The following is a 272,502-nucleotide window of genomic DNA, read 5'->3' on the forward strand; positions in this document are numbered from 1 at the left end:
TACTAAATACCTCATCTGATGCATCCTAGGACTGCATTAGCCTTTTTTCACGCCATATCACTTTGGCGACTCATAGTCATCCTGTAATCAACCAATACAGCCAGGTCTTTCTCTTCCTCTGTCACGTCCAACTGATACGTCCCCAGCTCATAGCAAAAATTCTTGTTGTCAGTTCCTAAATGCATGACCTTGCATTTTGCACTATTAAATTTCATCCCATTGCTATTACTCCAGTTTTCAAGGTCTTCCAGATCTTCTTGTATGATATTCCTGTCCTCCATATTCGCAATACCTCAGAAATTTATGTCATCTGCAAATTTTATTAGCACACTCCCACTTTTTATGCAAAGGTCATGAATGAAAATGTTAAATAAGATTAGTGCCAAGACTGATACCTGAGGAACTCCACCAGAAACCTCCCTCAAGCCTGACAGTTCACCTTTCAGCATGACCCGCTGTGGTCTCCCCTTTAACCAGTTCCTTATCCACCTTTCAATTCTCATATTAATTCCCATCTTCTCCGATTTAACTAATAATTTCCCATTGTATCAAATGTTTTACTGAAATCCAGGTAGATTTGAACTACAGCATTTCCCTTATCTGAAATATCAGTTATCTTCTTGGTCTGGCATGATCTACCTTTTATAAAACCATATTTTTTCCCCCAACTACCTTCTCGTTCAAAATTTGTTCCAAGACCTTGCATACAATTGAGGTCAAACTAACAGGCCTGTAGTTTCCAAGATCACTTTTTTCCCTTTCTTAAAAATAGGTACTATATTACCAATTCTCCAGTCATAGGGTACTAACCCTGAGTTTACTGATTCATTAAAAAGCTATTGGGCTTGCAATTTCATGTGCCAGTTCCCTTAATATTCTTGGATGGAGATTACCCAGGCCCCCTGATTTGGTCCCATTAAGCTGTTTGAGTTGAGATTTCAAGCCAATTGCACACAAGATTCCAACGAGAGAGAGAGAGAGAGAGAAAACAGGCTGCTCCCAAAGGCGGTGAGGCACAATTCATCCCACCTTGCTTTAAACTGACTCTTAACAGAATGACTCTGCTGTCATGCTTTGTTACAGAGAACTCAAGCCTGCAAGCAGGGCCAGCAAACTCTAATTCACCCCACCCCACAGCAATAACTTGCAATTCCAACACAGTCTTCAGCACAAGATAACAGTGAGGTGCTGTGGTCACAGAGGTAGGGAGCTAGGACTAGAAGCCAGTTCTTTTTACTCCCGGTTCTGGGCTTTAGCTACCAGACCAATCTTCCTCTCTTGTCTCGGACAGCAAATACACATCTATTAGTATCACAGAAAAATCCAGCCTTTTAAAAAATCCAGCTGTAGCATTTGCCTCTAACTTCCTGCAATAGTGAATCCCACAGACTGTCCATATGCTACACAATCATTTAGAATAACAGGAAATTCTTCTTTAGCATATTTCCTTTTATTAGTTTACATATTTTGGGCTTGAATCATCCCTGCTAGTCTAAGAGGGTGCAATTTGCGCACACACATTCCTGCCAGCGGAGCAGCTGAGCCAATCAATGCATTCCTTCCAGGAGACAGCAAAGTGGGGGTTCCAAGTAGCTTGCATCATTGCACCCCAACTCCAAGCAAACTTGCCACCTGCAGCCTGGGTTCTGCCGTTAGGGTGAATCAGGCCCACTGGTTTTTAATTCCACTGAATATCACCAAATTCTCAGTACAGTTTTCAGCAGGCCCTTGATACCACAATCAAGTCTCCTCCAACCGCTTCTCATTCCTATGCTGAATGGCTGAGATTCTGTCCCACAGCACAGATCACACAACGACCCCTGCGCTTCCTAATTCTGGGATGCTCCATGGGCCAGTGTGGCCTGCCTGTGTAACTTAGCAGGCCTGGGTCATCACAGCTCTAAGTAACAGCAACTTCCTGAGGCTGCCTATGGCTTGCAAAGCAAGACAGAATGGTCATAGCAATGAGCATGACAGCTCTGCCTCCTGCTCTGGGGAAATTCTTCCTCAGCCCCTTGCAACACATTTATAGCCCCTGTATACTGCTGAGATTGTGTATAGGGCCAGGGAGAATGACCCCACCCAATAAGCCTAGTGACTGCATTCTCTCATTACATTTAATCTTCTGCGTGACTCTTCACATGCTAAAGTGAGCAAAAGCACTTCAATCTCAGCCTGCCCCAGCCTCTCAGCTGTTTCCCCCCATCCCTGAAAATAAAAACACGCAACTCAAGCAAACGATTCTACTTGTCACTCTATAAAACTAGAGTCCGAGCGAGGAAGGCACAAAGTGCAGATCATCAGCAGACAGTGTATGGGGGCATGTTGTGTGCCTAAAGCACTGGCAAATCTGTTCAAGAACTTTACTTAGACCAAGTCAGTGTTGAGCAAAAGCTTCTTACTTTTTGATGCCAGGTGTGGCCTAGTCAAGGTCACAGTGAACAGGTGAGCAAATCACAATAGCCATCACCCTAACTAGCATTCCAGCTGGCACTCAGCAGAGGTGCGCAGGAATCAATGGTCATGGATGTGGAACTGTCCCCTAAATCCTAGAGGTAGTCCACTGAAGTCAAGACTGAGGTGCATCCCTGCAGCAACATGCTGCGATACTCTGTTTGTGAACAGAGGGTTTACTTTTCAGTGCTGCAAATCTAGTACCTTTCACTAGCACTATATACACCTTCAGTCATGACACTCTTTAAAGTGAACTACCAGGACGAAGGGGACACACATTTCATTCTCCTAAAATCTGTTTCTGAATGCTTTGCATTTGTTAGCTGTGAACAGAAAGAATTTTTTTTTTTTAAAGTTTTCACATTGCGTTGAAAAGTAAAATGCTGCCACATCTGATTTTTGGTGGACATCATATGACTGCCAAGGTGAAGAAATGTTTAAAAACACAACTAACCTTTTCTATCCTCCCCCTCCCTGCAAAAATAACTCAAAAACCCATTAAAAAAAAAAGAAACTGCAACTCTTTTAATCATCATCAGTAGTGCTTTAACCTCACAGGAAAGGGAAGAGGACGGAAGGATTGTAAGAAATCCAGGCAGGCTAAAGGTCATCATCCTTGCTCTTGGGATGAATCACGTCATTTCTCCTCAAGTACAAACAGGCATTTAGTATATACAACCTGTCACACTGAACATACATGTTCCCTCTCTGTCACCATGTAAAAACACACCAGGTTTACATTTTAAAATGGAGATAGGGGCAGCAGGAGGAGGAGAGCAAATGAAAAGGCAAAAGTAAAAGGACAGAGAAAACAAAGGCAGTTTGTAAAAATGACAGAATGATTGACCTAACCTGAAAATGTTTGGTGGCTATGTAGTTAAAATTCTTATGTGAAATGTATCAGAAGACTATTCTTCTGGAGGTCTTATTAGGACTATAGGGAGTTAGTCTGTCAACACTGCAGTCTTTTTTTTCAGCTCTTCTTGGCCTGTGCAAAAAGACTATCACTCCGCACTTTAGCTGCCCCGATCAATAAAAGAATGGCTGAGGGAACCTTATTATTTTACTGCTTTTGGGGAGAGACTCTATATACTTGCTCATTGGCAAAAGTGGAAGAAACATTTTGTGCCCATGCATGGAACCTCGTGCAAGCAGCTAGGTTCCATCAGTCCCATAGCAGCAGGCTGGGGGCAACCTGACCATGGATGCCGTGACATTCCCCTGGTGTTATCTGGACCGGTGATCCACTAGGTCACTCTCATCCTTGACTCTGGAAGCCAGCCTTACCCTGCTCTGCTGTGAGAACCCCCACTCCTGGGCTGTTCACGCATAGCCTCTAGCATGTAAGCTGCTCCTTGGATTGTGCAACCGAATGACACTAGCCAATATCTCCGGCCCCAGACACATCCTAGGAACCTCCATCTTGCAGTGTCATGTTATGCTCGCTGGACGCTGCAAGCTTATATGAGTTTGTCAATTTAACAAAGAAATCAATATGTACCAGGCTTGTTATCCCAAGGGGAGTCTCTGACATGCTTCAAACCAAACACACTGCTTCAGGTACAATAAACAAAAGAATTTATTAACTACAAAGACAGATTTTAAGCGATTATAAGTGATGGGCAAAAAGTCAGAGTGGTTCCAAAAGAAAAGAAAATATAAGTACGCAGCCTAAACTCTCAACCCTATTAGACTGGGCAACATCTAGATTAAGCAGTTTTTCTCACCCCACTGGATATTGCAGTCCTTAATATACAGGTTTGTTCCTTAAACCCAGGCCAATCTCCTGTGTTGGAGTCTTGTCTTCTTCTCAGTGTCCTGGTTGCTTGCAGTGAAGGTGGGGGCAAGGGAAGAGCCCAGTATGCGTCCACTCTGTTTGTTTTATATCCTCAGTCCATGTGCTTGAGGAGCACAAGTCCAGGCATATCTGGGGGGCATTGCTGAGTCTTTCCAAGCAAAGTTGAGCAATTCCCCTGGTGTGGCTTCATGGAGGTGAGTCATTGCATTGTAGCTCCCTTGCTGGACAAGGGCTGTTGATGGGATATTTGGGACACCCTGCCTGGGCGCTGGTTACTTTCCTTGCTGTTATCATAGAATCTCAGGGTTGGAAGGGACCTCAGGAGGTCATCTAGTCCAACCCCATGCTCAAAGCAGGACCAATCCCCAATTTTTGCTTCACATCCCTAAATGGCCCCCTCCAGGATTGAACTCACAACCCTGGGTTTAGCAGGCCAATGTTCAAACCACTGAGGTATCCCTCCCCCTCTGGGGAGCTAATATCTGGCCGTTTCCCCCAATTTACAGCATGTTTTAGTGACCACCATACAACATAATTCTCTTAATTTCATATGCATTAATGATACACATATATGGATAGAGAAATGACTTTCAGCAGATAATAACCTTTCCCCTGATACCTTACAAGCCATGCTTTATATGTAAGATCAGGATTACATGAAAATGAGGAATATCGGGGTTACAGTACGCTCCCCCAAGGTAGAGAATATCACAGACACCCCATAAACACAGGCTCCACTGCTAGAAAATGAGTCAGCTAAAGGGACACTGAACACATTTCTGTATGAACATTTTTACCTACTATAGGTCGCTTACTGTAGAGTCAGTTGCCTCCTCCTCACACACAGCTCAAGGGGCTGCTCATTCACACATATTCCCCCCAGGCCCTGAGGAGGGCATTTTCCAGGAACACAGCAGCAGAGCTGCAGCAGCCTCAATTTGGGATCCGGAAGGGTCAACTTTTCCTTAAAAGTCCCTCTATGAAGCTGAGGAGCAACAGCAGCTGGTGGGTATCACCTCCAACAAGGCCCCTGCCTGGAACTGTGGGGTGGGGAGAAGAGACAGGAAAACACTTCATTCCACAAACCTCTACATGGGGCTGGTGAAAACTGCTCTCCCTTCCCGTGCTCCTGGATGGAGCCAGGCTGTAATGAGAGCTGGATGGGGAACCCATGGGAGCCCTGTTCTTCACTCCTCAGACTCTAGCTGCAGGAAGGAGTGAGTTCTTCATTCACTAAGGATCCCTCTTCAGGTCTCAGGGAGGAGGTTAGAGGCTGAGAGGCTGTACCTCAGTTATGCTGCTGTTGCTATGGAAGAGGCAGGCCACTAGAGTGCACGCTGGGTGGGAGAAAGGCATGCCCAAACACATGTGCTGGGGTGGCTCACAGGCTCCCTCCCTCTTGCTGAAAGGTCCTGTAAGCTGCAAAGAAACAGAAAAAACCCTTATAAAATTTCTCTTAAACAGAATTTCAAAATTAAAAAAAACCCAAACACACACACACATCCCTCGGGACTAGAATTTAAAGGGTAAACTATCAGAAATCAGGATCTGTAAAAAGTGAACAGTTTTAAAAAAAAATAAGTTCACAATGTTCCCTGCAAGTATGAGTGTGCCTTAATAATCACCTTACTCACCACCTACAGCATCCTCAAGCCCATCCTATGTGCATAAAAGTGTGATTATGAATGGACAGGAGTTGGTGACATTTGCACAGGGAACTGTAAAAAACTGTTTCACAGGCCTGCCTAAAAATACTAAGGGAGGCTCTGCTAAAGCAGGCTCTTTAGACTTTCTCTGACTTAACTGACTGGATAAAAGCATTTCAAAATATAAATCAGCTGTTACACTCTTCTTGCTCACTTTAGGCTCAAATCGGTCTGATCTATAATGTACTCCTACCGGTATTCTTAAAATTGCAGTAAAACTGAACACCACTTGGGAAAAGTGATAGGCTGCCTGTATGCATCAAGAAAAGAAAGCTATTGTGCAAGTCTGAAAAGTGGGAGGAACATTTCAGAGTCAGATTGGCAGGGAGACACTGACAATGAAGAAAGTTTACAGGGTGCACTAAGGACTCGTCTCTAGAAGAGATTTTTGCACAAGTATAGCTGCACCAGTGTAGCCACAAACACTTCCCATGTAGATGCCTGGCCCCTCAGGCCAGAGTAAGTCCAATTTTACATAGCTGCTGGTCAGCTACACTGAGGGTTTGCATCAGTGTAGCTACACCAGGCAAAAAATTCCAATATAGACAAGCTCTGAGTTTTCCTACTACTACCTCCATAATCACCCAGGAGTGAGGGCAGCAGGCTTGCATAGATGGCCGGTACTTAGCACAGTTAAGTTCTCACGCCACCAATGGATACTACAGTTTTTAGGCTTTATCAAATCCTGGCAAGTAGCAGCACAACCTTTGTCAACTCACAAATTATCCTGTAGGGGAAGATATCTTTGTATTTCATTGTAGCAGGGTGAGCACCCTCTCCAGCCCAGAAGGTCATATTGGAAAAGCCCTGCAGAGGGCGAGGGCTAGGGCTAGGGAAGGGAGCAAAACCCCAGCTGACTGGGGGAAATGGTGGCAGCTGGGGGCCATGCCCCAATCAGGGCTCAGTTGGCTCTATAAAGGCTTTGAGACAGAAGTTCCACTAGATGCTCTCTCTAGCTTGGAGAGAGAGAGGGGGATCTGGCTACAAGGGCTGAGAAAGTACCCAGATTGGGAGCAGGGCTGGGGAAAGCCAAGGAAGCCAGTGAGCTCAGGCCTAGGAAGGCCTATTAGGTACAGGGGTTGCAGGGGCAGCCATGGGTAGGCAGAGGCAGCAAGGATAACCCCCTTGCCTGTGATGAGTGGCTTACACTGCAGTCTGCTGCAGGGAGTGGGGGCTAGTTGGTGACTGGCAGTAGCCTAAGGGTGAGGTGAGGTGGGGATAGTGGGTGAGGGTTCCCCTGGGAGGGGAAGACCCAGAACTGTGGGGGCACTGCCAGGGGGCAGTACCCAAGACAAGGGCACTTGGGTCCAGGAGTGGTGAGACACTGGCCTGAAGGAGGCACTCTGGAGGCTGGATGCTAATTCCCCAAGAAAACCAGCAGGAGGTGCTGCCAGGTGAGTCTGCGCCCTGTGACAAGTGGTGGAGAATGCAGGCATGAGCGGCCTGCCCCTGATACAAGGGGCAGAGTGAGGACAGCAGGATGATTGCCCAGGGACTAGAAGGTGGACAAAGGGGATGATAGATCCTGGGTATGTGGGGGTTTATTATGCAGAGACCCCAGGTGCCATCCCAGGCTGGGCCCCAGTGTTGGTGCCCCAATGGAAGGGGGCAGAAGACCGAAAGGGACTCTGGGAGGCCCATGAGTGACTGTGGAAGGGGAAGAGGGCCTTCCACGATAGGATGGAGCAGCTGGCTAGGGAGTAGCGGGTCCTGATACAACGCCTCAGAGAGGGGCTCGCAAGGAACCGGAGAACATGGCGTGAGGGGCTGAGCATCAGGCCTGTAGACAAACGGGGCATTTGAAATGGGACTGTCCCTATGAGGATAGGGGCAGGGTGCTGCAGCCCCAACCAGAACAAGGAGAAGTGTCACAGGCAGGCCACCAGGTGCAGAAACTTGGGCAGCTGCCAACCTGTTGGGCCTGCGAGCAGAAGGGCCCCATGTGGTGGGCCTGCCCAGGCCTGAGCGACCAAGAAAGGCCCAAGACAGCACAGAGGCAGGGAACCTGCTGGGAACGGGGCCACATAAGGAGGCACTTCCCCCTCAGGGGAACTGAGGAGAGGCTGGGAGAGGTGCCTGTGAAAGGCCAAGACTGGAAGAGGTGGCGACCAGGATCGAGGGAACCCAGACCATCACGGGGCAGTCGCCGAGGATGAAACCCGGATGGACTGGGCCCAGCAGGAGGCTGGGATCCAGGTCAGGGTCGAAAAGGTGGCTGTGGGAACCCAGATCCTAAGGGAAGAGGGCCTGGAGGACCAGGACCTATAGGCACGGTTAGAGGCCGTGGAGCTGACCCACAGGAAGGCTGAAGCCCAAGTCCGGGAGATGGGCTGGGAGGCCGTGGAGAAGAAGTGGGTGGGCCTAGAAAGGTGACTTTGGAGGGGTAGCCTTGGGGAGCCCAGGCCAAGACTCCTCCTGAACCCCAGGGGTGGGAGTTTTGAGTGGGGGGGTGTAGTGGGGTGAGCACCTGCTCCAGCCCTGAAGGGGTTGGAAAAGCCCTGCTGGGGAAGGGAGCAAAACCCTGGCTGATTGGGGGAAGTGGTGGCAGCTGGGGGCCATGCCCCAACCAGGGCCAGCTGGCTCTAGAAAGGCTTTGAGCCAGAAGTTCAAGTAGAGAATCTCTCTCTAGCTTGGGGAGAGAGAGAGGGGGACCGGGCTGCAAGGGCTGAGACAGTATCTAGATTGGGAGCAAGGCTGGGGAAGGCCAAGGGAGCTGGGGAGCTCAGGCCTAGGAAAGCCCCAGGCTGCAGGCCTGGGAAGGCCTATTAGGTACAGGGGTTGCAGGAGCAGCCATGGGTAGGCAGAGGCAGCAGGTCCAAACCCCCTCGCCTGTGATGCGTGGCTTATACTGTAGTCTGTAGGGGCTAGTTGGTGACTGGCAGTAGCCTAAGACTGAGGGGAGGTGGGGATAGTGGGTGGGGGTTCCCCTGAGAGGGAGAGACCCAGAACTGTGGGGGCACTGCCAGGGGGCAGCACCAAGACAAGGGTACCAAGGTCTCGGAGAGACACGGGGGGCCAGGGGTGGCGAGACACCCTCCTGAAGGAGGCGCTCTGGAGGCTGGATGCTAATTCCCCGAGGAAAAGCAGCAGGGGGTACTGCTGGGTGAGTCTGCGCCCCATTACATTCATGTTTTGAAATGTGCATTGCAGTGGAAGGAGGACACATTTCTGTTTGTTTAGGGCCTGATTTTCAGACATGCTCAACAGCCTCAGTTCCACAGAGGTCAGTGGGATCTGTCTGGGTGACACCTCTGTAAACCATTTACAAATGATTTACAGGACCATTATTTGTGAAGATAAAGTAAGAGGATTAACCAACCAAAAGAGAAGCATACATTTCCCTAGGTAGGCTTCATTAATTGATTTAGGAGGGAGAAAAATCAATTAAAAATATTGGTTTGGGTTCCAGATCAGACTGTGGAAACGGAACAGCAGCTTTTTTGTTTGGGAGGGTGAATGATGAAGTGAGATCAATCCACTTTCCAGTTTAATTTCATTTGTTCATCAGTTTGTATTGAATATACTTAAAAATTCCAGCACGAGAGCTTGTCTTCCCCCCCCCCCCCTGACATTTTGCAATTCTATGAGGAACAGAAATGCACTGGTAAGGTAAGAGGGGCTACATTCGCAGTAGTCTCTCTTTAATTTGTGTGTGAAATTTTTAATATAGTCAAGAACCCAAATGTTACCAGGATGGGTGATGGAGAAATGGTCAATATTAGAACTGTAAATATTGGTGAAGGTAATAGTGATAAAGGACACTGTCTATCAACATGCTACTGGGTACATTTTAACCAGATGAATTGCACACAATTCTGTACAATATTAAAGAGAATGTGAATAGGTAGAACAAACAGATAATGCCATATATTTCTTTATATCTGACTTATCTTATTTAATCTTTAAGTATGAGGAGCTGGATCCAAACACACAAATGTTCTCAAGATTCCTTTCACCTGGGCATATTAGTTGGAGGAAATGAATGATCCTCAGGGACAGTTCCTCAGAAGAAAGGAAGTGTTTGATGAATGAGGATACAGAGGTCTCAAAGTAGCTGTGTCATGCCTTAGCAAGGGCTTCCACAAAGAAGACTGATGGTAGTTACTTACTGCCTTTACAGATGTGGGAGGATATTCAGGCATCTGTGGGACACTGTGCTCTTAAAAAAAAATAAAAAAATTTCTACAGCTTCATCTGAAGCAATTGGAGTAAACCAGATGTAATATATTCTGTTTAAATGATAAAAATCAAAGTTTTATGTTAAAAACAAAGGTGGGGTGGAAGAGATGTTTTTATGTACTGGGCATTACACACACAATCTGAATCCGATCTCTTTGACAACAATTCTAGACTTTCAATTTCACTGTCACTCAGGGACAAAATCAGTGAATAAAGGAGAGGGAAGGTATATAGACAAACAGAAAAACTTCAAAAAAGGGACAGAGTTAGCTAATAAATAAAACAAGAGCCTGAAGGGAAGAGCTCCTTTGTCAGAATATAAATATTTTCCTTCCCCTTTTATCTTTAATGTGGTGCAAGGAGTTTATTGAAGAGAAGTGTCGCTCTGTCCCTGGATCTCCTCCACATAGCCGCCTAGGGAGCTGAATTCAAGGCTACTAGCATAGCCACTCGTTTATAAACTCTTCCCTGCTGGAAACAAATGTAATGAAAGGAGAAGAGGGATTCCATTGTGGTCATTAGAATTCTTATCTTGATGGGCATTTGTTAATCGTTGGGCTACACCAACAGAAGCCTAAATAAGACTGTCTGCTCTCCTGGTGTTTGAATTCCAGGGAAAGCTTACATTACAGACATATTTCTAGTATTACATTCTCTCTTATGGGGAGTGAACAATGCCCCAATTTATGACACAGCCAAATTTTCTCTTCTAGAGAATGAAAGTGGGGGAGGAGGAAAGTCCCAAAAAGTGTTGGAGTCTTGATTCCCCACTTGTGTTACTAGCAGCCTTCCTTGTAGACCACACCTTGCAGTCCAGTGTACCACGTAAATTATTCCTTTTTAACCACTGTTCAGCAAGGACTGTTTCTAACTGTGAGGAGGAACTTCTTTCCCAGTGTTTCTCTGGGTCCTGAACATAAAAAGGGAAGACACTGAAACATTAAACAAAAATAAGAAGAAAGTAGCCTTCCCCTGGCTTCAGTCTGTCAGAGATCTGGTTTCCAATAATGACTTGGTTTCTATTTCCAGTTCTGGCACCGGCACCTCTTTGCTGCCCCTTCAAGATGTTCAACCATATGGCTGCACAAAGCTTAAAACATCAGTCAAAGCTTCCAAGTCAGGAAGGGGGTATCATTTCAAATGGCTACCAGGAGAGTCTTTCCTTCTATTTCCCTTGCTTGAGCTGTCACAGATACAGGTGTCAAGTTAACCTTGGTCCTTTACTACCTCTTCTCCCCCCAACAGACAATGAATAGGGGGTGGGGTGGGGTGGGGGGATACTTGGCATTTCCTCTACTCAGACCTTAACTTGAAAAAATGAAAAGAATTCATTGTTGGTGCTTACTGAATCCCCACCCCACTGTAGCCCCCTGGGCCTGACCAAATGAACTCCACAGGCCTGATTATGCAGCTGCTTTCACACTGCAAGCAACTAACTCCCACTGAAGTCAATGGGCATTTCTGATGTGACCTGGCTGCCTAAGTTGGACCCACTGTAGTTTGGTTTTGTTTCTGTCTGGGGGGGGGGGATTTATTTTCACGTCTATATTTTGTTTAAACAATAGACCTTATTCTCCTCTTAACTACACCAGTGTAAATCGGGAGCAGAACTGGTCAAAATTTTTTGCAAAACTTTTTCATGGACAATTGTTCGCATTTACTTGGTTTAGAATAGTGTTTTTGTTTTATTCTTAATTGTTTTCCTGAATGCAGACATTATGTATGTACCTTTGCCCCTGAAACACCCACCTGCCCTTGCAATAGCCACTATGGAAATAAAGAAGTAGGAATTTAGCCAACACCAGAGTAAATGCCCCTAGTTTTGCAATAAGCACCATGGGATCTTTAATGGCCACCAGTGTATTTCAGATCTCCTATTCCAGTTTTACTGCCCTCTTTTGTAAAGTGCTTTGAGATCTACTGATGAAAAGTGCTATAGAAGAGCTAGATATTATTACATCTCATCCTAAAGACAACATCTTTAGCAATACATCTCCCTGTCAGCATGCTGGGAAACAGGTTCAGAGAGAAGAGTGCCACCTTCTGGCTTATCAGTCCCACTTCCTGCACCACCACAGGCTTTCCTGGGAGGATTCTCCTCAAAGTCCTAGCATGTAAGATTTCTATGAGATTGCTGCTTGAGACAGCATAGTCACAGGTGAATTTGTTGTTAAAACTGGGGCGTTACCATACCTCTGCTGCAGCTGAACAACAAGTGGCTTCAGGAGTTGCTATGCGTATTTTTAAATGACAGACAAAAACACTCTATCACCTGTGGACGAACACTTTTCCCAAAGCTATCAACTCTGTCTGACCTCTCAGTCCTCCTCAAAGGAAACCTGCACAACATCTTCAAAAGATGAGCCTGGGAGTTTAAATTCATAATTTTTCTAGTTACTAAAACCATGGACTGAATACAGACACTGGATTCATGGTTTATTACAACAATCTATAACCCACTTGCTCCCTACTTTCCACCCTATGACTGAAAAGGTGTTAACATGCCACTTCCCTTCAAACAGTCCTTGGAAATATGTGTTAACTACTTATACTAAACAATCTGTTCCACCTTGTGACTACTCCCAGACCTGAAGAAGAGCTCTGTCAGCTTGAGAGCTTGTTTCTCTCTCACCAACAGACGTTGGTCCAATAAAAGATAATTTACCTCACCCACCTTGGCTCTCTAATATCCTGGGACCAACATGGCTGTAACAACACTGCATATATCAATAAATGACATTTAAAAATCCAGAGGCCAAAGCCTGAACAACCCTGTTGTACTTGCGTGAGTAGAGTGAGCCAGAAATACAGATTTAGCATTTGATTCTTCAAGATCCTCAGTCCCTTGTGTGGGATGTTGAGTGTCCTCAGTTATCTTTTAAATCATTGGGACTACATGTGTGAACCAGATAAGCAGGGCTTGGCCCCAGCACTTCTAAAAGTCAATAACTGGCCTGATAGCATCACAATCCCTCACATCAAGGCTGGCCCCTTAGACAGTAGATCCAAAAGAGATAAAATGTCTTAAATCATGTATATGTCATGAAAGACTTTGTGTACTTAAAAATTGAGAGAATCAAATTTAATACACACACACAGTAGAGTTATGTCTGAAACTCCATTCATAATCGCTCAACCTATTGTTCCAAAGTATAGTGAAGGTTTTGACCTCTAGCTGTTGTGCATCATAACCAGGATCTCTCAGACATTAAGGGTTGCAAATGCCAAGCTATATTAGGGGGAGTCAAGAACAGAATTTCAGCCTTCACTCCGGACATCCTGACTTTGGTAGGTGTAAGCCAGACAAGTAATGTTATTTCATTATAGTCTGTGTGAGAGAATTGTATGTGCCGCTGAAATCTCTCTCTGACAGTAGTGTTTCCACATCAGAACAGGAGTTCTTTCTTGTTTTCTAATGCACTGCATTGCTCCACACGTTTCTAATTATTGTTCAATTCAAAATCTGTTTCTGTATCTATTCACAGGAGTTTCAAAAGGCACTTCTATGTAGGCAAGCAATATAGCACATAAACAATTTCACAAAGTATTAAACAGTGGACACTGCATGGCTCTGCGCTCCAAGCTGACTGTGTGGTCTTTAAATAAATCTCTACGGCTTTACAATAAATTACTACAATCTCCCAGATGACTGAGGTGAGGGAAGAGGAGGAGGAGACCACTAAACATATTAGTGAACATGTAATTAAGAAAATGGGTCCTCATTCCCACCAGAGAATTGACCTAGCAGGAGAGGATTATTTAAAATGTTGCTTTCTGGTCCCCCAAGGGAAATCAGCTTAATGACTTCAAGGGCAAAAAAAGACCCACCAATTGCAGATCTAATCAAGTTCTGTCAGTATGGCCCATCACTGAGACAAGAGTGATATTTTTGTAATGGTTTACTGAAAAGGCACTATCTATTATTTTACAGGTTGCAGTAATTGTCTGCCTGTCTTTTCCTCGCCCCTACTATTCTTTTATCTGTATCAAATTTTGCTTCTTGATCATATGTTTGTCTCCCTAGTAGGATCATAGTATTCTGGAGGCCTCTGTTTCAGGTAAGGACTTTCATAAATCAAATCACGAGGAGCCAGATTACCCCTCCTGCAGTAAAACCCATGGGAGAGGGGACAAAGGGGAGGAAAAGGCTCTGAAGATTCCTTTTCAGAGTTTCTCCTCTATTGTTCTACAGAAAGGAGAATCCTCCTCCCAGCCCACCATGGAATGATGTAGGAGGCCTAACTATAACCCGTGTAGATCTGATCATTGGGGAACAAGGAAGCCATAGCCAACTGCATGGAGGCATGTGCCTCTGTTAGCTCTGTGCTCCTAACAATTCCCTTTCCCCATGCTGCATGGCTCCATAAAAGGAATTAAAATGTTTGTTTTTTTGTTGGCTCCAATTTTGGAAATACAGTCTCTGTTAAAGTTTTACCCTAAACGGGGATGTGGGGGTGGGTGTAGTAGTAGTGATTGGTAATTTAAGCATGGATGAGAGAAGGGGAGAGGATTTTGTAAACAAAGGCTTAAGGATTCCCCTGCTTCGTTAAAAGACATCTGGCAAATTCTGTATCAAATAACAATTCCTCTTTTCTCTTTCGGTAGGCTTTGGAAAACAAGTATTTCAGGAGACTATGCTCTTCTTTGGCAAGTTTGAATCCAGCAAAGATAAACCATTTGTTTGATTATCTCAATTGTGTGATCTGTAGAATAGCCTCCCAAAAAGACCCAGTGGTAGCCCCATTGCTTGGGGCATTTAAAATTAGACTAGAGAAGCCACTAGTTTCAGAGTAGCAGCCTTTTTTGTATTTTGTATTTTGCCTTTTTTGTATTCGCAAAACGAAAAGGAGTCCTTGTGGTACCTTAGAGACTAACCAATTTATTTGAGAATGAGCTTGCGTGAGCTACAGCTCCCTTCATCGGATGCATTCAGTGGAAACTGCAGAAGACATTATATACACAGAGACCATGAAACAATACCACTAGGAAATTCTCAGAGGACTAGATGATCTAATAGGTGTTTGCCATCTTTTATTTGGGCCTAATCCCGCTCACCTTACCCAAGCAAACACTCTCACCTAACTTAACTACAGTACTCACCTAAGGGGAGCAGGATTTGGCCCAAAGACTCTAGGATTAATTAAAGGTCCAACCCTGCTCCCAATGAAGCCAGTGGAGAAACTCCCATTGACTTAAATGAGACAGGTTCGATCATTTTAGTCTGAACACAAAAAAAAGTACCCCTAGGATTTAAAATAAGTTATCAAATAAATGATGATACTGAAACACAAAGTTAAACAGGGAGCAGACTATATCAAGATGTAGCAAGAAGAGAATGACCAATGGCCCCCTTGTTAAGGATGTATTTAGAAAGCATCAAACGATGCACCACACTCTGCCCTCTGTTGTATATATCTAGGGATTTTTAATACACTAATCACTGTGGGATCTGTGAGTGCAGAACAAGAACAGTTCCAGTTGATTTCAAAATAAACAGCACAATAGCATGCACTGTCCCAGTGTTCTGCCTAAGCACTTCAGTGGAAGAAACTGAAAGACATAATAAAATGTACGCTGCCATCTTGATCTGTTAGCCTTTACGAACATAGTACCGCATATGTCCTCTTGCCCGACGCTATGCTACCTATGGCTAACAGACTATAGTCTACTTCATTCAGCAAGGAAGGAGGAAAAAGCATCCTTTTTCCAACACTGACCCTAATAGCAAGCATGAGCCTATACTTAGTTACTGATCAGAACAACCAGTCAATCACTCAAGTTTCCACCAACCTAGGAGCTGAGCAAGAGATAATTTAACATTTGTGAACTGTAGTGATACCTTCCATAACAAAGAGTCAGATGGGAACCTGTGTGATTAAATTACATCATGTTTATCAGTGAGGAATGTTCCCCCCTTGATGAAAGGAAACTGCAGGCATGGAACCCATTTTGTTCTTTGTCTCTGGAGGCCTTTCTTCATCATACACGACATAATTATATCAAAGCAGGATGCTAAATTGATGCCACGGATACCAGACAACACGTCTATTGTCAATAATGCACACAGTCAAGGAAATAGACAATCTCTTCTACATTTTATTTCATAAGCTTGACATCTAGAGCACTGCAGCTTAAAAACAGTACAGGTTATTAAACAGCTGAAATTTGCTTTAAGCCAGAGGTGCTCGAAGTGTCACCCAAGAGTTAAATGCAGCTCATGGTCACTTTCTCACCAAACTGCTGTGTGAGGATGAGAAGATTAACTCCACATTTTTTAGTCACAGAATGCAGAGATGAAAGATCTATATGGCCAGCTAGTCCATCTCCTCACCAATGCAGGACTGTTCCCTCTTGTATATTTAATTATGTTTTGTCCAGGTTGATTTTAAATGGGCCAGGCAAGGGAGTTTCCACTCTACCCTTTGAAATATTACTCCATAGGATAATAATTATCTAAGAAATCCATCCTGCAACCAGCTTTTACCCCTCTCACTGTGGGAAGCCCCATCCCCTGCAGCAATATCCCCTTCCTTTTGTCATCTGTGTCCTCCCCATATGCTCTTTGTCAATCAGTTTGTTATGTCTTCAGTCTAACTTCAGATTAAGCTCCTTGGGAGGCAGGGGCATGGTCTTTTTCCCCCTGAGAAGCATCATGCTGTCCTGTGTCACCAGATAAATACCAGATCTCATTGATAAACTCGAACAATAAGCTATGGGATTAGTCTATCAAGGCTGATATCAGTAAAAGTAAATACTATAGTTGTGCATTTGTTTTATTTTTATTATGCAAATTAGGGGCACAGCACAGCCTCCTGGCAAGCTGCCCACACAGCCTCAGGTATCACCAATTTTGATCATCCCTGCTCTGTAGCATACCTGATCATGGATGAAGATACACACAAATATGCTTCAGAAATGTTGAAGTTAAAAATGATAGAGAAGTTATTTAGCAAAATGAAACACACTAAATAATGAATTCATTTAGATCAGCAGTTCTCAAACTTTAGCAAGGACCCCATTTTGATTTAAATTTTTTTGTGGACCCCCAAGCCACCCCCGCTCAGCCCCAGGCCCTGTCCCCACTCCACCCCTTCCCCCAAAGCCCCACTCCCACCCCAGCTCTTCCCACCCATGCTCTAACCCTGCCCCTCCCCTTCCCCACCTCCTTCTGACCCCTCCCCCAAGGGCACCCCATCCCCACTCCTCCCCCTCCCTCTCAGTGCCTCCTGCATGCCACTGAATAGCTGTTCCCCAGCATGCAGGAGGCACTGGGAGGGAGGGGAAGTGATCAACCGGGCCAGCGGCTCCGGACATGATTCCACCCCCTCCTCCGAGCATGCCCCGTCCTCACTCCTCCCCTTCTCTCCCAGTGTCTCCTGCATTCCGGGGAACAGCTGTTCAGCAGCATGCAGGAGGCACTGGGCGGAGGAGTTGGAGTTGATCAGCGAGATCGGCCAGTTTGACAAATGCTGATCCACATAAATCTGGGGCTCTGGCAAACTAAGTAGCAAAAAAAACAACAACAAAACCTCACAACACATGGGAGCCACTGAACAGCAGCAAATTTCTGCAGGATGTTGTCTATTAGGAATGAAGAAATAACGGAAATGTTATTTGTTTGATCTTTGCTGTTTTAAAGGGCAGTGATGATTGGAACTCTTAAAACAGATAATCTAAAAATGTTCATCCTGAGGCTTCCAAAGTAACTCAGTGATGGGCTTTTCCCCCTTTTGTGAAGGGTTGAGAACTAGATAAGGAACACCAAAACTGAAATCCACAATGCTGAAAAGAGGCCTTACACCAAAAGGAAAAGACTTTGGGTGGGGGTGCCTTTCTTCATTTAATAACCTAACTTGGAAAAGAAACTTTTTTTAAAAAATGCGTAAAAATAAAGAGATTCACTGCTTAGAATTTCTTCATCTCTGCAACACTCCCCATATCTGATGGGGAGTGTTGGTGGTTGTATGTTCAATCCATACAGCTGACCACACTCTAGATTGGCTGTTTGTGCTATACATTAGACAGTTGGATATTATTCCTGTGTCAGGGACCAATCAATGCCTCCCACAATTTGAGGTAAGGGCCCCTCTCCTACTGGGTCAAGTGTCCTGTTTTGATGGGCTACCCTCAGAGGCTCATGGAACTCAGGTGCTTCCATAGGGTTCTGAGGGAGAGCAGTGTATTGCCAAAAAACCACTCTGTTGATTGTCTCTTGTCTTCAATGGTTGCTGAGGATGCAGAAGGGCTACTCTATTTCACTTTCATACTCACAGTCACCATGGTTAATGGCTGACATGCAAGAGATGATATGACAGGAAAGCAGAACACTATTAGCAGACATCTTATGCTGAGTGATTGCATCAAAAAGATCTTCTGGAGTCTTACAAAGTGGCAGAAGATAGTTTCTCAGCATCTAATTCTGTTCAGCAAGGGATCATTTGAGGAAATAATTGGGGGAGGGGAGGCAAAGTTGCGTGAGCGTATAGAATATATGTGATTATATCCTGCAAAGTCTGGGCGGGATGGGAAGAGAATGAGGAAAACTGAAGCAGATAGACCTGTAAAAAGTCAGAGGGAAGGAACCAAGGCTGGGGGTGGGGGGTGACTGCCCCCTTGACCCATAAAAAATGATGCCCCTGCTGTTCAACAGATTTGTTCTGGGTGACTGACAACCCGATTAACGTTGGCTGCCTTCACTCAGCTGCTGATGAGAATCCCTCGTGTTGTGCAAAAATTTCAGTTACTTTGCAGATTAAAACTAGTGAAATTTAGACTGAGCTGCCTGTATCACTGAAGACAGGGCAATACCTGAGGAGACAAGTGCTGTGAATTTCCTGCTTGAGTTTCAACCAGTGTCATATGGAGATTCTGGATGTATTGGGAAAAGTGCATGCCACAACCCGTGCAACCTCTGTTCCGGGATGCGAAAAGCTGGCAGGACAGGGAATGGCCTGAATGCCTCTCAATTCCGTGAAATTTGCAGTGTTGCCAAGTCTCATGTCTCATGATTTCATCATGAGTCTCATGATCATTTTTGTTTTCCTTAAAGTCCCAGCTCCTGGACTCAAGAGGATATGCGATAATTTCAGCCTTCATTCTTACAGAAAAAGTAAGTTTCTAGCCCACATGGCTGTGGAGAAAGCTTCAAAATACGACCCCAGTGCACCCTAAAGGTTCAAAAAGCAGAAGGCAAATAAAAATCTATTATTTTTACATAAACTCATGATTTTAAAGCCAATCTCATGATTTTTGGTGAGCCTGATTCATGATTTTTAAACATTTGGGATTGGCACTATTGAATTTGTCAGTAAGGATTCTGACCTGAGTGGATAATGATCTGGTGCCCAGGCAGGTATTATTGGATCTATCAGCTGCCTTTGATGCTGTGGATCAGGAAATGCTGTTGACATGTTCGTGTTCTCTGGCAAGAATGGAAAAGGCAATCCTTGGTGGGTTCATTTCTTTTTCTCTGAAAGATCCCAAAAGGTAGGGTTGGGTAATTTATTTTCTGCCTCAAGGACTCTGGCGTGAGATATAACAGGCAGCCCTCAGGATTCTTGCTGGTTGGCTGGCTGGCTGAGGGGTGGGAGTGGGGGTGGAGGGATCAAGGAGCTGCAGACTGCCAACACTTCAAGGCTCTGTTCCTGGGCTCTAAACAAAGTTGGCAGACTGGGTTATCCTCAGACCTCATAAACTGCCACCGTGGGATCACTTTCTCTCTTACAGTGGTTGTTTCCTTTGTTCCTGGGATCTGTGTTTTTCAGGGGGCGAAATCTGGAATGGCATAGCATGCTTCAGAGACTTCCCTTCTCAGTCTTAAAGGGATAGCAGATTCCTGTTGCACATTTCTACCATCTGCAACAGTCTTTCAGAATCCTTCCATCTCCTCAGCTCTCTCTCTTTTCATATCTCCTCCGGAACTAATTAAGGCACCCTTTCCTCCTTGTCTGTACTTCAATTTAGCCTTTTTCTGCTATTAGGTCACATAATGATTACCTACTCTGTTCATTCCCTCTGGGACACCTGGCACTGGCCACTGTCACAAGACAGGATACTGGGCTAGATGGACCTTTAGTCTGACTCAGTATGGCCATTTTTATTATTGAACCCAAGTATCTTTCAATACAGTATTATGAAATATTGTATAAAGTGTATGACTATATTGTGTAAAGCATCAGAATCGTTCATGTCATTTCCCATAAATTCTATGATGGGTTGGACCAATGGCCTAATGTAGGGGCTGTTAAGCAATGAAAAACTAGGGAACCTCAGGGTTTCACTAGGAAAGGTGAGGGTTAAGTCTCCCATTTCCCACCACCCTAAAAATATAAAGCATTAAAATATTAATTTTTATTAAAAACTGTAAACGTATGTCTGAAACAAAAAATGCAAAACTTCAAAGTGAAAATAAATATTTGGGTCATACTGACATACTTACAGCTGTGGTGTCAATGGGTACAGCTTCTCTGAATTCAATGAACCTATAGCTGCTTACCCTAGGGTTGAATTTGGCCCTGCATGCTTAATTTGTCCCATTGTGTGGAACTGCAAGAGGGCCTTCTGATTAGCCCATGATGTAATCTGCCACATGACCTACAGATCAATTTTGAAGTTTCTTCGTCTCATTGGTTTCAGTCACAATTTCTATATTACTGAAACCTAGTTCTGTACGAAAAGAGGATCTACTGCAACATCATTTCACCAGCTGTGAATCCCTGATTCCTTACATCCAGAAATCAGAGTGGGCAAAGCAGGGGGCAGAAAGTCTACAGTTAGTTTCTTTCTCTGCATTGTCACTGACTGATAGTAAAGCATTTCTTTTTATATAACATTCTTCATAGACAATATCACAAAATGCTTTGCAGATGAAGCAGTCATAATCTAGAGAGAAAATGAAGATTTTAGGGCAAGTTTTAAAGAAAACTAACTCAGCAGTTCATGAAATATTAAAGAAAGCTGGGATGGCAAGAAGTGAAATAGTAATCTTTTAAAGGGATGGTTATTGATGGCAAAGGGGCAAGTGACACTGCAGGCAAGCCTATATACAGTAGTTTTTGCTGGGGTAACAAATTTAAGTTAGACACTGGAAAATCATGTTTGGTTAGGGGATATAATAAACCATACCAGACTGAAGAAGAAAAGGTTCTCTGGGATGGTCTCAAACTTCTGTAATTGAAAATAAGGGAATGATGGGTTTCTTTTCCAGAAACTGGTCCTGCAATAATGAAATGAGCTCAATCATGCCACCCCATGTATTTTTGAGAGTTCAGTGGTTTTGTTTGTTTGTTTGTTTTTAAGTATACTTTTGGAGAACTAAATACTTAGTAGAATGCCCATTCATTACTGTATCTAATTTCCTTACCCAATGTAACAAAGGTAGAATTTTCCAACATGTTACTAACACTGGGCTACACTGTAGCTGCTCTAAAGATGGGTATGTAAGTGTAGGAAACATTTTTTCCCACAAAGTACATCCACACACATTAGTCAGACTGTCAGTGTGAGATCCCTGGGCTCAATTCTGCTCTCTGAAGCCAGTGTAAATCCAAAGTAACACCATCAGGATTTAGTCTAGATTTACACTACTGTTACTAAAAAGAAAAGGAGTACTTGTGGCACCTTAGAGACTAACCAATTTATTTGAGCATGAGCTTTCGTGAGCTACAGCTCACTTCATCGGATGCATACCGTGGATGAAGTGAGCTGTAGCTCACGAAAGCTCATGCTCAAATAAATTGGTTAGTCTCTAAGATGCCACAAGTACTCCTTTTTGCGAATACAGACTAACACGGCTGTTACTCTGAAACCTGTCACTACTGTTACTGAGAACACAGTCGGTCTCCTTAGGGCAAGAGGTTGATTTTGTACTAGCATGGTTGGCGGAGCTCCACAGACCACTCTCCAAAAGGAGGATGTGGCTGGGATGAGCCGAGCATGACTAGGGCCCCCTCTCCTTCATCATGGAGTGGCGCTCAATGGCCAGTGCTAAAGGAAAGCGAACACGGTTTATTCTTTAAAAGGCGTAATAGGGGGTTTTCCTGAGTATCACACAAAGGAATTCTGCTTGCCTCTATGCTCCAGAGGCAGAATGCCTCCAGTAACTGTTGCTCAGATGGTGCACCTTAAACACAGATGTGGCTGCAAAAGCCACATTCTAGCCTTTGCCCATAAATTAGTCTAATTTTGCAGGAACTCCCAGCCCTCTAATGATGTCTATGTCCTAAACTATGAGGTTCACCTTTTTCTGAAGGGCAAGGTATAGATTTTCATAGAGAAACTTTAAAAGACTAAAGGATCTTAAGGAAAGTTAAAGTTGAAAGTAAAAGGTGGGGGTTTATATATGATCTCAGCATACGAGATTGTTATGGTGGAGACTTTGCATCAAGATTATGAATGTAATTTTAAATTTCTCAGTGGTCTATAACAAAAACTTTAAAAAATTGCCTTAAACTCTATCTAAAGATTATAGCCTCATCACAAATTCATTTCTTTTCCCAGAAAGAATAATAAAGCTTTATATAGTGATAAATCTGATCCCCCATAAAAAAAAATAATAATAATCACATACACATTACAAATCCCAACAAAGTCATCCATTTACTCCGTAAATGTGAAGAGGATGTTGCTTGTTTTTCCATTTTAATAATTATTGGCATTTATTTAGCTCTTTTACATTTTCAAAGCCTGTGCAAATATTACTTAATTTTAGTTTATTAAGGCCACCCTGAGCACAATCTCTGAATCCTTCTCCCACTCAACCTTTCAGCTCAGCAATCCCAGACAGAATTGGCTGAGGGCGCCTGGTATTCGCAATAAATAAATAATAAGTAAATAAATATGTTTCTGGGAGGGAAAAGACAGATCTTTTCAGGCACAGTTCTCCCACACCCCACCCGCCTTCGCCACTATCCCATGCCCCCTTAACAGGTGGGGGAAAAGTTTTTCTCAACTTTTCAACTGAGATCCCTCCCATCGCAGTCCAGACTCCTCCTCGCCCTCCCTCTTCCCCACACCCCTTTAATCTGTTCTAACCAATTCTGAGCAGAGCTCTGGAGCCAACAGAAGCTGCAATTGGCAGGAGCTGAGGTTCTAAGCCCCGCCTGCTGTGCGGTTTGTGAATGGAGAAGGGGCGGGGCTCCGTGGAATCCTCAGACATATATGTATCTTTTTTGTGTTCTACAGGACAGGAGTCGCTCGCTAGAGAAGAGGTTCCCTTGGCTGCTGTATCCTTGCCTCGGACTCTGCCCGCGGCCGCGCGGCGCGTTTCGGCGGCCCTGCCAACTGACTCGGAGTCTAGAGGGGAAACCGTTGGAGCCGGAGGGAGGATCGCGCAGTAATTGGATTTTAAAAGTTATTTAAGCCCCCCCAGTAAAATACACGGATCAGTCGGGCGAAGTAATAATCCGTTTAACTATAACCTAAATCCCAGGCTTTAGGGCTGAGCAGCCAGGCGGGGAGCGGAGCCAGCGAGTTGCCGCCGCCACGGGACGTTCTGCAGAGCGGGCGAAAGACTTTGCCTAGGTTTGTGGGTGTTTTGTCTCCCCCCCTCCCCCCCCCCCCGCATCTCAGGAAACTTCGCGTGTGGGGCGACCCTGCCTGGTCGGGGCTGGGGGAACAGAGTCGCTGGACCCAGGGAAGACGGCAGACGTGCGGCTGGGACTGAACGAGGATTCTCCAGCGCCTGCCAAGGGCTCACGGAGCTGGTTTAGCAGCGATCCGTCCGCACCCTCCTCCTCCTGTCTCCGCGTGACCCTCCCCCGCTGGCTTCCCGGGGCCCCTGATGTGCTGGCCGCAGACCGCCGCTCGGCTCTGAACGGCTCCCCGCGCCTCTGCTCTCTCCAGCTGCCGCGGCGATGTGGTCGACAGCGGCTGCCTCTCTGGGCCTGGCCGCCCTCCTGGGCGCCCTGCTGGGGGTGCCGGCGGGCTCGGCGGCCCAACAGTACCACGGCGAGAAGGGCATCTCGGTGCCGGACCACGGCTTCTGCCAGCCCATCTCTATCCCGCTGTGCACCGACATCGCCTACAACCAGACCATCCTGCCCAACCTGCTGGGCCACACCAACCAGGAGGACGCCGGGCTGGAGGTGCACCAGTTCTACCCGCTGGTCAAGGTGCAGTGCTCGGCCGAGCTCAAGTTCTTCCTGTGCTCCATGTACGCGCCGGTGTGCACGGTGCTGGAGCAGGCGATCCCGCCCTGCCGCTCCCTGTGCGAGCGGGCCCGCCAGGGCTGCGAGGCGCTCATGAACAAGTTCGGCTTCCAGTGGCCCGAGCGCCTGCGCTGCGAGAACTTCCCCGTGCACGGCGCGGGCGAGATCTGCGTGGGCCAGAACACCTCGGAGACCCCCGGCCGAGGAGGGGCCGGCGGCCCCACTGCCTACCCCACCCCCTACCTGCCCGGCCTGCTTACCCCGCCGCCGCCCCACGCCGGCTTCGCCTTCTCCTGCCCCCGGCAGCTCCAGGTGCCCCCTTACCTGGGCTACCGCTTCCTGGGGGAGCGGGACTGCGGGGCGCCCTGCGAGCCCGGCCGCCCCCACGGGCTGATGTACTTCAAGGAGGAGGAGGTGCGGTTCGCCCGGCTGTGGGTGGGCGTCTGGTCGGTGCTGTGCTGCGCCTCCACCCTTTTCACCGTGCTGACCTACCTGGTGGACATGCGTCGCTTCAGCTACCCGGAGCGGCCCATCATCTTCCTCTCGGGGTGCTACTTCATGGTGGCCGTGGCCCACGTGGCCGGCTTCCTGCTGGAGGAGCGGGCGGTGTGCCTGGAGCGCTTCTCGGAGGAGGGCTACCGCACCGTGGCGCAGGGCACCAAGAAGGAGGGCTGCACCATCCTCTTCATGATCCTCTACTTCTTCGGCATGGCCAGCTCCATCTGGTGGGTGATCCTGTCCCTCACCTGGTTCCTGGCCGCTGGCATGAAGTGGGGCCACGAGGCCATCGAGGCCAACTCCCAGTACTTCCACCTGGCCGCCTGGGCCGTGCCGGCCGTCAAGACCATCACCATCCTGGCCATGGGGCAGGTGGACGGGGACGTGCTGAGCGGGGTCTGCTACGTGGGCCTCTCCAGCGTGGACTCGCTGCGGGGCTTCGTGCTGGCCCCACTCTTCGTCTACCTCTTCATCGGCACCTCCTTCCTGCTGGCGGGCTTCGTCTCCCTCTTTCGCATCCGCACCATCATGAAGCACGACGGCACCAAGACGGAGAAGCTGGAGAAGCTGATGGTGAGGATCGGGGTCTTCAGCGTGCTCTACACCGTGCCCGCCACCATCGTCATCGCCTGCTACTTCTACGAGCAGGCCTTCCGCCAGACCTGGGAGAGGACCTGGCTGCTGCAGACCTGCAAGAGCTACGCCGTGCCCTGCCCCGGCCACTTCGCCCCCATGAGCCCGGACTTCACCGTCTTCATGATCAAGTATCTCATGACCATGATCGTGGGCATCACTACCGGCTTCTGGATCTGGTCCGGCAAAACCCTCCAGTCCTGGCGGCGCTTCTACCACAGACTCAGCAGCGGCAGCAAAGGGGAGACCGCCGTATGATGAGACCTTGCTCCTCTTCCCTGATCCCGGCTGCTGGTGCTCCTGGAAGAGCCACACAGACACTAGAGTGACTCTTGAAGGACTGGGAGAGGGCTCCCTGGAGTCTCCTAACTCTGCCTTGCCGAAGACAAAATCCTCAGACAGTGACTTGGTGGCTTTCTTGCCAGCCAAGTTGAAAAGCGCAGAGTAAGTACCCTTCTCAGATTGCTGGTGGGGAGCTCTTTCCCTGCAAGAAGTTCCCTTTTTAAAAAAATAATTCCTATAGTTTCTGGGCAAAAGGTTAAGCTGGATCCGCTGTGCTGTGACCGATGTAAAGTGTGGACCAATGAAACTTTGACTCAAGAAGTGGTCAAATCATAGTTTACTTCGGTGGGGGTCAGACTGCAGCCGACATTGGCTTAATTTCCTGAGTCCTATTTTACTGTCTTCTCATTCAAACCCAGAGTAATCACGTGAGTATTTTAAAAGAAGCGACCAATTATAATCACGTGCTATTGAGCGTCCCATATTCTGTCATAGAGAGGGGGTTGCTTTTATATCTAACGATCACTTATCAAAGCGAATCCCAACTTGGGTGGGGGGAACCTTGCTACTTTGAAGGAGGGAGTTGCTATTTAATACTCTAAAAAGACAGGACTTGTTGCTTTTCAGCCAAACGTTCCCCCCCACCCCACCCCTGCCTTTGTTATAGGAGACAAAGAGGAAACAAAAGTGTTTTCTCTGTGGAAAGGCATAAGCATGAGACCGGTTTTTATGAGCAAACTCACAAAAAGAAGTCGTTAAAATTCAACGTTGGATGTGACCAGCACAGGTCGATAAACATTATTTTTTATGAAAAAGGAGGCGGCAGGATGTTTTCATACACTGTCCAATATGGGTTTCTGTTCTAGCTAAAAGAAATGCCAGACTTTTTGTTAAACAAGCTTAATTCAGAACACCTGACAAAACACACTGCATTCAGATATGTAAGATAAGTGTATAAAATTTTTCTCTTCCTTCCCATAAGCCTTATTTCTTTGCTGTTTACGTCTGGATTGCTCTAGGGTACACTAAAAAAGCAAAGTGATGGGGGGGGGGGAGGAGGGAGAGAATAGTTTAGACCATGAAGTGCCAATTTGTCTTGTCCTCTAATTCCCTAAATAGCACAGTAACAAACAGTGGTGCAGTGTTGTTTTTTAAGATGGAACTGGTCACCTTGTTTTAGATACTTTTAAGTTCCCAGTAATCTATCTGAAACTCTGTCAGAGGAGGGAAACTGAATAACAAGAAATTAAACTTCACAGTCCTTCATATTCCTTTTGATATGTGACCAGTGACTTATTCTTTCAAACTTTTCTATCATGTTACATTTATGTGTTAAATGTTTAGGTTGACTTTCATAATTTTATATCTGAAATACTACTTTTTAGCTTTATGATCTAAAGAGTTTGACTTTTATTTTTGCCTGAAGGCTAATCAGGGAATTAAGGATATTTAACAAGCTCTGCCCCCTAACTTCCCCCCCAAGTATGTAATTGCTGTTTATAATGAAGAGCAGATAACTGAAATGAAATTTTAAAAACCGTTCAGGGTGAGGAGAACAGACTGTTTTTGTCTAGTGGGCATTACAGTAGCTTGGGCTGGGGGAGAAGGAAATATCACATCAGTCAAATCCTCCAGTACATCTGATCCCAAACTCATAGGATTTGTTTTGCCTTTTATAATGTGCACATGAAAAACTGTAAGACAAGTGCAGTATGTATATTTTGTAAATGTCACATTTTGTAAGAAAATATATATGTATTTATACATTTTTACTTGATTTTTTTTGTTTAGTTTTGGAAGGCCTGAATGAGGCCACACTTCATCACATGTACAGATCACTAAATAAATTGATTTTTCTTTTTTAAATACAAAGTTTCTTTCTCTAGACTAGTTTTATGTATTCTGTATATTGGAGGAGAGGGGAGAGAGAGAAAACAAGCTCCACCACTCCAATTAGGCCTTGTTTTGGGGGGTGGGAGGGACGTAAAGTAGATAAATACACAAGAGATCTGAAATTCAAGGCTCCAAAGTATTATTTCTGATGTACTGTGACTTCTAGCAATAGAAGAAAGATCCAGTTTTTTCAGGCTATTGGTTTAAATGCGTTTGCCCTTCCTGAACTCCTTGTGGTGCTTATATCCCAGCCATGCCTAATGTTTATTCCTGGATCTCCCCTTGACTGTAAAATGGGGATGATAATACTTTCCCACCCCTTACACACTGAGATCTATGACTGAAAAGTGCCACACCTTTGCTAAGATGTAGCTTGACTAATGGTTTAAGGTGTTTCTCGGTCAAGTAAGAATTGAAACTCTTCTAATGGTCACTGGGAGAAAAAAAGCCATTTTTAAATAGCTTTCCTAATGGAAGTGGAGGAGGGTGTTATTCTCCTCAAGCCCCTGCAGCTGTGCCTGGTTTTTGTTTTTCCAAGTCTGTTGGGGTGAAGTTGCTTTAATTTTTTAATAGTCTAGGCAGCAGATGGAGGTGGGGGTTTTTTGCGGGGTGGGGATATTTTAGCATAGTAATCTGAAAGTTGACAATACCAAACATCTCATACATAAACTATCACTTATTTTCACTAAATTGAACTCTGCAGATCCCTAACTGTATGAGCTCCACAGGCAAAGTGATATGACAGATTCCAAATCCACACAGATTTTACAATCACAGAACTTTGTTTAGCAACAGATCTGCTTAAGTATTAGTGACAAAGTAATATTTGGATTTATCTGTCTTCTGACTTACTCTGTTCAACTTCACTTTTCAGCTTCTAGGATGAGATTTTAGTAAGCCCAGTTCTTAAATTAGGTTTGTGGGTCTTTTTGTTGTTACAGGCTTGGGGAGAGCTTTTTGTGGGGGGTGGGGTGTTAATATATTGAGTTTATACATGGCCACAGCCATCTCATGATGTGGACTGATCTTGTACTCCCAGACTTTACTAGGAGACCTGGCCAAAACTCCTGGCCCCACAGGCCCTTATTCACTGACGCTTAGGAACAATGGATGCACCATTCTTTTAGGACACTTTCTGAACTGAACATTGTACTCTCAAACGTTTTAAAAAATTTTGCATTTAAGATGCATAAAATGTGGTGTCAGGTCACCTTCAGAGCAAGCCCATTTATGCTGCTCTACAAAAGACACCTTTATGATTTTAAAACACCACTAACTGTTCACCAGAACCATTCATTTCTATCAGATTTCCTCTGCTTCCTACTACAAGTCAAGTTAGACCTCTTCAAACTGTTCCTAGGACATGATGATCTTTGGTAACTGCTGAGAGTGCTTTTACTCTGTTCACTTAGGAAACCTGAACCTTTCTATATAAACATTTTGTTCCCATAAATCCATCACTTTACCGTCTGTAGTGGCTGAAGCAGTAAGAACTTTGAAAGAATAGGAACTCATTAGCAATCTTATGAATGATGCCTAAGTCATACTCTGTTTTCATAGCTCTAGTGCAAAATCTGAAATTAATACATAATGTGTCAAACAGCTAAACACTCAATTTAAACAGACTGAATACCTAAACAGTCTCCCTATTTCTCTGCTCTTCACCCTAGGTGATGAGTAGGACTGGTCAACCTTTAAAAGTTGTTACTCAAATATGAAACTGCAGTTAGGTCCAATAGTTTTCTTTGCCCAGGAAGTAGAAGAAAGAACTTCAAAGAAAGGCTTTTTATTTATACCAGAGACAAGCACAGAGTAACAACTTTGTGAGCATCTTTCTGAGAAGAAAAATGTGGTGATTCTCTCCTGAAACCGTTAATACTAAAGCAATTATTTGAGTGGATATACCTTATTAAGAAATACTTCTGTATTTAAAACCACTTATACTAAACTCTAATCAGCTATTCTCCTAAATTTAATCTGAAACTTTAGGCCAAATTCAACATGTGTGTAAAAGGGAGCAATTTGCATTAACTTGTAAGCAGATATGACTCATACCAGGACAGAATTTGTTTTGTAGTAGAAACAATTATCACACTTGCAAGCAACGATGGTACCTGGATTGTTGGAGCAAAAATGTTACCACCATACCTTGTAATCTCTTTGGGAAGAGGAGGTTACACTAGCATGTTACCACTGCCTGATATCACACTGGCCCTACCTTCTTTGATGGAATTAAAGCAATTTTAAAAGTTTGATATTTTGTGAACCAATCCTGAAGACATGGAGGGGGGGAATAGACCTTTGCTAATCACAAAAAGAAAATCCACATTGATCTCTAGTACCAACTTTCAATTAATATTTTCTCAATTTTAACAGAAATTTCAGATATTTTACACTTTTCACCTTCAGTTCTCATGTAGGCAGGAATTCTCACCTCACAAGACTGTGGCAAGTAATAATTATCATTACTAAAGATCTCAGGTATTTTTAGATACAGAGCATTCCACTACACATGAATCTTAGCAATGACTGGTTTTACTGAACAAGTTTCATAGGGTATAGGTTCATCAAAGGCTATTAGTCAAGATGATCAGGGATGCAACCCCTGATCTGGGTGTCCTTAAGCCTCTGACTGCCATATGCTGGGACTGGAGGATGGGATGGATCACTCAATAATTACCCTGTACTCTTCATTCTCTCTGAAGCAATTGGCATTGGCCACTTTCAGAAGACCAGATACTGGGCTAGAGGGACCACTGGTCTGACCCAGTATGGCCATTTATGTTTTTACCCAAACTGTATTAAGATCAATTCATTTCCCCCCCCCCCTTTTCATGACAAATGCAAAACATTATGTCCTTGAATATTCAGACAGTACACCGGTGCTGCTTTGAATAAGAAAGAACTTGCCTAAAGTGCTGGTAAAGTGGAAGGCCTACAGCATTTTTGAATCCCACAGCCAGCAGCATCTGCGTGTGTGTGTATGTGTGTGTGTATATATCTGTCTACAGGTAAATAAGTGCTTTTATACTACCCCAGTTTTATATTTGTTAATGGAATACCCTGTCTTTCAATACTTCAACCACAGCCAACAGGTTTGCATGTCAGTGAAAACCACACAACTTTGTACTTGGCAACTGGCAACAATAAACATTTTTTATACTTTCTCATGAGTTTAAAATCAAAAGTGCTAGCTTGTATGCTGAGTAGCTGTCACTTTCTGTAGATTATCCTCACTTCCTTTCAGACCTTTGTATCTACGTTGTATACAGTATGCTCCTCACATTTGCCATCTACTGCTATTATTTAAAACCCTGAATCTGGCTGACAAAAATTCAATCTGTTGCTTGGAGAGGAAAGAAGAATCTGAAGGGAAGGCTTTAAGGCACCCTTTCAGCATTATGACTGCTCACTGAGGTAGAATAGTGCCAAAGAGACTGCTCTGTATAAACCAGGATAATTGTTTCATGCCCACAAAAGTGCATGGTTTTGGCAGCTCTGATTCTGTATAAGATAATACAGGAGGGTATAAACCAGGATAATTGTTTCATGCCCACATAAATGCATGGTTTTGGCAGCTCTGATACTGTATAAGATAATACAGGAGGGAAAAAAAACAAATACAGTTTAGGGCAAGCTCCCAAATACCCCCTTAAAAGTGACAAATTTCAACTAACACAATATCCAAACTATAAAAGGAAAACAAACACATCAGGGCTCAGCATTCTCACATGTTTACTATTTTGCAACGGGAGCAGAACTGTGACCGCTCCAACCATGTTTAAAGGTTGTTTCTAGCAGGGTTTTCCTGATTAATTTGGACAGACGTCTTAGAACCACGCTGCTGTACAGGTCAACTCTAAGGTGGCTCTCCAACTGTTTAAAAAACATGCCTAAACATAGTGTCACCATGGTTGCAGCCAAACAGAGCTCTGTCTAAACTATGGCAGACATGAACACTGTTCCAACATAGCTTGATCCTCTCCACTCTGACCAGCTAAACCATGTCAGGAAACATACGGATGAAAAGCTGGAGTAGGGAGGGCCTAGAGTTTTAACTATAATTGTAAAAATCTCTCTCCAGGTTAGTCAGGGGAACTTTGCTAGCAACACCATGTTCATGAGGACTGGCCAACCCAGGTCACAATTTGGCTTGGTTGTAACAAGATTCAACTTTGCTTAAGCATGTTATTGTTACAAATGTAGCTGGAAAGACAGTGTGTACTACACAGGGGAATAGTCTATACAATAAGGCTTTGGCTGCATGGCTCTCAGAAATAACTATGTGGTGGTAACCATGCTAAAACATTGCTAGTAACAATTGTGGATCCCAGGGGTAGAATGGCACCTAGGAAAGGGATACAGTCCTCCTACAACCCCTGCTCTGCAGAGGCGCTTGGAACCAGCTGCCACGACCCACAAAGAAACAGGAGAGGAGCAGTGCCCTTGTCAGTGTATATAATGGGCTATAGTTATTTCCAAATGTCTATTTTTCTCATATGGTCAGAGTTAGGTGCTTTAATAAAAGCTCAAGGTCAACAGGGATATTTTTGAAGAACAAGGTTGATGTCAAACTCAAACAGAGAGAGGATGGTCCAGCAGTTAGGGCACTAGCTGGAGACTTGGGTTTAAATCCCTGCTCTGCCCCAGACTTCCTGTGTGGTGTTGGGCAAATCACTTAGGGCCAAATTTGCAATGGTATTTAGGCACCTAAAGATGCAGAGAGGTGCCCAGTAGGATTTTCATAAGTACCTAAACACTAGGGAGTTAAGCATCTAACTCTGCATCTTTAGGTGCCTAAATACCTTTGCAAATCTTGCCCTTAGCCTATCTGTACTTCAGTTTCCCATCTGCAAAATGGGGACAATTGAATTCTCTACCTCCTAAGTATGTTGTGAGGACATTAAAGATTGTGAGGAAATCAAATCCAATGGTAACGAGCCATTTAAGTATCATTGATAGATGTCCGCTCAGTGGCTGCATTGTGTTAATAGGCCCAATTCCAGAGACAGCTAAATTAAGACCTCCAATGGGAATTAATTATTTGTATTTTTCTCGTAAGTTATGTATGTTAGGCAGGCTGACCACATAACTTCATAGCAGTGTCACCCAAGCCAGGTTTCAAATATAAGGTACTAGAGGGTAAAGAAACCTAAGCTATTGCAAGGTAATCAGAGAAGTACCCTGAACTGTACCATGCATGCGAATAAGAGTCACAAAGTACTCCTACAGGTCAAACATAATGGGCTAATTTCTGCCCTCACTTACACCCATGTATTTGAGTAACTGAGATAAGTATTTGGACATGTGTGCGGGTGTTATATATATTTACAGATATACACAGCTCTTCCAGTTCACCCCAATCTTAGGTCATCTCTGTACTACATAATCAATGGACTCGACTATACACTGTTGTTCCTCAGAATTCTTAAAACATAGGGCTTGTCTATACCTAACCAAAAACCAATGCATACTAAAGGGCTGTGATTTCTAACGCACACCAGTGTGTCACATAATAACTGGCCAATATAGATGCTGATGGCATGAACTAAAAGTTCCATAGTCTGCATTAATATAGTGCTGTACTGTATATTTATGTGCACTAGAGAAGTTTTAGTTTGTGCCAGCAGGTCCTACATGAGCCAGTCAGCATACATTTTAGAAATCACACCCCTCTAGTGTGCATTGCTGCTTCATGTAGACAAGCCCTAAGTTCCAGCTTGCATTTGAACAAGACTTAACCATATTATGTGTTTAGATCCAGTAAAAAGCATTGGAGATGTCCAAGGCTTCAGCCCAATTCTTAAATCCAGTTAGGGCCTGACTACACTGCTATATTGTAACTGTGTTGGAGAACTGTGCTGTCATGGGGTGCCTCACCACAGTTAATTGTGCAGTGCAAATGTTACCATAACCTGCAACACACACCTTTCTCTGCCCTCTGGTTTTCTCCTCAGTAGAGCTGGCAAGTAGGTAAATTAGGTGGCAGTTTGTTGAGGCAGGAAAATGTCCAGTAGGAACCAAGTTGAGACGGTGACACTTCTTTCATTTGTGGCCTGAAATACAGAGAAATCTAGGCTGCCTGAGGTAAAAGTTTTCCACGTTGCCTTACTAAATCTCTTTGCAGCGAGACATGTACACCACCCACACAGCTCCATCAGAGTTTACTTTTCTTGTCAATAATTTACCTTTTTTTTTTTTTTTACAAATACATCAGAGCATGTTCATGGACAAAAAGCTACCTTTTTAAAAAACAGAATTTCTACTGAAGACAGTCAAAGTGAACTGCTTCCCAAATGTTTGCATAAACCAGGAACCAGATCAAGTGTCTGACATGGGCCCCCTTCCAAAACTTTCCCATAGAGTATTTTTTTAAAAGCATAGCAGCTGAGAGAGGTACAATTGTAGGTAAATCTAAGATCAAAAACTCAGCAAAAAAGGCAAAATCAAAAGGCCCATGCCCAGCGCAGATGCCTGCTAATTAAACACTGGTGTTAATTGCAATATGTGTCTGAATCCCACTCCCTGTGTTTGTTGTGGTGCCTGTGTGAGCTTTGGTTTGCTCAGAACTTTCACATTCTCGCAAAAAATGAAACCAGGAATAAAAGGAATGAAAGGCTGTGATATGTAATCTATAGGGCTATTTTTAAGGAAAAAAAGATTTTTTTGTGCGTGCACACTACTTCAAAGCCAGCTTTGATTATTCAAAGGGAGAGTCAGATTTTAGAAAGGAAAAAAGTAAACGTAGAGATGCAATCTTTTGTATTTAATCCATGATGAAAAGAGCATTTCTTACTTGCAATGCCCCCCTCTCTCTCTCTCTCTTTTAATTAACAGAGAAATGTAGACGTTTGAGGCAGTATTTCCCGTCCTTACTTTATGAGCTGTGCTAAGCAGCATTCCACTGGGGCCAACAGCCAGTAAAATGGATGTCATTTGACACCCTTAAACAACTACACATACCAGTCTGAAACTGAGTGGCATTATGTGAATGGATAGAAAGCCATTCTGGAGAGGATTTACTCATTGCTTTTCTTACACATTCTCTTGTCTATGGACAGTAATTCAGCCGTTAGATACGCACAAACAACTCGCATGAAGTCAACAGGACTTAGGCACAAGTAGCTGAAGGCAAAATTTGGTCTATACTAAGTAACCGATTGCTACTAAGCAGTGCCCTTATCCTGAATACTTCTGCACTACAGAAGGAGGGTGGGTTCAGAATCCTGTTTCAAATTCCATGGCTGGTTTCTACTTCTGTGAGAGGCTAAAACAAAATCCTGGATCTGAATTCTAGGGAATTTAAAGTCCATGTCCGGATCCACATTTTGCATTTACTATTGGAAAGAAACCCTTTCTTCAGTAAGGAATCACCTATCTGCATAGATGGATAGATATGTGAATATTTGTGCTGTGCTTTGAAGATGTAAAGCTTTATATAAGTGCTAAGGAACACTGACTTTCGGTTTTCTTGTCTTCACTGCTCCTTGTGGTTTTTGCCAGTGTGTCTTAACTCTGCTCTGCTTGTTCTCCTCAGTTTAAAAAGATCTGAGGGACAGAGTTAAAAAATCTTGAATAAAAACACTCAGGAACACAGAAAATGGGAACAGAACAACCTCAGGGATTTAAAAGTGTTATTTCAATGTTTCTGTCTAGTATTTTTCTACTTATGTAAATCAAATTCATAGTTCCCTTAACAAAACCAACTTTCAGTCGAGCAATTGGCCACTGTCCTCAAACTTAAATATATTTAATTAATTAAAAATATTAAGAGAAATTAACAAGATGGATAAATAAAAATAAAGATAGAGGATGATCTTTTGTTATTATAACCCTTGCCCTCCCATACCCTGTCTCCTGCCTTTTGTCATGCCATCCCTGGCTGTATTAAGGCTTATTTAGACTGTGAGCTTCTTTAGTAGGAGCCAGTCCATTTTATTTTCATTAAATATACCACTGCATAAATAATCATTGTATTAGTAACAGAGGCAGTATGGTCCAGTGAATAGGGTACTGGCCTGGGAGTATGGAGACCTGCGTTCTGTGCCTGGCTCTGTCAGGGATCTGCAATTCACTTCAAGCCTCTGCTTCCCTCCTGCCTTTGTTTATTTAGGATGTAAGCTCTTTGGGGCATGGACTCTCTCTTCCCATTTACAGGAATAGTGCTCCGCACAATGGGGCCTCTAAGTGCTACCATACCACAAATAATTCTTAATAATAAAGAGTAGACTTTGCTGAGAAATTAACATTCACTTATTTTCTGCGGGGGAATAGTCAAATACTCGTGTCAAAGTGGAGACTTGTGATTAAGTTGGGTCTTCCTAAAGGAATGAAAGGCAGAGGTGTTCCTCCTCTTCCCACCACAGGTACTTTGTATAATGTTTGTATGGAATGTTCCCTTCATTTCAGTGCAGTTTCTGTGGATCACTTGAGATGATGGTTGTTACTATCACATGGTGTCTCCTGCCTCTCTCCCTTTTGGTTGTTGTACAAATTGCTGTTATGCTGTGTGATACCAAGTAGTGCAAAATAACTATGGTTAAGCCAGATCTGAGCCAACCAGTCAGTCAGATTGCTGGTTGGCTGACCATTGACTAAAAATAAAATCAGCCAGTCAGAAAGCTAGCATATTCATAAAGGGACAGGACACAATAGTACATTCATCCACAGTGAAAAAACAATTCACTGGGTGTTTCTGCTAAATGATCAGCAGTGAAATAGTTAAGTTATGACATTTAAATAAGAAAGACAAGGTGGGTGAAGTAATATCTTTTACTGGACTAACTTCTGTGGTGAGAGAGAGAAGCTTTCGAGTTTACACAGAGCTTTTCTTCAGACCTGTTTAGACTACATGCTGTGGTCACTGAAACTGAGCTACACCCATGCATTGTAAATTTGGCAGAAATCTGAAAATGATCTGTTGCTACTATCTGTCTCTGTTAAGGTTTTTCCCTCCACACCTTTTGGGAAATGTGCCCTGCTAATTTGTGCAGTGGGATTAGAAGGAACTGAAACTATTTTTTGAAAGATAATAAATTACATATGCTCCACGTAGATAGGTGAGAATGATTGATTGACATATTGCTACTTTTCTGCCTGGGGGATTATTATACCCAAGTGCCAGCACTGATTAATCAATTACCATTAATTAACTAGAGGGCAGATGAAGGACAGTTAGGATATTATAGTCCTATTTCCTGAAAAATAGAACTCAGTATGCTTAAGCTCAAGGGGTTCCTGATATGCAGCCCCCTAAACATGAGGAGCTCATAACATTTTTAGATCCTTACAATCTTTTGGTGCAGAGCGAGGGAATACTGGAGGAGTGGGGAATCAGAGCAGTGAGAGGGAATGTGGGTGTGTGGGGGAGCAGTACTGGGAGTGCAGGAAGGGAGGAGAGATTTGGGGCAGAGTGGGGGGGGGTGAAGAAGAGCGATTTGGTGCTGCAGCAAGGAGAGAGAGGAGTAGGCGCAAGGGGATAAATTAGGATGGGTGGTAGGGCAAAGGGAGAGGGATTGGTGGAGCTCAGGCCAGGGAGAGAGAAGCTTAGTGGCTTTCCAGGATGTGGAGTCGCAGCTAAACATAAACTTCTGACTGGGTGGGCCGGGGCATGGCTGAAGAGTCCTGACCAGAGTGGGGGAAAGGGGCCCAGCTGCGGGTGCTCATGTAGTGAGGGCATGGGGCCTGGCTCAGTGACCAGCTCAGCCTATATAACCAAGGAAGCATGCAAGCCTCTGGCCAGCTGCTACCTGTGATGTGTATGCAGCAGTAGAGGGCACTGGACAGAAAGGAGCAAGTTTTTCTGTGCTAATGAGTTCTAAATTGCTAATGGCTTAGTGAGATGGGAAGGGGAGGGTTGGCTGGAAATACTGGGGTGGAGGCTGCATGTTGCAAGCAATGGAGGGAGAGTGGAGAAGGAAAAAGACACACCAGCCTTTTCTCATCAGCTGAAGTTACTGTAACCAAAATGGAATAATACTGTCAAGCAGAGGCGGATTAAGATTTACTGGGACACTGGTCCCAAGCAAGTGGGGGGGGCCCCTTCCCACCATGGTCCTGCTCCTGTTCCACCCCTTCCACCTGCAGCCCTGCCCACAGCCCCGCCCCTTTCTGCCCCTTCCCCAGGACCCACTCCTATTCCATCCCCCACTGCAGCCCCACGTCACCTTTTGCTCCTTTCTGCTCCCCACCACCGTGTCTTCAAGACCAGAGAAGCTCTGTCCCCGCATCACAGCCGTAGGGCGCAGTGGAGAGTGACAGCTCCTCCAGTCCCAGGGCACAGTGGGGGTCTGGGTGCTGAGGCTTCCCCTGCTACGCCCCACACTTCTGCAGATGACCAGGGTCGGGTCTCAGGCGCTTGCCCAGCCCCACCTGCCTGGCAGCTGGGGTTCTGCCCCCAGTGGCAGATTTTTTCCGGGGCCGCCCTGTTGGATGGGGCCCTTGGGTACGGGCCTCATAGGCCCAGTGGCTAATCTGTCACTGCTGTCAAGACTTTAGGACACAGACCATGTCTGGTTTCTCTCCCTGCCCTGTTAGCAACTCAACCTTCCAGACATTTCAAAGCATGACCATTACACCATTCCATTGAACAAAGCATACAGCCAGGGGAAGGACCACCTAGGAATCACATAGCATTCTTTACCTTGGCTAGGCCAGTAGTGCCTCAACTGCAAATCTACGTGATAACTACAGCTGCCCACACGAACACTAACTGTTATAAAAAACATTTCTCTGTTAAAAAACCTAGGAATTTCACTGGCATAAAAAGTCATTAACTCAGACTTAAGGTTGTCCAGTTGTATCCACTGGCCTTCCAGAACATCTAATTCAGCAAAACTCAAACATCGGAAAACCAGGAAATAAAGAGTTAACATTGTGTTGGCGCCTAACTCAACTCACCTCTTTGAAGGATGCCCCAATACACCCATAACACATACACTCACACTCAGCCTTTGCAGACAGTGCAGAACAAGCAGGGTATAAGGCACATGGCCGCTGAAGGACAGAGTCTATAACGCCTTCTCTTTGCTAAGACAAAACTTGGGTTTAGTTGAGTTCTACTGAACAGGAACTACCTATGCCTGTCCTACTCTCCAACACTTAGCTTACTCCACAGAAAGAACACCCTACATGCTAATTTTACAACCCCTTCACCCACTTTTATAAGACCTTCACCCTTCCATACAGGATACAGTTTGACTTACCCATCATTAAACCCACAGATCACCCTTACATCTCACCTCACTACTGAAAATCCTCACGGCAAATGACCCCTGTGCACCACTACTGATACATCCTACACAACACAGCATTAATAGGAGGCATACTGGATCCCTCAAGGTACACATGCGCCTCTTTCCTTTGATCACGCCTGTGGGAGTGGGGCTGAGGACCACCGCCCCCTCCAGGTGGCCAGAGCCCCCACATCTCCTCATATCACAATTACAGCTCTGCCAAGCTGCTCTAATTAATCCCTCCACCATTCGATACAGCTACACCTTACACTGGAAATGCAACTTGAGTGCATGCTGACAATCCCCAGTGGCGATTGCCAGCTCCTGGGGGGCTGAGTTAAAGTTGTGTTGGCAGGTACCTTAACTCTCATTTCTTATTTTTCAGATATTTGAGTTTTGCTGAACTGGACATTCTGGAAGGGCACAAGATGCTGCTGGGCAACCTGAACTCTTTGTTAACACAGTTTTTTGTCAGTGAATATGTTAGTTAGGCTTTGGCATTAAAACTGTCTTGAGATGAATGGAGGCAGAACAACGGCTTAGAGCCACTGGGCCAAATCAGTAACTTGAGGGTGTAAGTGGTGGTGTTCTGCTGTCATTTGTCCCTGAGCATATACTCCCCATTCTCTGCTCTCTAGGAAGATTATATTAGTTTTTCTTCCTACTTCAAATACCCAGTAGCCATCTCCACTATTCTGTGACAATGTTCCATCTCACTGACATCTCTTAAATATGTACATATTTTTTATTTGGCCTTAATAGTGCTACATACTTTAAAACCCATTACTTGTCCTCCATAGTATGCAAATAACATTGAAAATAACATGTTATCCTCATATTTTTCAAGTCTTTTAACCCCTAAAGCAGCAGAAATCCCCAAAGCAAACCTAATTCCTCTTCTTGGTAGGAATACACATGTAGAAGGAAGAGAGCCTGAGACATAAGCCCTTCCTACCACAACACATACAGCTGCTGACTACAGCCCCCTCACTGCATTTAAAGAGCTGTTTTCTAGCTTTACTATTACAGTACATTTATAACCAATAAGGGCCTATTCCTTGGACATTTACAACTCCCCTTGACTTCAGTGGGAGTTTTCGGTTAGCAAAAATGCAAAATGGGGTTCTATGTGATGTATAACCCTTAAGTGATAGAATGATATCACACAATGGTTGTAAGTGTCACTCCAACATTTCTGGTTAATCCAGTCTTTGTATATACACAAATGATGTGTGCCATTGCTGATATAATGGTGAGACCAAGAGACTGACTACAGCTGGAACCTTGAACACAAACCTCTTCTAGTTTTGGAGACCCAGATTCAAATCCCTTAATCTAGACACACCTCTACAGTTCTGGCTGCCAGTTAGATCCAAAAATCAGAAGGGACCGATTTTCTATTCTGATTTACACAAGGCCAAAATATGGCAATATCCCGCAAGAACAGCTAAACTCACAGGATATTGACGGTTCCAGTCGGCAAAGCTCTCACAATACCAGTACTTTTGGGGGCTGAAACTCAGCAAAGGTGAAGAGATTGCAATACTAACCCTACACCCGATTGAGGCTATGTCTACACTACAGCCTATGTCGACAAAACTTATGTCGCTCAGGGGTGTGAATATTCTACGCCAAGTGACATTAGTTACACTGACATAAGCGCTCATGTGCACAGAGCTATGTCGGCAGGAGAGCTTCTCCTACTGACACAGCTTCTGCCGCTCTCAGAGGTGGTGTTTTTATGCCAACGGGAGAGCTCTCTCCTGTAGGCATAGAGTGTCTTCACCAGATGAACTGCAGCAGCGTAGTAAGTACAGACATATCCTTAGTCTCAGACTTCAAATCCTAGCCCATATGTAATCAGCATCCAAATACTGCCTTCTTGGCACTTCTCTAGTAATAACCATTGCATTTCACGTAAATACATTTGTGACCAGTAATGCAAGTGTTACCTAAGAGTGTCATAAGAACAAAAGAACGGCCACACTTGGTCAGACCAAAGGTCCATCTAGCCCAGTATCCTGTCTTCTGACAGTGGCCCATGCCAGGTGCCCCAGAGGGAATGAACAGAACAGGTAATCATCAAGTGATCCATTACCTGTCGCTCATTCCCAGCTCCTGGCAAACAGAGGTTAGGGACACCATTCCTGCCCATCCTGGCTAATAGCCATTGATGGACCTATCCTCCATGAATATATCTAGTTCTTTTTTGAACACTGTTATATTCTTGGCCTTCACAACATCCTCTGGCAAGGAGTTCCACAGGTTGACTGTGCGTTGTGTGAAGAAATATTTCCCTTTGTTTATTTTAAACCTGCTGCCTATTAATTTCATTTGGTGACCCCTAGTTCTTGTGTTATGAAAAGGAGTGAATAACACTTCCTTATTTACTTTCTCCACACCAATCATGATTTTATAGACCTCAATCACATCCCCCCTTAGTCATCTCTTTTCCACACTGAAAAGTCCCAGTCTTATTAATCTCTCCTCATACAGAAGCTGTTCCATACCCCTAATCCTTTTTTTTTTTTCCCTTTTCTGAACCTTTTCCAATTCCAACACATCTTTTTTGAGATGGGGCGATCACATTTGCATGCAGTATTCACGATGTGGGCGTACCATGGGTTTATATAGAGGCAATATGATATTTTCTGTCTTATTATCTATCCCTTTCTTAATGATGTCCAATGTTCTGTTCACCTTTTAGACTGATGCTGCACATTGAGTGGATGTTTTCAGAGAACTATCCACAATGACTCCAAGATCTCTTTCTTGAGTGGTAACAACTAATTCAGACCCCATCATTTTATATGTATAGTTGGGATTATGTTTTCCAACATTACTTTGCATTTATCAACACTGAATTTCATCTGCCATTTTGTTGCCCAGTCACCCAGTTTTGAGAGATCCTTTTGTAGCTCTTCGCAGTCTGCCTGAGATTTAACTATCTTGAGTAGTTTTGTATCAGTGGGTCAGCCCACTGTGGTTCTACCGTGTATTAAGGAATTACAATGCATTTGCCTGGTTTGGTTTGTCTAACTGTTGAACTCCTTCAGAAGCAGCTACAATGTCCCTTTTCTGACCTGTGAAGGATCTTTCATACATACATCTTAGGTCCTTTCTAGTGTGGACATTCCTCCTAGAAATAAATAGTTCTGTAAACACGTTCACATTATCTGCTGAGAATGAGAATCTTATCAGTCTTGGAGAGAGATATAAATTGAAGCTGTTTAAAAAAAAAAAGATTCAGAGTTTACTAAAAGCAGCTATGATTTCAGGCAGGAATTAATTAAGCCAGATGAAACACTTCTAATAGGATTTATGCTATCAGATCATTTAATTAGTTCTGGCTTTTAGTTCATAATAACAAGTTTCTGTGAGGGTGAAAAAGAAATAATTGTTTTTTTGAATGGCAATAATTTAGGTTTCTCTAATTGACTCCTACTGTGAAAGCGTTGATTCCTGCCGTTTTCGAAAATGAAGGGTGGAAAAGTTCCAGCAAGAACTCAAATTCCGGAGGCAACTCAAGGAGTCCATTTCCCACAGCCGCCTATGTCTGTGATCTCAGCTTGATTTCAGTCCTATCAGTTCCCATCGTTTGGCTATACTGGAGCTTAGCCATTTTGCAGTGCCAATGGACTTATTAAGAATTCTAATGCAGAACTGATGATATTCTCTAAATAACGTTGGCGGGATTGAAATATATATTTTCTACAGCATGGGAAAGGAAGAACAGATTTGGTATTTTGGACAGGAAATTTTTAAAAAAGAAAAATTCAGAAAACCAAACAGTCTCTGGGGATGGAGGTCTGAGACATTCCAAAGTCTTTGAAAAAAGAGATTCCGTTTTTTACCTAACTAGATTTAATTCAGAAGTTCTTGCCCAAGAACAGGGATGGAAATTGATTTTGCTTTTCCATCAGAGCCACGGTCCATATATTTATTAGTAATCAGGGGTGCTGGAATTAGGCATGCTGGGGGTGCAGCAGCACCCCCGGCTTGAAATGGTTTCCATCATATACAGGGTTCACAGTTTTGTTCAATGGCTTTCAGCACCCCCATTATAAAAATTGTTCTAACACCACTGCCAGTGATATAAAGACATGCCAGCGCTTTTAGAAGTAGGGGTGGCGACTGCCTCCTTCCTACATCGATTACTAATTTGTCAGGTGTGTGATGTACTAAGGACCCAATTCAGCAGAAAGGCAAAGTATTTCCCACGGGGTAGAAGATTATACAAAGCTGAGAAAGCGCAGAAAAAATATTTTTGCAGTTTTAAGCCCCACAGAAGCCAGATTATTGATTTATACCCTAAATCATTATTGGCTTGAGTCACTGCTGTCAAAACTGTCATTACATTATTTAAGACCTGATCAGACATTAATGAAATCCATGGGAATGGGAACAGACCTTTTGATTGCGAAGTCTGTGAGGCAGGGACCTTGTCTTCATACTAGTATTTAAACCTTCAGGCAGAACGTTTGATCTATATAATGTGTTCCATACGACAAACTACATTATAAAAAAATGTTAAGGTTGAAAAATGTCAAGAGTCAGGAAGTGACAAAAATTCCCATATAACCTTAACTCTGCCCCTTGTGTGTAAGTATTACAATGCCATCTTTAATTATATGATCATATGTTGTAGAATAGTTCTTGGACAGGAGCCATTTACTAAGTACACAGGATAGTTGCTCAAGGAATAAGGCAGCTGTTCAATATTTCTTTTAATACAAATTGTTCAGTATGTAGCCCATGTCTCAGTTACTGCAAACTACATAAACAATGCTCAGAATAAGGGAATTTTCCTATTCTTTATGGGCTTTTCTGTGGTGCTCATCGTCAATATCTGAATGCCTCACAAAAATTGATACATTTATTCCCACAACACCGCTATGACGTGAGGGAGTATTATCCTCATTTCACAGAGAGAGATTAAGTGATTTACCTAATGCCAAATAGAAAGCCTGTGGAAGAGGCAGGAAAAGCACCCAATCCTAGGACTGTTCTTCCAGGAGACTTCTGTCTTTATTCATACCACACAGCTTCTTCAGTGAGTTGAGCAAGGGTGCTACAGACACAAGTCTCATTCATGACATGCCATAAAACTAGTACACTGAACAAGGCTGGGTTGCTCTGGACTCTACACAACCCTGCCATGGGTGCACTGAATGTGGAATTCAACCTTTTGCAGAGGGCCAGCCCAAAGCATATGCAGCACTTAGATCCTGCTTCAGCCTTCAAAACAGGGCATAAGTGAGACTTAAGCAGTGCTTTTGTTGGTTTTCTGAATTTCACCCCTGAAAGAAGCAGAGGTTTCAGTAGATAAACAGTACACATTTGATCAAGTAATATCAAGATTTGTGTGTATGCTCTGTGATTAAAAGGGAGCAGAGTTAAGGTTACACAGGCTTTTGTGAGGGCTTTTGAGTGCTTCATTTTGTAACTATAAAGTTCTCTTAACGTAGCTTTTTTGTTTAGAATTTCCTACTTTTTAAACAAAGAAATTCCACCATATTTAACCACATATTACACAGCACTAGAATGCTCTGTACTGCACATTATTTGCAATCAGTGAGGCAAGAGCCCTTGCTTCAAGCCATACATATCTTTCTATATCACATGGAAGAAGGCCTCAGATTTTTCAGAGCGCTGCCTCCCTCCATATATATCCCCAGCTATTGTGTAGGAAGGAGGCAGGATTCCATATGTATCTTCAGCTATCTGGTCCATACACACCTTCATAGACCATTTGCACATTGCACTTTGTTAAGCACACATCTGCACATTCAACGGAACCTTGAGACAATCTCTCTAGTGGAAATTTTCACTCATTTTTAGGACCCTACCAAATTCAGGGTCCATTTTGGTCAATTTCATGGTCATAGGATTTTAAAATAATACATTTTACAATTTCAGATATTTACATTTGAAATTTCATGGTGTTGTAACTGTAGGGGTCCTGACCCAAAAGGGAATTGGGAGGAGGGTTACAAGGTTATTGTAGGGGAATCTCAGTATTGCCACCCTTACTTCTGTGCCGCTGCTGGCAGCGGCTCTGCCTCCAGAGCTGGTTGGACGGAGAGCAGTGGCGGCTGGCCAGGAGCCCAGCTCTGAACATCAGCAACAGCGCAGAAGTAAGGATGGCATGGGATGGTATTACTACCCTTACTTCTACGCTGCTTTCTTCAGAGCTGGGCCCTCAGCCAGCAGGTGCGACTCTTTGGCCACCCAGCTCTGAAGGCAGCAGCACAGAAGTAAGTGTGGCATGGTATGAATTGCCACCTTTCCGTGCTGCTCCTGGCGGGGCGCTGCCTTCAAAGCTGGGTGCCTGGCCAGCAGCCACCGCTCTCCGGCCACCCAGCTCTGAAAGCAGCACAGAAGAAAGGGTGGCAATACCATGACCCTCTTACAATAACTTTGCAACCCCCCTCATAACCTCTTTTCGGGTCAGGATCCCCAGTTTGAGAAATGCTGGTCTCCCCCGTGAAATCTGTATAGTTTAGGGTAAAAAAGTACACAAAAGATCATGGTCCGTGATGCATTTTTCATGTCCGTGAATTTGGTAGGGCACTACTCATTTTCTGTATGCATAGGCTCTCCCAACATTCCATAATCCAGTGTGCAAACATAAAGTATGTTTTCTGAACTCTTATAAAACTTTGGCAAATCAAATCTGATTTTCACTGGACCAATGAAAGGCACATCTACAACCCAGGAGATAGGACCCTTGCTGAATTCTGAGTTGTCGTCACTTTCCCCTGCGGCCCTAGAGCTCGTCAAAAAAGGTCAACATTTTTTTCTCAGAAGAAAAGCTGTATTCCTTCCCCTATACACATGCTCCTTCCATGCTTGAAAATGGTTCAAACGTTGTGATGAAACCTTCAGAAAAGAATAGCTCACTACCTCAAAAGCATGTGCATCAAATTTAAAAAAAACGTTATGGTCAAAACAGGTTAGTTTTTAAACTTCCAATACTTGCCATGAGCTCATCTCTCAGGGAGGACACACATCTTCAATATGTGTGAAGAAATTTGGTTCACAAAGTTAGAAGTGACTAAAAACAACATACTTGTCACATGAATAACTTAATTCATTGCTGCTATTGCCAATTGTTTATAGCTTTTGAATTTCTTCCTCTAAAATATATTTTAAAATACGTACAGGCTTTTCTGTGGCTCTCGGCACTGTAGTATCTAAACCTCTCTCATATATTAATGAGTTTATCCTCACAGGGAGCATTATCCTCATTTTACAGATTATTATTATTATTACTACAACTATGCTTAATGGTCTGTACTCCCACGTATCTAGAAGCCCCAGTCAGGGAACTGGACCCCATTGTCTTCAGCACTGTCCCCACATTGAACAAAAAGATAGTCCCTGCCCAAAGATTTTAAATTCTAACTAAAGAGGGAATTGAGGCCACAGAGATTAAGTGGCTTCCCCAAAATCACATAGAATGTCTGTGGCTGAGCAGGGACTTGAACCCAGATTCCCAAGCCCCAGTTCAGTAATTTAGTCACAAGATGGTTCTTCCTTTTTTCTTTCTTTCTAAGGTACCTATTGCCTTAGCATCTCAGAGCCAGAGAGCAGTAATGAATACAAAGCATAACTTGTCCCAAAAGGGGTTTTCCTCCCTTCTTTCCCCATATTCAATGGAACATGTGGATTCATTTTATCTTTTAAGTTCCTAGGGAAAGGCTGTATCGAGAGGGTGGGGTTTATATTTAGATCCAATCAAAGCAGGTTTAGTTTCAGTCTTCTCTCCTCTGGCAGGGAGTTTCATAACAGGGGTCCCAATGCTGAAAATGCTCCGCCCTTTCACTGCCTGGGTTTTAAGTTTGATACCAGGTGTCTCCAGCTGCATCATATCTGTGGAGTGCAACTGTCTCTGACGGTTGTGGAGGATGACGCAGTCTCCAAGGCTGTGGACTAAGGCCTAGGACAATAAGGGAAATATCCCTTTTAAACTTCTAGTTAATTAGGCCGAAATAATTCTTCCCAGGGAAGCCTGGTGAAGGGAGTGTTAATTGCCATGATTATTAATCAGGGCTCCAGTATGAACCCCAAACACTAGAAAGTATAGAGAGTATGTCTGTGCCTCCAGTAGAGGCTTTTCCAACTTCTATGCAACCTCTGAAGTGCCAGAAATCCCATTACATGAAGCCCTTGAAGTGGCTTAATGTGAACTTTTTATTCCCATTGTTCTCCAGTTCACATGTTGCGAATTTTCATCTTCCTGCTTCCTTCTTGTCAGGGGACAAGACTTCGACAATATGGATTTTATTGTGCTCTCCCCTGCATCCCACTACTGCCCCTTGTCAATAGCAGAGAGGCCTGACACCACGTGAGCTAAAAACAGGAAATGACTATTCACTAAACACAAAGGCTTATAGATTTGTGCCTAACAGATTATTCCTAAGGGGACTCTTTAGGTGCTGCCCTATATCTCTTCCAGTAGAAAACCAGATCCCTTCCAGTGTACCCAATACAAATCAGTACATGCACTGTCTGGGGCAGGTGTACTATATAAAGATAGCCTCTTACTCTTCTCACATTCACAAGCACTATTTTTCATACCAGCTGCCTCTTAAACTCTCAGTTAAGATGGTGATTAGTGGTGGTGGTGGGGTGTCACAGTGGGAGCTTTCTTAAGAAGAAAAGGCTTTGATTGAGCCAATGAAAGCTGTTGCCAAGGAACCAGATGCTATGAACATACCACTCCAGCAGTGTAAGAATACAAACCATGTGAGTGCTGGACTGAGTGCATTTGGTGGTTGAGGCCTGAAAGATATCGTTAACTCTTTCAGTACCTGGCAGAGCTCACACAATGGATCAGAAAGGTGGTAGTCTGTTAGAAAAACGTGTGAAGTGCCCAAGTATTTGCCAGTATCTCCCTATTAGACCATACTGAACCAAAAGAACAAAAAGGGGAAAACTTAACACCTCCAGTATCTGACTGACAGTGTTTAAAAAACAAAAATAAACCATACATGATTAGGCAACTTCTCTTCAAAACAACATTTAATTTTAAACAGATATAAACAGTAGAGGGAACAATCAAATAAATCTAGAGATAACCCTATCCCATTAATAACCATGTTTATGTAAAAGGTGTTCCACATTAGCTCTGATATTACAGTGTGTTCACAACTCAGTTCCCCTGCAAGAGGAATAGAATAGCTTGGAGTCAGCTTTTCCCAGATCTGGCTTGGTTTCCAACACAAATGTTACCAATTTGAATTTTTATCTGATCAGTTGCCAATTTGTTTCTAAGTTGGATTTCCACTCTGATTACTAGACAATCCTGTATGACATTGATTGTATATTTTTCTTAATGTAAATTCCACAGTGCTCTGCTGCCTGCACAGTAAAACACAGCTGAAGGCTTTAATTAAAAATCATGCCTACCATATGTCAAACCATAAGTACTAATACTAAACTAACACGATGGTTCGGAAACCAAAGCTTTTTCAAACGCAGGAGCCTTACTACCCCATTTGGAAGCCGTTACCTTTTGAAGACTGGATAGTTCGGGGTGTGGCAATGATTGGACACAGACATTTTCAAAGGGCAGGGACCTGATTGCATTATTGTCTCGTCCTATTGCTTCAGCAGCACCAAAGGGCAGCAAAGATTCTGGACATCAGGAGCCACTGGAGAACTCCTTTGGTGCAGGGGGATCCTCAACTGCAACGAGGCAGCAGCTCTACTCAGTCCCCAGCATACGGTGCCGGTGGCTTGGGGAAGAGGGGCATAAGCTATAGCCACATTATGCTCCATCTGCTGGAAAGCCCCCCTCATGACCCTAGCCATCTGGAGGTAAGTTAGAGTAGCCCTTGGACCACACTAACTTACTCCAGGGTTTCAGCATGACCTTGGTTGGCCCAAGAAAAAGGGCGCAAAACGAAAGTGGTTTAAAGTTCACTCCCATTCCTGCACCTAGCAGAGTTTGGCAGGAACAGAGAATCAAGCCCTACATATTCACAGCAGAAAACTCACCACTGTAACTGACACTAAGCATCCCTCTTATTGGCAGTCTCATCAGAGAGACCAAGGAGTGCATGGATATAATAATTTTGTTACTTTCTCACCCTTAGAAATTGGTGGGGAAACTTTCCCTGAGGTTGCCTGGGCTATTACCTATGTACGCAGTGTTGCTGTAGCCATGTTGGTCCCAGGATATTAGAGAGACAAGGTGGGTGAGGTAATATCTTTTATTGGACCAACTTCTGTTGGTGGGAAAGACAAACTTTTGAGCTTATACAGAACTCTTCTTTAGGTCTTCAGCATATACTTCGAGGAGAAAGTCTGGGATACACACCTTAACTCACTGAAAAACCACCTTCACGAAACAAGAACACTCCACCAGAGAAGTAGATCATATTGTGCATTGGGCTACCCAAATACTCTGAGAGACCCTGCTTCATATACAAGGGGTGGGTGGGGGGAACAACAACTCTGCATGCACACCCCTAATTGTCATCTACCACCCCACATAGGAACCCATACAGGGTATCCTTTAACAATTGCAACGCATACACAGCATGGGGACCACATCCTGAAAAAAATCTTTTTTATCCCCATCTTCTGGCCTTCAAATAACTCCCCAGCCTTGCCAAGCTCATCATCAGAAGCAAGATCCCCCAAAACCAGGACCTACCAACTCAAAGCAATATCAAGCAGACATCTCTCCACTGCTATGATGATCAGTACCTCCCACAACACACCTCTCAAGATATATGGGTCCTCCACATGCCTATGACATCATGTGGTATAGCTCATCCAGTGTACTAAATGCTCCAGTAAAATCTATGTGGGTGAAATGAGACAATCACTACACTCTCAAATGACCTCACACAGAAAAATGATAAAACACCGTATCACCTGTGGGTGAACACTTTCCACAAAACAATTACTCCCTATCTAATCTCTCAGTCCTCATTCTCTAAGGAAACCTGCACACCACCTTCAAAAGACGAGCCTGGGAACTTAAATTCATAACTGTGCTAGACACCAAAAATCATGGACTTAATAAAGACACTGGATTTATGACTCATTACAACAATCTGTAACTCACTAACCCTCTTTTCTCCTACAACGGGCAGAGGTTTTAACGGCCCACTTCACCTTGCATGGTCTCTTGAAACATGTGTAAACTCCTTATCTGTTCCATCTTGCATTTAGCTGAGACACCTTTCCCACCTGAAGAAGAGCTCTTACTGTGAAAGCGCGAAAGCTTATTTCTTTCACCAACAAAAGTTTATTACCTCAATCACCTTGTCTCCCTAATATATCCTGGGACTAACATGGCTATAATAACACCGCAACCTTCAATTCACTTGAAAGAAATAAAACTTGTTTAAAGAAACTAAAAGGTGGCTAACTCTGCAATAACCACAGTCCAGAGAGGAGAAATTGCACATAATTTGGGCAAAGAAAGAAATACATGGCATCATCCATTTTATTGCTACAAGCCCTTCAAGACTAGAAATCCCACTCTCACTGGACTCAGAACAGAAGAACCCACAGGATTCAAGAAACTACACACATTGGTTCTGATTCTTTACTGCCTTACACCTTGTGAATGTGTGGTAATTTACACTAGTGCAAATGGGGGTAAAACACTACTCGATCAGCATGGTAACATTTCACCCCTGTTTTGCATTGACTTTGTACAAGTGTAAATGACTAAGTTAGTGAAGCATCAGGCCTATTCTCTTGAAGGTACTGAACATTAAACACAGAGGTCCAAAAACATCCCTGGTTTAACTCCCTTGAAGATGACTGAGTTAGACTTGGGATGAATTTGGCCTCAACATCTTCCACTCAAGCCACAAACCAAGAGGCAGTCAGTGTAGTGAATGAAGCAATAGTTTGTTATGCAAGAGCAGGGACCACAAAAAGGCATATATGGTTTCAAGAGTAGTAAATACTTCATTAGGGATAGCTAAACACACAAGAGTCAGCATTGCTTGTGAGTTTAGTGAGGCCTACAATATTAACTCTTTAAAAAAAGCACGAGGAGTACTTGTGGAACCTTAGAGACTAACAAATTTATTTGGGCATAAGCTTTCGTGGGCTAAATCCACTTCATCAGTTGCACGCAGTAGAAAATACAGTAGGAAGAGATATATACACACAGAGATCATGAAAAAATGGGTTTTGCCATACCAACTCCAACGAGAGTAATCAATTAAGGTTGGCTATTATCATCAGGAGGAAAAAAACTTTTGTAGTGATAATCAGGATGGCCCATTTCAAACAGTTGACAAGAAGGTGTGAGTAACAGTAGGGGAAAAATTAGCATGGGGAAATAGTTTTTAGTTTGTGTAATGACTTATCCACTCCCAGTCTTTACTCAAGCCTAATTTAATGGTGTGCAGTTTTCAAATTAATTCCAGTTCTACAGTTTCTCATTGGAGTCTGGTTTTGAAGTTTTTTTGTTGAAGAATTGCGACTTTTAGGTCTGTAATTGAGTGTCCAGGGAGGTTGAAGTGTTCTCTGACTGGTTTTTGAATGTTATAATTCTTGACGTCTGCTTTGTGTCCATTTATTCTTTTGCGTAGAGACTGTCTGGTTTGGCCAATGTACATGGCAGAGGGGCATTGCTGGCACATTGGTAGATGTGCAGGTGAACGACGCCCGGATGGTGTGGCTGATGTGATTAGGTCCTATGATGATGTCCCTTGACTAGATATGTGGACAGAGTTGGCAACGGGCTTTGTTGCAAGGATAGGTTCCTGGGTTAGTGTTTTGTTGTGTGGTGTGGGGTTGCTGGTGAGTATTTGCTTCAGGTTGTGGGGTTGTCTGTAAGCAAGAACTGGCCTGTCTCCCAAGATCTGTGAGAGTGAGGGATCATCCTTCAGGATAGGTTGTAGATCCTTGATGATGCGCTGGAGAGGTTTTAGTAGGGGGCTGAAGGTGACGGCTAGTGGTGTTCTGTCATTCATCACACAGGGAAGCAGAATCCCCTTCACTTCCTATTAATAACTATTGCATGGCCACATTGTAGGTCTGTTGCAGGGATAGACCAGCCTTTTAAGCAGCAGTATATAGAAAGCATATTGCAGTACTAAAAAGTACACTTTGCATTTATTTAGCACTTTTACATCCCAAAGGATTCCCAAGTGCTTTACCAGCTATGGGCTGAACCCTGAGGTCCTAATTCAGTTGCTCTTCTGTCCTGATTCTAAAAAGGTCCCTGTTGTAGTCTGTGGGACTTACCTGGGTACGGTCTAACTAAATAGTGAGTAAAGACCTCAAGATTTGAGATATTATATGTATAAACACACACACATACATGTACAAGGATCGCTGCACCCATCCCTACTTCACATCATCTGTATGGTGGAATACAACCATTTTACAGTGTTTAAAATAGCTATGTAATCCTTGTTTTGAAATAAAGTGTTTAAAAAATAACAGTGAACAGCAACAGTGCACAACCATTTAGGTTAGGAAGTAAAGAATACCATATCTACTTGAATTTCAATAGGCAGAATATAATTATCCAAGTTAGAATTTGGCAGCATGTCAGAGCTAAGAGCTGTCTCATAAAAAATCCCATACGATCTTCAGTGATTACAAGTGGTCTATATGTCATCCCAAAGAGAGCACAGCGACCCAGGAAGCCATTCTTGTGCACTAGTTTAGCAGGGACTTGGAAGGAAAGTGGTGCCAATTACTGCATCAAGACCACCACTTCTGGTAGTAGATCTCCAAAGGAGGCTTATATTTCATCAAGGGTATTTAGCTGCTGCTTTGTTTGTGAGCTCTGACAGAATCACAGGACAAGACCATATGGTTGCAGGCCACTAATCCAGCCTCAGGGCAGGTCTACACCTAAAAAGCTGCAGCAGGAGACAGGAGAGATTCTCCTGTAGGCATAGTTAATCCATTGATTTGAGAGGCAGTTGCTATGTTGAACGAGGGTTAGGGCAGTATTGCTTGGGGGAGGGGGGAAATTTTTCACATCCCCTAGTGTCATAGTTATACCAAAGTAAGTTTGTAATGTGGAACTTGGCCCTAGTGTCACAAAGACATTACAGATGCATTATAGTTATCAGGTCAGAGAGTGAGATGAAAGGTTGAACATGGCTATCAACCTTCCACAATATTCTAATCTGCCCCGGGTCAAAGACTACAGACATATCACCCCAAATTATATATAATCACACATCAAAAATTATGTTTAAAGAACATTAAGTTAGCAAAGTCAAGCTCTCAAAAGTTAGCAAATGTCAGAATTAAGGTTCCCTGTGGAATCTTAATACGGCCACCTTCTGGGTATGCAATGCCACAGGATGGAACTGCTCTGGGGATGAATCAGGGTTGTGTGGCAAAGGAGACTTATCTGCAGGACCTCTGCTTCGTTTGTTGCAGAAGCTGGAAGGTGTGTAGAAAATAAGGCAGGGACTGCAGGACAAGAAGAATGGTCTCATGGGTAAGGCAGTTGAATGCTACCTTGGTGAATTGGATTCTATCCCTGCTTCTGCCATGGCATTCCTATGTGAAGCTGGGCAAGTCACTTACTGCATACTTTTCACAGATGGTCAGTAATTGTGTGTGTTTCTGAGTGCCTGACTTGAGGCGGTGGGGGGCTGATTTGCAGAAGTGCTGAGCAATCACTGCTGCAAGTGAAGTCAAGAGGAGCTGTGATTTGAACATCAAAAGTGCTATATAATGCTAACTACTTTGAAAAATCAGGTCTTATGAGTCTTAAACTGGGCACCCAAAATCAGTGAATGCTTTTGACCTTAATCTCCATGTGCCTCAGTTCCTCCTCTGTAAAATGGTGATAATGTTACCCCCTCATCTCACAGGGGTGTTGCGAAGCACTCACACACTATAGTGATGAGCCCCATAGAAAAGACCATGAGAAAACATTAAAAATTCTGCCTTCAGATCAGGGTTCCACAGTGTTCAGTAAATAAGGCCTGAGACCTCACACTGAGCAATAAGAAAAGAAAATATTGCATAGCTTCTCATTAAGTGAGCACAATCCATTCTCTGAATTGTATAAGCCAGTGGTCCTGTGAAAAAAACAGCACGAGATCATGTAATTAAAAGACTGTATCATAACATATACATGCAAAGGGTTGGAATTTACAATGTACAGGCAACCTTAATTTTGTCATTTCTTAACTTTCGAGTGCTTGACTTTGCAACTTGAATAATGTTCTTTTCACATTCTTTTCAATGTTCTTTTTGCATACAATTTCCTAGGCTTGTAAAAAGGCAAACTGAAAAAAACAAAAATTCCATCATGTGGCATCATATTGACATCCACATGGGTAATCAGCAGAGTTGGAATCTTTAAATCCACTGCCCAGACCTCTGCCACTAGAGCTAAGAGGGTAACTGATAGCAGTAGTAGTTTGTCATCCTCTGTGTGGGCTGGTTCTACAGAGGAAGGGACACTTTGCCAGTGGATATCACAGATATTTGCTGACAGCAGAGGAATTGTGAGACTCAGGAAGCTTGAATTCCATTCCAGGCTCTGGAGGGGACTGTTCATTAGTGAGCACAGACACATATGCCCATTCCGCGCAAGCTTCTGCCTCAATTACGGTGACCAGATAGCAAGTGTGAAAAATTGGGGCCCTTTTTTGTGTGAGTGGGTGTATATTAGACAAAGCGTCTAATATCGAGACCGTCCCAATAATAGTGGGACATCCGGTCACGCTAGCCTCAACCCATCGATTCTGTCCCTGTTCCAGTCCTGTCTCTTTCCCACCCTTGGCTCTCAGTTCCAGTCCTGTTCCCCTCACCTAATCAATTCCTGTCTCCACTCCTCAGGCTTCTCATCCCAGTCACCTCTCTTTGCTCAGTTAATTAGTTCCCTCCCTCCCACCCCGTCTTTTCATTCACTCTGTCTCTATCCCCCACCCTAGCCCACCTGTAGCCTCTCCCCCAGCCACTTTCACTATCCCCATGGGTTTCCAATCCCAATCTCCCTCCTCGGTCTCCTCGTCCAGCCTCAGCGTCCTCTGCTGACTCCTTGTCCCACTCTCTCAATCCTCTCCCCACATCTGGCTCCTCATCTAATCTTTCTCCCCTCACTCGCTGGTTCCTTCCCCCTGCCCCACAGGTTCTCAGTCCCAGACTCCTTCTCCTTCTAGTCCCAGTCTGCCCCTAGGCTCCTCACCTGATCTCAACTACAGTTTTTCAAAGGCTACATTGGGCAGATTTTCACAAGAATTGCAAAAGGCACATCCCTGACACAAATGCCACCTTTCTGTCAAATTTGAAGTAACCATTCCAAAGCAACAGGCTCTAGAGACTCTCAAAGAACATTTTTCACTAGCCTCATTCTCTGAAACAGCTCAACTGTTTTGGCCAAAATTATAATGAATAAATAAATAAACAATCCAGCCAGAGGCAGAAATCCAGAGAGCAAACTTTCAGCCCAAATGGTTAGTTAGTGAAAGTTATAAGCAATGAAAATAGTCTCTTATAATGGAAAGTGGTGACCAATCTTCATAGGTAGCGCTATCAGGCCATGCTTCCTTTTTGAAAGATGCACCTTCATCCAGTCGGAATCAAGTGTGTCATTCTAAGTATATGCTTTGAGTATTGCAGATACCTTAGCTTCAATGAAGGACAAGATAGTTGTTTTATCCAAGGAAATCTCTTGGGAAAGTCATTATCTCAGTGAGACAGAGGCACTCTGGTATAAACTGAAAAGATACTCAGAGCTCTGTAGAGCTACAGATTATGAATCTGCTAAACCATTGCATTACTTGGAATTTCTATTGCTGTAACTTAATAGAGTTTAAATAAATGAAGATACACGGGCATAAAACTGGTATAACACATTGGAAAATCCCATCTCTAATTTTAAAAAAATATTCCTTTTAGATTTAAAGTGACCATCAATGTCTATTAGAAAAATTCTAATCACAAACACAAAGACTTTTGATACCAGAGGTTAGGTAAATATAGACCCCTCTTACTTCATTAATTGATGTTTATAAAGCACTTGGGAGAGCCATGGATGAAAACTGCTATAGAAGGACAAAGCCGGAAATTAATCACAAGGTTTGGATCTGAATTCAGATACAGATTCTGATCCAAATCTGAATTTTCCCAACGTATTTTGTGTCCTGAAGTATGGAACCACATCTGGATCTAGGACCAAAATTATCCCAAGTTTGGGAAGATTTGAATCTGCTGTTCCAGTGCAGACTTGTGTCTATTACCATTCTGCCCTGGAATGGTCCACTTCTGCCTGTTCAGGAAAGCTGATCTTCTGTTTGAAGGCTTATTTGATTTGTATTGCTGTTTGTATACTGTAAAGCTCTTTGAGCACATGTTGCATGAAAGGCACTATATAAAATGAAGGTGAAAGTAGAAGGGCTGTAGCCAGCTGTAAATCTTTCTACATGGCAGCAGGGGGCATTTCTACAAGATTGATGCTGAAGTGCAGTTGACACAATATACTGGTTTCAGGACGAACTGGATTATCCAGAGTGCATGTCCCATTAGTACAAGCAGAAAATGTTTTTATCAAATGGTTACTCCCTTCCCTCTTGTTCCTCCTGAAAGTTCAAGGCAAATTAGGTAGTTTAGCAAGCAAGTTAAAGAAACAGAAACTTGCACCTGTATGAAAGATAAAGAAGTTAAGGATTCGCGCGCACACACACAAAGCAGACAGATCACAAAGCAGGGAAAATGTCATCTCAGTTTTGATCGAAAGATTGGATTCTCAGCCTGGGCTCATGAACAGATCTGGGAGGCACACAACTCTTCTCTGTTTTATAGCTAGTTGGGAGGTTGATCCTGAAACCTTTTTCTGTTGTAATACAGGATCACTGTATGGAAAAGGTTGAGAACCAGAGATGTAGAGTCATCAGAGTCCTGCACAGACACAAGTATGGGGGTAATGAGCGTTACACTAAATGACCCAGGTATTGGTCTCTTTCAGCTCTAGCAATTCTGTGTCTCTATTAACACCAGAGTTACAAATAATGGAGGTTTGGGGGTTGCTGGGAAGAAAAAATAAAGCAGCTGTTGGAAGGATAATGTCATTCCTTCAGCTAGGGGTGATTATTGCACGGCAGCACATCCTTGAAATCTGAGCCTGGCCCTTTGAATATCTCTGCTCTTTCACACTCCCTTGCTGGTTTAAGGAACTTAATTTCCTTTTGCTGCCATAGCGACAGACAAACAACCTCTGATCACAATAAAAAGGATGGTTGTGTTTCACAAATCCCTAGATGTACCAAAGCAACCAGAACAGAAGGAACAACAAGTGCACAGAACAGGCAGGAGAAAAGTAACTTGACTCCACTTAGAACTGTGAAGGAGACTGAGGACTCCGGAAACCCAGAGAGGCTTTTCTGCTATTCGGAGCTGCGCATTAAGGAAGAGCTGATCTATAAATTACCATATTTCATAACAAAGATCTTGTTTACAAAGCTCTCTTGCAGACTACTCTGATAATAAGTTTACAGTTTTAGAGGCAAGATGAAAGGTCACTAAGGAAAAATGCCCAGTCTCTCCCTATTAAGCCGTGGCACTGGACAGGTGGTCAAAAAAAACCAGGAGAAATTGGAGGTGCACTTTGAACCAGAGGTGAGTCCTGGTTACAAAAGTGCAGCAAACAAACCATTATGAATTGTACGGTAATTTTCTGTTCTGTGATTTTAACTAATATTGAAATAACTGTTATGGAGACAGAATTTTTTTCAGTGATGTCTTATTTGTTGTTGAAATTAAAATGCCTTAGTAACCTAAGAAGTATGCATGCCTGTTGTAATTCAAACTGGAGAATCTTGAACCAGAATGCTTGGCAAGCAAGTTAAAGAAATAGAAACTTGCACCTAGAGGTCCAGAGGAAAGAACCTAAATATAAAGAAATAGATTCTTCAGGGGATATCCTTATTGTTTGGTTTTGTTTTTTGTTGAATATTAGACCAATCGGTTACTAGGCATACACATCAGTTCTGGGATCTGCATGGAGTTGTTCTGAATCAGAATCACAGAGCTGAAGTTTACTGTGCTGCTTTTAAATAATATTTTGTTTAGCTTATAGAAATTGCACAGTCCAAAGCAATTTTACAGCAGTTAAAATTATAGATTCACTTAGCTAAAAGTATATACTTAAGAGTCATAGTTAAAACAGTGAATTCTTATCACCGATCTTATGCCATAAAGCATTTTATGTAATGGCGCTTAGACTTCAGAATTACCTTAGTGTAACCAACTGCAAATCAGATTTTTTTTTTTTAAGGAGTGTGGGTCAATCTAATCTAATCTCAGTTACACTGGGATAATTCCACTGAAAGCAGTTGAGTTACTCAAGGTTTGCACCAGTGTAATGGAAATCAAAATCTGTCCCAAATTCTCATCTCATTTACAACAGCACAGTTCCATTTACATCAGTAGATTTGGACCAGAGTGTAGGAGGGGAGAATTGGCCTTGTTTGTATGTTAAGTCATCTTACTATCATGGAGTAGCTGGGGCCTGCCATTTAAATTCTCGACAGTACACACCATGGGAACCAAGGGTAGTTATTAGTGAGAGTAATTATCATCATATCATGAAATTTTATGTAGTTGACAAGCAAACAATGGTTCTGTAGCTTTAAGTCAAGAAGAGCATGTGAATGCATCTATTAATAGAACAATTTGGAAACTTCTGACTAATTTGAGATTGTCTAATGAATCTCACCCACCAGGTCAGTGTTTTTGCTAGGGAGACTGTTACATGGCTATGTTCCATGTCTTTCTTCATGGTCTATGACCACTAATACATCAGAGCCCACTCTAAGTACCTCATTCAAAGAAATACCAAGTCTGTCTACCTTACTTACCTATGCTATTTCTAAGACACCCATCACAGTAGTATTTGAGTGCAGTGGACAGTATCTCAGGGTAAAAAGAGTAGGGTCTGAAGATTCAAAGTAGATTATCATGCTCTTTATTATAAAATGTTCTGCATTGCCATCCAGCATACTGTAAAGACTCAAAAAGTATTTGAGACAGAGCCCATCCTTGAAGAAAGCCTTGTCAGACCACCTTACAGTTACTGTGCACAGTACTACTCTGCTTTACAAACTGATCAATAAAGGCTTCTAAGAGGAACAAAAGATTGAAGAGAGATTTTAAAAAAGAGGAAGCTGTTTGGGGTAGGAACAAGGTCTTCAGATCTGTTCACAGAGCATCCAACACAGTGGGGCCCTGATCCTGATTTGGGCCTCTGATGTTAGGCAATATTAATAATTATTATTATTTCTATTATGATAGCAATAATAGGCCCGATCAGAGCCCCTTTGTGCTAGACATTAAGAATGCTAGACACACAAAATGCTAAAACAGTCCATGCCACAAAGAAATTATGTTATTATTTTAATGATAATACAGAAAGAGAAGGCATTAAGAACATAAATAGACAATGAATTGCAATCGTTTTTAATTATTAAAGAAATCTGGTAAGTTAGTTTTTACATTTGAAAACCATTAATTTACTACTGGAAAAAAACTGTTTTGGCATAACGAACTGCCCTCTCATACTAATGGATTTGGAGGTATGATTTAGTAAAATTAACATAGTTCACAATATGGTTTTAATTCAGACCCTCATTTTGGAGAGTCTTTAAAAAATTGGATGGTATGTTATATTAAGGATCAATGTGAACACTGACTTTAGAATTTAAGATTATCAACTAACACCCATCACTTTTCTTAGCACAATAAGTACTCTGATATAAATTTCACTATTTAAGGTATGTAAACACGCTAAGAAAAACTTTTTGTGCTGAATCATAGAAGTCAGAGATGAAAAAGTCATAGTAGTTCATCCAGCCCAAGCTCCTTGTCAATACAGGATAGTCCCTTATAGTACATTTGATAGTGTTTGTGTCTAATCTGGTATGAAATATCTGAAGCAATGGATTACCATTGCTTGAGCCCATTCTACAGCCCAATAGATCTGTTGGTCATAAGAACATAGGAAAGGCCATACTGGGTCAGACTAAAGGTCCACCTAGCCCAGTACCCTGTCTTCCGACAGTGGCCAGTGCCAGGTGCCCCCGAGGGAATAAACAAAAAAGGTAATAATCAAGATCCATCCCCTGCCGCCCATTCCCAGCTTTTGGCAAACAGAGGTTAGGGACACCATTCCTGCCCATCCTGGCTAATAGCCAGTGATGGACCTATCCTCCATGAATATATCTAGTTCTTTTTTGTTATAATCTGTTATAGTCTTGGCCTTCACAACATCCTCTGGAAGAAGTTCCACAGGTTGCTTGTGCGTTGAGTGAAGGAATACTTCCTTTTGTTTGTTTTAAACCTGCTGCCTATTAATTTCATTTGGTGACCCCTAGTTCTTGTGTTATGAGAAGGAGTAAATAATACTTCCTTATTTATTTTCTCCATGATTTTATAGACCTCTATTATATCCCTTCTTAGTTGTCTCTTTTCCAAGCTGAAAAGTCCCAATCTTATTAAATTCTCTTCATACGGAAGCTGTTCCATACCCCTAATAATTTTTGTTCCCTTTTCTGAACCTTTTCCAATTCCAGTATATCTTTTTTGAGATGGGACAGCCACATCTACACAAAGTATTCAAGATGTGGGCATACCATGGATTTATATAGAGGCAATATTATATTTCCTGTCTTATTATCTATTCCTTTCTTAATGATTCCCAACATTCTATTAGGTTTTTTGACTGCCGCTGCACATTGGGTGGATGTTTTCAGAGAACTATCCAAGATCACTCTCTTGACTGGTAAAAGCTAATTTAGACCCCATCATTTCATATGTATAGTTGGGATAATGTTTTCCAACGTGCATTACTTTGCATTTATTGCCATTGAATTTCATCTGCCATTTTGTTGCCCAGTCACCCAGTTTTAAGAGATCCCTTTATAGCTCGTCGCAGTCTGCTTTGGAATTAATTATCTCAGTAGTTTTGTATCATCTGCAAATTTTGCCACCTCACTGTTTACCCCTTCTTCCAGATCATTTATGAATATGTTGAATAGTACTGGTCCCAGTACAGACCCCTGGGGGACACCACTATTTACCTCTCTCCATTCTGAAAACTGACCATTTATTCCTACCCTTTGTTCCCTATCTTTTAACCAGTTACCAATCCACGAGAGGACTTTTCCTCTTATCCCATGACAGCTTACTTTGCTTAAAAGCCTTTGGTGAGGGACCTTGTCAAAGGGTTTCTGAAAATCTGAGTACACTATATCTACTGGATCCCCCTTGTCCACATGTTTGTGGACCCCTCAAAGAATTCTAGTAGATTGGTGAGGCATGATTTCCCTTTACAAAAACCATGTCGACTCTTCCCCAACAAGTTATGTTCACCTGTGTGTTTGACAATTCTGTTCTTTACCATAGTTTCAACCAGTTTGCCCGGTACTGAACTCAGGCTTACTGGCCTGTAATTGCTGGGGTCTCCTCTAGAGGAGCCCTTTTAAAAATTTGGTGTCACATTAACTATTCTCCAGTCATTTGGTACAAAAACTGATTTAAATGATAGGTTACAGATCACAGTTAGCAGTTCTGCAATTTCACATTTGAATTATTTCAGGACTCTTGGGTGAATACCATCTGGTCCTGGTGACTTATTGTTTAATTTATCAATTTGTTCCAAAACCTCCTCTAATGACACCTCAATCTGGGACAAAAAGAAAAGGAGTACTTGTGGCACCTTAGAGACTAACCAATTTATTTGAGCATAAGCTTTCGTGCGCTACAGCTCACTTCCTCGGATGCATACTGTGGAAAGTGTAGAAGATCTTTTTATACACACAAAGCATGTGTATATGCTTTGTGTGTATAAAAAGATCTTCTACACTTTCCACAGTATGCATCCGAGGAAGTGAGCTGTAGCTCACAAAAGCTCATGCTCAAATAAATTGGTTAGTCTCTAAGGTGCCACAAGTACTCCTTTTCTTTTTGCGAATACAGACTAACACGGCTGTTACTCTGAAACCTGTCAATCTGGGACAGTTTCTCAGATCTGTCACCTAAAGATTTGTCCTAAGATAAGTGTCATAAAATGTTCCCACACATTTCTAAATGGAAATTTCTATTAACTTTTCATCTACAAAAGACTGGGCTTTGGTCCTCAAATCCTCATACAGGCAATGAGAAGTCAATGAAAGTGCTCACTAATGTCAGTGATAGTCCTGCCCCTGTAAAGCCTTGCCTATGGTTGCAGCGGTGTCTAGAGCATGTGTAGCTACACACGGCAGGGAAAGGCTTCAGCAGCAGGGTGATAGCAGGACACTATGCTGCTAAAAATAACGTGTAGATGTGGGAGGCACTGCTTGGGCATGTAGAGAGCTGTGTAGGGTATATGTCCTGGGGGGTTCAGGCATATAGGGCACTCTATTTTACTCTACCTGTCTAAGCTATGACTCACTGTCTGCACTGCTATTTATATCCAAACTAGCTGGACGTGCAGTGTTTATATGCTACACACCGCCGTAAGTGTATAGGTATCTTAAGAATAGAGTAAAGCCTTAGTAAACAATTCAGTGTTCACATTGGGTCAAATCCTAAATTCACTTAGTAAGGCCAGAGTGGTGTAAGCATATAAACAAAGAATAATTTCCTGTGTATCTGGTAAGCCACATACTCTCAACCCCAGGCTGAGAAAGATTATTTCCCCCCCACCACCAAAGTCTATCCTATCTTTTGATTTTTTCCATGCTAGGATTATCTGAACTGGAAGTCTCATGAAGGTTATTGCCATGTCAGCAGATTCCTGAATGAGAGGCAGTTTATGAAGGGCTGCTGGGGTTTGTATCTTCCTAAAACCTACAGCACAAAAACTGGTGCGCTGGTTCTCTACTCTGAAGATTTAGCACAGCCATCATGGAAACAAAGAGGAGGGAGGAGTGGCCAGCAAGGCCTCAGACACAGAAGGAATAAGCTACAGATTGAACTGCACACGCTCCAAGATTTGACAAGAGCCATTTTGGCATATGGAGGCAGACAGGTAAGAGCACACAGGATGGTTCTTTCGCTACCAGAATTGAGACTACATGAGATCCCTTAAAATGCTAATCCTGCTTTTCTAGATTAACACCTTGGGATTCCAGGAGTCCTGATAATGTATTTTTTTACTGAAGAAAGCAAGCTCCTAATAGGATAAAACTGGATTCTGTGTTCAAGCAAACACACAAGCAACATCTTGTTCTTCTCCTCTTCCCTTTAAGCACTCTCTGGTATATTTACATATGGGTTTCAATTTTACATGCTCCAGTTTTAGGGGCTTAAAAGGGGTTTAAGTGATCACTAGGCCTTGTGTGGGCCCTCTATACAGGGTGAATCTCACCCTTCTGTAACTCAGTACAGAAGGCAGCGGTAGCCCTTTCCCTACAGCCAACTTGGGGTGAAATCCTGGCTCCATTAAAGTCAACTGGAGTTTTGCCATTGGACTTCAATGGAGACAGGATTTCACTCCTGGGGTTGGTCCCAAACAGCCTTGGTGAGGGTCAAGTCTCCCCTGTTTACATAAAAGTGGGAAAATTTTCATGCTAAAATGACATTTTTCATCCTTGACCTCAAAAAGGAGGTGTTGCTCATCTGTCAGCCAACCATTCTCATGCCACATGATCATAATCACATAAACTCTTATGTTTCGCAAGCTATGGTATACATCTCAAACAATTACATTATATTATTTTACACTCTACTTGTGAACATCACTAAGCTCCCCCCATACCAATGACATGATTCTTTCTATGTTGTAGTAACTAAAACCCTACTTCAAAGGGGAAGACATGGAGTGAGATTTTTAAGAAGACAAAGACATAGTATCTAACCACAACAAAACACATGATGGTGCGAGGTACCATATAGTTATTACTGCCACTTGTCTGGGAAGACTTGCACAACTTTATCTTGGCTCCACTGCTTATGAAGTAATGAGCTCATCCCAGATTTGTAGCAATTTTTTTTACAATATCCCTCATCACCACATATTCCATATATATATATATTATATATACACACAATAATCTGTATATGGAGAGATGTCTGTGTATGACAGTAAGTCCTCAAATTTAATTCACATCTGATGTACTACTTTGCTGATGACACAGCTTCCTAGTAAGTGAAAGTGAATATAAAACATCAGGGATCTTCACCCAACATCATGTAGTCTCATACTCACTGTCAAATACATATATATCATCTAATCATCATTATAAGAAGAGTCAGAGCTGACTAAATGTTTTAAGAGACAAGCCCATGCAGTGGTTGTCTCTGTCATATATTCTGCTATAAAGATCAGTGCCAGAGACTGAAAGTTTCATACTTGGGGTTAGATTGTGTCCGTGGGCACCCAAGGCATGGATAGTGAAGGCAAAAAGAGCCTGTCCTCCACAGCTGTGCCCCGGCTCAGGGACCGTCACTATCCTGGTCAGTGCACTGGCATGAGACATGAACTATGACTCTATTACATGGTTGCCCACTTTATACATGCTGGGCCAGATCCTCAGCTGTGCCAGAGCAGCATCTGGTAGCTGTGAGGGTTCTATGAAAATATGACTTTGTGCCACCTTTGTGGTTCCCTGATCCTGGGGTCACCAGAGGACTGCTCAGCCCCAGCATAACTTAATGCAGGTTGGGGCTCCTGCAAGTTGCACTTGGCTGCCTATGGCCCCAAGGGGCCATTCTAACAGCTAAAAACTGCTGGAGTGAAGGGGCACTCTAGCCATGGCCTCTTTTCCCTGCCCATTCCCATTAAACCCTAGTCTGGCTCTATACCATTAGGGCCTTCCCCTCTAGTGAGAATCCTCAGGAGGCCTATTAAACTGGCTTTTTAGCCCCTTTCTGCTACTGGGTGCAAACGGGCCAGGGTGGGGCCAGGGCTCTGGTTCACAGTGTCTTGATAGTTCACGATTCGTTTAATAAAGTGCAAGCAAGCTGCAGAAGTGCATTTTTAGGGAGAGAGGAATGATGTGTTGGTGGAGGCTTGTTGAATAGATTTTGGAAGGGTGCCCTGAGTGTCAGAGATGGTGGGGAGGAAGAAGAAGAGACAGCACCTTGCAGAGCCAGTTCTATACATTCTGACTACCATCAGTAATAACAGCACAGAATCCAGCCTTCACAACAGCTAGCACAAAGTTAGGCCTGATGTTAAGAAGTGTTGAGTGCTCACTTCTCCCTCGAAAGTCAATGGGAGCTGCAGGTATTCAGCACTTCTGAAAAATCAGGCTCTGATTAGTAAATATTTCCTGCAAAACAGCATCAGAAGGCAGCATTTAATCCTTAGTTGGGAAATGAAATACTTAAGAGAACTGCTTCTCCAGGAAGACTATGTCTCTGCATTTCCCTAGCCAGTGTGTCAGACCCAGTCTCCTCAAGTTCTTCTTCTGATCCCTTTTCTCCCTGATTTTCAGTCTACCCACAGATGTATTTAGTTTTGTTTTACAATAACTTGTACGTTTTAATAACATGAACTTAGTGCTAATGGAAAGGTGGCAATTGGACAGCACTGAAAAACGTCATTCTCTGTAAAAAGAAAAGGAGTACTTGTGGCACCTTAGAGACTAACAAATTTATTTGAGCATAAAAGCTTTCGTGGGCTACAGCCCACTTCATCGGCTGCATAGAATGAAACATATAGTAAGAAGATACATATATATACATACAGAGAAGGTGGAAGTTGCCATACAAACTGTAAGAGGCTAATTAATTAAGATGAGCTATTATCAACAGGAGAAAAAAACTTTTGTAGTGATAATCAAGATGGCCCATTTAAACAGTTGACAAGAAGGTGCGAGGATACTTAACATGTGGAAATAGATTCAATATTTGTAATGGCCCAGCCACTCCCAGTCTCTATTCAAACCCAAGTTAATGGTATCTAGTTTGCATATTAATTCAAGCTCAGCAGTTTCTCGTTGGAGTCTGTTTTTGAAACTTTCCTGTTGCAAAATTGCCACCCTTAAGTCTTTTACTGAGTGGCCAGAGAGGTTGAAGTGTTCTCCTACCAGTTTTTGAATGTTATGATTCCTGATGTCAGATTTGTGTCCATTTATTCTTTTGTGTAGAGACTGTCTGGTTTGGCCAATGTACATGGCAGAGGGGCATTGCTGGCACATGATGGCATATATCACATTGGTAGATGTGCAGGTGAACGAGCCCCCTGATGGCGGGGCTAATGTGATTAGGTCCTTTGATGGTGTCACTTGAATAAATATGTTCTGTGGTGACCTAGAATCCTACTTTTGACATCTCCGACTCAAAGAATATTTCCAACATACCTCTGAACAACATACTAACCCACAGAATTCTTCCTACCAACACTACAAAAAGAAGGATTCTGCATGGACTCCTCATGAAGGTCGAAACAACAGACTGGACTTCTACATAGATTGCTTCAATCGACGTGCACTGGCTGAAATTGTGGAAAAGCAGCATCACTTGCCCCATAACCTCAGCCGTGCTGAACACAACACCATCAACAGCTTCAGGGACAACTCAGACATCATAATCAAAAAGGCTGACAAAGGAAGTGCTGTTGTCATCATGAATACATTGGAATATGAACAAGAGGCTGCTAGGCAGCTCTCTAACTCCAGATTCTACAGGCCATTATCCTCTGATCCCACTGAGGATTACCAAAAGAAACTACACCATCTCCTCAAGAAACTCCCTGAAAAAGAACAGGAACATATCTGTGCAGACACATGCCTAGAACCCCAACCGGGGTATTCTATTTGCTACCCAAGATCTATAAACCTGGAAATTCTGGATGCCCCATCATCTCAGGCATTGGCACCCTGACAGCAGGATTGTCTAGCTATGTAGACTCTCTCCTCAGGCCCTACTCTACCAGCACTCCCAGCTATCTTCGAGACACCACTGACTTTCTGAGGAAACTACAATCCTTTGATGATCTTCCAGAAAACACCATCCTGGCCACTATGGATGTAGAAGCCCTCTACACCAATATTCCACAAAAAGTTGGACTACAAGTCATCAGGAACAGTATCCCCGATAATGTCATGGCAAACCTGGTGGCTGACCTTTGTGACTTTGTCCTCACCCACAACTATTTCACATTTGTGGACAATATATACCTTCAAGTCAGTGGCACTGCTATGGGTACCCGCATGGCCCCACAGTACGCCAACATTTTTATGGCTGACTTAGAACAATGCTTCCTTAGCTCTCGTCCCCTAATGCCCCTGCTCTACTTGCGCTACATTGATGACATCGTCATCATCTGGACCCATGGAAAAGAAGCCCTTGAGGAATTCCACCATGATTTCAACAATTTCCATCCCACCATCAACCTCAGCCTAGACCAATCCACACAAGCGGTCCATTTCCTGGACACTACTATGCTAATAAGCAATGGTCACATAAACACTACCCTGTACCGGAAACCTACTGACCGCTATACTTACCTACATGCCTCCAGCTTCCATCCAGGACACACCACATGATCCATTGTCTACAGCCAAGCTAAGATACAACTGCATTTGCTCCAATCCCTCAGACAGAGACAAACATCTACAAGATCCCTATCAAGCGTTCTTACAACTACAATATTCACCTGCTGAAGTGAAAAAACAGATTGACAGAGCCAGAAGAGTACCCAGAAGTCACCTACTACAGGACAGGCCCAATAAAGAAAATAACAGAATGCCACTAGCTGTCACCTTCAGCCCCCAACTAAAACCTCTCCAGCGCATCATCAAAGATTTACAACCTATCCTGAAAAATGATCCCTCACTCTCACAGATCTTGGGAGACAGACCAGTCCTTGCTTATAGACAGCCCCCCAACCTGAAGCAAATACTCTCCAGCAACCACACACCACACAACAAAAACACTAACCCAGGAACCTATCCTTGCAACAAAGCCCGATGCCAACTCTGTCCACATACTTATTCAAGTGACAGCATCATAGGACCTAATCACATTAGCCCCGCCATCAGGGGACTCGTTCACCTGCACATCTACCAATGTGATATATGCCATCATGTGCCAGCAATGCGCCTCTGCCATGTACATTGGCCAAACCGGACAGTCTCTACGCAAAAGAATAAATGACATCAGGAATCATAACATTCAAAAACTGGTAGGAGAACACGTCAGCCTCTCTGGCCACTCAGTAAAAGACTTAAGGGTGGCAATTTTGCAACAGAAAAGCTTCAAAAACAGACTCCAACAAGAAACTGCTGAGCTTGAATTAATATGCAAACTAGATACCATTAACTTGGGTTTGAATAGAGACTGGGAGTGGCTGGGTCATTACACATATTGAATCTATTTCCCCATGTTAAGTTTCCTCACACCTTCTTGTCAACTGTCTAAATGGGCCATCTTGATCATCACTACAAAAGTTTTTTTCTCCTGCTGATAATAGCTCATCTTAATTAATTAGCCTCTTACAGTTTGTATGGCAACTTCCACCTTCTCTGTATGTATATATATGTATCTTCTTACTATATGTTCCATTCTATGCAGCCGACGAAGTGGGCTGTAGCCCACGAAAGCTTATGCTCTAATAAATTTGTTGGTCTCTAAGGTGCCACAAGTACTCCTGTACTTTTTGCGGCTGCTCTGAAACCTGCCATTTTAAAATGAGTGTGTATAGGCCATGCATCAGGGGCCAGAGCCTTGTCTACAGCCTTTCTGTGCCTACAGCCTACCCTTACCATTGATTATTGTTTGTATTAGGTAGCACCTAGAAGCCCCAACCAAAATCAGAGCCAGCCCTGCCAGGCACTGTACAAACACAGACTGAGACAGTCTCTTCCCCCAAAAGCTTACAGTCTAAACAGTCAAGACAGAGAGAAAGGAAGTGTCTTTGTCATTTTATACAGATGAGGAACAGATGGCCCAGAAAGGCCAAGTGGCTTGCCCAAGGTCACACAGGGAGTCAGTGGCAGAGCTGGGCATTAAACCCAGCCCTCCTGAGTCCCAATTCAGTCCCTTAAGCACAAATCCAATCTTTCCCTCCACTTTATAGCCAGAGTCACGCCAGCAGCTCAGGAGGAAGCAGGAGGGAACTCACAGAAGTTCTAGTATCATTTGTGGCAATCCAGGTGCCTCTATCCCCAACAAACACCAACTCAGGAATTCTCCCAAAATTCTGGGGAACCCATGGCCACTGGCTTTGTAGACCCCAACAAGCACCTCATGGCAGTTGTGGTGAGGATAGTCATGAACAGGAAAGATCACTGCCACTAACCTTCCAGCCAAGAGATTTTCATGGTTAGAACAGCTAGAAACTTCTCTGTTGCAAAATTAAATCTGCAATTATTAGCCTTGCCATTTAAAGGATCTCCTGCTCCTGCTCCTGCTCCCCATCCTCTTCCACAAAAAACGTCAACGCCGGGGCTTGCAGGCTAGCTCTGGAGAGAGTAGTGTTTAGTGTTCACTCTTATTCCAAGCTTGAACTCTCTGCTGTGTCTGTCAACAATTATGCAAATGATCTACTGTACACTAGGAACTGGACCAAGAACACTAATTCATTTCACACCCATATCTGAATAGACATCAGTTAGTAGCAACTTTCAGTCACTATCTTTCTGACCCAGATTCGAACCAGCAACCTACATGTGGGGAGATCCAGATCCCATTTACCAATATCATGACTACCATCCAGTCCCTATTACATTCTATTTTAAATCTATAGCTACCATAAATATTCTACAAATGTGTGCAGCCATTCCAATGTTAATGTAATTGTAATGTATAAATAGAGAAAAAAGTGAAGACTCCAAATTATTAATCACATTTTGCAAAAAATGTTTAGTTGCTTCAATAGTTGCCTCATGGACATCTAGAGGGTTGTTTGTTTGTTTTTTTTTGACAAATCTTGCTTTATTAACTATCTGAATTGCAGTAGCATTTAGAAACCGTATTCCCATTGTAAAGGAATTGTACAAACACACGATAAAAAGATAGTCTCTGACCCCGCAAAGACTGTATGCTCTTATAATCTCGTTTTATATAACATGTATTTATGAAATTATTTTCATTATATGCAACACATACACACATAGTCTCTAAAAAGCCAAATGCCAAAGCTTAATAACTTAAGTAAGCAAAACTTTAGGAGACACCTCAAATACTTCAGCTCTACTGCAGTAGCAAAGTGTAAATAGTAAGAACAATTATTTAAACAATTTGTCTGATTAAAATATTAAAATGATCTCAGAAACAAAGAATTCTGTACAAAATACGTTCAGAACCCTGGAAATAATCCCAAGTAATGACCCTCCCAATCCCAAATTTACAGTTAAAATATTAATCCAACTTCTCTGTTTATGATATGAGAATTTAACTTTAGATATAAGAGTGCATACTGATGACCCCAATTAAATATTTGGAAAAGTCCCAGGAAATTCAACCATGCATATTCATAAATGAACATTTTGCACACTCCTAATTATGGGACTGTTTGTTTTTTTTTAATTACTTCAGTAGCAGCATTTATGTCAGAAGAGCAGCCCTATCTTAGCTCCATCACATCAGAGTGAAGCTATCCTTTAGGGATCAAAAGCGAGCTCTTTAAAAAAGACAGCCTTCAATACATCTTCTGAACCAGCATCTGAACTAATGAGGAAGACCTCAGTCCAATCAAGGTAGCTCTTGCCTAATGCATCCAGCATTTTGGAATAGATTAAGCTGGTTGTAATGGTTTGTGATATAGCTTTCCCTTTAAAACCCCTGGGATACCATTAATAAATATTGGCCGTCCCATAAGGAATCCACACTTCTGGAGTCAAGGCAAAACATCTTAAATGAAATCGCTGCCTACTGTGTCATCATGATCTACATCAGTGAAACCAGGCAGGACAGTCAAAGATTAAAAGAAGAGAAAATGAATACTGCTGTGACCAGACACATGAAATCCTATGCTGACTGCCGCAAACAATTAGAATTGAGCAGGGATATTTTCAGGCATTTGCAAATCATGTGGCCACAGGAGGTCCGAGGAAATGAGGTTCAGATCAGCCCATCATGCTATCCTCAGCCATAACAACGCACTATTATTGAAACAGAGTTATGGACCATCCTAGTAGTGAAAATTGCTCATTTTCGTAACCACCCTTGAGACAGATTTAATTTTTTTCTGTTGTAAATTAAGGAGCCAGCCAGTATCTTGTGGTTAATGCTTTGCTCTATAAAAGGGAGACCTGGGTAAAAGCTTTCTGTCACCAAACCAGCAGGAGATAGGAACAGCATGCAGGCCACATGTTCAGTCCCTTTGAGGAAGGGGGCAGCTCATGTCAGTCTGCTACAACCCTTCTGGATAACGTAGGTGTGGTGATGAAGGAGACAGCACTGTTGGACTCCAAAGGAAGGCCCATCCCGCCCTCTTTATTCAGAAGGTAGATCACTAAAAAAGTAGAGTTTGGAAGCAGCGTTTGTGGGTGATGGGTCCTCAGAGCTCTAGGAGCACATGGAGAATTCCTGTGCAAACTGAATTAGGCAGAGCAGGGATTTAAACCTGGATGTCCCACATCCCAGGTGAGTGCCCTCAAGCATCACGTTACTGGCTATTCGGGGGTCTCCCAACTCACATGTTTTCACACAAAGTTTTGGTTTTGATGAACTGGCATTTTCCAACAAAAAACATTTAAGCAAGACATTCTCAACCAGCACTAACTATAACTAGGGCCCTACCAAATTCACGGCCATGAAAACCGGGTCAGAGACCGTGAAATCTGGTCTCCCTCCCCGTGAAATCTGGTCTTTTGTGTGCTTTTACCCTGTACTATACAGATTTCATGGGGGAGACGAGCGTATCTCAAATTGGGGGTCCTGACCCAAAAGGGAATTACAGGGGGGCCACAAGGTTATTTTGGGGATTGTAGTATTGCCACCCTCACTTCTGCGCTGCCTTCAGAGCTGGGTGGCCAGAGAGTGGCAATACCGTGCCATGCCACCCTTACTTCTACATTGCTGCCTGCAGAGCTGGGTGGCTGGAGAGTGGTGGCTACTGCGCATACCATACCAGGCCATCCTTACTTCTGTGCTGCTGGTGGCAGCGGTTCTGCCTTCAGAGCTGGGGTCCTGGCCAGCAGCTGCCGCTCTCAGTAGCAGTACAGAAGTAAGAGTAGCAGTAGCGCAACTTCCCCTACAATAATCTTGTGACCCCCCCATAACACACAACTCCTTTTTGGGTCAGGACCCCTACAGTTACAACACTGTGAAATTTCCAAATGCTACAAGTGAGGTTCTAGCCTGCAAATGCGTGTGGTTTATTTACTCTGGAGGAAGAGCTGTGCAGAGGAGCAGTTTCCAAAAGGGAGTGTTAGACTTGTTTTTCTCTCTCTTTAATTGGAAACTTTTCCTGTGTTCAGTAACAGCTAAGGTTCACATTTTCAACAATTCATACACGCAGGTGCCTCAGTTTCCTGATGCCCAACACAGGACCTGATTTCAACTGGAGTTGTGGGTGAAAGTCAGACTTTAAGTGTATCAAGAAGGGCCTTCAATCTGAGACACTCAAAATGAGTGGACACTTGAAAATTTATGCTTAAATATTTTATTAAGCAAAGCAACTGGGCGCTGCATGAGTCTTCAATACAAAACAGGTCCTATTTGGAAAAAACTCTGGGTAGAAGAAATTTACTGAAGCCAGAAATGCCTACCCAAGTAGTCGATGAGAAAAGTGTAAACGGGCACCTCAGAGCAGAGTGATTACATACAGTAACTGGCTGTGGCACCAAAGAAAATGGACGAGTCTCAACATGCCTGCTGCTATTATGTGAAGCATGGTGGCAATTTTCATTAACAGGGCACTCTGTACATGCTAATAATTCAGCTCAATGGAATCTAAGTCCATTAGAAACTGAAGCTAACTGGCAAATTTTGCTATAGTACTATTAGATGTCAATTCTTCTGAATTAGAACCCAACCCTGCCTCCCTGAAGTTAATGGGAGTTTTAACATAACCTTTAAATGGGAGCAGGATCAAGGTTCTAGTTGTCTCTCCCCTTTCTAGGTTCCTGCCACAGTTTTACGTCTTCCATGTCTGACAGACTGGTTCCTTGCAATTTAGGATTGTCAGGGGACACAAAGCTCTGGGGAGCTCACATGCAAACTTGTCATACCTCAACCCTCCAACACACAAAAATATTTTATGTCTGTGGTGATGCTTTAGAGGAAGCTGAAGATTCCTGTATCCCATAGTTTGGGATAGTTACATTACATCTGCCACACCCGTGAATAGCAGCAACCTATTGTATTTTAATTCCTCCAAGTATCATCCTATATCCTGCGCTCTTAATGCTCTTAATTATGCAGCTGTGGGCCCCTTCAGTCATTTCCCTCTCATGCTGCCCTTCCCCTCTCACCCCGCTCCCAACATTACACTTGCCCTTTGTGGAGTTATTATAATTTCTGTATTTACTTGCTTATTTTACTTTCCATTTCTTTCTTCCAATAGCAAGAACGGTTTTCTTATAAAACCCAAATACTGTATCTTCCCAATGGCTTAACGGGAAAGATACGTATCTGGGTATTTTTAATTTGCCCACCCTAGTGGCATCTGAATGGTAGATTTGTTAAAGCTTTAAAATAAGATTAGAAAACAGTGATTTAGATTACCTTAATGTAGATGATAAATCCATTAAATAATTATATTCTAAAATATATAAACGTGCGTGGAATCCAGCTTTATTTAAGTCAATGGGAGTCTTGCCGTTGACTTCAACGGGGCCAGGATTTCATCCTTAATGTTACTGAGATTAATACGTACAGTAGAACCTCAGAGTTACGAAAGGTCAGGAATGGTGGTTGTTCCTAACTCTGAAATGTTTGTAACTCTGAACAAAACGTTATGGTGGTTCTTTCAAAAGTTTAGAGCTGAACATTGACTTAATACAGCTTTGAAACTTTATTATGCAGAAGAAAAATGCTGTTTTCCCTTTTTCTTTTAGTAGTTTATATTTAACACACTACTGTACTGTAATTGCTTTCTTTATTTCATTTGTCTCTGCTGCTGCCTGACTGTGCACTTCTGCTTCCAAATGCGGTGTGTGGTTGACTGGTCAGTTCTTAACTCTGGCGTTCGTAACTCTGAGGTTCTACCATATCTGTTATAGAACTGCTTTTCTCTCCCAAGTGTGTCACTGAGTTGCTCCTCTGTTTTCAGCACTTTCACTTGCACTCCTGCTGGCTGTGATATGCAGGATCCAAGTCCTTTTAGCGGAAGCAAGAGTGACAGGTCTCCCTTTGGTGGAATGTCTCAATGCTACTCCTAACTAGCCAGAAAAGTTTCTGTAGGGCAGTATGAGCTCCTTCCTTGCCTAATCAGGGACTAAGTGTGATGACCCCTAGGGATTCTGTAGGCCTGCTCTTCACAGTATAATGCTTGCAAGGCACAAAAAGTTCTCAGAATCATTTCCAGGGCATGTCAAGCATCACATTGCAGTGTGGTGTCAAAACACCACAACACAACGTCACGATGTTTGAAAGCAACATAGCTACACTGAGCCATAGCACAAGGACACCGAGTCCCAGCATAAACTTTACAAATATTATGAGAGTGGAGTTTATCCCATCTGACTAGTCTAGATAGGTGCACAACCCAACAAAAGGGAAATAAAAGAGAGAATTAAACCTGGGTTTCCCACATGGCAGCACATAGTACAGGTTGGCAACAAAAATGATTAGGGGACTGGAACACATGAGTTATGAGGAGAGGCTGAGGGAGCTGGGATTGTTTAGCCTGCAGAAGAGAAGAATGAGGGGGGATTTGATAGCTGCTTTCAACTACCTGAAAGGAGGTTCCAAAGAGGATGGCTCTAGACTGTTCTCAATGGTAGCAGATGACAGAACGAGGAGTAATGGTCTCAAGTTGCAGTGGGGGAGGTTTAGATTGGATATTAGGAAAAACTTTTTCACTAAGAGGGTGGTGAAACACTGGAATGCGTTACCTAGGGAGGTGGTAGAATCTCCTTCCTTAGAGGTTTTTAAGGTCAGGCTTGACAAAGCCCTGGCTGGGATGATTTAACTGGGAATTGGTCCTGCTTTGAGCAGGGGGTTGGACTAGATGACCTTCTGGGGTCCCTTCCAACCCTGATATTCTATGATTCTATGATTCTATGATTCTATGGTCTCTGGCCTAAACCCATCAAGATGCTTTTAAACAATCAGTATCTAATTCTATTGAACAGTGTGGTCTCATTTAAATTTAAACTAAGTCTACATTTTGGGACTTTAACAAAGGTATTTGTTTCAAACACTCTTACACTTTGATTTAACTAGATTTGATTGGAAAATAGTTCTTGAAGCCCAGTGAGATGGTTGCATTAATGATATGTGCGCCCTGGCTAAATGTGCTCTTTCCTGCGAATTTTGTACTATGGTGGGAGGACAAAGTACCTGAAAAATTGCCTTAAAAAGAATATTGGCAGTGACTGTGCAGTCAGCTGCTATGGGAATCAGAATAAAGCTGAACTTAAATAAACTAGAATAGCTTTGTATTTGCATTTAAGTTTTCCATAGCTGTATTTGTTTTATTTTTATTTTATTTTGCGCTCAGGAAGCCAATTGTGGAACTGAAATTACCCCCAGAGCTACTCTCCTCTTGGTATTTTCATCAGCCAGCAACTGAAATACCATGAGAAGACCAGATCTTTCATTAATTCAGTTCCATAAATGGCTCCTTGCAACATTAACAAAGACCACAAAAAACACAAATAAATATACATTAGGTTAGAAATGACATTTTAGGTACTTTCTAGTTTTGTATAGATTGCAAATGTAGAAGAATAGCTTTTCTTGCAATATGTTGGTATATGGCACTTGCACTTCCAGTCTCTAGTGAAACCAAGAAGTCAACAGCAGAGCTGGTTGGGAATTTGACAAAACTTTCTCAGGTTCAGAATGAAATTTCTTGGAGAGGATAAGTAGAGAGAAAGAGGAAGACCTTTCCCCACACCACATTAGCTGCTAGCCCAGTGGTTAGGGCACTCATCAGGGATGTCAGAGACCCAGGTTCCCTCCTCTGCCAGATTTGGAGCAGGGACTTGGTCCTAGGTATCCCACATACTAAGCATGTGCCTTAACCACACCAGGGTATACTGTCAGTTTCTCTCTGACCCAATGAATAGTTAATTATTTTTTCAAAGTGGAACAGCATCAAAAGAAAAGACTGAGGCCAGGTCTACACTACCCACTGGATTGGCGAGTAGCGATTGATCTATCAGGGGTCGATTTATCGCATCTAGTCTAGACACGATAAATCGATCCCCGAGTGCTCTCCTGTTGTCTCCTGTACTCCACCACCACGAGAGGCACAAGCGAAGCTGACGAAGGAGCAGCAGCAGTCAACTCACCGCCGTGAAGATGCCACGGTAAGTAGATCTAAGTACGTCAACTTCAGCTACGCTATTCATGTAGCTGAAGTTGCATATCTTAGATCGATCTCCACACACACCCCCCAGTGTAGACCAGGCCTGAGAGAGAGAAAGACTGATTCGATGGGCTTGTCTCCACTACGGGGAGATTGATGCTGCTGCAATCGATGCAGCAGGGGTCGATTTAGCCGGTCTGGTGAAGACCCGCTAAATCGACGACAGAGTGCTCTCCAGTCGACCCCGGTACTCCACCTCTCTGAGAAGAGTAAGGGAAGTCAACCAGAGAGCATCTCCCATCGACGCAGCACAGTGAAGACACTGGGATAAGTCGACCTAAGCTACATCAACTCCAGATACGTTATTCATGTAACTGGAGTAGCATAACTTAGGTCGATTTACCCTGGTAGTGAAGACAAGCCCTAAAGCTCAGTGGTTAGGACACTTACCTGGTTCTCCCACATTTCACGTGAGTGCCATTTCTGTTCCAATATGGAACAGAAACAGATTTCAAAACCTCAATAACTTTCATGAAACAAGTCTTATTTTCTGGCCCAGTCTTGTAGAGAGCTCTGATAAAATTAGAAAGCATCAGAAAGCTAACTAACCTTTTTCAAGCTTCAGCATCTTGTCAGGGTTTGGATTTGGTTGGGAATTTCAGTTAAGGTCCAGATCAATTTTTATTTAATCCACTCTCATTTTCCACATGGGTAGAGAGATTAAAAAAATAAATAAAAATCCATGGCCTGATCCTGCTCTCAATAAAATCAGTTGGAGCACAGCCATAAACATCAAAAGAAGTAGGATTAATTCCCTGATGTCCAGAGTATAACATTTATTTTCTTGACAGATTATCTTTAGCCTTCACTGGTATTTAATTTAAACTGAAGATCTGAATTGTTCCCTTCGGTTTTTTGGGGGCAATTTTCAGACTCGCACTCCCAACCTGTTTGCTTTAAACTCACCATCATGTGATTTCCCCATCATAGTCTACTGTCTTGAGATGCCTTTTCTACTACGCCTGCAGGCAACTTCAGGGTTTTTTCCCCTGAGTTATTGATTAGAATCTGTTAACATCAACTCACCAGCTGCAGGGAGAAACAAAATTTAAAGCGACTGAAGTCTTGCCATGCATATTATTTCTGCAGAAGAATCAGAAAGGGACAGCTTGGCAGCCACACCTCCATTTCCTGAAAAAGTCGGATAACCAGATTGACCGACAGATTCGCCCAGGCTATTCAGCCAAGAGGTACCTCTTCAGACTCTCTCAGACCTGGGATCCTAGCATTATATACAGGCTCCAGTGTGCAGGTCAGTAGAACCTAAAGTTAAGCAAGGTTAGTGCAAATATTTCTAAGCTAACATTTGGGGACTGAGTAAATTAAATTAATTGTGTGTAGCAAGTACAATTAAAAGACCAAGCTATTTCTTGCTGATAAACAGAAAGAATAGACTTTATCTCTAGATGCTGTGATGGGGCAAGGCCAGATAGCTATAGAAAAGTAGTGGGAGATAGATATATTAGCTCCAGGCTAAACAAATCCCTGGTATCAGGATAAGTGAAATGGCAGCTGCTCCAGGTCATTTAAGAACTTTCCAGAAGGCAGGGAGAATGCTAGGTTGATTGGGACACCTGAAGCCAATCAGGGGCTGGCTGAAACTAGTTAAAAGCCTCCCAGTTAGTCAGGTGGGTGTGCACGTCCGGAGCTGTGGGAGGAAGTTGTGCTGTTGGAGAGTCTGAGTAGTACACACCGTATCAGGCACAAGGAAGGAGGCCCTGTGGTAAGGGTGAAGTGGAGCTTGAGGAAGTGAGGGCTGCTGTGAGGGAAGTAGCCCAGGGAATTGTACATGTCATGTTTCTAAAAAGTCAGCTACCATAGTTGATACTATTAGGGTTCCTGGGCTGGAGCCCGGAGTAGAGGGTGGGCCTGGGCTCCCCCACCCCTTTGCCCCCTGATTAATCACTGAGACTGGGAGACAACAGAGACTGTGCAAGGAAGGATAACTTCTCCTCACCTCCCTCACTGGCTTATGATGAAAATGGCTCAGTAGACTGACCCTTGTCTCTAGAGAGAGAAGGGTTACATGGAGGGTCACAGTGAGCCTCTGAGACTAGCGAAATACACCAGGAAACACGGGACCCACGGAGGCAAGGACAGAGCTTTGTCACAACTGGTGTCAGAAGTGGGACTTCATTCACAGCGTGGCGGAAGAAAGAGTGTTTTGTTTTGTTTTTTTTAAAAAGTGCACTGGGGTTTTGGATTTTTTTTTTTGTTTTGGTTTGTTTGCTTTGTACCACAATGGAGGAGGTGGTAAGAGCTCTGGTACAAGCCACGGCAGCCCAGCAGGAGGCCACTCGGGTTCATGCAATGGCACAACAGGAGTCTATGCGGCTACAGCAGGAAACCAATCAATTATTGATGAGCCAGGCGACCCAAGATCGTGCCCTCTTGAGAGAGGTGGTGGACCTGCTGAAGATCCTCACCACCCAGGCCTGGGGGTCCGATGGGACGCAAATCCTGAGGGCCACTGGTTGTCTTCCAAAGATGACGTCAGGAGATGATGTAGAGGCATATCTCCTCTCATTTGAAAGGACTGCTCAGCGTGAGGTGTGGCCCCTGGAGCAGTGGGCCAGCATTCTCGCCCCCTTTTTGTGTGGAGAGGCCCAGAAGGCCTACTTTGACTTGCCTGCCACAGATGCCACTGACTATACCCATCTGAAGGTAGAGATCCTAGCACGATCAGGGGTAATGGCAGCAGTAAGGGCCCAGAGGTTCCATGAGTGGAAATACCAGGAGAACAAACCCCCGAGGTCCCAGCTATTTGATCTCATAAACCTCTCATGGAAGTGGTTACAGCCCAAGGTGTGCAGGCCAGAGGAGATTTTGGAGACCCTGGTCATAGACCATTACATGCGGGGACTGCCTCCAGATCTCCGCATATGGGTAGGCCAGAATGATCCATCCACGTACGATGAGATGATCACGCTGATAGAAAGACAGATGACAGCCGGGAACTGATCCGACTACTCAAGGAAGGCCCCTTTCGAAGCAAGCACCCGACCCCAACCCTGGAAGGTTGGGCAGCCAAACCCCCGGGGAGTCCTAGGTGGAAGAAGTGGGAAGCCAAAAACCAGCGGGGACCCCAGAAGGAAGGGATTGGCCTGAGTGGGGGGAACCCCGGGACTAAACCCCCTAGCCCCCAGGATAGGGGAGTGATTAAAAGCAATTTTCGATGTTATGCACATGGGGAGTGCGGACACATAGCAGCACAGTGTCCCAGCACCGAGGAGCCTATGCAATGCAACTTGGGGGATTGGGAGGTCCCATGCTCCCTTATCTACCTCGCGGGGGTCGCATGAGCCCCGCATAATTACACCAGGCCAGTGAGGATAAATGGAGCACAGACTACAGCGCTTGTGGACTCTGGGAGTGCTATCACCCTCATATCGGGTAAGCTGGTAAAAAGTAGTCAGCTGCTACAAGCCAAACGTGTAGCAGTGACGTGCATGCATGGGGCTGTGAGCCATTACCCCACCATCCCAATGGAGACAGAGGTTCAGGGAAACCCCATGGAGGTGACCATGGGCGTAGTTCCTAAACTCCCATATCCTGTAGTCATTGGGAGGGACTATCCAGGGTTTGATAATTTCCTCCCCCCAGAGAGGCTGGAGGGACGTGGGGACCCTGAGGACAGCGACTCGTCACCGGGGGAATGTCAACACCCGATGTTCGCTGAGATTTCTCAGGATCTGTTCTCAGCCTCCCAAAAGACCCAGAAGACAGAAAAAGAGAGGAAGGTCGCAAAGGCCTTGGGAACCCAGATCCTGACCCAGGCCAGAAGACCTCCCTAGTAGGCAGATGGATGCAAGCAGCCAACAGAGAAACTTCCACCACAGAAGGTGAGCCAGAGGCTGCCCCCAGCCATGACGGCAGCGAGCCATTGGAAGAAGCAGAAGTCGGCCTCTGAGAGCTTGGGCAGGTTAGTCCCGGGAGAGATACTTTTGGGCGGGACCAGGCGGAGGACCCCAGATATGATAATACCAGGAAAGAGGTGGCCGAGATCGATGGGATACCTGTGGATGGGAAGGTCCAGGGTTCCGGACCTTACTTTATAGTGAAGAAAGATCTCCTGTACCGTGTGGTGCAAATGCAGGAGCAAGAGATACAACAACTTCTGGTGCCACGAAAACATCAAAAAGCCATATTGAGTCTCGCCCACAGTCACCTGTTTGGAGGACACCTAGAGGTAGAGAAAACCCAGGCACAGATCCTGCAGAGGTTCTTCTAGCCAGGAGTACACGAAGATGTCCGGCGATACTGCACCTCTTGTCCGGAGTGTCAGTTACATAGCCCTCGCCCGCACTTGCGGGCTCCTTTGATACCTCTTCCAATAATAGAGGTTCCTTTTGAATGGATAGCCATGGATCTGTTAGGGCCCCTAGAGAAGACAGCTCGGGGCCACCAACATGTGCTTGTTGTACTGGACTATGCAACCCAGTACCCGGAAGCTGTTCCCCAATGCAACACAGCTTCCCAGACAATAGATAAGGAGCTAGTACAGATCTTTGCCCGGGTTGGGCTACCCAAGGAGATATTGACTGATCAAGGACACCTTTCATGTCCAAGTTGATGAAAGATCTCTGTTCATTGATCCATGTACAAGCACTACGGACCTCTGTATACCACCCGCAAACAGATGGCCTGGTGGAAAGGTTCAATAGGACCCTCAAGGCTATGATCAGGAAAGTGGTGAGCAGGGATGGGAAAGATTGGGATACCCTATTGCCTTACCTCATATTCGCCATCTGGGAGGTTCCGCAAGCCTCCACGGGTTTCTCTCCATTTGAACTACTATATGGGCGCCACCTTCAGGGTATATTGGATATAGCCAGAGAAGCCTGGGAAGAGGAGCCAAATCCCAGAAGGAACATAGTTGAGCATGTACTGCAGATGAGAGATTGGATAGCCCGACTTCCGCCCACTGTATGGGAACACTTGGAGAGAGCACAGGAGACCCAACGAACCCATTATAACCACCAAGTGAAGCTTTGACAGTTCCAACCAGGGGATCGGATGATGGTACTGGTGCCCACAGCAGAAAGTAAACTGTTGGCCCAGTGGCAGGGACCCTATGAAGTAATCGAAGCCGTGGGAGAGGTGAACTATAAGGTGTGGCAGCCAGGCAGCCGGAAATCGGAGCAAATTTACCACATCAATCTTCTAAAATCTTGGCACGATCGAGAAGCATGCTTAGTCATGCAGAAGACCCTTCCCCAGGAGGATAACTTACACGAGCAAGTGAGGATATCATCCAACTTGACACCGATCCAAAAGATGGAGGCAGCCGACATGATTAATTGCAACCGAGATGTTCTCTACAAAACCAGGGCGGACAACTGAAACCTATCACCATATCCACATGATCCCTGGAGCCAAAGTAACATTGAGACCCTACCGAATCCCAGCAGCCAAAAGAGAAGAAATCAAGGCCAAAGTAAAGAAAATGTTAGAATTAGGGGTTACTGAAGAATCTTACAGTCAGTGGTCCAATCCAATTGTTCTAGTGCCTAAACCGGACGGTACCATGAGATTCTGTCATGACTTTCGCCGGCTGAGTGAAATATCCCAGTTCGATGCATACCCCGTACCACGCATCGATGAACTGGTTGACTGACTGGGTAGTGCCTGATTCTTGACTACAATGGATCTGACAAAAGGGTACTGACAGATTCCTCTGAACAAAGAAGTTAAAGAAAAGACAGTATTCTCCACCCCGGATGGGCTATTCCAGTACACCGTCCTCCCTTTTGGGCTACATGGGACCCCAGCCACATTCCAGCGCCTCATGGATAAGCTGCTGTGCCCCCATACTAGTTATGCAGCTGCATACCATAGCTGATACTATTAGGGTCCCTGGGCTGGAGCCTGGAGTAGAGGGTGGGCCTGGGCTCCCCACCCCGCACCGCTTTGCCCCCTGATTAATCACTGAGACTGGGAGACAACAGAGACTGTGCAAGGAAGGATAACTTCTCCTCACCTCCCTCACTGGCTTATGATGAAAATGGCTCAGTAGACTGTGACCCTTGTCTCTAGGGAGAGAAGGGTTACGTGGAGGGTCACAGTGAGCCTCTGAGGCTAGCGAAATCCGCCAGGAAACGCGGGACCCACGGAGGCAAGGACAGAGCTTTGTCACAATGCCTAATCCAATTTCCTCTGAAATCAATAGAAAGATGCATAGATTTCAACAAGAGTTGCATTGGACCCCCTTGTTAAGTTTACTTAATGTTTATGAAAGCTACAGTACTGAATACTGAATCTGATATGCTCATAATTTAAATACAAGTGAGATGTAACATGGAAAAGATCCATGTTCTGTACTTACTGATCTGGAGAGTTTGAGAAGGGAAACTTCCACATCTATCAAAACAGAGGTGGGCCCAAGCTGCAAGATCTGTATCTTGAGCCAGACCTAAATTTTCCCCAAATGTGGGGGTGTTGGTTTAGTCCACTATAGCAACAGAGGACAATCACAAAGTTTGGATTTGGATCCAAATGTTACCGGACTTCAGGGGAGTTCAGCTCTGAGGTTTTGGTTTGGGCCAATCTCTAACATTCAGCATCTTCCATAGATGAAGGTTTATTCATGGTCCATATGTATTTTTAATTCTTTAGTCTGTACTCAATTGAATAACCTGCAAACTACAGGTATAGTTTACAGTCTGAGCCAATACACTGTACTAGACACATTCCTGTCAATATCAGAACTAGTTGAAAAAATTGTTTGAAAAATGGAAATAAAAACATGGCCTTATTTAACAAAGTTGAAAATGAAAACGGGGGGGGGGGGAGAAGGAAAGCCAAATTGAAAACTGAAAAATTTAGAAGTTTCACAACCAAAATTGTTGAATAGATAGAAACTCATCCTTTTCAAAACCCATGGAATAAAAATGGCTTCAAAATTTTTCAGTATTTCCCCTTCCTTCCATTTTTCAATTAGGTCTAGCCAACACATGTAACATTCTCTCCTGTCCTATCCCAAGTAACATCTCTTTGCTTTGCAATATATGCTTTCCAGGATATATCAGGGACCCTTTATTACTTCAGGAGAATTCCCTAAACACACGAAATCACAGAATAGGACAACAGGACCTGTCAGCTGCACCCAAAAAATATCACCTCCTGCCTGTGTTCCCATCTTTCTGGGCTGAGCTAAGCCAACACATCCATCCAGGTATAGTAGCAGGTAATTATTTTTTAATAGACAAAAATCCACCCTGGGTAAGATTTAATATTTGATTCAGTGTTTATGCCTGTAGACAGATCATGTGCATAATAAAGTCTTCTTTGAAGGGATGTATTATTACTAAGTTATCATCTTATGAGATAGCTCTCAAAAAGGAAAAATTTCATAGAAAAGGCGTACTTCAAAAATTAGTAAGGGAATGTTTGGGATTAGAACAAAACCTATTGAATCTTTCAGTGAGATCGCCAGATAAGATAAGAGTGAGTAAGCAGTGCAGCTAAGGGCAAGAAACAAGGACCTACATGTACAATCCTCTGTTAAAGTTAAAGGAGTTGTGCACTAATAGTTTACTTCCTTAGGTTTCCACTCTGTGCCACTATTACTGCACCACATCCACAAACTCCGCAAACACAAGAACCCAACATTTCTCTACTTAGTGCTTCCTTCATTTTACAGTACAAGTAGAAAAGCGCCGTGATATTGCTCTTTCTTCCATAACACTGTCTCTAAGGTTATCTGTGATCCTGCTGGCACCACTCTGAGACATTACCAATGCCTCCAAAACTTATGTAGGTCTGATCCCAAGAGGCAGTATAGTGCCCTCAACTCCCATTGCAGGCAGTGGGGGCTGAGAACCTCAGCACGTCACGGGAGGTGCTGAGAACATTTCAAGGGTAGCCCTGGACTCTGCCTCTCATGTACTGGCCCAGCCATTCCCTGGTTTGTGCACAATGGTCACCCTCAGCTCTGGAGCCCGGGCTGACAATTCCATAAATGTAAACATCTTTTTGTAAAAAGCGGATTTTTGAAGGGAATGTGGTGCTTCAAAAGGATGCATGCACCAAGAACGGAGTGCTGCGTTTATCCACAGGAACAGCGTGAGCAGCAGCAGAGCAAGCTTCGCCACACACCTGGCAGGGACATTTGGTTGTGTGGCTACTTGTCCACTGGGAACTGGACTACCAAGTCATTTTACATAGGTGACTGGACAGCCCTCAGACAGTAAGGACTCATCACTGAACGGTCTGGATTCAAACCCAGTGACCTAGGTGAAGAGCTCTGTATCCCATTGCCAGCCTTCCCAACTCTCCGTGATTCATTGCTGCCTCTCCTTTGCCATGGCAGTTCCTGCTACTCCAGTACACATGTTCATACATCTATTTCCAAGTCGTGTCAACAGCCAAAAGCGTCTTTTCTCATGCACACCTGGGAAGGCAGCTGTGACCATTTCATTCTGATGTGGACCTTGCCTCAGTTACCCACTGCCTTTGCAATAATCCCATCTGCAGGTCACAATCGGTGTGTTTACACTGCAGCTGGGAGTAACCCTCCCAGCTCAGGCAGACAGATTCACACTAGCGGGGCTTGAGTTAGCACACTAAAAATGGAGACATGGCTGAACCAGTGGAGGCTCAGGGCTAGGTACCCGAGCTAGACCCAGGAGGTTGAACAGGTCTGAGCTCAGGGGGCCAGCCCAAGCCTCTGCTGGTGCAGCAACACCCACACAGCTATTCGGAACGTGCTAGCTCGACCCCTGCTAGCACAAGTCTGTCTACCCAGGCTGGGAGACATGCTCCCTGCTGCAGTGTAGACATACTGTACCTACTGACCTCTACATGGGGGCTATCCATGAAGATCACTCAAGAACCACACAGCTGGTTCCAAATACAGCTAGCTGCCTGCCTGCCTGGGGAGTTTAGCTGCAGCGAGCATATTATACCAAGAGCCATGCCCTGGCCTCTGCTCCAGCAATATAAAACATCTACATAGCTGCTGGTCCTGTACCATCTCTCTACCTAGTCCCCAGAACAGGAGGTATAAATGGGGCACCGATATACCTTGGTGATTCCTGACGGCCAGAGTGAACCCTTGGGGCTGTGGGCAGCTGGGCACAGGTTTGATACAGGTTTGGGCCAGGATCTAGGCCCAGTTCTCCAATGACTGCACTGATTTCCTGTGTGTTTCCACTACAAAAATAGGTCAGTGTCAGAAGCCACTATAGATCGATCGAATTCCCCCTCAAAAAAGCCACACAAGAGGCAGCTGGGAGAGAGGGGGAATTGTCACAGGTCCCCGTGCTGTGTTACCCTCTAATTGTTTCCCAGGGGTAGGCAGGAGTTCATTTAGCCCCCACAAACTGGGGGGATCTGCTGCAGGCCCTGTGGTTTCACTTTGCTTCCCAGTCCCCTGCTGCTATCTCTACACAACTCTAGGCTTAGACAGTTACTGCTCCTGGAGCCTCCCTTTAATGAGGTGAGGTTTTCGCTACATGGTAAGAGTTCTCCTCAGAAAAGTTATACTGTACAGCTTCAGGCTGCATGAACTCTGAGTGGATTCCCCCTGGGGTTGGGGGAAGGAGAGAAATGGCATGTTCCTTTCCCTTTCTGATACAAGGATTCTGGAGCCATGAAGCCTGCTACATGGAAAGGGTGGGATGGTACTGTTTTGACCCAGCTGCCTTCTCTTCCATGCAATAAAAGGCATATACACATGTGGATCCTTCCAGGCCAGCCCAGCCCAGCCCACAGCTTGAGCCCTGGCTATCAGAGAGATCTCCATATTCCTTATACACCAGCAGGAAAAGCAGAGACCATGAGATGCACTCTAACGGGCTGTCATAAATATAAAGGGAAGGGTAAACCCCTTTGAAATCCCTCCTGGCCAGGGGAAAGCTCCTCTCACCTGTAAAGGGTTAAAAAGCTAAAGGTAACCTTGCTGGCACCTGACCAAAATGACCAATGAGGAGACAAGATACTTTCAAAAGCTGGGAGGAGGGAGAGAAACAAAGGGTCTGTCTTATACTGGTTTCTGCCGGGGATAGACCAGGAATGGAGTCTTAGAACTTTTAGTAAGTAATCTAGCTAGGTACGTGTTAGATTATGATTTCTTTAAATGGCTGAGAAAAGAACTGTGCTGAATAGAATAACTATTTCTGTCTGTGTATCTTTTTTGTAACTTAAGGTTTTGCCTAGAGGGGTTCTCTATGTTTTTGAATCTAATTACCCTGTAAGGTATCTACCATCCTGATTTTACAGGGGGGATTTCTTTATTTCTATTTACTTCTATTTTTATTAAAAGTCTTCTTGTAAGAAAACTGAATGCTTTTTCATTGTACTCAGATCCAAGGGTTTGGGTCTGTGGTCACCTATGCAAATTGGTGAGGCTTTTTATCCAACATTTCCCAGGAAAGGGGGGGGGTGCAAGTGTTGGGAGGATTGTTCATTGTTCTTAAGATCCAAGGGTCTGGGCCTGTAGTCACTTAGGCAAATTGGTGAGGCTTTTTACCAAACCTTGTCCAGGAAGTGGGGTGCAAGGTTTTGGGAAGTATTTTGGGGGGAAAGACACGTCCAAACAGCTCTTCCCCAGTAACCAGTATTTGTCGTGTGGTGGTGGTGGCCAATCCAAGGACAAAGGGTGGAATATTTTGTACCTTGGGGAAGTTTTGACCTAAGCTGGTAAAGAGAAGCTTAGGAGGTTTTTCATACAGGTCCCCACATCTGTACCCTAGAGTTCAGAGTGGGGAAGGAACCTTGACACGGGCAGTCATTAGATTTGGACATCTAAGAAAGATTGTTCCTCAGCAGAGGGCTCTCAACCACTGATCCAGCAAAGCTAGAATAGTCATTTCAGGGCATGGTGTCAGATGCATTTTCTCTCAAGCTTTTGCTTGCAGGGGGGTGACTGTGGCATGTATACACAGTTTGTTGTGCGCGGAGTAATAATAAATAACACCACCCACCTTTTATATTGCACCAGTTCAGTTGCTTTTAGTTTGTTGACACTGGTCAGTGCATTGTTTCAGTAATTTTAAATTTGCCCCCAAGGATTATGTGAAGGAAGCATTTAGAATCTAAAACAAATTAAATATACTTCCAGTGCAGCCAGACTGCTTCAAGGAGCTACATGAGAAAATCCAAAGCAGTGTGCACCTAGTCTGTTGGCTCCACTGAAAGCTATTACAATGTGTCAGCAGTTATGGAGCAACCAAGGCTACTCTGCTCTTTCTCCCCTGTGAGGCAGCAGGTGCCATTGGAGGGTGGAGGAAGGAGGGAAGGGCTACAGAGCACATGTAGAGGCAAGGAATAGTAAAGGGGCTCAGTGTTCCTGGCCACACCGCAGCTGCAGGGCAAGATGTGAGAAGAAGTGAACCCGCAACTCCTCCACAGCAACAGACATGACTCAAACACGTCAGTTTAAAAATTGCAGGGAGCAGCTCAGGGGACACATTTTCAATTCATAATAAAATGCACAGTTTTTTCCTTAACACATTCATCCTCTGAAACCACAAGTGTCCTCAGGGCACAGGTTGGCTGTGACTGCTCTAAAGCATTACTGAAAGATTTGTTAACTTTGCAGAAGACATATGTTGATGCAAACCCTGTGCTAATAAGAAAATTCCAACAGAATAAATGTACTGAACAGACCACAATGCTGCTGAAAAACTTGTTGCAAGCCAAGGCCATGCTGACTACAGAGCAGGCTTGGAGCATGCAGCTGTCAAAGTAGTAGTGGAAAGCCATATAAAATACGGTACAGGGAAAATCCCCTGTACAATGAACCTTTCCCACATCTGCCTGAGGCTTGAAAGTTAATTTCCATAGTAAATTTCCTTTTCAACTTGATGTTGCTTTGCTCCTGGTTCAATGAATACCTCCCCTGTTTGGTACAGACTCTGCTAGGATACAGGATGTGAATTATTAATGCAGGTTGCATTCAAGTTACGTTTCAATCCTTTCTTCAGGATGCATAGTTTTAACTTCCAAAGCACTGGGAAACACCCTGAAGAAATCCAATCATTGAAGTGAACCCCCACTTTCTTGAATATAATGTCAATTATGAGACACATTGTGATTCACCTGTTCCCAGGTACATGGGAGAGCACACAAGGAGCTTTGTCCCCTTTTCATGCTCTGCAGAAGGGCCACTCACAATTGCTGTCCCTGAGCTCAGGTGGCCAGGGCCCTACCCTCCTCCATATCAGCCTGTTCCTAAAGGATAGTTCAACCTGCATTAATCACATGTCCCCAGGCCATTCAGGAAAGGAGCATGTCCCTGTGGCGCAACCTGGCCCAGCTCTCCTGCTGGGGTGGTACAACCCCCAATGGGGATCAGTGGCTACACAATTTGGCCCTAAATAAGTTAGAACCTCTCTGAAGTGTAACAGTTCACTCTATGATCCAGTCCTGACACGCTGTCTTGCAGGCCAAAGTTACTCATTTCAGAAGGAGGCCGAGAACAGAGAAAACCTGGTGGGAGGAGATGAAGTAGAAGCACATGGCCGGAGGAGAGCTCGAGTACCTGTTCGGGTTTCAGTGAGAAGATTGAGTCTAGAACTCAGACCTCCACCTGCAAAGGAGGCTACCTGGAGCCAGAATGTCGCATGCACAAGGGTCCCACAGGTACCATTTCTTCATTATCAATGATGATCTCTGTCTTCATACAGATCAGAATCCCCTCAGTTCCTCTTGGGACTGGTGCTGGACTAGCAGGGTGGTTATCCTTACAGCAAAGTTGTGCTAGTATAGCTCTGGCTTCATGCAGCAGATACTAGTCATATTGCTTAATGTACACATATACTATGGTGATGAGCCTGGTGTAAGAACCTACATACAAATGATAATACCTAAGGTCTTGTCAACACTGGCAAGTTTCTGCACAGTAAAGCAGCTTTCTGCGGTGTAACTCCTGAGGTGCACACGCTGCCAAGCCACTTAGTGCACAGAAACTGCGTAGTTGCAGTGCCATAAAAAGACCACCCCAACAAGAGGCGCACAGCTTTCTGCACTGGGGCTACTCGCCTCTCTGCTCATTGGTTTGAACTCTGCTGCCCTGCCCTCAGGTGACCAACTGTGAGCCTCATCCCTTAAATTCCTTGGGAATTTTGAAAGTCCCCTTCCTGTTTTCTCGGCGATGCGTGCAGTGGTCTCAACGCATCTTTCCAGGTGGCCATGCCTGCTCCACAGATCAGTGATCCACTGCTTGGAGCAATGCTGAGCTGCTGGACCTCATCGGTATTTGGGGAGAGGAGGCTGTCCAGTCCCAGCTGCGCTCCAGCCGTAGGAATTATGATGCCTACGGACAGATTTCACAATGCATGACAGAAAGGGGCCATGACCGGGACACATTGCAGTGCAGGGTCAAAGTGAAGGAGCTGTGGAATGCCTACCACAAGGCACGGGAGGCAAACCGCTGCTCCGGTGCTGTGGCCATGAGCTGCTGGTTCTACAAAGAGCTGGACGCGATATTCGGTGGCTACCCCACCTCCACTGTGAAAGTATCCACTTTAGATACTTCAGTGGCTCGCATGCCAGTCGGGAGTGGACCGAGCCAGGAGGAGGAAATCTTGGATGAGGATGTGGAGTGGGAGGAGGACCCAGAGGCAGAGGACGACTTGGAGGTCAGAGATGCATGCAGCTAGGAGCTCTTCTCTACCCCGGAGAAGGCTAGCCAGTCACAGCTGTCGGAGCTTGGTGAAGTGCAAACAGGAGAGGAGGCTCCTGGTAAGTGGCTTTGATTTTGGGAATCGCTGAAGCGAGTTGTCGGGGGCAGAAGGGTTGTAGAAAGCAGGCTTGTGTCTGTATCATGCACGTATCACCACATGCCTAGTCTGAGCGGTGGAACAGGGTGTTGACTGACTCCTCACTTCATGGGAATCTGCCCCAGAGATCTCCACGAAACTCTCATGGAGATACTGGGAAATCCACTGCTGCAGCTTCCTTGGCAGAGCTGCTTTGTTTCTTGCCCCATTAAGGGTAACTTTCCCGTGCCACTCTGCTGTCACTGTGGGAAACCATTGCTGCACTCAAGTGAGCCGCATAAGGGCCAGGGCGGAAGCTGCAGTCTTGGAGAAGACCCTCCTTTGATTCTCTGCTCACCCTCGTATCTTCCATAATGAACGAAATATCTTCCATAATGAACACTACCTGTAGAAAATGTGGGGACATGTGACTATAAGCCCCCCCCCACAGTGCTGGCTCTCCCCAAGAGCCACGTGCCCATTATACAGTACAGTCGTGGTACACTGATTTCTCCTGCCTCTGCAGTTGCTCACCATTTTGGGGGTCTTGTGGCTCATGTGTGCTTGCCTGGGGTCAGCCAATTAGTGGCAGGTATTTGAATAGTGGCTGTGTTTTAAATCAGTGAATCAGTGGTCTGTGTGTTACGAACAGTACTGCTTCTGTTGCATTTTGGCTTCACAGATATGACCTTGGGATCCCAGCCTCCCTCTTTGTTATCGCCAGCTGAACGGCTGCGCAGAATTAGAAAGCGGCCACGAAGAACTAAAGATGACTTTCTATGTGAGGTCATGATGCACTCCGCGGCCGAAAAACAAGAATTGAAGGAGGGTGGGACAGTGAGAACAGGGACCGAAAGGAGAACACGGCATGCCAGAACGAAGCCATGGAGCAGCTCTTAAACATTATGGAGTGCCAAGCAGACATGCTCCAGGTGCTACTAGCACTGGAAACCGAGCAGCTCCGCGCCCGCCCTCCCCTGCAGCCACTGTCGCAAAACTCCTTCCCATGCACCCCCTCCAGACACAGCCAACACACTCTTATCAACCTCCTGTCTCCAGTCTGTACCCACTGCATGCACTCCTGCCTCGTCACAGTCCAGCCCTGCGGACACCCACTACCCACTGCACTCAACACCTGTCCCTCTGCAGTTTAGCCCTGCTGAAGTATAGTACCTGCTGCACTGTACTCCAAAGGACAAGGCTGCATATGATAGCTGGACATATACAAATTTTTAACCGTCCCAGGACCCCACCTCCTCCTGGGACCCTCCCTTCCCCCATCTCACACAGTGCTGATGTGTTTTTTTGTTTGTCTCTCTCCTCTGGTTGTTGTTTTTTAATAAAATAATTGTTTTGGTTCGAAAGCAACCTTTATTCCATTAATTGAAAGCAAACAGAGCCCTACAAAGCAACAGGCAATTTTCTTAAACTTTCACAGTGCATCATCTGCACCAATCACAATCACCTCCTAACATTACAATCACTGCACTCCTGAGCATAGCAACAAATATTAGTGGCTTTCAGCTTTAAATTGCTGCCTCAAGGCATCCCTGATCCTTATGGCCCCGCACTGCGCCCCTCTAATAGCCCTGGTCTCAGGCTGTTCAAACTCAGGGTCCAGGCGCTGAGCCTCTGTGGTCCAGCCCTGAGTGAAACTTTCACCTTTCTCTTCACAAATATTATGGAGCATACAGCACGCGGCTATAAGCATAGGAATATGGTCATCGGCCAAGTCCAGCTTCCCATACAGAGAGTGCCAGCGGCCCTTTAAACGGCCAAAAGCACACTCCACAGTCATTCTGCACTTGCTCAGCTTGTTGTTGAACGGCTTCTTGCTGCTGCAAGGTTCCCCATGCATGGCTTCGTAAGCCACGGCATTAAGGGGTAGGCAGAGTCTCCCAGGATCACAATGAGCATTTTGACTTCCCCTACAGTGATCTTCTGGACCAGGAAGAAAGTCCCTGCTTGCAGCTTCCTGAACAGGCCAGTGTTCCGAAAGATGCGTACGTCATACACCTTTCCAGACCAGCCTGCGTTAATGTCCGTGAAATGCCCATGGTGATCCACAAGTGCCTGGAGAACCATAGAAAAATGTCCCTTCCGATTAATGTAGTCGGTGGCTAGGTGGTCTGGTGCCAGAATTGGAATATGCGTGCCATCAATTACCCCTTCCCCGCCACAGTTAGGGAAGCCCATTTGTGCAAAGCCATCCACAATGTCATGCACGTTGCCCAGAGTCACGGTCTTTCGGAGCAGGATGCGATTAATGGTCCTGCACACTTCTGTCAACACGAGTCCAATGGTCGACTTTCCAACTCCAGACTACTACCGATCGGTCGCTAACCAGTTTGGAGTAGCCAGCTTCCACAGTGCAATCGCCATGTGCTTCTCCAAGAACAGGGCAGCTCTCATTCTCATGTCCTTGTGCCACAGAGCTGGGGCGAGCTCATCACACGGTCCCATGAATGTGGCTTTCCTCATGTGAAACTTCTGCAGCCACGGCTCATCATCCCAGACGTGCATGACAATGTGATCCCACTACTCAGTACTTGTTTCCTGAGCCCAAAAGCAGCGCTCCACTGTGGTCAGCACCTCCATGAATGCCACAAGCAATCTTGTGTCGTAGCTACTACACATGGTGAGATCAGTGTTGAACTCCTCTTGCCTTTGTAGTTTAAGGAATAACTCCGCTGCCACTGTGATATGTTGGTCAGAGCGAGCAGCACATTGGTCAACAGTGCGGAATCCATTCCTGCAGACCAAAGAGGCAGAGCGAGCAGTACACAAACCACTGAAAGATGGCACCAAATGCGGACAGAAGCACAGAGATTGCTGGGATGCGAAGCAATGCATCATGAGGCATTGGGACAAGACCCAGGATGCCCCACAACCCCCTCTGCCTTTCCAGAACTTTTAGCAGGAGAAGAGGAAGAGATGCTCTGTGAGATAGCTGCCCAGAGTGCATCGCTCTGAATACCACTGCAAGTGCTGCAAGTGTGAACATGCTATTGTGCAGGCAGCTGACAGTGTGAACACACAACAGCGGTTTCCTTTCAGTGCTCTCTGAGCAGAGCTGTAACTGCCAGCCATGTAACTCTGCCAGTGTAGACATACCCTTCCTCTTCTATAACGCTTTTAGTCAGTAGATCTCAAAGGAGGAAGTATAATTAGCCCCAAACCATGCCTTGGCAGCACTGACTTAGCCCTGGTCTGCACTAGCGGGGGGTTGATTTAAGTTATGCAACTTCAGCAATGTGAATAACGTAGCTGAAGTCGACGTACTTGGATCGACTTACTGTGGTGTCTTCACCGTGGTGAGTAGACTGCTGCCGCTCCCCTTCCGCCTGCGCCTCTCGCGGCGATGGAGTATAGGAGTCGACGGGAGAGTGCTCGGGGGTTTATTTATCGCATCTAAACTAGATGCGATAAATCAACCCCCACTGGATCGATCGCTGCCCGCCGATCCAGTGGGTAGTGTAGACATACCCTGAGTATACTGAACTGACATAAAGAATAGAAGTGAAACTGTTATACTCTTAGCATTCCGTCTCTTCCTCAACACTGTATCTTTTTCAACATCTGATTTAAGAATTGCTGAATAGACATTAAAAGGTAAAATTTAAGTACAAAGCAGGAGCTACCATGCAAACGGTCATAAATTAGTACATATTCAGAGAGACAGCAGAAGAGCAATACCCAGCAGCATTATATCCATTAGAAGTTCTCAGTCTTTTGCGGCCCCAGTCTTGCACTGCTGAAGTCAGTGGGAATTTTGCGATTGATTTCAATGCAGGCACGCATAGTCCCTTGGACTATATGGTATATTAAAAAAACATAATAAATGTAACAAAAAAGAAGTGGTTGTATATTTAAGCAGTTGATACCCTACATAGAATGAAACCTGTGATAACTGAGAAGAGAAAGACTTAGCATTATAAGTCAGGCTGAAATGGTATTCATGAATGTGGGCTTGTAAAAAATAGATGGTTGAAAATTTTCTGTTGAAAAATGGTTTTTGATTAAAATTCTGTGAAAAAAGTCTGCTTTCCAAAGAAAGTGTTGAGTTTTTGCATCAAAACTGAAGACATTTTTTAGTTTTCTGACAAAACTTTAAAATTTTCTGTGGAAAATTGACAAAAATGATTCCTCCCCAACCCCCATTTTCACTGAAGTTAGCTGCAGGGGAAAACCATTTTCTGTCCAGCTGTATTGTAAAGCCAGTCATTCTGCCATCTCCTAGGGCACAGAGGTGGAAAATCACCAAGATGTGGAGCGTGCAATGGAGGACCAATCACATGGGGAAAAGCCACACCAGACAGAGAGTCAAGAGCACTGTGAAAAGCTGAACCAAACTGCCAAGAGCTCTGTTGGGAATGCCACTATTGATACTTCTCAGCTTTTGAGTGAGAGATCCTACTTGACTTTCTATGGAGGCTATTTCCCCGGAAGAAAAAAGACCTACAGCAGTAAGAAATACCCCTCCTTAACTTTATTTCTTGTCATAGTTTTGTTTGTAATGAATTTACTGGACTTCTGAAGAATGAGGGAAGTCCAGTAAATTTTATGGGTACTGTTATAACAGTCACTTCTGGATTATGAGCACAGCAAGAATCTCTAAGGTTGCATTTTAATTAATGACTATGGTCGTGTGTTGCAGTGCTCATTGGGAAGAGGGCAAAGAGTTGTATGAAGAAACTTTCCTTCTCCTTATTACCATGTGTGCACGGACTGGTAAATTTATTCTTCCTCCCATCCTTGAATGGTTCAATGATAGAGTAAATACTGACCGATATCTGATGCCCCTAATACATATTTAAATTTCATCCCCTTTTCATCTCATCTCCATTTTCCCCCTTCAGTTAAACAAGGACATCTGAATAACCAGGATGGAAAAGAAGGGCACCTTATTGAAACAGGTTTTTTCCCTCCTATTCAGTCTGCCATGGACTCAGAGCAAGGTGTGGTCAGGGTGGAACACAGAAAGGTCAGATTTTTAAAAACAAATACTGCAATTGTTGTGATAACGTATGAAGTGGTCTCCTCTAAGGTTCATAACATGAATATAGGTAATCTTGCGCACATACGAATTGCCATATTGGATCAGACCAGTAGCCCATCTAATCCAGTATCCTGTGTCCTACAGTGCCAAGATCAGATGCTTTAGAAGAAGCAAGAAACCCAGTAGTGGATAGTTATTGGGCAGCCTGCCCCTGTGGAAAGTTCCTTCTTGAACACCAATAGTTAGAGGTTGGCTGATGGGGTTTCTATCCCCTCCAAAACACATTTATTTTTAAATATTTATCTATTTAAGTGCCTGTCCCTTTCTGTAATTGTGAAAATGGAGTTTTATCCATTTCAGTATATACAAAATAGTGAAAGTGAAGCTATAAAAGGGAAACAAAGTGCTACTGCCCCCTTTGAACTGGGGGATGCAACAGAATGCTGGAGACGCTGAATACATGAATGTTCTTGAGCTCATCCTGAGTCTACTCTGTACCACAGGGATAAGGGCACTTGAAGTGTGAAAGTAGCAGGTGAAACAAAAGACACTGAGGAAGTGAGGGGAAAAATACTTACGGCCACATCAGCACTACAAAGACAAGCATGGTTGTTACTTGACGTGGTTACAACATTGTAACAGATTATATGTCTAGGGTTATAGTTCTTGTTACCACATGATCAGGTACCATCCACAATACACATTTTAATCACCCTGTAACTGCATCAGGGACAACAACATGGCAACCAGGCCTCCTGATACAACTATATTTATAGTGTATAAATTCAAAATAGAGATGCAAAATGGAGCAAGAGAGTGTCCAACCGGTAAAGAGGTAAGGAGCTGGGAGTCTGAAGGCCAAATGCGGGTACCCACCACGAAGCCTCAATAAATCGGACTGTGCCTGGAGAGACTGAATGCTCTTGTGTGTGTGCATGTGCCCCTCTGCAGGGAGGGTCTTGGGTATCCATGCATGCTAGTTCTTCAGATGCCACGGTTGCTTTTTTAAAAATTAGATGGCTTGACATTTAAAAAACCAAAACGTGGAGGCAAATCTTTCTCTCCTTAACCATGCCTGTCATCATATACTCATAAAAATGAGGCTATGTCTACACTTAAAACATAACACAGCTGCAGCTGCGCCACTGTAGTGTTTTAGTGCATTGCTGTAAGTAATCCGCCTCCCTGAGAGATGATAGCTAGACCGATGGAAGAATTATTCTGTTGACCTAGCTCTATTTGCACTGGGGGTTAGATCGGTTTAACTACATATCTGAGGGGTGTGGATTTTTTACATAGCTATGCCAGTGTAACTTTTCAACTTAGACCAGCCCTAAGTTAAAATCTGATCCAACTCCCATTGGAGTCAAGAGAAAGATTCCTGTTGACTTCATTGTGTACATGTATGTATGTTTTAGAACAAGACTTTAAACAATTCGGAACCATCAAATTAAACACCCTGGGCCTAATCCAGCTTCTTCTTCCACTGGGTTCTGGAGAAGTCCAAGGCTTTGATGCTGGTGGCCAGGACTGGGACAGAATTGGGGAGGGTCAATCGGCCCCTGTTCTGCAGAAGATGCCCAGCGGAGTTAGGGAATGCAAGAGAATGGAAGAGTGAAACCAGCCTGGCTTTGTTGAGCTAGTATGTTGTGCTTTAGCAAGCCTATAGAGTGAGGAATAAAAATATAAGTCAAAAGTAATGGCAGTATTTGGAGTTTCTGACATTTAGGATTTATATTTTACAGCAGGTGCCAGAGACTTTGAAGTTCCCTTCAATCTCAGAAGAATTACCCAGAGCCCAAGTCCCCCACAGGAAACAATTTAGATCCAGTGATCCCCCAAAGGAGCTTCTGATCCTGCCTTTGCTTATTCAGTTGCAAACCCAGCCCAAGACCGAAGCAAAGAATCAAACAGGTACCATCAGCTCTAGATGAAAGATTCTCTGATCTATCTAAATTCAAGGTATTTGTAAGCTACACAATGATTAGATCGGGACTGCAGAAAAAGGGAACTCTCCCATCCTGGACTGGGTCATTTCAGTGTTAGCTCTTGTGTTCTTGAAGATATTCAGAGCAGGTTTATTTTGGATTCCACATGGTTTATGTCCCAAAGATGACTCAGAGCTCTGCGCCTCAATGCAGTGTAAAAGCAGCAAAGTTTCTGCTAATATTGGGCAAATGTCAGGAGATTCAAATCAGATAAAACACCCCCAAACTCAAATTGTTTTTCCAAAGCTTATTTGAATAAGCCAAATATTTTTGGCATGAAAAAAGTGGGCCAGAGATTGACTGGTATTTCAATATCAGTTGAGGACAAGGAATATTGGATATGAAATAAAGACAGTTCATTAAATTGAGGCACAGGGAGAAATTGGCCGGGGGCCCAAATGCTGCACCTGATTTGCCCTAGATGGAGCAGATTGCAGCCTCCTTTATCTTGAACACAGAGGTGTGCCTCATGTAGACTGCAGGTCCTAACATGCAATGCACCATCTAGATTTGAGTGGCCTGCTTATCAGATCAAGACAGAGCACTGCGTGCTGGGACCTGTAGTCTCTGAAGGCTACATCTCCTTATTAAAGATGAAGGTGGCCACAGGATGCATTGCAGAACTTCACAGATCACATATGGCCCTTTCAGGGTTTGTCTGCAGCATGACATACTGCCTGTGGAGGAAATCAAATTTGGAACCTGCACTGTCCAAGCAACAAGGGCCGGGAATGCTAAAGACAGAGAACGCTCTAATCTTAGGGAGTAGAGAAAGAAATTGCCTCAGATAAATACTGAAGCTCCCTTGCAAGATGCAAAGAGCAGAGCTGCTGGATCCCAGAAATAACTGAGTCCACCGTTTTCCACTGGAAAGAGTCACCACAGTGCAGACAGAAGAATGGGTAAAGTGAGGAAAGAGGACACATGGATCCTTTGATTTCTCCCTTCCAGGAAATAAAACAAGGGGCATGTAAGATCCTAAGTCTGACTTCATGTTCCATAACAGTCTTCAACTGGCAATGTCCTCTTTAAGGGAACGCCTGGAACTGTTACTCACATACTAAATAGCCCCTCTGACTTCAGTGGGACTGCTTGCAGGAATAAGATTTGAGGACTGGTCCCTTAAAGAATTAATCTAAATGTTAAATGGTCAGGATTACATTTCACCTTGTATTTAGCTGTGACACTTTGAGTTAGTTTCCCAGACCTGAAGAAGAGCTCTGTGTAAGCTCAAAAGCTTGTCTCTCTCACCAATGGAAGTTGGTCCTATAAAAGATATTACCTCATCCACCTTGTCTCTCTAATATCCTGGGACCAACACAGCTACAGCAACACTGCAAACAGGACGACATTGTCAGAACCTGTGGAAAACCCGGCTTCCAATGACGAGAATTTTTTTAAAAAATCAAAAAATCATAGAAATGTATGAAAAAGGTTTGTCTGAAGTTGCTAATGCGCGATAGCTGTTTCTATGTTTATGTGCATTATAAATGGAAAGGAAGTTCAGCAGCTTTTCCATTTGTCATGTAAGGAAGCAGCTTTGAGCAGTGATCTTCTCTCACCAAGGTGACTCTTGAACCACTGATGTCAGACTGGGCAGAATCAACAGACTTTGCAAATCCAGAACAAAGGGACAAGGGCAACACCACTTTCTGTACAGTATTATCAACCCACACTGATGTGCTACATGGACGGTTATATTTCAACATGACCAGAAACTAGAAACTGGGTGATGATATGGATGTGTTGGGGGGTGGGGGGTAATGATATTCCATCAGAGGCCCCTGCTTTCTGTAAGCAGGCAATCTGAATACTTTCACATAGGACTATGCTGCCACTTATAACAGCAGTTATGCCTCTTTCCCAATTTTCTCCTTCTCTGGACACCTTTTCCCATTCTACCTCATTCTCTTCTTTCCCTCGCCTTTCCCCACTGTTCCCTTCTCCCTCTACATTAGTGTTCTCTTCTTTTCCCCCACATTTCCCCTTCCTTCATTCTCTACCCACCTCTTTCTCTCCCGTTTTTCATAACACTACTTCCATAGATTTTAGGGCCAGAAGAGATACTGTGACCATCTAGGCTGACCTCCTGCATAATACAAGCCATAGGATTTTGGTATCTCCCCACAGCTCCTCTTCCCCTGCCCTTTTCAGCATCATCCAGCTGTCACCCGAGGAGCACATATTTGCTCAAGCTGACTCAGCACTCTCAGAAGCAGCAATTCCTTTCTGTCTGGCAACTGATTTTATTCCCTCCACACAGAAGGAGCTTTGCTACAGCTACAGCTCAACATGAACTAGGCGGGAAAATGGCCCAGGTGCTCCTGCTCTTCTACATATTTGCAAATGTTAAATAAAATGGGAAACCCAATAATCATGGTAACAAAATTGTTGCAGTACTACACAAAAAAAGTACTACTGCAGTCAACAGATCTTCACGAAAGACCACATGGGTAAAACTAAACTGTATCCCAGACCAACTGCAGGAATGACTGGAGGTACACTATTTTATTCAAAAAAGCAGCATGCCAGTAACCATTTAGGGCCAAGTTCTGCCCTCAGATACATGCATGTAACTCCCAACGAAGTCACTGGTAGTTGCATAATTATACCAGTATCTGGGGGTAGAACAGAATGTAACATCAGTCCCACAAGTCTAGATTCTGGCTTCAGTGAGATACTCAGTACTGTGCACTAAACAGAAGTTGTTCAGAAAAGTTAAGAGAACCCGTGTGCAGAACCCCGATATTGAATTCTATGAGAATATTCTCATCATGGAGGTGGATTCCACGTTTCTTCAAGGCCAAAAAAGCTGTTAAGCTCAGCTATCTAATGTGCTCCTGTTAGGAACACTAATCTGGTTCACCCACCACTGTAGTTGCATTTCTCCCGTTCCAGCATTGCATCAGTCTTTCTGGCTAAGACAGCAAGTTATGTTTGTCAGTTCATCAATTTCTTGACATGAATAAGAGAGTTTAAAGATGCTGCTTGTGGCTGCTGTGTGTCCTGACTTCACCAAATCTGATTTCACACTACAAGACAAACACAGGAAAACACAGAGGTTCAGAAACGTTTTTTTCCCAATAAACTGGTGAAAGGAATGAATCTCATAGACTCATAGATATTAAGGTCAGAAGGGACCTTTATGATCATGTAGTCTGACCTCTTGCACAATGCAGGCCACAGAATCTCACCCACCCACTCCTGCAATAAACCTCTCATCTATGTCTGAGCTATTAAAGTCCTCAAATCATGGTTTAAAGACTTCAAGGTGCAGAGAATCCTCCAGCAAGTGACCCATGCCCCATGCTGCAGAGGAAGGTGAAAAACCCGCAGGGCCTCTTCCAATCTGCCCCGGAGGAAAATTCCTTCCCGACGCCAAATATGGCGATCAGCTGAACCCTGAGCATGTGGGCAAGATTCACCAACCAGATACCCAGGAAAGAATTCTCTGTAGTAACTCAGATCCCACCCAATCTAACATCCCATCACAGGCCATTGGGCCTATTTACCATGAATAGTTAAAGATCAATTAATTGCCAAAATCATGTTATCCCATCATACCATCTCCTCCATAAATTTATTGAGTTTATTCTTGAAGCCAGATAGGTCTTTTGCCCCCACTGCTTCCCTTGGAAGGCTGTTCCAAAACTTCACTCCTCTGATGGTTAGAAACCTTCGTCTAATTTCAAGTCTAAACTTCCTGATGGCCATTTGTTCTTGTGTCCACATTGGTACTGAGCTTAAATAATTCCTCTCCCTCTCTGGTATTTATCCCTCTGATATATTTATAGAGAGCAATCGTATCTCCCCTCAGCCTTCTTTTGGTTAGGCTAAACAAGCCAAGCTCCTTGAGTCTCCTTTCATAAGACAGGTTTTCCATTCCTCGGATCATCCTAGTAGCCCTTCTCTGTACCTGTTCCAGTTTGAATTCATCCTTCTTGAACATGGGAGACCAGAACTGCACACAGTATTTCAGATGAGGTCTCACCAGTGCCTTGTATAACAGGACTAACACTTCCTTATCTCTACTGGAAATACCTTGCCTGATGCATCCGAAGACCACATTAGCTTTTTTCACGGCCATATCACATTGGCGGCTCACAGTCATCCTGTGGTCAACCAATACTCCAAGGTCCTTCTCCTCCTCCATTACGTCTAATAGATGCGTCCCAAACTTATAACTAAAATTCTTGTTATTAATCCCTAAATGCATGACCTTACACTTCTCACTATTCAATTTCATCCTATTACTATTACTCTAGTTTACAAGGTCATCCAGATCCTCCTGTATGATATCCCGGTCCTTCTCTAAGTTGACAATACCTCCCAGCTTTGTATCATCTGCAAACTTTATTAGCACACTCCCACTTTTTGTGCCGAGGTCAGTAATAAAAAGATTAAATAAGACTGGTCCCAAAACTGATCCCTAAGGAACCTCCCTCCAGCCTGACAGTTCACCTTTCAGTAGGACCCGCTGTAGTCTCCCCTTTAACCAGTTCCTTATCCACCTTTCAATTTTCATATTGATCCCCATCTTTTCCAATTTAACTAATAATTCCCCATGTGGCACCGTATCAAATGCCTTACTGAAATCTAGGTAAATTAGATCCACTGTGTTTCCTTTGTCTAAAAAATCTGTTACTTTCTCAAAGAAGGAGATCAGGTTGGTTTGGCATGACGTACCTTTTGTAAAACATATTGTATTTTGTCCCATTTACCATTGACCTCAATGTCCTTAACCACTTTCGCCTTCAAAAACTTTTCCAAGACCTTGCATACTACAGATGTCAAACTAACAGGCCTGTAGTTACCCAGATCACCTTTTTCCCCTTTCTTAAAAATAGGAACTATGTTAGCAATTCTCCAGTCATATAGTACAACCCCTGAGTTTACAGATTCATTAAAAATTCTTGCTAATGGGCTTGCAATTTCATGTGCTAATTCCTTTAATATTCTTGGATGAAGATTATCTGGGCCCCCCGATTTAGTCCCATTAAGCTGTTCGAGTTTCGCTTCTACCTCAGATATGGTAATATCTACTTCCATATCCTCATTCCCATTTGTCACATGAATGGTGGCTAGTATCTCCATTTCATGTTCCTCTTTCATTCCAGCAGCTCCGTGTGACAAATCCAGATCAGAGGTTGATGATGACTGTGAGAAGTTGTTGGCTCCTTCACCAAATGATCTCATTTCTGGGCCAGAGGGTACAACAGAGCAGCACCAAATGGTCACTGGTGAAAACCCAGAGATACATCAAGGTAGCTTCTTACTACCTCCAATAACCAATCGAAAGTTCACGCTGGAGGGGAGGAAGGCAGGAATAAGAGGGGTGAATGCTGGAAAGGAGGGCCACTATAAAAGAGGTCAGTCAATACAAATCAGAGATTTAGCTTTTGTCTCAGTTGTAGCTAGACTCTGCTATAAAACTAATTCAGCTTCTAGCTATTCACCTACTACAGCTCATCTTTGTGGCGATATTACTCAATCACATATGGTGATTGGCCACATTAGCCAATCCGATGGTCTAAAGGAATTTATTTCACATTCAATTGTGTCAGAAGTACATGCTGCATCTAAGCTTTGCATTAAGATAACACTCTTAGGGGCCTGTCATAATGGAATTTTGTTAATTCATAACAACTAACATTTTATAACACTTGTCATCCAATGATCCCAAAAGATTTAACAAATTTTATAAACCAGTTACAAGACATATTAGGTTTTACTTCATTTGTTATTGAAATGCAGCTGCTTTTGTTTATGGAAGATATCAGACAGTCCACTACACAATAGTCCAGTAGAGAAATTAAAGAACGTCTATGCCAGTCGAAACTACAGGGGAATTCTAGGTGGACGGAATGCATTGATTAAACTGGGACTTAGCCTGAATACCAAAGTAATGAAAGTGGGATCTTTAATAACTACACTTCGTCATAACCTACACCTTACACGCCATTTGAAAGATGGCACCTCCAGCAGAACAGCACCACTCTAGCATCAAGGCAGAGCCTGGCTCATTACTGACTCAAAGGAAAGAATGCCATGCAAAGGAACCCAAGCACTGGCTGCAAATAATTGTACAGAACAGAAACTACTGCAGTGCACTTCATATCTTAAGGGTATTAAAGTCATCAAGGCAGCAGTTATTTTCTATAAACTATAGTGATCGCCAATAAAAATTCAGCATTTACGCATTACCCACAATTACCCAGTGGAATCTAAGATACAGCAGTTATTTTCTATTCTAAGTAGAGGGAGAAACTGTTGTATCTCAGATATCATTATAGAGTTACTATAGGAAAATGAGTCTTTTTTTTTTCCAAAGGCAACTACTGTAATTCTGGTATCAGATCCATCCCTCTAATTCTGTTCCACAGCGCATAGTTCAATAACAACAATATGTTGATGGAACATTTCATGTTTTCTTTAGGTTGATCCAATTTATCATCAGTTTTACACAGCACTTTGTAGACCAAGCAGCACTTTATAACATTGGCAGTGAGGATAAAGATTAATTAGATAGGGGTAGCTTAGCAGGTTAGACAAACAACACACCACTAAGTCACTGATTAATTGTGGCCCTTTTGTGCATTCACTCCCTCTTCCTAGGTCTCTATTTCCTCTCCCGCCCCCCATTCATTTATTGTTTTATGCAGATCTTTAGAATTGTTCCTTATATGCTTTTTCCAAGATGGTGATTTATTCACCCAGAATGCAGTCCCAGGATTAGATCTGCTGCCCCCTATATATGGAAAGAAGGGTCCAGGGAACCAGAGTAGCAAGACGAACTTCAAAACTTTCAGCAGCAGCACTTCTAAGACTCTCCCTATCGGAATCACGCGTGGCACGCTACCGGAAGAGCTGAGAGGTAACATGTTTGTACTGTGCATGGATTCTGTAATTATGTTTATCTGTTTGTACTGAACATGCTGGAGGGACACAATACTTTTTTCTTCCAGAACTTCTGGAGAAACTAACATGCTGGTTTTGACAGCAGCACTGGGAATTCCAGGAATTGTTTACTATTCAGTGTGCATGTTTTGAGAAAAGTTTGTTCCTGATATAAGATGCTACTGAAAAAACATGCCCATTACATGGATTTTTAGGGCCTGAGAAGGGGAAGGGGCAATACTTCCAGCAGGAAGGAGATAGCTACCCTATGCTGCAAATAGACATGACAAAGCCAGCACACACCACTGGCATGCACACAGGCATGCTGGTTAAATACGAAGTCAGTAATTCAGAGGGAGAAGCCAGTGATGGAACTAAACTCCAAAAGCCTACAGTAAGAAAGTATAATTCAGTTAAAGTCAATGGAATTGTGCCCATTTACACCAGGGAGTTATTTTGTCCCATGCTTATTAAACATGTGCTCTTTCAAATCCACGGCTCCGTTCCTATGCCAGATAACATCAGCCAGCCAAAAGCAGTTATCAGTTAGTGTCAGCACCTGAAGTTGCCACTGTATCAGAAAGAAAAAAAGATAAAGGGTAGTTACCAAACTGGAACTTCATTTGCAGATGGTGGGTGGGGAGTGGCATGAGGGGGAAATGGAAAGGAAAATGCCAAATAAAGTGTGCTTTTCATGTCATCATAGGCTCAGAAGAGTCATGTTCAGACATATGAAAACTGTAACGAAAGTGCTGGATCTCCAGGCCCCCAAGCTTTGGAGGAATGGGGTTCAGAACTCAAAACCTGACCTGATCTGAAGGTCATACTGGACAGAACCAAAACCTCAAATAAAACACTCATGAGCTTTGGGGGCGGGTTTCAAAATCTGCTACTGAATTTTGTGTTCCAACCCATCTCCTGTAATGGACAGAGCTTTCTTAGAGTCACCCGGTTCTTAATTATGACATGATAATGTGGATGCATGCACAGAGCTACTGAGAAGGATATTTTCATGAAATGAACATCAGTGCAGTAGGTCTCCAGGAATCCTTCTTGGTGGTGTGTATTAGTAACAATGTTCATCTTTATGTTTTCAAGAGTGTTATAATGGTACTTCACTAGGCAGCCTCATAATGGGCCCTGATGGAGAAATCGTCTGTCTGTCCCTCTTGGGGTCTGTCCAAGATGCAGATGTTCCTGCTCAGTTTAGCTTTGTTCCGGATAAAGGTAAGAACACATAATCTGAAGAAGTTTCCTTTCCAAGAGGAAGGAATGGCATGCATGGCTCTCCAAAGTTTCACACAAACTGAATAAATAAAAATCAGACCCTGATCAGTGTTGCTCTTTTCACTGAGATGGTGTAACTTCTGCCAAATCAGCCACAACAGTTATGTTTGCACAGCAAGTTTACTTGTACTCTAGGATAGGTAAGATCATGGAATGGCTGTTAAAAGGGATGCTGGATTGTGTAACTGAGTTTTAAAAGGGTTTACAAAACTTCTGTGGGATCTGCCCAGTATAAACAATGTCCTTCTCTCCTTTAAAATGAGCCTCAAAAGGAGGAGGTGGCTAATTTATAATTTGCTCAGGTATTTGTGCTGTGCGCCTCAGACAGCCAGTGTGAGTCATCTTCTGACAGACACGTCATGAAATCTCCAAAAACTGACAGGGATATGAGCTTGTGGGAATAGAAAATGGTTTGTTCTAAGCAAGGGCCATCTCACAAGAAAAGAAGCCCAAGAGTGGTTAGTGCCAAGGAGCCAATAGATAGTAGGATTTGTTTCCCCAAGAATAACCAAGATGTGTGCTGATGGGCTAGAGAGCTGCTGCAAGAAAGGTGTGATTCATGATAGAAGGTCAATACAATTTGCATGAGGAGGTTTAAATGATAGAACCAGCTGGCTTGTACCATTAGAGAATGGCCAAGCCATTTGACCGAAGAAGCCCACAGCACAGCAGCCTTTGGTCTGCTGCTTTAATCTCTGGCTCAAAACCCAGATCTTTTCAAAGGGGAGAGATGCTACTGCTCCCCAGTGAAGACATTATCTCTCACTGAAAGTACCACAGTATTTTACAGTAATGATCTAATTCATCACTACAATTATGGCCCCTTTGTGCCAGCTCCACTGGAATGAAGGGGCCGGCTATTAATTGGGAATTCCCCAGACATAGGATCCCTCCCCAACTAGTTCTACGCCACTGTCCACAGAAGTCAGGGCATTCTCAGAGTGCTACTGCACTCCAGCTATTCCCATGAGTGGCTATAGGCAGCTGGACACAAGCTGCCCAAAGTAGTGTCAGGAGCCAAAGCAGCCCTGCTCAGACCAGATCAGGGAAAGAGCAAAGGTGACACAGAGCCACCTTACTCCATCCTCCACTCTCTTTGCACCATATTCCCTCCCCCACCCAGTTGGCACCATCTTTGTTACTGTATCTCAGTGTTTTCTTTGTATTATCTACATAGTTTACTGGTTAAAGCAAAAAGAAAAGGAGGACTTGTGGCACCTTAGAGACTAACCAATTTATTTGAGCATAAGCTTTCGTAAGCTACAGCTCACTTCATCGGATGCATACTGTGGAAAGTATAGAAGATCTTTTTATACACACAAAGCATGAAGTGTTTGTTACTGACAGCACCCTAGAGTCAATAGTGCTGTAAGCTTGTCAGTTTTCATTCTCTGGCATCACCACTGGTAACAGAGGTCCTGAAGGCCAAGTTAGGGGTTCAGTTACACCTGTCCTGCTCCAGTATGTTCAGAGTCTGCCCTCAGCAACACCTATGCAAACCCCATTGTCTTCAGTGACTTTAGACAGATGTAACAGATAGACCATTATGTTGATACACAAGAAGGAATAGAATCTAGCTCATTCTTCTTAGCTAGGCTGGGTCTTCCAAGAGCAAGACTGCCATATTTGGCATCAGGAAAGAATTCCCCCCAGGTCAGATTGGCAGAAACCCTGAGGGTTTTTCGCCTTCCTTTGTAGCATCTGGCATGGGGTCACTTGCTGGTTTGAACTAGAGTAAATGGTAGAATCTGTATAACCTGAATTCTTTAAATCATGATTTGAGGACTTCAGTAAAACTCAGCCAGAGGTTATGTGTCTGTTGCAGGAGTGGGTGGCTGAGGTTCTGTGACCTGAGATGTGCAGGAGGCCAGGCTAGATGATCAGAATGGTCCCTTCTGGCCTTAAAGTCTATGAGCAGCACAGACTGTGTCATTGAAGTAAGCTCTGGCTATACACAGGAGATAGGACTGTTGATTACAAAGATGCCTTTTTGACATAGTCTCGCTTGAGAGCACAGCTGCACTTTGAGATTTGATTCTATAACCTTGGTGGTGGCTGATGATGAAAGAAAGAAGAAGTGCACAGCTTAACTTTCAGAGCTCAGGGTGAGCTTGCAATTAGATTGCTTTAACCTGTGAACTTTTTACATCTTATTGATGAAGAAGAGATGTAGAACACCTAGATTTCGTCTTTCAGAAGTTAGTTTTCTTACCATTACTATCTTCAAAGTTCTGCAGCCAGTGGCAAAGTCTAGGTTTTATAAGGTCACCTATTGCCATTACCTGATCAGCACCCAGGATTTATGCCCCCTAGAACTGTACATGGAAAGTGCCAATTGTGCACAGCTCTGTCCTCCCATATGCAAGGGAGATTGCCACCTCCATGGTACTCTCCCACATCCCCTCTGGATCCTGTGTAGGCCTCTCCACAGTGTCCTGGATCTTTGCAGAGGCATGGCATGAGGGCTCAGCAGGCAGGTGCAATGCACATCATTCCCCCTCTGGTCCTACAGAGATCCCCTGAGAAGGCAGTACACCCTCCAGCTGCAAACAGGAGGACATGAAGGGATCTCTGTGAGAGAACCATTGCTAATATTTCCTCCCCTAGCCTCTCCTCCTGTGAGTCATTTCTATAGTCGGGGATGAACTGAGCCTTCCTGACATGAGGTTTGGGTGCTCGATGTCAGACACAAAATTAACCTTAATCCATATAAACCCACAGAGATATTTTCTGATGATATCAAGGATCCCATTTAAATCCACTAGAGCAAGGGAGTTCAGAATAAAGGCTAAGACCTTGTTCTTAACCTACCTTATCATGCCTACACAACAGAAGTGACCAACACAATTGGAAAACATGCTTGTACCTTTGCCTGATCATAGAACCCAGCCAGCCTTCCTCTTGGCAGCGTGGGATGAAAAAAATATGTTTTCATAATGGTGTTAGGGGAAAGGGTTTTAGCCTACATCAGGAGACTTAGGAGCATGGTCAACCATGTTTGAATTTGATCATTTTTGTAGAATAAATAGGGCCTTTTATAAACTATAATTTTAACCTTGCTAGAAATAGCTCTGTACAGAAATGATCGTCAAGCACACCTCCAGAATTGTGTAGGCAATAGCCTTTTTTTCCAGTTATCCCTGTTCATTATAGACAGGGCTTTTTTACTTTTAAGAACTGTTCTATCCCAAGCAGTGCTAAAGTATCCCCCTGAAGAAGCCCTTATCATGTGTGACACATTTTATAATCATGTTAACTATGGATGCAAACTGTGTTAACCATGCTACTCTCTTTTTTTTTTTTTAAAAGCATGTTTAAAAAATAGCTTCAGGGATAGTTAACTCCCCTAAAGCCCCGTCTGCACTGGCTTTTAAACCAGGCTTCAGAATGGTGGTTGTCTGAATATATGTTACTTCTTTGATAATATCCCATGCTTCGCAAGTTCACTTCACAGCCAATGACCCTTTACACTACAGGACAATGATAGAGGCTACCAAATGAGGCTATTATTGAACTGTGCCAGATACCCTGTCACAAGCAAGCTTAGATGCCCTAGGGCCTATCAACCAAAAGTTTTGCACTCCATTTTTTTAAAGCGGAGCAATAAGCCACAATAAAATCTACATTATTAAGCTGTTGGGACATGATCCCCAGTGCAAGGACTCCTATGGACTTCAGTGGGCATTGTGTCAAGCCTGGGGTGCCCGCTGAGGCACAAAAAGTAGAATACCCTCACAGGTAGCCTGCTCAATAAGCCCTGGAGTGGCTTATTGTTTATTTTTAAAAATCTTGTGTGGGGTCAGAGGGCAGAGTTACGAAAGTATCCTTCTGTGAAAAATAATTCCTACTAAGAAGATCAGACAGAACAGGGAAAGTGACATTCAAAACAGCAGAAAAAACAGAAAAAACATTCAAAACCGCATTTATGTTTATTACATCCCCGCCCCCCACCCACACACACTTTACAAGGTTCACTGGACTATTTAGACCATGCAAACTGATTTTTTTTTTAAAGGCTTATAACTTAGCTTAATGTGAGGGAGAAATTTCACAGGAATAGCCACAAGCACACCCCTGACACAAAAGCCATCCTCCTGCCAAATTCCAAGACCCTGCTCCAAAGCATGTAGACACTAGAGCTTCCCGACTAACTGGTTTTAAGAATTTTTGTATTTTATTTTTATCATGGGCAAAGGACATATTTTTCCCTAACCTCATTCTTGGAGGCGGCTGAACCTTTCAAAGAAATTAAAACAAAAACAGAACCATACACTCAGCCTGAGGCAGAGACTCGGGGTGGAAAATTTAATCCCAAACAATTCAAGCTTGGCAAAGTTATAAGCAAGTAAAAACTAGGTTGGCTGACACTGTGCATTAAAAGACCCTAACTGAAGGTATTACCTATACTGCCTATATAGCTACAGTATTGCTAAGGCCCTTTGTTTTCAAGGGTTTATTTATTATTAATTATTATTTTAATTTCCCAGGAATTTATTGGTGTTTTATTCCAAAATTTACAAAATGGGTGAAAAATCAATAAAAAATGAAAGCTAGTGGGCTGTGGGGAGAGGAGCCTGGTACTCACAGGGCACAGTGGGCACATGGGCTGGTATTCATAATTAAGACTAAGATTTTGTCATGGTTATTTCTAGTAAAAGTCATGGACAGGCCACAGGCAATAAACAAAAATTCTCGAAAGCTGTGACCCTGTCTGTGACTTCTGCTGCTGCGGCTCCATGGTTTCCCCCACCACTGTGATGGCTGGGAGCTGTGGGGTTCCCCCCCTGCCCACTGTGGCTGGGAGCTGCAGGGTGACCATATTTCCATATTATTATTTAAAAAGTTCAAAAATATAGAAGGTAGACATCAAAACTAAATATTTTCATTGATCTGACCAGGAATTTTTTCAGTTTATTGGTTTGTGAAAATTCAAGATTGACTCTTCATCAGGAAAAACATTGAAATCTCCAAAACTCTCACAGGACTGGAAAAACATTTCCAGCTCAGCTCTAGCTGTAAACGGGATGTAATTTAGGTGCTACAATATGCACAAATCAGCCTCTCTTTCCACCTCTAGACTAATCAGCCAATGTATATTTTCAATTTGTACACACTCTGTTCACATTATAACACTGATAGGCAGCTATCAAGCTGCCTACAACGCATAGCATCTAGTCATCACTAATACTCTGTACACCACACCACACCCAAACTCCACCATATATCATTTTAATGTTCTTGCTCCATCTGAAAGTGGTAAATAGTGAGGTTCTCCAATGATTTGTACTCGGACCAGTGCTGTTGAGTCTATTCACAAATGATCTGGAAAAGGGAGTAAACAGTGAGGTGGCAAAGTTTGCAGATGATACAAAATTACTCAAAATTGTTAAGTCCAAAGCTGACTGCGAAGAGTTACCAAGGGATCTCATTAGCTGGGTGACTAGGCAACAAAATGGCAGATGAAATTCAAATGTTGCTAATGCAAAGTAATGAATATTGGAAAACATAATTGCAACTATGCATACAAAATGATGGGTCTAAATTAGCTGTTACCTCTCAAGAAAGATCTTGAAATCATTATGAATAGTTCTCTGAGAATGTCTGCTCAAAACGCAGCAGCAGTCAAAAAAGCTAACAAAGTTAGGAACCATTAGGAAGAGGATAGATATCCATGGTACACCCACGCCTTGAATACTGCATGAAGTTCTGGTTGCCCCAACTGAAAAAGAAAGATATATTAGAAAAGGAAAAGGTACAGAGAAGGGCAACAAAATTAGGAGTATGAAACAGGAGAGATGACAAAGACTGGGTCTGTTCAGCTTGGAAAAGAGACAACTAAAGTGGGACATGAGAGAGGTCGATAAAGTCATGACTGGTGTGGAGAAAGCGAATAGGAAAATGTTATTGAACTCTTCACATAACACAAGAACAAGGGGGTCACAATTAATAGGCAGCAGATTTAAAACAAACAAAAGAAAGTACTACTTCACATAACACACAGTCAACCTGTTGAACACATTGCAGGGAGATGTTCATGGAGAATAGATCAATCAATAGCTATTAGCTGAAATGGTCAGGGTATCTGGGTATCCATATACCTTTAACTGCCAGAAGCTGAGCCTGGATAATGAGTGATGGGTAATTGCGCTGTTCTGTTAATTTCCTCTGAAATATCTAGCACTGGCTACCATTGGAAGACAGGATACTGGGCTAGATGGACCATTAATCTGACCCAGTATAGCCATCCTCAAGATATTACCTCATCCATCTTGTCTTTGTATTCAGATATCAGTCATGAGGAACCGTGGTCAGGTGTTTGGCACATTCTGGCAGGTAAAGTTGAAGTTCTCCCATACTGTGTTCTGCAGTAAGAGGCTATTTAAATAATAGGATCCATTAACTCATCTGCAAAAGTGATATTATTTTTCCAAGGGTGCAAACCTCCTTCAATTGGAGAAGACTTTTCTACTGGAGAGGTTCCACAGGGAGGAGGAACATCATTTCCTAAGGGAAGGCACATCAGTACACTAATTTAAGAATTAGTACACTTGGACAGGTGGCATTTTGTCACTCTAAGATCCAGCCACAGAGAGGAGTTTTTCACACAGAAAATATCTCTGAACATATCCCAGCTCTGAGAAGACTTTCATGCATGAGATGATTCCTTGACATTTTTGTTAAATATGTGGGGAAAAGGGGATAGGGAGTGGGGGAAATCAATTTTTTTTAAATTCACATTCAGTTTAAAAGAGATGTAACTTTTTTTTGATAAAGTAATACTTGTGTCAGTTTTTCAGCATGAACAACTGAAAGAGTCACCACACATTCACCAAGGATTAGTGACAGATGGGGATGAATTGATGGCTTGTGTGCCAACTGGTCTGCAAGCTACTCAGTCTAAGTAAGAAGTCTTTTAGGTTGGAGTAGAAAGGCCTCTACGCAACTTTTTAAGCATTCAGACAAGACTTCATTACATCTCACTATAGCTATTTTCCACTCTAGCCAAAGGGATTCAAGAGAAGTTTTAGAAACAAGTAGGACACATGAGATCACGAAGATCAAGCTGGTCCCTTTGGGTATGTCTACACGATGAAATTAGGTCAATTTTATAGAAGTCAATTTTTAGAAATCTATTTTATACAGTCAATTGCATATGTCCCCACTAAGCGCATTAAGTCAGTGGAGTGCATCCTCACTACCGTGGCTAGCATTGACTTATGGAGTAGTGCACTGAAGATAGCTATCCCACAGTTCCCGCAGTCTCCACCACCTATTGGAATTCTGGGTTAAGCTCCCAATGCCTGATGGGGCAAAAACATTGTCACGGGTAGTTTTGGGTACATGTCGTCAGTCGCCCCTCCCTCCGTGAAAGCAACAGCAGACAATCGTTTCGCGCCTTTTTTCCGTGCAGACGCCATACCACGGCAAGCATGGAGCCCGCTCAGTTCAGCTCACCGTCACCGCTGCTGTTGTGTCCTGGGTGCTGCTGTCAGTAGATGGTGCAGTAGGACTGCTAACCATCATCATCCACCGCTTCCGCTGCAACTCTGCTCTCCTGCTCTTGTAAATGAGCTCAGTCTCAATAGCAAATTTCTCCATGTTGTCGTCATCCACTGCTTCCACTGCAGCTCTGCTCTCCTGGTGCCATGAATCCACCTCGCAGGTCCTCTCGTCGTTCTGTAGAAGTATCTATTCTCGTGGCATCCGTCATCATCCACCGCTTCTGCTGCAACTCTGCTCTCCGGCAGACACCATACCATGGCAAGCATGGAGCCCACTCAGCTCATCGTTGCTTTGTGAGCATTATAAACACCTTGCTCATTATCCGGCAGTATGTGCAGAACCTGCAAAAGCAGGCGAGGAGGCGACGACAGCGCAATCACAATAGTGATGAGAACATGGACACAGACTTCTCTCAAAGCACGGGCCCTGGCAATTTGGACATCATGGTGGTAATGGGGCAGGTACCTGCCATGGAACGCTGATTCTGGGCCCGGGAAACGAGTGCAGACTGGTGAGACCGCATAGTGCTGCGGGTCTGTGATGATTCCCAGGGGCTGCAAAACTTTCCCATGCGTAAGGGGACTTTCATGGAACTTTGTGACTTGCTTTCCCCTGCCCAGAAGCGCAAGAATACCAAGATGAGAGCAGCCCTCACAGTTGAGAAGCAAGTAGCGGTAGTCCTCTGGAAGCTTGCAACGCCAGACAGCTACCGGTCAGTCGGGAATCAATTTGGAGTGGATAAATCTACTGTAGGGGCTGCTGTGATCCAAGTAGCCAATGCAATCACTGAGATGCTGCTATCAAGGTTAGTGACTCTGGGAAATGTGCAAGTCATAGTGGATGGCTTTGCTGCAATGGGGTTCCCCAACTGTGGTGGGGCGATAGACGGAACACATATCCCTATCTTGGGACCGGACCACCTTAGCAGCCAGTACGTAAACCGCAAGGTGTACTTTTCAATGGTGCTGCAAGCACCGGTGGATCACAAGGGACATTTCACTGACATTGACATGGGATGGCCGGGAAAGGTGCATGACGCTCGCATCTTCAGGAACTCTGGTCTGTTTGAACAGCTGCAGGAAGGAACTTACTTCCCAGACCAGAAAATTACTGTTGGGGGTGTTGAAATGCCAATAGTTATCCTTGGGGACCCAGCCTACCCCTTAATGCCCTGGCTCATGAAGCCGTACACAGGCACCCAGGACAGTAGTAAGGAGCAGTTCAACTATAGGCTGAGCAAGAATGGCGGTAGACTGTGCATTTGAACGTTTAAAAGCTCACTGGCACAGTTTACTGACTAGGTTAGACCTCAGCGAAACCAATACTCCCATTGTTATTGATGCTTGCTGTGTGCTCCACAATATCTATGAGAGTAAGAGGGAGATGTTTATGGTGGGGTAGGAGGTTGAGGCAAATTGCCTGGTGGCCAATTACACACAGCCAGACACCAGAGCGATTAGAAGACCACTGCTGGGTGCCCTGCACATCAGAGAAGCTTTGAAAACCAGTTTCATGACTGGCCAGGCTATAGTGTGACAGTTCTGTTTGTTTCTCCTTGATGAAAACCCGCCCCCTTGGTTGACTCTACTTCCCTGTAAGCCAACCGACCTCACCCCTTTAATCACCGCTTTCAGAGGCAATAAATTCAGAGGCAATTATTGTTTCAAAATCATGCATTCTTTATTAATTCATCACATAAATAGGGGGAAAACTCGCAAGGTAGCCCGGGAGGGGTGGGTGAGGAGGGAAGCACCGGGTGGGTTGGTGGATGAGGGGAGGAGGGAAGGACAAGGCCCCACTACAGTTCAAAACTTTTTAATGCCAGCCTTCTGTTGCTTGGGCAATCCTCTGGGGTGGAGTGGCTTGGTGCCCATAGCCTCCCCCCTGCATTCTTGGGTGTCTGGGTGAGGAGGCTATGGAACTTGGGGAGGAGGGCAGGCGGTTATACAGGGGCTGCAGCAGCGGTCTGTGCTCCTGCTGCCTTTCCTGCAGCTCCACCAGATGCCTGAGCATGTCAGTTTGCTCCCCCATTAGCCTCAGCATTGCGTCCTGCCTCCTCTCATCGTGCTCCTCTCTCCTCTCATCACGTTCATTTAACGCTTTCCTGGACTCTGCCATTGTTTGCTTCCATGCATTCTGCTGAGCTCTTTCAGTGTGGGAGGACTGCATCAGCTCTGAGAACATTTTATCACGAGTGCGTTTTTTTTGCCTTCTAGTCTGCACTAGCCTCTGGGACGGAGATGATAGGGGGAGCGTAGAAACATTTGCAGCTGTGGGAGAAAAAAGGGAGAGTAGTATTTAAAAGATACATTTTAGAGAACAAAGGGAAGACTATTTCACACTGAATCAAGCAATTCACATTACATAGCACATGTGCTTTTGGTACAAGGTCGCATTTTGCCTCTTATATTGAGTGCCTGCCGGTTTGGTGTGAGACATCACACACACTCAGCTGGGCAACAGAATTTGGCTTCCAGGCAGCCATGGTAAGCCAAAGGGTTTCAGCTTCTTCAGCCTTCATAACATGTGGGAATGATTTCAAACAGCAGCGCCCTCCTTTCCTATACCAAGCATAGCCCGTTGGATTGGCCATTTAAAAGGAGGGGCTGCAATTTTAGGGTGAATGTGCAGCACAACCCAACCCACCCCCCTCCACCCAATTCTCTGGGATGATCGCTTCACACACACACACATATACACACCTGCGTGGCTAGTATCAGGGAAGATCCCTGTCAGCCAAATGCGAACAGCTCAGCATGAATGGGCCTCTTCTCCCACCGCGTGGCTAACAGCGAGGATGATTTCTTTTCAGCCAAAGATAAACAGCCCAGCAGGAACGGGCACTTCTGAATGTCCCCTTAAAAGAATTTCCCGTATTTCAACCAGGTGACCATGAATGATATCACTCTCCTGAGGCTAACACAGAGAGATAAAGAATGGATGTTGCTTGAATGCCACCAAAGCCCGGGCCCATTCGCTGCAATGCTTTGTGCTGCTATGATTCCAGACTACTTGCTACTGGCTTGGCGGGGTAAAGTGTCCTACCATGGAGGACGGAATAAGGTTGAACTCCCCAGAAACCTTCTGCAAAGGCTTTTAGAGTACCTCCAGGAGAGCTTCATGGAGATGTCCCTGGAGGACTTCCATTTCATCCCCAGACACATTAACAGACTTTTCCAGTAGCTGTACTGGCCACGAATGCATCCCAAGGATTCAGGGCAAATTAATCATTAAACACATTGCATTTAACACGCCTATACTATATTTACAAAGGTACACTCACCAGAGGTGCCTTCTCCGGCTTCATGGTCTGGGAGCCCATCTCAGGGGGTTGGGAGAGTGTTGGTTCCAGGGTGATGAACAGTTCCCGGCTACCGGGGAGAAGGGATTCTCTGCTTGCCTGCTGTGCGCTATCCTCAACCTCCTCTTCCTCCTCATCTACAACATTCTCATCCCTGTGGCGTGAGACTCCCCCCATTGCAGGTATCTATGGACAGCGGTGGGGCAGTGGTAGGGTCCCCCCAGAATGGCATGCAGCTCATCATAGAAGCGAAATATCTGGAGCTCTGACCCAGAGCAACCATTTGCCTCCTTTGTTTTTTGGTAGGCTTGCCTGAGCTCCTTAATTTTCCACACGGCATTGCTGGGTGTCCCTGTTGTAGCCTCTGTCCATCATGCCCTTGGAGATTTTTTCAAATATATTGGTATTTTGTCTTTTGGAACGGAGTTCTGCCTACACGGATTTGTCTCCCCATACAGTGATCAGATCCAGTATCTCCCGTTTGGTCCATGCTGGAGCTCTTTTGCGATTCTGGGACTGCACGGTCACCTGTGCTGATGAGCTCTGCATGGTCATCTGTGCTGATCAGCTTGCCACGCTGGCCAAACAGGAAATGAAATTCAAAAGTTCCTGGGGTTTTTCCTGTCTACCTGGCCAGTGCATCTAAGTTGAGACTGCTGTCCAGAGCGATCACAATGGAGCACTCTGGGATAGCTCCCGGAGGCCAATACTTTGAATTGCATTTACACAACCCCAAATTCGACCCAGCGAGGTCGATTTTAGTGCTAAACCCCTCGCTGGGGATCTATTTTAAGAGCCCTTTAAGTCAACAAAACAGGCTTGGTCGTGTGGATGGATGCACAGTCAAATGGACCTAACACTTTGCTAAATTTGACCTAAACTCATAGCGTAGACCAGGGCTGTGTTGCAAAACTCTAAAACACTACTGATCTATAAGAACATCATAAAAGATTTTTCTCCTATAGCATGGGGGTAAAGGCTTGAGCTTTACTGTTAGAGGACAAGATGATATAGGACCCTCTTGGATGTCTGAGCAAAAGCAAATAAAGTATTTCTAGCAGTTAGTCATTCTCTTCACGGAGATTTCAAGATAAAAAAATGTTTATAATTGGATTGGAGGGGGTCTTTTGATATAAATGAGAAAGGAAAAACAAACAAACACAAAATGGTGTCACAAAAAGAGATTGTGGAAAAGTAATCACCCAAAAATCATCATCAAACTATATTTGATGTTATTTGAATTTAATTGGTATAAAACCCCTACAGCATTGTTTGGAAGAACAAGTAGTAGAAAGCCAGACTGCCTCTGCCTATTCCTTGAAAAACTGCCATGCCTATGTGGAGCTATTTACTGGCAAGAAAACAAACAGTGTGTTTCTGAGTTGTTTCTGGGATTTCACAGTGGCCCTTCAAGTTTATTACACAAGATCCCACAGATAAGGTTAAGCAAGAAGTCGAGAAATGAGGAGTTCTCAGAGGAAAGGGGAGAGGGTAGGCTCTCGACTGTGGAATGTCACATTCAGATTGGTCCTTCACATTTTTTGGTCATTTCTGCAAGAGGCCGTGACTGTGACCCTGCTCTGGATGCAGCACAGTGTTTTAACTCTGGAGTCTCCCTGTCTAAGCCCATTTACACAGGCACTGACAGAAGTCAGGACAAGAGACAGCTGCTTTCATTCACCTGATAACTAGGACTATAACAGGGTTTTAAAAAGAACTTGATAAATTCATGGAGGTTAAGTCCATTAATGGCTATTAGCCAGGATGGGTAAGGAATGGTGTCCCTAGCCTCTGTTTGTCAGAGGGTGAAGATGGATGGCAGGAGAGAGATCACTTGATCATTACCTGTTAGGTTAACTCCCTCTGGGGCACCTGGCATTGGCCACTGTTGGTAGACAGGATACTGGGCTGGATGGACCTTTGGTCTGATCCAGTATGGCCATTCTTATGTTGTTAACTAGATACCTTGGTTCTGCCTCCCAACTCTGACACACAAAGGACAAAAATCCTACCTCACCATGCTGCTCAAATACACAGGACCAATGCTGGGGGAGACCCTAAGCAGAGTAAATTCCTGCTATCAGTTTTTAATCCACCAGTGCTAAATTAGCCAATTTTCCAGTATTCAGGCATTTTGCGTCATTAAATGTACCCACACAGTTGGCACCTTTACAGCACTTTTATCAGTGAAACCCAGGATTGGATGTGCATGGAGCCTATTGCATCCTCTCACCACTAAAGGGTTCAGATAGGGACATATCTGCAGGGTCTTGTGGGGGAACTTGCTCTGCTTATGTTGTAACATTTCTGTAACAGAGAGACAACTTCAGTCTCCAGGGCTGTCAATCTAGCATGTTTTAGAAGAGCATTAAAATCACTCTATAAAAATATATAGAAAGTGTTATATATCTCCTGATCCAGATTTCTCATTTTCATTGCAGGAGACTGTGGATTACCCCTTGAAACAGGAACCAGCCTTCATATAAATCCACATGAAACCTCCCCTTTGAGTCAAAAGATGAATGACAAGGTGCGATCCATGACAATGTTTTGTAAGTTCAATACAGAGGCAAGATGGAAGTAGTGCACATAAAATATTTATGGAGAGGCCCAGTATAAGCTTGCTTTGCATCAAGTGAGGAAAGAATTAGATGTGTTTCTTTCTAGCATCCCTTGGTGATTTTCTCCACAATTTATACAGCTATTCAGGTTAAGTATACCTATAATTTGTCTGGGGGGTTCACTTTCTTCTGAAAAATCCCACACTGGCCATCGCTGGAGGCAGGACTAGAGGGGGCAGTGATCTAATCTCGTAGAGCAAACCTTTCTTAGCTAACCTGTGGAACAGTATTTAGGAAGAGTTAATATTAGAAAGAAAGAAAGTTGATTTGAAAAATTATCAACGTCATTTGAAAATAGAGGAATAAAAATTGATGACGTTGTTTAAGTGGAAACGTCAAGACTGAGGGTCTCTCTGGCTTAGGCAAGTCTGAAAAGAGACCGGTCCTTTAATTTACTGTGTGGATGACAGAGGCCCCAAAGATAGCTCCAGTGTGCTCCAGTTAGAGATTATCTCCCAGCCTCATTTTGCATTTACTTCCCTCTCCCTCACATACTTTCAACAGAAAAGATTTTTTTAACATATCAAGCTTTGAAAATCAACTGGGCTGCATCTGTTTTACTGTAGACTTTCTAATACATCAATCCTCTGGACTACAATGTAAAGTTGGGACACTACTAGTAGACATTTAAAAAAAGGAAGCTTTTTCACTCTCAGCTTTTAAATCACACCCTTCCCTGTTGTACCTCACTTGTCCTCTTTGACTGCTTAGTAAACTAAAGAATGATGTTAACAGAGGAAAGTGCATTTCGATTAGCTACCTTTTATTTTAAGTCCCAGGAAACGCACAATGGGGTGAGAGTTGCAGAATTTGGATCCAGATTTTAAACACCTAAAGTTAGGTGTATTACAATCTAGGGTTTTGGTTCAGCCCCATCTCTAGCGTAAAGAGAAGCAAACCATAAATCCTTAAGGCTAGAAAGACAGCAAGACACTGATTTTAGGAACACTGGTCTTTTGGCAAAGTAGAGAACTCAGGTGTTTGAGGGCTGATGGCAAGTACTGTATCCAATTCAGCAAATCTCATTTTAGCTGGATGACCAGCAGGAGGGGAAAAAAGCAGTTACTTGATTGGCCTCACAGCTGCTAAATTAAGTTCTAGAGCAGGGGGTGGGCAAACTTTTTGGCCTGAGGGCCACATCAGGGAATAGAAATTGTATGGTGGGCCATGAATGCTCACAAAATTGGGGTTGGGATGCAGGAGGGGATGAGGGCTCTGGTTGCGGGTGCGGGCTCTGGAGTGGGGCTGGAGATGAGGAATTTGCTCTGGACTAGGGGTTTGGAGAGCGGGAGGGGGATCAGGGCTGGGGCAGGGGTGTGGGCTCTGGGGTGGGGCTGGGACTGAGGAGTTTGGGGTGCAGGAGGGTGCCCCAGGTTGGGATCAAGGGGTTTGGAGAGCAGGAGCGTGATCAGTGTTGAGGCAGGGGGTTGGGGTGTTGGGAGAGGCTCACGGGTGCAGGCTCCGAGTGGCACTTACCTCAAGCAGCTCCTGGAAACAGTGGCATGCCCCTTCTCCAGCTCCTATGTGGAGGCGCAGCCAGGCAGCTCTGCACGGTGCCCCATCCACAGGCACCATCCCTGCAGCTTCCATTGTAGTGCTGGAAGGGGCCATTGGAGTGCGTAAGAGCCAGAGTGGGGCCATGCCGCGTGGTGTGGCCCCCCACCCAGCGCCCCTTCCTTGAATTGAAGAGGGCTGAATGGGACTCTGTTCTGAGACTCCGTCAATCAGCCGGAATAGTCACTAGAGTGTAACACAAGCTACACCCTTGACCCCAGGGAATGAATGCATGGACTGCACAACACATCCAGTGCCATGAAGACCAAGATATGAGAGGTCTGGCATTCTGAAATGCATTTTACTAGTCACAGAGCCCTGTCAGTCCTGATATAAAGGTCTATTTGTTTCAGGGATTCAGCACTGCTTAAATAAGCCGATACAACAGGGCAGCCCCAGGGACCTTTGCCCTGGAGAAAAATGGGGGCAAACAGGAGAAATTCAGGAGCAGTGTTTTAATCTCATGATTTTATCCCAGCTCTCATATTAAAGGCCCAGCTTCTGGAATCACCTGGTTACAACATGAGAATTTCAGCTTTGATTTTTTTTAAAAAAGAAGTTGATTTCTAGCCCTCATGGTTGCAGAGAAAAGCTTGAAAGCATGACATGCCTGTGACCCAAAAGCTCAGAAAGCAGAAGGCAAATAGAAAGAACCCAACATTTAAAAAACGTTATTTTTAAGCCTTTTTTAAAGGCCTGACATGATTTTTGAACACTTGGTGTTGGCAATACTGAGTTCCGTTACTCAGCACAGCCACACCTCAGGACAGGTCCACACTTAAACGGTGCAGTGGTGTAGCTGCGCTGCAGTGAAGACGCTACCTACACCGAGGGGAGGGCTTCTCCCATCAGCACAGGTACTCTACCTCTGCAAGACAGTGACATCAGTGGGAGGTTGCTGGAGATTGAGGGGAGTATGGAGTCCTCAAAGTCTGTACCCTGGCCCACCCACCATAATAAAACATGGAACATATCAACAGGAGATGAATGGAGCAATTCACATCACTTGGAGCTATTGTTTCAGGCTCTTTGCAGACACAGGCATTAGATGCTGCCTCAGTTTACAGTCTGCTCAGATTTGTGGTTTTCTCCACGAACATAGGAATCTTTTTTTTTTTTAAATTAAAATTTAGGACGAAATTCTAGAGCACAATTCTGTGGCAGGAGTGGAGCGGGTATGTGAATTCTGCTGCAAGCGCTGTGACAATGGATTTGCACAGTCTGCTGGGCCCAACTCTTGGGCCTTTCTCCACTCAATCCTTACTCAGACAATTATCTCACCACCTTCAGTGAAAGTTTTGCCTGAGTGAGGACTGACTAAAAACCAAGTAACGTCTTCTAGATTTTACCATGTGATAGAAGGAAAAGGCCTGGTGTCATGTTTTAAATTATTTGTACTTGTGGTAGGATTGTGGCTATTCAGGCACTGTAATGAGGGGCTCGGGAAAAAGACATTAACAGACTGAACCCTTTTTATTAAAAGTATTATTTACAACATACAAATTGATCTTATTGTACCAGAACTGATACTATGATTACAGCATCAGAAAGTTGCCTTTGTTACAAACTAATTGGAACAGCTGACCAGGTCAAATCAAGGTTCAGAGGCTATATTGGGCATTTAGAACTCTCTAAGACCAAATTACATACACCTTGATGGGGCCTTGTTTTCAGATGGCAGGTGCTCAGCACTTTCTGTCAATCAGGAACCGTAACAGCATCTCAAGTTGGGCATCCTAGGTCACTTTTGAAGTTCTTGGCTGTAGATTAAAGTAATCAACCCCAGAGATTAAACAATTGTTACTTGGTCAGTCTCATGGTATCTAATTCATCTTTATTCATGTTATAAAAGCCAGGAAAAAGTTCCTGAAATTCTCAAGTAGGCAACACATTTCATAGCTGAGAAGAGCTTTTTTCGGAGGATACTGGCTTTATACATGTTATCAATTGCTATGCCCTTACTAGCTCTTAAAAGCAGAGCAAGTGTTAAAAAGTGTTTTATGACTGGACAGAGAAAAGACAAGAGATAGACTATAAAAGGTATGGGAAATAAATGCATAGTCAATGCAATCTTACAGCTCTATTGCATGATCCCAGTAACACAATGGAAAGTTGCCAACTGGCAGATAAATTGACCTGTGCGCTCATGAAAATGAGGTACTGATACCACCAGCTAGAACTTGTATTAAACCAAGCTTCCCACACATCTGTGCCAATTCAGGCTCAATCCTGACCTGCAACAACCTAGTTATTCCAATCCTGGGCCTGTTTAGAGCAAAGGCTGCCAGTCAATGTGAACGAACTGTGCCTCGAAATTGTGTGATGGTTTTGTGATTAAGCGTTTTTAAACACTGATAAATAGTGATGATTGTTATGTGAAAGCATCAGACAGCTGGCAGCAAAATTACCTTTCTGCAAGTTACTACCTATCCGCTATAATCTGACCATAAGACTTAACAATCCTAGTGAGCGCCACTGTATTTATAGTTAATTATTTATACAGCACCATAAACGTACCCAGCATTTTATAACACACAAAATAGAGACATTACCTCTCTGCAAGTTGGAAGAGCTTACACTAGTTCAGGGCAACGGCTCAGGAATGAGCGAATGCAGATACAACAATGAGGAGGAAAACACTGCAGGTTCACTAGGTCTGAAGAAAAAGAGCACACAGTGACTTAGAAGTGGGAGGCTGGTCCAAGCATAGGGTGAAGCATAACAGAAGGCATGAAGCTTCTTCTGTGGCCTCATTGACACTAGACAAGCATACTAACCACATGCTCCAGCACTCTGTAAAATGCTTCTGGAAGTATTCCACAAGGCCTTTCAAAATTTTCCAGAATCTACTGCTTCTAGGGGCTGTGCCAGGATCAGTGGGATAAGTATCCAGTTGACATTGCACTAGTGGTGTAGTGCAGAACTAGTGTGATGAGCAACAAAACAGCAGCAGGCTGTTTTAGTTAACTACGGTCTAGTTTGGACACACCACACTATGGGCACACAGTGCTGCAATCTGACCAGTTCAATTCTCCAGCACAGACAAGCTGTGTATGTCCTCAGGGGTTAACCCCTGTAACAATAATTTGCTTTTTGTAACACATTTCATTCAAAGGTCTCAGGAACACTTTATAGACATTGCTTAAGACAACACCCTGGTAGAAAATAGAATGTACAGGAATCACTTCGCCCACCACTGAAATACGCCCACCTCTGCTCTGTAACACAGCAGCTGTTTAACAGTGTGCAACAACACTGCACAGCTATTTAGAGCAGGGAGATGTGTTAACCATAAATCAGTTTGTGCTAGTTTCAGGCTGCACTCAGGAGTTACCATTTAATATTTTCTGTTTATGAAAGCTATTTCTGAAAATATTTGTGCTATTAAATAGCATTCATTGTAAGTCAATCCTCTGCAGTTCTTGTTTATCTTCACAGAAATGCTCAGAGTCCTTGGGAGCAGCTGTCTTGAAGAACGGAGAGCCTCAGAGTTTTATAAATAAAAAGCTGGTATGTTAAAACAGGAAAAAAATTACATAAGTACTGTATAATATGTCATTACAGCCCTTTATGCCACACGTAGGACTCAAATTTTAAAAAAGATTTTAGTTACATTTCAAAGAATATCTTCTCATTTATTTAACTTCACAGTAACAAAACTAGGAATAGAATCCAGCAAAGGAGTCAAAGTTAAAAAAAAAAAGACATTTCAAAATAGCTAAACCAGGTATTTTCAGTGCGCATTTAAAAACTGATTTGTAAAAGATGGCTTTGGTTTGGGGCAGTTTTACTGATTAAAATCTAAAACCAGAAATACTAATTTTAAATCACCTCTAAATTTTATAATCCACAGACATTCAGTCAGATGCTTAGCTGGGATGAAGCAGTGTATCTCCATTGACTTTAACAGAGCTACAACACCTTACACCAGCTGAGGATTTGGACCACAACCTGCCCTTTAATTACAAAGCTGTCGCCCTTCATTTCCTTTGCTTCTTTTAAAATAAAGTTCAAAATGCCCAGACACTAAGCATTTTGTTTGACCCAAAACAATGTTTTTCAATTGTACAGTCAAGTGCTTTGCATCTCAAAGTGCTTTGCAAAAGGTATCCTAGTTTTTAAGGCCAACAGGGACCACAAGATTATCTAGTCCAAGCACCTGATCAGTATTCCCATTTTACAGGTGGGGAAACAGAGTCACAGAGAGGCGAGTATGATCTCTCAAGTTCCTGCACCACTTCAGAGTCCCAGTCCAGTCCAGTCCTATCCTGTCCATTGGATGTTTTGGTTGAAGTGATCAGTGTTTACATTTAAATTGGTTAATAAATAGGCTGTTAACACACCATTGAGAGGAAAGGGGCAGTTTACAAGTTTTGGTTTCAGGCTGTCTTCAAGATTAACAGAGACGTAACTGCATCTTGTTACACTTCATACCTGGTTCACATTGCTAAGATTTTCTTCACAACCACAAAGTCTAGAAACATTATTTTTAATTATTACATCTGATTCTGGAGCAAAATTGTGTGGCAAAGAGGTAAATTCTGTAACCAGGTTGCTGAAGGGGCCCTGTACTTAAGTTATTGTACTCTTCTACAAGATGTTACACCAGCTGTCCTTGGAGTTTTACCATAATAAATAATGTTTCCTTTTCATTGTTTATTAAGCATCGACAACATGCTCTGGACCCATCTTCCTGACTTGGTCCATCAAGGCTCCGCTCTTTCCTCCTATACAACCCTCTTCCGTGAACCGTTCATAGAATCATAGAATATCAGGTTTGGAAGGGACCTCAGGAGGTCATCTAGTCCAACCCCCTGCTCAAACCAGGATCAATCCCCAATTAAATCATCCCAGCCAGGGCTTTGTCAAGCCTGACCTTAAAAACTTCTAAGGAAGGAGATTCTACCACCTCCCTAGGTAACGCATTCCAGTGTTTCACCACCCTCCTAGTGAAAAAGTTTTTCCTAATATTCAACATAAACTCCCCCACTGCACCTTGAGACCATTACTCCTTGTTCTGTCATCTGCTACCACTGAGAACAGTCTAGATCCATCCTCTTTGGAACCCCCTTTCAGGTAGTTGAAAGCAGCTATCAAATCCCCCCTCATTCTTCTCTTCCGCAGACTAAACAATCCCAGTTCCCTCAGCCTCTCCTCATAAGTCATGTGTTCCAGTCCCCTAATCATTTTTGTTGCCCTCCTCTGGACGTTTTCCAATTTTTCCACATCCTTCTTGTAGTGTGGGGCCCAAAACTGGACACAGTACTCCAGAAGAGGCCTCACCAATGTCGAATAGAGGGGAATGATCACGTCCCTCGATCTGCTTGCAGTGCCCCTATATATACATCCCAAAATGCCATTGGCCTTCTTGGCAACAAGGGCACACTGTTGACTCATATCCAGCTTCTCGTCCTCTGTAACCCCTAGGTTCTTTTCTGCAGAACTGCTGCCTAGCAATTCAGTCCCTCGTCTGTAGCGGTGCATGGGATTCTTCCGTCCTAAGTGCAGGACTCTGCACTTGTCCTTGCTGAACCTCATCAGATTTCTTTTGACCCAATCCTCCAATTTGTCTAGGTCCCTCTGTATCCTATCCCTGCCCTCCAGCGTATCTACCTCTCCTCCCAGTTTAGTGTCATCTGCAAACTTGCTGAGGGTGCAATCCACACCCTGCCCTTCCCTGAAATATGCAGTACTGCACAGCCGCACAGATTACAGAAAGCTCTCAGAACCTCCATGACACACACATTACCAGCCAAAACAACCCAATGATTTTACTGCTGTGTCCCTCAGCCTCCTTTCCCCACAATCCCTTAGCATTTATAATAGCTGCTTGCCATGTAACTTTGTCAGCAGCCCTTCACTTGGGGCTCTACATGGTGCAGAGACCTGCCCATGCTGATCTGGTTTCACCATTGTGGCCTTTACCTATAACTTCTTTGTGGCAGAATTTACCTGTCTGTGAGACACAACACATATTTGTGATGCTGTGTAAATAAACAGATGTCACTAATCTCATATACTATATGATAGCTTTTCCTTTCTTTAGTATTTGTCCTTATTTCAGCGGTTGATATCATGAGGCCTGAAATGAATAGATATGTGAGCTATTTAAGTAGCACTAACTATAATTGTCATGCCTCTGATGGGATTTATCTTCACAGGAAGTCACCCTGCCCTTGGAAGCAGCTGCCCTGAAGAAAGGAGATTCTGGGGCTTGTACAGCTAAAGGGCTGGTATGTTCAGAATAGAAATTCACCAAATGAATTTAAATGGATGCAAGGAAATGCTTGGATGGAACACACAACCCAAGCGAATGGGCTGTACATTCAGAAAAATGCACGTAGAGCTGAGGAAAGTTGTCCTCAGCCTAAAGAAGCTCACAAGTGGCCTCCTAGCCTGAACTATCAGCAGTGGAGAGGAACGGTGATGTAGCCTGCTGTACCCTAGTGGGGTAATCATCCTGTGGATTTTAGCTGTGTAGGAACTCCCTGGCTACACTGCAAGTCACCAAAGCTACACAATCCACCCTCCTCAGCTGCAGAACAATTCAGCTCCCTGTCATTTAGGGGGAAGGAGCGGGGTTGCAGAATCCTCCTGCACAGAACCCTACTTTGTGCCCCTTACCCGAACATAGTCCAAATGCTGCATTTAAGCCTGGGAGGATCCACAAATGGAGCCAAAAGACTTGGCCCACTATAGATAAAGTTCAAAATTTGCCATGAAAATGAAACATTTAGAAGTTGGAGGAAGCCATTACCACACAACTGCTGTTCAGTAGCCTGTGTCAAGTTAGATTTGTTTTCTTAGGCTCTCTCTAGAGTTTTTAACTGTGATTTGGAACCAGTTAGCAGCATGGTCACTTTAACCAGTTACAAGTAATATGGTTCAGTTTGAGTCCATCCTGCACAGAAGCTCTTCCACCATCACAGCCATATGTGTATCAGTATTCTGGGCAGCAGGGGACAGAGTGTCTAAAGCACATGGCATTAGCAGCACATGGGGCAATGCATTCTGGGATGCCCTATTGCTCACAGAGCTGGGAGAAAGGAGGATTGGCCAAACCAGGTGGACAAACATGGTTAGCATGTCTTGTACACTGTGGAAACAGCGTGCTGAACTGGTCACAGGCAGACACCAGGTTATAAGCTGAGGCCACTGCAGACATAAAAGCACTAAACAGCATCAACAGGAACACAAAGTTAAATACACATACAAAATCCACTCCCCCACAAGAATACACAATAGTCAGGATATTATTGGTTCCACAGAACCTTTGCCCGTAGGTCTCCAATAAACTATATCTCAAGCTCTCGGAACAACTCCTTCTCTAGTACTGCTTGTCCAGCACTGACTGAGAGGTAGGAGTGCCTGCGTTGGCATAGCAACACAGACTCCTCCCCTTCCCAGTTTGCCCTGTTGAAAGGATATTAGCAGACAGGCCTCCTCTCCCACTACTTTTTCATGGACCAAGGCTGCTCTACATCATGCCCTGAGTCAACTTCCCAAGCCCTACTTTCCCTCTCTCCCCCTGATAAAAAAGCCAGGTAACAGTGGGGAAAACGGGAGCCCCAACAATCAGGGAGATTTATCCCAGCTTCTTAAATAGCATGGACTATCTCTCCACTGAGGCACCTTCCTTTTCTCCGTGATTGCTTGCTCTGTCACATCACTGTTTAAATGTGCTTAAAGTTAATGGGTATAAAACCCCAAAATATAAAGAATTCTAGTGGCAACTTAGGATGAAGAAGGCATGTGTGTGAATTCATAAGCAAGTCAGAGGGGAGGTGAAAAGAGGTGACCCCTTTTTCCCCACTAAAGAAGTTTAAAAATAATTAAACCAAGGCAAGGCTCACAAGAGGCACGTGGTACCACTCACACTTCTCTTTTGTGCACATCTTTATTACACACATTTCAAAAGCACTTGGGTGTGTGACTTTTTACTAGCTTTAACCAAAACCCATGAATTTTGCCATGACAAATCTCTGATTTTCTCTCAAATTTACCATGACACAATTAGAGCTCTATCTTGCACAATAGTGACAACAGGGGCATGAGGACTCAGGAATTCTACCTGAGGCTAGATCTGTTCAATGACCAGTGAGGGGGAAGAAGGAAGCAAGCTAATTAACCCTATGTAACATCAATTGCTCTTGAATAAGGGACTTCTTAATCATCATTAATATGGGAGCGGTGCTACTGTTGCTCCCAGGCATTTCTGTCTTCACTTTCCAATGTCTCTCACTGCCTTGTCTGTCACTACCTTGTTTGTTCATTTGCTTTTCATAGAAGTTATTACTTGAGGGAGGACATGTAGTGCAATATGAAAATTAATTCAACTTCAGTGGAGAGACCTGGTTTAGTGACTTGAGCACAGAATTGGGAGCCAGGAGCTCCTGGCTCTCAGTCTGACACAGTCTCCCCCCATGATTTTCTGAAAGCAAAATCTTCCTCCCTCCTTCACTAATCCCAAGTAGCCAGGTTCAGCACAGGGAAGGTTCCAGGGGACAGAAGGAATTCTTCTCTCAGACTTCTCTATGAATACTATTGCAGCAACCTATTCTGCAGCTGTGGTAGCTCTGTGCAGGTAGCAATGGGGCTGCTCTTCACTAGACAGTGAGTTAGAACATGACCCTAAGCAGTAGTTAACCAACAGATTGTTGACCAGAACTTTGCAGTCACCATAGACAAGGACAAGTCAAGTTCCTTGTATCAGATGGTCTTGCGTAAACCTGATTGGGGCCAGGGTTTTTATGACCAGCTGCCACAATGTTGCATTTTACTTACCCCCATCTACACTGACTGTTCTTATTAAAAAGATGCTTCTCTTTTTTAAAAAAAACAGGAAATTAGAACACAACAAGGATATAGTCACTGCATAGAAAATGAACATAAAGGTAAAGTTAGCTGGTGCTTACTCATTCATTTTAATTTTTACTGCATCATTTGATCTGTGAGCAAACACTATTGCTAATTCTTCCTCCATTTTGGCAGTAGGAAATGGGGACTCTGTTTCTGAATTCAAAGAGGAGATCCAACATGGCCAATATAGTCTCTCTGGGCACCTCAGGTTGACACAGGTTCAACAGACTAAGTTGTGCTCTGGCTCACTGATGCATTCCAACGGTGTAACACAGACACCTGGAGCAAAGCAGCAGGAGGACAGAAACTTTGTGAAAGGTGAGAGATCCATGATAATCTCTATTTTTCATACAAGGCTGGTACCTGTTTACAGAAATGTGAGAGAAGGATTTTTCTATCATTTGAAAATGCATTGGATTGGAAACCGATAATTTTGATGACGTGATTGTTTGAGAATCATTGCTGTGCTATTTTCTTCCTAGGTAATAGTCCATATTCTAAAGCTTCTCCAGTAGTCAGGTCTCTGGGGAAACACCAAGTTTAGATGACAGGAACTCTTGAAAATTTTACACAGAATTCCTAAGTCCCACCTAGACTCTCAATGAGATTTAGGATCCTAAGTGCCATAGGGACTTTTGAAAATGGGATATAGGAGCTTTTGAAAATTTTACTCCTCTGTATTTTTTTTTTCATTTTAACATGCGTGGGAACTTCGTTATCTTTTTAGCCAACGGTGAGTTGGTACCTTATTAATCAGTAACCATCCTTTAGACTAATAGACATCTGGGAGTCTTCAGGTTTGGGTGCACAATAAATAAAAATTATATATTTGTTTATTATTGCTCTGGAATCAAGGCCTAATGTTCTAACTCAGCCCTTATTCAGATGACACTCCCAGTTAAATCAGGATTTAGACTAATATTATTAAGCACAATTTCCCTTATGTATACAAACTTTCCATGGTAGGAGATGGGGATTCTGAATCAAGCTGAGTCATTGATTTCATTTCAGAGGAGGGGTTGTGTGGACTTTTATTTTGGTTTCAATCTGGATGGGTTTACACCACTTAGCCCAAAGGAGTTTCCAAGGTATAACAGCAGAATTTGGCCCCTGGCATTCGAGGTTCAAACAAGCCAAAAACTTAAAGCAAAATACACTCAAAAGGGAGGAACTACCATATGTGAATCTGAGCCAACTTAAAACAGAGCCAAGGTCCAACTCAGAAGTTTGAGAGTCTTGATGATCCTTTCAGTGAAATTTACCAAATTTTGAATTTCAAAATGAAATGCCAGAACAAGAGAGTTGAATATGGTTCTGGGATTTCACTGCAAACATTTCACACAGCTCTAATCCCAAAGGTACTCTTGAACCCAGATCTCATATATGGTAGCCAGGGGGCCAGTTCATCCCTGGTGTGACTCCGCTGAACTCGGTGAAATTACACTTGGATTAAATTTAAACCATTGTGTTAAAAGCAGAGGACCTGGTTTTGCAACTCTTATTATACTGAGCAGCATTTATGTGAATAGCCCCATTGCTACTACTTGATACAATTCAGCGTAAAGGTTGCAGAATTGAGCCCCAAGCTAACAAAGTAGACTTTGATGTCAAATACCAATTGGTTTTGTATGCCAGAAGTTGTTCAGATTCTGACTCAAAAGAATGCGTTTTCCCCTTGTCTAGTTTATAGCCTGCACATGAAAGAAAAAATGAATCGTTTGGTCCACATTGCTTTGTTTAACTTCGAGTACAGTTTTATTTTATTTTCCGAAACCACAGGTCAGTCAATGACAAAGATGTTTTCCTTCCAGACAGTTCACTCACTTCTGGGGGCTTTTGTGGAGAGTTTGACAGCTTTATCTTCTTTCTGAGTTACTTACACCTATGACTTCATTATTTGGAAATTGACTTGGGGTTTTGTCTGACATGAAGTGTAGATGTGAATGATTGGGACTAAATATGTCACCTGTATTTGTTTATCTTGTAATGACCAATTTAACCATGCATAACTTCTTGTTAAGGCGTGTAGGTGAGACGGAAATGCTGACCAGAGTTTCAGGAAATTCTTTCCTTTCTGCTAACAGACCATTTAATATCTGATAGACCATATGAAATGTTCTCCTAAGGGCTTAGAATATTTGGGGTGTTCTTTTTATAGTGCAGGAGGTCATTAATGAGCAAGTGAAAGACATTTGGAAATAGCCTGACAGGTCCTGTTAAGTCAGTGACAAACTGTCACTCTGTTCCTGTGCTTTTTCTTCTTGAGCCTAGTAACACTCATGTATGTCTGAAGAGACTGACATTACAGGTCTATTTTAATACTTGAATCATTTCCCTGGTTCTTAGATCTTGGATCAAAAGCGAGTGTAGTTTATCCCCTTTACATATGACCCTTTCAAAACAGTACCTTCTAATTCTCTCTCATCTTTCCCCACTAGAGTCCTTGAATTTCATAGGCCCAACTCAAAAATTCAGACCTGGAGTAGGTAGGTTAGTCACTGGATTACCACACACTTACACCAGGTCTGATTTTGGTTCCAGACACCATTTACTATCTCAGGTTTTATAGACAAGCCAGAGAAAGCTGCCACATTCTCCCCATTTCTGCACTGTTGTGGACTGGATTGAAAAGACAAACCATAGGTAGGAGCCTACCAAAATTCCTAGAAAGATTTTTTGGTGTTACACAGAAATTCCCATTTACTTTAAGGGGAGTTACTTAACTAAGGACTGGTCTACACTTAAAATACTGCACCGGTGCATCTGTGTTCCACTGTCATGCTTCAGTGAAGACGCTGCTACACTCATGGGAGAGCGTCTCCCGTTGACGTAGTTAATCCACCTCTATGAGAGGTGGTAGCTATGTCCATGGGAGAAGCAGTCTGTAACAATGCTGGTTCTGGTGGGACTCAACTGAGAGTGCCAATTCAGGACAAACTGCTTAACGCAGGGCAGTTACAGCCCAAGGCTGGGGTTTCTGTGCACACCAAGGCAAACCAAACCAGCCAAACAGAGAAGACTTTGGTTTTACCCCATTGGCTAGCCACAAGTCACACAAGCAGTTCCCTGAGAGGCTCCAGTTTCCCAGTATCACCACCAGTGCCACTCGTTATGGGGACAAATGGTTATAAAAACCAATACCCCAGAAAAAGAAAAAAGGCTCTCTCGATCCCAAAGGACCAAGCCCCAGACCCACGTCAATATTCAAATCAGATCTTACCCATAAATCATGCTGTTGCCAATCCTTTAGAATCTAAAATCTAAAGGTTTATTCATGAAAGGAAAAGATATAGATGAGAGCTAGAATTGGTTAAAAGGAATCAATGACATACAGTAATGGCAAAGTTCTTGGTTCAGACTTGCAGCAGTGATAGAATAAACTGCAGGTTCAAATCAAGTCTCTGGAGTACATCCACAGCTGGGATGGGTCTTTCAGTCCTTGGTTCAAGGCTTCAGTTTGTAGCAAAGTTCCTCCAGAGATATGAAGCAGGATTGAAGACAAGATGGAGGAGCTGCAGCAGCTTTTTATATTCTCTTTCCATGTGGTCTTTCTTTCTTTGTTCCGAAGACAAGCTGTCCATCACATGTCCTGGAAAAACCTCAGAGTTCTGTCCATAGGCATGTCCCTGCATACCTTGCTGAGTCACAAGGCGTGCCTGCCTTCTCTCAATGGGTCAGTTGTGTAGCAGATGGTCCTTAATGTGCCATCAAGCAGGCTGGGCAGAGCTGACACCAACTTGTCACCCAGAAGCATAGCATAAGTTTGAAATACAGACAGTATCGAGCCAATATTCATAATTTTAACTACAAAAATGGTACACACATATAGACAGCATAATCATAATCAGCAAACCATAACCTTGTCTTAGACACCTCATTTGACCCCCTTTATACAAGATTTGGTGCCACTACAGGACCTTGGTTGCAACAATGTTCTATATGGTCCCAGTTCAAGTCATCACACCCTCCCATCAACGTAGCACTGTCTACACCAGGAGTTAGGTCAGTATAACTACATTGCTCAGGGATGGGGATTTTTCACACCCCTGAGTAATGTGGTTATACCAGGGTAAGTTGTAGTGTAGCCCTGGCCTCAGATGCTGCCCAGTGCTTTACTCTTAATTGTTCACTGCCAGCAACCTGAGTCTCATAACTGTGCAGCCTTATAATATAAAGCCTATCTGTCATGTGACAACAGTAAAGCATCCCAAAGGAATGTAAATTGTCCTCTAACAAAGAAGGACATTTTTTTAGAAATAAGGAAAATGGTATTACACTTTAAGCTACTCTGTCTCTCACTATTTCAGTGGAGTGCTTCTGCCTAGAACCCTACGACTCCCGCCTGCTTGTCCTCTTGCTATATATACTCACAGATAGGACCAAAATTACCAGCATTCCACAATTTTCAGTACATGACCACAGAGTTTTTCCTTAAAAAGCATTTTCTGCTAGCAGGTCCTGATGTCCCCATTGTCAAAAATGGGCTCTGATTAGGCTGAAGTCTGATTCAAAGCACCACTGGTTAACAGTACAGAATCAGTAATAAGAACTGGTCCAAGCCCCTACAGACCCATTAATTTGAGCCCACTCTGTAATTATTCCATTGAAAGGAGTGCTGAGTCAGAACAGCATTATTCAAGTGGACATCAGCCAGAGCACGTAGTCCTGGAACAGCCGTAAGTTAGGGAAAGTAGGTGATGGCAGTGTTAGGAGAGGCCCTGTATAATAATCCACACCCCCTGAGCGACATAGTTACACTGACCTAAGTGCTGGTGTAGACAGCGCTCTGTCAGCGGAAGAAGATCTTGCGGAGGTGGAGTTATTAAGCCAACAGAGAGCTCTCTCTCGTCGGCTTAGAGTGTCTTCATCGGAAGTGATATCTCGCCAGGTTGGGAGGCAGGGTTTACAGGTTGCCATCTAGCAGCTCTTGAACATCCTTGCTGGTTGATGGAGGCTGGAGTGACCAAGCACTGGGGCACTTTCCATCACCAAAAGGCAGCCAGCAGCACAGCTTGCTCTCCTCTTTACACAGTTTGGAGGAGGAGGGAACAGCAAGCCTCTCATCAGCCATGAGAATGACTATTGCCACTGCAGTTTCTGCAGCCAGTCCGAACTGGCCCTGCCAACTGTTTCAATAAACATTAGGAAATGTTCTCTCCTTACCCTTATTAAGTTGTTACGGCTATGTGACAGGGCCCCAGCTTTTAAACAGTCCCTTGGAGTAACTGCTTCGATGTGGCAGTCCCCCAAGTTGTCTCACTCTTCCTTAAGGGTAGGTCACGCAGCCTCAGTGCCTCCAAGACTGAGCCTCCAGGCTCTAGCACTCTTGCTTCACATGGTGAGCTCTGTCCAGTGGGTCCAACTGAGACACACACCTGGTCCGAGACTTTTACACTCTTCAGGGACCAATGCGCCTCAGCAAGTATTCGCAGTGACACCAGGCAGCCTTTTCAAAAGAGTTGGATTTATTAGTCAACTAGAACACAGCATCGGGAGATCCTTAGGGCTTACACTACCGCTTAATTTGATCTAACTTACGTTGCTCAGCAGTGTGAAAAAGCCACCCCCTTGAGCAATGCAAGTAACAATGACTTAAGTTCTGTCCACACCGGCGCTATGTTGGCAGGAGATGCTCTCCCAGTGACAAAGCTTCTGCCTCTTGCAGAGATGGAGTAATTATGCCAACGGGAGAGCTCTCTGCCATCGGCATAAAGCATCTTCACCAGACGCGCTGCAGCTGCGCCAATGTAGTGGTTCTACGGTAGACTACCTGTTAGGTTAACATAGAGAAATAAAGGTGAAGACATAGTCCAGTCTGGCCAAGCCAACTCTCCCCACCCTGCCAAGCTGCCATTGAATCCACTTTTGGCTGTCTCCTGTTGTCTCTTTTTCAGTCCAAGGTGAGAGCTGCTGAATCCCTGCAAAAGCCAACTCTTATCCCAGTATCCTGATACTTAAGAACATAAGAGCGGCCATACTGGGTCAGACCAAAGGTTCATCCAGCCCAGTATCCTCTCCTTTGACAGTGGCCAATGGCAGGTGCCTGAGAGGGAATGAACAGACAGGTTATCATCAAGTGATCCATGCCCTGTCACCCAATCCCAGCTTCTAGCAAACAGAGGCTAGGGACACCATCCCTTCCCATCCTGACTAATAGCCATTGATGGACCTATCTAGGTCCCTTTTGAATGCCGTTACAGTATTGGCCTTCATAACACCCTCTGGCAAGGAGTTCCAGAGGTTGACAGTGCGTTGTGTGAAAAAATACTTTCTTGTGTTCATTTTAAACCTCCTACCTATTCATTTCATTTGGTGGCCCCTTGTTCTTGTAGTATGAGAAGGAGTAAATAACACTTCCTTATTTACTTTCTCTATACCACTCATGATTTTATAGACCTCTATCATATCCCCCCTTAAGCACCTCTTTTCCAAGCTGAAAAGTCCCAGACTTATTAATCTCTCCTCATATGGAAGCCGTTCCATACCCCTGATAATTTTTGTTGCCCTTTTCTGAACCTTTTCTAACTCCAATATATCTTTTTTGAGATGGGACCACTTCTGCATGCAGTATTTAAGGTGTGGGTGTACCATGGATTTATACAGAGGCAATATGGTATTTTCTGTCTTATTATCTATCCCTTTCTTGATGTTTCCCAATATTCTGTTCACTTTGACTGCTGCTGCACACTGAGTAGATGTTTTTGGAGAACTATCCACAATGACTCCAAGATCTCTTTCATGAGTGGTAACAGCTAATTTAGACCCCATCATTTTATATGTATAGTTGGGATTATGTTTTCCAATGTGCATTACTTTGCATTTATCAACATTAAATTTCATCTGCCATTTTGTTGCCTAGTCACCCAGTTTTGAGAGATCCTTTTGTAGCTCTTCGCAGTCTGCCTAGGACTTAACTATCTTGTTCCACTGTCTTGTTGCAGAGGCACACTGAGTTCACATGCTCCATCTGCTGGCGTTTCCCATTGTTAGGTGTTCATTGTTCAGTTCTTGGAGTTCCCATTTTCTTTTCTGGATCCTCCACTGATATGGTCAGTTTCAGTCAGTCCTTTAATAACCTGACCCATTCATTCACCCCAGACAGTTACGACACAACACTTCATAATGCTTGCTCTGCCCCAAGAGCAGATTTGACCCTTTTGTACCCTCTGGGTAGCAATGCAGAGTACAGAGGGAAACTGAGGTATACACAGGCACCATAAAAATATTACAGAAAATTCCCACTTCATCACAGACAGCTTTATATCGCCATTTCATCCAACACAGAGGGTGCTTCAAGTGTCTGTGTCTGGTAGAGATCAGGTCTTGCATGGGAACAAGTTTGTGAAAGCTCAGTCTGGATAAGAATGAGGTGACAATGGTTGGCTGGAGAAAGGAACTGGAGAATGTGGCAAACATTATATGGGCAAATCTGACTGAAGCTGTCTGTGCTTCTACTAGTTGTCATTCAAGTTCACTATGGGAGGGCAGGGGGGTTGTTAGATTGCCAAGTGCTTTTAGACGAGCACATAGTAGGAGTGAACTAAAATCTGGAAAATTCCTTCCTCACCACCCTTTCAGTGTCTCCCAGTCATGAAAACCAAGGAACTGTCAGGCACCATTACTTTTCTCTGGAACAGATCCAGGATTGTAGTATGGAACCTATCTCTAGGCACAGAGTAGAGGCATTATAGATACTCCTTGCTGGGAGGCACTTATGACTTGTCATCTGTTCACAGTTCATCAGTGGGAAGTGTGGCAAAGAAATCTGGGCCTCATTTTTCACTGGCCTCCAGCTTGTGGAGCCCTTTAATCATGTGCAAAGGGAATGTAAAGAGCTACGCTTCTAATATGGTAGTGCTTTACACACATTGGCACAGGTTTCAATGACTACACCAGCCAGTAGGGAATCAGGGCAGGGGGAAAAAGATATCAGAGGCTTGATAGGTTAATGATAATCAGGCAAAAGATTAATAACCTGACTCAGTCTCATTCACTTAAAGTGCCAGCTGGCTCTGCATGGGTACAAGGGAATGAGAGGCCACAAGGAGCAGTCCCACAAATACAAGGACCAGCCGCAATCAGGATGCAGAGTGCAGGGATTGCATGAGACTGGTGTCACTGGTGACTGTAGCCTCCCCAAAAGTGGTAGGATGTAACCAGAGCCAGGGCCTTATTTCTCCTTTGCATTGTCAAGCAGAGCCGAGCTGGTACCGTGGGGAGCACTAAAGGTATGTCTACACTGCAATTAAACACCTGTGGCTGGCCAGGGTCAGCTGACTCGGGCTCGCTGGACTCAGGCTGCGGGGCTGTAAAATTGCTGTGTAGATGTTCAGGCTTCAGCCCGAGCTCTGAGACTCCACAAGGGTCCCAAATGTCTACACAGTAATTTTTAGTCCTGCAGCCTAGCTCTGAAAGCCTGATTCAGCTGACCCAGGCCAGCCACAACCATGCTGGGGGTCTTTTATTCCAGTGTAGACATAACAATAGTGCCACCGTAACACTTCAGTAGAGCACCTGCTTTCCCCTGAGCCTTTGGAAGAATTTTGGCCGTCAGAGAAATTTCTCCCAGTGACCTGCACTGTGGTATGATTCTTTCTCAGCCCTACAATCAGGCTAGTAGCTAAAACCCATGAGCTGGCCCCAAGTAACTTACGTCAAATTTTCATACCTGAAAGCCTCAAATTGGGCCCCTAAATCTATATTTAGGCACATAAGTGTCCTGCTTTCACAGGTGCTCCGCAGCTGCAGCTCCCATTGACTGTGGGGCCACCTGTGCTGGAAAGTTACAGGACATCATCTTGTACTTAGTAGGTCACATTGCAAGCAAAGACATGGGGAAGCTCCATTCACTGTTCCATTCCTTCAGGCCCTAAGCCAGAAAAGGCTAGAAGCACTACAAAGGGTAGTGAGTTCAACACCTGGAGGGAACGGATGCTTGATGTGTTACTTTATAGCAATTCCTCCAACCAGATAGTATCCTGTGGGTGTCTTGCCCAGTCCTTCAAAGCCAGAAAGATAGTGACCGCATTATTGGGTCTGAAGTCTGAGTGGAATAAAAGCAGAGGGAAATGGAGAAGATCCTTAGGACTCTATCAGGGATATGGAATACTCTTGGGGAAAAGTGAACAGGTTTAGGAGGAGGAGAAGTGAATTGACATTGATATATGTACAGAAGTCTTGTATCTGTAAAATACAGGAAAGAAAATCAGACTATAACCACTACAACTGAGTAATCTCACTTCTCTCCTGCTGTCTATAACATTAAAGAAAACAGGGCAGTGCATAAGCAGGGGAGTTTCATTCTCTTATCTGTGATTCTCCAGCATTTGTTAGCTAAACCTCTTAGCTCCCCCAGCTATCCATTACTCACACCAGGGAAGTTCTTAAAGCACACCTTTTCACACAGCATGAGTTTTATCTCTTAGTTGATTTCGCCTTCTGAACTCCACACACATGGAATTTCTTGTTAGTAAGCCCATAACGGCTATACAATCCCACTTCTGAAGGCTCCTGCTAGAGCTGTATCCAAAGAACTCATTTTTAAGGTTAGTTTCTTTTCTCCTCCAGACAACAAGCCACCAAAAATCCCTAGATCTTTTACTGCATAGTGGTGCTTCCTGCAGCGCAGATGCAAAGACAAGAAGCTGAATTTGCTGGAGGTTTTAAATCTCAAATCAATATGGTCATACAGGAGAGTCTAGGTGAAATCATTTTCAAAGGCCACTGAGAGGGGAGGGGAAGAGGGGAGAAGATGTGGATATATCTCAGGTCTTAGGTACTGTAGTATGTCACAAGCTTCCTATGATTAAATGAAGGTGTGTCATTGGGGGTTTCTGTTGGTTTTTTTTCCCAAATATCCCTATATTTTTGCCTGGTTCATTGTGACCCATTGTCTTACCTTGGGGGAAGTTCCCATCATAATACCATTTGTGCTAGTCCACCATAGTTAGCAACAGCAAAAGCACTAGCGTAGACTGGCTGCCAAGTTTTTACCAGAATGCTCTAAGCCACTGGTTCTCGGGGGCCACAAGCAGGTTTCAGGGAGTCCGCAAGGACTGGGCTTCAGCCCAGGGTGGCAGGGCTCGGGCTCGGTCTTCAGCCCCTGGCGGTGGGGCAGGGAGAGGGAGTGACACCTCCATCCTCTGACTCACCTCAGCAGGACACGCAACCTGCCTGCGTTCAGGGGAACCAAAAATGGCAGCGTCACTGCAGAAGAGAGACCTCCCCATCATCAGAAGGGGTTGCCTCATAGCCATTGATTCCACGAGCAGGCGGCAGCTAGCCATGGAGACACACCACTGCTCTGCCCTGCTACATCAGCATTTCATGGAGCAGGGCCAAATGGAAGACAGAAATCTGGGGGTCACATGACCCTGCCTGTGCAGCCCCCCACATGGGTCACCTCTAGTTGGGAGTCCACAGGTTTGTCTATTTTCGTTTAGGGGTCTCTGGGTAAAAAAAAAAAAAAAAAAGGGTTTCGAACCACTGCTCTAAGCAGGGCCAGATGACCAAGTATTAAGGATGCTGGTCTCTTCTCTACACTAGCGCTCTTGCTGTTACTGTCACTGAATTGCAATGGTGGGAGACTTCCCCAGAAAGGTTCTGTGTAGATGCAACTACAGCGTACTCCCCACTACCTTTAATATAGCCTTAGCATTGTCAGCACCCCTCAAATACCATCCCCAGGATTGCCCCACAGAACTGCATGTGATCTGCACACCACACGTGTGCTGCAGAGAGTGAAGTGTGCAGATCAGGCAGCACAGACCCAGCGGTGGAAGCTACCAAGACAACATTACCAGCAAGGTTAGTTTGGGAGGAGAATGCCAACTGGCCTTAAATATCAATTACAAGTTAATTAGGTTCTCGTTTTAAATAAAGCTATTACGGGCCATTTAAAAAAATTGTATTGTTTGGTAAGGGAGAGAAACAGAACGGGCAAAGTGGGGAGAAGCAGCAGCTAAGGCAAGAGCCATGTAGCACTCTAGCGGTTACAGCAGGGGAGTGGAGTATCAGGACTTCTTGGTTTTATTCATGTGGCTCTGTAACTAATTTGCAGTAATTTATATTAAATCACTTAACCCCTCTGTGTCTCAAACTATCAAATGGGGATGCCTGCCTACTGCACAGAGGTGATGTGAGAATTTCTTAAAGTTTGTAAAGTGTTTTGAGATCCTCTGAAGGATGGTCTTATAGAAATGCAAAGTACTGAACATTATTGAGAGACTTGGTCTTTTTAATGTTCTGGGACTTTTTTTGGGAAAAAACAGAAGTGCTCTGGATGAGTTAGTGCCAAGAGACATGTGACATCCTTCTCTTCTGAACTCCTCCCACCTCGTAAATCAAGTGGTTCAGGCTTTCCTTCTACTCCCAGTTGCCTCACTTGCATCTTCTAAAATCAGCACTTAGTTATTTATTTGATAAGCAGGATAGTGTTTGGCAGGGTGGATTTCTCTCACTCTGTTTTGCTCTCACTCTTTACCTGGATTTTTTGTTTGAAACTTTGATAGTGAAAGATGTGAGTGTTGTCAGTAAAGATGTGCTTTTCATGCTGGCATCACGTCTCCTCAGGGCTGTCCCTAGGTTTTGCTGGGTATTACACAAGTATCACATACAGATGGGGTGCTATGCGGCTCACTCCTCACCTGTGACTAAGGGCATGTCTAAACAGCAAAAGCCATGCACAGGCTAGCCTACCTAAGTTAGCTTGAATCCAGCTAGCGCAACGCAGGTCACAATAGCAGTGTGCAGACAGCATAGCATGGACTGGGTGAGCCAAGTATGTAGCCAGAGTCCGTGCTGGCCTTGTATTACCTGCGCTATCTCGATTCAAGCCAGCTTGGGTAGGCTATCCTATGCAGTTTTTGCTGTGTAGACCTATCCTAAATCAATACATCAGCCAACATGAGGGAGCTGTGCAGCTGTTGCCTTTCCTTGCAGGCAGAAAGACAATGGGAGTTGACCTCTCGAGGGCAGGAAACAAGCTGTGTGAAATGCGTATGATGAAATCTAAACCTGTGCAAATCTTATTTGGTTTCACATTTCATCACCAAGCTAACTGAAAGGTTAGCTAAGGTGAGACAGAACCGGGCCCAGTTGATGATTTTGTGTCAGTCATGTGCAGGGCCAGATTAACCTTTTGTGGGCCCGGCCCCAAACATATTTATGGGCCCCTATGGAGGCAATGGAGCATGGCATGGGGAAGTCAGTCCCCAGAGCAAGGGGCCAGCCAGGGGCAATGGGGCATGGCATGGCAGGGGCAGCCCTGCTCTGCACAGCCCAGTGCAAGGGCACTATTTACAGACCAGCAGTTGCCAGACGCACAGTGGCCTGCCCGACACTGTGCTACCAGCATGTCCCTTCCCCTTGGGGGCAGGCCCAGGCCACACCACACAGCCCCCTCACCCAATACCCCATAGGTTCTGACTCCATGGGTACTAAAAATAGTGTGTGCTGAGCACCCACCAGCAGCCCCGCCATTCAGCTCCTCCCACTCTGCCCCAGAGCAGATCATGCCGCTGATCAGCTGTGGGCAGGAGGTGCTGGGTGGGGAGGGGCAGGGGCAGGAAGAGTGAGGGCGGGGGGTACTCGGGGGAGGGTGTGGAACGGGGCAGGAAGAGGTGGGGATGGAGTCTTTGGGGAAAGGGTGGAATGGGGGTGGGGCCTGGGGGATCAAGCACCCCTGGGGAAATCAGGAAGTAGGCACCTCTGCCACACTCCCTCAACTCCCTATGGCCAGAGACCTCAAGGACCAGCTATACCCAGCACTCCCTCTGACCTCCCCCCCAGTGCACAGTGACCTGCACAACATCACCTCTGCCCAGCGCCCCCCCTGCCCACAGCCCCACCACAACTGCCCAGCACCCCACATAGAACCCCCACTCCCTAGTGCCCCAACACACACAGATCTTCCCAGTCCCCTCACAGCCCAGCACCTCCTCCCCCCGCCCAGAGACCCACTCCCCCACGCCCTGCCTCCTGGCCATACTCACTGGCCCTGCTGAAAGGTGACTGTCTGCAGGGCTGAGCCAGCAGAGCAGCCAGGGCTGGTCCCGGGGTGGAGAATTGCTCCAGTCCCTCAGGAGTGGTGCGATCAGCCAGGCCAGGGCCTGCCCTGGCCGAGCTACCTCAGGACTGGAGCGCCCCAGGCAAGCCCCCACACTATCCCCCACCCCACAACTGGCCAAGACTGGCCAAGCTTCTGCACCAGTCCCAGACAGTTCAGCTCCGGGGAGACAGGCAGGGCCCCACAGATAGTGGGAAGCAGAGACTGCCCACAGCCAGAGGTGCACTAGGGTCCAGCCAGGGGGCAGGGAGGAGCCCTCAGCAGGCCGGCGGCACAGCAGAGAGGAGCAAGTGATGGGCGGTGGGGGAGCCAGTGGGCAGGTGGGGTCTATGGATGCAGTGCAAGCAGAGCAGGCTAGGGCCCCTTCTGAACAGGGGCCCGGCTCCATGGCGCCATTGTAAACCCAGTACTGGTCATGTGACATTCATGGTTTGGAAGTTTTCAATGTAAAGTGAGAGGAGACTCAGGTTTGGCTGAGTTCTGGTTTGGGATTTTTAGTTCATTCAAGCTCACAAAACGAAATCAGAGAAATGACACCCCAGACCCCAGCAAAATGAAACCATCACAGTTTTCATAGTCCTAGAGATGGGCACAAGGTACAGGAGAGCTGGGAACTTCACACTTTCATCTTCAGCAGACTCAAGGGCAAATTTAGCCAAATGCAGCGTAAAGTAAGCAGTGCAACTCCCATGCAAGATTCTGTGCCACAAACTCCATTCTTTCTGTCACTCCTGTAAATGACACTTGGAGTGTAAACTGATCATAAGACTCGTGGAAATGCCAAAACATAACTTGCTCCCATTTGGCATTTAGTGGGTTGGGTGTGCAAAATGAGTGTAACTTACATGCTGAAACAGTTGAAGAGGGAGGAGTAACAGGAAGGTATAAATGAAACCAGGCCAGATTTTCTACTTTAGTTTAGACTCAACGGCACCATCCCCAGCACTCCTGGGGACACATGAGCTTGGCACAAGTGGGTTAAGTTCAGTGGGCACTGCACCTACTGACACTAAGGCTGAATTTGCTTCCCACAGATTTTATGCAAGTTACACAAGTCACACTCTTACTCAATGTCAGGTTGATAAAAGTTTTAGCAACTTAGCCATTTACAACCTTTTTATACCCCATATAGCATTTATGCCATCATTTGTGACATGTGAGATTGGCCCACTGGACTATTTTGAGACTGTCCATCCTCCCAGATGCTGTCTATGTAAAAAAAGATACGTTACTTAAAGGCCACATGTTGCAAAAACAAGTGTAGAAAAGCAAAGGCACAGAGCTACAGAAACCATACCGACAGGTTTCAGAGTAGCAGCTGTGTTAGTCTGTATCTGTAAAAAGAAAAGGAGGACTTGTGGCACCTTAGCGACTAACAAATTTATTAGCGCATAAGCTTTCGTGAGCTACAGCTCACTTCATCGGAAACCATACCAGCTTCCTTGGCTCCTCATGTGACTTTGTACAGAAATATCTGGACAAAGTACCAGGGAAGGGTCCCTCCATAGAAGAATTTATTTAATTTTAAAACAAGTGAGTTTTTGCAATAACACAGCCTCTTGGAATGGTGTAAATCACTGAAAGCAGTCAACACTGTCTGACGTTTTATGCATGCTTGGAACAAGGGCTCTCTCTACTGGTGCCTTAACATCCTGTACCACAGGCCAACTCTACAGAGAAAAGTAGTGGTCTGACATGACAGCTTATTCCTTTAGGAGTAAATCTTACACCCTCCTCTGCAGATTCAGAGAGCCCTCCTGCAGTGAATGTTTCCCAACACTATCCTGTTTATGGGCCTCAACCCCAACGTGGAAGGCCCACCTTTAGGCACAAGAGATTACTTTAATTTCTATGTCCCATTCAGTCCTTGGGCTTTCTGCTGAGATACCATCAAACCTGCCAAAAGAAGTGGTAGTTTTTGGCAGCAGCAGAAGATCCTAGTGCTGTGAAGTCCTTTCATGTTTATTTTTATAAACATTCTGGACTTCATTAGAAGTGGCCTCAGAATTCACAATGCGGTCCAGCGCTTTGGGTTCAGCCTGTTAGAGAGCAACAAGGGTCAGCCGCAAAATTCATATCTATTTTTGAAAACAATACCCACCTCAAAGATTGGGGCTGATCCCAGATTACTGGCCTCTAGATTTCATGAAACTTTTTGGAGTTTCAAGACTCAAAAATGTTTAATAAAATCTAGAGATGGATCCAAAACCCTCGTATCCAAACCGCCCTCTCCCTACCCCAACTTTGGGGGAATTCAAAATTTTGCTTCTGGCCAAGACAAAATCCCACAGCACCTCACCAAAGTCAGTGGAGTTACTTTCGATTTATACTGCTGTCTGTGAACAAGAGCAAAATGTAACCCTCACTTTCTAATTAAATGGAATCTGTAATTTACACAATAATGGTTTTCATCTGAACTACATTCTTAGCCTGTTTCTAGAATGGACAGGGAATAAGATCTGAGAAAACAGGCAGCAACCTTGAATGAAATGGGACCTCAGCCTCCAAAACTGAATTCTGTTAAAGCTCTATTCTAAATCTAGATTGAAGGATATTTAAGTGGATTCTAAATCTGAAAAAAATTATTTCTCCCACATCTTGTCTTTGGATGCTTGTCCACAGGGAATGGTCACATGCCACCAATGCTATTCACTTTAAACTATGTTAAGCATGGCTTTAAAACAAAAGCACAGATACACGTATAGCAATGATACTGAGTAGTTTCACCAGTTATAACCCTGACTTGGAGAATAAGAATAATGTTTTTACTTTTACAGATCCAGATAAGCAAATGGATGGAGCACCTGGATCCTATAGTAATTCACACCTGGGATCCTATGGGGGCCATACAGTGAGCCCTACTGAAGAAATGTGAGTAGTAGGTGCTTTTTTTCTTTTAATTAAAAAAAGTTTCCTTTTTTGCATCCTACCTTGGTTTTCAATTACATTTCATTTTTACTGGAGAATAGAAATGCAGGAAGCTGAAATTGATCTGTAGCCAGGGGCTTTGAATCTTGATTAAATTACTTTCTAGTGAGCACTGAAACATCAGGGTAGAATTTCTCTCTGATTATGACTTCCTTAAGCATATTAGGTAGTGAGAAGTACATTCCAAAAGGATAGAGTGCACCCACACTCTCTTGTTATACAGAGTCAGAAATAGAGTTCTCCTCAGATGAGGGGATATGACTGTAGAAGGAACTATGAGGATGGGTCTTGCATCATTCCCTAAAGATGATTAGACTCTGGAGCATGATGCAAGACTCTCCCATAACCAGGGTTGGGAGAAGAGGAGGAGACTCTGAAGTCTGCTAAGGACTTCCCTGTGAAGATCTAATTTAACTCAGAAGTGCTTAGATAGTACAGTATTGGGCACAAGAGGAAACCCAAAACAGCCAGATAGTAGTAGTGTTTAGGCACTTTGATACCAAAGTGATAAGAGTTTTTGAAAAACCTCAGATGGAATTACATGTGTCTCCTACTTATCTTACCCCTCGCCCCTGTGACACACCTGTAAAACTAATGGATATCCAAGGTTACATCACACTGGTGCAAACTCCCTTGCTTTCATGAATTTAAAATAAATGCCCTTCCTCCCCACACACACAGTGCTAGAGCTTCAAATCAAGCACTCTGTGTCCCAGAAAGCAAGGAGCAAACTGATCTGTTGATAATAAGCACACTTTGGAAATATGCCTTTGAGGCACTCTAACTCTCTTAAGCAGCGCAGTCAGAGAATAACAGATCTTTCTGGACAAAAATATTGTTTCCTACTGTAAATTAAACTACAGGCAGGGAAATGGACTACTGTAGCCTCCTCTTCCTCTCTGGTCTCTGCATCTCTCATCTTTCCCCTCTCCAGACCAGTCACTTTTGCCTAGAGGCAATCAATTAACTTGAGTTAAAACAGAACCACAGACTCTTGTCTAGACAAACCCCAAAGTAAGAAGGAAAACAAACAGTGGTGGATTACGCAGAAAGTCCATTACTGAAAATTTACTAAGAAGTCTGGATAACACTGAGCTAAATTCTTCAGTATGTTCTGTCCGCTTTGCACTGCTCTGGTGATGCAAAGCAGCTGGTGACACACAGCAGCCAGCCATTTAAGCCAAATTTGTGGTTGCTTTGCATCAGTGAAGTGGTGCAAAGCACCTGGAACCTACTAGAGAATCTGCTCCAAAAGGAAAAGGAAAAGGAAAAGGAAAAGGTAAAGATAAGATCTTAGACACACAGAGGTATAGAGAAGTCACAGTGTCTAGCTGAAGGAACAGACCTCAATGAGATTGCATTGGGTGTACATCAAGGCAGAATTTGTCCTTGTCATTAAACATTTTCTTCTGTTAGTACTGTAGTTTATCATCAGATAAATCACAGCCCCTCACTTTTTTAAACTGATTTGTTATATGGAAGTTTCAGCTTGAGCTAGAACTGCTACACCCCCTGCAAGGAATTATCATTATTTATTTCTTTGAGTATAATGTGGTATTATGTCCCTTAGCTCTGGTATTGCTTTGACTGGTAGAAGAGCAGTAACTTGCATTAAATGAAGGTGTTGCATTTAGAGCACGGATTGAGATCATGCCTTTTGGATTCTATTCCCAGCTCGGTTGCTGACTCACTGTTAGACTTTCAGCAAAATTCTCATTCTCTGTCCCTCAATTTATTATAATCAGTTATTTAATAATTTGTATATAGCATTACCTACCTGCATGGCAGATAAATGCATTGAATACAATACGGTTTCATACTCAAAAATATGTACAATACCTGCTTCACAGAGGTGGTGTGAGATTTTGTCACCTCAGCGCTTGTAATTCCCATTAGCTTCAGTGGAAGCTGTGAGTACTAAGCACTTCTAAGAGCCAGGACATTGAAGTTTGTAACATTGTTTAGATCTTAAGATGACAAGTGTTACAGGAGTGAAAAGTATTTTAATATGTATGATTTTGCTATTAAATGGCCAAGGCACCCACCAATCAGTCTTTGGATCTTTTTTACAGCACAAAAGAGAATGTTACTTGCTTTCCTCAGTAATGAGGAGACAAGAGACCTCCAAGGAGAAAAAGCAGCTACCTGCTGGGGCCATTACAATTATATAAGTTGTTCACTATATGATACTGACAGGTTACTCCAAAGGCTTTCTGGGCTTGCAAGGGAAAAAAGAAAATGCATCAGCTTTCCCGACTCCTTCATAAGGAGAGACTCTGGAGCTCTAAGAGTTTGCCAAAATCTTGGTTTAGTTATTTGTGTTGCTTTAATTTTAAAGGGGTCAAGACTCTGAATCTGGTAACTATCTCATGGGACCTTCCAGTCACAGGGTGATGCTACAAGAGAATGTTGGAGTAGCCATGAGTCATTCTGAAAAGCAGCATGTGACAGAGGGAGAAAAGACTACTCTGCTAAAGGAGCTCTGCAAGCAAACTACTGCCAGCATCAATGCTGTAAGTATCACAGGACACATCTCCAGTAGCAAAATGCCTATTGCGTCCTCCTCCTGGAAGGGGTTTGAGAAGAAAGTTAATATTATTCATACTGGTTATTTACATTAGAACGAAACGGGCACTGACTTCATCACTTCCAGCCTACCTCAGACACAGAACACAGTGCAATAAGGAAGTAGCCTCTGGTTCATGTTACCAAGTCAGACTCAGTTCTATGCCAAAAGGATAGAATTAGGAAAGCACAGAATAAGTCTAGTGCTATCAAAGGCCAAATAATAAATACTGTACAGGACTGACACCAAGTGGACATGATAGAATTGGTACTCCACCACTAATCCCCCAGGTGCGCTGCCTCTTTGGGGCCAGCAGCCTTGGTGGACACACCAGCAACAGAGAAGAGGAATGCTATAAACCAATGTTTCCAAGGACAATCCCATCCTTCCCTGCTACCTGTTTTTGGTCCAGAAACCTGTGGATTGATTCAGGGTGAGGTGGAGCAGTGGGAACAGAGGGAGGGGAATGATGGATGGTACATTATGGATAATTGTGGGCACAGTGAGTGACCTATCAGGAATAAAGCTGCCCTCCATTTTGCTGTACAACTTTGACACCTGAGTAATAAACATAAGCTTTTATTCTAGCATGGGTACGAAACATCTTATAGAGGAAAGCTAATTCCCTCTATATGCCAGAAAGTCACTTGTCAGTGGTCCTGAGAATATGGGTAATTCCAAAGTGCCAAGGCAATTTCTAGACTGATTCCAAAGTGTGATTTTCAGAAGCGGTACCATAGGAAAGCCTTTAATGTGGGATGCTCCAAAAACAATACATGTTATTGCTACAGGTGTGGTGAAGTTCCACTGTGCCTATGAAAAAAAAGATACTCTTCTGTATCATTTCATTCTGAACAGTGTTTGAGGTAACTAGTGTGGGCTGCTTGGTACAAAAAACGTATATTCTTGTTTTTAACAAAATAAATATAACTTATCAGTATGTTTCGGATAAACACTATTACTGTCAATTCTAGTTCCAGGACACAGAAGTTGCAAAGAACAAAACCATGAAAAAGCAGAGAAATGAATTGACCAAGATGGACCCAGTATCCAAAGCACAGAAAAAGAGCAGTAACAAAGACAAACGACACAGCAGAGAAGAATTTGTTGTAGGTAAGAACACACATGTAAAGAAAAAGTTTCAGCTCCAGTATCCTACTTTTTTACACATGTGCACACACAAACAAATAAGAGATTTGGAAGAAATATCACCAGGAGCAGAATATTAGAACCAAGATCTGCAGCACTGAAAAGATAATATTTTTATGGTGCTTTTGTTTTGCTCTCTGCTCTGTTAGCTCAAAAGGTCCAAGGGAGATTCTGGCATTTAGTTCTTATTTTTAGATGTGTGATCAATTTTTATTAAGATTAATTCCCTTGCTATTTATCGTTGAATCAGCTAAAGCGAGCTGTCACTGCAGCAGAAAACAGCTGTGTTGTAACCATGCATACCTAGAAGGAAATATCTTCTGTTTTGCCAGAAGCAAATAATTGTATGTAGTTTTGCAAATAGACATGGTTTGTAGCTAGATTTTTCCTCCAAGGGTGATTGCAGTGTAGCAAAAAAGAAACATGCATACTGAGAGGTGCACATTTATAGTAACTGCTCTTCCTTTTTCATGTTATTTCTACATTATTGCTTATTTGTATTTCAGTAGCACCTAGGGATGGAGGTTCCCATTTTGCTATTCAGTGTACACAGATTAGCCTCCTGCCTTAAAGGTCTTACACTGCAAACAGACAAAGGAGTGGGGGCGGGACAGAAAGAGGAAGTGACTTGTCCAAAGTTATATAGCGGGTCAGTGGCAGAGCTAGGAAGAGAACCCAGGTCTACTGGATCCCAGTCCAATGCTCCATCCATTAGATCACACTGTCTTTTGATATTTTTAGGTGCGTTCTCTCTTGTTGTGAACAAATGCTAACATCAGCATTTCATAATAATTTTTGTCTAGAGAGATAAGGCCTCAAGCAACACCTTCGGAAGAGAAAAATACAACTAATGTAGTTAAGATTGTTGTTTGATATAAGAATAATAATTAGATAGAAAATTACAGTTGGCTGTCTCAAAAAAAAATCTAATAAAGAATTTCTGGATAATTGTTCTGACATTAATCTTTAAACATTGACAGAGCTATCTTCCTTATTTTTAATTTCATCATTGTAGTAATAAAAGGTATAATGTTTTGGCTCTTTAAATTGACCTAAGCTGAGCAGGAAACACGACAAAATCAGAAAACCAAGAGCACCAAATTCTTCTTTTCAAAATCACTAAATTCTGTGCAAGAGGGAAATGTTCATGTCTAAAATGAGTGTTTAGAAAAAAGTTTATGTATCATACCTAATATTTACACTGCCTCCCAATAAACTAACACTAGCTCCCTATAATAAAAATATGGAATAGATTTGCCTATGGATTTAAGTACTTGTATTGTAGATAAGCACAAAGACAACTAACTGCAATATTGGTAAAAAAAACTAGGAGTCCTTGTGGCAGCTTATAGACTAACAAATTTATTTGGGCATAAGCTTTCATGGGCTAGAACCCACTTCATCAGATGTATGAAGTAAAAGATACAGGAGCAGGTATAAATACATGAAAGGATGTGGGTTGCTTTACCTAGTGTTAGGTCAGTCTAACGAGATAAATCAATTAACATCAGGATACCAAGGGAGGAGAAATAACACAAGAGGTCCACTTCCTAGACACTACAGTGCTAATAAGCGATGGTCACATAAACACCACCCTATACCAGAAACCTACTGACCGCTATACTTACCTACATGCCTCCAGCTTTCATCCAGACCACATCACACGATCCATTGTCTACAGCCAAGCTCTGCAATACAACCGCATTTGCTTCAACCCCTCAGACAGAGACAAACACCTACAGAATCTCTATCAAGCGTTCTTAAAACTGCAATACCCACCTGGTGAAAAGAAGAAACAGATTGAAAAACCAGAAGAGTACCGAGAAGTCACCTATTACAAGACAGACCCAACAAAGAAAGTAACAGAATGCCACTAGCCATCATCTACCGCCCCCAATTAAAACCTCTCCAGCACATCACCAAGGATCTACAACCTATCCTGAAGGACAACCCCTCACTCTCACAGACCTTGGGAGACAGGCCAGTCCTCACTTACAGACAGCCCCCCAACCTGAGGCAAATACTCACCAGCAACCACACACCACACAACAAAAAACACCAACCCAGCGACCACACCCTGCTACAAACCCCGGTGCCAACTCTGTCCACATATCTGTTCAAGTGACACCATCTTAGGACCTAACCACATCAGCCACACCATCCGGGGCTCGTTCACCTGCACATCTACCAATGTGATATATGCCATCGTGTGCCAGCAATGCCCCTCTGCCATGTACATTGGCCAAACTGGACAGTCTCTACGCAAAAGAATAAATGGACACAAATCTGACATCAGGAATCATAACATTCAAAAATCAGTAGGAGAACACTTCAATCTCTCTGGTCACTCAATAACGGACCTCAAAGTGGCAATTCTTCAACAAGAAAGCTTCAAAAACAGACTCCAACATGAAACTGCAGAACTGGAATTAATTTGCAAACTAGATACCATCAGATTAGGCCTGAATAAAGACTGGGAGTGGTTGGGGCATTACAAAACCTAAACTTAATTTCCCCAATACTAATTTCTCCCTACTGTTACTCACACCTTCTTTCAGAGTAACAGCCGTGTTAGTCTGTATTCGCAAAAAGAAAAGGAGTACTTGTGGCACCTTAGAGACTAACCAATTTATTTGAGCATGAGCTTTCCTGAGCTACAGCTCACTTCATCGGATGCACCTTCTTGTCAACTGTCTGTAATGGGCCACTCTCTTACCACTTCAAAAGTTATTTCTCCTCCCTTGGTATCCTGCTGTTAATTATCTCGTTAGACTGACCTAACACTAGGTAAAGCAACCCACATCCTTTCATGTATTTATACCTGCTCCTGTATCTTTTACTTCATACATTTGATGAAGTGGGTTCTAGCCCACAAAAGCTTATACCCAAATAAATTTGTTAGTCTGTAAGGTGCCACAAGGACTCCTCGGTTTTTTTGCTGATACAGACTAACACAGCTACCATTGAAACCTGCAATATTGGTGACATCTGGAAAACATTCTGCAACTTGATTAGAGATCAGGTTACAGTGGGTTGGCTGTATCAGCTGACACCATGGGACGTGTGCAGGAATAAAAATTTGACCGCTTTTGGAGGGACACATTCTGGACCCCTACCATGGCCCCAGGGCTGGAGGAGTTCTGTGCCCCTGCTTGCCCCCCCTTGTGCACACCCTTGGCTGACACAAATCAAGATTTGGAATTAATGTCTTACAGGAAAACCAAAACAGAAAAAGGCTGATGAGAAAAGAACATCCTCTCTCAGGAAAAAGACTACTAGAGTCAAAAGACAAGGGACCATCCAAGAACCAAAGCATAAGGAAGGAGGGCAGGAAGCAGAAGAAGCTGATCAGAGCAGTGCGGCTGCTGGAGATGAGGAGTTACGTGATGACAGCAGCCCTTCTCCCTCCAGCTCTCCTATTAAGGACCATTTGCTCTCTCCTGAGAGCCCTCGGTTTTGTTTTGAGGATTATGGCAATCCTTCTGGGTCTAGTCCAGTTCCCATTCACAAAAAATTTACTCAGACTTGCCCAATAATCGCCACAGTTAGTGGCACTGAATTGGATGCAGGCATAAGCAATGAGGTTTCAGAGGTAAGAACTGGGGTTTTCCCTTATGGTCAGAGATAGAAAGAATGATTCACTGAACTGCCTTTTACATTCTAGGATTGCAATAGGGACCTACCTGGTCTGGCTCAGGGCCCGCTTCAGATTCCTTCATCTTCCATGGTTCTCTCACCCTCAACGCAGTTCGGCTACTGAGGTGACTTAGCCCTCTAGCAGATCACAACAAGCCCATCCCTTCCTGTGTATCAAGTCCAGACACAAAACAAAAATCTTCTGCCCCAGTCTCAGGGTGGGCCCAGCCTTGCCTTATAGAACACCTGTCTTCTCTTTCACCATTGTTCTTCCGTTCCAACTCTGCCATTCTCCTGAGCTCAGCTCCAGCCCTTTGGGGCTCTGCTCAGTCCCTCCAGCTTCTCCCTGATCACGGCATCACATCACTAGATGGCACTGCAGACTGTTTCTTAGTCCTCTGCAGCAGTTGAGGGAACCCACGCTCATGCCCACCCTCTTCTACAGGCTCCCAGGCCTGGGAACCCAAAACAACTGGGCTTACTGCCCGTCCATCATTTCAGCTACTCTGATTCTCCTTCCAAAGGCTTATTTCTGACTGCCAACCCTCCTACCCACCCACCAGCCCATCCGCTCCTGATAGAGGACTGATTCCCAAGGCTGTTTTCCCTGTTTGGCTCCCCATTTGACTAAACGGCCAGCTGCTCATTTTCCTGCGGGCCTGCTATTAGCCACAGGATGCCCCATCATGTGGCTTTGCTCATTCCTCTACTTGGAGTGGCAAGCTCTCTAGCACTCTGCTGCTCAGCCCAAACCCCTTAAAGGACCAGACCTTTTGGTTATTGCAGGTCAGCAGGTTATTCACCTCTCGGCAGTCCCTGTCTATTACAGGAACAAGCAATCACTTGGTGAGATTTATGGCTGGTGAACTTAGAATAAACAAAAGGAAATATAGCAGTGTAGTCAGCTTGTGGGCTTCATTGCCACCAGAACATTAAATACTGTAGCTAAGGAATTTAAAAGGCTGCATAATATTATGACCAATAACAACATGTGTGATTATGTTTGCTGCAGTAAATATAACAGATTCTTTACCTTCCTGCTATGGGAAAGAGACCACTGTCTTTCAAAAACAGTCGTCCCCAGGCTGGTAGGAGAAGCCTGGGGAACATGGAAGGATATGAAGTCAATTAATCCTCTCATTCTGGGTCAAGCAGGCTCAGTTGTCCTTTCCCCAGTGTCAGCTGTGATCTGCCCCCTTGATGAGAGTTCTACCCTCTCTGGAAGCCCTAGCAGGGTCAACACTGAGCCTTGAGCCCAGCCCCGGACTGTATTGTCCCAGGCTCTCTCCTTCTCTTGTTTCACCCCTCCCAGGTTCTTCTATTTTCTGTTTCTTGATGGGCCTTTCCCACAGCTCCCCTAGGCTCTCTTAGTGGAAAACCCTGCACCAGGTTTCAGATCAGATATCTATCAATCAACCTCGCTCACTCACACGTCTGAGTGTTGCTTATGTTCCTTGGCACTCCTTCCCACTTCCCAGCATGCTTTGTAGTAGCCTACAGTCCTATAACCCTAGGGAGACTACAGTTTTCAGAATGCCAGTCTTTCAAAGGCAGGACTCAGAGCAGGGATGAGCAGGCCTAGGCCTGTCCTTAAAGGGATAGTAGATCATGTGACTGTGAAGAATAACTGAATCTTGTGCTTCAACAGGTGCAGACAAAAAATTTTATTTGGAGAGGCTAGAGTTAAAAAATAATAGCTGCTGCCTATCACTTCAATGAGCAGTTCTGTAGCATAACTAAATTTGTCCACTTTTAATAGAAAGATGAATAAGCTTCTGTTCCAAATTCAGTATTTCCTTCATTTATTAATGCAATCCCTAATTTTTCTGGGGAGGCAAAGCCTCACTGAGCCTTCAGCTGTTTACACCAGGGTTGGGCAAACTACGGCCCATGAGCCGTTTTAAGCCAGCCCATGAGCCACACCACACAGCTCAGCCCCGCTCTGGTGCTCTAGGCGGGATGCTGGATCAGGGGCCACATCACATGGCTTGGCTCCACTCCGGCTGGGGCGCTGGGTTGAGGGCCGCACCACATAGCCTGGCTCCGCTCCAGCCAGGGCGCTGGGTTGGGGGCTGCACCACGGGGCTCGGCCTCACTCCGGCTGGGGTGCTGGGTAAGGGGCTACTCCGGCGCTCCAGCTGGGGCGCAGGGTCAGGGTCTGCACCACACAGCTCCGGGAAGCTGTGGCGTGACCCTGCTCTGGCTCCTAAACACTCCAATGGGAGCTGCAGGGGTGGTGCCTGCACATGGGGCAGCACGCAGAGCTGCCTGGCCACACCTCCACATAGGAGCCAAAGAAGGGACATGCCACTGCTTCTGGGAGCCGCTAGAGGTAAGCGCCACTCAGAGACTGCACCCCCTGAGCCTTTCCCTATGCCCCAACCCTGATCTCCCTCCCACTCTCCAAAACCCTCAATCCCAGCCTGGAGCATCCTCCTGCACCCCAAACCTCTCATCCCCAGCCCCACCCCCGAGCCCACACCCCCAGCCAGAACCTGCACCACTTCCCGCACCCCAATCCCTTTCCCATCCTCCAAACCCCTCGGTCCCAGCCCAGAGCACCCTTCTACACACCAAACTCACCATCCCTAGCCCCACCCCAGAGCCTGCACCCCAACCCCAATTTTGTGCGCATTTGTGGCCCGCCATGCAATTTCTATTCCCCAATGTGGCCCTCGGTCTACACCCCTGGTCTACACCCATGTTGAAGATATCCTCTTGATCATCATAGGGTCAGAAAAGATTCCCTTTCCCTAACCCACGTTCAGGGCTGCACCAGTGCCTTATGGATACGGTAGAATCTCCCTAAAGCATCAGCTATAGCTGATGCGACTGCCAGAAGTTGGAGAGTGGACTTGATAAGCCAGTGGTCCAAATTGGCATTGCAAATCTTACAATACTATGTTATTGATGAGTGTTGAATTTATTAAGAGTCTGGGTCTCGGTTTAGAAACTCTGTATCCTCAGGCTTCAATGTTGAGACCTTTCGTATCCTTGCATTTTTGGTGTAGTATTTTTAGACTTATTTTCATTATAACCATTCTTTTACCTTGCAACTATGAGACACATCATTCATATCAATTTCCTGACAATGCAAGACAACTGGCTTCAGGGTTTTGGAGTAAACCCAGTCCTTTTTCCTCCTCCTCCTCCCCCCCCCCCAACATATTTTTGGACAGTCAAAGCATTCCCAAAGAAATAGAGAGGAGGTGGTATCAGAAATCTGAACCTGAGCCGAGCTTCATAGAATTTGGTTTACAATGGTGAAAAATCAGGGGAATGTAAACTATGGGGGAGCCCTGTGATAGTTATCAGATGTCGTAATGCAAGGCACCCGCTAGGAGTCACCTACGGAATGAGAGGTATATTTACGGTTCAGAGTAAACGGCACAGGTAAAGTCAATCACATTAACGATAAGTGTCCCAGGTAAGGCAAATGTACTCTAGGATATGTAAATCTCATATAAAGTGCATCCATTTCAGGGACTGTGAATCCCATTGTTATCAATTGAACAAATGAACCATTCGGCAATTAGCAGAGTGCAAACTTCATTTAGTAGGTGTCTTTTCCTTCTATCCATTCAGGATCTCCCTGGAAATCAGCAGGAGGAGAAATTATCACGGGACAGAATGCGAGCAGAGAAGGCAGAGAGAAGACGGCTAGAAGTAGAGAGGAAAAGAAGGGAACAGGAGGAACAGAAATGGAAACAGCAAAAGCAGCAGGAGCGTATGGAAAAAATAAAAGAAGAACTGGAACAGGAACAGAAGAGAAGGGCAGAGGAGATACGGTTAGTGGGGATAAGGTTCCAGATGGGAAAGGAAATATTTGGGTTGAATGGCAACATAAAAAGCATGATTGTTCTTTGGAGGTTTAAGTGCTTGATGTGTTCCTTAAATGGCAAACTCCATCTACCCATACATCAGGAAATACCTCTCTCCAAATATCCCACTTCTCACACCAGGAACACACTAAGACATCTCAAGGTTGGGCATCCTCTTATAATACCAATACTCCCTGACTGAATTTCCAAACAGTAGAAGAAAGCAGCACAGATGAGATATTCTGGAACCTTCTTTTATATTTATATTTTATATTAAGTAGGGCTGTCAAGCAATTAAAAAAATTAATGATTAATCGTATGATTAAAGAAATTAATTGCAATTAATTGCACTGTTAAACAATAGAATACCACTTATTTAAATATTTTTGGATGTTTTCTACATTTTCAAATATATTGAGTTCAATTACAAAATATTTCATATTTTTATTACAAGTATTTGTACTGTAAAAAAAAACATGAAATAGTATTTCAGTTCACCTAATACAAGTACTGTAGTGCAATCTCTTTAACATGAAAGTTGAACTTACAAATGTAGAATTATGTACAAAAAAACTACACTAAAAAAAAAAAAAAACCAAACAATGTAAAATTTTAGAGCCTGCAAGTCCACTCAGTTCTACTTCTTCAGCCAATTGCTCAGACAAACAAGTTTGTTTACATTTGCAGGAGATAATGCTGCCCACTTCTGATTTACAGTGTCACCTGAAAGTGAGAACAGGCGTTCTCATGGCATTGTTGTAGCCAGCGTCGCAAGATATTTACATGCCAGATGCGCAAAAGATTCATATCGCCCTTCATGCTTCAACCACCATTCCAGGGGACATGCATCCATGCTGATGATGGGTTCTGCTCGATAACAATCCAAAGCAGTACAGACCGATGCATGTACATTTTCATTATCTGAGTCAAATGCCACCAGCAGAAGGTTGATTTTCTTTTTTGGTAGTTTGGGTTCTGTAGTTTCCTCATCAGAGTGTTGCTCTTTTAAGACTTCTGAAAGCATGCTCCACACCTCGTCCCTCTCAGATTTTGGAAGGCACTTCAGATTCTTAAACCTTGGGTCGAGTGCTGTAGATCTCTTTAGAAATCTCACATTGGTACCTTCTTTGCGTTTTGTCAAATCTGCAGTGAATGTTCTTAAAATGGACAGCATGTGCTGGGTCATCCGATACTGCTATAACATGAAATATATGGCAGAATGTGGGTAAAGCACAGAGCAGGAGACATACAATTCTCCCTCAAGAAATTCAGTCACAAATTTAATTAACGCATTTTTTTTTTTTTAACAAGCATCATCAGTATGGAAGCATATCCTCTGGAATGGTGGCCAAAGCATGAAGGAACATACGAATGTTTTGCATACCTGGCACGTAAATACCTTGCAACGCCAGCTACAAAAGTGCCTGATAACGCCTGTTCTCACTTTCTGGTGACATTGTAAATAAGAAGAGGGCAGTATTATCTTCTGTAAATGTAAACAAACTTGTTTGTCTGAGCGATTGGTTGAACAAGAAGTAGGACTGAGTGGACTTGCACACTCAGAAGTTTTACACTGTTGTATTTTTGAGTGCAGTTATGAAAAAAATTACATTTTAAGGAAGATTAAATTAGACAGTAGAAACTATGTATTTTAAAGAAATCTAAACAAATTTGTGGAACCAAGCTGACATTAGTAATCAGCCACTCTGTCCTGTTTTAACCATCCCTTCTCCTACATAGTATTCATTTGTAGATCTTTGGGCCAGGAACCTGCTCTTTTTACGATCTATGAAGAGTGCTCAGCAGGCCCTCAGTGCTCGATCAATTAATAATTTGTGTTTCAGTTTACGGAAACAGGCACTAGAAGAACAGCACCAGCGCCAGGAGGAAGAGGCAGCGAGGAAGCTACAACACGAGAAAGCAGCACAGGAACGTATCCGACAGCAGCAGGAGGAATATCGAAGAAAACTTCTGGAGCTGCAGAAGAAGAGACAGCAGGAGGAACGAGAACGTGCAGGTGCTCTAAAGAAGGGCTAAAACTTACTGTATCTACAGATAACTCACCCAGAAGGGTGGTTTTCTGGTCAAGGCACTGGACTCAGACTCAGGAGCTCCTGGCTCTGCCTGGAATTCCTGAGACACCTTTGGCAAGTCTCTTAATCTCTTTATTCCTCATCATCTGCACAATAGTGATAATAACAATAATACTCCCCTTCTTCAGGGAGTGTTGAAAGAGTGAATTATTTAATGTCTGTAAGGCACCTAGGTACTACAATGATAGGGGCTATCTATGTAAGTACCGAGATAGGAGCTTCTTCATTAAAATTCCTCCATGGCTCTAGTAATAAGGGATCCAGAGAAATTCACCACAGGTGGCCTAGTGTCTAACAAGGCAGCAAAGAGGTTTCTCAAGCAGTCTGTCCCCTTTGATCACAATATAGAAGAACCTGCTTATAGTGAAGTGAAAATCCCAAATTGCATCAGCGCAGTTGGAGTGAATTTCATGCCCCCAGTGGTGGGGTCCATTGTTCTGATTCCTCTAGGAATATTTCATTCCAAGGACACTCTTACCATCCCCCATCTCTGTTCTGACTGAAAAGAAGCTGCCACTACTGTGTGGGTGCGTGAGAGGCAAAGGAATTCTTACCGTCTGCATTGGCTGCAGCTGCTGTCACTGGAAGTGAAGACATGGCTTTTGAGAGGCACTCGTGTAGCTGCTAGTGCCCCCTGTGGCAGGGGGTGGGTGGAAGAAAGACCCCCAGCTGCAGCTGCAAAGGGGAGCTTTGCCATATTGGCCCTCTCTGTTTACAGTGAAATTCAGCTTATAGTAAAGTTTTTTGGAAACATCATATCTTGTTTAAACAAACAAAATCAACTGTGATGCACTCCAGTCCATTTGCTTGATATTTGCACTACTGTGAGAGGGAGTCGTTAGTTTCTGGGTTCTATTGCCAGCTTTGCCAGTGATTTGCCCCATAACCTTATGCAAGTCACTTAACTTCAATGTGCCTCATTACCTGTATTTTACAGGTGGGAGAAATTAGTACTTTACTACTCACAGAAATCTTGAGGTGATTAATATGTTAAAGTTTGTAAAGCACTGTGAGATGCTTGGAAGAAAGGCCCTGTAAAAATACAAAGGTTGGGTCTGATACCCCAGGTCACAGGCAAGAGCAGAGAATGAAAACACTAGAGCTGTCATGCGATTAAAAAAGTTAAATCGTGAAATTTTAGAAGTTATTCGTGATTAATTGCTGTTTTAATCACACAGTTAAACAATATTAGAATACCATTTATTTAAAATTTTTTGGGGTATTCTATATAGAGGGTCAGGGCTGGGGGTTCTGGGCTTCAGTCACTCTCAGGGCATGGGGCTTCATCCCCACTTGAGGTGCAATGCAGGGCTCTGGGTTTCAGCCCAGCGCAGGTGGGGTTCAGGGCTCCAGCCCTCCCCCGCCGCCCAGGAAGCTGCAGGCTAGGGCTACTTCAGCCCTGCCGCCACCACCACCGATGCCTCCTGGCTGCCCACGCTCCCTGGAGCTATATAACTACATGAGAATTGCCTTAAAAATGTAAGTAATTGTTTAACACTCATAGCTGAAAACAAATACTTGAAAATGTGCTGAATGAGAAGTTGTTTTTTTTTAAATCTCAATTTTAGGGGCCTGGGGTTTTTAAAACACTTGGGGTTGACAATACTGCAATAGCAATATCATTTTGGGTTTTCAGTACAGTTAAACAACGATTTATTTCCTAAATAGGAAATCTTGGCAGCTACTAATTATCTGGTCATCCACCCCCTAGAGGCAGAAAAACGCAAACAGAAAGAAAGGGAAATGTGGCTAGAGGTGGAACGACAACGGCTAGCAGAGATGGCAGAAGAAGAACGCCTGGAGTATGAGAGAAGGAAACTGGAGGAGGAGGAACAGGCAAGGCGTGAGGCCGAGGAAACGAGGAAGAAAGCAGAAGCAGCAGCTAGATTAGCTTTGGAGGAAGCAAAGACACAAGCACAACTTCTAGCCAGGTAAACAGCCTTATTCAGAAAAGGAAATTATTCCTGCTGAATAGTAACACATCAGTAGTTAACATCACTTGGGGCCAATCTAAACAAAAACACGACTAGGGCTGGAACTATGTCAGTGAAAATATCTTCACTGGTTCACACTGGAATTCCAGTAATGAGCCTCAAATTCTAATGTTTGGTCCTGTGTACTCTAGAACTCCAAATTACAAAATGATTCTTTGTGGTGTAGACAAAACTCAACCATGTTTTCAGTACGTCCCCAAACTGCGTGCTAAAGCTTTACATGGATCCCAAGTTTTTGAATAGTTCAGCGACACAGCTAGTATCCCATCTATACTACAAAATGGTGCATAGTGCCCAGGTTTCCCACTACAGCTGAAATTGTAGTATGGCTGAAGTAAAAAGTTACACCAGCATGAATTTAAATTGCTGAGTTTATAATTATTAAGGAAAAAAATATTGACCTAGCCCACTCCTAATGAATCAAGGAACACTAGCTGCCTTCCTTTCATTTATCTCTAAATATTTTAATTAGCATGGTTTGTTTGCAGGCAAAGAGAAGCTCTGGAGCAGCACCTGCGATTCCAGCGGGAGTTGCTAGTGGAAGCCAGTGGACTGGAACATACACAGCAAATTTCACGGCCATGGGTTTATTCTTATTTTCAGCTGCTCCAAATGATAGGCCCGGAGACAGCAAAAGAAAACAAATAAATGTAAGGATACTGAGAGGATAGGGGTTATTGCAGTGGACTCTTCCAATTCACTGAATCCAATTAAGAGTTCCTTTGAACTTGTCTGACCCAATGGGAAGTATAAAACATGGCCTAGGACTTCCCTATTGCTTCTTGGGGAGACATTTTCTCTTCTAAATCCACTTCCTCAATAGATAAGTACACTTTATATGTTCATCCAATAGGTGGGAAATCAAGCATTCAAGACGCTATAGTCAACCAATAGACAACCTAATTAACAGCCTGAGTTAGCCCTACTGTCTTTTGTGGACCTTGTAAGAGCAGACTTCTCCTACCCTGTTGCCCCCTCCCAGATTCTCAGGACCATTCTGTAAAAGCAGGGCAGTAGCTTTCACAATCTTGTGGAGGGTATGAGGGCTTCTCTGACTTGCAGAAGGATCCTCAGGCCAACTGACTTACCTATGCTCATTAGATCCAGAAACCGCTAGATTTTATGCATATTAGCATCATGCAATACCAAGAAGCCAACGAAGACGTCAAATAAAGACTGCTACCCCCAAGAGAACAATTCTTGTTTCTCAAAATCAGGTTAATCATGTTTTCTTCTGCATTGTTTTCTTTTATAGCATATAACAGAGTTAAATTTATATGTGCAAACCACACCGCACATTTTCAATAGATTTGGAACAATGTCATCAGAAATATTTTTATGCTCTTGCTGAATTGGAGCTGGACTTCAGTTGAATTAAATGTGCATTAACTACTAGTGCTAGAAGCAAAATAAATTGATTTACAGGACTTGAGCTTTCCTGTAAAAAAAAAATATATAAATAAATAAAAAGGTAGTGAGTGGTGTCTTAATGTATGTAGCTCCTTTAACCGTTCGTATATATTGCCTGTGGCTGATCCTTAATAAGCATGTCTGGCTGTGCACCAGCAATTCGGAGTTTTCACTTGCTGGACATACACAGCACAGATTTTTAAAAAAAAAAAAAAAATACTCCATATACAAAAATAACTTTCCCTTTCTACATTCTTATTATGAAACAGTATCCACCTCCAAGCTTTTTCATCATATCTGTACATTAGAAGACCTCTTAATGAATATATCCTTATTTTACATAGATGCAGTGTGTGTTATAGGCTTTTAAAAACAATGTATTACATTTTGTGCATGGTATACAATATCAAGAGGTTTTGAATGGAAGGGACAGAATTTAGGTGACGACTTTTCACTTTGATTCCCTCTTCCTAGCAACATGCAAGCACAAAGCCTAGTCCACCTCTGGGTAAGAGAGACCTGGATGCAGCTCGCGTAAGAACTTATGAATTCTGTTCCTACAGAACTCCTTTTTCTGCCAGAAATGCTCCTTCCACATGCCACTTAACTCCTTCCAGGGAACAATGGAAAAACACGTCAAAACCACAAAACAGGTATCTAGCACGTGATTACGTGGGAAAGACAAGATGGGTGATTATCTTTTTTAGATCAACTTCTGTTGGGGAGAGGGACAAACGTTTGAGTTTACAGAGAGCTCTGTGAAACATACTCAGTGTCACAGCTAAATCCAAAGTGTAACAGATTGTTTAGCACAGATAAGCCTGGAAGCTTTAATTTGTAACTTTGCTAGATACTACAAATCATAGAGAAAAGAGACACTGGAACAGTATCTAGCATCTTTCTACATGAAGCCAGGGTTTAGTTTCCAAGATTTGTCTTGGGGAGGAGGGTGAGAAAGATGATAGCGTACACTCCCCTAAATCTTCCCAACAGTACAGCTCCACTGATGGTCACAGTGGGAGAGGAATATTAACTATAGGTTATCTAACTGCTCACAGCAAGTCCAGATAAAACATGGTTGCCCAACAGCATCATATGTATGCAGCTGAAGGAAGAGCAAACTCCCAGTGGGAAATTTTAGGGAAAAAAAGTTTAGTATAGAAAAGACCTCACCATTTCATCTTCACTGGAGTGAGCTAGAGAAGGCCATGTGCAGCAAGCTCTCCACCCAACTAAGACTCTCTAGTAGTCTCAAAAGAGGGTTTTATGCAGTCCCTCCTCACTTCAGGAGTTAATGTAAATCAGGATATAAAATGTAGATTGGGAGGAAAAAGGTCCAGTGGTTAGGATGCTAGTCTAGAAGTCAACTGATCTGGATACGATTCCCAGCTGTGCTACAGTCTCTCTCTGCCTCAGTTAATCCCCTGTGAAGCAGGAATAGTGGTCATTTCCTACCACATAGAGATGTTGTGAGGATGCATTTATTAGAAAGCTGGAGAGGTGCTCACATACTGCTCTTACAGAGGCACGTAAGTACCTAAGATATAGCTAAAGCACACAGAGAACATCTCAAGGAAACAGTATTTTGCTTCACCATATGTTATATTGGTGATTTGTTCTTTTGAAGGTTATTCTTCTTCTGGAAATCATTTGGTTAAACATAACACTTAAAAAATTCCATATTCTCTGACTTTGTTAAAGCAAAATTTTAATATTTTAAAAGAATTGTTTAGTGCAGCTAGGAGTACAAAAGAAGTGTACTACTAGATGGGAAAAGGGACACAAACCACAAGCATGAAAGGAAATGCATTTATAACTGTACAGTGAGCTCCATAAAAAACCCTCAAAACCCATCTGTGAAAGTATAAAACATATTTTAGCAAAATGACAATGTGAATTGAGTTTTCATGAAAAGTGCTCGATGTAAAAACCTGCAAACTCAAGTCCTTTTTATTTGCACGTCACATGTAGCAGAGGCAAAGCAATGCATTTTTCTACACCGTCCTGCCAATCCACCTCTACCTGAGCTGTAAGACCCATTTAAGTGTGACCCATTCATAATTGTGTGATGCTCTGTTGAGATGGCCCAGGCAGGTACCCACAATGGTGGTACCTCTTGAGATGTGGATACCTGGTTAGGAATTGCAATGAGCCTGTAACTCATTTTAGATAGGACACCATTCACCCATCAGATGGTAATTACTTTGGGGCACTACTGACCCAGACCATTTGTGACACAGTGATCTAGCGGGAAAAGGTTAACTTTTTGGGGTTTGGCTTTTTTGAAAACCTATTTCCTTCCAACTCTCCCTTCCAAGTTACAGGTTTCAATCTAACCTTTAGTTTTAGAATCGAAACTGAAGCTCCAAGTACATATTTTCATCATCTAACAGGTACCAGAAACAGTTAATAGCTTCAAGAGAAAGAAATGCACATTACTATTACCAAAACAAAAAAATCAATGAGTATTCAATACTTGGAGTAAGAAGGGAACAACAGAATTCTAGTTTACAGTGTATATTTTAAGAGAGTAATATTTGCTGGCTCTGATCAATATTTACTAAATAAGCACATCTCTTGCTCTTTCATCTCCAAATATTTGAAAAGAAAATACAAATTGTTAATGTTTATAAAATCGTTTTTCTTGTTTATTTTAATGAAGCTGGTACAGACAACGTCCATTCAAAACCCATGTCCCAGGCCAAAAGGTACAAACAAGAATGTCAGAATACTACAAGTGTCTGCTGCGTACATTCTTGCATGAATATTTGTGTATTAATTGCTATATGAAAGAACTTTTCTGGGCTCTTCTGCCAAAATTTAAGAATAGACAGGGTTTTCAATTTTATGTCTTCTGTGAAGTCATCTCTGGAAGAAAGTACAGATCTTTTTCATTTCCAACTGGACAGTCTTCTTTCCCAGGTCCCCAGCACAATTTAAGGAAAACAGCTCTCAATTATGGACACACAATTTCTCCATTGTTTAGTTCTCTGAAAAACTTCATCTCCCACTGAAAGTTATAGTCCAGGAGTGAAACAGTCACACATCAAAACTTCAGGGCTGATTTGGAAGTCATTAGGAACACTTGCCCACCTGGCAGATCTTACAACCTTCGTGCCTGAAAGGCACGATCCTAGCGAACATACAAATGCATGTGTGTACATGTAATTTTAAAGGGGTGGGGGAAAAGGAGCAGGGCTGCAGCTGGATCACAAGAGTTCAGCACAATGAAAACAGAAATTATAGTGTATAATGAGCACGAGAATTCAAGATACCAGATGTTTGAAAATAAGTTCCCAGAGATGGGGTGCCAGTTTCAGTTCAGTGTTGAACGCCACATTACAAAAGAACTATTATTTAAAAATAAAAAAGGATTAAGGGGAAAGAAAAAACAAACAGAAGGATCTAAACTGTAGAGTGACCCCCTGTCTGTTCCTGATAAACTTCAATCACATCTTCCTCCTCCATCCCCAGCTGTGAGAACAGGGAAGAAAAAAAACAAAAACAAAAAAAAAACAAACACACAAAATTGTTACAAATCAGATGTTTTGAATGCACAGCAGCTCCTGGACAAGCAAGGGAGCTAAAAGGTTTTCTTCCTCTCCCCAGCCATATTTCCTCAAAAGGACAAAGTGGTGGAAAAATAATCCTCTGTCACTGCCTTATTAGCCAACACTAATAATTTTATTTAGACTGCTCCCCCACCCCCCAAGTCACTTGTTTCATCTTTGCAGGACATCTACTTCAGAACTGGCAATATTCTGTAGGGAGTCCAAATCCTTTTCCAGATCCCAAAAAATCATTGGCTATTTTTTTTTAAAGTCTCTAACTTTATTCTTGTGCAGCTGTTGCACGATTGTCATGCAATTGTGTACCAATGGCATAATGACTGCAAATTATAGATCGTTTAGCTTACTTGGTTATAACAAAGGACTTTCACTTCAGAAACTACAACTGATATCTAAAAGTTTTCAAGTTCGTTTTCCATTCTCTAGACAGCTGAAAGTTTAAGACCAAAAGATGATTACATCAATACTGCATAACTCACATCCTGAGTCCAAAAGGTCAGTCTTTATAACTTCTGCAATACCAGGAATAAATTTATGCAACAATTAAGTATAATCCTGATATGGATAGTAAACAGAAAACAAGCTACTCGTGTTTTCCTACGTCTCTCTGGTAAAGATGAGTACATATACTTGTATTAAAAAACATTTTCAAGCAAATAATGGAAGTTTTGGCTGAACAGTGAAATCCCTAACATGCGAAGCACAGTCTACTTCTTTAGTTGTCCCATGGTGCATTGTTTAAGCTGCCACTTGCCTTCTATTAAGGAAAGAAACTCACCTCTTTGGGGGTATGATTATCAGTAATTCTCTGACCCTCGAAGAGGAACCTGAGTGAATTCATTGGAACTCCCTAAAAACAAGCCACAGAAATGTTTAGTAAAGCACATGTAAGCTTTTAAAAATTGATACACAAATAATATTACATTTTCAATATAAGCAAAGAATTTGAAAACTGAAGATTGGGTACTAGCAACTGATGTGCAAGCATCTAAGCTGTGTGTATTTTATTACGCACCTAGTGCACTAAAATAGTTAAGCGAATGTTAACATTAAAGTACAATTTTATTCTGCAAGCGGACTGTAGTTGTGTATTTGTTGTCAACCACCACCACATGAAGTCTGTCCAGTTTACAAGAAAAGAGGTTTTTTTGACTCCTCTCCACCCTGCAAACTCTACCTAGTATTAAAAGTCAAGCTGGGTTCTTTCTGACCTGCAAATCAACAGGAATAAGATTTTTGTTCTCAGAAATTGGGTAGTGTTTCTGTCAATGCTGTGTATTCCAGCACCCCCTTTCCCAACACTCCCACACCCAGCATCACCACAAACTGACCAGACTCCTTCCCCACTATCCTTTCTGCACAAGTTGGAGGGGCAGGGGAATCACTCATGTCTAGAAAAAGGGGTGCTGGAAGGCTGGCATCTCCAATGGGGATGAGAAAATAGTGATGCTTTGTCTGTGGTGTATGGTGGTTGTGCTAGTGGTTAGGTATGTGTCTGAGGGGAGAAAGAGGGTATGAATAGTTAGACACCTTAACTTTTCTTTTCCTGGTTTTGTGGATTTGGGTTAGGTATGTGTGTGGGCCAGCTTTAACTGAAACACAACACAGTGGTTTTGTGTATTAATTTCCTAGGTTTTTTCCAGATTGAAAAGGGATCTCTGACACAGCAATGGCTGACTTAATTAAGAACAGGATTTTTGTGAAAGAGTCCAGCTGGCTCAGGAGTTTTGCCAAAGGCTTTCACAGAAGACCTATCCAGCCATGCTTCACAAAGATGTGTTTCATAGCCACTGCTTTGCCAAAGGTCTTCATCTACTACACAACATAAATGTTGCTTGTACTAGAAAAACCTGCTCTTCTTCCATTTGGACCATTTTGGGTCATAAGTGGGGGCATGTGACAATAGGCAATGTACTGCTCCCCTAAAGTAGGGCTGGTCAAAACTAGATTTTCCTTTTCAACAGCTAACCATTGCTCAAAAGCATTCAGTAATGACAAAGAATACTAAAAGCCTAAGAAGAGATCTCCAATACAATAGCTCCATGCACAAAGACCTTGATATTTGTCAGAAGCCGTTGATTTGTCAAAGGTGCTATATTCTTTGTGAAACTATTCCACGGGTTCAAGAGCGCCACTCCTGAACCAGCTGAATGGTCTCAGACCAGGATCTCCATGAATTGTTCCACCAGTTCAGTGGGAGAACTTCTAACCCAGCTGACTGGGTTCAAAAAGAACAGACTCCTCAACACTCATTGCTTTGTTGAAGATCTTGTTTTTCATTAAACTGTTCAACTTTACTCCTGAACCAACTGAACAGCTTCACCAAGATCCAGTCTTCTACAAAGTGACAAATGTCCTTTGTCAAAGATCTTCTCTGACTCCCCAAACACACTCTTGGATTAGCAAAATTCATTCCCGATGCTAGCCACAATTATGGATGCAAGGAAGTTACTGGGGGCATACATTAGAAAGCAGTGTTGTATTCTTTCCTGAACCATTCAAAAAGGCTTTTGCACCCCATGTTGAAGAACGGAAGTAGCTGACATAAATCAAGTTATTCATCTGCTAACTGCAGCAAACATGGAATCAGTTATGGTGAATAATACTAATACTTAAAAAGAAAAAAGAAAAAGAATTACATGACTCCAAAGAGACCTCAAACACTCACAATGTATGTATTTTTGACATTCCATAGTTCAGAGTTAAGCTAGAAAAAGTTAAAAACCAAAACACACGCAATAACCAAGAGACAGAATAAGAACTTTTAAATGCCAATTTAAAGTGATTAGAATTCAGTCTAACAAACAGATATATTTGATAATCTGCTCAAAAATTTGGGCCAGATGTACTGTATCTTTCATACAATACAGGTTCAACTCCCACTTCAAGTGCAAAATAAGACCCAATCTTAATTGTGCAGTTAATACTACTGGTCTCTAAATATGCCAGTATAGCAACACCAGATAACGAAACCCATACTCATCTTGTTTTATGCCATCAGCAAAAGGTAAGTAGCTCGAGGTTATTAAATCCATATTAAAATGTCTGCATACACAGCTACTGTCACTTACAGTAAGCTCTTCTAAACTAAATAACTTGCACAGAGTCATTTTTAAGATAAATTATTCTGAAGCACCCAAAGTCTGTCGTGTATTGTACCTCAAAGATAAATGGCTTGCAAGTTAACCAGGTAGGCAAATTAATAGGAAAGGAAGACCTTCTCTAGTAATCCCTCTTACAGTTGGGAAGCATTTTTATGGCCCTGGAAGAAACTACCTTAAGACTCCTCTCTCAGAAGATGATGTGACATAGAAGCATCTGCCTTTGAGCACACTTGGATAAGGAAACCTAAAATATCTCCATGGTTACTTTGTTCACCAAGTTATAGCCCAGGTAAGAAGTAAAAAAAACTTCATTCTATAGTATACACATACTACAGTGGTATCCATTCAAACTGCTATAGGATGAGTTTTTGTTTTTTAGATATACAGAGTAACCTATAGCTCTAGGTATGACTGACACACACAAAACTTGTGTTAAAAGGTTCACAGCATCAGGCCCTAAGATTTTAAGCTCATCATGGCAGCGTTCTCTCATTCATCTGAAAAAGACCCAGCATACATTCAATGAGATGTAAGCAATAAATATTAAGAATACTTTTTCTTCCTGTACGTAGCAGCAAATCTCACAATGACAAGGACACAGAAAAATGAAGACATCATATGACCAAAGAATGAAGCTTCACTACAAAGCTATCTGTTGACAAGTTTAGTTTGTCTCTATTAACACAAAAATGTTTGACCATAAGCAGTGATGGCTCAGTTGGTAGGGTGAACCTGAAGAACGCTGCTGAAGAAAGGACCACATAAAGGCCACTGCTGATCCAATAGCTAAACACAGAATAGGCAAACAAGAGAAATGTTAATTGGTAGTTTTAAGAGAAACTGATGTGGAAGATAAATCTGATCCCTTGCAGCACAAAAAATGGCCATATTGGGCAGACCAATGGTCCATCTTGCCCAGGATCTTGTCTCCCGACAGTGGCCAATGCAAGCTGATACAGAGGGAGTGAACGGAGTAGGGCAATTATTGAGCGATCCATCTGCAGTTGTCCAGTTCCAGCATGTTGAAGTCAAAGGCTTAGGGACACCCAGAGCACAGGGTTGAATCCATGACCATCTTCACTAACAGCCACTGATGTACCTATCCTCCATGAACGTATCCAATTCATATTTTAAATTTGTGACCTTCGCAACATCCCCCAGGGAACAAGTTCCACCCGTTGACTGTGTATCATATGAAGAAGTACCTCCTTTTGTTTGTTGTAAAGCTGCTGCGCATTAACTCCATCAACCTTGTTCTTGTGTTATGTGAAGGGGTAGAACACTTTCTCTCCACACCATTCATGATTTTATAGACCTCTCTCATATTCCCATTTAGTCACCTCTTTTCCAAGCTGAACAGTCCCAGTCTTTTTGACCTCTCCTCAGCTGGAAGCTGTTCCATATCCTTAATCACTTTTGTTGCCCTTCTTGGTACCTTTTCCATTTCTAATAGATCTTTTTGAGATGAGGTGACCAGAAATGCACGCAGTATTCACAGTGTGGGTGTTCTTTCCTAATAGTTTCTAACATTGTTAGCTTTTTTGACTGCCACTGCAGACTGAGTGGATGTTTTCAGAAAATCATCCACAATGACTCCAAGATCTCTTTCTTGAATGGTAAAAGCTAATTTAGACCCCATCATTTTGTATGTAACACTGTGACTACATTTTCCAGTGTGCACTACTTTGCATTTATCAACACTGAATTTCATCTGCCATTTTCTTGCCCAGTCACCCAGTTTTGTGAGATCTCTTTGCAATCTGCTTTGGACTTAACTATCTTGAGTAATTTTGTATCATTTACAACTTTGCCACCTCACTGTTTACCCCTTCTACCAAATCGTTAATGCAATGAATTTAGTAGTCACACATTGTCAATTTATTACCATATTAACAATATTGGCAGTTGTAAGTCTAATTCTGCTTCCATACAACAGTGAAAGTATTCCACAATTCTAAGTGCATTTCACTTTGAGCTGTAAGAGGTAAAGCGTCTTTTACAGTACCCATAAGAAAACGCATGAGCATATTAAAAAAGGGAGCATTTGCTTTTAACAGATACCTTGTAATTTCAACCAATAATTTGAACACATTATAACAGGACAGGGTCCACATCATGCTGTCCAGCATAAATGCTAATGACTGTCAAACTTAATTAGGAGGTCCATAGTTCTGTGGTTGTTGGGTCTATCCCTCCGGTGAATAGAGATTTGACATGAGTTCACCTGTCCAAGCAGATCCCTTTACTTGGGGAAGGGAGGAAAGAGAGGTTAAAGTGCTTTTTCAATAGGACAGTGCCACTGTTTCACAAACCTGTCTTTGACAGTATGATTCTTTGAGTTTCTTGAGATGTGTCGTCATTTTCACCTTGAAGTGAATTTCACTGCTGTCCTAAGAACAGAATAGGAAGAAGTTACCCCTCTTTGTAATAACTATTTGTTTTGTTTGAAGCAGGTTTTAATTTTTACACTTATTACAAAATGTACCCAACACCAGCTTTACTGGACAGCTGGACCATCAATCAATGTGCATACAGTAATGCTTGATAAGTTATCCTACTAGAGATTCATATTACAACACATTAATCAGAACTCACCATTCACTTCCATGGGGAGTTCTGCTCAAAAATAGATGGTATGATATGGCTTATGGTTTGCTAAAGACATTCTGAATTTAAAAAAAAAAAATTAATAATAGTCTGTGTCTCCATCTTTATCCTCCAATCTGCCTAATAAAAATATCATCATACACAGCAGATCTCTGGTCTCAAGTTCCAGAAGAGGCAAGTTAAGCTCACAATTCAAAATTCATAATAAAACCCTGCTCATTTAGAGAGTATCTACCACTGTAGACATGCTGTCTCAGCAATACAACAGTAAGTTAATGAGCTGTCCTTGTCCTACAAAAAGATACATTACTGCAAGAGGTGACAAAATGATTACAAATGCAAGTGTTTGAAATATGTTCTGTGTCACTGGACCACATTCAGCCCTTATCTAAGAGTAGGTCGACACTACCCGCCCGATCGGTGGGTAGCAATCAATATATCAGGGGTCAATTTATTGCATCTACTCTAGACGCGATAAATCGATCCCAGAGCGCTCTCCCGTCGACTCCGGAACTCCAGCACCAGGAGAGGCGCAAGTGGAGTCAACGGGGGAGTGGCGGCAGTTGACTCACCGCCATGAAGACGCCGTGGTAAGTCAATCTACGTAGGTCAACTTCAGCTACGCTATTCCCATAGCTGAAGTTGCATACCTTACAGACTCCCCCCCCTTAGTGTAGACCAGGGCTAAGTAATTACAATTTCTACTGAAGCTAATTGGAGTTGCACCGTCTTATGCCTCCACTGAATTTGGTCCCCAGATTCCAACCAGCACCAAATTGCCAGGCTAATAAAGTCTTAAAATTCCTAATATTAAAAGAGTTCAAGTGAACCAGTAGCTCCCGCAGTACCCTGGTTCTATGCAGAATTACTTCAGTTCATGAAGGCCTTGAAGTTCTCATTCCCTCCTATACTGAAAATTACAGCCTTTATCTCTAAAGAGAAGTTGCTGGCTAGAGTCTGAATTGGCCTCACCTCCCACAAACAGTTAAGTAAACAACCAATGGCACCTTCACCCCATTCCTGTCCAGGAGGAAAGATGGTCTTTTGCTTAATGCTAGCCTGAATCCCTGTCCATCTAAAATCAGCTGCTACAGACTTCCTGTATGACCTCAGGCAAGTCACTTAATCTCTCTGTTCATCAATCCCTCATCTGTAACACAGGGATACTACTACTCCCTTCACTCACACAGGAGTTGCAAGGATAAAATTAATTAATGTTTGAGACACCTAGAGCTATACTGAGAACCACCATAGGCAACTGGTAAGTAGGAGGGTAATTTGGGGGGAAAACTCCAGATCAAAGAATTGTAGGGTACCAGAATTTAGCTGTTCATATGTGTAATTAAGAGAGATGATCCATCTGCAGGCTATACATGGACAACTATGAAATATCTGCCAGTAACTGATTATGTAAAAGAACTCACCTGCCCAATGACTTTGAGTTTAATGTATTCTCCCTCTTTCTTATCTCCCAAGTCCTCAGCTGAAGGTTTTGCTTCCTGAAAGAAAAACATTCCACAGGGATATTGATAAATCCTACTTATTAACTACTTTCATTAGACAGTACGCTAACTTCTCTCTTATTACAATGAATCAGCACTACACCAGTGATTAACAGTAGCAGCTAAGAAAGAGGAACAGAGAAGAGAATGGATGAATTAGAAGACATTAAAACAAAGAATGCAATTTTACACCAGTTTAACTCCATTGAAATAAGCTCAAAAAGAGAAACATGGAGAAAGCAGTAATAGATCTTTCTCTGTCTCATATGCTAAAACAGAGGCAGAAGTAAACAGATTTTGTTGCATGTATAGCATCAGTGTGTAAAGATGCATCACAAGTCACTACCACTTTCAAAGAATGAGCAGAGCCCTCACTCCCATGTGTAAACAGTATCCCCAATTAATAGCTTGTGTCATGGTATGTTTGTTATAAATAAGGCTGTGAGTTTGTCACGGATGCCACAGATTCTGTGACTTTTAGTGACCTCCGTGACCTCTGCAGCAGCCCGTGCACCTGGTTCAAGGGCAGCTCAGGCAGCCCCTGCGCCAGGCCACTGCTGGGGCAGTCCCTTGGCCCCTGGCCCCCCCCCCCACACCCCAGCAGCAGAGTTTGGGTGTGGGAGGGGGTACGGGCACTGGACAGGGTGGCGCTTATCTGGGGGTCTCCCCGGAAGTGGCGACATCCCCTTCACTCAGCTGCTAGGTGGAGGCGTGGCCAGGCAGCTCTGAACCGTTTTGTACATTTTGATGGATGTGCTGTATTATGGCACTGAACAAGGTTACACCTACACCTTTAGTCACTGCATAAATTCAAGCAGTTGCTGGATAGAGAAATCTTTAAAAAAAGTGTTCAGAGAGGAGGATCTCACCAAACTACAAGTCACGTTTCAATCACCTTTCTTCAGCATGCTGTTGCCCAGCAAGATGGACAAGATCAAAGCTTTTATAGCTCCCCAGTGCCAGAATTCCTTCTTGGCGATAAAGACTTCCACCCTCCCTGCCATTTTCCCCCTCACTATCCTGCCATATTAACAGGCCTCAACCCAAATCTCAAGGCACTACTTGTAGGAGTGAGAGGATAGTTTGGATCACACTCTCGGCTAGAAAAGGACCAAAAGACAGACATTTTCTGGAGACCTAGATCATGGACCTCTTTCACCTAATGGCCAATCACTCTCCTGTAATTACAGAAAGGGTTTGCGGAAAGAACATTTTTAGCATTTACACACTGGACAGAATAATCCTCCAAAAGAGGAGAGAGACTAATCTCTACACACCCACTGAAGTATAACATAACTTCATGCTAATTAGTCATTTGCTTTGCTAACATATGAGAAACCCATCACTACAAAGGGTATTTAAATTCTAAGTGTATGCAGTCACCATCTCTGTTCACTATGCAAAAGAACCAATTTGCAAGCCAGCCTGCTGTCATAATAAGAGAGGACTTCACTACCATGCAGAGGATTCAAATCAACTCTTGTCAATGTTCTATCTATCTAGCTCTCCTCACCAGAGTTTCTGAGCTCTTGTGTGGGGTATCACAGAGTTCATACTCTTGAGTCTAAAGCAGAGCATCACTACCATGACAGCCCTCCTTGGTTGATATGAGTGGAAAGCAGTGATCCATAGGAGGCTTGATTCCGCTCCAGGAAACTGAGGCAGTGCACGCCAAATGCAATGAGAAAGGGAGACAGTAGGAAGACAAAAAGGGAATTAGTGGGATCAAAATATCAGTATGTCACAAAGATGCAAGATTAAAGCCTCAGGTAACCCCACTATACACCAAACTGGAGCAAAAGCAGAGATGGAATTTTTTTTTGGGGGGGGGGGGGGGGAGAGAAGGGGGACTGAAATGGGTTAGAGTCAAGAATGGCATTGCCAACAACTGAAGTTTAAAAAGTAAAATCCCAGTAATCTGGAGCCAAACAAGGGCAGGCAAAACTGAAAGAGCATTTTTTCCCCTACTGCAGGTTTAAGGGGGAAAAAATGGGTGGATGGGAAAGCCACCAGAAGAAATTAAAGAGCAAATGCACAGTTAGGTAGACTTGATGGCAACTAAGTTACAATCACTCATTTGTAAATTAAACATTTCACAAAACAGTTCATGTGCAAGTCCCTACCACTTAACATGCAGTTAAAAGACTGGTATTCACGATCATACTAGGAAAAGAAAGTTTTCTACTTAGCGGTCAAAATAAAAATGTTGAATAAAACCACTTCTGAATCAGATTCTGACTTTTCATTCGGGACATAAAAAGTTCCTATAGCCACTGTTTTACAGAAAGGGTTCCTAAGCAGCATAAAAAATGTTCTCTAATACCTACCTCATACTTATGTCATGAGGTTTAATTAATTAGTGCTTGTAAAACACTTTGAAGTCCTTGGACAAAAGGTGCTGAGAGGGCCAAGTATTTATTATTGCAACTAACGGAACCACAAAACAAAACACTTCAAATGCTGCATTGTAATTTTCTTAAACAATAAATTAGTTATTTTTTTATAGATTTTGACCTTCAATTTTCAAGAACATAATATGCAATAAGATTTTAGAATCATGATTATAAGATGATTAGTACACACACCACCAGTGCTGACATTTAGCAAACAAGTGGTGTTAATTTATGTATTCTGCCTATACTCCTAACAGTTAGCAATATTTTAGCTAAAAGAAATGCTACATGAAGCCAATATTATGCCGATTCATTCTTCTATATTTAATTAGAAGTTAAATTTGCTTTATTAGATTCTACAATTTCCCTCTTTATTAAACCAATCTACACACCTACCCCTCCTGTGACTCTGTCTGTTCCCCATATTCTGGGATTGTTACCTAGGACCCACAAGCTTTTTGTATCCCCCATCCCATTTTGTTCCCCCCTTTATTATCAGTAACATGATCTTTTATCTCATTCTAATGAAAACTAAACTGATTATATCCCACTTTGGGAATGGGCGACAGGGGATGAATCAACTGATAATTACCTGTTCTGTTCATTCCCTCTGGGGCACCTCGCATTTGCCATTGTCCGAAGACAGGATACTGCGCTAGATGGACAGTATGACCCAGTATGGCTGTTCTTATGTTCACTGTTTAAATTAAGACAGCTATAATTGCCATTATTAACAAATGATTACATCCCTGGAGGACAATATCCTCTGAAACAACTACTTCCAGCACAAGATAGGAGAAAAAGAATCCGTAGTTTTTCCATGCAACATGGCTAACTCCAAGAAAAATTATTTGCATGGAAAGATGAGCACTAATATCACCTTAGAGCCCATTCCCACTATCATTTATGCATGTTTAACTCCAGTCAACTATTCATTGACTTCAATGAAACTAACTGTGGAAGTAAAAGTTAAGCGCATTTACATGTTTGTCCCACTGTAAGGCCGTTATCTTCAAGAGTTTACATGCATGCTACACTTTATGGGTCGCAAGAGCTCCCACTCAAGTCAACAAGACTACTCAAAGTGCATAAAGTTAAGCATATGCATAAATCTTTGCAGATTTGAGGCATAACAAAGGATTACTTATTGAAGGCTGCTTTTTGTAAGAGACTTGTGGCCTAATTCAACATAAGAATGGCCATAATGGGTTAGACCAATGGTCCATCTAGCACAGTATCCCATCTTCCAACAGTGGCCAATGCCAGATGCTACAGAGGGAATGAACAAAACAGGGCAATCATGGAGCAATTCATCCCATTGTATAGTCCCAGCATCTGGCAGTCAGAGGATTAGGGACGCCCACACCATGGGGTTGCATCCTGACCATCTTGGCTAACACCCAGTGATGGACCTATCCTCCATGAATTTATCTAATTGTTTTTTGAACCCAGTTATACTTCTGGCCTTTGCTACATCCCCTGGCCACAAGTTCCCCAGGTTGACTGTGCATTATGTGTTGTTCGTTTTAAACCTGCTGCCTATTAATATCATTGGGTGACCCCTGGTTCTTGTGTTATGGGAAAGGGTAAATAATGCTTCGCTATCCATTTTCTCCACACCATTCAGGATTTTATAGACCTCTGTCATACTCCTCCTTAGTCATCTCTGTTCCAAGATGAACAATCCCCAGGCTTTTTAATCTTTCCTGATATGGAAGCTGTTCTACATCCCCAGCTATTTTTGTTACCCTTCTTGGTACCTTTTCCAATTCTAATATAACTTTTTTGAGATGGGGTGACCAGAACTGCACGCAGTATTCACAGTGTAAGTGTACCATGGATTTATATTGTGGGATTATGACATTTACGGCTTTATTATCTATGCTTTCCTAATGGTTCCTAACATTGTTAGCTTTTTTGACTGCTGCTACACATTCAACAGATGTTTTCAGAGAACTATCCACAATGACTTCAAGATCTCTTTCTTGAGTGATAACAGTTAATTTAGACCCCATCATTTTATAGGTATTGTTGGGATTATATTTTCCAATGTGCATTACTTTGCATTTATCAACACTGAATTTTGTGTGTCATTTTCTTGCCCAATCACCCAGTTTCATGAGATCCCTTTGTAACTCGTCACAGTCTGCTTCGGACTGAACTATCATGAGTAATTTTAGATCATCTGCAAACTTTGCCATTGCAGTGTTAACCCCTTTCCCCAGGTCATTTATGAATATGTTGAACAGCACTGGTATCAGTACAGATCCTTGGACAACCATGCTATGTACTTCTCTCCCTTCTGAAACAGACCATTTATTCCTCCCGTTTGTTTCCTGTCTTACAACAAGTTACTGATCCATGAGAGGACATTCCCTCTTATCCCATGACTGCCATTCTGAACAGATTTAGTTGGAATCTGATTATTTGATGGAACCCTGTCACCTCATTAATCAACTTCTCCCTATCTCTATTACTAGTATCACATTAGATTCAAATGGAAAGACTTCTCAGAAAAAGGGCTTTATACTGCAAATTTGAATAGTTCTTACCCAGACAAGTAGTTCCATTTATGACAACAGCACTACTTACATCAATAAGGGCAATTATGTGAGCAAAGGTCTGCAGGATCTGGTCCAAAGTTTCCTCTCCCCCTCCTCCATTTATGCTGCTAGTTTACTTTCTGCATTTTACTTAAGCCTGGTCTTGTTGTGGGCCTTATTCTGATGACAGCCATCAGTTGTCAGACACCTGCAGAGCTCAAATAGTGTAAAGCCTTAGCAGCAACAGGCAATGCCATTATTTGCACTAGTTAAGTCTACTTCTGCTTGAACTTCGGGTAAAGTCCACCAGTGTAAATAGTGATTTTTCCTGTCCACACTAGGGATTTCTTACACCTTAACTACATTAACAGCTGAAATGGGGTTCAAACTGGGGATATGTCATGGCCTAAATTTCACATTCTCTTCTGGCCAGTTTTGCTTCCTGATTCTCATATACCAACAGTGCTCCGCTTCCCAACACTATAGAAGCATTTTAGAGCATTTCCATTTTTTTTTAAATACCACACATTGCTACTAAAATTAGGTTTCAAAAAACTGCTATGAAAAATCCACATTTTTCACGCCAATACTAGTTGAGAGTGTCATCTAAAGACAGAATACATACACACACAAACCACACACACTACAATTTAATGAACATCATTAATAGTTCCTGAACAAATCTTGGGAATGAAATAAGGTAGCCAGGATACGATTAGAATTAGGAGCACTAAACACAAATCACAACAACTCCCCAGCGTGAGTACAGGCCTAACAGGAAAGAAGCTTAAATCCTGGCTGTAGCTATCAGCCCTCATCTCCTGCTGTCAGATCCGAGCCAGGCTGCAAACTCTGGGGCTGCCTCTCCCTCCTCCGGCCCCGAGCAGGGGGCGGGGGCCCTGGGGCAGGCCAGGACCGGGGGCACCAGCGACTGACCCCCGTAAAGCAGACCAAGGAAGGCTTCCATTGTATGACCTGGGCCTAGGCAGGGTGGGAGGCCGGGTCAAGCAGTCACGGGAGGGGACCCCGCAGCCCCCCCTGGAGAGGGAGCAGGAGAGTGGGCGGGCATCGCGAAGTGGGGGGAAAGGGGAGCCGCTCTCCGGGCCCTTCTCCCGGGGGGTGCCAGGCGGAGCCCCGCTGAGGAGGCGCAGGGTAGGGGGGGCTGCGCCCGGGCACTGGACGGGGCCAACCCCCGCCGCTCAAGGGCCTGCAGGGCCCCCTACCCCGGCGCCGCTCGCCCCCTCCCTCCAGTCTCCATTAAGGGCTATGGAGAAGCGGCGGGGAGGCCGCCGGGCCGGCTCCAGAGCCTCGCTCCCTCCGCCGCGGGCCCCTCAGCCCGGCCAGCCGGCCGCGGGAGGGCCCTTACCTGGTCAGACATGGCTTTGCCCGTGGTCTCCGGCGCCAGCCCCGCTCGGTCGCTAGGCTCCTTTCTCTGCCCCTCGGCAGCACAACACAGGCCAGGCGGGCGGGATTTCCTGTGCGCTGAGCTCACTTCCCGCCCGGCGCGGCAGCCTCCCTCCCTCCGCCCGTCCTCCCCGGGGCAGCCCTGCGGGGAGCCGGCGGCGGCTGCAGCAGCGGCGGGGCGCTGTGGCGCTCTGCCCCCAGCCGGGCGGACAGTGGTTTCTGGCCTTGCCAGCCGTGCCGGGTGTTTCCGCCCAGAGCCAAGTTCAGTGTCGGGAAACTGAACCCACAGCCCCGCGGCCGGGCCTCGGAGCGCGGCTGCAGGCACCAGGGGGGTACCGCACCCATCTCCCCGCTAGCCTCTGTAGCGCCAGCTCCAAGGTGGAACACAGGCTCCAAATTCGCACCCCATTCACCACAGGGCCATCAAAGGCCCTGGGCCCACGAAGAGGCAGGTCAGGCCTACACTACAAAGTTCGGTCAAAAGTTGCCTTAGGTGAACCTGTACCTGCACCTGTGTGCAGGCAAGTTGGTCTCTTGCTGACCTGTGCCTCCTGTTACAGCAAGGCAGCAATACCATCCCCTGAAGGATTTAGAACCAGGCATAGCTGTACTCAGGGGAGCAGCAGCCCCATCTTGGCATAAATACGTACAGGATGAAGGCCTAAATCCCTACAGCTACATCCTATCAAGGCCCAGGGGGCAGAAGAGCCCTGCACAGATCAAAAATGTGTATCCACATCTGATCCACAAATATATTCAGCACATATCAAGAAGATATCTGCAGATTTGCAGGGTTCCAGGGTGCAGCCCAAAGTGCTCTGATACACTCACTAGCTTACATCAAACTTCTTGCAGGACATCATTTCCAGGCTGTTTCTCTCAAAATGACTTGGTTTATAATAAATGTGGCACGCTGTATATAAAGACATATTAAAAAAAACCAAAAACCTCTTGCTGCTTATTTCCCACTAGAATGTGGTGTTCATCTGTTTTACATGACAATTGAGCTCTATGAAATGGTCACTAAGATGATTAATTTAACCAAAAGAACAGAATAGCAGGAACAGAAGAACTCGAACGCCAAGATCAGGACAGACAAGACAGTTGTCTCTAAATAGGTTGTTTTTCATAGCTCCTCAATAATTAACATAGGAATTGCCATAACAGATGACAGGAGATCCCTCTAGTCTTGTATTCTTGGCAGCCAATGCCAGCTGCTTCAGAGCCAGGTGCAAGAAGCAAGCAACAGCTGAATAAAGTTGTATAGTTGTCCCAACCACTAGATTGAAGATCACATGACTCTGCTGTTTAAAAAAAAACATTTTATTGAACATTCTTTCATTATGCTCGCTAAAATTTTAGCATATATACTTGGCAATGGGCTTTTAAAAAACTTTTGTCAGGTAACAGTAGGTTTGGTATACAAGTGTAGGGGAAAAAAAAGATACAATGCTATGTAAATAACAGAACTGGTCTACATTGCACCAGTGCAAACCTTGTATGTAGACATGTTGAGCCACTGCAATGCAAGCCCTGGTTTGCATCAGTGCAGCACAGCCATGGTAGAGGTATGCATCAGTAGTGACAGTGGTGAAAATTCTTCTAATGTAGACTGACCTACAGTATTGGTGGGTTGGACTGCAATACTTACTAGTATTCTTTTATGCCAGATATTTAAAAAAAAATGAAAGTAGTACTCCTGTTCCATTTTGTCTTCTGAACATGCTCACTGTGGAGAAGACTATATTGGTAAATATATATTTTGCTTTAAGTACTAACTACATGTAAAAATACATGTAATAAGAACTGACTGGCAAGGGGTAGTGGAAGTACTTCTTCAGATAAATTGGATACAAATCACTGGAATTTGGTCCCACTGAAAGACGAGAATCCTACTTGAACTCCCTTACCTAGCCAGGCTTTTAACTTGATTGAAACAGCTATCTATTGAATAGGGAAATCACACTTCCCAGGAACATCAGTTCTGATAACAAGGGCCTGGATTCATCCTGCCCCTTCTATAGTCCTTTATCCTCATGCAAAACCCTACCAACTCTGAGTGGTAGTCTTTTACACTCACTTTGCACAAGTACAAATGAACAGACAAGGCGAAGAACAACAGAGAATCTGACTCTAAATCTACATTGCTGTATTTCATAATCAACTGATTTCTACTTGAAACAACGCCGCATCAAGGAGCAGACTTGCATCAACCAATTGGGGGGTGCATTACTACAATTCTGAGAAACTGTTTATATGACAATTCATGGAATAAAATCAATGGAGAAGGAATTAATATTTAGTTGTGGCATTAAAAGACTAGAAGAGTCTGAAAGAAACAAAAGTTCAACATGGCTCCATGTACACAACTACAAAAATGCATTTTCTTCCTTATTAGAAAAGCTTTCTTGGACTGCAAAGCCAAAAGCAGCAATCCAACATCAGGAGAGCTAAAGTCAAAAACTCATAATGAACAGAAGAGATTCTGAAAAATCTAGACTCCACAAACAAAAATTGAACTATATGGATACTTTAAACTAACCCAGATAACACTAATAGAAAATAGCAGCTAAGAGCTGCTCATGTTCCAAGTTCTATTACAACTGTATTCACAGTGATTCTAAGTAACAGATTATTTTGTGACTATGGGAATAGATTGGGATTTAGATATCTGTTCAATTTTCAGCTCTACCATACACTTCCTGGATGATTTTGAGCAAGTCCCCACACTTAAAATGGCAATAATAATACATCCGTTTGCCCACTGTCTTGTTTACAAAGAAATTCTTTACAGCAGAAACCATTTCTTACTATGTGTTTGTACCGGGTCTAGCACAATGGGATCTTGATATCAGGTGAGCCTCTAAGAACAACAATAATAATACATCAAGCAAATTACACAATGTAGACCTCAGCTAGAACTCAAATACCTTCAACACATACTTCATTTAAAACTAAAATACAACAAAGTACCCTGTATTTTAAGGACCAAATATACATACCAACAGTTTCTCTCAACCATGTCCACAGTAAACCTTGCTGACACAATCACAACCAACCCCTCACCTCTTCTGTAAGCTCACTTTTACCCTCTTTCAGTGCATTCCCTGGTGCTATATATAATCTTTCCTTCTTATTCTTATCCCTCCCCATCTTTTAGGGAAATCAACTGCCTGATGCCAATAAGATTAATCACCATTCATGCAATGAGCAAGTAACCTATCCTTATTTACAGAATTCAGAGGCTGACTGTTTGGGAAAGGCTTTTAACTACTTCCCTGCCTGTCGGCCCCTTTACTCCATCACACAGTTCCTCTCAGCTCTTTAGTATGGGACCCACTAGAAAGCTCACAATACCAACCTGTAAAGCTGGAAGGTGCTCAGATACAAATATAGTGGTGGGTGCCCATACAAAACAAGACATAGAGAGGATAAGTATTATTCAATGCTGAACGGTTATAGTCAAAACCTTTTGAATCAGAAAGCCTAGAAACTGCGTTTTTATACCAGTGGAATGCTCTTTTCAGTGGAATGAAGCATCTTTTTCCAGACCTAGATGACCGTCAGATACTGGATTTTAAAATCATGGCATTAACTATTTTTTAGACGCCATTGTAGATAATTTTAGAGGTTTATTTTACATATACTAGTTAATTAGTTATTTTTGCTCTCACTCATAAATCTATATTGCTGGATTCACAGTCTAATTAAACCTAACTAGAGTGATTAAAAGATCCTGATCAAGAGACAAATCATGATCACTTTAATAATTAGAGAACTTGCATTACCTTGAGTAGCATTACCAGTCTGAATAAAGTGAAGAGATGTGGGTCAACTCTCTCAAATACTATCTTTTTTTTTTGCTGAAAAATATAAATTAACATAATATTTTCCTCTTCTGTAGCGGCTTCCATCTTTGAATCTCAAAGTGCCTTTCAAACATCAATTATCTTAGCTTCACAAACGCACTTGTCTATGGACCCTGATCTTTGTAAAGGCTGAGCACCTGCCTCTCTTATTTAAATTGTCACCGTTTCATTCAGGTAATTTTTTTTTAAAAAAGGTACTAAAATATAAAGGAAAACTGTTAATCTTGAGGAGCCAATGCCAAAGTCTTTTCACATGCAAAATTTCTATTGAAATCAATGGGAGTTCTGTGCATGCAATGACTGCAGAAGCAGACCTTATTTATACAGAATTTGACCAGATTTCTGGTTATTGGCCCCACCATGTATTCCTTACTCAAGAAACAGGAAATAAGAATTCAAACGGTGGCTGACTCAGATCACGTTCTGGATTACACAAACCCCCTCAAATGGAGTGGGGAGTGTCTGACATTAATTTATCAGGCATAGGCATCACTTGGAACCTCTCTTTCCCCTTCTTTTTTAATTCCTACATGTTCCCATGTATCTTGAACCCAGTCCTGCATTCCTTACTCAGGTAATACTCTGTCTGAAGTCAATGGGAGTTTTGTCTGAGAAAAGACTGTAGGCTTGGGACCCTTATCCCTTATTTAATTCTCAGCCTTTCAGTTATTCAAAATATACATAAAAGTAGGTCAAATGCAATCATGCAGAGTGAGGGTGCACTTTCTCAAGAAACCAGTAGGTGACACACATGAATGTTTTAAACCAGTCACGTCTGGCAAACTTCCTTATTTTGAAACAGCATTATGATTAGGGTCCTACCAAATTCACGGCCATGAAAAATGCGCCTCAGACACTGAAATCTGGTCTCCTCCCAGATTTCATAGGGTATACCGGCGTATCTCAAATTGGGGGTCCTGACCAAAAAGGGAGCTGCAGGGGGTCACGGTATTGCCATCCTTTCTTCTGCACTGCCTTCAGAGCTAGGTGGCTAGAGAGAGGCAGATGTTGGCCGGGCACGCAGCTCTGAACCAGCTTCCCCGTCAGCAGCAGCGCAGAAGTAAGGATGATTAATACCATACCATACCATGCCACCATTACTTCTGCGCTGCTACCTTCAAAGCTGGGTGGCCAGAGAGCAGCAGCTGTTGGCCGAGCACCCAGCTCTGCAGGCAGCAGCGCAGAAGTAAGGGTGACAATATCATACCATGCCATCCTTACTTCTGCACTGCTGCTGCTGGTAGTGGCCCTGCCTTCACAGCTGGACTCCTGGCCAGCAGTCGCCACTCTCCAGCTGCCCAGCTCTGAAGGTAGCACCGCTGCCAGCAGCAGTGCAGAAGTAAGGGTAGCAGTACTGCAACCTCCCCTACAATAATCTTGTGACACCCACCCCCTACCCCAACTCCTTTTTGGGTCAGGACCCCTACAATTACAACACCATGAAATTTCAGATTTAAAGAGCTGAAATCATGAAATTTGTGATTTTTAAAATCCCATGACCATGAAATTGACCAAAATGGACCATGAATTTGGTAGGGCCCTAATTCTGATTTTATAAATAATTAATAAACAATATTAATTCACACATAAATTTAACATATTTAATAAAGAATTAATGAAAAAGCTTTTCTAGTACACATGCAATTAAGTAAATGATCTAAGAACTTAGCACTTCCTCAAACTAATTTAAATTATAGATTAATTCAGGGGGGCTGATTCTCCTTTAGTCCTTGTCTAAACATACAAAAATTATGACACTAACTATGCTAGCATCATTACTATACCCCCTTGGTATGGATGTAGTTATATCAGTTTAAAGGTATAACTATTCTCATAGGGAAGACCAACAAGCTATACTAATATAAGGCACCTTTATACCAGCATATAATTGTGTCCACACATATTGGTAGAAAAATCATGCCCTTAATCAAAATATTATAACAGTACAAAATCTGTGTGTAGACAAGACTGTGTAAATCAGGAATAATTCTGCAGAAGTCTGTGGAATTACACTAGTGCAAGCAAGAGTAGACACTGTCCTGATCTTGCGCAGTTTGAATCTGGACTCAGATCCAAATCGCATGAAAATTTGATGATATTTGAATTCAGTGTTCTAATTAACTCATTGTAGTGATACATTCAACTCATAGACCAGGGTCAGAATTCAAACTTCCTGAGTTCCAGGAACAGGGGCAAGATGCATTTTTAAATTAATTAACACATTATATTTCTATTTTAATTTTGTTTCTTGGGAAAAAGAACAAATGTGGTATTTGATCTGTGACAACTGTCAGAAAACGCATTTCCCAAAACCCAAAAGAAAAGAAAAAGCCTTCTTGAAACTTCAAGATAAAACAACAGAGCACACAGGCTGTATACATAATCTCTCCAAAGCAAAGCAGTTTCTTGTCCAGCTTGAAATGCAGTTGAGATACCGCATGAGTGCACAACAGCAGAGTAAATTAACTTTAATTTTCTTCCTTTAGTGAGAGGAAAGCGAATCTGTGTTCAGTAACCTACTAAGTCATGAAAAATAAACAAAGAGTTAAACTCAGGAGGACATAGAAATCTGTTATCAAATAAAACCTAACAAGACTAGTGCAGTAAAAACACATAAAGACAGCATACTGTTACTACAAATGATATATTAATAAACCATAACATTCTGGATAGTGATTTGAATATTTACAAGTATCATGTTTAGTAAGAAGTTACTCAAACATTTATAACTACTGCATTATAGGAGCACTTGGTAGAAGATTTAAGAAGTACTTTGCACAGTTCAAAACAAAACAACACTGAAACTGTAACATACCTTCTGATGACAAAAGTTATCTCAGAATATTATTTCTGTGGCTATGGGCTACAGCCATGATGATGAGCATTTTAGAAAAGCCCTGCCAACAGATATTATGTGAGTAGACCCATTGTCTTTAATGAGAAATGTATGTGGAGGCCCTTAATTAGACAGCAAGACCCAAAGGGATAGATATCACCAAGTCTCCTAGCTATCCAGAGAAAATAAATGAAGAGCATCTGATATAAATAAATTACTGTCCACTGGCTTTGTTCTGTACTTTTTCACTGAACAGGACACTGTTCAGTTTTTGGACTTTATGTCCTGGTCACCTGTAACAGAAAAACACAAGTATTTTTCAGGGTAATATATAAAGTTCCTCAAGTTAGAGCCATCTACAGCAGTGATTTTCAAAGTATGGGTCGCAACCCAGTACTGGGGTCACGGAATGGAAGGCACTGGGTCATGGTGGCTCTCGTCAGCACTGCAGACCACACCGTTTAAAGTCCTGTCAGTGGTTCTGCCCAGATAAGGCAGGGTAGTTCCTACCTGTTTTGACACCATGCTGTGCCCCGGAAGCAGCCAGCAGCAGGTCTAGCTCCTAGGGGGCAGGGGTCACAGGGCTCCGCGCACTGCCCCCACCTCCAGCATTGGCTTTGCACTCCCATTGGCCGGGAACCAGCCAATGGGAGCTGGGGTGGGTTGGTGCCTGCAGGTGAGAGTCGCACGGAGCTGCTTGCGCACCTCCACCTAGGAGCCGGATCTGCTGCTGGCCACTTCCGGGGCGCAGCGTGGTCCGCGGTGCCAGGACGAGCAGCAAGCCTGCCTTAGCACCCCTGCTGTGCCACTGACCAGGATCCACCCGAGGTAAGCTCGTGCCCCAATCCCCTGGCCCAGTCCTGAGCCCCCTCAAACCCAGAGCCCACTCCTGCACCCCAAACCCCTTATCCTCAGCCCCACCCCAGAGCTTGCACGCCCAGCCCAGCACCCTGACCTGCACCACTGATCTATGGCATTCAAGATATGCACACAATTCCCATTGATATTAACTGCAGTTTCAGTTTCATCTCCTTCCAAGACTTCTTAAACCAGAGGTGGGCAAACTACGGCCCATATCTGGCCCGCAGGACCGTCCTGCACGGCCCTTGAGCTCCTGACCGGGACGGCTAGCCCATGGCCCCTCCCCTGCTGTTCTCCCTCCCCCGCAGTCACACTGCCATGCAGGCAGCACAGCTTGCACCTGCCCACCTCTCAGGCTTTCCCATAAGCCAGTCCTACCACTCTGAGCGGCATGGTAAGGGGGCGGGGAGGTTTGGGTAAGGGGCAGGAGGTCCTGGGGGGGCAGTCAGGGAACAGAGAGCGGTTGGATAGGGTGGAGGTTCTTTGGGGGGCAGTCAGGGGATGGGGAGCAGGGGCCAGTTTGATAGGCATGGGAGTCCTGGGGGGCCTGTCAGGGGGCAGGGGTGTGGATAGAGGTGGGGGCAGTCCAGGGAAAGGGGGAGTTGGATAGGGGGTGGGGTCCTGGGGGGGGCAGTTAGGGGTGGGGGTCCTTGGAGGGGGCAATCAGGGGACAAGGAGCAGGGGGAGTTGGATGGGTCGGGGGTTCTGACGGGGACAGTCGGGGGGTGGGAAGGGGGAGGGGGTGGGAGCCAGGCTGTTTGGGGAGGCACAGCCTTCCCTACCTAGCCCTCCATATAGTTTTGCAACCCCGATGTGACCCTCAGGCCAAAAAGTTTGCCCACCCCTGTCTTAAACTGTTATGTAATGTTGCTGTGCAACGTTAAACAGTTGCTCCACTTCAGTGCTGTGTGAAAAAAATCCTGCATATAGTTTGTAAATCTATTAGTAATATTTATATAGCACTGTGGGATCCTTCTGCTAAAAGTGCTTTATAATGTCATTATATGGCTGTTGGAATCATTGTTATAGGTATTAGTAATATAGGATACCACCAGACATGAATGTAACCATCAATTCCTTTATTAAATCCAAAGGCCCAATGGTATTTATACACTTGCTCTGAACATGTCTAAAAGCCTAAATAATAAGCAGTTACTATACCCAAACAGTAACAAACATTCATAAGCATTTGATCAAAATACTCACAAAAGGATGAGCCCCAGAGATAACCCTCTTATGCTGGAGCAAGCCAGGGTATCAGAAAGAATCTGATAAATACTCCTAGCAAGCCTGGTTCTTTTATACAATACAACAAACAAGCGATGTCGTACTGACCTTTATAAAAAACAGGTTTTGGCCAGTTTGTGGTTGACCTCTTTCTTGGCCTTGGCTGAAACAAGATATGACTGTGAGGCCTCTCTTTCACATTATCTTAAATTTATGGATCTTAAAGCTTGGTTCACCTCCTTACACAAGCCCATATTTTAAGATAACGCTAGTATGTTGGAGGTTACTATAAGTTTATCACATCACAAGACAACTTCTCTTTGTCTGTTAGAACGAGTTTGTAATAAATTCTTATTGTTGAGAGGCCCCTTTTCCAGAAACTTCCATTTTATCTTATTAGCCATATTCCAAGCTCAGCATCCTCTCCAGATCTTGTCTTGCTAGACGCCACTTTCTAACTTTTTAACATGTTATTCTCAAGGCCTTGTTACATTTGCTTAACCACCTACAGTCTACGCAAGCTACAAAGAACATATGTGTAACTAACCCATTTATCTTAAAATCGTCTTACAATGGCCTTAAGTGAAGAGCTCAGCTTGAGCCAGAATAGCCAGTATACCCTACCAGCACTGGCTGTAGGTGCTAATGGCCTTTCTATCCTCCCTAAGGAGTTATTTTGATTTCAGAATGGATTCCAGCCAGTACATGAATGGACAGAAAGGCCCTACAACTGAAAACTCACCCCAGGTGTGGGGATGGAGGAGGCCAATGTCAAACCAATTCAGATCCAACACTTGAGACACCAGAGAGCTGAAGGCCAGTTGAGCCTGCTTAAATTCTTGTGCTGGAGAGCCATTTTCCAATAGGGCAGAAGACACTGAGGCCAGACTTGCTGGATGAAGATCCTGGAGCCCACCAGGATAGAGGTAGATGGGAAGAAGCCAACAGTCATACTCCAGAGCACAAACAGCTGCAGAGGAGATTGGTTTGGGCTAAAGAGGTGAGAGAAGGAGACAGGGAAGACTAGAAAGGGGAAAGCAGATGGAAGTGCAGAAACATTCGTTGACTTTGTTTTGGGGTAGAGAGAACTATATCAGCTTTATATATATATATATATATATATATATATATATATATACATACACATACTTCCTTTTCCATTAGACACTGTCTAAGCATCTGATACAAGTGGTCAGAATAGGGGGACTACTTAGAACAGATCCATTCCTCCATCTTAATAAAAAATGAAGGCATCAGACTACATTTTCTGTGAACCTCACAAGCCTAGAGCCCAAGACAGGTCTACGGGCAAGAGTGAAAACGTAAAGTTGGATTGTCTTACCAATTGGAAATCCAAACAATTCAGCAACTCTGAGCTAGAGCCAGCTTCTACACTGATGTGAGTTGTAGGTATATCCTGCAGCTTATTAACCGCCAGGACACTCGGGGTGGGGGGGGCAGGAAGGGGCAGGGGTTCAAACAACCCTGATAAAATACAATGTAGTCACCTGCAGAAATGATCACAGTGGTACCAGCTACATGAGCCTCCCAACAGCTTGGGGGCTCCGGAGGAATGTAACTCCAGAGGAATGCACAAGACAGCCCCACAGACTTATACAATTACAGAACGATAGAACTGGCAGGGACTTTGAGAGGTCATCTAGTCCAGTCTCCTGCACTCAAACCAGGACTAAATAATAACTAGTGCGTTCCTGACAGGTGTTTGTCTAACCTGTTCTTAAAAACTTCCAGTGATGGAGATTCCACAATCTTCTGAGGCAATTTTTTGTGCTTAACCACCCTGACAGGAACTTTTTCCTAATGTCCAACCTAAACCTCCCTTGCTGCAAGTTAAGCCCATTGCTTCTTGCCCTATCTTCAGACGTTAACGTGAACAATTTTTCACCTGCCTCCTTGTAACAACCTTTTATGTAGCTGAAAATGGTTATCACGTCCCTTCTGCCCCAGACTAAACAAACCCTGTCTTTTGAATCTTTCCTCACAGCTCATGTTTTCTAGCCCTTTAATCATTTTTGTTGTTCTTCTCTGGACTTTCTCTAATTTGTCCACATCCTTCCTGAAATGTGAGGCCCAGAACCAGCCACACAAGGCTCCAGCTGAGGCCTAATCAATATAATTACTTCTTGCTTACAAGGCGCCTGCTGCTAAGGCTTCCCCCTTCATCCCAGGGCCATCGCCACCCCTGGGCTGCCAGGAGCCCTGGGATCAACAGCCGGGATTGAGCAGAGCTCTTACCCCCTCTGAGCCCGCCCACAGCCTCCTCCTGCCACCCAGCCGGCCCGGGCCCGAGCCCTCTCCTCACAGCCCAGTCACGTCACCCGCTCAGCCCCGCCCCCGCCCCCGCGCCCTCTCTCACAGCCCCGCCCCGTCATCCACTGGGGCCACGCCCAGCGCTCTTCCCTCTCTCTCCAGCTCCGTCATCCGCTGAGTCCCGCCCCCTGCTTCCGGCGGGGCCGGGCAGCTTCCGGTCTCCTCACTTCCGGTTCGCCGTGTGCGCTGCGTCTTGCCGCTGGGAGCTGCGGCCCTTTCGCCGCACGTGGCCGAGTCCTGCCGCGCTTCCCCCGGCGGCGCCTGACTCTCGCTGGCCCGGCCCGGCCCCGCACCTCTGCCCGCCATGCTGGTGCTCTTCGAGACCGCGGCCGGCTACGCCGTCTTCAAGGTGAGGCGGGGGGCCGGGGCCGGCCGCGTGCCGCCGCCGCCGCCTCCTCTCGCCGTTCCCCGGGCGCGCCGGGCTCGCGCACGGGGGATGGGGCGACCCGTAGCTCCCGAGGCCCCTTCTGCGGCAGGAGCGCGGGGGAGGGGGTGCGCGCGCGCGCGCCGTGCCCGGGGTCTGGGTCCCACCCACGTGGCTGCGGTGAGCGGCCAGTCTCCGTCAGCCGCTGGTCGCCCGGGCCGGGCCCTCACGCCTGGCGCCCCGAGCCTAGCTGGGGAGCGAGGTCGGGGGAGGAGTTGTCCTGGCTCTGGTGCGGAGTCCCGTCTCCCTGGCGTGCCCCAGGTGTGCAGGCGGCGGGAGCAGGCTCGCACGGGACCGGGAGGATTTACTCCCGCTCCCTGCCCTACGAAATCGTTGTCTGCCTCGCCTGGCTGCTTGGAGGGTAGGTGTGACCCCTGCCTGGGGCCGTGGCAATTCGTGGATGCGTCTGGCGGGGTAAAAGGGACATAACCCATCATGCAGTGTAGTGCAGGTTTAAATGCCTTTGCTAACCCTGCAGAGGTCAGCTTCTATCCTGATGTATGAGGTTTGGTTTGCAGTATTCTGTTTGACTAAGTGTAATTGTAAATGTCAGGTTTCAGCGTGGTAGTCGTGTTAGTCTGTATCAGCAAAAACATTTATTCTTTTGCGTGGAGACTGCACATGGCAGAGGGGCATTGCTGGGACATGATGGCCTAGACCACATTGGAGGATGTGCAGGTGATTGAATTGGCCTCGTTAGCACTATAAAAAGTAACTTTCCCTCTGTTGATATTCACCCCTTCTTGTCAAGTGTTGAGAATAGGCCACTTCCACCTTTGTTGAATTGGCCTCCTTAGCACTGACTCCCCACTTAGTAAGGCAACTCCCCTCTTTTCGTGTACTGTGTGTATATACTTGCTACTGTATTTTCCACTCCATGCATCTGATGAAGTGGGTTTTAGCCCACGAAAGCTTATGCCCAAATAAATTTGTTAGTCTCTAAGGTGCCACAAGGACGCTTCCTTGTTTTTGTAAATGTCAGTGGCCAGAGGTCTACAGCTACAACATTTCATTGTGATCTCTTGTGCTATCAAAGACTGACTTCCTGTTCACATCCAAGAACAACAAGCTGGTAATGCAGTTTTTAATTTTAACCAGCAGTTTTGGAACAAAACAAAAGCTTTCAGAATTCTATCAACTCTTAGCAGAAATTGTGGTGTTTGCCCCTGACTAGTCCTCAGTTATTTCCCTTTAAATATGCTCACATTGCATCAATTTCTGGGACTTTTTAGCATTTGTTGTAATTGATATCATGCCTGTAGTTCCTAAGTGAAAGGACTGAGGCAAACGTAATAGCAATGATACTAATATATTTTAAATACTGTATTTACAAGGTGTGTTGAATTTAAGTTCATCTGTTGTTTTTTATGTAAAATGCTTGGCTTGACTGGTGTACACGTGCATTTGCATTCTGGCTGAAATTGGGAGAATTCATCCACTATACCTGAAAAGCAAAGATTCAGTTTCTATCTTTACATAAGCAGAGATAGGCTGATGCGCCATGCTGCTGAACTGGTGTAATCTGTAACCCGTCTGCCAGGTGGAATCAGCAGCAACCAGGGCCTGGCTTAATATCTAGGGGTTCCTTTTGAACAATAGAGCACAAAACCAGTAACATGGGGAAATTACACACCATCCCCTGAATGCTTCTAAGAGGCAATACTTCCCCTCTTGCAAGCACAGAGTCTGAGTGTAGAAAAGAAATTTATAATGAAAGGAGGGGAGTCACCCGGCATTAATTTTAGAAAATGCCACCAGCAGGATTCAGCCAAAAATACCTATCTTAGAGTATGTTAAATTATTTTATGATATTTGTATTGTGATAGTGTGCAACAGCCCAGATTGGAATTGGGACATGGCCGTGCTAGTCTGAAGTGGAACTTCTTAGCTGATGTTACCTTTTGCTCTACTTAGCTGTAGCTTCCTTCTCTAGATCATAGATCATAGAATTATCAGGGTTGGAAGGGACCTCAGGAGATCATCTAGTCCAACCCCCTGCTCAAAGCAGGACCAATCCCCAATTTTTGCCCCAGATCCCTAAAGGGCCACCTCAAGGATTGAACTCACAACCCTGGGTTTAGCAGGCCAATGCTCAAACCACTGACCTATCCCTCCCCCCAGATGTTTCTGACTGTGCTATTGCTACTAGAGCCACATTGTCTGCCTGTAAAATGATATAGAAATCCAAAACTCAACAGAGCCAGGGCTTCATTAAAATCAGTGGTTTTCAACCTCTGGTCCATGGAGCCCTGGGGGTCTGCAGACTTGTGTAAGGCATCAACAATAGGTGACTATGAAAAATGAAGTTTCGTAAGAACAGCCATACTGGGTCAGACCAAAGGTCCATCTAGCCCAGTGTCCTGTCTTCTGACAGTGGCTAATGCCAGGTGCCGCAAAGGGAATAAATAGAACAGGTAATCATTAAGTGATCCATCCCATCACCCATTACCAGCTTCTGGCGTACAGAGGTTAGGGACACCATCCCTGTCCATCCTGGCTAATAGCCATTGATGGACCTATCCTCCATGAACTTATCTAGTTCTTTTTTGAACCCTGTTATAGTCTTGGCCTTCACAACATCCTCTGGCAAGGAGTTTCACAGATTAACTGTGCATTGTATGAAAAAAATACTTCCTTTTGTTTGTTTTAAACCTGCTACCTATTCATTTCATTTGGTGACCCCATGTCCTTGTGTTATAAGGAGGAGTAAATAACACTTCCTTGTTTACTTTCTCCATACCAGTCATGATTTTATAGATCTCTATCATATCCCCCCACCCCTTAGTTGTCTCTTTTCAACGTTGAACAGTCAGTCTTATTAATCTCTCCTTATACGGCAGCCATTCCATACCCCTAATAATTTTTGTTGCCTTTTTTTGAACCTTTTTCAATTCCAGTATATCTTTCTTGAGATGGGTCAACCACATCTGCACAAAGTATTCAAGATGTGGGCATACCATGAATTTATGTAGAGACAATATGATATTTTCTGTCTTCTTATGTATCCCTTTCTTAATGATTCCCAGCATTCAGTTTGTTTTTTTGACTGCCGCTGCACATTGAGTGGATGTTTTCAGAGAACTATCCATAATGACTCCAAGATCTCTTTCTTGAGTGGTAACAGCCAATTTAGACCCCATCATTTTATATTTATAGTTGGGATTATGCTTTCCAATGTGCATTACTTTGCATTTATCAACATTGAATTTCATCTGTCATTTTGTTGCCCAGTCACCTGGTTTTGAGAGATCCTTTTGTAGGTCTTGAGTCTGCCTGGGACTTAACTATCTTGAGCAATTTTGTATCATCTGCAAATTTTGCCACCTCACTGTTTATCCCTTTTTCTAGATCATTTTATGAATATATTGTACAGGACTGGTCCCAGAACAAACCCCTGGGGGATGCCACTATTTACCTCTCTCCATTCTGAAAACTGACCATTTATTCCTATCCTTTGTTTCTTATCTTTTAACCAGTTACCAATCCATGAGAGGACCTTTCCTCTTATCCCAGGATAGCTTACTTTGCTGAAGAGCCTTTGATGAGGGACCTCGTCAAAGGCTTTCTGAAAAATCTGAGTACACTATAGCCACTGGCTCTCCTTTGTCCACATGCTTGTTGACCCCCTTGAAGAATTCTAGTAGATTGGTGAGGCATGATTTTCGCTTTACAAAAAACATGTTGACTCTTCCTCAACAAATTAGGTTCAACTATGTGTCTGACAATTCTGTTCTTTACTATTTTTTCAACCACTTTGCCCGGTACTGAAGTCAGGTTTACTGGCTTGTAATTGCTGGGATCACCTCTGGAGCCCTTTTTAAAAATTGGTGTCACATTAGCTATCCTGCTGTCATTTGGTACAGAAGCTGATTTAAATTATAGGTTACAGACTACAGTTAGTAGTTCTGCAATTTCACATTTGAGTTCCTTCAGAACTCTTGGGTGAATATCATCTGGTCTTGGTGACTTATTACTGTCTAGTTTCAGTTTGTTCCAAAACCTCCTCTGACACCTCAATCTGTGAAAGTTCCTCAGAGTTGACATCTAAAAAGAATGGTTCAGGTTTGGGAATCTCCCTCACATCCTCAGCCGTGAGTACCGATGCAAAGAATTCATTTAGTTTCTCCTCAATGGACTTATCACCCTTGAGTGCTCCTTTAGCATCTCGATCATCCAGTGGCCACACTAGCTGTTTAGCGGGCTTCCTGCTTCTGATGTACTTAATTTTTTTTTTTTTTTTTTTTTTTGCTATTTCTTTTTGAGTTTTTGGCTAGTTGTACTTCAAATTCTTTTTTTGGCCTTCCTAATTATATTTTTACATTTCATTTGCCAGAGTTTATTCCTTCTTCTGTTTTCCTCATTAGGATTTAACTTCCACTTTTTAAAGGATGCCTTTTTGCCTCTCTCTGCTTCTTTTCCTTCATTGTTAAGCCATGGTGGCACTTTTTCAGATTACAGATCCCAGAAAAGGCATTCTGGTTCTCTCATCAGTCAAATGTATGTGAATACCCCAGAAGTGCTGTTACCACCATAGAAGCGCACAGTTTAGCGCCTTTCTCACGCTGTGTCAAATGCCTTGCCGAGAACTTACAACATTTATAGTTGAATTCTGGTTAGTCAGTTTTCAGCCTAAGACTTCTATGACAGTGGTCCATGGACCACAGGTTGAATTTACAAAGGGGTCTGCACCTCCATTTGACATTGTTTAGGAATCCGCAAATGAAAAAAGGTTGAAAACCACTGGTTTAAAAGTTAATTTCTGAATAAGAAGGAGGAATTGGAATTGGGGGACTCAGTAGAGGACTTCAGTCTGTTGGGCATGTCTAAGAGGGCGCAGAGTATGTTGCGAGGGTGTTGTAGTTGGGGCCCCCACGGAGAATGGGGATGGAGGGACTGCCACCCAACTCCGCTCCTGGTCCCGGCTGCCAGCCCCACGCTCAGGGATCCGCTCCCAGCTGTCTGCCCGGGGTCTTGGCTGCATGCCCCATGCCTGGGGATCCTCTGCTGGATCTGTGTCTGGCTGCAGGCCTTAACCCCTGGCAGAGGGTCCAGCTGTGGCCCCAGCCTCCTCCCCCTTATCTCTGTCTGCATCCTCCACTCCCAACTCCGTGGGCCAGTGGAGCGCAGATGGGTAAGGGAGAGTGCGAGGTAAAAAAGTTTGGGGACCACTGCAATAGGTAAGGGAAGATATTAGCTGGCCCAGAGACTTTTTTTGCTTTATAGCTCTGTGGGAAATGTGTTACTGTGTTTACTTGTTTAGCTAATAGTTAAGTTAAAGAAAAAATACAGTTCAAAAGAACCATCTTGGTCTGGATTTGGAAATCTGGGAGGAAGCGAAGTGGCTCGCTCATTTGCATGGTACCCAGAATGATTTCAGCATTCCTTCTGTGTTAAATTGTAGTTGTGCTGTATTTGATTTGTGAGGACAAATCACAGTGGTTTTTGAACATGGTACAAAGAACCACATTTATATCTTTGAAAAAGATTAGTTCAGTGCTCCTTTGCGTTTTACTAAGAATTCTCAGGCCCTGTCTACGCTACAAAATTGTTGACCTAAATTATGTCGACATACAGCCACCACATCAGTTGCTGCAGTTTTTCATATCCACACTACCCTCCTGTCAGTGGTGCATGTCCTTACCCGGAGTGCTTGCCCCCATTTAAGGGGACAGTGTGGCGGGGCTGACAGCCTGAGCTATCAGGCCTGCATGGGGCTCACCACTGGATCCCCCTTTCCCCAGGGCTGATGGGCTGACAGTGGGGCTTCAGCCATGAGCCCAGTGCTGTCAGCCCTGGGGTGAGAGGTGGGGTGGCTCCAGCTGTGAGCCTGGCATGGGATTGACAGCCAACAGGCAATGTAAGTAATAGTGTCTACATGGACATTGCATTTCCCTAACTACATTGACCTAAGTGCTATGCCTCTCACGGAGGTGGAGTTATTAGGTCAGGGTAGTGGGCGAGTTACATTGGCAGGAGAAACATTGTAATGTAGACCAGGACTTCGTGCACTGCAAATTAAGTGAATGCAGAAATATGGTGGAGAAGTATAACTGTGATCTCAACTCACCTCTGCCCCCTAAAGGATTTCTTTTTTGGACAGCAAGCTGAAATATCAGTGTATTAACCAAGTGTAATGTCTTTAAAATTTACTCTTGAGGCTGTATTGGCATGGATTTATTGTACTGCAAAGGGGGTGAGCTCTGTTTTAGAAGTGGCCTCTTTCTTCCTCAAGTAACTTGAGGCTCTCTGTGAAGGTGACTTGTTTTGTATTTTCCCATTGGTGGTAGTGTCCTTGATCAGCTGGTGTGTTCACAAAGCAGTAGTAAGTTTGGTCCCGGGTCACTGGCGATGAGACACATGCTACTAAGGCTGGCTCTTAAAAAGAGAGAGAGAATGTAGGTGTTCAGAAATGGCCTGCCTTTATTGGGGGGTGAAAAACAATACAGTAGCTGTGTTCCTGTTGAAAGTAAAATGCTGTTAACATGATCAAATATTGGTGGGGCAGAACTGGAGAGAAAATGGTAAGCAGTGGTCACAGACTGGATGGCTAAGAGCTACCCATTGACTCAGTTAACATCGGCTTTCAGGAAGGACACACCATAAAAAGTGGGGTCAGGGTTTTTATACTGGACAATGATCCCAAACATCTTTAAACATTGGTTTAATGATTCTATCTTGTATCCACAGGTCCTAGATGAGAAGAAGCTCCAGGAAGTTGACAGTTTATGGAGAGAATTTGAAACACCTGAAAAGGCAAATAAAATGTAAGCCATTTGATGAGGGGCTGGCAGCCTGGCTTTGGAAGATAACTGCATGTTCAGATTAAGGAGCAAGGCCTTGCTTTGTTTTCAGTATAGTTCAGAGCTTTTAAATGTTAGAAGAACGATCTGACCCAAGAACAAGGGGAGATCCAGTGGAATTAAAAAGTGAGAAATTCAGAACTGATAAAAGGAAATACTTTTTCCCCACAGTATATAATTAAACTGTGAACCTCATTGCCACATGAAGGCGTTGAAGCTGAAAACGTAATGTTCTAAAAGGGATTGGACATTAAAATGGATATAAAGAGTATCCTAAGTTTGACAAACTTTTGGAAGATATATTAAACTTCAGTCTTCAGGGGTTAAGCCAGTCAGAGTATTAGAGATCAGGGTGAAACCTAACATGGGTGGGTGTGGCTATAGCAGAGTATCCTACATCTGCCCACTGCAGGCTTTTTACACCTTCCTCTGAAATGTCTGATGCTGACCACTCTCAGACAGGATGCTAGCTTAAATGGACTTTGGTCTGGTCCAGTTATGCAGTTCTGATGTTTCTGAAAAGACGTTGGTCTCACTCAGCCTTGCAGCATAAACCTTGAGCTGCTGTTGGAGATGACGCAAGTGCAATTTAGTAAGTTGAGAGGATAGCTTTATCTGGGACCTTGCTTCTGTTAAAGATAACACAACTTTTTCTGACACAGATTAATCAGAATTGGACTAGAGTCAGAAATCTGGGTCTGGAGATAGTTGTCCTGGGTCGCGATGGCTTCTTAAGTGCAACTCTTTAGATAACAGAAAGGAAGATTACACAAGGAGGAGGAAGTTGGGCCTGAGGAGGTGTCACAGCTGATGTAGTTGGGAACTGTCCATAGGTTACTTGGACCTGGTAAACTAATGGGGATTAGAAAATCCTTCCATACACACATGAATGTCAGTAGGTGTTCTCATACCCCATCCCCAGAGCCAGTGATATGCATTTAGTGTGACTGTTTTCCACCCCTTACCTTTCAGCCTCAACAGTGTATTCTTGGTGCATGCTCCCAGCATGGCTGTTCTCAGCTTCTCACCCAGAAGGGTAGGGCTTCCCCAGATGTCTGTTCATGTGGAGGGGCAGGGAGGAGTCTGACACCGCGGATTGTGGGTCACACATAGGAAGGGAAAGTGGGGCCATCTTGTGTTCTCACCCCATATCCTTGCCACTTGCTCCGCCACCCATTTATTCCTGCCCCATTATCCTCTCTCCCCTCTCTGCAGTCCCAGACCCCTTACCCCCTAATTCCCCATCCAAGTGAACATTTGTATGTGTAATTTATTTTCTTTTCAAAAATAGTTTGAGCCTTCTGAATTTTCTGCTATACTTGGATTGTTTCCTCCAAATAAAAAACAAAACAAAAAACACAGATTGTAGATACATGCCTTCATTCTTCTCTCTCTCCCCCCCCCGCCTTTTTCATCAAGGCCAAATTAAAACTTACAGTGCCAGGGTGTTGCTCAGGTTTGGCTGTAATATGTCCCCTTGACTCATACAGGTTTTGTGAGTCGTGGCTACCTAGCATTCCTCTTGGGCACTGTTTGCACATGTGCAGTGTAATCCATTTGGCTTTTGTGAGTGTTAGGAATGTGCCTATCTGAAGAGCTAAACTTTTTCAAATGCTGGTTTCAGTATTGCTCCTCCAAGGGGTAGTGGGTGCCATGCAAAATACAGAAAAAATACAGAAAATACAGGGGAAAAAAATACAATCTGTTAACTTTAAGAAAAGTTGTTTTGGGGGGGGCCTGTATCTCAGGAATCCCTTGGTCAAATGATCCCAAATTTGGATGACTACCTTGTGCTGCCATGAGAGTCAGTAAATTTCAAGGAAATCCAAGTAACTGGATTGTAGAGCTCTTAGAAGAGTCAACCTGGAAACAAAGAGTTTTGTAACCTCAACTCTAGTAGACCTGGTGCTCTGCTACAGTAGAGAGCATATTCTTTGCTCTCACTCGTTAATCAAAGGAGTAGTGTTGAAATCTGAATAGTTGATGTCTTTTAAATATGAACTGCAAAACAAAAAGATGGCCTCACTTTTTTTTCAAATTTTTTGTATGTATTTTTTCATTAGAAATAGTAGGTGTTGATTTCTCACCTCTTTGGAGGTCTCTAGCAAGATCTTTGTGGGACTTGGGTGATGAAATAACAGGGGTCTGAAAGCTGACCTACAGTTCCAAGACTCGGACTCCCTTTCCCTTCATGTGGAGGTTGGGAGATCTGAAAATCAAACTTCAGCCTCCTGTGATGTTCTAGGGAAGTAGGTATTTATGATGGGGGTTTGGGAAGTTAACACAGATGCTATGCATCATAAAGGAAGAGGGAAGGACCGGGATATTCTATTGTAAACTTGAATATAAAAATACATTTTCTCTTCTCTAGAGTGAAGTTGAAACACTTTGAAAAGTTTCAGGACACAACAGAAGCACTTGCTGGTAAGTAAAGATGAGAAAGTTAACTCTGAACTTTGCAGCTGGGTTCTTTCTGAAAAGAACCAATCACATATTTTCATTATATGCCTCATACTCTCCTCTCACCCTCTTATTATGTCTTCATTGTTTATCTTTTAGATTACAGTTGCTTCAGAACAAAGAACATAACTATTTGTTTTCTGGGGCAGCTGCCATGCCTCTGGACACTAGATAAAAATATTGAAATCTAGTTATTTGCTCCTGTGTTTATGGTCATGAGTGCACAAATCAGTAGAGAATAGAACCCTGTTGTCAATGATGTATTGTCGTTGGTACTGAATTCTAATGATTTGATTCAACGTTTCGTCACTACCACTGAGACAACAGATAAAATGCTAGTAATAAATGCTTTAGGGCTGTTTACGCTGCACTCCGTGGCAATGTATGATGGATATGTTTGTGTATTCAATAAATGCCTATTTCTCTATGATCATGAATTCCTGAATTATTTGTAGGTCTCATGCAAAACCTGCCACTTGAGTGATTCTTAGGAATTAAGCACAAAAGCATTATAGGCTCTGAATAATCTGAACTGAAGTGATAGAAGAACATAGGCTAATAGTTATTTACGGGTGGCCTGACTCCTGTTCTTGAATGCAGTGTTTTTGTGTGTCCATAACAGTAAAATCAGTTGATAAATGTCAAATGTAGCATTTTGGCCAAACAATGAGTCTCACTACATTAGAGTTGTTGGGATCACTAGTATAAAAAACAAAACAAGGAAAGGAGACCACCTTTAAACATGGGATGCAATGAAATCATAACGGAGATTGAAATTCTTGTTTTTTCCCCACTTACGTACGTGCACACTATCTAGCATGAGTGTGGCCTTGTTATAGCACTGGGTGCCAGGAATTCCTGGATTCTAACTGCACTAACTATTACTGTGATACTGAAGCTGTGTGAGTTGGGCAAATCACCCAGTTTCTCTGCCTTAGTTGAGGAATCTGTGAAATCAGGGATATTTAAACTACCTAGCTCACATGATTATTGCTATGATGGATTTGTAAATTGTTTTGAAGAGAAGTGATAAATATGTAGCTAAGCATTATTTAAATATCAAATGGTTTAAGAACTATCTGTCAGATTTAAGGTTACATAGCTAATGTCCCAAATAGCAATGATGAGAGGGCATTTATCACAGCAGTTACATTTGTTCTTCTATTTCTTTCTTTCAGGTTTTTTTAAAATAATGGGTCACTGGGTTCTGCTTCACACGCTAGGCTGTAAATGTTGTACCAATCACAGAAGGTCACTGGAGCATGGAGTGAACGTGTCAAGGGAGTTGCATAAGTGTCCTCTTAAAATATGCCATGTGGGTTTGTGAAGCTTTTATAGATTTATTTATACTTCAAAATAAAGATTCTTTTTAAAACTCCTCAAATCCACATCACATACCTTAAAAAGGGCCGTATCTGACTTCTGCCATCCCCACAAATTGACTTCATGCTTCAGTGGGCTTTCATGGATATTGCAACATCATCAGCGGAGAGTAAATACTGGACTATTGCCTGTGGTGGCTGGTGATGTATGACTTCAGGGGGTCTGAAAATGGATTGGGTAACTCAATTATATGCCAAATCTTCTTAGAGTTGCTTCTGGGGATGTTCAGTATATCTCTGAAGTTGGTGGACTGTTATCTTTAACAAAGTTGGCAGAATTAGGAGTCAATCCTGGTGTTTTTCCATATATAGGGAGGAGGGAAAAATTAGAGGAGAAATATTCTCAAATTAAGAACAGCAAATGTGCTAACATTTTACGACATTCATTTAAATGACCGCAGGGTCAAAAAATTTCAACTGCAATTTTGGTTAGTATAGTAGCTTGCAGAGGTGTGAATGTAAGTGTACAGCCTTGTGTATCAAGTTGGACATGGTATTTTTAATACCTGTTAGATTTTAGAAAGCTTTGTTTGTTTGTTTATTTAGCCACATCTTTGTTCTCTTCTTTCCTCTACAGCATCCACAGCTCTGGTTGAGGGCAAGCTCAGCAAGAACTTGAAGAAAATTCTAAAGAAGATCGTGGCAAAAGATGCCCATGAACAGCTGGCCATAGCAGATGCCAAACTCGGAGGTGTCATAAAGGTGAAAACTGACTTTGCTTCTCTAATTTGGTTTTATTCTGCTGAGATGTTATGAATAAGGGCCTTTGTGTTTTGTGGTCCTGTAGCCATGGAGTGTGCTGCAGATTGAGCTTTCATTAGAAAAAAGTTTCTAGTTCTTAGATGGAAAGAGAAATTTTCAGATGTGAGCTGAATATAATTTGATAGGATGTTGTCTGCTCTGCAAATGGACAAAACTGAAACAGCACTCGGATGTGCACACTTCTTGTTTTCTCAGTGGGGTATCAGCTGTGAAAGCAGACAGCATAAATACAAACTGTTGCCCTACTGACCTTATTTATAGAAACATCCAATTGATGTGCTTATTCACTGTTGGTTGTTATAAGGGTTGCTGGGAATTCACATTCCCCATAATCCCCAAATATGTGCATGTATTCTCCAGCCCTTGTCTGAAAGGGGGGGAAGTATAGAGGAGATGCATTAGGTTTATATTCTAAAATCCTCACTTGTCTCTGCGATTTCAAAACCCAAACCATCTCTCATTCCTTCCTCAGAACCAGAGCCAGCTACCGAACCCTCTGCTTCCTACTGTGTTCTGTTCAATGACACAGTTGTAGGTGGTGGTTAGAGAAAACTGCTTAAAAATTAGTATGCAGTGTAGAACTAATCACTTACACAATCCTGGTGTTGCCCCAGAGCTTAGGGGCAGAGTACACAGGACCTTATTACAAGTCCTTGTTGCTCCTGATATCAGGATGTTAAAGTGCAAAATACATATGATTATTACAGTAGTGGAAATCCTGATGTTTATTACCCGTGAAGGTTGTCACTGTTTCTGACTTTTTGCCTAGCATAAATGGGTAACAATTATACCTTAGTAGGAGAAAAACTATAAATATATAGTAGTATTGAAAGAGAATTTGTAAGAGGATTTAATTAACTTGGTTAACACCTAATATTCACCTTAATTTTATAGGACAAGCTGAACTTAAGTTGTATTCATAGCCCAATGGTTACTGAACTGATGAGAGGAATTCGTTCTCAAATCGAGGGGCTTATCACTGGCCTTCCATCGCGGGAAATGGCAGCTATGTGTTTAGGATTGGCGCATAGGTAAGTTGCCATTGAAGTTGTACTTCTGTACTTTCCACCAGCTTTATTCCATTCCTGCATCCTTGGACACCCAAAACTCCCTTTGATATCAGAGGGAGTCTGGGGTGTGAAATGAATACAGGATTAGGCCCAAAGTCTAAGCACATTAATTTGGTTAAAACTTGCTCTAGAAGCAAGCTCTTGCAAGGTTCACTGTGTTTAGAACCATAGGTGCCAGTCAGACCTCTCAATATGTGCTGTAGCATTAACCTGAGTTGAGTAGCTTTTTCTTGTATATTACGTATGCAATTGAGTAGTATCTTCTTTAAAATGCAGTCATTGACAATATGAAAATTTAATTTTAAATTAATCCAACACCACTGAGATCTGATACCTCAGTGCTTAATGTAAATGTTGGACTCAGTGTTTCATGGAGATATGTAATTTATATCTCCATGACTGTACATATCCCAGTGGTACATAATATAAACATTAAATAAAGGCAGTGTTCTTGACTGTAGATTTAAGCAGAGCAGTAGCTCTGCACACAGAGCCATGACAAGTACACAATTAGGTGCCAGAAACTTGAGTTTCAGTCCAGACTCTGAGATGAACTCACTGCATGGCCTTGGGCAAGTTGCTGAACCTTTCTAGTTTATTCTTCTAAAATGGAGATCGTTACCTTCCTTGCTGGACTAACTGAGAGAATTGATGTTTGTGCAGCTTTTTGAAGATCTAAATCCCTATGTACATGCAGAGTTTTATTTTGACATAATCCAAATGTGTGATGCGAGATCCTAGAACGTATTTTAAAAGTATATATGTGGGGCTTGTGCTAAAATGTGGATAGAAGGACAAGGGAAGTTTATCTGTTAGTTCTTTACAGTCATACTCCTGAGTTTCACCGCTTCACAGACACTGTTACCCATGGATCAGTCCCAGCCACAGCAAAACTGGAAATACTTGTGCTGTTTGTTTTTGTGAAGAAATTTGCAAAAAGTAACTAACAGCAAATTTCCTGCCACTGAGTGCGTGTAGACTATGCAGAGGGACAGACAGCCAGTCATGCTTCTCCTTTCTGGTGCCTTGGTTCCGCCCATCATACTGGGTACTGTGTGTGCTGCAGTTGTTATGGGACCGACCGGCAGCAGTGCTTCTCCAAACTTCCCATTATGTCCAGCAGAGGCCAGTCCTTGGCTTTAAATTAAACAAGTGTGAATGAGTCTACAGCTGGACTCATTCATGCAAAATAAAACAGGTGGAGAATATATGGTTTTTGCAATGGAATGCCAGGGGTGTAGCTAATAACGATATCTTTGTTTTTAGCCTCTCCCGATACAAGCTGAAATTCAGCCCAGACAAAGTAGATACAATGATTGTCCAAGCAATCTGTAAGTATATCAGAATTTCATCTTTAAGTATTCTGCAGGGGCAGCTAACTTTTATCACAGTTATTAAAATGTGCCCTTTTCAAGATTTCTGCTAGTGTTTTAGTATAACAGGGCAGTTTGAATCAACCCAGCAGAAGTTTTAAAAACTATTGCTTATGGAAGGTGTTACTGTAATTTTAAATATCAAATAATTGGAGAGGGTGGTATTAAAAGGTGAAGACCTTTAATATCCAGAAAACAGCTATAGCACATACAGTGGCAGTTCAAGCTTCCCATTGCTTCAATTCCCAGTGTGACTCACCCTGACTAGTGACAAGAAGTTAGTTGTTCCCCTAAGTATTTGGTTGTTGGTACGTCTGCTGTGGGTGTCATTTGTGGTGGTAGCTTGAGTGAAGTGAACTGAGACCACAACCCAGTAACAGTTCTAAAGATGCGTGAAAATAACTAACAGGTAGTACCATGTTCTGCATGCTGGCTTTTCTTAAGGGAAACAGACTAAACTTTCTTTGGCAAATGGAAAATAGAATATTCAGACAAACCCTTCCTTTTCCTTGAAGGATGCGTGTTACAATGGAGTTGCTCACTCTCAGGCAGTGGTGAACGGAACAGTTCAGTGAGGCAAATTCCATGCTCTGTTGTCAGTGGAATCTTGTTGAGCTGAAAATAATGATTGAATTCACAATTTCATCACTACTGCTGAGACAGCAGATGGGAATGTCCGTATTGCATTACAAGAAAATGCTTGTAGCCTTGGGGCTTTGTAACAGTATGTTCAGTGGGTGTTCTACCCTGCTGTAATAGAAATAAGCTTATAGCTTGTATCTGCAGCACTGGAGTATACCGCCTATTGCATTAGTTCTAGGTATGTTTATATTTTAAATAAGCTTAAAGGGTTATTACAATTGAAAATAATTTCTCTGGGCTGAAACTAAATCTTTTCAGTTTCTTTCATTATTGAATGTGGGGGGGTGGGGGCGGCTATGTGGTCTCTTCACACTTAACTCAAACGCAAAGTGTAACTTAGATTTCATATGGAGGAGGGCGTTCTTCATTTACTATGCATGTGTAGTAACTTTAACATAGTGTATCACCTCCACGCTGTTTGTATCTACATCTGGTTGTACAGGGCCTCACACAACAAGGCCCCAATCCTGATCTGGGCCGCAGGGTGCTACTGTAATTTAAATATCAAATAATCGGACAGGGTGGCTTTTGACATCTGTATTCTGTTTAAAGAAAAAAACTGATTAGAGGGCTAAACTTTACACCTTAGACACAATCCCACCATCTGGAATGGATGACTCTGAGCTCCCAGATAGCGAAACCGCTGCTCTTTGTTTCACTATAACCATCACTGTTGCAGGAAACTGTTCATATGCAATACATTATGCAGTGTATGACATGTGAAAGAGGCTCATCGTTTGAGTGGCAGGTCCCTGTGATGGAACTTCAGGCCTTACCATCATGTTAACTAGTGGTTCTTTTACATTATTGTGAAGATGATAAAAGTTTGGCTTAATGAAGAGTTTGACAAAATGAACAAAATAAAACAATTCAAAATCAAAACTCATCCTTGTGCCCATCTTTGTGCTTACACGGGATTATTCGCTGCCCGAACACTGCAAAATCTAGGCACATTGGGATGCGTTAAGAATAGAATGTTAGTCATAACCCTAAGTTCCCTGTGTGTTGGATGTTTAAATTGAACCTTTCCTGGTTGTAGCTACTTGTGGGGAAACACATTAGCACCAGTTAAACTTTCAGAAAGTCTATTCCAAAGTGGCTTTGTACAGAAGATTCAGAGCATGTATGTTGCCCAGTAAAATTAACAGTGGAATCATGGAGTGAGGGATAGGTTTGAAGGATTTTCATCAAACTGTGTATTACTAAGAAGTAACTTTCAATTTCTGAGGCTTGTTTCTGTGGAAGATAAAACAGCTCCCTTTGAGAATACAGGGTTGCCTCAGCATCCTTAATTCTGGCATGTCCTGACTTTTGAATGTTTGACTATGGAACAGTAGTGTTCTTTCAGCATAGTGTGTAATTTGATCTATTTTATTTGCAAAACACATTTCTTCACTGAAACAAATCCTTCAGTGATTTTAAAATAAAATGACGACCAACCTTGTCACAGTACATTGATATTTGTATTCATGCAAAGAAAACATTGTGGAAAAATACCTTGATATTTCCCTTTGCAGTGTTCATTACATCTGACATTAAAATGTTCCTCTTTAGACTATACTTTTTTTTTTAACATGTCTGTCCTATCTGCAGCCCTTCTTGATGACCTAGATAAAGAGCTGAATAACTATATCATGCGCTGTAGGGAATGGTATGGCTGGCACTTCCCTGAACTAGGCAAAATCATCGCAGATAACCTAACATACTGTAAATGTGTGCGGAAAGTTGGTGAGTAACAATTTTGAGCATGCATGGGAGACTGAGTATTAATATGAATTGCAACTTAATAGCACTTTGTGGACCAGATTTCATGCTGTTCACTAATGTGCAGCCCATTTCACAATCATGTATCATCTCAGTGACGCTCTAGAAAACGCTTATATGGGAAATTGATGTTAGGAAAGTAATATAATTTGGCAATAGTTTGTTGTAATCTAGCATTTGGAAACAAGGAGAGCTAGCACTGGCCAGCTCTCCATGGACCACTAACAAGTGCTCTGTAGACCACTGTTAGTCCACAGACCACAGTTTGGGAATTTATTGCTTAAAACTGATGTATAGAGAGAGAAACTTAGTATTTTTTGGTATTCCCTGAGACCACAGTGGGTTTAATCTTGTGGACATCTGCATTTCAACATCTAGGCGTGGTTTTTTCTATTGATTTGTACAGTGATGTGGTAGCTTTGCAGTTCAGAGAGGAACTTGGGGCTTTAAGGGAGTTTCCTATAGCATATTGGGGAGGACTAAATTAGGTCTTGATAGTGCTAAATGGCTGACTTCTCTCTTTTCCTGGAATTCTCCCTTTGTATTAGGTGAGTCCAAAACTTCTAACCTTAGCAGTTCTTTAAAATGTTTAAATATGTTAGGAAATCTTGAGTTCTGGCATAAATTCGTTCATGTGATTCCATTCTCCCAATTATCTTATATTTTGCCAAAAAATAATTCACCCTTGAGAAATCTGCCATCTTTTAAGTTATATGAAGCTACAAAATCAGGGATTTTATTTGTCAAATTGTATTCAGAATGGGCAGTCATTTTCAAATTGAACTGGCTTAACAGACCTGTATGCTGATTTACACATTTGGAATTTAGAAAAAGAAACTGATAGAAATGTAGGAATGGAAGGGACCTTGATAAGTCATCTAGTAGCTCAGTGGTTTGAGCATTGGCTTGCTAAACCCACCGTTGTGAGTTCAATCCTTGAGGGGGCCATTTAGGGATCTGGCGCAAAAATTGGGGATTGGTCCTGCTTTGAGCAGGGGGTTGGACTAGATGATCTCCTGAGGTCCCTTCCAACCCTGATACTCTATGATTAATAACCTATCAGATTCTTGCTCATCCTGTCCCCTACTCTGAGGCAGGACTGCATATATCTAAGCCATTCATGACAGGTGTTGGAATGGTTTAGAGGTATATAAAAACCTCCGAGGATGAGATTCCACAACCTTCTTAGGTAATTTGTTCCAGTGCTTAATTACCCTTACAATGAGGAAGTTTTTCTACTGTGTAACTTAAAATCTCTCTTGCGGCAATTTAAGCCCATTACTTCTTGTCCTGTCCTCAGCGATTAAGGAAAACAATTTATTACCATCCTCTTTATTAACAACGTTTTACAGACTGTTACGTCTCCTCTCAATCTTCTCTGCAGACTAAACAAACTTAATTTTTTCTCGTAGGTCATGTTTTTAATTTTTATTGCTCTCTTCTGGGCTTTCTCCAGTTTGTCCACATCTGTGCACCACAATTCAGTAAAGAACTGGACAAACACTACTCCAGTTGGGGCCTTCAGTATTGAGTAGAGTGGAAGAATTACTTCTCGTGACTTTCTTGCAGCACTTGTGAGCTGTAGCTCACAAAAGCTTATGCTCAAATAAATTCGTCTCTAAGGTGCCACAAGTACTCCTTTTCTTTTTACTCCTTCTAATATATCCGAGAATGATGCGTGATTTTTTTGCAACAGTATTTGTTGTCTCGTGTTTTGTTTGTGATCCACTAGAATCCCCTACATCCTTTTCTACAGTACTCCTTCCTAGGCAGTCATTTCTTCTTTTGTATTTGTGCAATTGATTATTCCTCCCTAATGGGTAGGTGTTTCCATGTTGATGCACTTGGCTCTTACCTCTTTATACTCCCTCTGTTTTTGATTTACTTAAATCATCTTTCTCCTTTTTTCCCCACCTTCAATCTTGTCCCACAGGAGACAGAAAAAACTTTTCTACCTGTGACCTCTCGGAAGTCCTGCCAGAGGAGATTGAGGAGGATGTGAAGGCTGCTGCAGAGATCTCCATGGGGACAGAAGTATCAGAAGAAGATATAAACAATATACTGCATCTCTGTGACCAGGTATATATACATTTAGAGCTTTAATTTAAGATGTGTAGCAATGGGGGCTGCTTTTTCTGCAGACAGCTGTTTTCCTAAGGATCAGCTTTCCTGTGGTTGCTCCAGCACACTTTCTTAATGGCAGTGATGATTCCTGTATTGTTGCTCGCCTGATGTAGAAACATGAGGGCGCACAGTCACTACCTCATCTGATGCCATCTTGGGTTGCTGACATGGAGAGGAGAAGGAAGTTATTGGATAAGACTGTGGGAGGAAGGCTAACATATATTAAATGAAAAGTGCTTGGAGATCCTTAGAGAGAAGAATGCTATGTAAATTCTAAGTTTTTATATAGCCCCTTTCATCTCTGTTTCAAAATACTTTGTAAAAGTTTGCTGCTAGCCCCATTTTGTAGATGGGAAAACTGAGGCCAACATTCTTGTAAAAGATAAAACTCCCATTTCAGTGGTGCAGAGTCAGGCTATTTGTTACTTACCCAAGCCAACACAGTCAGTGACAGTGATAGGATGAGTAGTAGAGAGTTCCTGGCTCTTAATCCCAAACTAAGTCTGCTGTATCACGCTGACTGCCCATTGATACGCTTTAATTTTTTGTGTCTAACATTTTTTGAGGTAAAGAATATCCCATCTTAAGAGAATGGTTAGAAATATTTGTGTTAAAATGGAATGTTCCAGATTTTGTATTACAGAAAATGGCCTCAGTAATTGTCCTTCACTGTACTTGGCATATTGGGGTTTTACTGATAGTAACAGCATAGTGAAGAGAGATGCAAATCCTATGCATTGTATTCATATGGATCTGCTGTGAAGCTGCCCATATAAAGCTTTTAGGTAAACCTCACTTTTGGCTCTGTTAGGATTTCACACCCCGTTACATTTCAATGTGCTATAACTCACTCGCATTATAAATGTGAATTATACAAATAATTCAGTAATACAATTACAAATTCACTAACAGCCTCTTGACGGCAATCCTTGGTGCTTTCCCTTTGTGACACACACACTAACACTTTTACAGCTGGTTGTTAGCTGTTAGATTCCTTTAACCTGATCTTCCGATGTGTCTGTGCCAGGTGATTGAGATCTCAGAGTATCGAACGCAGCTGTATGACTATCTCAAGAACAGAATGATGGCCATTGCACCTAACCTCACTGTTATGGTCGGGGAATTAGTTGGAGCAAGGCTTATTGCTCATGCAGGTAGGTCACTTTCATCAGTATACAGCAAGTTAGATGTGAACTGGCTTCACCAGATAAGTCCATCAACAGCTTTTCCTAAGGACTTGGTCAGTTGAAAGCATTGTGCTAAGCTCTTGATGCAAAACGTTTTGATGAAAGCCAGAAGCGCTAAGCTCTTGATGCAAAACGTTTTGATGAAAGCCAGAAGAACCTAGTGTGGTGTCAGAATATTGGCACGAGCACAGAAGTAGTCGATGATGATTCATTTTTCAGTTTGCCTGACTTCTTTTCAGAATATGAGGGCAACTTAAGTCACTACCTCTTCTGAGACGTTTTCTGAGCCTGTTGCCAACAGTTGGGTGACATCTGAGTTAATCTGTTAGGAGACTGACTTGAAAAGTGTTAGGTTTATCTCACCTTCTTAAAGTGTAGTGCCAGCTACATATTGTGCTGTCAGCATTCTTACTGCAGAGTGCAGTCAGCACTACTCATTCATCTAGTGGGATGTTTTGTGTCAAGTCAGTCTTCCCACCTCCTTTCCAAATGAAACCTGGAGATACAGAATTGGTCTCAAGCATTGTTACTTCAGTAGTAGAGGATCAACACCACTTCCCCTCCTCCTCAAAACTAATGTAAATCATTTTATAAATCCTCCACCACCAAAGTTTGAAACTTGCCTCCTACCTTCACTCATTTCCTAGTATCGGTCCCAGACTTGTAAAGTTATGTCTACACTGCAGTAAAATACCCACAGCTGGCCTGGGTCAGGCTTCGGGACTAAAAAATTACAGTGTAGATGTTTGGGCTTGGCTGGAGCCTGAGTGCTGGGACCCACGGGGTTTCAGAGCCCAGGTTCCAGCCCAAACCTGAACATCTGTATTGCAATTTTATAGCCCAGCAGCCCAAGTTAGCTGACCCAGGCCAGCCACTGGTATTTTATTTGAGCATAGGCATACCCTTAAGCTGTTCATATTCTGATTAAATTGATAATCTGTGACTGTTTCTGCCCTAGGTTCCCTTTTGAATCTGGCTAAACACCCAGCTTCCACTGTTCAAATTTTGGGTGCTGAAAAAGCACTTTTTAGAGCCCTGAAGACTAAACGGGACACACCCAAGTTTGGCCTGATTTATCATGCTTCCCTTGTGGGACAAACTACTGCAAAAAACAAAGGAAAGGTGAGTTGCTGAAATGATTTATCTCGCTAGTTAGCTTTTTCCTATTCAGGTGAATGTCTGTGGAGATTAGATGGATAACTTTACAGTCCTGATAGGGATTTTTCCACTGCATGCTATACTTCTCTCTCTCTTGTGAAGGTGTGCAGAATACCACTGCACCACAGATCTTGCAGTCAGCTGTCACTTTCTTTCCTATTAGAAAAAGGGAATAGAGTTATCAATGCAAAAATCTGAGTGATAACTTGAGTGACAAAATCCTGCTGGATTATGTGATTAGCACTGGGTATCAAACTTTAAGGTGCGTTAAATTTCTTTGCTGTTGGTAAAATACACGAAGAGAACATTAGGCTTCCTCAACTTCAGAGGAGGAAATCCTTGAAATCATAGGCTTCTACTCCATGTTGGAACTAACAGCTTATATTTAAAGGACATGGGGAATTTTAAAGGTGTTTTTTGGAACATGACTTTGAATGTGTGTTCACATTGAGGAAAAAGCTCTTCAATCGTTTTTTAAAGGCAGATTGCTTCCAGTGTATATGTCAAGTTGGCCTGATGTGAGAAGGGTGGATGGTGAAGTAAAGTTACCATATCAAAAAAATCTTAACACTGAAGTGGCTGAATGGGATGTACTACCTATTTTGGGGGCTAAATGCTACTACTAAGGGTCATTTTATTCTCCTATTTCTTGACCTGATTTGCAGATCTGAGTACATAGTGTATTACTATCTTGTGTCCCATCTTAGCATTTAACACTCACCTTTTTTTCCAGATCTCTCGAATGCTAGCAGCCAAAACTGCATTGACTATTCGTTATGATGCCCTTGGAGAGGACTCCAGTGCTGAAATGGGAGCTGAGAACAGATTAAAAGTAGAGACTAGACTGAGACACTTGGAAGAGAAAGGGGTGAGCCTGGGATGCAGCGTTGAAAAGATAATTAAAGTTATTCAGGAGAGAGGAGACTTTCATTTTGTTTGTTTTTATGTGCAGGGTGAGGGGTATGGTTCTGAGAATACTCTTCTCCCAACTCCTCTTTCCTGCATAAGATTCTGGTACTTTCCCTTGCCATACTTTTCCCTGGCCTAGCCTGGGACAGAAAGCGGGGGACTTTAGGGTGAGCCCATCCCTGCATTCCTAGGCCACCACTTGCATTAGCTTTCCCTCATTCCACATCTACATTTAGATGTCAATGTGAAACCTCAGTTCTAATCAGGAGCGTGAGTGAGATGCACACATATGTTCCACTGGCATTGCTGCTGTGGCTGCTTGATATTTTGTGGCATTTCTGTGTCTGGGAAGTAAGCTCCCTGGAGCTTTAAGGATTCTTCCCTTCTAATATTGCCCAAGATACATGTAGTCCACAAGAGCTCCCTCTGGAGCCAGTAAACAGAGAGCCATTGTGTGCCACAGAGGATGCAAAGTGCTCCGTTCTTTTCTCATCACCAAGTACGAAGCACCCTGCCTCCCCACACCAGTGTTGCATCTGTCTACGTAATATGTTGCACTTGTGTCAGTATCATTGCCCTCTTCTGGGTGGAGTATCCACCCTGCTTCAAGTATGTGGTTCTGTTTAGCTGCAGTGGCTGCAGCCTTTAAAGCTTAAACATTCTACTACAATACTGAAGCCTGTGACATTTTTTGTAAATTACAAAGAGGGATCTGCACTTCGTGAACCTTAAACAGGTTAGAAATGCAGTGCACTTGACACCTGTGTTTCTAAATCCAAATTAAGACCCTTCTCATGAGCTTGCCCCCAATAAGTAAATATTGTTTAGTTATACTTCACTGGCAGCTGAGAACATGTGGCTTTTTTGTCAGGCATTGCATGCCTGTCTTTGCAGTTTTAATTTCTTTCAAGGGCTGTGGAGTTTGTTCTAAATTGTTTTCTTTATGAGTAATTTGTTTTCACTTCTAAATTTTTGTCCTAGATAAGAAGAATAAGTGGCACAGGAAAGGCCTTGGCCAGGGCAGACAAATATCAGCACAGGAGGTGGGTAGTTTTCCGTTCAGCTTGGCAGCGTATAACTTTATTTTTATCACCCTGGGACTTGGGTTTTGATCTCCGTTGACTTGAGTTCTAGGAACATTTTTCATGCACTTAAATACTGGCAATATGCCCACTGCTATGTACCACCTACTTTAGAGAATGGGTTGCTGAGACATCCTCTGAGAGAACATTGGGTGGTATTAGCATCAGTTGTGAAACTTTGATAGCTCTGAGGATCAATGACTAGCTTTTTTATTTCATGCTAGTCAGAATTATTTAAAATTTTAGAAATACAGGGTTTAGGTAAACTTTTTCCCCCCATAACACGTTTGAAAGCCACACTAGAAACTTCCTTCGACAGGTTCATTCTAAAAATGCTCACATTGTGCTGAGCAAATTTTCATCTTTCCTGTTTGGATCCCATACAGGATCAATGTTACTGGGTCCTTAACAGTAACTGTTTTGTGTATCCTGATAATTTCTGGTACCTGCAGTGGTGCTGGAAAGTGCAGCTCAAGAAGTGAAACATCCAAGTGTTGGGAAACTGGCATAAACGACTGACAGGTCATGACTAATTGCACAGGTGTGACCTGAGGACAGTTTAGCTTCGTTTATTTACCCCGGTGAATCATCTGTTGCAGGTGGACTATGGGTATGTGTGCAGCAAAAGCACTGTTGAGAGGGTAGCTCTGTCAGTTACTATTAATCAGCATTGCACACTCAAACCCATAATAGCTGCTTCAATCGTGGCTGCCAGTCACACAACTCCCAGGAGAAATCTTCAGAAACTTGCAGTGATGTTCCATGGTGTGGACTGGTTCCATGATGTGATTTATGGCAGGGTTTTACACATAGAAAAGAGTTGAAATGGCAGCAGGTGGCGCATCAATGGCTTTTAGGGTGGAGAGTAGGAGGATGGTCTGATACTTGTATATCCTCAGCCTGTTGACTTGGGGAGTCCTGACTTCCTGGCTGGACGTGTGTGCAGAACATTTCAGCACTAACAGATGGAACTCTAGGTTTAAAAGGAGAGTGGATTAAAGATACTTTCCAATCTGTGTGGCTCAGTTTAGCAGTCAGGAATAGAAAAGGTGAGACGTAGGTTTTACCACAAATAAACTGTAGAAATTACTGTTTCTGAGTTTTCAATAAGATGGCCACTTCTGGTGGAAAAGTAGCAGCTTTTCTGATGCTGGTACTGTGGGAGACGGATTGTAAATCAGATTCTACCCTACAATAATACTGGATTAACAATAAAAATAATTCTTGGTGTTGGCTATTTCAGGTGTTAAATGTCAGTTCTCTTACTGACCGTGTTGCTTATCTAATTTTTGACCAAGATGGCCTTCGCCAGTCGGATCAGAAATACCCTTCTCACAGTCTGTGTAGAGTGAGAGACACTTACTGCCACATGAAAGCTTACATTTACTGCAGCATGGGGTGCAGTTTCTTTTCTGAGTCATAAATGTATCAGACAGCACATAAAATCAATTGTATGGTATTCTGTAGAGTTGATCCAAACACCCCTTTCTCCCCCCGAAAAGCTTTGCAAGATGTTGAACTTTGCTTATCTATAATAGCTAATTGTAGCCCTTTGATCATCAATAGTATTTTAGCGATGACCAAAAGGACTATTACTATGGTGGTGCTCTCCTCCTGTCACAACTACTGAAGCAGTATATGCATACCCGTAAAATGTTCTGATTGTTAGTAGGATCTATATTTAAAACTCCTTTCTGCTTCAGTAGAAATACTGTTCTTAACTGATGCCAGAGACCGTGCCATAGCAAGTAACTGTCATTGGATAGGACAAGCCTTTAATTGCCCCAGGGCCTGGAACAGATGTTGCGATATTGAAGGAAGTCTGAATAGAGGAGTGAGCAGAGTACTGAGATGGGGACATGCTGATGAGGGTGGCTAGAGCTGAGAACGTTCCAGAAGAAGCTGGAACTGAACAAAGGAGAAGTCTCAGGGTATGTCTACACTGCATTTTTAAAGCCTGTTGTAGTGAGTCTCAGAACCTGGGTCTACAGACTTGGGCATGTGCTATGATGTTAAAAACAGCAGTTTACGCATTGCAGCTTGGGCTGTGAAACACACCCTCTCCTTGCGTTTCAGTGGCTGAGCCCCAGCCCAAGCCCAAACGTCTGCACGGCTGTTTTTAGCACTCTAGCATGAGCCCAAGCCTGTAGACCCAGGCGCTGAGACTCTGCTTTTAAAATGCAATGCAAACATACCCCAAGACACTTGAGAGCGGAATTCCCAAGACGAAAATCAGAACTGGATATCTAACTGCCTCTTATGCCTTTAAAAAATCATCTGGCTTATGGACACTGTTAGGAGACTTTCTGAATTGCAGGGACTATCGAAACTGCATTTTAAAACTTGCAGCAGCGTGTCTTGGTGCCTGGGTCTACAGACTTAATTCACATTTGAAAACATAATCCTGGCTATACAAACAAAATAATGGGGTCTAAACTAGCTGTTAACCTTCAAGAAAGAGATCTTGGAGTGATTGTGAATAGTTCTCTGAAGACATTTGCTCAATGTGCAGCAGCAGTCAAAAAAGGTAATAATGTTAGGAATCATTAGGAAAGGAATGGATAATAAGACAGTAAATATAATGCCACTATATAAATCCACAGTACCCCACACCTTGAATACTGCATGCAGTTGTGGTAGTCTGTTGCAGGGCAAGTATACCCAGTCATCCTGGGGTGGGGCAAGGGCATGGTAACCCCGTAGTTAGGTCAGTTGGCTGCCTTCAGCCTCTGGGCTGCATGGCCCGATGGCCAGCATCAATGGGACTCCCCTTGTCTGTGGGGCAGCACGGCCTAATAGCTAGAGCCAGTCAGACTCCCCTGGGCTGTAGGGAAGCCTGGCCTAATGGTCAGAGTCAGTAGGTGGGGGTTTGGTGGGCTGCCCCCCAAATAGGGCAGCTAGGGTAGGGGCACCTGGGCCCTCCCTGCTATACATAGTCCCAGCCCAGCGCCCTGGTAGTGGCGAATGGGTTTGCCACTAAGCAGGCAGGGAATCTGCCTGCAACATGGCCAACTGCTGCAGAGACACTGGCTGGTCCACGCCTGGACTACTTCCTACTGTGACTCCTGCAGTTGAAGTCACAGTGTCCTCGGAGTCTCTGGGCTCCTTGGGTGGTGGCTGCAATCTCCCTGGGACGTCCTTGGGTACCTGTCTGGGCCTTGGCATTTCCTGCTCCCGCGGTCCGGGATCCTGGCTGCTCCTCAGCTGGAGCTGGCGTGGTGCATTCTTCCTCCTTGGTGGCCAGCCCAGCCTGAGCAAGGCTGCTCCCTTTTTATACTGCAGCAGCAGTTGGAGCATGCCCAGCAGGGTTGAGGGGGGATGGCTTCTGCTGCTAGAGTGCTGCCCCTTCCACTCCAGTGCAGGGCAAGTACACCCCGCCATATCGTCCCATCTCAAAAAAGATATATTAGAATTGGAAAAGGCACAGAGAAGAGCAACAAAAATTATTACTGGTATGGAACAGCCTCCATATGAAGAGATATTAAAAAGACTGGGACTGTTCATCTTAGAAAAGAGACCGCTTTTCTAAAGGGGGGGAGGGATATGAGAGAGGTCTATAAAATCCTGAATGGTGTGAAGAAAATGAATAAGAAACATTATTTACCCCCTTCACATACAACAAGACCCATGGGTCACCCAATGCAATTAATACACAGCAGGTTTAAAACGAACAGAAGGAAGTACTAATTCACACAGCGCACAATCAACCTGTGAAACTCATTCCCAGAGGATTTTGTGAAGGCCAAACTATAACTGGGTTCAAAAAAGAATTGGCTGTTAGCCAAGATGGTCAAGGATGCAACCCCATGCTCTGGATGTCCCTAAGCATCTGATTGCTAGAAGCTGGGAGTGGACAACAGGGGATGGATCACTTGATAATTGCCCTGTTCTGTTCACTCAGTCTGCAGCATCTGGCATTGGCCATTGTCGGAAGACAGGATACTGGGCTAGATTGACTATTGATCTGACCGAATACAGCCATTCTTATGTTATGCTTGTGCAGGTGGCCACACCCTCCTGAAGGAAACAATTCTTCAGGTTCAGCTGTGGAGAGAGCAACATAATGGATGACATGTGGTCTCGGACTAGAATAGAATTGAAATCTTGATTACAATGACTATTACCATAAAAAGTAAAATTCAACACCTGAACTGGCTTTTCTGTGCAGATGAGACAGTTGTACTCTGTTTTCAGTGGAGTTGTAGCCTTGTTGGTGCCAGGATATCATTTACTGGACCAACTTCTGTTGGTGAAAGACACCTGCTTTTGAGCAACGCAGAGGAAGAGCACTGTATAGCTCAAATGCTTGCCTCTTTCACCAACAGAAATTGGTCCAGTACAAGATACTACTTGTTTCTCAAATTGCACAGCTCCTATGTTTGTTTGTTCTCAGTAAATGGAAACCAGTCCACCAGGGATCTTCCACTTTCCATTCGTTGTGCTGTCTCCATTGAAAATCATCCAGTGAGGAGATGTTCATAGAGAATTGAAAGCGAGCATTTCACTATTGTATCTTATTTACAGTGCTGTTTCTTCCCTTGCAAGTTTGCAACTTAACTCACTCAGTTTTCTTCATTCCAGTGAAGTAAAGATATATGACCCCTCTGGTGACTCTACACTCCCAGCTGTTCCAAAAAAACGTAAAATTGAAGAGGTGGAAGAAGAGGAGACGGAGGTGAAAGCAAGGAAGGTCAAAACCGAAATTAAAGGTTGGTTACTGTATTTGTGTCTAACTCATCGTTTCCTGCGAGCATTGTATAAAGGGAATTAGAGTGGCCTGTCAGAATACACAACTGTTTTCCATGAGTTTGACATGTTTATTTTTTAATCTTCTTGTGGGCTGAAACTGGACTGGTATTTGTTTTATATACATTTCGAAAAGGCCAGTGGTGCTGTAAGCATAACATAGATGAGGTTTAAAAACAAACAAAAAAACCCAGCCTCAAATGTCTATTACAGAAATACTTGCTGAGTAGATTAATCCTTCATCGACATTGTCTGGTATCATGAAAGGAAATGGCTCACATTTAAAAATTTGGCATTGTGCTAACTTGTTTATCCCATTTACTATGAGTATGGATAAACCCCTATTATCCAAATAGTTTGGGTCATATCCAAAATTGGGGAAAATCAGAATTTCAAGATAAATGACATTTTAGAATTTCACAATCTGAATTTCAGATAATTAGGGTTTGGATAATAGGAGTTTATTTGTATGTGTGTTAAAAATAACCACTCCGTTCTAGAGTGATAGACTTTGATAGGCTAGCTACCAGCTCTGAGTTACCTTGTGAAAGATCTTGGATTGTAATTTCGGAATCATGAGGTTTTGTATTGAGAATTGCTTTGCAAACTGCCTAGGCAGCTGTAGCTTTTTAGCATAGCTGCCTAGGCAGTTTGCAAAGCAATTCTCAATACAAAACCTCATGATTCCGAAATTACAATCCAAGATCTTTCACAAGGTAAACATCAATATAGCTACCCTGATACTTGCTGTGGTGGAGGAGCGCAGAGATGCTGCTTTTTAGTTTCCCTGAGCCAGAGTTGGCTGTGAGCTGCTCCAGGTTGTCAGCTGCAAAGATCTAAATCACAATAATTTACTCCTGGGGGAATTCTGCGCCAAAAAATTTCGAATTCTGCACACAATATTTTAAAATTTTGGAAATTTTGTGTATCAAAGTAACACTATATAACCACACCAGTTTCAATTGTTTTGGTAATTTATTTCAAAATTCCTGTCAGCGAGTATGTCTGTAACAACACAGAGACCTACAAAAATTCCCCCTGGAGTAGAGAGTTAAAGAAACCCCTATGACAACCCAGTTCCTGCTTCTCTGACCCCTCCCCGCTAGAGCCCAGCCAGGGGGGCCAGACATTCCTCCCTTGAGTCCCAGGCTTGTACGGAGTTTCTTGCATGCTGCCGCCTCCTTCCTTCAGGGCATGCTGGGACCTGCAGCTGCTGGGAACGCTCCAGTTCGGTCCCCCTCACACTGGCCTTGTCTTCTATTTCCGAGCTGGGCTCTGCTGGTCCAGTGGTCCCTAGTGGCAGCCAACATCTCTGCAGCCCATTTCTGTAGGGAAAATGGGAAATTCTGTGCGCAACATTAATTTCTGCAAAATTCTGCATTGAGCAATGGTGCAGAATTCCCCCAGGAGTAAACAATGGCTGGCAAAGGCTGTAAGAGCAGCCAGGGCTTCTACAGGAATGTCTAATCCACAACCCCGCTCTACAGCCACCATTCTCCATGTACCAACATTTGGACAGTGAGGGTGATTTTAGAGCAGTTGTGCTGGCTCTGCATCATCCTCAGGTCCCCCAATGCCAAGATGATCTTCCTGGGGGCTGGCTATGCTGGCTTTATGGCATCTTGCACTGGTGGAATGGCTCACAGGCTCTGTAACCTAGCTGAGTTTTGGGCCTACCCTCTCCTGTGATACAGATGTATCTTTTTCTGTACTGTTGGGGGGAAAAGGTCCACATCATGACTTTTGCTGTGATATTTAATACGATAAAGAGACAAGGACACATGGGAGTGGTCTGTGATGATTTTAGTGTTCTTTGCCTAATTCCTTTTGTAGTATGTGGACATTTTTAGTCACTACCTCTTCTGAGACCCTTCTGAATGTGTTGTCAGCACTAAAGTAACCCTTTATTATAGGCGCAGAATTGTTTCCATAGACTACCTTTCCATTGTAAACGTAGATGTGAAACACTCATACTTAGGTCCCTACCCCAAAACTGCCCCAGAAAACATGGTGCCTTGCTGACATTTCTCTCAAGTATTCTCCCAGAACAGTGGTTCTCAAAACTTTTATACTGGTGACCCCATTCACCTAGCAAGCCTCTGAGTGTGAAATTCTCCCCCCCCCATATAAATTTAAAACATTTATTTATATATTTAACACCATTTATAAATATTGGAGGCAAAGTGGGGTTTGGGGTGGAGGCTGACAGCTCATGACCCCCCATGTAATAACCTCGTGACCCCCGAGGGGTCCCGATCCCCTGTTTGAGAACCCCTGTTCTAAAAGGAGAAAATCTACAGGCAATTCCATATTCGTCAGGTATGGTTCTTAAAGATTAGTTTAACATTTTTTTTTACTCATGAACATGTCTTCTAATGGGCTGTACCACAAATACCTTTGCCTACTAATCATATCTCTGATTCATTGGCCTCACTGATTACTGGTGCCTCTTAACACTTTGGGGATGTATAAAGCTTAGTTTTGGCGAGAACTTGGAAAATCAGAGCCACCAATATCCTGTGTAGTGGGCAAACTTCAGCGTGGTTCAGTGGATTGGCAAAGTTATGTTGCGCATATGTTAAACTTTGTCAGATGTCCTGGTTTTGTTGGGGAGTCCAGAGCTGAGCCATGGTCTTGTCTTTCCAATAAAGAGGTGCATTGGCGAGACACAAATCTTAAAAATCTAACTAGCTGCTATGATCTGCAAACAAACTTTCTTCAATTAGAATTAAGGGTGTAAATAGCTCAGGAAAAATAAATCATTAAAATCTACTCCAAAAAAACCAAAATACCCAAAAAACACTGAAGAGCTGCAAACTCCTAAGTGAAGTTAGAAGTGAGAATTTGAGTTATAGGAATTCCAAGCTGAGGTACCATAAACCACGTTCATGGTGTCTTTCATCCTCCACCAAAACACATAGCCGTACATCTTACTTCATGGCCAGTATTAGCAACATATGCTTTGCGCTAATGTTTACAAAATTTTCCCTTTTTCATTTGTGCACCCTGCCCATCCAGACCTTTTTTCAACTCTAATTCTTTTTAAGCCAGTTGTACTATGCTTATTCGTGCACAGATATCCCAGTCATGACTGAGGCGCTATTGTGCTAGGGGCTGTACGCACTGAGTTAGGCAGATCTGAAGAGCTTATTTATCTGTTACCATCCATGTGCAGACATATCCTTTCTCATTGTCCTCTTATAGCATTTAAAATCACAACCTCACAAGGTTCACACATTACAATTATATCTATATAGTTCACAGACCCCTTTCCCAGCCACCATTCTGCTCAAATCCAAACTACTGTTTATCCTTTGCATACCGCTGCAAAATAGAACTTTACTTAGCACAGCACCAGTCTACTCTCAATCCCAATGTACCTCTTACTACTTTCCACCCACATTTAATCAGCTATCCACCTTGCACCTTCCCCATCCTGTGGCCTGGCTATCCACCAACCTGTGTGGTATTCTCTGAAACAGGACAGATTGTGACCTCACTGTTTTCAGGTAGATGACAGAAGAGCTGGCATGTCCATCGTGTGTTGTGGAAGTGGTAGCTTAAGAAGTTTGGCAGGTAGTTCTAAGTGGCATAAGGAGTGCATTGGATGGCAGGCTAAGACTGTTTCTAATTCTAATTCTAAGCCTTAATTCTGCATTTCTACACTTATACACCTAAACCCCAAATGTGTTAGGTTCCTTGGCTTTAACTTTTTTAAAATGGCAGTGCTCTAATGAGGTGTTTTCTTAACTTAGCATGACAATGTGAAAGGGACACCACCTTAAAAATCATGTTTGTCTGAAATCTTTTACCTAATGTTACTGTAACAAAAATAAGAGAATTATTTTCTGTCTCCTCTGAGCATTTGGTAGCACTTTGGATGTTGCTTTTCAGTGTTTCCCTATTTGCGTGGATCCGTCAAACTGAAACCGGGGCACACACATGCTTTTTAAACATAAAGGTTTGGAACCACTTCAGAAATTGGCAGGGAGAGTATCTGAAGTCACTGAAGTTTTTTTAAACTGTCTAGAAAATAAGTTGACACTTTCCCTTGAACACCACTATTTCAGTGGGGGTGGGAAACCCGGTATGAATCGATGGGAGTATACGTTAGACAGAATGACTTGAGGTGTTAGCCTTCTAACATGACCGCTAATAGTGCTAACCAGTACCACCAGTAAAACACTCAGCTTACATTAAAGGTCATAGTGGGCAACTATGGCTTGTCACTAAAACGCCTGTACTGCAAGAAGGGGAAGTATCTTCTTTAAAATAAATTAATGGTATTAACCCTGCAGGGCAGGCTCAAGTGATGGGGGCTACCTATCAGGGCACATTTTAATCATATGCTATTTCACCTGTCGTCTGTACACTGGAAGAAGTGGGTGGAGTATGATGTGTATACAAAGTGCTTGGTATGTAAAAATGCATTAAAGATTTTCGTGTGGTAAAACACTCTTGGTGGAACCCAGGGTACTGATCCCTGCTCTGTATAGGTGCTGGTAGGTACATCAGTCAAGTTAAGCTGTTCTGGGTGCTCTTCAGTCTGTTTCAAAGCCTGCTGACAAAGGCTTTTGCCTCTCTTGTCAACTACTGTATTGCAAAGAAACCCTACTGGGCTGAGTGACTTGCCAGTGCCAGGTCTGGAGGGAAGGAACAGCCTCCCTGGAGCTGTTATCCTCATTCTGTCCAGGTTCGAACATGTGAAATCTTGTGATGAGCTCTGTTGGAAACTAGCAATTTAAGTCTTTATTAAGGCATCCTACTGCTCGCTGTGAGAAATTACAAGACCCATGAATACAAAATACATTATTTTGTATTGAAATTTGTGACCGTTCCCTTGGTGTTTCAAAGCAGATGACACAGTAATAACACAGGTTATTTTTCAAAGGTAACCACCCAGCACGTTGCCTGAAAATTCAGTCTTTTTTGCTCAGTATCCCAACCAAGCAAAAACTTACAGTACAGCAAATTTCAGAGTAGCAGCCGTGTTCGTCTGTATTCGCAAAAAGAAAAGGAGTACTTGTGGCACCTTAGAGACTAACCAATTTATTTGCGCATGAGCTTTTGTGAGCTACAGCTCTCAAAATAATGTATGCCACATTGTTTAGCAAGATAAATGTATGAGTACAATTATTTGTACGTTACTACTTCTCTTTACATGTATATTATCAATTTCTGTAGGAGGTTATATTATATGCACACACATTAGTTGCATGTTGGCCTGCATATCTGTTGTGGAATCAGTTTATTATTGTACACACCAGGCCTTTCATCTGGAATCCTCTTCTGATGAGGGTTTCAGCATTTTTTTATTGGTAAACTGCATGTGTTGCTGTATTTTGCTGTATATGTAACCAGGCATTTTATACACTGGAGTCAATGTTGTGTCTTATGTTTGCCCTTGAGGCAAATGTTAAAATGTTCTTTTGTATCATATTACTCTTCTGCTGGTCTGAGGAGTTAATTCTGCTGCTGCGTTTTTGTAAGTTTAACGGGAAGTCCAAGTCTGTTCAGTTTATTTTGTCTGAGATGTTTCTTTACTTTTTTGTGTTTTGATTCACCTTCTCACTTCCAATATGAAATATGTTCTGATGTTTGGAAGTGGTGTCAGAATTGTTTCCTCTTTTGAGTCATGACTATGTGCCACAAACGCTGCTGGCATCAGATTCCCGGTTATGTAGAAACTGAAGTATTGTTGCGACATTATAAGTTTGCACATTGCAAGGCATTGCGTGCTAAAGACCGTGGTATCCAAGACTGGCTCAGTTAAGCAAAGAATTTAATGAGGTGGGGCTCTGGTGGTAGTGTGGACTCTGCTGCATAAGCTGTCAGATCAGTAGTGCTTTATGCTTGATTTCTCTGTCTGGAGGTTTCTAAAGCTAAATGGGGCGGGGGTGTGAGTGTGTTATAAATTAGTAGTAGATGATACTGTACTTGCCTATACCGTCTGTTGGAAGACAGAACTGAAAATTAATCGTAGGTAGCTGTGTGCTCAGATCTGTTTGAACGATGAAATTTTGAGTCTTAAGCAGAATTGTGAGCCCTGATACCAGCAGGCAGTCGGCATGTGAAAAAGGGAGATATCGTGGAGTGAGAGAAAAGAAAGGTGGTGTGGAGAGGTAAAACTGCATGTCTGCCTCCTGAATGCACTGTAACACGCGCAGCTTCATTCTCTCGTGTAACACATACAGTGCAGCTGCGGCTTTCTTTCTGCCTTAAATACTTCTGACAACTGACAGCCTGATTTTTTGCTTTTCTGTAATATAGAAGAGGCTGATGTAGAGGAAGGTGAACCGGTCAAAAAGAAGAAAAAGAAAAAGGAGAAAAAACAGAGAGCTGAGGAAGAGGCAGCTTCGGCTGAAGAGCCATCCACTAGCACAGCAGTGGAGGTAAGATGGGAATCGTTCCAAGTGATCAGCTGTGCTGAAATCTGCAAGGATAGTTTCTTTCTGAAACAGTGAGGGGGAGAAAAATACCCATGTCTGTATAGCTCAGTGTATGGGGACTATTGTTTTATAGTCTCTTCAGCCCTTTTATTTTGTAATATTCAATATTGAAGGGTACGTACGAGAAGGGTCAGATTACAAATCAGGGTCATGGGAAATTCATGACCGTCTCCAAATAAGCTATTTCCTATTCTCTTACCCTCATATTTTGAAATGCGATCCCTAACTTTATACTTCTACCCTCCCAGCTCCGCTTAATGGCCACTACTCTTCTAAAGACTGGACAGGGTGTCCTTCAATCCACTCGGTGGTATTCACTCAGCAACATCCCTTAATTGCTCAGAAAGATTTCTGTGCGACACTGGGGCTGCACCATCATGTTTCACTGCACCAGCTGGGCTGCTGCAGTAAGTCAAAAGATCTGCTAAATGGCAATATAGAGTGGCTGCCGCACAACTAAGCCCTGAATGAATGCCCTATTCTTTAAATGTTTTCTGTTTTGGGCCGCCAGGGGTCTGAAACCATGCTAGCTACAATTGTGAGGTACCAGCAGTGGTGACTCACTACAGTTTCTCCCATGAAGTTGGACAAGGATTTTTTTGAGATCTGTGCTAGCCAAACCATACTGTAAACCTGTGGAGTGCAACCCAGAAATGGAGGGAATGCCAGTTGGGTTGCGCCCATCTGGCTGAGTACTAAAAGCTGGGGTCACTAGAACACAGTGGGTGCTTAAGGAGGGAGGGAGCACCTCACTCTTTGCCCCTGCCACTTCCCACCTAATTCTCAGGCCACTTCCCTGCCTGCACAGTGCTCAGCTCCAGAGGAAGGGTCATAGCATTTCAAGGAGGCTATAAAGCTGGCCCTGCAGCCCCTCAAAATGGAACTCTCCAATCCTTCATGTTGAGTGCCAGGGAGGGGAGGAAAAAGCATTGATAACAGCAGCTCCTTCAGGCCACATCCCCACCCACCCAGGAGCCCCAGCTGTTCTACTCTATAGCATTCCTATAAAACCCCACCACTCAGAACCTTCCAGTCTTTCTCTCTTTGAGCCCAAACCCACAATGTTGTGGCTACAGTATGTTGGGAGGTTATGGCGAGTTAGGGGATGATTTTTCAATCTGGTTGTGGACCAAAAAGTTTGAGAACCTCTGACGCGCGCTATCTGAGGAGTAGAATGTAATAGTTACCCTGTTCTGTGCTAGTGGTGGAATTAGCATTGTTGAGAGAGAAGCGTGAACATTACCTTGATTTTTTACAAATGAACTTTGGTTCCGCTAAATGCTGAAATCTGTAGAAGAATCTCAATTGCAGACCCTATTGCTGATGACGTCTTCCCATATGGATAATAAAGGATGTCTTGCTTTGTGAAGTCCTTAGAAATTAGTCTGTTCTGTGGCTGAACTCCATGTTTGCAGGCTTCAGCTTGCCTTGCTTTGCATTGGAGGTAACTCTGGGTTCCTGCAGTCCTGTGAGCATCCTTTTCTTCAAGAGACTAGGGAAGGAAGTGAATGAGTTTGTGGGCCCCTAACGGCAGTTTTGTTAACATTTGTAAACCCCTTTGTGAATATGAGCAGCACTACCCAAGTCCTAAGTTATCTAGCTGTTCCTGTTGGTGTTCTGCACTACCTGTTCGTTATCATTTGTTCATAGAAATATTTCCTTTGTTTTGCAGAGTACAGAGAAAAAGAAGAAGAAGAAGAAAATCAAAGTAGAGCAAGAGGACTAGTGGAGAGAAATAATTAATTTGGCTACTTCAATTCAGAATATATTCCCTAGAACACTTTCTCTTTAAATACTTGCTCAAACACCATAACTTCCCCCAATAATGGGAGAGGGCAGGTGTAAGATGAATTTGATAAGTATCTGCTGTCCCTTCCTCAGAACAAAATATTTGTTTTTGGCTCCTTAGGTGGACCTCTGCCTTATTGCAGTTTCCTTAATTGAGAAGGTCACAACAGGTCTTTGTTCATATATGGTCTATTGTGATACTGAATAAAAATATACTTTTTGTATATATCTTGAGCCAAGTTTGTTTTGCTTCTTTCTGATTTGCTGGCACACAGTAACCAATTTCACTAACGTTTCTAAGTCAATTTAATTTTGTAAAATGTGTAACCATGAAGAGGAGGATCTGGCTTTCTTACCTTTTTTAAACCTTAAAGGTTTTTGTTGTGATTGTTTTCTAGAAAGGCAATCCAAAAGCTGCAGTACAATTCCAGTATTTCTCATTTAGAAGACACACCCTAAAATTAATGTGAATAGCTGTGTATTCATAAGAACGTTGATTTTTACAGAAGTCAGAAGAATTGTGTGTAGAGCAGATAAGCTACATTATCAGTAGTGTTCAGTGCAGTTTTCATGAGAGACCTTGAGAGAATCTGGAAGCAAAGATTACAGGTTTTGCAAATGACTGACAAGGACAGACTTATGTTTGTGGTAACCTGAGTGAACTTCTAAATTGTCTTTTGTGCTTATCATTCAACAATTCCATTTTACTTGCCACTCAAAAATCCAAAGGATTGAGTTCATCAGCTGTTTAGTGACTAAACTGAAAAGGAAAGCTTTTCTTTTGTTTTCAAAATAGAAATGACTTATTTCCACTATTGTTAAATGTTTTTATTGCTTTTGGGTAAGCAAACAGTATACTGCACTGCTGAACGTTCAAAAGACTTATTTGATCCTGACTATAAGGGTTTACAGTAGAAAAGCAAATTCAACTTTAATTGTATAATTGACCTTTGCCCAATATTTAGTGTAGATTACCCTTGCATATTACTCCACGCACTCCCTTTTCTTATCGTTTTTTATGAGGCATCTTATATTCCTCCCTAACAAAATGCAGGATTGTGTCTCTGGCTGGAAGACATTCGATATCTACTTTAGGTCATTGCAGTTGATGATTTTATGTGGTAGATAATTTATTGACCAGCTCTTCACATTTTAACTGCTTGTCCATGTTTGCGTTGTGGCAGTGTAAACGGACATATTTTGTTGACTCTCTAATGAAAATGTTAATCTATTTGCTTAATTCACCCCTCTTGATGTGTAGAGAATGCAAAATGCCTCCTCCTTCTATGCCCATGTGAATGTTTAGCCACTGCCTTCCCTGGGGTTCCAAAGGAGGGCAGCCCTAACTAGCAGGGAGAGGCTTCTCACAAGATGCTGTGAATCAGCATATCTGGCACCTATCTCTGGCACCTCCTACTGCTCTGAACCCCCTGCTTATCCTTGACAGAGCCAGGGTTGCTGGTCCTTGTGCTATTGCAGTCACCCACATGAGGTGATCTTTCCCCCACTTGGAGCTCTGTGCAGTGGAATTCTCCAGAGGCAATCTCCAGAATTTGAGAGCATTCTGATTTTGCTAGCTAAGTAATAGACCACATTAAATCAGAATCTTGCAGTAGAAAGAAAAAGCATGTGCAATTATCCATGAAAGACAGAAATCTTTGATGTAATGCCCTGAGCTTTTTTATGAAAAATGTATTCTCAAATACAAATAATTACAGATGAGGGATTTCATTATCCTCTTTCACATTAATGTAATCACTTCCCCAAAAGTCTTAAATTATGTATTCAATGCTCAGATACTGTCCTGTATAATTTATCTGACTCGAAAAATTTGCATGAACATTTTATTAGCCAAACAAAAGTTATCAGTCAGATCAGGATTTTTAAAGATTATTCACATTTCCATGTTCTTTTAAGTGCTGCAGGTTCTTACACTGCAAAACAAAACTGCACTGTAGAAAATGGGGTGATACTGAAGGCTTTCAGTGTTTTGGTGAAGGTGATGGGCCTTTTGGACCAACAAACATGGGAGGGAGACCGTTCAAGTTTTGGATCCTGTACAGGTGATGCATCGCATCTCGTTTCCCACTGTCCCTCTTTTGAGCAAGGCTGGGGATTACTTTGAAATCAGGGTTCTGGTTTGAACTGCTTGAGAGCAACTAGTTGTCTGACTCAATATTTGGATAAGCATAGTTCTGCAAAAATGCCAGTGAAAGTGAACAATGTTATGTTGACCCTAAAATGATGATCCCTGTACTGCGGAGTTAACGAGCCTGAATCTGTTTGCTGCTGTAAGTATTTAACACTGGCTTGGTTACACTGAGTTCCCCCTTTGAAGGTAGTATTCACTGCCATAATGACTTTAGAAAGGAATTTGAGCCATGCTGCTTATAGGAAAGCATAATTTTAAATTTGGCTGTGTGTAAAATAAAAAAGAAACTAATAAAATGGATTCAATATAAAAGTCCTCAAGTAACATGGGTACAGAAACTTCGTTTTAGACCTGGATGAAATGGATGGCAGTTCAGCAAGGATAGTGGGGCCCATACAATCACAACTGCCATATATGCTGCTCCATGGAAGGAGTGAATGGCTAAGGCCATTGTAGAAGCTTCACTTTACTTTCAAGGGCTTTTGTTATCTGAAATGTGAGCTACTGCTTCTTATCTTTTCAACATATCAACTTTTTTTGAAAGAGATTTTATGAATAAAAGTTTGACACTGATCACTGGGTCAGGCCCAGAAAACGAGGGAGGGGTCTTCACTGAGATTGCTGATAACTTAGGAAGCTATTTATAGTCCAGTTTAGGCAAACCAATTTTATATTCATAGAATCATAGAATATCACAGAATCATAGAATATCAGGGTTGGAAGGGACCTCAGGAGGTCATCTAGTCCAACCCCCTGCTCAAAAGCAGGACCCATCCCCAATTAAATCATCCCAGCCAGGGCTTTGTCAAGCCTGACCTTAAAAACTTCTAAAGAAGGAGATTCCACCACCTCCCTAGGCAATGTATTCCAGTGTTTCACCACCCTCCTAGTGAAAAAGTTTTTCCTAATATCCAACCTAAACCTCCTCCACTGCAACTTGAGACCATTACTCCTTGTCCTGTCCTCTTCCACCACTGAGAATAGTCTAGAACCATCCTCTCTGGAACTACCTCTCAGGTAGCTGAAAGCAGCTATCAAATCCCCCCTCATTCTTCTCTTCCGCAGACTAAACAATCCCAGTTCCCTCAGCCTCTCCTCATAAGTCATGTGTTCCAGACCCCTAATCATTTTTGTTGCCCTTCGCTGGACTCTCTCCAATTTATCCACATCCTTCTTGTAGTGTGGGGCCCCAAACTGGACACAGTACTCCAGATGAGGCCTCACCAATGTCGAATAGAGGGGGACGATCACGTCCCTCGATCTGCTCACTATGCCCCTACTTATACATCCCAAAATGCCATTGGCCTTCTTGGCAACAAGGGCACACTGCTGACTCATATCCAGCTTCTCGTCCACTGTGACCCCTAGGTCCTTTTCTGCAGAAGGTGTTTGTAATGTAATAGAATGAAACAAAAGAATCTTCTTATCTAGACAAGATGTAGAGATGTCTCCAGCAAAAGTGTCATTTTTGCCTGCTGGATAGCACAAAGTCTGCATCTTTTTTCACTCCTCTTGGCTAATGGATATAGTCAAATGGATGTAGGTATTTCTGTCTGCTTTATTTTCAGCAGTCAACAGAGGAGGACTGGCTGCTGTGGTCAGTAATGACCTCAACGCTTTATGGTAGCACGACTTGGACTGAAAACAGGAGTGGGGAACTCCAAAAGTTTGGTATACTGTGTTGCTGAAAACTACACATCATTGTGAAGTCTCCACTGGTGTGTGCCAATCACTGTGCTAATTCCCCGTGAAAGAGCAGATTGTATTCAAGGTCCTGAGGATGAATTCAGAGCCCTGCTTTAGGCAGCCCTTATCTCAAGAACCACTTCTCTCTCTGATAGTGACAAGGGAATAGTCATCTACAATGGTAAAGAGTTCTAGGAAGAGTGAGCAAGCTTTTTGTTGGAAGACTTGTGACATTAGAACTCCCGGAAGACTTATCACCAGAAATCAAACCAAAATGTAAGGCCCACCTCTTTGATAGCTTGTCTACTGGAATATGACCATAGAAAACAGGAAGGGTAATTAAAGTGTGATAATATATATATTTTTGAGGTGCTGACAAGTGCTTATTCAAGTGTCAGAGCAATATATGTTTTGTGTGGTCCCTCTTCTCTCTTAGCCTGAGAGATTTCGCCATTTAAAAGTATGAAGACTGGATGGTTCTGGGGCTTAGAAATTGGACACAAAACCTTTCCCTTGGTTCACACTTGGTCAAGCTGGCAGTGAAAGAAAGTTACCTAGCTTAGGGTTTTGTATAGTTCCATCGCTGTAGTGTCTCAGTGCATGGCAATGTCCGCAGTGGACTTTTATGGAGTTTTCTGCTCTGTCACACAGATTCCTAGAAGCTGGGAATTTCCCACTTCAGTTCTGGTGGGGAAGATTTAGCAAACTCTAGTGGGTCTTGTAGCATGTTCTCTCTACCTTCTGATGTCTATTCGGGCTGTTTACACGTGAACTTACGATCCTCTTTCCTAGTAGCCAGTACACACTGCTAGTGCTTCTGTACCTCTTGAATTAATGAATTCATTGTCTTCTAGAGGATCATTCTGGCAACTTCCATGAGCACTAATTTTGAACAAATTCCAATCAGGTGATATCATTTTTCTTTAAATTAGAATGTAAATTTTACAAACTAAGTTGAAACTTCTCCCTATTAAGTCGTTGGGAGAGAGGAAAATAGCTAACATCTTAATATAGGCTTTAGTACCAGGGCATAGCTCGAGCATAACTAGTCACAAAAGTGACACCATAAAAATGGCACTACATTACTGAACATATTTGCCTTTTTTTCTGAGATTGCTGCAAACAAAAATTGATTCCTATTAGCACTGTAGATCCACTATGATTTAGGAAAGTGAGATGGATTCTGTTCATGGGCAATTGTCCATGAAGTTCTCCTTTTTGTAACTTCTGTTACTTGATATGATGCATGAGGGGAAAAGAACACAACATGGCTTGATCTGGATGCTATTGAGAGAATAAATACTGGAGCTTACTGGAGGATGAAAATTCTGTTTTGCAGCAACTCTCAATGTTTAGAAATTGTTTTTGTTTTGGATTGGAATGAAAATAAAACCTTTCCAAAGATTTCACCAAAAAAGTGCACATGAATGTTAACCACTCTCTATAGTCTGGTAGTTAGGGTGCTAGGCTGAGATGTGGAAATCCCAGGCTCAAGTCCATGTTCTGCCTGATTCAGAGCAGTTGTTCATCCAAGTGCAACCTTTTGTCTAGACTTTACTCTGAGCTTGCGTAGAAGACACAATTTAGAATGGCAGGTGTGCCTTAAGTTAGAAAAACATTTCCTTCTGTTTTTTCCTACGGGAGAGAACTGGAATATTTCTTAGAATGATTCTAATTCTTCACAGATATAATTGTATCCAACCCCATACCAAAGTTGTGCCTTATTTATACATTGAAAAATTCCAAGACTTAGCTTCCCACAACCTCCTGGACTTGGTTATCTAAGTTAAACTTGCACATAGAGATTCTCAGTTTCAATGCAAAATAAAATAAGTCTTAATATAACCAGTAGAAAATTCAATAATAGTTTTCATAATCTAGAAATTTTATTTGTGTGCTTAAGATCTTCTCTCCTTCTGTTTCTATCTGTGAGCATGTTACATAATGGACATCTTTCGGTCAGGCTATTTGTTTCTCTGCCTTTATAGTCAGTGGGATTTTTTAAAAGCTCTCGTTGGCCTAACTGCTTCCATTGAAATAACGGTAAATTGACTTCAAGGGGAGCTGGTTCAGCCAGTGCTGAGCACTTCCACCCATAATCAATTTTTTATCCACTTTTTAATTAGTCATACATTGCAAAACAACCATTTTTATGTCTAGTATCCCCTCTTGTTCTATGGTTCTGGTGATTATAGACTTTGATCCAATGCTACCCACACAAGTCAATTATATCAGGTACAGTAGCTTGGGTTTACCTGACGGTCACCTGTCCCCAGTTATAATTTTAGTCAGTATTCCATGCATCTCTTCCTTGAGTAGATGGATCATGATCCACCCCCAGTCTATCCCATATTAATTTCAAAAGCAACTTGCATGAACAGTTGTCTTTACTGCACACAATTCTGTCCCTTCATACAGGCTTGGTTTACTAATACATACATACCCCTTTGTGTCCAAGATGGACATGTGAATTTCAAACCAGATTAACATTCTTCACCCACTCTGCATAGCCTGGCTTAATTGTTAGACAATGTCATTCTTGTCACAGCCTTAAAATTGCCAAATATTCAATAATTCTGTATTTTCACTAATATTAATCTACAGCAAATAGGATTTCTTAACAGTAACTCATCACATTTATACATAAGCTAAGGATTTTGTCAGTGGTGATAACCAAATGACAAATGGAAATAGTGATCTTGTCTGTGCAAAGATGAGTCAAAATGTAATAGAGAAACTGATTGTAACTGGAATTGAGTGATATGAAATTCATGATAGATACCTCTGATGAAGGATGGTCCAGGACCACAGGACAGGGAATTGGGACACTTGGACTATAGGAGTGGGCTCAAAGGGCAAAGCTTGGTTCTGGATCTAAACTGCTCCAAAGTTTGTGGGGTATTCAGATCTTGTATGCTGGATCAGGCCACGCCCCCTTGCTTTTGCCAGATTTCATCTATGCCCCCAGATACAAGCCACATTATCTCTTATTTCTCATCTTTAGAAGTGAGAAGATTCTTCCCAACTCATAGGAGTGTACAAGACTTAATTCAGTAATATTTGTAAAGCACTCTGAGAACCTCAGATAAGAGGTGCTGTAGAAGTGTATTATGCAGTGGGAGGAGAGGAGTCTTTGAGAACACAGAATGCACTACAGCTGTTTGTTTGAAACCAAAAGGAAATCTCTATCATAAAACTGCTGCAAAGGGCTCTGTCATGGTAGCCATCTTGGATTCATTCCAGCAGAAAAGGGAATTAAAACACCTCCTTAGAATCTTTTAAAGTTCCATGTTTCATTGTGTGTGGCATAACAACTATGGCATTAACAAAATGACCCAATAATGATCTAGAACCACTTCAAAATCTCACGACTGAACTAAAAATGAATGTTCCAGAATTTATCTGGTGGAGCGCGGACTGTTGCTGAAATCTAATAAATTGGTTAGTCTCTAAGGTGCCACAAGTCCTCCTTTTCTTTTTGCGAATACAGACTAACACGGCTGTTACTCTGAAACCCGTTTATCAGTGTTCTTGCTCAATTATGAGATCGCAAAGCTCATAAACTGCAGCCACAAAGGATGGGAGACAGACTATTTATACAGCTGTGAATGCAACATCATAACATTACAGAGATAAGAAAAAAATACTACCAATTACACAAAGTGTATTGCAACACACTGAAGCAATAACGGACAACAATGTGGCAATGGCAAATTTGTCTCATATTTGGTGGGTCAGTACTGGGGCAGGGAAGAATAAGAACATTAAAAACACTACATGGCCTTTATTACTATTCTCTGCATTTTTTTTTAGATTGGCGCCAGCCAGCCAAACTAACGAACACGAAAACCTATCTTACCAGAGTGCCTTCAGAGTAGCAGCCGTGTTAGTCTGTATCTGCAAAAAGAACAGAAGTACTTGTGGCACCTTAGAGACTAACAAATTTATTAGAGCATAAGCTTTCGTGGGCTACAGCTCACTTCATCGGATGCATGCAGTGGAAAATACAGTAGGAAGATTTTATATACACAACATGAAACAATGGGTGTTACCGTACACACTGTAAGGAGAGTGATCACTTAAGGTGAGCTATTACCAGCAGGATAGGAAAAAAAACCCCACCTTTTGTAGTGATAATTAAGATGGGCCATTTCCAGCAGTTGACAAGAACATGTGAGGAACAGTGGGGGTAGGAGGGAGAAGGAATAAACATGGGGAAATAGTTTTACTTTGAGTAATTGACACATCCACTCCCAGTCTTTATTCAAGCCTAATTTAATGGTGTCCAGTTTGCAAATTAATTCCAATTCAGCAGTCTCTTGGAGTCTGTGTTTGAAGTTTTTTTGTTGTAATATTGCGACTTTTAGGTAATCGAGTGACCAGAGAGATTGAAGTGTTCTCCGACTGGTTTTTGAATGTTAAAATTCTTGATGTCTGATTTGTGTCCATTTATTCTTTTACATAGAGACTGTCCAGTTTGGCCAATGTACATGGCAGAGGGGTATTGCTGGCACATGATGGCATATATCACATTGGTAGATGTGCAAGTGAACAAGCCTCTTATGGTGTGGCTGATGTGATTAGATCCTATGATGGTGTCCCTTGAATAGATATGTGGACAAAGTTGGCAGTGGGCTTTGTTGCAAGGATAGGTTCCTGGGTTAGTGTGTGTGTTGTGTGGTGTGTGGTTGCTGGTGAGTATTTGCTTCAGGTTGGGGGGCTGTCTGTAAGCAAGGACTGGCCTGTCTCCCAAGATCTGTGAGAGGGATGGGTCATCCTTCAGGATAGGTTGTAGATCCTTGGTGATCCTTGGTGTTCTCGTCCATCCTCCCCGTGGAAGGAAAAGGCCTGGGTAGAGACGGTCGAATCGTGGAAGTCAACGAATGGCTACGCAGGTGGTGTCAGAGAGAAGGCTTTGGATTCTTTGACCATGGGATGGTGTTCCAAGAAGAAGTGCTAGGCAGAGATGGGCTCCACCTAACGAAGAGAGGGAGGAGCATCTTCGCAAGCAGGCTGGCTAACCTAGTGAGGAGGGCTTTAAACTAGGTTCACCGGGGGAAGGAGACCAAAGCCCTGAGGTAAGTGGGGAAGTGGGATACCAGGAGGAAGCACGAGCAGGAGCGCGTGAGAGGGGAGGGCTCCTGCCTCATACTGAGAAAGAAGGGTTATCTCAAGTGCCTATACACAAATGCACGAAGCCTGGAAAACAAGCAGGGAGAACTGGAAGTCCTGGCACAGTCAAGGAATTTTGATGTGATTGGAATAACAGAGACTTGGTGGGATAACTCACATGACTGGAGTACTGTCATGGATGGATATAAGCTGTTCAGGAAGGACAGGCAGGGCAGAAAAGGTGGGGGAGTTGCACTGTATGTAAGAGATCCGTATGACTGCTCAGAGCTCAAGTATGAAACTGCAGAAAAACCTGAGAGTCTCTGGATTAAGTTTAGAAGTGTGAGCAACAAGGGTGATGTCGTGGTGGGAGTCTACTATAGACCACTGGACCAGGGGGATGAGGTGGACAAGGCTTTCTTCCGACAACTCGCAGAAGTTACTAGATCGCAGGCCCTAGTTCTCATGGGAGACTTCAATCACCCTGATATCTGCTGGGAGAGCAATACAGCAGTGCACAGACAATTCAGGAAGTTTTTGGAAAATGTAGGGGACAATTTCCTGGTGCAAATGCTGGAGGAACCAAGTAGGGGCAGAGCTCTTCTTGACCTGCTGTTCACAAACCGGGAAGAATTAGTAGGGGAAGCTAAAGTGGATGGGAACCTGGCAGGCAGTGACCATAAAATGGTCGAGTTCAGGATCTTGACACAATGAAGAAAGGAAAGCAGCAGAATACGGACCCTGGACTTCAGAAAAGCAGACTTTGACTCCCTCAGGGAACTGATGGGCAAGATCCCTTGGGAGAATAACATGAGGGGGAAAGGAGTCCACGAGAGCTGGCTGTATTTTAAAGAATCCTTATTGAGGTTACAGGGACAAACCATCCCAATGTGTAGAAAGAATAGTAAATATGGCAGGCGACCAGCTTGGCTTAACAGTGAAATCCTTGCTGATCTTAAATACAAAAAAGAAGCTTACAAGAAGTGGAAGATTGGACAAATGACCAGGGATGAGTATAAGAATATTGCTCGGGCATGCAGGAGTGAAATCAGGAAGGCCAAATCACACCTGGAATTGCAGCTAGCAAGAGATGTTAAGAGTAACAAGAAGGGTTTCTTTAGGTATATTAGCAACAACAAGAAAGTCAAAGAAAGTGTGGGCCCCTTACTGAATGAGGGAGGCAACCTAGTGACAGAGGATGTGGAAAAAGCTAATGTACTCAATGCTTTTTTTGCCTCTGTCTTCACGAACAAGGTCAGCTTCCAGACTACTGCACTGGGCAGCACAGCATGGGGAGGAGGTGACCAGCCCTCTGTAGAGAAAGAAGTGGTTCGGGACTATTTAGAAAAGCTGGACGTGCACAAGTCCATGGGGCAGGATGTGTTGCACCCGAGAGTGCTAAAGGAGTTGGCGGATGTGATTGCAGAGCCGTTGGCCATTATCTTTGAAAACTCATGGCCATCGGGGGAAGTCCCGGACGACTGGAAAAAGGCTAATGTAGTGCCCATCTTTAAAAAAGGGAAGAAGGAGGATCCTGGGAACTACAGGCCAGTCAGCCTCACCTCATTCCCTGGAAAAATCATGGAGCAGGTCCTCAAGGAATCAATTCTGAAGCACTTAGAGGAGAGGAAAGTGATCAGGAACAGTCAGCATGGATTCACCAAGGGCAAGTCATGCCTGACTAATCTAATTGCCTTCTATGACGAGATAACTGGTTCCGTGGATGAAGGAGAAAGTGGTGGACATGTTGTTTCTTGACTTTAGCAAAGCTTTTGACACTGTCTCCCACAGTATTCTTGCCAGCAAGTTAAAGTATGGGCTGGATGAATGGACTATAAGGTGGATAGAAAGCTGACTGGATTGTCGGGCTCAACGGGTAGTGATCAATGCCATGTCTAGTTGGCAGTCGGTATCAAGTGGAGTGCCCCCAGGGTCGGTCCTGGGGCTGGTTTTGTTCAATATCTTCATAAATGATCTGGAGGATGATGTGGATTGCACCCTCAGCAAATTTGCAGATGACACTAAACTGGGAGGAGAGGTAGATACGCTGGAGGGTAGGGATAAGATACAGAGGGACCTAGACAAATTGGAGGATTGAGCCAAAAGAAATCTGATGAGGTTCAACAAGGACAAGTGCAGAGTCCTGCACTTAGGACGGAAGAATCCCATGCACCGCTACAGAGTAGGGACCGAATGGCTCGGCAGCAGTTCTGCAGAAAAGGACCTAGGGGTTACAGTGGACGAGAAGCTGGATATGAGTCAACAGTGTGCCCTTGTTGCCAAGAAGGCCATATAAGTACTGTGTCCAGTTTTGGGCCCCACACTACAAGAAGGATGTGGATAAATTGGAGAGAGTCCAGCGAAGGGCAACAAAAATGATTAGGGGTCTGGAACACATGACTTATGAGGAGAGGCTGAGGAAACTGGGGATGTTTAGTCTACGGAAGAGAAGAATGAGGGGGGATTTGATAGCTGCTTTCAACTACCTGAAAGGGGGTTCCAAAGAGGATGGCTCTAGACTGTTCTCAGTGGTAGCAGATGACAGAACAAGGAGTAATGGTCTCAAGTTGCAACGGGGGAGATTTAGGTTGGATATTAGGAAAAACTTTTTCACTAGGAGGGTGGTGAAACACTGGAATGTGTTACCTAGGGAGATAGTGGAATCTCCTTCCTTAGAAGTTTTTAAGGTCAGGCTTGACAAAGCCCTGGCTGGGATGATTTAATTGGGGATCAGTCCTGCTTTGGGCAGGGGGTTGGACTAGATGACCTCCTGAGGTCCCTTCCAACCCTGATATTCTATGATTCTATGATATGCTGGAGAGGTTTTAGTTGGGGACTGAAGGTGATGGCTAGTGGCGTTCTGTTACTTTCTTGGGCCTGTCCTGTAGTAGGTGACTTCTGGGTTCTCTTCTGGCTCTGTCAATCTGTTTCTTCACTTGAACAGTTGAGTACTGTAGTTGTAAGAATGCGTGATAGACATCTTGTAGGTGTTTGTCTCTGTGTGAGAGGATGGAGCAAATGCGGTTATATCGTAGAGCTTGGCTGTAGACAACAGATTGTGTGATGTGGTCTGGATGAAAGCTGGAGGTATGTAGGTAAGTATAGCGGTCAGTAGGTTTCCGGTGTAGGGTGGTGTTTATGTGACCATCGCTTATTAGCTCTGTAGTGATCCACTTCCTGGACTCTTGTGTGGACTGGTCCAGGCTGAGGTTGATGGTGGGATAGAAATTGTTGAAATCATGGTGGAATTCCTCAAGGGCTTCTTTTCTATGGGTCCAGATGATGAAGATGTCATCAATGTAGTTCAAGTAGAGTAGGGGCATTAGGGGACGAGAGCTGAGGAAGCGTTGTTCTAAGTCAGCCATAAAAATGTTGACATATTGTGGAGCCATGCGGGTACCCGTAGCAGTGCTGCTGATTTGAAAGTATACATTGTCCCCAAATGTGAAATAGTTACAGGTGAGGACAAAGTCAAAGTTCAGCCACCAGGTTTGCTGTGACATTATCGGGGGTACTGTTCCTGACGGCTTGTAGTCCAGCTTTGTGTGGAATGTTGGGGTAGAGGGCTTCTACATCCACAGTGGCTAGGATGGTGTTTTCAGGAAGATCACCGATGGATTGTAGTTTCCTCAGGAGGTCAGTGGTGTCTTGAAGATAGCTAGGAGTACTGGTAGCGTCAGGCCTGAGGAGGGAGTCCACATAGTCAGACAATTCTGCTCTCAGGCTGCCAACGCCTGAGATGATGGGGCGTCCAGGATTTCCAGGTTTCTGGATCTTGGTAACAGATAGAATACCCCTGCTCGGGGTTCTAGGGGTGTGTCTGTGTGGATTTGCTCTTGTGATTTTTCAGGGAGTTTCTTGAGCAGATGGTGTAGTTTTTTGGAAACCCTCAGTGGGATTAGAGGGTAATGGCCTGTAGAATGTGGCGTTAGAGAGCTGCCTAGCAGCCTCTTGTTCATATTCCGACCTATTCATGATGATAACAGCACCTCCTTTGTGAGCCAGAGTGAATAGCAGTAATACTATTTCATACATATGTGCTTCTCCAAGAATATCAACAGGTATTACAAGGATCAATTAACTCACAGCAGCTCACCGAGGGATTAGCCTAACTCTGAAGAAGGTAGGGTGAGGTTAAATACCTTGTCCAAAGTCATACAGGGTGAAATTGACCCCTTTGTAGAAAGCCAGCACAAGGCCTGTGCACTGTTTAAGTCCAACTGCAGCTCTCAAAATAGAGCTGAAGCAGGCCTCAAATACTGCATATGCATTCTGATGGCCCCCTGTATAGGGGGTCAGTTTTAATTACAAGGAGTCAGAGACCATGACAAATGGAACCCAGGAATCCTTGCTTCCAATCCCCTTCTATACCCACACAGCAACAATGCTGCTGTGCAAGTAATTAATATCCAACTATTTTAACATTGATATATTAATCAATTTACTAAGGGTGTAATAAACAGAATAAATATAAAGGATCAACATCAAACGTCAGATAAATGAGCCTGTCACTACCAGAAAGGAGTTGAAAATAGAAATCCCATGTTTAAATATTTGTGTTATAGCGTCACTCATTTTTCACTTTGTCTAGATGTGTCCTACCAAAAAGCCAGAGGTTAATGTTCCCATTGTACCAAACTGGAGACTGGCTGGCTAGAGAATTGCAGTAATTAATTCTTTCCTGGAGGAAATCCTTTCTGATCCCCAGTAGTTCAGGGCCCTAATTTGGAGGGAAAAAATAGTTTGGCACTCTTTCAAGCAACATTATTTTTATCTTTTAGCAGTCTCCAAAAGCCCATTGTAGTCTGATCCTGTGAGTCACAAAGGGCGACAGTCACTTTATCTCCAGCCTTGCTGGCTAGGGATTGGCTTCAGTTGGGAAACCTGTAGTATCATTTTATGGAAATAGGGTTCTCCCTCAAATCTGTAGCCAAAAGATTTGATGAGAGACCTTCCATGAAACTGAGGATATTATTGTCTTCCTTCCATCCATGGTTCCTCAATATTCCTTCATTGCCAATGCTTGAGCATCTCTAGGCATCCCCTAATTCCTTGGGAGTTATTCATTGATGATGTTTGGTGTATTTGCTAACTGCTACCATCCTCCAAATTACCCTAGATTTGTTCTTTGTTTCAGGCAAACTGCCTATATTCTACCATCAATTTTTAACCAGGACCACCTCAGTGTTTTCCATGGAGAGTTCTGTTCAAGTCTAATGGCAGGACATGGGCTAAGGGGATGCAAGGCACTCCGCACCTCTCAGAGTTGAGCCATAAAGATTCTTAGTCCAGACACCACCCTACTACAGTAAGTGTTCAGAACTTACAGAATACTCTGTTTGTATTCAGAGTTTCTGTTTTCAGAAGTATTCAGTTTCTGAATATTCAGTTTCTGGACCCCAGATTAAATAAAATCAAATCTTTGGCTCCCTCTACTCCCTCTTTGGTCCTGTAGAAGGCCAGAGGATTTGTTTGGGTTTAGCCTCTTTTCTATCAATAACCAGGCTCTGGTATAATTGATGTAAAATTTTTTCAACTGCCCAGTGCCCAAGTATGGTAGGATCACGTCTTAAGAGTTACTACAGCTTGTTTCTCTGCTCCAAGACTAAGGGCATGGCTACACTTGCAGATGTAGAGCGCTGGGAGTTAAACCAGCCCTCCGAGACGGCAGCAGGGAAAGTGCTGCCGTGTGTTCACACTGTCAGCTGCAAGCGCACCGGCGTGGCCACATTTGCAGCACTTGCAGCAGCATTGGGAGCGGTGCATTATGGGCAGCTATCCCACAGAGCACGTCTTCCCATTCTGGCACTGTGGCTTGTGGGAAGGGGGTGGGGGGACAGAGGGGCATCCTGGATCCTGTCCCAATGCCCCGTGATGTATCACTTCAGAACTCAGCAATCCCTGTGCTTCCGTCCACATTTGGCACCATCTTCCAACGGTTTTTGTACTGTGTGCTCTGTCTTCCCTTTCAGTCTAACTTGTGAGGAATATGCTAATGGGTCTCACCAGCGTGTCACGAATTGCAGTCAAGTTTACTCCTTAAGCTACAAAGTGACAATGAGGAGTCCGACCATGATGTCGACACGCATAACGCATACGTCACGAGATTGCTTGTGGCATTCACGGACGTGCTCACCACAGTGGAATGCCGCCTTTGGGCTTGGGAAACAAGCAGCATGTAAACACACGGCAGTTTCCCTGCTGCATTCTCCGAGGGCTGGTTTAACTGCCGGCGCTCTACATCTGCAAGTGTAGCCATGCCCTTATCATCTACAGTAGGAGTAAGGCCTTTTCTGCCTGAGAAAGTTGCACTGGTTTAACAAAAGGTGTTATTTTAAACAGATTTAGTTAAACCGGTGCAGCAGACTGTGTGGACACTTGCTTCAGTCTAAACTCATTTATTTCCATTTATCTTAAGGCCATTGGGACTGGAAGGAGTACCAGTTGTCACGCATCTCACATGCTGTGCACCTGCCTGCCGCTCAGCCTGAATCTCATGCATTTGGCGGAGCTGGGGGAAGGCAGCACTGAGGTTCAGCCTTTTGGCAGCAGAGCTGCTCTGGTGCTGTTGAGCAGGCATCCAAGCACAGCTGGGTGGGGGATTCGGAGTGGGAAGCTGTGTGGGTTTGCTGCTGGGGGGCTGCTCTCTTGACGCTCCCTCTGCTGGGTGCCAGGCAGCCAGGAAGGAGCTCTCAGAAAGAGGCAGGGGCAGCAGGAGGTGAGGGGCCCAATTCAGGTGGTCTGGCGCCAGGCTCCTCACTCAGTCAGCTACACTGGACTCCTTCAGCTACTTTACTAGCCTCTGCTCCTTAGCAGCCACAGAACTCTCTACCCCTCTGGATACCCCACCAGCCAACCCACCCCTGTACCTCCAGTTTCCCACTCAGCCTACCCCACCCAGCTGTGCCCTCAGACATCAAGTGTAATGGAATGCTAAACTGTGTTTAATGTTCAGCCACTAGGTGGTGCAGCATGTAATGTACTGTATTTAAGCATACAACAGGTATACCTGGCAATATGCTAAGGGATCTTATGGAAGACACATCCCTAATGTATCTCTCTGAGAAGGCGGTTCTGTAGCCAGTCTATGTCTGGTACAGGAGCCTGATCTGCTAGTAGCAGCCTTGCAACCTACCGTGTACATGACAACTCAAGCACCCATCTGCTACAAAGCTGCCAAGTTTTATACAGCTTCATGTCTTACCTACACCGTTGCTCAGGGCAGGTTGTGATGACCATAAGCCTAAATGTATGATATTCAAATTAGATAATTAAATCATTTGTGTAAAATGCCAGTGCTGTTGCACTCTATCTGATTTTATAAAAATATGCTAATGAGTGTGAATATAATATAACTGGAATATGCTTCATGCAGAAGGTCTCTTGTAAGGTATCATTACAAAGCTTATAATCTAATGAGTATGTTCATCCTATTTGTATAAATGTATCATTCTTGTATCTGAAACTAGAAATATGAAATAACTCTGAGGTCGTATGGTAGTTATGCAGAGTGTGGGCCATTAATGGTGGTTTGGAATCTTAATGGCTCCCATTAACCAGGACAATTGACTGCAGATGGCTTTGTTTTACTTGTAAGTCTTCCTGTATAGTGTGTGCTGGCAAGTAGGTAATGAAGTCTTACAGTGACATGTGATCATGTCACCTGAACTGGAATCCATCTTTAACCTGGTGCTTTTCCATTGAGAAGAAGGGGTGGGAATCCAGAGGGACAAAGGATTTCCGCCTTATGCAAAAGATATATAAGTGGGTGGAACAGAACAAATGGGGCGGCCATCATGAGAAATCCCCTAGCTACCACCTGAGCTGGAACAAGGGCTGTAGCAGTGGAAAGGATTGTGCCCAGACTAGGAAGGAGTCCAGTCTGTGAAAGAAACTTACTGAAATATCTGAGGGTGAGATTTTATCTGTATTCAGTTTTATTACTGTATTAGGCTTAGACTTGCGTGTTTTATTTTATTTTACTTGGTAATTCACTTCTAATAACACTGTCTGTTACTACTTGGAACCACTTAAATCCTTTCTGTATTTAATAAAATCACTTTTTACTTATTAATTAACCTAGAGTATGTATTAATACCTGGGGGGAGCAAACAGCTGTGCATATCTCTCTATCAGTGTTATAGAGAGTGAACAATATGAGTTTACCATGTATAAGCTTTATATATGGTAAAATGGATTTATTTGGGGTTTGGACATCTGAGTGTTAAAGACAGGAACACTTCTTAAGCTGCTTTCAGTTTAAGCCTACAGCTGTTAGAGGACGTGGTTCAGACCTGGGTCTGGGTTTGCAGCAGGCTAGTGGATCTGGCTCAAACCAGACAGGGCACTGAAGTCCCAATCTGGGAGGGCAGGGAAAGCAGGGGCAGAAGTAGTCTTGGCACATCAGTTGGCAGTCCCAAGGGGGTTTTTGTGATCCAACCTGTCACAATGTCATGTGTAGAATGGCACAAAAACAGGTTTAAGCTCAACTGAAATAAATGTCCAATAAGGATTTGCATTGATTTAACTAAATCAGCTTAAAAACCAGTTGATGTTAAAGCACTCCAATTTCTTTATGTAGACAACACCCACAAGCCTTTACTCATTCTCACTGGCTCTTGCAAGACTGACAGGATCTGTGTGTGTGCATGCTCGTACAGCTGCTAAAATTGTGTGAAATATGCAGGATTTCAAACCAATCTTGAGTGGAAAAAAAGGCCGAACAACAAAAAGTGAGTTCAAATAAGTAGACTATCACTGTTTGTATTTAGTGACTGCTTAGTTTCACTGTAGATCTTTTTGAGATGGCAGCCTAGAAGCTTGATGCCGTACTACAGAGCCAAGCCTTTTATTTTAACATTCCTCTTATAGATTGTGCCATTTGGGGATTTTTCCTACTGGCATTATGGAGTATCTGCTGAATCAAAAGTTCTTGCATGGACATTTACCAACTATGCATGTTTACAGCTTGTTTATCATTCTACCTTTTGTATAGCTCCCATCCAGTAAAGCACTTAAGCAGATACTTAACTTTAAGCGTGAGTAGTCCCACTGACCTCACTAGGTCACAAGGTTAAGTATTTTGCTGACTTGGGTCCATATTTGGTGCATCCTTCTTATTTTCCCATTCTAGGGATGAGTAGGACTGACCAACTCCCATCAGCAACATCCCTGGGCAGGGAATAGGGCAACAACCTGCAGAGATGCATGACAGTTGCAAATATTTAATAAGCAGTTGCAGACCAACTGGCAATGTCTCTCAGCAGGCTGTGGTGGGGTAGCTGGTGGTGTGGCTACCTCTATAAAATGCCACTTAGACCCTATGATGAGGATGTCAAGGGGAATAAAGACCACCTTAAAATAAGTCTTTCCAGGGCAGGTGGGGCTTGTCAACTTTGGCAGGTAGTTCATCTAGGCAGGGCTGTCCTTAGGCATATGCAGCTGTGTAGGACACCTGAAAATTTGGGGCATCATTTCCCTTGCTGGCCGTGGCTGGAACCCTGTCTTCTCCAGCCCCTCTCCCACGCTGGGCCAGTGGGCTTCTCCACAACCCCGACCCCCCTCTCCCTCACTCGCTCCTCAGCCAGCCGGCCTCTGGCTCTGCCATCCCAGCCCTGGGGGCCCAGAGCACCACGGCCAGTCACTGACGGTGCAGCAACCTGGCCCACCACCACCTGGACCCTGCCTGCCTGCACCACTTGCTCTCCGGCAGGGGCTGAGCTGGGATCAGGACAGGAGGAGCAAAACTTCATGAGTCAGCGGGGGGGGCCCAGGGTGAGGGAGGGAGGGAGGGAGACTTAAAGTGACAGTGCATTCACTGTCTCACACTTTATATATACACACACACACAGAGGCTCTCACACCCCATACACTGCCTCTCACGAGTCACAGTCCCCCAATACAGATTGTCACACAGTGTCTCACAGTCTCCCAACACAGTCACACACAGGCTCTCTGTCTCTCACACATGCAGGGTGGATAAAAATCAATGATTTTTTTTAAATAAAAATTGGATTTTTTGATATGCTTCTTGAAGAAAAAGCCTTTTATCTAAAGATAGTTTTAATTAAGATACGTTATAGTTCAAAGGTATCTCACCATGGAATAGGGATTATAAATTCTAATTCTATAGTATGAAACAATATATTCATGTAATGTTTAAGAAAAGTTTTGCAAATAAGTTCCAATAGTTCATGGATTAGGGACCCAATCTGATAGCGTTTCAGGGGCTTCTCTATAGATTATTTTGGTTAATCTTTGTATCTACACAATGGGACTCAGTGCTCAGCCTAGAAGATACCATCAGAAATGCTTAGTTTTGCAGTTCTCAAACTGTGGATTTGTGTGTCCAGAGATAACAGCAAAAATGTTTTTAAATAAATAAAATATAGAGGTGAGAATAACAGACCTCAACCCTATTGTCCCTCTGCAAATTTGTGTACACAGAGTTAATTCCTTACCTCTCTCTAAAAGTGCAAACTTTCAAAAAGTTAAATGAATAGAAGATTGTTTGGGGCAGAATAGATCTGGACAAGGAGAAGAAGCAGTGTTTTCCCCAGGAATTGAAATTGGGGGGGTTTCACCACCAAATTTATAGGGGAAGGTCAGGGCCAATGAGGGGAGAGACTGAGGGTGAAGGTGGGCTGTATGGCACCATAGTAAAAACAAAAATGTTTCATGACCATTTTATCAGATTTTAAAATCATCACACAAATTAAAGTTGGCTACTCAAACCTTCTATGAAGCACTACATCTACGTCCTTCTTGGTTTCTTGTTATAATTTTGCATAACTCTGTTAATGAACTTCTTTAATGCAATGCATTCACCTTTGGTGGCTTCTCATGTGTCCGATACTTCCATTCCTTCAACTGATATGCTCATTAATTCATTCACATGATCAGGCAGAAGGTGACTTCTTTCAAAACACAAAATTCTATTCAATGATGAAAAAGAATGCTCAACTGTAGCTGTTGTAGGAATTCATCTCTTGCTACTCCCAGTCACTTCTTTCAGCCCAGGAAACATAGCATAAAGATCAAGTCGAGTCACTAGTGATGATAAAGAAGAAGTTGAAGTCAAATCTTCATTCATTCATTGTGTGATATTCTACTCTGTGTTCAAATTCTCTATTATGTCCTGAGCATATGGCAGCCCCATTGCTGGTAGTGCCTCACTCCACTCAACTGTCGGGGTTTTATAAGACTGGGATCTGTAAAAGCTATGTAGAGGTTGAGTAGAATCTAGAAGTCGCTGTTGTAGATTTTTAAGAATCAAGTCTGTGTACTTTTTCAGTTGTCTTAAACACTTCTTGTCCTCTTCACTTAAGGATTCAATATAAATGCCTTCACTCGTCAACTTCTGGACTGAAGTCTTTCCTTCTTCCAGTACTTTTTCAATTGATAGCTCTCTGATTTATCTAAACGTAGCTTCTATTGCTGGACAAAGATCTACTACTGTTGTAGCAGATGCCTGGATGGCATTGTTTAATGACCCAAGTGGTTTCAACAGTAGACTTACAAGAGAGAGAATGGCAATAGTCTTCTCTGAACGTAGTAGCAAAAGTAATCCACCAGCCTCGCTATTTGGATCCATCCCATCTTGGTAGATACTTTCCAAAGCCAGTAGGAATGGCTGGAGTAATTTTAAGACAACAGGCAAGGATCACTCATGAGAAAGCCAGAGGGTTTTCCCAGGTTGGGCTAATTTGAACTTCAGTCCCAGTGTGTCTTCTATATTTTCCAAGATATTCAGTCTTTTTGGACTCTTGCTGAAAAAAGAATATAATGAAGATATTAAATGTATAGCTTTTTTAATGTCTTTTGAAGAGTCTGCAGCTCGTACTAGCGCTAGTTGGAGTAGATGGCCTCTGCGGTGTGTATAGGAGAGACTAGGGTTACACTTTTCTCTGAGCAAAGCTTGTGCTCCACCATGTCTTCCAGAGAAGTTTGCAGCTCCGTCAAATGCACAAGCAGCCATCTGTTTGGGGTCCCATTGACAAGCATTTAAACTCTAAGATGTGGGTTGTCACAGATGCAGCCAATCTGTCTTCTTTAACTTGAACATCTAGAAATTCATCTACTGGCCTACCACCGACATCAAGATAACGTACACAATGACTTAGTACTTGATGACCATTTGCATTGGTTCATTCATCAGCCATGTATGCAAATTTTTTGAATGTGATGAGAGAGTTCTTCACTTTTTCAACTGTTGAGTCTTTCACTGTTGCACCATATGCTTCTAGCCAGTCAGTTGAGTTTCTTGCAGAAAGATAGTGAGCATTTGCTGGTCTTGTTTGGAACCAGTGTTCAACTTCAGGATGAACAAGTGACAATGTACTTAACATTGGCCTCCAGTTTGTAGTGTGTGGTATCTCTTGCCTAAATAGAAAGTATGATGCCACAACCGTGTTTGTTCACATGAACTGTGTTGTGTCTCCAACATTCTTCACGGCCTCATTAACACTCACAGGTGTTGTCCTTGGTCAGTGGAGACTCAGAGTTCAGAGGTGCTTTCACATGAGTTCATCTCCCAGGTGGGGGGCAAGAAGGCACCTTGTTCTTTCCTCCAGCTGCTCATTGGTCGCTCTGGCCACTGTTGTTCGTTGTGCCACCGTTCACTCCATCGCTCTGTTGCCAATGGCCCTGCGCAGTCACCTTCTGCTGCCACCTGCCACTGTGACCTCTGCGAGTTGGTCTCTTGAGGTTCCACCCACCTCTCAGTGATTTCAGTTGAGCTCTCAGTGGGGGAACCTCACTGCTAGAGCAGACTGGGCCATCTCTTCCACAGGAACACTGTCCCACAGCAGGTCTAAGCACTTAGACCTGATTATCAGTAATTTCAGCTGTAGTGGTCACTTAACACAACAAAGGACTATCTATGGAGCGTAATCAGCTCTGTCTTTAAACAGTGGAGAGGGGCAGGTCTAATAGTGCTTGTGACTCAGGCAGACCATCAAGCAAAACACCTGTCCCCACCCTCTCTCTTGATGCCCTCAATCAGCAGAGGCTAAGTACAGTTCTACTGCCCTTTACTCTTACAATAAGACCAACAACAACAACATTTCTTTACCTCCCGCATTCAAGTGATTTGTAACCTAACCCCAGCCAAAATCTATCACTTGGGCAACACAGCTCTATTTACTGGATACCTAGGTAGATTAGGTGTGAATGTAAATACAATCTGGTCCTGAAGCCTTTCCCCCCAGCCCCCAGCTCATCACTAGCTGTCAGGGAGAGCTCATTTAGACTTTGTTTACAAATCATAATTTGAAATTATTAGGTTTGCCAACATCACCAAAATGAATGCTCTGACATTGTCATAAAAAACAGCTGTATAAGGAAGCTAGTCTATGTTCATACGTGTAGTTGAAAAAGTATAATGGATTTGAAAAGTATTTTACGATACACATTATATGCTTTTAAAGTGTGCATTAATGTTTCAATTTCAATACAAATTTCCGAACAATAACTAAATTGGCAACACTGTATGTAACTAGTTCACAAAACTGGGGGGGAGGGGGAGGAGTGTTGGGGAAATTCGGGGTGGGGGGTAAACACTCCCATGTGGGTGTTGGAGGGAAATCCCTGAGAAGAAGTCTGGAGATAAATGTGAGAAGGGAGGGACAGGCAGTAGAAACAAAAGTGAAACTGTTTGAGCAGCATATTCCAGAAGTCTTGAGGTCTTTCCGAGTGTAGCCTTCATTGATTTGAAATCTACCATACCATTCTCTCACTAGAAGGGAAAACCTATAATGGCAGCAGGCCGTAAAAGAGACCCAGTTTGGGCATAAGAGCCATTCAAGAAATATATGTTTGCTGATGATGTTTTAAAGAAAGTCACACCAGTGAACTGGTGGAAGTCACTTAAGCACTTGGATTTGGAGACTGCTGAAGTGATAATCTCACTTTTAACAGCAGTAGCTTCTACTGCCGGTGTAGGAAGAATATTTTCTCCCTTTGGACTAATTCATTCCAAATTGAGAAATTGTTTGGGACCTGAAAAAATCAATTTGATTTAAATCAAATCCACCCTGCTCACACACACACCAGCTCTCTCTCTCACACACACACACACACACACTCACACTCGTATTATTATTACTGCTTGGTACTTCCTGTCAAAATACTTGTGGTGAGCCCGGAGTGGCTAGGGGCTGCAGGAGGGCCATGGCCTCTGGCAAGATGCAACCCGCATGTGACAGCGCAAAGCCTGCCTGGAGCCACTGCCGCGAAGCTCAGTGTGTGTGTCAGCAATGGGCCGGGGGGCAGGTTCTGGGGGTCTGCGGGCGGGGGTGGTGGCTGTGCCTCCTCAACACTTGGGGTCAGTGGCACCAGCTGGGGACCATCTTCAGTGGAGCATAGGGCCACTAGGTCAATAATACTGTGTAGGGCCCCATAAATCCTAAGGATGGCCCTGCATCTAGAAGAAGGAAACTCAGATTTCAAACCAAACCTGTCAGGCTTGGACAACTGACCTATAAATCTTCCCTCTTAGATATGCTCATGTGAATTGATGTCTATGTCAAATATACCCCAGAGGGCTAATGCAATGGTTCCCAAACTGTGGGTTGCATGCCCCCAAGAGGGGTCATGCCATCAGCAAATGGGATCATGGCAATCCCTAGTGTGCAGAGGACGCCATCTTGCTCTGCACAGCATGCCCTCCTATGTACAGTGCATGCAAGGTCACGCTGTGTGAAGAATGCCATTTTGCTGTTCAAAATAGTGTCCATGCTGTCTGGGATCCCAGGGGGAAATTAAAAATTGGGTCATACCAGAAAAATGTTAGGAACCCCTGGGCTAAGGCATACCCCGTATCTGCCGTACAACAGCATTGCCTGACTCTTGTAACTGGGCAAGAGCTGCTAAAGCAGTGGTTCTCAAACATTTGTACTGGTGACCCCTTTCACATAGCAAGCCTCTGAGTGTGACCCCACCCCCTTATAAATTAAAAACACTTTAAATATATATTTAATTATTATAAATGCTGGAGGCAAAGAGGGGTTTGGGGTGGAGGCTGACAGCTCACGACCATCCCCCCATGTAATAATCATGACCCCATGAGGGGTCCCAGCCCCCAGTCTGCAAACCCCTGTGCTACAGTTAGGGAAGTGAGTAAGCGGAGATGTGCAAGTTGGAATGTAGTAATGCTGCCTGGACGAAGTTTGGAGCTATGTGAGGTCTTAAATTGGAGAAGAGTCAGTGTGGCATGTGTACAAGAGACCAAACAGAAAGGTTGCAAAGCCAAATTATGGTACTTTAATATTAAAATGAAAGGCTTACAGTACCTATAATCAAAGTGTTCTTAAAAGTTGCTCTCTTCAAAGATCAGATAGTTACAATATGGGGCCTAAGAGGACTTGATAAAATCCTGTTTGAATAACCACCAGAGGGTGTCTGAACAGACAGTAACAGAAATTTACGAACACTAGCAGCTATAAAAAAAAAGTCCAACAATATTTTGATAAAGCTATTGAGTTTATTAATTCACAAAAGTTAATCCTCTAGTTTGCAGCAACTTCTATATTAATACAATAATTCATTAGAATCTATGGGCCAAATTCAGGTCTAGCTCCTTTATCTTCAACAAAAGCAAGGGAAAATCAATCAGGATGAATTATTGTATTGATGTAGCCTAATCTGGCCTAGTGCAATCTGATCACCAAGATTATAATTAACAAGAACCACCATGTTCTCACTCTGACTTTGTTTCTCTAAAAATCCAGCACACCGTTTTCTTTATTTTGTTTGTATCAGATCTTACTTTAACTAGGTCTACATCAAAACACAATTCCACAATCTTAGGAACTGTTATGGAAATTTTCCATCCTTGTGGTCTGAATAGACATGATACTAGCATTTTATTTCAAACTTAGCTTAAAATCACTAAACTGTTCCATTGACTGCACTAAGAAAAAAGTTTGTTTTGCCCAAAGACTTAGCAGAACCACCACCACCAAAACAAACCCTCCTGAACCTTGATACAGATTTTTTTCTACTTAGTCTGCAACAAAAAAGGGCTTACATTCACTATTTAAGGGTAAAATTCTGCTCTGTTACAAGTGAGTAAATCCAGAATACGGTGGTGATGCTAGCCCATTGAGGACCCTAAACAGGCCCCCACAACACATAACAAACAGAATAGAATCACAGAATATTAGGGTTGGAAGAGACTTCAGGAGGTCATCTAGTCCAATCCCTTGCTCAAAGCAGGGCCAACACCAACTAAATCATCCCAGCCAAGGCTTTGTCAAGCCCGGCCTTATAAACCTCTAAGGATGGAGATTCCACCATCTCCCTAGGTAACCCATTCCAGTGCTTCACCACCCTCCTAGTGAAATACTGTTTCCTAATATCCAACCTAGACCCCCCCACTGCAACTTGAGACCATAGCTCCTTGTTCTGTAATCTGCCACCACTGAGAACAGCCTAGCTCCATCCTCTTTGGAACCCCCCTTCAGGTAACTGAAGGCTGCTATCAAATCCTCCCTCACTTTTCTCTTCTGCAGACTAAACAAAATCACCTCTCCTCATAAGTCATGTGCCCCAGCCCCCTAATAACTTTCGTTGCCCTCCGCTAGACTCTCTCCAATTTGTCCACATCCCTTCTGTAGTGCGGGGACCAAAACTGGACGCAATACTCCAGATGAGGCCTCATCAGTGCTGAATAGAGGGGAATAATCACTTCCCTCGATCTGCTGGCAATGCTCCTACTAATACAGCCCAATATGCCAGTGGCCTTCTTGGCAACAAGGGCACACTGCTGACTCATATCCAGCTTCTCGTCCACTGTAATCCCTAGGTCCTTTTCTGCCCAACTGCTGCTTAGCCAGTCGGTCCCCAGTGCATGCGATTCTTCCTTCCTAAGTGCAGAACTCTGCACTTGTCCTTGTTGAACCTCATCAGATTTCTTTGGGCCCAATCCTCCAATCAGTCTAGGTTACTCTGGACCCTATCCCTACCCTCTATCGTATCTACCTCTCCCCACAGCTTAGTGTCATCTGTGAACTTGCTTAGGGTGCAATTAATCCCATCATCCAGATCATTAATAAAGATGTTGAACACAACTGGCCCAGGAGCGACCCCTGGGGCACTCTGCTTGATGCCAGCTGCCAACTAGACATCAAGCTGTTGATCAGTACCTGTTGAGCCCAACAACCTAGCCAGCTTTCTATCCACCTTTTAGTCCATTCATCCAATTCATACTTTTTTAACTTGCTGGCAAGAATACTGCGGGAAATATATCAAAAGCTTTGCTAAAGTCAAGATATGTCACATCCACTGCTTGCCACAGAGCCAGTTCTCATTATAAGAGGAGACCCCCTTGAGTTGTTTGGGGGCCTAAGCTATTGTTTAGTCTGTTTATGCCTAGTGCTGGCTCTGCCAGAATAATAACTCCAGTAACTTCAGTGGAGTTATCCTGGTTTTTTAATGGGTCATTGAGAGCTAAGGGCCATTGCTGACAGGTTTCGTGAGATCCCTCTTGAATGCTGTAATTTTCTGATGTGATTTCATACAGCTAACATATTAAGTGTGAAATTGTGTTCTGTGCCTCCTGGAGAGATAACATGCATGGTCCAAGGGAAGCAAAAGTGGCTTTAAGGTCTACCTATTTTAACTTTGCCCGCTGGTGTAAGATATTCTTTTACCTGAAACCCCTTCCAGTTATTTCTTCCTTTTGAAACTCCTTAAGCAAGCTATTTCTAGTGTTTCTGACTGGAAAACATTCTAGCTTTATATTTTTATATGACAGGTATTTGGTTTTTTTTTTTTATTTTAGGATGGCCGATACAATGCCTTGTCTTTTATAGCAATGAAATGCTTCCTGTTCAAATATTCATTATTTTGTCATGCTGTATTTGGTACCACTTTAAAAATTACAGGCTGCCAATATATTACTAATGGTAATGCAAAGCCAAAAGCATTGGCTGGGAATGCTGATGTGCTTAATAGCCCTCAAACAGGAAAGAGAAGAGTTCTCCTTGAGACATGAAAAATGTTAAAGCACTGCATGGAATTCATTTGCAGGCAAAAGCTAAATTTAATTAAGACTGAGTGGGTCCTGTAATTTCCAGATGCTTAAATGTAAAATTATTGAATACTAAAATTCCACCACTTACAGATTCACAGCAGACAAGATAATCAGATGAAATTCAATGGGCAGAAGAGTTGTTTGAGACAATATTTGCATGCCCATTGTCGATACACTGATTGTTTTTAATCAATTAATTTTAAAATGTGCTTTTGTGCCTGCTTAGCTGAAACCTACAAAATAAGATCCGGATTCTGCAAAGACTTACACACACAAGTAATTTTACAAGTGAGCAGATCCATTGAACTCAATGGCATGTGCATTAACTTAACTTCATGTATAACCATGTGCAGGATCAGAGCTTACGATGTTCTTTCTTACCTCACCGGGTAGTGGGACGACTGACTGATATTTCTAAAGTGCTATTAATAAATAACTTTTATTTTTCTCCCTTTGTGGTGCCATTCTATACTTTTATGGTTTGTGTTATAAAGGAGTAGAAAATAAATACAATTAGATGTGTCTCAGCAGAAATATTTAATTCAGATACTAAACATATTCTAAGAAGTTTATTAATGTATCTTGAAGTATATATTATTGCAATGCATTGTTTCTGCTTAATCATATATCAGCCACACAAGTGATCAAATTCTGTATTTAGCTTAATATTTGTGGCCAGAGCCAGTCGGCACTGACCTTGCCAAAAATAATAACCAAAAAGATTTCCATCAATAATAACTGAAATTTACAGTTAGGCAAAGTAAGAAAAATGCTGATTGAGAACTTTAGAGTTTGATTTAAGGATATGCACTTTGTATATTTTGACATGTCATGTTGACAAGTTGTGTTTTCACAGTTATAAAGCTCTAACTTTTTGCATCTCCACACTATGTAATTAAGTAATTACTTTTGACCCCCTCCAGTTTCCCACAACTGTGAAAATGTAAATCAGTACAAACAAAAAAACGTAAACCCCGCCCGCATGTACCAGGGCCAGATTCACCACAGCAGCACCTCCTGCTGGTTGGTTTGGGAATTAGCTCTTTCAGCAGTGCGCCTTCGCTAGTGGTGTCTCACCCAATGTTACTCTCTCGGTCTCCACCGTCCTCAGAGTCGGACCCACGTCACTCCCGGACCACGGCATCCACTTCTAGACAATGCTCTCCAGCTATGCCCGCTCCTTCTGGGGGACTGGCAGCTTCTGGGTCTACCACACGCCTCAGTGTCTCACTGCAGTCCTCAGCGTAGCCCCTTCCTCCAAGGGCAAACTGCAGTCTGGCTTAGCCACTCTCATCACTGGCAAGTGGGGGGAAAGGGGCAGGCCTGCCCGCTACCCTGAACCCCAACCAGGGACCCTCTAGCAGCAGCCACTTACTGCCCTCTTCCAACTCTCCTCTACTGCCTGCTTCCCTGGGCCACTTCCCCATAGCCCCAGCATCTTCTCTGCACCTTTGCGTCAGGGCTCCAATCTGGCAGTCATCAGCCTAGAGCTCTCCCAGCCCCTGCTGACCTTGCCCAGCCCTGATCACTCAGGTGGGTGGGTGGTTCGGTCGGGTGGGTGGGTGGGTCGGTCGGTCGGTCGGTCTCTCTTTCTCTCTCTCTCCTCCAGGGAGAAACTCTGCTCCTCTCTATGCTGCAGCCTTCTTATAGGGCCCAGTCTGGCCCTGCTGCTTTCAAGCCTCCACTTGATTAGCTCCCAATAACCCTTTCCATGATTGGCTGGGGCTCTGCGCAGCTTCTCTGGCTTGCTCTAACTCCTTCCACGCCAGAGTGGGGTAGCTGCCCCACTACACCCCATAATTATATGCAACAGTGAAAATTTAAATCCATAAAAATTGAAAAAAAAATGCTTAAAAATAAACATTTATATTATCTGTCAAAATTATATTAAAAAAAACCTACTTCTGCTAAGCCTAGCTAAAGGTTAGCAACGCTTCCAAATACAATATGACAGCATATCAGTGCAGTGTTGTGCGGACTTTGTGATACTCAAGGCAAGTATCTTAAGCCACTTTAGACAAAGCAATGTATATACACACCTTCAGTTTAGTTATACCTGCATAATTATAGCAAAACCAAAAACTATGAAAAAAAACCCTGCCTCATAAATCAGTCCTAATTCCTGTAAATCCTGTGCTTTTCTAATCAGCCTATTGCATCAAACAACAGGTGGTTTGAGCAGTATACACATCTGGTCTTGGCTTTACTAAAGCCTTCATAATAATCTCTAATAGAAACCATTTCTAGAAGCAAAATATGACTGCTGTTTGGACTGAATGAGATCTGAATAGGCTTGGCTCTTTAAATTGCTTCTTTTATAATTAACAAAAGCTCAGTCATTAGTATTAGGTCAGGCAGGGTGAAGAGGGAAGGTTTTGTAGATATGAATACGTTTGTAAGACCCTACTGTACTTCAGCTGATTTGTACAGATATAAATTCAAGCATGGACTAATGATTAAGTTTTGAACTTCTAAACCAAAGAGAACTAGGTCTGTGATTACTGATTTTTTATTTTATTTTAAAGGAAAGCATTTTAAGCCCCGATTTATCCAAGGCTTGTCAACAAGAATCTCCAAGATACACAGAACAGCGAGTACCAGTGCTGAAATGGAGGCCACATTTGTTGAGATGTTTTTGACCAGGACAAATGGAAGTTAGAAAGGAAGAAAATTCTAGTGTATAAGGGGGTTAGCAGTTGAAAGAGTAGCCACTTGTATTAACTACTTGTATCTGTGGAAGCTGCAAGAGAAGATAATACAGTAGCAACAGCTGCCCCTGAAATTATTTGTACACATGTTTGGTTTCAGAGATTCCAGTGAAGCTGGCTGGAGGTCATTGTGAGGGCTGATAAGGATGCAGACCAAATGCCAAAAAGAAGAGAGGACAAGGTCATAAGTCTTCCTGGTGAAAAAGCAGAGCATATTTAGCAGACAATGCTATTTTTAAAATTTGGGTAAGAGATTTGATCAGAGAAGAACACAGTGGAGGTATGAATTCTAGAAGAGGGCAAAAGGTACCTGTTTAAATATGGCTTGGTCTTTGCTTAGGGGGATGTGGATATTGTCCATTTAATTTCAAAGTTGAAAACAGTGTTTTGGATTCCCACTGAAGACTATGAATACCAAACTTGTTTAATTTAAAGATTTTTCCATACAGAGGAGTTGAGTATTAGATGAAGAGAAATTTTTTTAAAATACTTTTTTTCACACGACTGTAGTGCAGGCAAAAGGTACCAACCCGACAGCCCTAGAGACTGAAATCCTTTAATTATCCACAGAACATGCAGGGCAGTGTAAGCTTCCACCCTACTGCCTTGCTAACGTGCCTCAACTCTTCCTGTCAGGAGCTGCGAGGCCAGCAGTGTCACCCAACAGCAAGAGCCAAGGGCCGTGCTGCCTAGCAGCTATAGTCCACAGTAGCATCGCACAATGGCAAGAGTCATGGGCCCTTCTGCCAAGTGGCTATAATCCTGGGGATGGGGGTAGGGGAACCCAGGCCCACCCTACTTCATCAGGTTCTGACCCAGGGCCCTGCAAAGCAGACCATATGCTTGGCCTATGGTCTGGTACTCCTACTCACACTCCCTGGATCGCTTCCCACCCCGTTCCCTGTACCTCCATCAGTGTCATGGCTCAGTCTTGGGATCCCTCTTGGCTTCCTCCCAGGTTCATCTCCGGAGCCCCTTCCCTTGACGACAGTGAGTCATTGCCTTCAGCTCCCGTGGTCGATGGGCTTCCAGCAGCTTGACCGGGGGGCTCGGCCCCAGTGACTTGGAGTCCTAGCAGCTACTCAGCAGGAGGCTGCTGCACCCAACCACTCTCCTCCTTGGTCAGTCCAGACTGAGCTGAGCTGCTCCCTTTTCATTGATCCCGCCACTGGGAGCATGCCCAGCAGAGGGGGATGGGGGGGTGACTTCCTGTGTCCAGAGCAGCTCCTTAACCTTTGCCTCACCAGTTGGGGTTGATATACTCTGTCATACTACCTAAGAGATGAAAGGGTAATTCAGTCTCTGTCTTTTCAATCCTCAATCTCTCTGCAAAGAGATGACAATAATGCCCTGCCTACTGGGAACTTAATTGAGAATCACATATTTAATAGAGCCACCATTGAACAGCCATCGGATAATAGCAACTTTAATTCACTATGTGTCTGAACTAGAGTTAAACTGGGGACCTAGGAATCAGATTTTTTCTGAGCAAACAGAAAGGCTCAGTAAATAGCCTTAGATTCAAAGGGCCAGATTCTCCACTGCCTTACAGCTTTTTATAGTCACCTAACCTTGTCCAAAGTGTGTGCAAAATGTCTGTAAAATGCTGCCATTCTGTAGCAGGTGCAAGGCAGTTGAGAATCAGGCCCGAAGAGACTACTTTCGCAGAAACTAGGTAAGAAAACTAATGGCCATCTTGGAATGGGGTACTCTCAATAAAAAACCTCACACCGGCTGCTTCCCTTTCCCACAACCTCCTTTTGGACAGACCAAAGGGGATATGTATCAAAATAAAAAAGACTTGAGGTAGTTTAAGCTTTCCTTTTCCTTCACACAAGAATGGTGATCAATTGTTCTGCATTTCCATCAAGGAAGAAGTAACAGCTTAGTTTGCAGCAATGGAGATTTAGGGTAGATATTTGAAAAAACGTTCTAACTATAAGAATAGTTAAGCACTGAAGGAGGTTACCTAGGGAGGTTGTGTAATCCCTGTCATTGGAGTTTTTAAAGAACAGGTTAGACAAACATCTGTCAGAGATGGTCTAACTACACTTAATCCTGCTTGGTGAGACAGGAGGGAATGGACAAGATAACCTCTTGAGGTGCCTTCCAATCCTACATATCTGTCATTCTACACATGCATTGCACGCTATGATATAAAAAAGGAGAAAAGAAAAATGTAAATGCTGTTGATGATAGTGTCACGATGTGACTTTACTATCAAATATGTGACTGTCTCAAAGTAAAAAAATTAATCCACAGGTAGGCTATGTATTATATATTATACCTAGAGTTCCTGTGAAAGGCTGAGGATCATAATCAGAACTTCTGATTATCCCAGGAGAAGAAATCAACCCAGTCCTAATCGGGAACATCTGTAGTTGAGCTGATCAAAATATTTCATTCAGAACCTTTAAAAAAAAAAGTGGATTATTTTTCAAGTCTAAACTTTTGCTAATTTTTTTTTAATTTTCAGTTTTGTCACAACTGAAAATTTCAGAATTTAAAATTTATAATATTTTGGTTCCCCCCCTTTTCTGTTCCCCTGCCTTTTTTTCTCTTTTGCCATTTAATGCAATGAAAAAAAAGGATGTCTGGGTTTTATTTTTATTCACCTTTTATTTTTTTTATTTTTCTACTCTGTAGCTTGTTAAAATTTCCTCAACTTTGGAAAAGTTAGAGTGGCAGTGTTACAAAGCTTCATTTACTTTGTAATTTTTCCAAAATTGAGGAAATTTTGAAAAGGTACAGAATGGTAAAAAAAAAAAAATTAAAAGTGGTGCATTTTATTTAATTTTATTGCACTCTCTACAGATTAGAGCTGGTCAAAAAAATGAAGGAAAATGCCTCAAAATTTTTTGAAATTGTTTCCATTTCACAGGGTTTGAAATAGTACAAGTTTTTTTTATTTTTAAATTTTTTCACAAAATATTCTTTTGAAAAAATCTGATTTTTTGACATGTATTTATTTATTTATTTAAAAATCTGTAAGGAGATCATGATTGTTTTCACTTTTTGAAAAGTGTTTGCTAAGGAAATCGTGGGGCATGTTTTCTGCATCTATTACCGCAATGGTTCTCAACCAGGGATCCAGGGCCCCTTGCGGGGCTGCAAGCAGGTTTCAGGGGGTCCGTCAAGCATGACTGGTGTTAGATTTGCTAGGGCCCAGGGCAAAAAAACAAAGCCCCACTGTGCAAGACGGCAGCCCAGGGCCCAGAGCCCTGCCTCCCGGGGCTGAAGCTGAAGCCTGAGCAACTTAGCGTCCTGGGGGGTGCCCTGTGGCGTGGGGGCCTGGGCAATTGCCCTGCTGGCTATCCCCTAACCCCAGCCCCGGCTTTTGTATGCAGCAAAATAATTGTTGTGGCACAGCTGGGCCGTGGAGTTTTTATAGTATGTTGAGAACACCTGTATTACCAGACTCGCCAAGATTGTGCGTCTATTGCAAAGTTACCATGAATGGATCCAGTCTTGTAACTTGGTGAGTGGGAGCAATGTAAAGATGTGATGCTTTTGTTTACTTAAAAAAATCTAGATGGGTTTTGTGCAGCCTTTTTTACTAATAGCTGTGCGTTTTAATTTAAAAGCTTATTTTAAATAGCAAGTAGGGGAGGAGACTGCAGGGAGTCAGAGGACAGCGTGCTGGAAATGTCATTGGTAGATTTAAGTCCATCAGTTTTGGTCTGAAAGTGAGCTTTGCACACCAGTGTTTCTCCTTTGTGACTCAGAGCTTATAGACCTCAGAAATTATGTAGAATGCCCTAAGGGAATGTGGGAGTAAAGGAAGTTATTGTGCCAACGAAACTGGCTGTGTGCCTGAGGGACCAACCACTAACTTCAACGGAGAATTAACTTTTCTGTCCTAATATAACTTTGTCAAAAAGGCTCATTAAGAGGTGTTTGGTGGAAGGAAATATTTGTTTGGGGTTAAAAAATTATTTTAAAATATTTATATAGAATCCAGACAAACCCTGGGGATATAGTGAACTTCTCTTTCTCATTAAGGTAGAGTTATTTTGCTGGGATAGGAGGCTCTGACTCAGGTGAAAAAAGAATATCTGAAAATGTTACACAATAAATGTAATGATTCAGGTAAAAATGTACGGAATAAAAATCCTACCGATACAGGGTAGTTTTATGACTCATTGCACTCCTGCAACTAAATCTCAGAAGGCACTTGTAGGCTGCCTGAGCAATCTAAATTGTTAAAGAGAAACATTTGTTATTGATTCTTTGCAGTTTCCAGAGCAGAAAAAGATTAAGATGTATCATTTCCTGAAAAGTAGTAGCGAGTAGCATCTAAATATGGGTTTAGGCCTTGAAACTCTACCACTGTCCTGGCAGTGACCTCTGGCTTAGAGAGGACAAAGACAGAATGTGTGAATTAGTCATTTTATACCATCATTAAATTAAACTCCTAGTGGGAACTCAGGAAGGGCAAAATTCAGATTTGATAATGACTTCTATATGTGCTGAGAGTTGCATGGAATTTAGGAATAACTTTATAACCGCTTCCAGGAATGTAATTTAGGAAACATATAACAGCTTCCTTCTAACCACAAAAACTCAGAGTTTTGTTCCTGTGTTATCTAGAACAGATCATCTAATTTGCTTTGTACAGTACAAAACGGAGTGTTTAACTTACGTTACTTTGATAGGTATTAGTGGCCTCAGTGTTTACTGTACCCAAGATAGAAATGCTGAGCAGGCATTGCTCAAAGCTGCATCTTTCCTTTGAAAGGGATGTCTCCAACTAAGGTCTGTCCTTCATTATAATGTTTGTGATGGCAGTGAACTCTATAGCTTAAAGACATTTCCATTCTAAACACTCTTTTCACTTGCTCTTGCCTTTTGAAAATTTTTTGCTTTGAGACGGAATCTGCACACACCTTTTCTCAGTTCAAAGGTGAACTATTGTGAGAAGTTTGAGCAATATCTATTCACTGAAGACAGATGTTCTCTCTCTTTTTAAAAGTGATGGTCCAAATAGCAATGAGGTTTCTATATAAGGGAACACTAAAGGTTGAGAGATAAATTGTGGCTGGACTTTCAGTGGTCACATAGTGTGGGGATGGAATAATGACAGAGGTGATTGGCCACTAAAAAAAGGCTCTTCTCTTGAGGGAGTACAGGGGCTGCTGCTGGATTGCTTCCCCAGGAGGTTAATTGCCAAAAAGAAGGTGGTAAGAGGTCTGGAGTAGACAGAATCATGGCTCTGCCCCCACCATCCACCAGGACTAACTAGCCATACAATGGGGAGTATACTGCACCCTTCACAGGAGTGGAGCAAATTTACCCCCGGACCAGTGTGACTGGAGAGCTGAGGCAAAATGCCTCTTGGTACTCCCTCTTAGGCAGTTCAGAACGACACCACTCCTTTCCATGGGCTGTGTCTAACAAGCACAATTTAGCCCTTGAGAGGTCAATTCTGTTGAACCCAGTATCTTTGAGGATCCTAGAGCACTGGTGACTGGACAGATTCCAGCAGTGAAATGTGCTTCTTTGACGCATCTAACAGCAAAGACTTTGAGACTTGCATTCAGGAAAATATGGTAAATACTGATTTTCCACATCAGAAGAATAGAATCTACAACATGTGCCAGTTCACATAGGATACATCTAGGTGGGGCAGTTTTCCCATGCCATAGCTTGGTGCCTCTTTCCTAGGTATTTAGATTCCTTTCAATGGCTTTGAAATAAGATGGATAGCTGAGGGTCATAGAGCCTAATAATATTCAGGATATCTTGAGACATGTTTAAAGGAATTACTAGTTTAGCTTCAAAATATGTAAAGTAGTAAGTCATTTAAAGTAGTATTTAACCACTGAATTTGGTAATATTGCTAAAGAACCTGTGCTGTGACAGATTCGTGACCCCCATCCCTTCCTTGGGAAATAGCTCCTATAAGACATGTGATTGGCACTTGGCAATCCCTGAACTCCATGTCAAGTTGAAAGCACAACATGACTGCACATGCATGCACATTTCTTCTTACTGACTTATTTTCTCAGCCTCAAATCAAATGCAAGTCTATGAAGGTTAATAATGTAGTTGGTTTGTTCTCAAAGTGTAATTTAGCCTTCTTCTATAACTTGTGTGTTGATTACATCAATATTATTATGTCTAATTGTCCAAGCACAGTTACAGAACAAAAAGAAAGGGTAGCTTTGGAAAATCAACATGCCTTTTCACTGGGAACTAGCTGGTGTGGATAGTGATTTTTAAAAAAAGTAATGTAACAATAGCAGGATTCTATCAATTATATGCTTAGTTCTAGTTCTAAAGTAGCACAGCGAATGCGAAAATAAGATAGTTGACAAGAATGAAAATATGAAAGTGATCGGGATAATGACATACCCCTTTTGTTCACAATGAGAAGGTGAATTCTGACATGACTCATTATATCTCTATTTCTGACAAGGTTATTGTTGGACTTAACAAGTAAGTGTTATTTCCAATAACAAACACCCTCTGGTAAATCTCCCACTTAATATTATGATGAGTAAGCCAAGAGTTTCATGCAAACACTAAGGATATGTTTACTCTGGAAAAACAGACCTGCGGTATGGCTGTGGCTGGCCTAGGTCAGTTGACTCAGGCTTGCAGGGCTTGGGTTGTGGGGCTAAAAATTGCTGTGTAGGCATTCAGGGTCGGGCTGGACATCGAGATCTGGGACCCCCACCCCTTCCAGGGTCCCAGAGCTCAGGCTACAGCCTGAGCCTGAATGTCTACACAGCAATTTTACAGCTCTGCAGCCCCAGCCCCATGAGCTCAAGTCAGCTGACCTGGGCCAGCCATGGGAGTTTAATTGCTGTGTAGATGTACCTTAAGGGACTTTCCCCCAGGACTCAATGAAGATGGGAGGTGCTTCTCAGAGGTACAATGAAAGAACAAATAAAGGAGGGCATGGGCGGGAAGTGAACTGCCAGCTGGGGGAGGCTAGCCCACAGCCCCACCCCTTCTGCCTGAAGCCCCGCCCCTTCCATGTCCCTTCTCCCCCCTGCTGAAGCCCAAAGTCCCCTCCAGCAACCCCCACCCCAGGCTACTGCCCCCACCCCCAGAGTGCCCCCAGCCTTCCCCCCCAGCCCTGGAGTGGGTGGCGCGGCCCAAGCCTGGGCCACCCCACAGGGAGAGTGTAACCATGCCAAACAGAAGGGGGGGATCTGGGGGCAAAGTGTGGGCAGGGCCACGCCTGGCTGTTTGGGGAGGCACAGCCTCCCCCAGCCTATGATACACACCACCCATGAAGAAGGGCTAAAGTTACCATGAACTAAGCTGTATACTCTCCCAGACTAGACAGTGCCTGCTATGAGCCACGCTGGCAGTTTGTACATCACATGTGAAGTATCACACAGCATGAAACCTGAAGATGACAATTTAAATGTCAGCACTGTTAACCATTTCACTGCTAATAATCTTAAGATCAGAAACATCCAACTAATGTGCTTATCCCACAGTCCTCAACTTCTTCTTCCGCTTCCCTGGACAACAAAGCTGCTATCCAGCTAACATCTCCAGTTTTGACCCTAACAATCTCTAGAATGCGGTTATGCATTGTTGGTACAAAAATATTTGGCATAATGAAAATGTGGGGACAGCATAAAATAAATTGAATTTAATATCAAAATAAACAACACGGGCTATTGTAATTACTGTATAATTAATTTTCATATTGAATGACTTCAAAACCTTTTTTAATTTAAACAAAGCTGTCACAGAATTTCCAGTTTGACATAGCAGAGTGCCACAGAATCTTCCTGCTGAGTTTAGGTTCAGCTTGCTAGGGATTATATAAAGCCTTGACCCTACTTCATGGTATATATAGGAGGAGAATGATTCTGGAAACACTTATTAATTAATAGTTGCAAAATGTTTTTTTTTAATACCTGACACCTGATGCACTCTGGTATATTTCAAAGGCAACAAATATGCTCTTCGGAAGTATTTTGTAGAGTCCAAGGGACAAAATAGGCACAGATAGTTTAACTGTACCAAGAGACAAGGTGAACTCCATCAGAGGCAGGGAAATCACCCCTTGACTTCTGATGAAGTGAGCTGTAGCTCACGAAAGCTTATGCTCAAATAAATTGGTTAGTCTCTAAGGTGCCACAAGTACTCCTTTTCTTTTTGCGAATACAGACTAACATGGCTGGTACTCTGAAACCTAGAAATATGAAGTATTACTCTGAGGTCCTATTGTAAGTATGCAAAGTGTGGGCCATTAATGGCAGTTTAGAATCTTGATGGCTCCCATTGACTAGGACAATTGATTGTAAATGGCTGTTTACTTGCAAACATTCCTGTATACGTGTGGGCAAGGCCAGGAAGAATGGAGGCTGGGGTCTCACAGGACATGTGATCATGTCACCTGATACTGGAATCCATCTTAAATCTGATACTTTTCCATTTAGAAGGAGCGGTGGGGACCCAGAAAGACAATAGATTCCCGCTTTGTGCCAAAGATATAAAAGGGGGTGGAACAGAACAAAGGGGGCAGCCAGTCATGAGAAAACTCCTAGTTTCCCCCTAAGATGTCTGCTGGAACTAACAAGGACTGTACCAGGGGAAAGGATTGGGCCCAGAGTAGGAAGGAGTCTAGTCTGTGAAAGCTTATTGGAACATCTCTGAGGGTGAGATTTTACCTGTAATCAGTTTCTTAATGTATTCACCTTAGACTTGTGTGTTTTTGCTTTATTTTGCTTTGTGACTTACTTTGTTCTGTCTGTTATTACTTGGAACCACTTAAATCCTACTTTTTATACTCAATAAAATCACTTTTGTTTATTAATTAACCCAGAGTAAGTGATTAATACCTTAATTATAAGCTGTGCATATCTCTCTGTCAGTGTTATAGAGGGTGGACAATTTATGAGTTTACCCTGTATAAGCTTTATACAGAGTAAAATGGATTTATTTGGGGTTTAGATCCCATTGGGAACTGGGTGTTGGGGTGCTGGAGACAGGAGACTTGCTGAGCAGTTTTTGGTTAAAGTCTGCAGCTTTGAGGGCATGGACCAGACCTGGGTCTGTGTTGCAGCAGGCTAGCGTGTCTAGGCAGGGTTCTGGAGTCCCAGGCTGGCAGGGAAAATGGGCTCCAAGGTAACTTCAGCATGTCAGGTGACAGTCCCAAGGGGGTCTCTGTGACCGAACCTGTCACACCATCTTCCATGGATACAGATGGTTCCTCTGTTTTATGGTAGGCCAGCGCCACTTCCAATTTACGGCACTAGCCTTTGGTCTCTCATCAGCCCCATGGGTACTCACAAAATGCATGGCCCCAGTAGCCACTTACCTGAGATGTCGAGGGGTCCAGGTCTATCCTTATCTTGACAATTGGCTCATCAAGGGTAGATTGTGGGATCAAGTGCAGAGGAATCTCGATCTGGTAAGCGCCACCTGTCTCGACTTGGGCCTGTTAGTAAACGAAAAGAAATTGACCCTCATACCAGTGCAACTAATAGAATTCATATGCGGGCCAGAGCCTTCCTTCTAGAGACCTGTTTTCAAGCCATGTTGGACTTGATCTCTCATATACAGGGCCACCTGCTCACCACCACCCGCACCTGCCTGAGGTTATTAGGCCACATGGCAGCTTGCACTTATGTGGTCCGTCATGCCCAGCTCCATCTCCAGCCTGTGTAAGCATGGTTGGCGTCAGTCTACATCCCCAATAGGCACGATCTGGACCTGGTAGTCAGAGTACTGTACCACATCTGGTTGTTACTGGAATGTGGTTGGACCCCAGATCGGTGTTGGAGGGAGTTCCCTTTACGGCCCCATCCACTTAGCTGACCCTGGTTTCTGACGCCTCGGACTTGGGCTGAGGAGCCCATTTGGGTGAGCTCAGCATACAAGGCCACTTGTCGCAGGACAATCGCTCCCTCTATGTAAATGTCAGGGAGCTCAGACAGGTTCGCTTGGCCTGCCAGGCTTTCCAGTCCCACCTGAAGGGCAGCATGGTACAAGTCCTGACAACAAGCAAGGTGGGGCCAGATCATTGGCCCTTTGCCAGGAAGCTCTCCAGCTCTGGGACTTCTGTGTGCAGCATGCCATTCATCTCATGGTCGCACACCTTCCGGGGACATGGAATGTACTAGCAGATCACCTCAGCAGAACCTTCTCGTCTCACCATGAATGGTTACGTCATCCCGAGATAGTCAGCGTGATCTTCCAAAGATGGGGAACTCCCTGAGTGGACTTGTTCGCGACCCATCAGAACAGGAAATGGCATGTGTTCTGCTCGATTCAGGAGCTTGACAGAGGCTCCCTGTCAGACGCCTTCTTGCTCCCGGGGTCAAGAGTACACCTGTACGCATTCCTACCAGTGCCATTGATCCACAGGGCCCTCATGAAGATCAAACAGGACAGGGTGAAAGCAATCCCAAAAGCCCTGGCTTGGCCTTTCCAAAACTGGTTTGACACACTGCTGGACCTCTCAGTGACGGCCCCACTGCAGCTGCTTCTCTGGCCGGATCTGCTGTCCCAGAACCACAGCATTCTCCTACACCTGAACCTGGCAGCGCTGCACCTGGTGCCTTGGCTGCTGCAAGGTTAAATGTGGAAGAGCAGGAGTGCTCGGCCCATGTCCAACAGGTTCTGTTGGGCAACAGGAAGGCCTCCACCAGGGCAACCTACCTGGCCAAATGAAAACGGTTCACATGCTGGGCCTTGGACCAGGGAATTAGGCCTGAACAGGTCTCGCTGCAGTTGATCCTGGCCTACCTTCTGCATCTCAAGCTCCAGGGCTTTTCCCTTTAATCAGTTAAGGTTCACTTGGCCACTACATCAGGCTTTCACCCTCCATTCCAGGGAAGGTCGGTCTTCATTCATGACATGACAGTCTGATTTCTAAAAGGTCTGGAGCAACTCTACCCCTATGTTCAGGACCCTGTCCCTCCTTGGGACCTGAATCTAGTGCTGGCGTGGCTCATGGGGGCCCCCTTTGAGCCACTGGCTTCCCGTTCCCTGCTTCTACTCCTGGATGTCAGGAGAGCTCTAGTCTTTTACATTGAAAGGACCAAGCCATTCTGTAAATCAACGCAGATATTCATTGCGGTGGCGGACAGAATGAAAAGTAGTCTGGTGTCCAACAAGAGGATTTCATCATGGATTACCACCTGCATCCAGTTTTACTATGAGCAGGTGAAAATGCCTCCACCGGAGATTGTAACTGCCCACTTGACTAGAGCGCAAACCTCCTCGGCGGCCTTCCTGCCCCAGGTGCCAATTCAAGATATGTGCAGGGCCGCTACCTGGTTGTCTATTCACATGTTCACATCTCACCATGCACTTACCCAGCAAGCCCTAGACGACGCTGGCTTCGATATAGCAGTGCTGCAAACCACGCAACCATGAAGTCTGAGCCCACCTCCCTGGATACTGCTTGTGAGTCACCTAGAATGGAATCGACATGAGCAAGCACATGAAGAAGAAAAAACGGTTACCGACCTTTTGTAACTGTTGTTCTTCGAGATGTCTTACTCATGTCCATTCCATTACCCGCCCTGCAGCCCCCCTGTCAGAGTTGCTGGCACGAAGGAACTGAGAGGGTGTAGGGTCGGTGGCGCCTATATACCAGCGCATGGGCGTGGCACTCAAGGGGGTGCCGCAGCCGACCCTACGAATACCACTAAGGCAAAAATCTCTGACAACTGTGCATGTGGGCATGCGCACACCTGGAATGGAATGGACGTGAGCAACACATCTCAAAGAACAACAGTTATGAAAGGTAGGTACCATTTTTTCTCCAGAGACCCAACAATAATAAACATAATACAGCTTCAATACTAAAGAAATTATTGGAAAACAATAACCGATCCTGAACATCTCTTAAAAGTGAATGAAAACTGTGTATTTAACAAAGAATATGTCTAAAATTATATTAAAATATTTTTATATATTTTATTGTTTTTTACTTTCCACTGATTGCAATATTCTCTTTGAAGCTTGAAACTGACTTTTTCCCCCTCAGATGCCTGGTAATTTTCCATTTTTCTAACCTGTTATTTTAATGGAGTTGAAATTAACAAGGGCATGTTTAAATAACTTTAATTTTTGTACTGTCTTGTCTTATGTTAATAATATCAAGACACCTTTGTGTATGCATCAGCATCAATGACGTCAATAGATTTATGGGACATACTTTATCCCTGATTCTTTTCAACATCTGCTCTGTGCATGGATGTAGTGAAGGCGGCAGCCACAGGGCAGATGATTGTGCCTTCCTGATTCAGAACTGCCCAGTCACAGCACAAGTTAGGGTTTCATAGGGGTAGACCTAACTTATGCCACATGCCTAGAGTCGCAGGGGTGAGGGGTCTTACACTAGTGAAAGACTGGGCATAGAGGAACTCGTTCTACTATGTCGCCTGCCCATGCTCTGCCCCTGCAATGCTTCTGACACTTACCCCTCCATACCTATGCTGGGCCTGGGTGTGCAGCTGGTGGAGGCAATGGAAACAGCTCCACTAACTTTAGATCAGTGAAGAGTTCCCCTGTACACTGGTCATCTCTGGGCTGCCACTGCAAAGTGGCCTTAATAGACTAGAGAATCTAGCCCAATGTCTCATGTCACAAAAGCCCTTTTTTGGGGCACTGGGCAATAGCTGCCAAATAGTCTGTGCTTAGTGTATCAAGAGGTTCTTTGTTCTATAATATATTTATTTATATATTTGTTTGTATTACCATAGTGCCCCGGAACCCTAATCATGGATCTCATTTTACTAAGTAAACTTTTCTCAGTTTCGCTCAATACAATACTGTCAGCTTTGTGGGCATTTTTCCCCCCTCGTTGGAAATCCAGAGCATTAGTTAGAAGAAAATCTTTTGCGTTTTTAGCCTTTTTCAAGTTTCTCTCTTTTTTTCACATTCTTATTTGGAGTATCATAGTAGCTTGGTATGCAACACTTTTGTGAGTTTTCATTATTCCAAGTATTTTTCTTTGGTTTTCATTTAATTGTTATTGCTGAATACTAGTTTCCTGGGTTTCCTGCTTAAAGTTAAAACTTACAAAACATCACCAAAGCAAAGAACTGAGAATTTTTTTTAAGTACTCTAAATACTTAGAGAGCTAGCTTACAATCTGCCTTGAGTAAGGGATGGCACAAATCTTCACTGCTCCATGAGAAGATCAGGGAACAAACTGTGATTCTGAGAGTTACAATTTGGTCCCTGTTTCCCCCCCTGTGGAAAGAATCTGCCATGATGCTTGGCCAGCAGTGTATTACTTCCCCTTTTGCTGGCTGCTACATTGGGGTGGCGGAATCCAGACTCAGCCCATTCCCTAACCTGACCTAGTCTGGCCTTGTCCTGCCCACCCACTCCACATCCAGGGAAAATAAGGAAATAGCAGTTCTGCAGTTTCTGCTCTACCACAGCGCTGTGACCAGTGATATAGGTAGGCTTTGCAGGGGAGTGAGGCATGCTGGGCAAATAACAATCTTGCCCTTAAAACTTACCCATTTTGCAAAACTGAATATTGCTTGTGGAGGAGTCTTAATAATTCCGCATACCCCACACTCTCTGGGAGCTCATCTCCAGAAGAGCCTAATAAGCCCTTGGTCCTGAAATGAGCTGTATGTGGGCAGAACCCTGACTTCAGTGGGTTTCTGTGAGGATACACGATTCTGCCTGTGCAAAGCTATTTTCAGGATTGAGGCCCAATTTTGTACATAATTGAAGGGAAAAATTATATCAAAAATTGTATAAAATCCTACTTCTCTTGAAAAAACCACACACTTTAATTTTCCTAAAAATACCCGCTTCCTCTCAATTAGTGGAAAAATAAGCATCACAACCCAGCTTGGTTGTGGGTAAGAACCCTAAGTATTAATTAATAGCCCAAACCTACACCCATTAAAATCAATGAGACTTTTCCCATTTATGCTTCAACAGCAGCAGGTTCAGGCCCTTTGTTTTCAATATACATCATATATAAAATTACTGTAATTTTCTTTTACCATCTAAGCAATAAATGTGCTGAGTAAAACATATTGTTAAATTCTTGGGTTTGGTGAACAGGGTGGAACTATCCACTATTCTACTGATGGGCATAGCTAGTCAGAAGGCATGCTATGTTTTCAGGTGCTTTTGCTAAGTCAGGGAAGAACATCATTTTTTTCATCCCCATGAAAATATTGGCTGTAATTTTTTTCTCTCTCTTTTGGAGGTAAAACTATTTTTTAGGTTATTTCCTGACAGTTCCATTTCCACAAATAAGAGGAAGGACTGTTGTGTGGTTAACATGTGGTTGTAACTCTGAAAAGTGACAGTAAAAAATGACAATCTGGGATTCTATGCTTATTGTCTCTGACTGACTTCCCTATAATATCTGCTCACCATTTGTACATAATAAATTTTCTGATACCATTTTAAGGTACTGGACTGGGAATCTAGAGACCTGGGAGCCTGATTCTTCATTCATCCATCCTGGAATTTAGGATAGGAACGGGAGGAAAACAAAGATGGCTTTAAGCCATTTTTGTATTCTCTATAATCTGGGGCCCAGCATAAGTTATAGAAGCCTTGAGGTTGGACAGCCCTTACATGGTGACCCCTTGTGTGCAGAATGTATTTTTAAGAGGCCTTTTCCATCCCATTTAAAGCTCCTTTAGAGCAGTATAAAGAGGCCTTAGGGTGACAGACAATCAGGGACTAATCAGATTCTAACCCCAGTTTTACCACATACTTCTGAGGCCTGATCATCCCTTCAGTTGTGTGTGATAGAATGATCAGGCCCTTGCTGTGACCTTGGGCAAGTAATATAATCTCTCTGTCCTACATTGATTTTTGTGTGTGTGGAAATCTGCTGTTTTTCTAACCACCTGGGTAATTCCACTGTTGCTAGCATCAATGGATGAACTGGTGTAGATTAGAGCTAGAGCAACAGCGGGAGAACTTCACAAAAATCTTGGAGTAGACACAGCCTTTGTTTCCTTATCTATAAAATGAGAAAATCTAGCACAAGATTTGTGGCAATTTTTAGGCTAAATTTATTAATGTTTTAAAATGCTTTCAGATTCTCAGATGGAAGTCACTATATAAGTAAAAAATATTAATAAGAGGACAAAGAAAAACAAAAAATTTACTTAGGTACAGTACAAGCCCTATACAATATATTAAATGAAGATATAAATCTAATTCAGAAGTCTGAGGATATTCCCACTTGTATTTATTTATTTATCATTATTATGAAAGTGGTGTCCATAATTCCCAATCAAGATCAGAGGTCATTGGATTGGGTGCTGTACGGGCACATTAAAAGACAATACCTACCCTGAATGTTACAAATGTTTTGCAGTAAGTTAAATCTTAGATTTGAACTACTAGTCAATGTTCCTGTGCCACTGATTCCCTTTTAGATTACTCAGTACTCAATCTTCTGAGTCAGTAAAATCTAAGAGGAAAAAAATGATTTTAAAACATCAGAATTTCACTGAAAACTGGATGCTGTGCCTGAGATGAGTTTCCTGTCACATCTGATATATAATTTAAAAATATTTTAAAATTAACAAATAATGTAAAATCAAGTAATTTTGTGTATTGATTTGCTGTTCCTAGTTGTGCTTCTTAATATATCAATATTATATTAATGCTGGGAAATAATTATTATTTGTTTCAAATGGAAAATATGCTTGACATGCTTAGACAAAAATAAAGTGTCTGCATTGAAGAGTTTACATTCTAGAAGGTAAAAAGATTATATGCAGAGGTATGAAGAGCTTAGTGGATTTGCTTTGGCTTTCTTATTTTAAAAAAGTTTTAAACTCACTTCTTTTAAAGATCGTGGAAGAAGTGTTGTTGTTTTTAAGTGACTTGAATGGGAAGCAGTAAGCTTGGTGAACTGGCTTGGGAAGAAAATGTAATGCAGAGAGATGGCAGGATGGAAAAAAGCATAGACACTGGTCTGAGGGAGAGCAGAATAAGGTATTAATATTGGCATTGTGGGTTATTCAAAGGGTTTGATGGGGAACATGGCATCCAGGATGTAGGACAGGGCAGAGTTTTCAAGGGCTTGGAAGGCCAGGACTAAAAGTTTAAAGTCGATGTAGTGCTTAAAGGTAACTACAAAGGAATTCTTTTGTAATCATTGGGGTTTTGCTCTTTCTTTGTTTTATGATGTAAGAAGATGATCTAAGAGGTTGATTTTTGTTTTTTAAATACTTTTTTCAGTTTTTTTTTTTACTTTAGAAATATCAGATCTAGTCTTTCCTGGTTTTGCTGGAGGAGTTTGTGTGTGTGTGTGTGTGTGTGTGTATGACAGATGTTTCTTATGAGGGTTCACATATTAGATGAAGGGTAGGCAGTTGAATTTGTAATAAAGATATCCTTTGTTTCAGTCAGTCTCCCCATCGTTATTGTTATTACTGTTTGTGTGACAGAAGCACCTGGGAACTCCAGTCCAGAGATAGAGCCATACTGGTATTGCACTTGTGCAGGCAAGTAACAAAGAAGACTCTGCCCCCAAGAGTTTACAAAGCAGGTGCTGATGGATGCACCAGGGGGACAAACGTGGGTTGGGATGCGGTTGGGAGGATGAAGGTACAATAGAGCAATGTTTAGCAGAAGTGTCCTCACTGCACTCCCTCTCCCAATGCCCAGGGAGGAAAGAGGAGCTTCACAAGGTGGCCAGGTTAAACTCCAGGCTCTGATAGTGTGTATGCAAGAGCGTGCACTCCAGAGGCAAAGAGCCCGCATAGAAAATGCCTTGCCCCTGCAGCCATGGATGGGAAGGAGCAAGAATATGGCTGTCTTGTTCTTTTTAATTTCTCACTACAGAACATGGCGTTGAAACATGCCTGTGGGGGAAATCTCAGCCAGGGGCTGCTGCACACTGGAGAGAGCGAGCTCCTGGCCTGCAGAAGATGCTTTC

General features: G+C 43.4%; 4 protein-coding genes and 4 non-coding genes across 10 annotated transcripts; 7 read left to right on the top strand and 1 right to left on the bottom strand.

Moving 5' to 3' along the window:
* The first annotated feature begins 23,324 nt into the window (after positions 1 to 23,324).
* FZD7 (frizzled class receptor 7) lies at positions 23,325 to 27,569 on the top strand. Its single transcript, XM_073306441.1, has one exon. The coding sequence runs from the start codon at positions 23,991 to 23,993 to the stop codon at positions 25,671 to 25,673; it is 1,683 nt and encodes a 560-aa protein (XP_073162542.1). The 5' UTR covers positions 23,325 to 23,990; the 3' UTR covers positions 25,674 to 27,569.
* Positions 27,570 to 57,069: 29,500 nt separating this feature from the next.
* On the top strand, positions 57,070 to 161,645 carry KIAA2012 (KIAA2012 ortholog). 2 transcript variants are annotated; one of them, XM_073306438.1, is made up of 24 exons: positions 57,070 to 57,406; positions 62,514 to 62,798; positions 77,292 to 77,454; positions 83,221 to 83,388; positions 88,591 to 88,787; positions 94,146 to 94,371; positions 94,765 to 94,889; positions 96,650 to 96,818; positions 102,010 to 102,261; positions 103,590 to 103,766; positions 104,888 to 105,016; positions 118,322 to 118,410; positions 123,494 to 123,565; positions 126,217 to 126,288; positions 128,898 to 128,949; positions 129,047 to 129,232; positions 144,758 to 144,851; positions 147,247 to 147,421; positions 148,449 to 148,587; positions 151,839 to 152,215; positions 155,845 to 156,047; positions 157,925 to 158,097; positions 159,885 to 160,104; positions 160,656 to 161,645. In XM_073306438.1, the coding sequence occupies exons 1-24, from the start codon at positions 57,320 to 57,322 to the stop codon at positions 160,813 to 160,815; spliced, it is 3,990 nt and encodes a 1,329-aa protein (XP_073162539.1). In that variant the 5' UTR covers positions 57,070 to 57,319; the 3' UTR covers positions 160,816 to 161,645. The 2 variants fall into 2 exon arrangements, with proteins under 2 accessions (XP_073162539.1, XP_073162541.1); XM_073306440.1 differs by having other exon boundaries at positions 83,221 to 83,376.
* Positions 161,646 to 164,194: 2,549 nt separating this feature from the next.
* Positions 164,195 to 178,952, bottom strand: SUMO1 (small ubiquitin like modifier 1). The gene is made up of 5 exons (XM_073306442.1): positions 178,662 to 178,952; positions 172,282 to 172,356; positions 170,563 to 170,640; positions 165,925 to 165,996; positions 164,195 to 165,051 (listed from the first exon to the last, which is right to left on the bottom strand). The coding sequence occupies exons 1-5, from the start codon at positions 178,671 to 178,673 to the stop codon at positions 164,983 to 164,985; spliced, it is 306 nt and encodes a 101-aa protein (XP_073162543.1). The 5' UTR covers positions 178,674 to 178,952; the 3' UTR covers positions 164,195 to 164,982.
* An 11,013-nt stretch (positions 178,953 to 189,965) lies between these two features.
* On the top strand, positions 189,966 to 226,177 carry NOP58 (NOP58 ribonucleoprotein). Of its 2 annotated transcripts, none has more exons than XM_073306444.1 (15): positions 189,966 to 190,172; positions 196,935 to 197,011; positions 199,419 to 199,471; positions 201,467 to 201,591; positions 202,546 to 202,682; positions 203,988 to 204,052; positions 206,330 to 206,464; positions 208,434 to 208,579; positions 209,652 to 209,778; positions 210,770 to 210,933; positions 211,703 to 211,837; positions 212,860 to 212,921; positions 217,542 to 217,669; positions 223,977 to 224,098; positions 225,828 to 226,177. In XM_073306444.1, exons 1-15 carry the CDS (start codon positions 190,128 to 190,130, stop codon positions 225,879 to 225,881), a joined length of 1,575 nt encoding a protein of 524 aa, XP_073162545.1. In that variant the 5' UTR covers positions 189,966 to 190,127; the 3' UTR covers positions 225,882 to 226,177. The 2 variants fall into 2 exon arrangements, with proteins under 2 accessions (XP_073162545.1, XP_073162544.1); XM_073306443.1 differs by having other exon boundaries at positions 224,404 to 225,863.
* LOC140896010 (small nucleolar RNA SNORD70) lies at positions 199,750 to 199,838 on the top strand. Its single transcript, XR_012154424.1, has one exon. It is a non-coding gene; the product is annotated as a small nucleolar RNA SNORD70 (small nucleolar RNA).
* On the top strand, positions 208,695 to 208,779 carry LOC140896016 (small nucleolar RNA SNORD11B). Its single transcript, XR_012154430.1, has one exon. It is a non-coding gene; the product is annotated as a small nucleolar RNA SNORD11B (small nucleolar RNA).
* On the top strand, positions 210,005 to 210,090 carry LOC140896014 (small nucleolar RNA SNORD11). The gene has a single exon (XR_012154428.1). It is a non-coding gene; the product is annotated as a small nucleolar RNA SNORD11 (small nucleolar RNA).
* Positions 219,494 to 219,577, top strand: LOC140896015 (small nucleolar RNA SNORD11). Its single transcript, XR_012154429.1, has one exon. It is a non-coding gene; the product is annotated as a small nucleolar RNA SNORD11 (small nucleolar RNA).
* Positions 226,178 to 272,502: the final 46,325 nt, after the last annotated feature.

Source organism: Lepidochelys kempii, chromosome 11, assembly GCF_965140265.1.
Source record: "Lepidochelys kempii isolate rLepKem1 chromosome 11, rLepKem1.hap2, whole genome shotgun sequence".
Taxonomy (NCBI): Eukaryota; Metazoa; Chordata; order Testudines; family Cheloniidae; genus Lepidochelys; species Lepidochelys kempii.

What these genes read in the sequence shown, in the direction of transcription:
- FZD7 (XM_073306441.1), top strand. Translation starts at nt 23,991, where the DNA reads ATGTGGTCGACAGCGGCTGCCTCTCTGGGCCTGGCCGCCCTCCTGGGC.
- SUMO1 (XM_073306442.1), bottom strand. An exon ending in AACTCAAAGTCATTGGGCAG is followed by an intron (nt 170,641 to 172,281) that starts GTGAGTTCTTTT and finishes TTCTGTTCTTAG; the next exon opens with GACAGCAGTGAAATTCACTT. An exon ending in ATAATCATACCCCCAAAGAG is followed by an intron (nt 165,052 to 165,924) that starts GTGAGTTTCTTT and finishes CTGTTCTCACAG; the next exon opens with CTGGGGATGGAGGAGGAAGA.
- NOP58 (XM_073306443.1), top strand. Translation starts at nt 190,128, where the DNA reads ATGCTGGTGCTCTTCGAGACCGCGGCCGGCTACGCCGTCTTCAAG. An exon ending in CTGCAAAAAACAAAGGAAAG is followed by an intron (nt 210,934 to 211,702) that starts GTGAGTTGCTGA and finishes CTTTTTTTCCAG; the next exon opens with ATCTCTCGAATGCTAGCAGC. An exon ending in CCACTAGCACAGCAGTGGAG is followed by an intron (nt 224,099 to 224,403) that starts GTAAGATGGGAA and finishes CTACCCTCCCAG; the next exon opens with CTCCGCTTAATGGCCACTAC.
- KIAA2012 (XM_073306438.1), top strand. Translation starts at nt 57,320, where the DNA reads ATGCCCAGTCTCTCCCTATTAAGCCGTGGCACTGGACAGGTGGTCAAA. An exon ending in AGGTGCACTTTGAACCAGAG is followed by an intron (nt 57,407 to 62,513) that starts GTGAGTCCTGGT and finishes TTTCCATGCTAG; the next exon opens with GATTATCTGAACTGGAAGTC. An exon ending in TCAGGGTGGAACACAGAAAG is followed by an intron (nt 94,890 to 96,649) that starts GTCAGATTTTTA and finishes TATATTTTACAG; the next exon opens with CAGGTGCCAGAGACTTTGAA.